Source organism: Camelus dromedarius, chromosome 19 (assembly GCF_036321535.1).
Source record: "Camelus dromedarius isolate mCamDro1 chromosome 19, mCamDro1.pat, whole genome shotgun sequence".
In the NCBI taxonomy this organism is placed as follows: Eukaryota; Metazoa; Chordata; class Mammalia; order Artiodactyla; family Camelidae; genus Camelus; species Camelus dromedarius.
In genome coordinates, this window is record NC_087454.1 from 594,900 (window position 1) to 839,265 (window position 244,366).

Below are 244,366 nucleotides of genomic sequence, written 5' to 3' on the forward strand. Positions count from 1 at the left end.
GAATGCCCGCCTTGTGCCTTCCGTTCAGGTCACGACTACCGCTGGCTGCGCTCAGCTGGGCCCCACGGACGTTGTCTGCGACGGGCCAGGCAGTGACGTTCAGGATTCGTGGGCTGTGAGGTCACTAGGGACGACCGAGCCTGCCTTTGTCACCACAGGTGGCCGTGAAACGGCACCAGGGGCCACAGGGGTGTGGTTTCCCGACCCCCGTCGACAGCCACCTTGGCTCCTGAACTAAGAGTCTAGAAATAAGAGGAGACAAAAGCCTCTACGCATCCGAGACATCAGCCACCCCCTACCCTGTATGACCCGCCACCCCGTATGACCCGTCACCCCGTATGACCCCCCACCCCGTACGACCCCCCACCCCGTATGACCCCCCACCCCGTACGACCCCGCACCCCATATGACCCCACCCTGTACGACCCCCACCCCGTACGACCCCCACCCTGTACGACCCCCACACCCTGTACGACCCCCACCCTGTACGACCCCCACACCCTGTACGACCCCCACCCTGTACGACCCCCACCCTGTAGGACCCCCACCCCGTACGACCCCCCACCCCGTACGCCAGGGCCGCCCAGTGCGCGGTCCCCGCCGACTTAGTGCCACTTCCTGTGATCTCAGGATGGTCGGCTGATTTTTGTGAGCCTGTGGGGGTGCACAGCTGCGCCCCTGTCAGGCGTCCTCTGGGACCACCGTCCCCTGTGGCCGCGGAGACAGGACTGGGACCCAGTTAGACAGAAGGTCTGCCAAGCCCTGCGCGGCTCAGCCCTCCAGGACCAGCCTGGGGATCCCGACCTGGCCCAGGGCTGTGGGGCGTGGCTCTCCCTCAGCTTCTCTAATGACGGGCCACTGTGGGCAGCGCCTGCACCTGAAGTCCCGGAAGGGAACAAACACGGGCCTGGTAATTAAAGTGAAGCCAGCGAGGGCGGCTCAGGCAGGAGCATCGACAGCTACGTCCCCGACAAATGCTGACTCCGGCTCCCCTGAAATGCCACTTCCAGCTTCCTCACTAATAGGGCGACTGTTACTTTTGCTTGGGTAACGGCTGCTCTTCATCTGCCCTCCAGTAAATAAAATGCAGGTGCAAATATTCAACAGACGCCAAGGTAGTTTCCATCCTCTGACCTTTGAAAACGTAGCCGAGCTTTCGCGAGGGCGGGGCTCTTCGGAAGAAGGGGCAACAGCCAGGTAATAGGGACCCCCTCCCCGCCCCAGAGAGACAGTGACCAGAGGACGGTGACGTGAACGAAGCTGGCCCAGGCGTCACAGGGAAGCGCTGCTGCACAGTGAGAGCAAACGCAGGGGAGTGTTCCGTGGTGTCGGCGGGTGCGATCCAGAGCGTGGGGAGGGCTGGAGTCCCGGCGGCTCCGAGCCGGGGCTTCGCAGACGAGCCTCCTGGACACACAGCCGCCGCCACGCAGCCTGGTCCGCGATGCCCCATGGCCGTCCCTTGCAGAAGTGAAAGGGGGCAAATTCTCAAAAAGGGGGAATGGTAATTGTCCAGAGAGACTTTAAGGATCGTGAATTTGGGGACCACACCCCGGAGGCCCTTTGGCTGGGTCCCTCCCCACACCTGCCCTGCCCCCGCCCCCCTCCCCTTTCCCTTTATCATCTCTGTCTTCTCTCTGACTTGCCCCTGGGCCCCTCGTCTTGGTAGAGCAGGGAGTCGCCCCTCCAGCCACGGGTGGGGCTGGGGGCCGGGGGCCCAGCTCTTTCCCCACTGAAATCGCAGGGTGAGATGCCCCCAGGTTCATGCAGCTTCCTCCAGGATCGGAGGTGTCTGGAACCTAAGTGCATCCTTTCAGGCAACAAAACGCGTCCTGCTTTGCCTTTTAATGTTGACGGGCTGACGCGTGTTCGAGGACAGCTGCTGGGCCTCGTCCAATCAGTCGTTCACGTTGTCGTCTCAGTCCTCTGTCCTTTCCTCCAAGGAGCTTACAGTCCAGCTGAAGAGACAAAACCAGGCAAACACTGTGGAAGACAGCGAGTGTCTCAAAGGCACAGTGCACAGCGGTGACACGGACAGCGTGTCAGCATCCCGCTGCCCGCTGAGCACGAGCCTTCCCCACGTCAGAACTGTCCCCGGGCCGCTGACCCAGAGCCCGGGACACTCAGCGCCAGCCCGAGCCCCCTGACGCCCCCATGCCCACGCAGGAGCAGGGACCTCAGAGGAGAACCCACACCTCCGTCCACGGCCCCCAAGTGCCCCGTGCAGCCCTGCAGATCCGCACAAGCCGAGGGTCTGCCTGGAGGCTGCAGCAAGTGAGACGAGGGCGGTCAGGGGACTGAGGGCCGGACGTGGTCCCCGAAAAGGAGGAACGACCCGCGTGTGAGAACACGAGACCCGGCCGCGGTGTCGGGCGGCTCTGGCAGCGGAGGAGGAAGACGAGGACCGTGTAGGTGCCTGGACAGCCCCGAGGGGTGCTCGGCCATGAGAGCACAAAGAAGCTCTGGAGGAGCGAGTAGGGGGCTCGGGAGGTGGGAAGAGGGGCTGAAGGGAGCATCCGGAGGCCTGGCCATCCTCAGGCCACAGAGCCAAAGCCAGAAAGGAGGGCTGAGTCCCCCGGGCGTCCAGGGCACAGAGCGACTGATCTTTCGTACAAACAATGACCCTCCGTTGGATCAAATACTGGAGGGCATGTCAGACACTGGCTTCGAGGGGCCATGTCAGAGCCGAGACCAGCCGTCTTGTTTTAACAGGGCAGGACCGGGCCACGCGGACATCAGGCCGGTTCACAACGGCATCAGCCTGTGTGTCCCCTTCCAGATCTTTCCTTGAGCTTCTTCCCAAGGTTCAGTCCAGTGTCAGTGTCCCTAACGGCTGCAAAGGACAAGCGGTGGCCCTGGGAAGGTGACCTCGAGGGCCGGCCCTAGGGGCGGAGCACGGCAGGGGGCCCGGCTCCTTCACGAGCCCCCGGTGGAGGCCTGGCAGCCATTTGAGCTCCCGTGGTCGCAGCAGGCGTGGCCACAGGGCCGATTTTAACACCAGAAACGTCGACAGCCGTGGAAACAACGTGGAAACAACGTTCTCTTCTCTTGGATTAACTCAGTTAAAATCGAAGAAAGTCGTCTAATGCTTTGAAGAATGGCACACGTCTCTCTTTTCTGGTTCAAAGATCAGAAAGTCGTGGACGGGGAAGAGAAAGTAACTGCACCATTCATCACCATCTGTTTCCACGTCGACCGGGAAGGAAGCCCACTTGAGTTTCATTTTAAAGGAGCGCATGTAGGATTTAGAAAAATGAAGCCGATTAAAAATCCATATGCTGTTTTTACAAAAATAAACATGGGGAAACATACAGAGTATGCAAGCCTGCTGTCTGCGGTGCAGCGAGCACTTAAACGCGCGGGGTTTACCCGTGGCGGTGGCCGTCCTCCTCCCAGCCGGGGTGAGTGTCCTCCCCGCGTCCACGAGTGCGATGTTCGATTAGAGACACCTCACCTTGTAATGACTCGACGAGCACCCACCTCAATTAAGAACCGAACACACACAAAGCGTGCTTCCTCGTGTAGCGGCAGAAGTAATCTGAGAGAGTCATTAAAGGAGCAGTGCTTCAAGTGGACCGCGTCCCTCGTCCTCCCGTTCCTCCCCTCCCCCACGCCCCCTCCTCTTCCGATTCCCCCTCCTTCTTCCCGAATGAAAACTGATTTAACTGAAGGCTTTAAATCAAACCTGCCTGAGATCATTCATGAGAAAAACTTAAACTAGTTTCTAAGCCTTGGCAAGAAACCACTCAGAGGAATTCACACACTGGCTCCGAGAGAAGCTGATGGAGGAGAGAAAAGCTGGGGTGCTCGGAGTCAGGGTTCGGACCTGGATAAAGCCCAGGAGCGTGCGGGGCGCGTGGTCCTGGACTCCGCCAGCCGAGAAGGACGTCCTCCAGCCTCTGAGCGACTACGTTGGCGTGTGGACCCCAGAAAACGCTCACTTCGCACCTTGTGTACACAGAGGCCAGGGACAGAGACGCTTCTCAAAGGACCCGTTCTCCGGCTCAAGAAGTGAAAGGGGGAGAGAGCACCTGGGTCGATCTGTTCTGAACACTCGGCTGCTGCCTCCGGAAGAGGCCGCGGGAACATCGCTCGAGACATTTCTGCTGAAACTGGACCCAGACCCTGGGGGGAGGCTGCGTGTCCTCCGGCAGAGACGGACTTGCTGAGACGTCCCCACGGGGGCATCGCCCTAGGGGAAGCGAGCTGGTTCCCAGGGGCATCTGTGACGCGCGTCCCCCTGAAGTTCTGCCCTCCCTCTGCAGAGCCCTGCCCCCCCGACGGCTCCCCCCCCAAAAAAGAAGCCCCGGTTCAGCCAAACGCACCACGCGGCCGACAGAAAGAAGCGAGGAGAGGGGCCAGGGCCTCGCTGCAGGCTGCGGGAGCAGCAGGCTGCGCCGGCACCCCCGGCTGTGAGCCTCTGCCTGCGGGGCTGCTGACCCCTCCCATCGGAAAAGCGAGGCGGGTCTAGATGCGCTGTCCTGCCTTCACGGGCCCCCCACCCCAGGGGTCCAGACCCTGAAGGGGGTGATGAGGATGTCCCTCCACCGCGACGTTCGCGTTTGGAGGAATCGTGCTGGGTACACAGACCAGGGTCCTTTTCCGCCAAAACGGCGGTCCCCGCACTTCGGTGTGCATCAGAGTCACCTCTTCCTCTGAAACACGGTCACAGCAGTGCCACCACCGGTTGTCACCAGGTGCTCCCTGCCAGGCACGATTTGACTTGCTTTATTTTAATTTCTCTACGAGGTGATCAGGATGAAGCAGGGATGTCCCGGTAAATATTTAATCACCGGTTCTGAGAAAACACAGAAGCCCTGACTCTCAGCGTTTGCCACTCTCTCTGGTGTGAACACTCCTGTTACGGCAGACGGCAAGCCTCCAACGTGACACCGCCAAAGCAGGGTGGGCAACTGACTCTCCCCCGTTTTACCAACAGAGACACAGAGGCACCGAAGAAGTCCCCTGGTTTCCAAACCGGGACTCTCTGCTAGTAAAACCAGAGCGTGGGCATGTTGATGCCACCAGCTCCACTGACAGTGTGACGTCCCCAGGAGAAGTAACTCTGCTGAGGGCTGTGCTGGTATGTGGCCACCGCATCAGCCGGGACAGAGGGAACCAGGGCGCGGGGGTGCGCTCGTGTGCTCGGCGGAGCCAGTTTCAGCCAAACGTCCTGGAGAGAATTTGGACCCCACGGGGAAGTGAAGCTGTAACACCAGAGCCCAAAGGAACATCAGACTCCCCCCGGATGATGTCCTGAAAATCGTCCCCTCCAGGCAGAGGCAGAAACAGAACGAGGAGCCCAAGAGTCCTTCGCCAGTTCCCCAGGACGCCACCCTCAGGACTCCCTGCACTCAGGACTCCGCGCACACTTGCAAGTTACTAAGGGCCCCAGAGGAGCGTTTACAGACACGTATGTATACATACGTGGATAAGGTTTTAAAGCATTAAATCATTCATTTAAAATAGAACAGCAGGTTTATTACATGTTAATGCACATATCCTTATCAGGAAAACCTGTGTTCTCCAAAACAACAAAAAAATTAACTTAAAAACAATTCTAACAAAAAAATTTTCTCAAAAAGTAAGGAAAGGGGTGTTGTTTTGCGTTGTTGCAAATCTCTCTCACGCCCAGCTTCATGCAAGGTGGTTGGACTCGTATCAGCTTTGGATTCAATCTTTTGCAAAAGCGTGTTGTTTTGATTCAAGCACGTGAACAAAATCCAGCCCCACACAGACCCAGACGCGCGGCTGGGGAAGGGGAGGGGCTGCGGCGGCTCCCGGGTCACTGTGGGAGCTCCTCTCTGACGCCTCGTCGGTCCTGGGGAAGCAGTCACTCCCCAGAGCCGAGCCGCAGTGTGGAACCTGAGCCGTTTCGAGGAGCCTCTCAGGCCGCGTCTCCCCGAGACCCGCGGGCCTCTTGCTTGATGCCGAAACACCCACTGAGCTCTGCAGCTGGGTCTCCCAGGGTTGAAACTTTCACTGTGCAACATTAAAAGTCACTTCTGTTAAGATTACCTCTGGTCCTATTAGAAAAATATTTAAGGATTGGGAAGCTGTCAGCTTACAGTGTGGATAGAAGTTTTCCAAAATTCTAGTCATCGCTTCAAAACTCAGCTTATCGCTGGCAAGTACGTGTAGTTGGTTCTCTCCCCTAAAGGAGCAGACTCGTTGCCTGCACCTTTGAGAAACTATCTGCCCCGGGGCTGTGTCCGGATAACTGTGATTTTTCCGCCCGTGGTCCTTGCACGTGGCAGTGCTGTCCCAGGAAAGCGCCCGTCCAGCAGGCACCGCAGCCCCCGTGTCCTCTTCTGCGGATGACGCTGCGTGTGGGAGGGCCTGCGGGGATGTCCTCCCCTCCAGACGTGAGCAGGACCTGCCCAGGGCAGAGACCGGACCCCATCACACTTGCTGCCCCTCAAGGACGTCTGTCTGCCCACGTGCTTTCACGGGGGATGCGGACAAACATGGCCAGAGGCCAGCATCTTGCCTGCTGCCACTTTGGCTCCATCAGGGGCAGTGAAAGGGGCCAGCGCCCGGGCACCTCTGCGCCGGAACCGAGAGCGGGTTTGGTGGGAAACAGACCCTGGAGCAAAACCCCAGCCCGGTGCCCTGCGCGGCCTGGACTCAGGCTGGGCCACGGAGGCGCTCGCGTTGGACAGCCCGCCACATGCTTAGGGCTCTGTCTTCTCTCTCACGTGGGGAAAATGGAGACACATTAGCCCTGCAGGTCGTGACTCTGTGCCTCCCTAGCCCCACGCTGCAGAGGCAGAGCTCCAGCATCCTGAGGCGAGCGGCTCCGTTAGCAGCCGCGCGCTCCTGCCCCGGGCCCTCACTCCAGACGCCTGGGGCCTCCAAGAGCCTGGGGAGGGGGGTCGGGACCAGGGACCACCTCCCTCCGCAGACTTGGCAACATGGTTGCTGCTGAGGACACAGACCCCGAGCTCCGACCGTCTTGGACCCACCCGGCGCTCCTCCTGTCGGTGGGAAGGTAAGCTCCCACCCCCGGGAATCCCGCGACAGCCCCGGGGTCAGGGCAGGGAGGGCGCCGGCACCTCGCCAGCACTCGGGGGGGGACGCTGTTGGCTGCCTTTAAAGCGAGGGTCACCACCCGCTCGCTGTTTAAAACGTCACCTACAAGAGGTGTTCAGACTTTTCTGCCTTTGCACCAACACAGGAGGAAAATTCCACCCGAGAGACGTGAGCTGATGACGGCGCTGAACGGCGCCCAGCAAACTGCCCAGCTGCGGGTTATGTAAACTCTGCTAATTTATTAGCGAGGGAGTGGCAGGTAGAGGATCAAGGTTGATTTGTTCATGTCTGGGACAAGGAAAAAGTCATGATTTTCAAGTCTGACCATGTCAAACGCTGACGGTTAAATGGGCAGACCTCACGCTAATCCCCAGGGGAGCGGGCGGGGTGGGGGAGGGAGGGCGCGGCTGGGCAGGGAAGCTTCCTCAGGCGAGCGAAGGACAGCCCGGCGGAGACCTCCCCACACACAGGCCCCCTCCTGCAGCCCCGCTCCCCTGCAGGGGCCGAGCCGGTGACCCCAACCCTCCAGCCAAGCGCGTTCTCACGCACGTGTGCTCGGTAGGCTTTGGGCAGACATGCAGATTCCCAGAATGGTGTTTACAACAAACGGACAGAAGCATGTGTTAGTGTCTGCAGCAGGAGGAAGGGCAGAGTGGACACCTACTCACTTGTAATGAAACGCCTGAGAGGTCACCGATCGGTTAGGGACGCACTGAGCGGCAAGTGACAGAAGACTGGACTACGACGGCGTTAGAAGAAGGGCTCAGCTCTAACATAATGGTACGTTTCAGCGTAAGCAGCATTAGCGGCTGATCAGTGATGCCAGGCTCACGTCTCTGCACCTCTTCTACACTTCCCCGCATGGTTGCAAGACAGTTGCTGCAGCTCCAACCATCACACTCACATGCAAGGCAGGAAGGAGACTGAAGACCACACCAGCCAGATCTGTTTCCTTTTATTAGGAAAGAAGACGCACCTCAGAGGCCCACAGCAGACCTGGGCTTGCGTCCAGCCGGCTTGACGTGGGCATACCTGTCGCTGTGACAGACGCGTCACCCCTGGGTACCAGGGAGGCTGGGAGAGTGTCTGGGTTATCCCTCGCCTTCGACCTGTGTGGTTCCACCCGCAGGGAGGGGGGAAGGAGGGCAGTGTAGGCGGCAGGTTCCAGGCAAACTTGTGTCCTGGTCGCCACTGACACACTTGCTGTCACTACGCTCAGCCACCAGCACTGACGGAGAAGCCGGCTTGGACAGGGGCAGCGGTGGGGCTGCTGGACTTCCCAGCCCGGCTGTGGGCAGTCCTTGTGATTCTGCGGACACCGGGACGATCCCTCCCTCCCCGTGAGTTCTCCTGTCGCCAGAGGCCCTGGAATATTAGCCCAGAATGGACACGCGAGAGGAGAAGTGAACCGGCCTCAGCCACAGCCACGCGGTCTGCGCGCCAGACGTGCTGAGCCGCGGGTGAAGAAGCTGAAATAAGAGGTTGAAACCAGGACAGGTGCGGTCATTCCACTGCGCCGACTTCCCGTGTGGCTGAAAAGAACAGCTTGAAGGAAAGGGAGTCTCGGGGACGCCCGCAGAGGTGGCGGGTCTGTCCCCAAGTCAAACCTGGGCGGTGGCACTGTTTGCTTTGCTGGGCCACTCCTCTTTTAGGGTCTCTGTGTTCAGGACCAAAACTGGGACAAGTTAAACTTTGTGAAACGGGTGCAGAAATGACCGCATTTGAGAGGGTCCCCAGGCACCCGTGTTTCAGCAGGGCCGGAGCAAACAGGGAGACGCCCCCGGCCCTGCCCCAGTCTCTCGGGGGCCGTGCTGGGGGTTACATGCAGACAGGCTCCTGTGCGCCCTTAGTATCTAGTAGAAGCCAAGGTGATTTCCCAAAGTGAAGGCTGCAGAGCCATGTGTTCAGAGAGAATCAGGGAGAATGGGCTACAGGCGTGGGTGTCACCTCAGGATCCAGGGAAGAGGCTCAAAGTTTCGTTCTTCGTCCTCGGGGACTGGTTCCTGTGGCTGGGGGGTGGGATGAGGAACAGGGAAACACAGTGGAAATCTCACAGCAGATCATCCGTCTGCGCCGACGAGGAAGGAGGCAAACAGCGGGGCAAGACAGACGCAGGTGTGGACGGAACAAAGACGCCGTGACAGAGTGACAGCAGTGTGGACCACAGACATGGCCCCTGTGCGGTCCACAAGGACGTAGCTTTTAAACCCCGTGGGTGGGGAGAGCACAGGGGAGACCCGCATGTACATGCCCCCACCACGTGCTCCACGTGTGTCTCGTCACGTGTGATGCTGGGGTTTATAACAGGAAACCCGTGTTTGGTTTTCGTTCAGATTCTGGCGCAGAGCTCCTAAAACCGTGGGACTCCCTGAGTGTTGAGGCGGTGGAGGTGCCTTTCGTCTTGTTAACGAGGTGGTGTCTGGGGACACCCGAGGACAGGCGGGTTGCCGGGGGGACGCACCAGGGTCAGCGGGTCCGAACTTTCAGCCCCACCTCCTGACCCCCGGCGAGGGCGGGGGCTGCGGCTGAATCAGTCACCAGTGACCAGTGATCCAGTCAATCGTGCCTCCATAATGACTCCAGAAGGACGGTTTTGCAGAGCTTCCAGGCTGGGGAGCGAGGCGCCTGGCAAGGGAAACGTGCCCCCTCCCCGCACCTGCCGCTCTCGTCCTCCCGCGTCACAGCCCCATGTGCGCACTGGGCGACCTAGCTGGCATAGCTGGCAGAGTGTTTCTCTGAGCTCTGGGAGCTGCTCTAGCAAGTTCGTCCAACCAGAGGAAGAGGCCATGGGGACCTGCAGACCACAGCCAGCTGGTCAGAAGCACAGGGGACGGTCTGGACTTGTGACGGGCATCCGGGGTGGGGCCGAGCCTTGACCTGTGCAGTCGCTGGGGGGACGACGGGGTCAGAGCTGGGCTCGATTGCGTGGCGTCTGGGGGGGACAGCCTGGCCCCCTGCTCGCCCGAGCCGGGCCCGGAGGCTGAAAGACACTGATACACACACACGACAAGACACCTGGTACGTCACAGCTTCTCTTGTGCTCTCTTTTCTTTTCTGAGTTTACAAAACTACTTTGTTTGCTGTGTTTCTCATGACCGGCTCCTCCTCCTAATTTCGTGGGCTGAGAAGCCACCGGACCCGAGGACGCTCTCACACTGGGCCAGGAGAACCCGCCCAGGCGTCCAGCCCAGGCTTGAAAGGCAGAGCATCTGCAGTCAGACGGCCCGCGGGTCCGAGCCCTTTGACACAGTCTGCTGCGCTGTCCGCGCCTTTGCGTTTTCCCGAGAGGCCCGTATCCTTGGTCCGCTTCTCCCAGGGGCTCACTTCCTCAGCAAGACCGAGAACAATTCTCTTACAGCAACCAGCTCGAGACCTTTACTTGAGGCAGTGTGTGGACATTGGTAACTCAAAAAGGTTAAAATGACCCTAATTCACACTATTTGATATGATTTGGTAAAAAATCTTATGTACAGACTTTTAAAAGTAAGTTTAGCTTGAGCATATTTAAGAAATTTAAATGACAGAACTAGACTTTGATACTTAGGTCTAGCTTTTCAGGAAAATGTGTGAAGTAAGTTTTACTCTTTTCAAAGGAAATTGATACTTAAAAGGGCCTTAAAACAATGGTTCTCCTTGGAAGTTTAAGCAGGTCCGTGTAACTTTTCTTAACTGTCAACTTACTTGTCAAACCCTTTCTTTTGCTGGTAGTTCAAGGTGAATTGGTTCAACTTCTGTCTAAATTCCCACACGCGCCAACGGGAAGAGCTCCAGTCAGTCGGTTTGTTGCACAAATACAGACGGTGAGCCAGACGCCAGGCCCCACGTCAGGCGACGCCCCTGGTGAACTAGTTAACATCAGCTCGGACGGTCTCACAGCCGAGGGCGGCGACGTCTGTGGACCTGAGGGCCTGGCCGCGCTGCGGCCGCCGGCCGCCCTCCTTCCCGGGCCTCCGGGGGCTGCCGGCCGCGCCCCGCCCGCTCCGCCAGGTGCCAGGGCGGGGCTCAGGCAGCACCTGCCCCTTTAATGCTCTTCTGTAATTGTCTCCTGTTTGTTTCTAATTCTGGCAACGAGCGCCCCCCCCGGCCGGGTTCGAGCCTGTGTCTACGGGATCCAGTGCATGTTTGGTGCTAAGCAGGGGCCAAATGAAAGGCGAGACCCTTTGTAAGCAGGAAACCAGCATAAAAATGCAGGGAAACAGACATGTACTTGAATCCCGCTTCCTCTTTCTTCTGAAAGTTCTCATTCAGGGAAGGAGCTCCATGCTGCCTGACGCTTCTTTCCACAAACACAGCGGAGGGACCGGCAGTGGCGCCAGGGTGCCGTGCCCGCCTCCAGGTGCGCCCCCCGCCCCCGCTCGGGGGCACCGACGTGCCGCCGCTTGCACGGCCCGCGGCTCCCTGCTCTTGTCGACGGGGCCTTGCCCAGCAGGCGAGCTGTCTCCCTGGCAGGTCAGCCCAAGTGTGGCACGTCTGCGTTGCAGGGGAAGGTTTAAGGCACTGAGAGACAGTCACCCTCGTTGCATCATCAACAGCTAATTAGCCGGCGGTATTTCCACATGGCCTCTGATTAAAGCCTCCGAAGCCGCCGCGGTGAAGAAGAGCAGGGCCAAGTCCTGGTTCATCAAACAAAACAGACGCCGCCCACAACAGGCAAACCTGGAGCTCCGCCAAGAAAGAGGACCCCCTGGGACGGGCCTCACCCAGCCCCCTGGGACCGGGGAGGCCGTCCCAGCCTGGAGCCTGCGAGATGCCCCCTAGTGCCAGCAACGCAGAGGCCCAGAGCCACTTTCCAACAAGCCCACAGGAGGCCCTGCTGCCCGGGCAGAGAGCACAGAATGACCAGCAGCTGTGGTGGCGAGGCCAGCTCTCCAGGGTCTCCTCTGGGCACACGTGTGGACGGCAGCTGCGGGTTGAGCTGGACTGAGTCTGGCCGCATCTTCGGCTCCAGGCTCCTTGGGCCCGGCCCCTCCCTGCCTGTTCCTGGCGTTCCCCCACCCCCACATTCGGCCTCTATACAGCCATCACGTCTCTGCTCCGTGTCTCAGCGAGATCAAAGGCTGTGCGACGTCAATAAATCACGTCTAATGAGAAAGGCGGTCGGCCGTGTTGCTGCCCCACCTGGACGGCAGGGCGGTGCAAAGGGAAGGCTTTATCCTGGGGAGGAGGGCTCCTGCTGGGGCCCGTTCCAGGCCTCCAGGTCCAGCCCGGCGTCCACCACACACTGCTTGGTGCCAGGTGCCACATGAGGTGCTGAGGATGAGGGGTGGGTGCACACACCCCTGCTGTCAGCTTGTGCAATCCCACGGGGCCTTGCTGGGCGGATTCAGGGCAGTGGCCTGGTCTCCCCACAAGGGAGCTTGGTCATGGGAACCTCTGCTCCAGGCTCCCTCCCCCCACTCCTGTGGAGGACCCTGGTGACTCCCCGGGCTGGACGGGCACGACCAGCTCATGGGCAGCTGTTTAAAGACTGAGGCAGGAAGAGGGAGTGTGTGTCAGGACAGCAGGTGCCGTGGGGCAGCCCAATGGCAAGCACGTCCTGGTGCAGGATCTGTGGGTCCCCGCCGCCCTTCGGCCAATGGGGACCGGACTCCTAGAGGCCTCACGTCCACCCCAACAGCCCTGCTCCCCCAGGCTGAGCGGGGCCTCTGCAGGGGCTGCCTCCTGCTCTTTCTCCCTCACCTATGCAGTAACTTGGGTGCCCTGAGGGTCTCTTGAAATGCAAAGAAAAAAGTAACCCCAGATCCACCAGATCTTGTCAAGGAGAGACACACACAGACCTGCAGGGATTTCAAAACAAGAGGAGGCCCGCGGTACACGCCTGCCCTGGGTTGATCTCCAGGACACCGTGGCTTTCCTTCCGGTTCATGACTTAGATTAAGACTGAACCCCTCGTGGGACTAGAAGGAGGAAAGAGCAGCTGTCTCTGGTTCGTTCCGCCCCTGCTCCCCCGCACAGCACCCCTCGCCGGACCAAATACCGGGATTTCCGTGGCTCCTCCCGCGTGACGGTCAGGACCGAGGAGCGACGAGCCGTCTCAGCTGAGCCCTGGGACAGACCACAGGCCTGTGTGCAGCCCCACCCCACCGGAGTCAGCACAGCTCCACCCGCCTGTAATCGCAGCATGATTTCTCCTCCAGCCCTGAACCCACAGAAAAACAGTAGATAATAACCAGCTTATTAATAAGAGACAGAAGTGTTATTTTTAGTTTAGGTTAACCTGGGAAAACGGTGACTCAGTTGGGTTTACTCAGATGCCTCGGACCATATCCACTGACGGCACACCTGTGTGTGCTCAGCCCGGCCAGGGCTCTGAGGACACCGCAGGACGGCACGCACGCTGCGTGGATGGCAGCCGCACCCTGAGTTAGCACCCGCTCGCGCCCCCTCCAGGTGCCTGTGATGGGGGGCAGGCGGTCGGGGAAGGCTGTCAGCGCAGGCCTGACACAGTGCAGGAGGGGCTGGTGCTCCTCGTCAGAGCGAGATCCCACTGGAGAGAGGTCACTGGTCACCTCTGCCCCAGGAACTAACTTACAATGAGGAAGAGCGGTGAGAAAATCTTTTTCTCAAAGAAGCTTCTACTCATTTCAGTAACTTCTGTCGCTCCCACAATCAGATGACAGGATGGTGTGCCCACGCTACAGGTGGAGCATTGGGCCCAGGAGACCCATCACTGCAGAACAAGTTCCTGCCACTCCTGGGACAAACCTCGGTGTTTCTCATTTTACTTCAGTGCCGGGACCCAGGCTACATGCATTTCACCATCTGAGTGGGCTGAGTGAGGCCACGGAAGAGGAAGGGGGCTTCCAGGTCAGAGCCGTCGATACAGCACTTTCGCTCCTGCTCTAGCAGAGCAGCCTGTGTCAATCCAGCCATCCCCCTGAGAGCAAGGGTAAAATCTGGACAAAATACTAAAGGAGTTGTTGAAAGACCATGAACAGCACCCGCGTCAGCCGGGACTTGAGGGGCCAGGATCTCAGAGGAAAGAAACACAAGTGACCCCAATATTCTCGCCTGCTTTTCCCGCAAAGCATCTGCCACATCCTGGGCAATGCTCCGGCTCACGCAGAAGGCAGAGACGCGGCGTGTTCACAGGTGCCAGGCTGGAGCCCGGGGCCCCCAGGGCAGCAGTGCTGGAGAAGCCAAGGGTGCGGAGAAACAGAATCCCAGAGAAGGGAGTGTGGCGCCCTGCAGTGCCCTGCAGCTCGGGGCCCGGCCAGTCCCCAGTCCGTGTGCAATGAGAGACAGGAAGCCGGAAGGCGAGCACCAGCTCGGAGGCCACAGACCTGAGCAGAGTGTCCACAAGCCTCGTGGTACCGGAGAGAGAAGACAGACCCCGAGGGCCAGGCCCTGGTGGTCAGGGGATGTGGGGCTAGTCCTGCCCACAGAGACTTGGGCTGGCTCTGTCCCTGAAGGGACCAAGGTAACCTGCTCCCCTGTAACTGTCTGCTAGAAGGAAAGAAACTCCTACAAAAGATGAAAGATAACATCATGCAGAGAGCCTACAGTTCTGTACACAGTATCCAGCATCCAATCATAAACTACCAGGCATGCTAACAAATAGGACTCGAAGAGCGAAAACCAGGAGGAAACATAGACGGTAGAAACAGCCCCAGGTGACTGAGGTATCACTGTTATCAGACAGAATTTTAAAGTAACTAGGATCAATGTAGTTAAAAGAATAGAGGACAAAGATGTGGAACTGATGTTTTTAAAAATCTATAAAAAGTAAAAATACTGGAAGTAAAATATAGAATCATCAGAATAAAGAGAGCAGAGATGCTCTCAACAATGAGCTCAGCAGAGCAGTGGACAGAAGGAGGGGAAACGGCCTGAAGGAAGGCTGGGCAAAGAGAACAATGATGGGAAATGCACACAAGAAGATAAGGAACGTCCCACACAATGAACAGGTGTGGCACACGTGCGGTCGGAGCTCCAGGGAAGACAGACATAAAGGAACAGAAGCAGTATTTGAAGTGGGATTGGCCAAGAAGTTTCCCAAAACGGTAAAGACGCAGATTTAAGAAGCTCTACAAAACTGAAGCAGGATGAATACAAAGGTGGGAAAACACATTTAGAAACATCAGAGTCACATTGCACTGAAAACATCACTGGTCAACATGCTGAAAACCAAAAGCAAAGAGAATCTTAAAAGTAGCCAGGGTGAGACCTGACGGTAGTAAGGAGGGGTCCATCCCATTCAGGGGAGAAAGGATCGTACTCACAGCTGACTTTTCAAAACGAAAAAATCAAAAACAAAAACAAAATAAAACAGTGGAACCCAGAAGACAATGGGGTAACATCTTTAAAACGCTGCAAGAAAGTAGTTGGCAAATTCCAGACACAGAAAAATATCTTTTAAACGAAGGTCGAGGAAGGCATTTCGTTAACTCTGTTGACACGTAGCACAGCGGACAGAGCTGTCAGCGTGTGTCCCAAAGACTCTGTGCAGCACGTGCTGCCGACACGCGCGCTCCTCCCGCGAGGCTCAGACCTGTGAGGGACTGACAAGAGGAAACCGGGGGTTACGAGCGTCAAACGAACGTATTTCCTGTGCCTCCCCGGTCCCGTTCACAACTTTCCGCCAACTTCCTCCTTTGTCTTCAAACAAAAAACGCTGGGCCTACACAACTGTGCGTATATAAGCAAATTGGTAACTCAAAACCAGAGGCACTGAATGTGTCTCGCCGAGCACCGCCCGGGGCTGAGGAGGGCGGGGAGTGCCGGGCCCCCTCCTTCTGTGTCACCTCCTAATGTGTCCGCGCTGGACACAGGACGCTCGGGGCCGAGGGTGGAGCCAAACACAGGCAGACACCATCCTCTGAGGGGAGGTTCGTGAGGCCATCTGAAAACACAATCGCACCTTTTCCCAGAAAAGCCCGTGGGGTGTGAGGGGAAGGTCGCGGGCCTTGGCAGCAGACAGATCTCTCGACGACTCTTCAGCCTCACCACTTCCCAGCGGAGTGACCAAAGCCCTTACCCTCTCTGAGCCTGGATTTCTCCATCTTCTAAATGGGAGTACTAACACTCACCTCAAAGAGCTGTGCGCCTTAAACTAGGTCGCAGATACGAGGCCCCGAGGACGGTGCGTGCCCCGGTCGTGACCGGCCCCAACCCAGCGGGGACTGTTTCTATCTGCAGGCCTGTCGGGGCACCAGGCGGGAGGAAGGTGCTGCACGACAGAGCAACGAGCGGGGAAGACGGACGCGTCCCTTGTCACCCGAGAGGTGGGGGCAGCGGGCAGGGGACTGACCTAGCCGCGTGCGCAGAGTTGTGCGCGCGGGCTCCCCTCTGCAAGCTGTGAAGCCAAGTCGTCTTAGAGACAGCACGGTGATTAGCCACCAGCAAAAATAAGCACAGTGCTGAGAATTTACAGGAAAATGCATTTAATTAAGCGCCATTTGAGCCACCCACACTGCAAAGGAGGGTTCTGGCAACAAGGGGGCTATTGTTGCCAAGTTCCTGCCAAATGTTATTTTCCTAAGTTCGCGTGTTGGTTTTTTCTGACTGAGGCCTGAACAAAGAGTTCCAGATGGCGGCGGGGAGGGAGGAAGTCCATCCCCACAGACCAGAGGCCTCCCGGAGCCCCGGGAAGATGGGGAACCTTTAAAAATACTTCCCCTGGCTGGAGGAAGGGGGCGGGTACCGCAGCAAGTGTGAAACGGGGACTAGTGGGGCTACACTTGGCGGACGTGAGCCGGTATTCTTTCGTCGCTGACCGTGCCCCTCCCCGTGGGGCCCGCACAGTGCAGGTTCTCAGAAAGAGCCCTCGGGGGCAGGAGCACACGGGGGCCCGAGCCACGAAAGTCGCCCGTCCTGGCCCCGTGAGCTGGCTCCTCGCGCACACTGTTCCCTGCGTCCTCGCAAAGCCCGGGACGAGCACATCTCGGCCGCAGTGCTCAGGTGCGGGACCCAGGCCCAGAGAAGTTAAGGAGTTTGCCTGTTGTCACGGGCTTGCCAGCAACAGAGCTGGACTCCAGCCAAGGCCTGTCTGAGTTCAAAGGTCGCCTTCTGCCACTGCCCTGAGAAGCTGGGCGAAGTTCTAAAAAGTCCGCCTTACATAAATAGGTAACTAAAAAAATCAATGTGCGAGATTAAGCTTCGCCAACAGGGGAAGACTGGCTCGTAAGAGAATATGGGTCAAGAAACGCAGAAAGATACCTGCTGTGTTGGGAAATCACAGCACATTCTGTGTAACAAAGAAGTTCAGGGTCATGAGGCTAAAGTAAAACCATCCCCAGAGTCACCGGGGGCCAGGGGTTCGACTCAGGCCCCTGCTTTCGCCGGAGGAGCAGAGCTCACAGACACGCAGTTTTAAAGCCCCGCAGCCTCGTGGGGGCTGCAGCTTGTCCGTCCTGCTTGCTCCTGAGCCGGCAGGAAAATGAAGGTGTGCAGGCTGTGAGTGTAAATGTGAAAACCGTTTACACCCTGTTGAATTTTCTTCTGGATGTCAGGTGTGAGGCCAAAGAGAGACGCGGACAGAGGTCTTGCTTCCATAATGCTTTAGAGACAGAAAACACTGCAGTGTGGGAGCGGAGGGCACTTAGGTGGGGCTGCGGCGCGGTTCTGTGCCGTCTGAGTGGCCGCCTCCACGTCCCGGGGCACCTGGACCCGTCATCTGTAAGCTGAAGACGCCTGCATCACTCCCAGCTAGCTCGGCCGCCCCGCCACGCCACGTACCAATTACCTTCCCAGCAACCCCAGTCGTGCTGTCACAAACAGTCCGACTTCAGTACACCCAAAATCGAGCTCAGCATGGTGAAGCCCAAATGCAGTCTCTCTTTGGTGCCCCACACCCCACAGGGACAGCCACTAGAGCTTTGACGCCCCTGTCTGTCTCCCTGCACGTCCAGTCAGCACCAGCCTCTGCCAGGTCCGCCTCTGTGTATCCCTGATCCAGTCCCGCTCTCCGTTTCCAGAACCCCCTCTTAGCACGTCATTATTTCTCAGCTGAAATAAACCAAGTCCCCCCTCACTCTCCCTGTAGCCTTGTTCCCACAATATCCACTCTCCACACGGCATCTAGAGTGGTCTTCATGAAGTTTAATCTGGTCCTAACCCTTCAGTGGCAAAAAGCCTTCACTTTTTCTCCAGACACTACTGTGCCGGGTCCAGAAGTCTTCACGTGCCGTGCAAGATCCCCCGTGATCTGTCACCTTACCTCTCCAACTTCAACTCTTGACATCCTTACCTCTTTCTTCTATAATCTCATCCAACCAGACAGACATCTTATTTCAAATGTTCCATAATACAGGAAATGATAGATAGGAAGACAGACAGACAGATAATTGATAGACAGACAGACAGATAATGGATAGATGATAAAGAGGTGCTGATGAGCAGACAAGTGCATAAACACGCGGACAGATGGAGCAGGAGAGCGGGAGCAGGGTGGAAGCCAGCGGATGGCCAGAGGAGTCGGCCCATCTTTGAAAAGGAAGTCATGGTCTGACCCCACAGATGGTGAGACCTGTGGAAGACCAGCCTCCTGGTGCAGAAGCTGGGAAGAGTGAAAGGAAGGACAGACAAGAACTAAACGAGCGACGAGGAGAACAGACCGCGGAAACAAGCAGACACCGAGCAGCGGGGACAGACACGGTCAGGCTGACGCGGGAGGAGAGCCCATCGGGGTGGAGGACACGGCAGTGGGAACAGCCCTCAATTCAGGGTGTGGACTTCTGTTTGGGACAGAGTGACAGGATCCGATTCACCCTCCTGCCTTTACTGACAACAATAAAAAGGGAAATATGAATTTCAGACATCGGCCAACAGGCAGCACAGGAGAGTGACTCCTGAGAGAAGAAAACAGACGAGGTCAGCCCTGGGATGGCGCCGCTGCTGCCTGGAGAGGGTGCTCCATGAAGCAGCAGTGCAGGAAGGAGGGACCTGAACAACGCCTGGCGGCCTCCCTAAGCCGGGCGGGCGCGGCTGAGAAGTCAGGGTGTCGAGGTGGCTGAGCTTGCCACGCAGAGTAATGGGGAGAAGGGAGCTTCGTGGGAAAGAGAGCCCTGCCAGGGGCAGCGCTGCAGAGGTGTGCCGAGGGTTCCCCCTTCTCTCCAGCGGCGGTCTGACCAGAACGCGGATGTGAAAAGGTGTACTCAGAAGGGAAGAAATACCCCTAAACGGAGGTTGCTCTGTGTCTTGTACCCAAGCTCGAAAGCGAGCTCCAGAAGGACGGGCTGTTTTCAGGTGGCTCACGGTGTCCCAGGACAGAGCCCGAGAGAACCTGAAAGAACACGAGAACACCGGACACCCAACGAGACAAAAACGGCAGTGCTTGCCACCCACTCGGAAATCAGCAGACACGCAAGGAGCAGGCAAACGCAGTCCATGGAGGGGGCGTCATCAAAGCAGACAGGCCCGGAGACCACGCAGACGAGAGGAGTCACAGACAAAGACCCCGAGACCGTCGTAAGGACGGCCCCACAGAGGAGGAGACTGAAGAGCGGCACGGAGGATACGCACGTGGGAGAAGAAGGCCTCCGCGCCCGAGGTGTCTCCGAGATGCGCGGGAGGGAGGCAGCGACCGACCTGCATCACCGGGAACGGCCGCACCCCTTGCTGTCCAAACTCGGGCGCTTCCGAGAGCGGAAGGGCGCTGCTGGCCACGACCTTGGGAGCACAGGCAGAAACTGAGACGACTGGGGGCACGTGACGACGTAAGGGGAGGAAGCGTCCCCTCCCAGAGCTCAGCAAGGCCGAGCTCAGGCCGAGGAACTCTGGTTCATGAACGTCAAAGCTCCTGCGCTTCAGGGACGAGCCGCTTCCCGGGAATCTCAGCCCCGACACCGATCGCCAACGCCACAAGCCCGTCTGAGACCAGCCCGCCTTTGGCAGCCCTCTCGCTCCGCTCCGGGGCTGCCTGGACCTCTTGTCGCTGTGTTGTGTCCGACTCTTCCACCGGAGGCGCAGGATCAGGCTCTCGGGTCCTCCATCAAACTTAGCTGCCGCGTCTCTGCCCCACAGGACCCTACTGCCCGCTGCTCAAGGGGCTGAGATAAGGGTCGTGACGGAGTGAAGGAGCTCCTTGGAAAGACAGGTGTGTCATGCGTCACCCTTGGGAGGTAGAGCCTAGACCAGGGACTCCGAGAGCAAGGACGCCAGGTGCCCTCTGAGGGCAGGTAAAGCGGCCTCTCAGGACAGCCCTCAAGGGACACCGTTTTGCAAGCTCCATTTTGACCAGGGAGTGGCAAATCCCCCACCAGGTGGAATCCACCAGTACTCTGAATTATTTGCCCAAGAGAGCCAAGGAGGAAGGTAATCTCTGGCAAGGGGAGAAACCAGTCTCGTGACACCTTCAACCTTCAATCTGCTGATGAGAAACTTCAGTCCAAGAGCAGAGCACGGAAAGACACGGGCATGTGGGTGACAAGAGTGCCTCCCATTTCAATGAGCCTCTGTTCCCGTGAGTAATTAGATTATCACAGATCCTAACTTCATGCTGCAACCTGATTGAAACCCGGCCCCAGACCTGTCCTGGAGCCTGTGACGGGCCAGACGAGCCCGGAGCCCTGCTGTCACCACCTCTCCAAGCGCAGGCGTCTTAATTAAAAAATTACAAGCTAGGCTTCTGCCAGGGGTTCAGATAAAACATCAGAAGTGGGGGCGGGGGAGGGGTGTCCTTATTCCAGTTAAAGGGCAGTTTCAGGGCTACGGGTGGGGCAGAAGCCTCCCCGGAGGCTCCCGGGCCCCAGACGACCGGCCGGGGTGCAGCCCGTCCTCCCCGGGGGCTGCCCTCAAGGGGAGACTGCGTTGCCGGTGACCACGTGTGGAAACAAGCTCGTCCCTCCCACCCCAAAGCTGGTCTGTGAAAGCGGGCCTGTCGCAGCTTGTGGGGAAGCACACAGCACGTTCGGCTCAGATGGAAACCCAAGTGCGATGGAAACCAGCCAAGAAGTGGCGTCTTGTCAGCCACCGACACTGCTTTCGACCCTCCCGTTCCCTGCAGGTAGGTAGGCGCCGGGACCCGGCCTGGGCTCCCGGGAGAAAACTGCTTAACGCCGGGAGCTCCTGCGTGCACGTGGCAGCGTTCAGGGCTGGGACGAGATGCGGGGAGGCCAGGTTTGTTAGTGTCAGACGTCCCCTTGAGATGACAGAGCTGACCCACACCCACCTTGAAGCCAAGAGAAAACCTTCCTCCCCGGGCTTACAGGGACAGCGGCCTGGCGTCTGGGCGTTCAAATGAACAGATTTTTGTGAAACGACTAATTAACGGCTAAAGGTTGTCAGTGAAGGAACACTGAAAGGACAAGGGCTGGACTTAGTTTATGTTCAGTATCTTCCATTTCTATGTCCCCTCCCTTCGCCCCTAGAGTGACCACATCCTGGGATTTGGACGGACCTGAGCAGAACCTGGCACGACCCTCACCCAGGCCCCCCTGCACTTGGGTGCCCAGAATTAGGTCTTTTCAAAGGTTCAGACACACGTGAGACCTCAGGGGCCTCTTCCCCAGCCCCGTCTTCGCCCTCCTTCCAGCCCAGTCTAGAGTCTGAGCAGGTGGTTCTGGACGAAGGCGCCGCCCGAGAGGTTACATGTCTCGCTCCAGCTCCTGGTTCGTACATCCTGGAAAAAGCTGTGGATGTGGAGGGCTGAGTCTGCCCTCCAGCATGGGTGTGACAGGGCCCTAACACAGGGCCTCCCGCTGTGGGAGGAGACGTCTCAGTGGCACATTCAGCTAAAGACCAGACAGTCAGACTCTGCGCGCCCACAGGTTGCCCTGAGTGGTCACTGACAGGGTGTAGTGCAGACGGCGCAGAAGACTGCAGGTGGAGGACCCTTCGCCGGGGTTCCCAGGGGCCTGCGGGCAGCTGCTGCCTGGGGCTCCTCCCTAGAACCTTGCCAATGAGACAACCTCCAGCCACCAGCCACGCGGGACCCAGGACTGCCCCCACTCAGCCTGCCCTCTAGCCTGGCCCTGTCCACCCGGCCCATCCCCGGCCCAGCCCTGTCCACCCGGCCCATCCCCAGCCCAGCCCTGTCTACCCGGCCCTGTCCCTGTCCACCCAGGCCCCGTCCCTGGCCCGGCCTTGTCCACCCGGCCCAGCCCTGGCCCAGCTGGGCAGGAGGAAGGGCCACTCTTGCTTCTGCCTCCTTTCCCCTCCTATCTACCTCTCCCTGTTGCTGCCTTTCTTGGTTTCTTTCCAAAATTTGTTCCTTTGGGTATAAATCCAGAAGGCACAGATGGTACCATGTAACTACGAGAAGCCAGCACGCAAATCCTCCACGTGGCTGCGAGAGGGAACCAGAGGGCCATGGCACCTCTCGTGTTGTCACGAGCACAAAGGTCTGGGTGCCTGTAATTCCCCTGCTGTGTGTGTGTTTGCGTGTGAAACGACTGTCGCCCTCCGTGCGTCATTCCTCCTCGTTTCCTTCTTTGGAGAAGGGTTGTGGGTGTGCGTGCTCGGCCCTCTTCAGCAGGCCTCCCTGGTGTGAGGTGTGCGCGGGGCGGGTGGTAGGCGTGCACACACGTTCAAAGGTCACGGCTCCCCCCGCCTGGCGCGCCCCAGCCCCAGCCGGCGTGCGCACACGGCCCACCCCTCACCTCCAGTCCCGGCTCGAATGTCAGCTGTTCCCCCCCACCCCACCGCCGTCTCCACAGCCCTGATCACCTCCTAAGGGACTAGAAAGCGTGCTCATTTAATCCCCGTGTCGTTTGCTGCCCAGTTCCTCTCACAGGGTTCACGCCCCAGGAGGGGTCTTTCTCTTCTAGCGTAGCTGCCCAGCGCCGGGAACAGGGGCTGGCCCATGGAGATGCTCAGAAAACTCACGGTGGAAAATCAGTTGTGCTGCGTCCCTTCCCAAACTTTACTTCCTCACTGCCGTCTCCCACTGGAGAGGCGAGTGGGTCCCTTCCACCCTCGGCCTTCAGGAGAAACCGCAGGCGGACTGAAGGAGCAGCCGGCCCTCGGGGGGACCAGCCAAGGCTCTCAGGCGGTGCCGAGGAGCTCGGAGCAGCCCTGCCCGCCTTGGGCTGCCGGCCCTCTCCTCAGGGGCTGCGTGGCAACGTCACAAGCCCGCAGCACACGTGGCTTTCGTCCAGGTCCAGGGAGGAGGGGTCCCTTCTGGCCCAGATTCTGTCAAGATAAGATGCAAGTGTGTGCCAAGCGGAGGGACACCCCTGAGGGGTCCCGGGAGAAAGCTTTTCCACATGCTGATGGGAGGTGTTTAAACTTCACCACTGAGAATGACAACCCCTGGTCAGGAAGGCAGCCAGTCCCGAGGAGCGGACGCCGGACGGGAAGCCAGGCCCCCGGGCCCCGTGCTGGGCCCGCCGGGGGGCTGTCTGGGGGAGGCCTCACTTTCCTCGTCTATAAAATGCCGGGGGGGGGGACTAGATTACCCCCAAGGTCCTTTCAGCTCTAATTTGCTGCTGCTCCTGGCACTTGGGGGTCTCTGAGGCCACCTGGACACCACCCGTGGCACCTCTTCTGTCAAATGCTTGTCTAAGTGAACCCTCCGTTGGATTAACCAGAACCATTCCTGGTGAAGAGGCTCAGTCTGAGGGCTCAGAGCAGCTGCCAAGGACACAGGACACAGGACACAGCAGTGTCCACCCACTGCGGGCGTCCGTGAAGCCCCCAGTCGTGCTGACTGCCGCCCAGAGGGGCCGGGCACCAGGTGCACGGAGGGGTCAGGCCAGATCTTCCCGGGTGGTTCCTCAGCTCTACCTGCGGGGACGGGAAGTCACATGACAGTTCTCAAAAGACACCCCACAGGGCTCTGCCTGGCCAACCAAACGCCAGGCAGCTTCTTGGTGGGTAAGAAATTACACCAGGGCCAGGCAGAGCCACGGGGCCCAGGCAGAATGAGCCGTGATGAATGGCTCCCAGGAGACGAGCCAGGACGCGTGGGCCAAAGAAGAAAGGGAGGGCTCGCGTCGTCAGACGCCGACACAGGTGTGAAGCGTGATTTGGGAGCAAGAGTCAGCAGTGGATCGACGGAGCAGGGCCAAGGACGAGCCCGGACTCAGACACGGACGTGGAGGTTTATGCAGACGCGTACGTGCGACGGCGTCACGTCTGATAAAAGCTGTGTTTAAAATCAGAAGGGAAAATGGATTATTTGCTAAAGAACCTTACTTCTAATTCACATCACACACCAAAATACATTCCAAATGGACTGCAGAGTCACACACAGAAAATTACCAAGGATAAAACTAGAAGGCAATAAAGCTAACTTCTCATCTGAGCCCTCGTAGGGACAGTGTTCCTAAGCATATGTGCAGAAGAAAATAAAATACATGAAACGCCAACATTTAGAACTACATAAAAATTTGAAATTCTCTCCATAGAAAGAGCATTCATTCGATTAAAAGATGAACAATAAACCAGAAGGCAAGAGCTTAAAACAGCAAGACAGGCAAGGGGCTAAAATTCTGAATGAAGCTCTTGGTAAGTCACACCGTGTTACTGACTGTGCATGTGGGTGCCTCATTTACCCCTCATAAACTTGTATTATTTTAATGGAGATATTAATTGCTTGTATCTCGCAGGAGGTGAGGGTTAAAGGAGATAAAACAGCATTAGCGCCTACGTGTTTACTGTCGTTATTACCACTAGGATTAAACTGTTTATTAAATAATATTAAATATTTACATTCACAAAGAATACATTTTATTATTAAAGACCTCAATAGAGTTATGAGCAAGACTTGGAAAGGCAATTCAAACCAGAAGAACACAAATAGGACGCGGAGAGTGTCGAAGCAGACGGGACAGCAGGGCGTCTGAGAACACGGCAGGGGCGGGGGGGGGGGGCGGTGTGCAGAGAATTCTCACACCTGCGGATGGACGTGCCAACTGGTGTAAACTTCCTATACGGCGATTTATCAAAACACATCAAAATGGCAGAAAACGGCATTTACTTCATGATGAATTAAATACTTAATGATTCTACTTCTAGGATTTTATGTAAGGAAACAATCAGATTCGTGCAAAAGAAAAAAGTATCCTGAGATTATTAAGCACAATAGCAAACGTCAGAAGCAGCTGAAGATCCCGCGAAGGACGTGCTTTCCCAATGTGCAGCGGAGTTCCGTGCAGCCCCTGAAAAGCACACTGCAGAGGAGCATTCAGGGGCCTGAGAAAATGTCCACAATTACTTGTTCAACGGAAAAAAGCAAGTTACCACTCTGTTCTATATGTTATTTCAACTTCTTAAATTCATGTATTTTAAAATATTCGACAGACCTTTCTGAATAAGCAGACGTACACACGTGTTCGTGTATGTATCTAAAACAGAAACACACTGTTTAGATCTGGGCGGCAGAAATGCTAGTGATTTTGACTTTTTTTATATTATCTTTGTGCCTTTCTCTGTTCTCCGACATTTCCTCTTTATTTATGTGCATACCTTTTTCTTGTTAGAAAAAAATGCAGCAAATGTTCCTTTAAGAGCCCTTGAGGTAGTGCTCATCCTTATCTCAGATCCAAGCTCATATTTTCATTTCAAATTGGAAATCAAGAAGGCCAGCCAATCACTCACTGAAGCGTCTTGTTTCCAACCAATCTGGTGTGAGAGCCTCTCTCAAGCGTCTCCTCCCGAGTCAGTTACTGCCCGACCAGCACAGTCCTGCTGGCCCTCGCCCGCCTCCCCTCCCCCGTTCTGGGAAGCAGAGGTGCATGCAAAGAGCTCTGGACTTGGAGCCCGTGGTCCTGGCAGCCGTCCTTGTCCTCGTGTTCTCGCTCTCGTTCCCGGTTCTTTGGTTTTATGCCACACATTTTACTTTGTAACGTTACAGTTGTTGGTTGGTTTGAGATTTGTCTGTCTTGTGCTCTAGACTCTAGGAGGGTTTTGGTTTTCTCAGCCCCAAGGACAGGTTTAACACATAGTAGGTACTTAATAAATATTTGGTGAATCAGTGACAGGAGAGTCACTGCTCTGTGGCGAGCACGGTGATGATGGTGGAGGTGGTACCCACGACGTGATGGATGAAGATGTGCAGAGCAAAATGAGACCAAGACTGGGAGGGTAGACTTCCCCACCCTTTTGAAGTGGGTAATCAAGAAGAAAGACTTTCTGCAAGAGGAAGGGTTGATTGTCCTTGAAATATGAAACAAGAGATGCAAGTAGCTGGGATAATAAACGGGGGAGGGAATCTAGTTAGAGAGAAGAACATACGGAAAGTGAACGAGGCACTGAAGAGAATGAGCACTGGGGGTCTGCCAGTAGCTGGACATGGTCAGAGCACGTTGGGATGTTGGGAACGAAATAAGAGAATGTGGGCCAGGTGGCGGCCGCCTGGTCACAGAGGACCTCCAGTGCTGTGACAAGGAGTTGAGATTCACCTAGGAGACCTTTGGAGTCTGAGAAATCCTGAGCAAGGAGTGACGAGTGAGTTTGTATTCTAGAACGCTGGCTCTGACAGTCTGGAGAATAGTTTGGGAAAAGGGGGAAATGTGGAAACAAAGAGGAGATGGTCTGATGGGGGACGTCAATTAGGCAAACAGAACTTGGCAACCAGCCTGGGCGACAGAAACGGTGTGCAAATCCATGAAATAAGGAGAGTGCGAGAAGGCTCCGTAGGAGAGGAAGGTAACGAACATCCTCTGGGACACCATCAGATGGTTCGGTCCCCATTTTTGCGCCAACCCCTTGCACTCTGCCCAAGGCAGCCCTGTCTGACCACACCCGGACCACCTGACCCTCTAATCAGGCCAAACGCACCTCCTTTCAGACCCGTGTTCCTTGGGCCCAGGAGTCAGCTGAGTGGAAACGCAGTAACGGGGCAACAGCTGCAGGCCACGTGTGCAGGTGTGGTCACCCCCAGGCAATCCTGAACATCTGCTTCAACAGCGGCCTTGTTGAAAATGAGCAGGTTGAACGAGTTAGTTTGTCTTGTTGGTTCTGCCCAACTATAACCATTTTCTTTACGTTTACTTGCATTAATATTTTAATGTAATAAAAATTTGAGGAAAAAAGCACAATAGGAGAAAAAGTAATAAAGAGTAAAATGTGTCTATAATACTTACAATTTTTGAAAAAGAAGGATTTCTAATGGGGAAGCCATCGGGAAGCATGTGGGTGGCACTCAGGGCAGTCAGAGACAGGGACTGTGTCCTGTCCCGCCTCCTGTCTCGTGCGTTTAAAATCCAAAACCAGAAGCTGGCCCCGTAACGACCATAGTGACTAAGTTAGCAGGACGTTTCCAGCCCAGGTACCCAGGTCCGCACACCAGGACTGCCACCTCCTCATTCTGTGACCTTGGTCTCTCTGTTCCATTGTTTCCTCATCTACAAAACCCTGAAAATAATTTCTGTCTCACTGAATTGTTGAGAAGACATAATAAGACTCCGTGTAAGTACTCAGCTCACGGTACATCGAGAGATGGCAGCTGTTTTTAGAGGTAGTAAGATTTCTAGGGCACCTCTGTGCATCTCCAAGACTTGCCGCACCTGTACGGTGAGGACGGTCACACTTCTCTGTGCAACCTCAGAGCTGGCGACGGGCCGACCACGCGCTCCCCAAGGAGCGCGAGGTAAACAACGCGAGACACAAACAGCATCCGACACCATGTAAACAGCTGTGCGAGGCTCCCAGAGCCTCTGGAGATCCTCGTAAAGACAACAGGAACAACACTCACGCAGCGAAGCAGCAATTAGGGCAATTAACTGAGCAGAGGCAACTCAGCCAACTTCAACCAGCGCGCATTCCGCTGGCAGCCTGCCGCTCCCTGCGCTTCGCATCCGTGAGGGTCGGAAGGGCAGGGTGAGCGTACAGCGCAGTCCCCCAACAGCAGGACCCCTGGTCCGCGGGGCGCGCTCAGGGTGGGGGTGGCTCCGCGGCCCGGGCAGTGGCCAGGCCTCTTCTAAGTCTCCATCGTGTTTCCCGTCTGGAGGCCAGAGGAGGAGCTGCGGTCCCCGATGGTGGCCGGGGACCCACTGGACCTACCTGGACCTACCCTCAGACAGAGAGACACCCGGGAGGAGGATGAAGCCCCCCCACCCCCTGCACTCCAAAAGGAAGAGGGGCCTGTGGCCAGGGAGGTGACCCATCTGGGGAGAGGACGGGGGCTGGGGTCCCTTAGGGGTGAGGACATGGTGAAGCCCTGCAGAGCCCATGGAGGGAAGCCCCTCATGGGGGCATGGCAACCAGTCACCCAGGGAACTGTGCCCTGGGCATGGGGCTCCCGGCCCAGACCCTGGGCACAAACTTGGCAGAAAGCATCAGAATCAGCGGCCTGCAGATGACAGCACAGACACACGCAGTGTGCTCTGCAGGCCGGCCTCCCGACCACGGCAAGCAGCGTAGGGGGGACGCCGCCCGGACACGGCGGCACCGCGAGTCCTGACCACGCGGGGCAGCTGGGGCCCTGGCGCCGAGCAGACTGAGTCTCGCTACGGAGGCCAGAGGGGCCTCGGGGTCTGCTTCTGACAGGGAAATCATTCTGATTTTTGCTGTGGTCGGTGGCGATGCAAGTGTATCCCGCTGCACCAACATGCCTCCAGAGCATCGCCCTGTGAGTGTATTTCGACGGTTAGCTTGTGTGACGGACAGGGCCGCAGTCACGGCACCAACTGGCAACACCTGTCCCCCCCTCCCCGGTGCTGCCCACAGAGGGTCCCAGCCCGGCCTCTCTCCTTCCATCTTTGCTCTTTGACGGCCTCTGCTCGGCCAGAGGGGGCTGCGGGAACACCGAGGATCACGGCCAGCACCGAGGAGAGGGGAGCCCGGTCCCCGCTGCTCTCTGCCGGGCGGGGCACGGCCTCTGCCCTCTAGGGACCGGCTGGAAGGCTCTCCTGCGTCTCCCAGCCACGTTCCTCCCTGGAGTCATTTCCTGGCTCGAGAGGAACCCTGCCCAGACCGTGACCTGAGGGACCCGCTCCCGGCAGGTCGGGCAGACCCCCCTCCTCACCCGCATCCTGGGTCCCTTACGAAACCGCACAGCTGTGGGCCATTCCCGCCCACCTGGGCTGGGGGCAGAACCTGAACTATGGACTTTGGCAAAAGAGATGTTCCCCCAATATGATTTTTAGGAATAAAGAGAGAAAAAAATTGTCACGTGTGCAGGAGAAAGTGCTCTGTTCTTTATAATGACATTAATACTCTGTGCAGCCACCTGCCCGAGGCCCGTGTTCTGCGCTTCGAAGCCCTTCAGCCTCCACGCGGGCTCTCCGACCTCACCCCTGTCGCGCTCCGAGTGGCCCCCGCTCATTCGGGGTGTGTCTCCCAAAGTCGCCCTTAGTCGCTGGCTCGCTCACAGCTTACACGTGGAGCTGTAAGACTGCTCTGCGTCTCCGCAGCCCCCAGCCTTCCATCCCCGCCCCTCCCGGGCAAGTCGTTACCGGCCGCACTCACCCGGGCTCAGGCCTCCCCGCTCACCCGATGCTTGGTGGCGGCCTCGACCGCCTTCCCAGGGTCAGGTGTTTGCGGCCCTCTTGGATTTTGCTAAATCCCCTCACCGGGACGGTGGCCTGCCTGGGGCAGGGCCGTGCTCTCGCGTCCACCCCACAAGCCCCAGCACACGCGTGGGCCTGGGCCGGGCGCGCAAAACCCTTGCCCAGTTGCGTGAGGCGGAGGCCCGTCCACACCCAGACGCTCCCGCCGCCATCTGCCAGCCGAGTTCTGACCCGCAGCCTCCCACCCGGTGTTAACTGAACACACGTTCTCCAAGCCTCACTTCCATAAATGTGACTCCTGGACCAGCTCCTCTAAACAAGAATGCTACGCGAATACACAGCAGTGGTGACCCTAAAACGAGAACGCTTTGTGACCTGCATCTCCGGTGGAGGCTGAATCCAAGGAAGAGGTCAGCGTTCCGGAGGAGTGTCTGTGGGTGGGGGCTTGCTGGACCATGCACCCCAGGGCTTGGCCTTTATCTGAAAGTCCAGGAGCTAGCACATCTGTACCCTGCAGGAGGAGATCGGACGCAGTGACTCTAGGCGGAGTGTGGAGGCCAGGACACAGGAGGCTGCCACGGCATCAGAGTGAGGGGCAGCCTCCCTCCCTCTGGGGGAGATGGTGGGAACACCAGCCCTAAGTGCTTCGAATGAGAGCTCCCGGGGCACACCGGCACCTTGAAACCTCCATGTCCTAACCCAGCGTCACTGGAGCTCCAGTCCAGCCGGTGAGTTCCCAGGACCCTGCTTGACGTGGCCCTGGGGTAGCGGCCCCGGGCAAGGAGGGGTCAGACTCGGGCCCTGCCACCTGCTGACTGCCAGAGACCAACCCGGGCAAGCCACGTCAGTGACCTCAGCCCTCGTCCACTGACATGGGAACGAAGGTGGTCGGGAGGGTTTGGTGCGGACAGCCTGGTGGGCACAGTCCCACGCAGGGGGCACCTGACAGACATTCATCACTTTACTCTTAGAATGATCGCACTCAAATCCTGCTTTCCTCACAATGTGATCCGGACTTCACAGAAAGACATTTAAAGCGAATGTTCCTACTGGGTGATGGTAGCTTTTCCCAGGAGGAAACAACAGTCCAATCGGACCTGCAGCTGTGTAAATGGACTCCTACTAACATCTGGCCAGAAGTGGGAGAAGCAGATGGATCCAGAAAGCACAGGTCCTTGGTCCTGACTGACCACACCCAGCTGACGTCCTTAGGACGCTTGCGTCGCTGCTTCAGAGGAGCCACGCGAGACGAGGAGGGGAGTTTAACTCCCCTTGGCCGAGCCCTCGGCGCTGAAACCCGGCGCTGCGAGGGGTCCGGACACGGGGGCGACCCTGCACTGGGTCTGCCCGGAGGAGACAGTTAATAAGGCAGGGTGTGCACCGAGAGCCTGCCTGCGTCAAGACTACATTGCTTTCAAAAATAAAAACGAAATCCTGTAATTAGACACTTAAAGTTGTGACTAAATTACTAAAAACATCCAGTAAACCACAGGAATGCGTCTGAGGAGCTGGCCCGTCAAGTAGCTGGGGTTATTTTCACACCCACACGCGGCAGTGCCCACCGCCCGGTGAGGTCGGCTGCGGTGTAGACAGGGGTCCGGGTTCTTCCCGAAACGCAGCCTGGGGAAGAAACACTGAACCTGCAGAGGCAGCGGAGCGTCGCTGACCCACGGCCCGGCCAGCACCCCAGCAGCCCCAAGTCCAGCGGTGTTCACACCCCAGAAATCGGCAGAAGACCCGCTGGAGCTGGTCGCCGGCTCCCCGCTGCCCCCCAGCCGGGGCTTAGACGCTTACCAGACTCCTTAGAGGTGTTCATTCTGGCCCAACCAGACCCCGAAACTGCAAACCCAGAGCTAGAACCTACCTGGAGCTCGTCTTATCAATGGCGTTCTTTACCGAGACTATCAGCGTGAAGGAGGATTTATCCTGCTTTTATTTTACGTGTGTGTACGTATATTTGGAATTAATACATGTTTTTGTGGGAGAACAGAGGCTTGGTCCAAAGCGAGGAGAACCAGACGAGTGAGTGAGTGGGGCTGGCGGCCGAGCACACGGAGGGCCCTGCTCATCGTCCGCCTGCCGGGCCTCGCGCTCCAAGCACCACACCCTTTAGTGTCAGTGACTGATCCGTGTTCTTCTCGTTCATTCTCCTCCTCGCTCCGGGGAGGGCTCGTGGTGAGATCTGTCTGTGAAACTGCTGCTGTCCGTGTACAAGGCTGGCCTTTAAATGTGGGTGGACACATAAGCAGAGTGTGCCGACGTGGATAGACACCAGCAAAGGCAGAGTCACGACGTTAATTTTAAAAAGGTGTAATTTAAAGGTTTCTTTAGATCATTAAGCAAATTCAAAATATATAAAAGTCACAAACATGTATTCAGCAAAAAACAATTACAACTAAATTTGTCAATACACTCCTTTCAGAATTAGGTCTAACAGAAAAAAGTAAGTTAGGATATTCTGATTATAATCCAACAAAATTAGAAAAATACAGTAACAATGGCTTTCTCAGAAACTAAGTAATCCACGTCACAGAACTGAATGTGAAATTTTAAATTAATTCTGTGTAGAAGGCAGTCACAGGAAACGTCAGACCCAAACACGCAGTGACGGCGGCAGTAACTGCTCCATCGGGGGACAGTCTAAAACAAAGTAGGACCAATCAATAAAAAATAAGCTGAAATTTAAAAAAAAAATAAGAAAAAATAGTAGAAAAGAGAAGTAAATCCTAAAGCTGATAATATTTGGAAAGACCATTAAAATAGATCACCTCTTCATGGGCCTGATTAAGAGAAAGAAAAGTTAAAAAGTAAATATAAATCGGGGAAGAGAGAAATGCAGACAGAAGGGGCTGTAGGAGCAGTAAGTGCGCAGCATGTAGCTCCGGGGCAGAGAGGTTCAAGCCTAGAAGGATGACTGATTTTTCTAACCAACACAGAAAAGCCAAAACTTCCCCGTGAAGAAGGGAAGCCGCGCACGTGCTATGGGAGAGGCTGGACGAGTGATTAAAGGCCTGCCTTGGACCTCCCGGGGCAGCTGGGCCGCGTCCTGCCCGACATTCCTTTAAAGTGAATGTGAGTGTTGTAACATACTAGCCTATGGCATACGAACAGGTGGCGATTTCCCTAATTCAGTCTCTAAAGCTAGCACATCTTTAATAACAAAACTTGACAAAATTAGCACAGAACCCCCAAAATCCCATAGACAGATATCATTTATGAATTTAAAAATTTTAAGTTCCGAATGAATGAAATCCAGAGTGTCTCAAAAGAAAGACAGAATATGATCAAATCAGGTTTAACCCGAGAGTGAGTGTGCGTAACTGGAAGCACAGCCAGACAGCTCCCTCCACCCACAAGGGGAGTCGCACAAACGCACCGAGAAGCCTTTGGTAACAAGTCAGTGGCCATCCCACCAATAAACGGGGGCAGAAATTGCGCATGTCCTGTGTCACAGACGACCGAATGCGACGGGCCTCACTGTACACGAAGAATCACTGTTTCTGCACTAAAATCCGGAAGGCACAGGGATGGCCGCTCCCGCGGGCGCTACTCAGAGAGGTGGTGATTTGGCGAATACGATGAGGAAAGAAAACAGCCGGTATGAACATGGGGAGCGTGAGGGCAGAGTTTCTTTCCCTGCTGGCGATGTGGTCCTATATGTACGACATTCGAGACACCTCTGGAAAAAAAATTAGAATTCATCAACGGATTTACACGGTATCTACCCATATACAAGATAAATACACAAAAATCCATAACTGTTTTTCTATACTGATATTAACTAACTAAAAATGCATATTGGGGAAATGTTTAATTCACGATAGCGATGTCTATAAAACAGGAAACCATCCCGTAAGAAAGGACGTAAAACAAGGTCTGAACAAAGGGGAAGATCCGTCATGTTCTTGAATGAAAAGATTCAATATGATAAATTGTCAATCACCCAAAAATTAATATATAATATAAAACTGCAATTTTAATCTTACTGGATTTGGGAGGAATGTGGGTTGGATAAAGTTATCTTAAGTTTCATGAGGAAAAATCAACGACCAAAGATGGCAAAGAGAAAGTTTCAAGCGTGTGCGGGGCTGGGGTGGGCGGGGGGACGGCCTCGCCAGCTACTGAGACCCAGTAAAATCACTGTCAGGCCAACAGAATGAGACGGCGTTGGCATAAAGACAGGCAAGCAGGCTAATGAGACAAAACAGAATTCTGGAAACAGATCTGCATTTCTGTGAGGATGTAATAAATAACATGGTTGGTATTTCGTTTTGGTGGGTGGAGGTGGGTTTATCAAATAAATGAGGTTGGCCACATGGCAAACCATCTGGAGGGAAAGAAATTGAGAGGGACTCTGCCACACGTGAGACTAACACTGAGGGGGGGGGGGTCCACGTGCAAAAGATAATTAGTGAGAATTCACAGCAAATTTCGGGACAATGCGAGTGACCTGGAGCACGGGAAGGTCTTTTAGCAAACAAGAAAAAAGGGGTGAAAAGAAGAGGGGTTAAGAATGTACACACGCACACATCACACACACAGACCATGCACAGACACACACATACACACACACCCCACACACATCAGACCTCACACACATACACACACACATATCACACACACAGCACATACACATCACGCACAAACACACACACACACACACAAGGCTTACTCAGACCCATCCAGTTAGTTGCTGTATGGTCTCGTCCCGGGGCTGCTGGTCGAATCGTTCAAATCCAGCTTCTCTCTCAGTGGGGAGCGGTGCCATCGGTGCCACCACTAACCCTGAGGAGTGATGTGGAAACGGAAACGGCAAGCACCTGTCACCACCTCCACGCAGCCACGTGAGAAGAGACGGGAGAGAAAGTACAGAAGATCATCCCGAGACCCCGACACCGTCAGGTGGGTGGTGACGCCCTTCGTGGAAATAAAGCCGCTGAGAAAGGAAACCAGCCGTGTCGCTGTGACTTTGGACGTGTTGAGCTTGAGATGCCTGTGACGCGTCCAAGCAAAGACCCTCGGGGAACAGCCAACGACAGGAGGCTGGAGGCAGAGCAGACCTAGGGACGAGCGTCTCAGCTTCGGGGCGACAGCTGGAGTCGTGAGACCAAGACGTCTGCTGGGGACAGGAGCGCGGTCGCACTGGCCGAGCCCAGGCCGCAGGGGGGCCCCGGGGAGGGCTGAGAGAAAAGGAGTCGGCGAGGAGACAGTGGGCCGAGCTCGGATGGAGCAGAGGTCCAGGGAGGAGGAGGTTTAAAGGGCAGCGTGCGGCCGTCGGCACTGAACGCTCGGCGGAGACCAAGAGAAGGCAGAGGGAAGGCCGGATCGTGCCCGGCGGGCATCAGAAGCACGGGAGAGGCGGGTAAGGAGGGAACAGACCAGCTTCTCACGGAGGCGCTCGAGGGAGGCCGGCTGTTTGAGAAGCAGCAGTAGGGGGAGGTCGGGCTGGGGGACTCCCGGGGAGGGGCGGGCCGAGCAAACACGTTCTTCTTTAGAATGAGAGCTCTTTACCCACGTCCTTAAAAGGGGGGGGAGCGATCTCCACCGAGTCGACCGCGCCTGTCCTAGGAGGGGGAGGAAAAGAAAGAAGAGCAGAGCCACTTGACAAGCGAGGGGAACAAGGAGAAGCTTCCCTTACGCATCAGTCCACATCAGGGGCCGAGAAAGGCCGAGGGCTTAAGCCTGCTTCCCGGTCAGCCTGAGACAACCAGAATCTTTGGGGTCGATGTCCAAGTACAGAAACGCACCGCACGGTAACCGGGCGGCGGCTCCGAGCGCAGCCTCGGGCCGCAATACGCTCGCATCGCTAGGAGACCCTCCTCCTCCCTTTTCAGGTTAGACTCCACAGCTTCCAGGAGAAACTCACGCAAGATGTTTGGCATAAACCTGCCAATCACTGCTTGTATTTCAAAAGCAGGGGTAACGAATTAGCTCGGTAAATCTGCTTCAATGCCAAGGGGAGGAATGGCAACACTGCCCTGAAGTGGTTCCAGCGGCTGATGATCCGTATAAAAGAAACGAGATGCAACTCGGAGGAGTAGTGACGACTGGTGGTAAGAACGGCTTGCTTGCTGCTTTGGCAAGGCTCGGCCCCGAGTCCAGTTACACGAACATCCTCTGTGAAGCTTGTTACGGAGTCAGGAAACTCAGATCCAACCCCGTAATTGCAAAAGTGTGTTCCACATTCTTAGCAAAACCCAGAAATCTGGGTCAAGGGTAATCATCACCTAAATTTGTTGTACTTGAAATAAAACTTTATACAGCCATCTTTTTAAACCCACCTTGTTCCAAAAGGATCTAACGTTAAATGTGTTTTCTTTACAAAGACACAGCCTGTCCTAAATTTCATGGTATAGCTCATGACCAAACGCGAGCACCCGCGGCACAAATAAAGAGCGCCGAGACTCGCGGGCGCAGCCTCCGCCAGAGAGCACGTGCAGAATCAGAACCAGCGTGCGAGCAGGAGACTCAGAGACCATCCACCCAGCGCTCCCCCAGCAACGTGTACACGGTCAGCAAGCCGAGGCCAACGTCCGCGAAGCGAGCTGCCTGAACATGCCTTTACCTCCGATTGTAGAAAGGCCTGGACCAGAATCTCGGTTATTTTACCTTCAACAGAACTTTATTTCATTCCCTGAGAGCGACCCCTGTGGTTGGCGTAGATTTTGTTAATAATAACAAAAAATAAGTAAGAATAACAACAATCATCATAAACCTTGGGTTTGGGAAAAATACTGATAATTTTCAGAACTCTTGATTTCTGGAGGGAGCTCATGGGAGTGAGTCAGCTCGCCTGCCCCACCAGCCCCCACCGGTCCCCACCAGCGGAGGCGAAGAGCCCGGGGGCTGGGGGGCCGGGCTGGGGGGACCCGGGACGGGGGCTCCACGTGGTTGGAATTCCGAGCACGAGGATGACCACACAGGACTTTAAGGAGGAGTCCGGCCACGGGGGTCAGCAGAGCCTCAGCAGGACACTTCTCAGTGCCACTTGTGTCCAAACTGAGCCTTGTACCAGGCAGCTCGGGGGACCCCAGGGAAGATTCGAGGCAGACGGGGCACCGTCACTCTGCCACCCCCTCCCTCTCAGGCCGCTGCTTTTCCAGGTGTCACCGAGCAGGTGCTCCAACAAGCAGGGGCCGAGACTCTGTCACCAACAACCTGACTGGAGCAGCGGACCTCCGGCTGCCACTGCATCGCAAGACATCACCATCGCATGAGCCCCCAAAACCAGGCTTCTCACTTCCTTTTGCCCAAGTCTCTCCTCCTTGGGGCTTGACTCTCAAATGACAGTGACTTCCAGCATCGAGAATGACCCTCGTCTTCCTAAAACCAAGTAATGGAAGGATTAATGGCTTTCTCCACTATGTTCAAATTGCCTTAACGCTTTGGAAAAATCATAAAACAACTTGTTATGGTGACGGCCAGCGATTGCCCGAAGACTGGCTTCTATTCAGTGATCAGCCAGTGCTGGTGTTTGACAAGAGCCTGTCGTGCAGAAAATGGTTCTCAAAGAAGAAAGAAAAGAAAGCCTGTGTAATATGCCAATCACGCTGGATCTAATCTGCTAGAGTTCTGACATCTATGAATGCAGAGAAATGTCTTTTCAGTCTGACTCCCCTGGTCAGTGGCCTTGCAGCCCCGGACACGGGTGAGGAGGGACCAAGAAAGGGCGGTGGAGGGGAGACGTGTTGGGTAATAACTCGCTTGGCACGGACGCTGCTTCCGATGCCCAAGAAAATGCATTAGCTTGAAGCAGGCCAGTTCTCTCGTGTTCCGTTAATGGTTTCCACGGTTCAGGAGTTTTACTGAACAGGTAAGAGTTGTGACCACTTCATAAACTACTGTGAAGCTGACAGTCACTCCCAGAGCAGCACCCACCCCAGGTCCGAGGGAAACCGGGCAGGGTCCCCGCAGTCGGACGGCACGCGCTCGGCGCGCCGCAGCACTTCCTGGGACACGCTGACCACCCAGAGTCCACGTGGCCCCAGAACCGTCTCCCCGGGACTCCCACAACCCCGGCAGACCTCAGCTCCCTGGGCTCCAGTGTGAAACGTTATTCTCAAGTCTCTCGAACAGGCCATCCTTGTAAGTAGTTTGAAGAGTCCACTTGTGATCTGTTTTCACTGACCGTTTGCTTGGTGAAGTCCTTCCTTCACCAAGTAATGCCCACGCAAACACTGCCCAGGGCCGCATTAGACCTCAGAAGGTCAGAGTCAGGCAGGTCTGAGCCAGCGAGGGTCTGGGCCACACGTGCGCCCCCGATTGTGACAGCCCAGAATGTCTCCAGGTGTTGCCAGACGCCTGCTGGGGGCACAGGCACCCCCGCGGGGAGCCCCTGACCCGCCCCCCACAACCCTGGGGCCACTCCTCTCTGCCCTATTAAGTCCCTAAGTGAGCCACGGGAGAGAGAAAACACACCCCCGGGAGGAATTAGCTTCCTCCGAGAACAGACACCACGTCGCCCTGGGGGCCAGTGTCAGCCCTGCTCCAGAAACAGCCTAGAGAAACCACAATTCGTCCCACATTCTCCCCGGCCCCAAACACGGGGGGAGAGATGGTTAGCTGAGTGTGTGCCTCACGAGCATATTCAGAACTTACAGCTAAGGCTCCCCGGATGCAAAACAGCCACAGAAATGAATACCCAGCTCCGTACAGGTCATGGGAAAGCCTGCCCAGGCGTTCCCAGGAGGGACGGGGGCCCCCAGGTTACGGGCAGAGTCTGCGTGGAGCGGCGAGCCTCGTGGCCACACGCGGCAGTGACGGTGAGCGGAGCGGGCGGACCACGTCTGGGCACAGGCAGCCGGGGGCCCCCACAGCACCGGGCTTGTGCAGCCGACCCTCTGGCTGCCAGCAACTCGCTCGCCCCAGACTCACCAGTCCCCAAGTACCCGTGCAATCGCCACCCTGGCGTCTGTGTCCAGCGAGAAGCCACACGCAGACGTCAACACCACTTCCCTGAGGAGACTGACGGCCGCACCTGGAACAAACAGGCTCCCTGAGAAGCACGGGTGGCCGAGGGCAAGCACCGACGGGCTCCGGGCAGGCGGCCTCTTCTCACACCGGGGCCCTGGCCGGGATCTGTTGGGGGACAGCACTCCCAGGGCCGCGCAGGACAGGTTTCCCGAGGGCTTTGCTGGAGCCAGGGACTCGCGGAGCTGACCTGCATTTAGGGAGAAGCCGGGCCTCTGTGCTTCTCCCCGGGGAGTCCTCCCCGCCCCCGACCCCATTTCATTTGTGATCACACTTCGGATGCCGAGCTCAGCCTCCGCAAAGTCCACCGTCAGCGGCTTAGACGCTCCGCAAGTGCACCCCTTCCCGCCTCGCGCCTTCAGCTGCTGGTTGGGTGGGCGGCCCTCGGAACCACTCTTCCATGGGGCGCCTGCGAGACGCAGCTAATGACCCGCTTTTCAGAGAGGTGCGTGGGTGGGGAATCTGCCCGAAGCCCTCTGAGAAGACCCCAGCCTCGGAGCTGGCCCCGGCCCCCACCCTCCGGCCGCCTGGTGGGTTTCTGAACATTTCCAGCCACAAGTCTCCCCACTTCCTCAAGGGGGGCCAAGCCCTCCAGGCAACAGCCGTGGGCACCGACAGGAGCCTTGGCCTCATCTCCGTTCAAGACGCATACTTTCCAGATGAGCCCAGAGCGTGGCTTCTCCAAACACTCCATTCCCTGCGGCAGCCGGCCCGGGGTCGGGGAGGGGTGGGGCTCGGCGGGTTCTCTTTGCCCGGCAGCCCGGTGTCCTCTCCTACTTCCTGCCCCCGGGCAGCCGCGAGGCTGGGGGAGAAGCTGTTTTATGGGCAAAACACCTCTGGATGAAAAAGGCATCTTTTCACCTGAAGCTGGGGCTGCCCTGAAGGAAGCTGGCCGTGCCCGCAGGACCCCCGGCCAGAGACCAGGGACGGCGAGGGGTTCCCTGGGGGCGTCTGTCACCAGACAAGAGCGAGGGCGCCTCTCCACGCACCCCTCCGCTGACACAACTCCTCGGCCGTGTTTGCTGGCACCTGCGGTGAATTCAGCTCTGGCCGTGGACTTAGGACAAGAGATAAAATTCATGGAAGACATTCATTCATTTAAAAAGATCTGAGGGACTCCCGACCAGCAGGCCGTGCTGACCAGGAGTTCAGTCTGCAGGAGAGGCCTGCGTGCGGACCAGGCCTCTCAACCTCGGCTCCGCCGGCCTCTGCGCAGACGGCCCTTTGTCGCAGGGCTGCCTGTGCTGGAAGATGCTTTTCAGCGTCTCTGACCTCCACCCTCTGGTGCTGTAGCCCCCACCCCCAGGCTGTGACAACCAAGAACGTCTCCAGACGGAGCCAAATGCTTCTGGAGAACAAAATCACCACGCCCACCACCCCCCACCCAAACACACCCCCAGCGATTGAGGACACAGGCAAATGTTTGCAATATTATAATAACAATAATAATAATAGTAATAAAAGCTTAGGGGTAGAGGTCAATGCAAACAAGGGGGATGCACTGAAGGACTTCTCAGCCCCTCTGCCCAGGAGGGAACTCCGGGGGGCAGTGCCAGACGGGGCCTCGCAAAGAAAGCAGGCGAGCAGCGGACAGATGAGACCAGGTGGGACGTGCGGTCCAGGCGAGAAACCGTGGGCGCAGCCAGGAGGCAGGAGACTGCAGACACGTGGAGCCTGTGTGAGAGACGGCCAGAGAGCCCAATAGAGGCTCTCGAAGGCCTGGGCGGCCCGCAGGAGCCCGGCCCCTTCACCTGGAAAAGATGGCTGTACACGCAGAGGTGTGGCATCAGTAAAGTGGGTTTTCCAATTTTTTTATCATTGTAAAGAGTGTCGTAATTTTCAGAGTGAATGTTGCCCGTGAAGGAAGCAGCGAATGCCACGCTCCACCCCGGCACCTCGTCGGCAAGTCAGACGCAAAGAGCTGTCGCCCTGACATGCGCGACTCACGCACGAGGAAGCAGGAGGCTCGTTCTTGCGAGAGCATCGCTTCAGCGCCCACTGGCTCCGTCTCGCTCACGGTGCTGCTCCTTGCAGTTCTGCAATTAACCCTTGGTCACACCATTTTCTTACATAAGAACGACCCGGACTGTGCATAAAACCCGTCTGTGTCCGCGAGGCCTTTGATCTGCAGCTCCGGTCCGCGCGGGACTAATGACGGACGGTTGTGAAATTCTGAGAAGGGCTGAAATTCTCTGTGATGTTGCAGACAGCAAGATCGTTATGTTTTGCTGTTGTTCGTCTGAGCGGCGGTGCTTTCAGTCTAATTATTGGTGGTAAATCTCTTAGCTGAGTGACTCTCTTAAGCATGACTGTTATGTGAGGACAGATGGATCTACTCCCAGGCCAGTAAGTGCAGTGCAGTGTGTAAAAGGCCCGAACACTGGCTCAAATTGGACGGCTAATCCCCTAATTACCCACCGAGGAACGGTTTCGGGAGTTAATCACAGGGCCCGGCCCCACTCACATGCACGGCTAATCCTTCCCAAAGCCTCACGAAGCTCTTTGGCTCGACGATGTCCTGAGGCTGAAGTTGCCGCAGGTTTCATAGACGCTTGTTTTAAAATGCTGTCCTGGACACACACACAAAACAAACATATTTGCTTTCAAAGAGCCCCCGCATTTGAAGTGAGCGTCGACGCAGGAATCTCTGCCCGGGCTCTGCGTGCGTGGAGCCAAGCCCTTTCTCTTGAGGGCAGGGGTGGCCGTTAGCAAAGATCAGAGAGACTGACTCTCAGCCCAACTGACTCCTCTTTGCCCCGAAACTATGTGCTCCTCCACGAAGTCTTTGCTGAAGGCCTATCTGAGGCCAGACTTTCTGCCCCGCTGGGCCCTGGGCCTCCTTGCTCCATGCAGCGCCGCTGCTGCTGTTCCAGAGAAAGGAACATGGCACCCGCGGGGGAATAACTGGAAAGCAGTGAGGTCTGCTGACTGCGACACAGCGAAGGCCAGAGGAGGCCCTGGGCTTGGGAAATCCAGGAAGGCTTCAGGGAAGGGGTGAGCAAACGCGGGAATCACTCAGGCACTTCCCAAAGACCCTCCCAGGGCTGCGCACGGGGACAGGCACACCCTAGAGCAGCCACGTGGTTACCGTAGTCAGTGAGGCGGCTCTCGCCCCAGAGCAAGTAAGTACAGAGTGAAAAGTCCAGGCATCTTTCACACAAGACAGGCAGACGAGTCAACGCCAGTAGAACCTGGTGGGATTTTCTTTGGACCCCACCCCCCATTTCTCTTTTTTCGGTTCTCTCCACCAGCAGTTGCGTCCCCTCCAAATCCCGTCCGATCCGACAGTGACTGCAGACTCGCTCATTTTGAGGTGAAGCTAACGGGAAGGGTGGCTCGAGGCTGCGGGAGCGATGCTCTCCCCAGCGAGTGGACGCAGGAAAGGGGGGACTTGAGGCAGAGCGGGAGCGGGCACTTGGCATTCTTGTTAGGCCACCACCACCTTCGCTGCTTTTCTCAGTCTGGCGATGCCACGAAGGCCGTGACGGGAGGCCAAGGCTATCCCCTCTGTGGAAGCAGACCGTCGCCTCCCCACCTCCCTTGCAGCTGACGCACAGGCAGGAGCTACCCCGATCAGCACAGGTGGCGTCTAGTGTCCCCTATGAGGCGGCCTCGGTGACGTCAGCACCGCAGGCACCAGGCTGCAGTCATGGGACTCTGCCCCCAGGCTGTGATGTGCAGCAGGGGCTTCCCGGCGCTGCAACCTCCGGGACCGGCCGTCCAGGCCTCCCAGAGTCTGGCACACTTTATTTTTAATACATTCCTATTCTTCCAAAATTATCCAAGTTGGCTTCTGTTGCAGCTGAGAACTCTGACTGGAGGGAGTGGACGGAGCCTTGGAGAGCGGCCCCAGGACTGCTTCTCCAGGGTGACCTCGGGTGAGGGACGAACTTTGCATCCATCTAGCCACACCACCCTCCACGTCCCAGCAGGACGCAGTCCCGGGAGGAGAACGCGGCCCGTCTGCCTGCCTAGGGGTTTCCGACCCAGAGGGTGGAGGGAGGGGGGCGGGAGGGTGGGCTCACGCCCCCCCATTCCTGGAAACTCACCAGAGGGCATCACGCCCCCTCCCACAGGTGCGAACAGACCTTCCCAAGGTGCCCCCACCTTCCCCTGAGCACACACAGCTCCGCGTCTCCCTCCTGCGCTGCATGGGAGCAGACGCAGCCACCCAGGCCCACCCATGCCCACTCCCCAAGCGCCCCCTCCTCTCCCCTCTTCTTGCCAGCGCTGCCAGCTCTGGTCGTCCAAGGTCCTTGGCCAGCGCCGCCAGCAAGAGGAAGGCTGTGCGGGTCCAACGAGCTTGAGAAGCTGGGAGCCAGGGGGAGTGCAGGACAGCACAGAAGCCGGGGGGGAGGGGAGGTAGCATCTCCACACAGGGTGGAAGGGGTCCGGTGTTGGTCGGGGGCCTGGAGGCTGCAGGGGCCAGCTGCTCTGTCTCCTGCTGACACGGGCAGTGGGGGGAAGGACCACCACCTCCACCCCGTACAGTGCGCCCGTCAGGGCCAGTCCCTGTGCTTGGCTATCCTCAGCACGATAGCCACTAGGTGCGGCTGCGCGTGTTGCGCTCAATCTAAGTTTTATTTTATTTCAAGCCTGAGCCTCGTTCTTGCTTGTTCCATCTTCTGTTGTCCTACGAACATGCTTTCCTGATCAGACTCTAAAAACAGAGGGAGTGTCAGCTCAGCACGACCGCACTGTTCCAGCACCTCCCAGTGACCTCCTCTCCCTTCTCTCTCAACTCCACCAGGACCGTTTTGGAGATGACTATGTATGTGATGAACTGGAAATCAGGGCACATTTAAAAGGTATAAATACTAAGGAAAGCTGATCAGGAATTATGCAACAGGAGAAGCCTAATCGCGGCAGCAACCCCCTCACCACCCCTCGTGACGTCAGTAACGTCCACAAAGCTACGGCTCCTCTAACGGGACAACCCTGCAGCAGCGGGGGGTCCCGACGCCCCTGACGCTCAGCCCGGCATGTGTCTGGCTCACAGCTTGCACCTGTTTGGGGTTGTGTGTCCTTTTAACCCCGGGCACTCTGGAGGTGGGGCCAAGGGGAGTCAGGGACGGACAGGGGTCCCCGAGACTCTAGGGCGTGTGTCGAACGAGAGGCACCAGCATCCCCTGCTCCCCAGTTCTGGGCTCTTGTGCCTCTTCTTTCACACAAGTCCCCAAAGTCCAGCAAGTCCAGGTATGAGCGTGGGGGCCCCAGATGATGGGGGTCCGGTGGGGAGGAGGACCCTGGTTGTCTCAGGACTTCCATCCCACAGCTGACGTGACGTTCTGATCCACGTTTCCAACGCGTGACCGCATCACACCATGGAGACCCACCACCAGACCCCACAGATGGAGCCTCGCTCCCTCCCCGCTGCGGGAGGACGGGCCAGGGCTCTGCTGGGGGAAGGAGGTGGGCTCTGGAGCCTGACGTCCTGAGCCGAGTCTCAGCCCTGCTCGTGACCTCCAAACTCCATGGCCCGGGGGCACGGCACTGAGCCTCAACCTGCTCACCTGTACAGTGGGCGTCCTCCTGGCCCGGCAGTTGTGAGGGGCCCGCCTCCAGCGACACGGGGCGTGCGTGTTTCCTCCCTCCTGCGGACAGGAAATTCAGGCGACCGGCTCCTCTTTTAGCTTTTCTTGCTTTTTAAATGAGTCCAGTAACAATGGCTGCCAGGTCCTGCCCACAGGCGCTTCGAGGACCTGTTGGAAGGTCGTGTCTATAATCCATAACTGTTTATCTTCTCAGAGCGAGGAGTCACACAGGAGATTTATTTTTCCAAAAAATAATAAGCCCTTATTATTCTACCTGTAATTATCCAGTTGTGATACGGTAACTTTACTACGGCCGGCTGTGCGGCTGCGGAGGAAACTGCTATTTACAGCTAGTGAGGCAGAGGAACACCTGTGTGTTAGGTAAGATGACCAGCACGCCCGGTCCTCCAGCAGGAACCCCCTGCGCTGAAGCCGCCAGGGCGGCCCCGCTCCCGCCCGCCTCCTCCCCCGGGCTGTCCCCCGTGTAACCCGCCAGCCGCACGGCAGGGGCGGTCCACACTCAGTGTCCGCTCTGTCTTCAGTCGCCGGCTCTGGGGGAAGCAGCTGCCGTCCAGGGGATACCCGGGAGCCTCTGGAGACGTCCTCAGGGCAAAGAACTGCGACCCCAGCCTGCAGGCCCGAGCACAGACGTCCACTCACGGCCACGTGAAGAGGACACCCCCGCAGCTGAGCCCTCGGGTGCCTCCAGGGCAGGGTGATGACAGACCTGAGCTAGAAGCGCTGGCTGAGCACCCCTGGACTCCCAGCCCACAGACACTGTGATGCAGTAAGTGTCTTCTCCAGTTCCTACGTTTGGGGTAATTCGTTTACTCAGCAGTAAGTAACCAACAGGTTACCTATTAACACGGACAGTCACACACGCACATGCACATGCACATCACCGACGTCCTTGCCACAGGGTTTCAGCCTGGTCCCTGTACTGCATTCCAGAGCCCTGCCCTCAAGCTGTGCACACAGAGAGGCCATCCCATCCTGACGCCCCGCAGTCCTTCAGCCAAGACGCTTCAGTCCTGGCGCCCAAGAGGCTCATCCGACGTCAGACTTCATCCCACACCAAAGAGTGTTCTCCCAGTTAAAGAAAGGAGACAGACCCTCTTGGTGCCACGTCTTTTCAAGGAAAGACAAATAGAAATAAAAGATTCCCCTACCAAACAGAAAAGCCCTCGTCAGAGTCTCCAACAGAATGAAAGGATTCCAAACGCTTCGACCTGTGGCTACACAGAGTGAGGTCTGTGGGCGCTTGGTACGTTGTCTGTTGGTCGGAGAGATTCTCCTGAAGCATTTATAATACGGGTTATTGCCGAAAATAAGTCAAAGAACCAAAATGAATGAACAATTTATGCATATATGAATTCTTATGCTTTGAAATACATGGGAGATTTTTTAAGAATCCAAAGATATTAACTACTCAGTAGTTATGTAAAACACAGTATATAAATATATTCATAAAGATTGAAAAGATTATGCCTCAGATCTGTCACAGCCATTAAATTCTACACCCATCATGTGGTTAATCCCCAAACGCTCTGCCGTCATCACAAGATGAAACACCCTTGATCAACAAACTGACTTGCTTACTTACATAAAATAAGTCATGAAATAAAACTTTATTTCTGGTTCAGGCTATAAAATCCAGTAACAGTAATGCTGTCATGAAATAAAGTGCTGTAAATACTAATAGTAATACTATTGACTGAAAATGCAGAGGTGAGCAAAGAAGAAGTGGGCAGAAACCAGATGTGTAACCACTGCTGACCGACTTTGGGGGCAGTGGTCTGCAATTTGAGTCACTAAAATGGTTCCCAGACAAGTCTGGCATGTTTTATTCTGGACCTCAGTTTATTAGAGAATGAAAATCTTCCTCATAATGCCACTCAAAGACTAGGACGGCCGCCCGGGGGCCTTGAGAAGAAAGACAGTGGACCTGCAAATAGGTGGCATTAAATGCCATGAATTCAACCAAGTACCAGATAACTCCTCTTTGAAGAACTCTCGCAGTCTATTCCTATTTAATTCAGACTCAAATACCTAGAAATTTCCTGAAATCTCAGTCTTTTTTTCAATTCAGATTTGAATCTTCAGAGGCCAGAAGTTCAAACAAACTAAAACTAAAACCACTGAAAGTATGTGGTCACTGAAATACACGCACAAAAAGCATTTGCCAAAATGTAACACCCATTAATGATTTAAAAAAAAAAAAAAACCTCTTAGCTGTCTGGGTACAGAAGGGACACCCTCAGGCTGATAAAGGAATTTATAAGCAAAACCTAAAGGGGAAGAGTGAGTGTTTTGCTTTCCCCCCCAGGATGGAGAATAAGACACAGGTGCCCTCACCATTTTATTCAGAATTGTACTGGAAATCCTAATCATTGCAATAAGGTGAGAAAAGAGACATAAAGACCAGAAAAGAATACGTAAAACTGTCTCTCTGTAGATGACATGATAATTTTAGAAAATCCTATAAAATATATAAAATAACCACTAAAACTTACAAGTTCTCAGGATACAAGATTAATATGCAGAAGTCAATGATATTTTTAATATTAGCACAAATAATTGGAAAAAAATTTTTAATGTCATAGCACTAAAGACATGTAATACTTAGGAGTAAATTTAACAAAAGAAAACTATAAAAATATTATTGAGAAAAAAAAGTTCAAGAAAACCTAAATAGAGGAAGAAGCATACCATGTTCATGGACTGAGAAACGCCATGCTTTTAAGAAGCCAGTTCTGCCCAAATTCAGCTACAGAGTCAATGGAATAGTCCCAGCAGGATTTTTTCATAGACATTAACATGGTGATTCTAAAATCTCTATAGAAATCCCAAAGACCTGGAGGAAGCAAGGCAATCCTGGCAAAGAGCACGGCTGAAGGTTTATACCGTCTGACCCCAAGGCGTATTGTGAAGCTATGGTCATCGGGAGATTGCGGTTTTGGCACCTCCCCTCTCACCTTACTTTACCCCACGTACAAAAATTAACTTGAGATGGCTCATTAACTAAAGTATAAAAGCTAAAACCTGAAGCTTTTAAAGGAGAACATAGGAATATCTTTGTGACTTTGAATAAGCAAAGGTTTTTCAGACAAGATATGGAAAACAATAACCAAAAACTAAAAATGATTGACTTTATCAAAATTTTAAACTGCTGGTCATGAAAAGATACCATTAAGAAAATGATTAGACAAGACACAGACTGGGAGAAACTTTGCAAAACACACATTCCAGTTACATAAAGAACTCCTAAAACTCAATAAAAAAAAAAAAACAGAAAGAAAAGCAAGGTAGAGATTTCAACACTTCAGACAAGAAGGGATACATGTGGGAAACGTTCAGCGTCCTGGTTGTCAGGGAGCTGCAAAGCGAAGCTACCCTGAGACACCACCTTGGACCCACCGAAAGGCACAAAATGAAGAAGGACTGACAATGCTAAACACTGGTGAGGATTTAAAGCAATGAAGTGAAGGTATGCTTGCTTTGGGAAAAGATCTTGTAGTTTCTTAAAAACTAAACATACATCTACCTATGATTCATTCATTCCAGGTAGGCATCTGCCCAAGAAAAATGAGAGAGTATTTCTACAAAAGATCTGTAAAGCGTGTTTACAATGGCTCTGTCTACAACGGCCAAGAGGGGAAACAGCCGGTGTCCATCTGTTGGAGGATGGACACGCTGACTGCAGGGCTCCCCCGCCGTGGGCTATTCAATGGCCAAAAGCAGTGAACGGGAACCCAAAAGCACTTTGCTAAAAGAAAGAAGGCGTCACCCAAAGCGTACGACGGGTGAGTCGACCTCTGTGAAGTCCCACAGCAAGAAGTGACCCTGAGGATGTGGGGTGGGGTTAAGAGGCATCGTGGGACTTTTGGGGTTGATGGGAACGTCCTGCATGCTGACAGCGGTCTGGCTTACACAGACACCTTCACCAAAACCCAGGGAACGGGGCCCTAAGGTTTGCATTTCACGCTAAGCCAGTTCGACGGCAGAAGGAAAACTGTAAATAAGAATCAAACTCTCTCAAGGCTAGTATTCGTGGGCACAAGGGCATTCCTGGCGTGTATCTGGAAACAAGACACGCTGACAGGCCGATGGAGGAGCGGCTGGGGGCAGGCACGCTGTGAGGCTTGCTGGGCGGGGTGCGGAGCCTGTGGGGCGCAGACACCGGTCTCCACTGCGAAATTCATTCAACTTTGCCCGCGTTTCTAATCTTCATAATAACGTGTTGGGACAAAATTTCTCCAAGGCCATAAGTTCCTAATAACTACATTTTTTTAGCATCAGACTGTCATACAGGGTTTGATTTCTTCTTTCTTTTGCCTACAGAACACCTTCCGATGGTCTAAACACGGTGACAGCCAGGGGCCTGGCCCTGTGTGTCTGGCCTGAGGAGAGCCCACGTGGCCGTCAGGCTCAGGCCTGAGGGAACAGGGACGGCCCAGCACTGTGCTCGTGAGGAGACAAGTTGCCAAACTGACCTGTAACTTACGGATGGGAGATACCTGCGAGCCCACGGAATTTATAACTTAAAGTTCAAATACATTTGGACAATAATCGTAAGCCAAGTTCTAACTGAGATAAAATTATGACTGTTGGAGGCAACCAACAAAACTTTAAGTTATCACAAATCTGAGTAGGTTAACAAGTTTAAAAATCTTGTCACAAACTCTTTTTTTTAAAAAGACTTCTAAGTGTGCTAGTTTAGTAAAGGATACAGAAGCAGAAAGTCTGATCTGCTTCACAAAGAATGGAGATTTGATAACAGAAACAAAACAAACTCATAGAAAAGAAGCAGGTAGCGCTGCCGTGTTGACCTGTGAGACAGATTCAGAGCCGGCCAGACGGGGGCCCGCGGCGTAGACTGGGACGAAGGTGAGCGGGATTTAGGCCTAAGGACACCAGCTCAGGTAAACGGCGCAGCAGGTGGCAGCCCTCCAAGTGCCTCCAGGTGTTTCTTCTGGACGTAGAACTGCTGTGAGACACACAGGGCTGGATACACTCTCGATCTTATGGATGAGCTAGATCATTCGGAGGGAACACGGTCGGACGGGGGCTCAGGTCCTCCGGCCCCTGGCTCCCAGGTGGGAGGGGAGGGACTGTGTAATCACACCCGGGGGCATGGGGATGGGCCGGCGGCTCGAACATTACAAGGCTGGACCAGGAAATCAAACTGGATGAGTCAGGCAGGGCCTGGCGATCACAGACGCGGGAAAGGCAGCTTGGTGGTGGAGGACGCGGCTTTGGGTGTCTGGCTCTGGGGTTCTGACCTCACACCCAGAGCCACCGTGTGACCCTGGGCAGGCTACCAGCATCATCCGAAGACTCTGAACACCGTTCAGCACGCCAGCCTCACTTCCTCCCCTCAAAGGGGTCCCGAGCTGTCTGAGCCTCCAGACCCCAGAAGCTGGGTCTTTCTTCTTCTTCACAGTATTAGCGCCTCGTTATTTCATAACACACGTCGTGGGGTCTTGTCATCCTGGACGGGGTGGCCAGGGGGATGGGCTGGGAAGGAGGCTTCCTCCACGCGGCCAACCTTCGCCCCCCAGGACCCCACCCCGAACGTCTGCTCTGTGGCCTCCCCAGCACCAGGGACATCGGCTGGGACAGGCAGCTGACAAGCCTGCGTGAGCCGGAGCCTCTCAGAGCCCAGCGGGCCGCGCTCCACGCACTTGGAGGGCGAGCCTTCGGAGACTTTAGGCACCAGGTTTCCCCTGAATTGAAACAAATCTCATCGTTGCCTAGAGAGACGCCACTCGGGTCTCCCCTTCTACCTAAGGGCCAGCAGCCAGGGTGCCGGCTCTCACACCCATGTCGCGACTCTGTTCCACTCGGGGTGAACCGGCCGCACGCTCAGGACGTGGAAAGCATCCGTGTGAGTGAGCCCTCAGCGCTCCGGGAACCCCCAGGCTCCCAGTAATGCTGGGCTGGTACCACTAACTTCCTTCCTGCATGCTAGGAAACTGGGGCTCAGAGAGGCTAAGAATCTGCAACAAGTCACCCAGCAGCCGGGTGGCAGAGCTGGGGCGCGAACGCCAGCGTCCAGCCTGCAGCTGGTGATCCGGGCAGCACCTGCCGGGCCTTCTAAGTGCGACGGAGTCACAGACCGGAGGCAGCGCGAACACTCACCACACCCAGGCCCTGAGCCTGAGACACTGTATAAAAGGGCAAATGGCGGCAGGACCAGAAAGGGTCTCTACAGACAGAGCCCCTCCCCCAACGCTCAGACACAGGGGCCTTTGGAATCTGCCCCGCCCTGTCCCCCGTCCAGGAGGAACCGTCCACCCAGCGCACCTGAGACGGCTGGGCACCACCTCGTGCGTGCTCCGTCTCCTGAGCCAAACTGACCGGGTCTGCGGAGCTCCGGGCTCCTGGTGGGGAAGGTGAGCTGAGGCCCAGGAAGGGCTGTTCACGCAGATGTCAGCTTTGGAACAAGCACGGTCAGGCCAGCAGTCTGCATGGGCGAGGAAGGTCAACAGACGCCCTTCATCGGCGCTCAGGGCAAGTGCTCAGTTGCAGAGCTCCCCAAGCCGGGCGGCCGGGCCCCCAGCCTACAGGCAGCCGTAAGCCTCCAGCTCTGGGGCTACGGGCAGGGCGCAGGCCGGCCTCGGGCGGGTGCCCTCCATGCGGACGCGGGCCTGGGCCTGGACGCCCGGCGTCCACACAGCAGGGGCCCAGATAACGTGGAAGCTGCAGAGGCCTCAGTGGGGTGTGTCCCTCCCTGTCCATAAAACACCGCTTTCTTTTATTTTCTCTGTAAACAGAAACGCTTTCTTCGCATTGCTTGGTCGCTCAACCAGGAAAGAGGAACTGTTTCTTTCCTTATCATCTGCTGTTTATTCAGTGCACAGAGGAGAGCCCGGCGCTGGAAAGTCCCCCGTACAGACTGGAAATTCTGGCTCCTTCAAGAATCTGTCCACGAAATTTTATTCTCCCTGGATGTCAAGAGAATGGTTAATCCTGCCCAGGATGCTGGGGTTTTTTGGTCTTTAAAACAACTGCAAAGTTGTGTGAGAGCAGGAAAGTTGAGGTAATTTTTTTCCTGTTCTTTCTGTTTCCTTCCCTATTTTAAAAAGAAAATGCGCTAAAGGAAAACTGAAGACAAGAATAAAAATGTCCAAGTAATAAACATCTTTTAAATAAAAAAAAAAAAGTGTCCGTGGGATCACGTGTGTTTGGACAAAAGCCGTCCGTAAGCAAAACAAAAAAGAAAGAAACTTTAGAAAATTTAAATTGTGAAGTTGGTCCCAGACATTTTAGTGGGTATTCTCTAGAGCGTTCAAAAACAGCACAGAGTGAAAAATCTTCTACATCTGTTTGTCTTCGTGGATGAAGAAAAAAGGAGGATTAAAAAATGCTCAGCAGGAGAAATGGGCCCCTCAGACTCTCCATCCGAGGGCCCTGAAGCCGCGCGCACAGGAAGTGACCCAGTGGCTGGGTGCGCCGCTGGGTTTCCTGTAGCTCCCAGCACAGCGCCAGCCAAGGAGAGCCGCAAACCCCGCGCTGTCCAGACGGGACGCTCTGGAGAATAAAACTGCCCCCGATGTTCCAGAAACAGCGCTGGGCCCGCGGGGAGGCCCTAGCTCCGCCCGCCCGCTCGTGGTGCCGCGGGGCCTCGGGTGGTCTGGACTCGCGCCTTCTCCTCCGTAAAAGGGCGGCTCGGCCAGGATCTCCGAGGCCGCGCCGGAACTTGGACCTGCCGTCACGCGCGTTTCTGTCATCACTTTATTTCTTGCTTGCCTTTGGTTCACACCGTTAGTGTTCAGGAGTACGTCCATCACATATTCCTTCAGACACGTTCTTATAATCCCATTTCCGGCTCTGGGGGACCATTCGATGCCTCGGGCTGGAAACCTCCCTCCAGGTGTGGGAGCCTTGCAGCTCTTCCCCACAAGAACCCTTCCTGCTAAAACCGCCCTGTTCACCTGCATCCCGACAGCCCTTTGGAGAAACGTTTAGGCCGGCAGAAGACGCCCCGCACAGAAGGAGCTGAGCCCAGGGTGACAGGTGCTGTGGCCCCGCACAAAGCTCTTGCCTGTCAAGGGGCCATGTCCTCACCTGGGGGATTCCTACGGACTGCAGAACGGCTCTGCCTTCTCCCATCACGACCTGGGTTGTTTAACCTTCGTCCCCTCACCTAGACTCACGGGTCAGGCCACGCCGCACCTCCCCGGCCCCTGCCCAGCGCTGCAGCCAGCAGCCCCCGGCACGGGGACACCGGGCCGAGGTGGAGGGGCCTCCAAGCCCAGTCGCATGAGGAGTTTGACAGACACAGTTACAGCTGTGTCTGCTTGTGGCGGTGGCTGCTTTGTGCCTGCCGCGATGCATGTGCTGCAGTCAGCCCCCAGGACCTCAGCATCTGACCTTGTTTGGTGTGGGGGGGGCGCACGTGGGACATTCGCATGGAAAGCTCACGGGCCCTCACGACAGTCTCGACTCCAGTCTCGTCTCACACTGCGAAAGCATCGCTCCTGGCGGAGGTTTCCAGTGAGTGGCAGCTTTGACAATTCTTGCTCTAGAAAACGTTTTCTTGGGACATCTCTGCCCATAAATGCACACAAGCAGGCCGGCGGTAAGGCACGGACGGAGCTGGTGAGGCATGGACGACAAAGCTGGTGAGGCACGGACGGAGCCGGTGGGGCCCTGCAGGTCTGGCCCGGAGGCAGCCACAGCGTGAGCGCCTCTGGAAATGGGGGCCTCAGTGGAAACTGCGCTGCGAAGGCCCTGAGACACGGTGGTTCTCACCAGAGGCAACTGGGAAGGATGAAAGAGGCTTGTTTTGAAGTCATTCGGGCGAGACATCAAACAGGGTCTCCCCAGGCTCCCCGGGCAAACTGTGAAGTCCCTGTGAGCGAGGGCCACGCCGGCTTTGCGCAGGAAACGGCTGGGGCCCAGCAGGAGGGATGCGGACGAGAGCCACCCGCGGGGCCTGGCTCCCCGTGGGGACAGGCCTGTGTCCCCTCCATCCCAGCACCTGGGAGCCAGGTCAGGCTCGCAAGGAGCGCGGGCAGAGAGATGCTGCCGCCACATCAGCCCAACACCCTCAGTCCACCGTCCTCATCCTCGTGAAGACGGAGAGGGTCCACCCTCGCGGAGCAGAGCGTGGATGTTAGAGAGGTCCCAGGAGAGCTCAGGGGAAACAGGCGTCCTCACCACACAGCACGCGTGGTGACACTAACACGCACACTCAGACACACGCACACTCAGACACACATGCTCACACACACTCACACACGTGCAGAGCCTGACTCAGGCGGGTGGGCGGTGGGCCTCTCTGGCCCAGCTGCAATGTCTTAATTCAGGCGTCCTTCCCTCGGCTACCACTGTACGCAGCCCAGGCGCCGGTCCTTCTGTGGCTGCGCTGCTGTGTCTGCACTGACCTGGGGTCTCAAGACACAGAAGGGAAACGCAGTGGCACCTGCTCTCAGGTTCCCAGAAACAGCCATGCACGTTTCCTTATGATTCTGTGTAAAGCACATAATTTTTAAATTAAAATACGGATTTTTGCTGTGTATTAAACCAGAAATCAGAATCTGAAGTTACACATCTGTTTACACGTTTAGCATATAGCAGTCATCACAGTCTACGAAATCCTTGTCCATCAAAGCAGCTTTTGTAACAAAACGTATGGCTCTAAGGGACAGACTTAACAATGACAATGACGCAGCCCGGATTCGCCGCGGAAGCCCAGGAAGGCCCACGTAAAACCACAGAGCTCAGATCAGCCCGCACTTCTGAACGCAGAGCGGAAGGCTGTCCACGGGGCCGCAGGAAGGATGTGACCCGAACCTCACGTTCCGCCACCGGTCAACACGCCCAGCAGTGCAGGGTCTGAGCACCCTTGTCGCGGGCCTCCTGGGCTGCTCTGAGCATGAGGAGGGCCGCACGTGAGGCCCACCCTGTAAACAGTGCCTGAGTCTGAGTCTAACCCACGGTCAGACACGCAGGGACAGGCTCGGTGAAGGCGCACCCTCAATGGCTAACTGTGTGGGGCGGAAATCCGAACAAAGGGACATCCGGCACTGAATACGAAACAATGCAGCTCGTGCAGAGCGGCGAAGTGGAGACAGAGGCCAGCAGTAAGGACGGCAGGGAGCAGTGCTGAGCACCTGCTGTGCGCCACCTCGCGCTGCACCTGACACGAACGATCCCACCTAATCCCCACAACTGAGTGGGGGGCTGCTTTTCCCCCATTTTACAGACAGGGGTACCACGCCGGAGCCCGTGGCGCAAGAGGGGGAAAGCCGGGGCCCTGGGCGGGACCCAGGAGGCAGGGAGGCCCAGCCCCTGGACCAAGAGGGGGCCAGCCTGCCCCAGGCAGCCTTCCCCTGAGCAGCTCCTGCCGCGGGGACGGGAGAGGTGGTCCGACACGACCGAGTCCCTCCTTCAGGTAAGCAGGTGCCAGCGAGAGGCACGGCCGGCTGAGATACGAGGGAAGCCTGCTGGATATTTAGGAAAAGGTACAGAAGAGAAGAGGCTGATTCTGTGACACCAAAGCCAACAGACAGGCTCACCAGCTAATCTAGATAAAAGTGAGCTATCAGGAGGAATTCCCTTGTGGCCCATCTTCTTTGAGTTTCAGGCCTAGGCCTCTGGGTCCACACCCTGTTGCAGAGGCTCGGGTCAGGCACCGACCCCTGCATCTGTGAAACCCGCGGTGCCGCGGTGCTGGGGTGCGATGGTGCTAGAAACCGCTGAGTCACGGAGCACCTGCGGTAGAAAGGCTGCACTTTGCACCTTGAGTCTTGTCTCCGTGTGCGCGTGTGTGCGCGCGTGCGTGTGTATGTGTGTGTGCGTGTGTGTGCTTGCGTGCATGTGTGTGCAGGTATGTGGGTGTGCATGCATGTGTGTGCACGTGTGAGTGCTTGTGTGTGTGCGTGTGTGTGTGTGTGCGTGTGTGGGACCACAGTGGAACGCTGTGTGTCTCGGGCAGGAGGCTGAAGGACAGGGCCGGGTGGTCCGTGGAGCTTGTGTGCAGTGACCATGAAAACAATGGTTTTCTGAGTTGCTCTGCAGTCACAGGGGGATAAAAACAAACCAGCGGGGACAGAGGACCCTGACTCCTGTCCCCCGCCATGCCGCAGTGCTCTTTGAGCCCTCTCCTCGTCTGAAAGTGAAGACGTAAGTCGTGCTCGGCCCACCCAGAGGGCTGCCGGGCGGCTCGGAGGGCACCTTCTAAACGCGGCACACGGCGAAGGTCGCGGCTGGCTGAGGCTGCCTGTGAACCTGCAGTTTACGGTGGGATGTTCACGCCAGGAAGGGGAGAGATGGCTAATAGGATGGCTGAGAGCTACTGGGGTGCCTGGGGAGTGTCCCAGGTCCCCCAAGTCCTGCAACACCGCATCCTGCTTGTTCCTCTACGTGTCCAGCCAGGTGACGCCTCGGGAACCCTTCCGTGCGGCGAGTCTAAGCACCCTGAGCAGAGACACTCCACGTCTGTTTGGCTGTGCGCCACCGGCCCTGGGCTCGTCTGTGAGAGCGCCTGTCTGTCTGACGCTGACCGGATCTTTCTGGCTCCCCGACCCCTGCGGAGCTTTGTCTCTGCTGGTGCAGGGAGGCAGCGTCAAGTGTGTGCCTTTCACTGGAGCCAGCGTGGAAAGGCCTTGCAAAACCCTGGTTCTGATGTCTTCCTGCCTGAGTCATAGACTGAGGAATGAAGAAACACTTCTGACTGACAAACAAGGAAAAGAGAAAAGGAAGAAAGCTGCAGTGGTGTGTTCTTGGACCACAACCCCGAGTCAATCTACGTGAGCACAACCAACATGCAGATCTCCATTCACAGGGGAGGCTGCGAAGGACAAAAAAAAAAAAAAAAAAAATAGACACACAAAAATCAAATAATAAAATTAGTTCCCAAGAAGGAACGTCAGCATTTTCAAGTGCACCTTCCAAACTTGCTCTTTAACTGAGCTCACAGGCGCGCAGACATAAACGCAGGCACACTGCAGGTGTCACTTTGCAGCCCGCTCTTCGTCCACCCGTGCATCAGAGCGCTTTCCCAGGCGGCGAGGAAGGCCGAGAGCCCTGCTGCTACGCTTAGCGCTGGTGCAGGGGTCCCTCGTACGATGAAGCCTAACGGACTCACCTGCCTCACCGAGGGGCTTCTGCGCTTCTCACGGAGACACAGTTGACATACAGCGGTCTGCCCGTGTAAGGTGAAAAGCAGGTTGGCCTCGTCCGCTGATGGCCGCTGCTGAGTTGCTGCTGGTGTGAGCCGTATTTGCACATTCAGCCTCCTGCTCTCATCCCCTCGTCTCTCTGGGGCTAATTTCCAGGAGGAGAACCAGCCAAAACCCGTCTGCATTTCCGGCGTTCACGCAAACTGTCAAGTCGCCTGTGGAGATGGGGGGCCGAGTCCACTGCCCAGAAGTGTAGTTTCCGTCCCCGCGCACGCTGCCTGCCCCCAGTTCTCCCACCCCTCCCCCAGTCGGATAGGTAACAGACAGTGCTTCACTGCTGCTTTAAGCTCGTTTCCTTGACTTCAGCACGCGGTGACGTTACCAGTGTTGCTTGTGATCCAGGCAGCTCTACCACCAGCAGTGAGCGGCTGACGCGCCTGGAGAGTAGGCTGCCGCCCGGCCCTGTGCTTGGCCCCTTCTGGATTCTCTTTAATCCTCGTGACAAGCCCTGCGGGCAGGCCATGCTTACCATCGCGATTTCACAGAAAAGAACAAAGACTTAGCCGGGTAACGAGCCGATGGTCGCCGGGGTAATAAACACGGAGCCCAGAGCTCGGTCGGGTAGACCTGCCCCAGGCCATGCAGCTGAGCTGGGCTGTGTGACGGCCACGCAGGTGGCGGATCTGTGTTTCTTCCACGGGTGTTTTCACACATGTGGTGTGTTTGTGCCTTTGCCCGTTTCACCCAACGACTCTCTGTATGCTAGAACATTAACGCTGTCGTTCTTGCCGCTGACTTTCCGAGGCCCCTTCAGTGGCTCTCCTGCTGAGTGTCCCCCGAGCAGGGCTTCCTCTGCCGCTTCCGCCCCACCCCAAGACGTGGGGCTTTATCACTCGGGTCATCGGAGCTAAACCTCTTCTTCTCTTTCCCAAAATTAAATCAGCCTTTACTGAAGCAAAGAGTAAGCTCTGGCCACGGACCATTTTCCAGAAAACAAGGCACGTGCCACAGAGGGCATGTGGGGCCACGGGCCTGCAGGGCTCCGCCTTGACGTGGGGAAACTGATAACCGCGTCACACAGCAGCTCAGAAACACTCATCAAGGCTGCTGCCTCGAGGGCCCCGAGTCCTCCGCAGGCGGCCCTGCCCACCCGCCACCAGGGCCCTTAGAGACGGAGCTCATGCAAGAGAGAGAGGCCTGGCGGGCGCACGGAGGAAGGTGAAGGCTGCTGTGCCTCGACGGCCCCGCTGTCCACCTCGGACCCCAGCTCCCCTGTCTCCCGGTCACTCCCTCCCACGGGACAGTGAACAGCCCAGCTGAGGGCTGTGCGCTGGCTCTGTCCGCGGACCACAGCCATCGGCCCCAGTGGCTCTTCCAGAACTGTCCACGGTCCCAGAAGCTGCTCCCTTCTCCCTTTGCCCTTGGTTATACAGGACAGCAGAGGCAAAATTTACAAAGAAAACCCCAAGTACATCACAATCCTAGAAGACAGATGAGATCAGCGATCCGTTTAATTCACCACAAGGACCAAAGCCACCCCTCCCCAGCTGAGACCTGCTGGTCAACCCCAGCCCCCTCCCAGCACCCCCCTCCCCCGGCCTCGGGCTGAGCCAATTCCAGTCAGTCTTCCTTCCGAAGCACTCCAGACTCAAAGGACACGTTCCTACCACGCCTGCAGCCCTGCTCTTTGCAGAGGAGGAAACATACAACCAGATGACCAAACTGCAATTCAAACCCGGGGGCGCCTGCCAGTGCCTGCCCGCCGAGCCCAGCGTGCTCTCACCCTGGCACTTGGCAAAGGCCTTCCACACCCGCCACGTGTCCCGTCTTCCTGCAGACCCTCGGGCAGCACAGCTCCCCGCCTCCACCTCCCGATGGGAGACCGGAAGAGGCTGCAGGTGTTTGCACCCGCCGTCACAGAGGGGGAGCCAGGCTTCAGCCCACAGCACCCAGGCAGCCTGCACCACCCAGCGCCCCCACAGGGCAGCGCACGGCCCCCCAAGCAGCCCTCTGTGGGAGGAAGACACAAGGGTCACCTTTCAGCAGATCCAGGCCAGGGCTGAGCAGCTCGCTGGGGGCCTGGGTGCCCGGGCTCCAGGCGCCCACCCGCCTCCCCTTGCTGAAGTCACGCTGGCTTCAGCAAGCGGGTGCTGCGCCCCCCGTCCTCCAGCCTGTCCCCAGGGCCACTCCCACAGCTCAGCCCACCTGTGAGAGCTGTGACACAGCCAGCCCTCAGGGCCACTCAGCGGGAGGTAAAACCCATCACAGCTCTTCAGGGAGCTAAGAAATGCGGCTGAAACCAGCGTTGCCCAGATGAGGGATTAGAACAAGCCAACAAGGGCGGCTGGCACGACGGGGCAGCACACCCGAGTTCAAGGGCACAGACACCAAGGACGGCTCGTCCGTGAGAGGAGCCGCCGTTCCGGCTGCTTCAGAGAGGAGTCCTTCCCGCCGTGGAGCGTTCGAGCTGAAAGGGCTCTGGGATAATCCCGTCTGATCCTCGGGTTTCACAGTTGACGGAACCGAGGGCCAAACAGGTCAAGTGACCTGATGGGTGACGATGGCAGGAAAACGGCCAGAAATCAGGAGGCAGGGCTCCAGGGCCTTCGTCACACGTGCCCAGCACCTGGGCTTGCCTGCAGTGCTCCCTCCTCCGTGTCAGCAGCACACGCACACTCATATACCACGCACGCATGCACACACGCTCACACACACGCACACACGACACACATATGCTCATACACACATACGCTCATACACACGCACACACGCTCATACGCACACACGCTCATACACACGCACACATGCACACACACACATATGCTCATACACACGCACACGACACATATCCTCATACACACGCACATACGCTCATTCGCACACACACGCTCATACGCATGCACGCTCATACACACGCACGCACGCATACATGCTCACACACACGACACATATATGCTCATACACAATGCACATACGCTCATACACACACACGCACGTGCACGCACAGGCACACATAGGCACTCGCACGTGAATACATACATGTGCACACGCACCTACATGCACACATGTGCTCATACACACAGGAGCACACACTTCTCCACCTGATGCCTCTGACCCCACCTGTCTCCTCTCACCAAGCAGGAACATGTCCCAGGGCGAGTGCCCCACTCCTTGTGGGTAAAAGCAGACATTTCCAAGACACGTGTCTTCAGGCACCGCTCCTCTGGGGCCGTCTGCCCCCATCAGCACCTTGCAGGAGCTTTCCTTCCCTGCTGCCCCCTCCACACTCCACACTCCTGTCCCCCCCCGCATCAATTCCCAAATCAACTCCCCGCATCAAGCCTCTGTCCCCGCCTCCGTCTCAGGGTAGCCCGGACTAAGACACATAATTCCCCGCAGTAAAAATCCAACCACAGCTCTGCAACCCACAGCAGCGGAGGTCTTACGAAGGACATTTCTGTCGGTTTCTGCTTCCAAGGAGGTGGTCTGGGGGACACGGCCGAACACTGGAGGGTACAGAACTCCAGGGCAGCGTCTCAGTGGTCTGTGTGGACAGTCAGCCAGAAGAGTTGAAAGAGGGCCTCTCCCCAAACCCAGGCTGTATGGTGGCTGTGGCTGTACCAGAAAGTTACACGTCACTGCCCTGAGGAGCTTGAGACGAGGAGGCCAGGAAGACGGGGTCTACGTGGCGAGAAGCCGAGGACGGGCCACGTCAGCGCTAAGAGGCCATCACCACACCTGAGCTGAAATGGCCAAAGCAGCTTTCAAAACATGCTTTCCAGGAAGTTGAGGCCAAACACCCCACGCTAAAGTATTTTACCTTAGAGGGATTAGCCTCTAAGGTGTGGGAGTGCAGAGGAGGAAGGAACCCTGCCGCCACAGTGGCCCAGAAGTGAACAGCATGGAGCCTGGGAAGCCAGTGTCGTGCTTCGCCAAATATACGAAACCTCGGGTATTGTCCCAGGAGGACAGGGTAGCTGCAGACGGACTGGCTGCGGGGCTCGGCCACGCTGGGAGCACACCTGCATGCGCTGCTGGCTGAGCTGCCCAGGGAAGAGCCACCAAGAACTGGAGAGATGCTTGGGGGATTCCCAGACACTCGGAGAAACGAGGCTCGAAGGCAGACCCCAAGAGCACACCCGCGCCGCCATCACCACCCCAGCCACAGAGAACCACCAGCGTCGGCGCTTCTGTGCAGCTGTCCTGACGGGGGGACCGGAGAGCCTTCCGACGGTGGCCCAGGGCGTGGGGCGCAGGTGGGGGTCAGCAGGGACTGGAGGCCAGGAGCTAAACGAGGCTGTCCAAGTCCCAGATCTTCTGTGCCCCAGTTTCCGCATCTTACAAAATTAGGTTGATCATATCCCAGAAAAATCTCGAGGAAGAAGACACGAAAGAGCCGAGAGGAAAGGCTTTGTGAAAATAAATAGTAACCCGTGTACTGTGACACTGTCTGAGCACTCGAGCTGGGGCAGACGGGCAACTTCGCTTAGGAAACTCTGTGTTCATAAGCGAATGTGTCAGCCCCATAAACTAACATGAAAGGAACTATTTAAACAAATTTACACTACAAACAGCTTTTACGTCCCCTTAAGCACCACAGAAGCATCCTTGTCTCTCGTGCCTCCCGGTGGGTGAAGAGACTGCAGGGTGCCTCCCCGCCCCCCACCCCCACCCCCGGCAGCCCTGCCGGAGCCCAGCGTTAATCAGAGCACACCCGGAAAGTAACGCGTAAGGGCTGGTATCACCCAGGCTGGCCTCCCTCCAGTTTGCAAAAATGGGGCAACTTTTCCTTGAGCAAGTTTAAAAACATTCCACTTTTTACTGGAGCTCCAATTTGTCACTGTACTTGATGTTTTGAAAACAAGTACATGGCTGGAAATAATAGCCCAATTTGCATAGCCTAGAAATTCACCCTCGCTGAGGCCCAGTGTCCACGACAAACCAGCAAATTAGAAGTGCTTCGGTCCCCTCACTGAGCACCAGCGGCTGCTAACACGACAAAAAGACGTGCGCCTCTTGATGGAAAAGCAAACCAACACCTTCCGAGTCACCTCGGGGGAGAAAACTAACATGAATCTGGTCGCGTCTCTAAAAGGCGTCACCGGTTACCAGGGAACGGGTATGGGGAACAGGCTAAAAGACACCACAGGAACGCAGGCAGTGGCGACCAGAACGCGGGAAACTCGACGTACAAACGTGGCCGGGTTTTCCACAAGAGTAAATGGGAGGAAAAGGGAGTGAGGAAGATGAAGGATGGACTTAATTATTTAAAAAGGTAAAAAGACACACCAGCCAATCAAATTGTCTGAACTTTATTTGAATCCCAATTCAAGTATATACACTTTTTAAAAATTATGACAAATTCCTGGCCATGAAAGAAAAACAATAGAAAACTCTACAAAATGTAAATAGAAAACTTTTTTAGACATAAGTTATCAAACAGTAGGACCACGATCCCTGAGAAAAAGAAGCTGAGTTTTACAATCGTCCTGGATTTTGCCCTGAAAGCAAATTTAAAACATCAGCAAAGGGGCAGGAGAAGCCAAGAGGAACCCGCATCTGGGGGAGGGAAACAGACCAGCGTTCAGGGAGGCTGAGCCTGTGGGCAAAGCTGCAGACAGAACTGGACGAGGCAAAGGTTCAGAAATCTTCCCGGGGCCCCGGGAGCTGCTGGTGGAACCCGGATCTGGGCCTCCATGGGGTGAAAATCCACAAGGCTGGACAGAGAGCTGAGAAGGCCTGCAGGGACAGCGCCCAGAGCCTTGGCAGGGCTGGGAGGGACGCAGGCCCTAGCCGCCGCCGTGGACGCCGCGCCGAGCCCCCGGGGCCGTGCGCAGCGATGCCAGAGGCCGCACCTCCGTTGCAGGGCTGACTCAGCCCTGAAGGACGGGCTCTTCTAGAACTGCCCTCCAAGGGGCTCAGAGACAAATCTGGTAAGGAGGAATCAGAAACTAACTTAATGGTCCACCAAACAAATTCCAAAACTCTTTAAGGAGGAAAACAAAACAGCACAAACCTCATAATGTCCTGCACTCCATCAAGTACTACTAGACATGCGAGAAATAAACAAATCGTGACCCACAACAAGGAGGAAAATCAGCCAAAAGAAACAGACCCATAAACGACTGGGATGTTGGAAACTGCAGGCAAGGATTTGTAAGACGCTGTGATACACGTATTTAAGGTCTCAAAGGAAAACACGCCTGTAATGAAGAGACAAATAAAACATATTTTTAAAAGAATCAAACAGAAATTCTAGAGAAGAAACATAGTATCTGTTGGGAACGAAGCATTTAACCTTTTCCGCACAAACTGAATTTCCGAGTGACAGCCCGCTGGTGAGGAAAGGCTTTCTTTACACAAGTTTGGAGCTCGTAAAGAAAGCAGAGAGGGCAGGAGCATGCTGTCCCCTTGCCACCCCGACTGCGACGGCGCTGGGCAGGGACGCCGCAAGGACCAGGAGGTGAGACGCCCACAGGGAGCTTTGCAATACATGAGTCAAGTTCACGCTCAAACTCGCCGTGTAGCCATAATTCACCAAAGGAGCAGCAGGCCGTCACAGTGGGCCTCCCGGCAGAAATCCACAACTTCAGTCTGTTCCTGGAAACCCTCAGCAGTGAGCCCAGTCAAACCTCTGGATCCACCTGCCAGTTCACCGGAAACACAGTGGACAGAGGGGTCTGTTAACCCACAGGCTGCGTCAGCGAAGCCCAAACGCAGGAAAACGCTACAGGCAGACAACCTGACTTTTTAACCATTAAATTTAAAACAGGGAGAAAGATCAATCGGCTCGAGACACTCAGGAGACCTACTGACCAAACGCAAGAGGGCTTGTTTGCATCCTCACTTAACTGAACCGATGCTTATTAAAAATGAGGCCACTGGGGAACTTTAAACCCTGGCTAGATATTTAGAAATGTTACAGAAATACTGGTAATTTTTTGCGGTTTGATAATGGTACTGTGGTTATATTTCTATTTTTCAAAGAAAAGAAGTCCGTATCTTTTATTTTTAATTTACTTTATTTTGTGGGGGAAGGAAGGTAATTTGGGTTGTTTGTTTACTTAATGGCAGTACTGGGGACTGAACTCAGGACCTCGTGCACGCTAAGCAGGTGCTCTACCCCAAGCTATACCCTCCCCCAACCATATCTTTTAAAGATGTTAAAGTAATTACAGAAGAAAAAATATTATGTCTTGGATTTGCTTCATAAAAACCTACTAGGGGTGGGGGTAGGAGTTGGTGAGACGCAGATGAGACAGGAGAGGCCGTAAGTGGACAAGCATTGATCAGGGCGATGGTTACATGGGACTTCCTTACGCTGGCCTCTTTACTTGGGTATATGCTCGAAATTTTCCATGATGAAGCTGCCTGGTGGACAGACAGACAGACAGGAGCTACGTTCTTCCCAGCTCCACCACAGACTTTCTTATGCGATTTGCTAATGGGTTTTATCCTCTCTGCTCAACTTTCCAGAAAAAGAGCTGTGGACTTTCCTTTGGGGGCCCAGGCGCTTGCCACACATCAGGTCTAAATGGCCCCGTTCCCCTGGGGACTTGTCACTGCTCCAATTTTCACCCGAAAACCTCACTTGGTGTTTTAGTGCAGGGAACCGCCCACCTGTCCTTGCAGGACGACCTCCCCAAGAACGAAAGGGAACGAGAAAAACTAAGAGCATCTGCTAAGGGCTGGAATCTAGAGTTCAGCTGTTAGAACTCCAACAGTGCTTCTTGTTCTAGATTTAAAAAAACAGAAGTGAGGTCCAGGGACTTGCCTGATGGAGCAGAGACCCAAACCCGAGGTTGCTGTCTCCGACATCCACGCCAGGTCCAGGTGACAGTGCCTTCTCTAGGGTTCGTGGGGGCGTTCACTCCACCTGCACCCCGTGCACAAGCCCCGCCCGTGGTCCAGGCACTGGGTCAACCGGCCAAGGCAGGGACGACGCAGACCCTTCCCCGGACGCGGGGACGGCTCAGCGGGGGTCCTGCCAGCACCATCCAGTTCCAAGGACACACCAGACCTGTGCGCTACCCGCCCCTCTCTCGCCAGCCTGTGTGACAGCGGGAAATTGGAGCAGGACCCCCCCAGGTTCTCCTCAGTCTCCTTCCCTCGACAGACATTGAGCAGGGTCTGATCTTCAGTGTGTTACAGGGAGTGACCGTCTCAAAGTCTAAGAGAAAACTGGATAATTCACGGCAGAGAAGCCCGATGTCTCCTGCTCTGCTTTTAAAACTTACGAGTTAAGGAACTTTGGGTAAAAGGGGAACTGGACAAACACTGACCGGGGTCGGGGGTGCTTGGACGCGGTCAGCTTTGAGGACAGGCTCAGAGTCTGGCATGAACGCTTTCATCTCACTGTGAGAAACCATCCGGGGCTTTCTTTCACTCTTTGATATCTTTCACGCCTGGGCAGGGTTTTGTCTGTGAACTTCAGATCCGGCCACTTTGGCCCGACCTCTAACCCCCCATGCTGCGCTGGTCTCGGATACCTCCCCGCCCTCTCCCCTGTGCCCTCCCCAGTCCGTCCCCACTTCCTCCCTTCTCTGGCGTCGCCAGGCCGGCCTCCCTGCCCTCCCCATTCCCAGGACCCCCCACCTAGAGGGGGCACTTAGAAGCTCAACAACCCCCAGCTCAGCGGAAGCCCATGGGGTTTCCTGTGGTCGTGACCCCTAGATTCTCCAAAGAGACTTCAAGCACAGCCCTGTGTGTGCACATGGTTGGGCTGCCAGACAAGAGGCTGGATCCTCAATTAAACCAAAAGGAACTGCGGGAACAGAAGTGGCAAAGTGCAAACCAGCAAGGCAGTTCTGTCCCACAGATGTGCACAGACACCTGGGCTGGACCTGCCCACGTGCCCACCCCGCACCTCTGCGGGCTCCTCCCTCCCACGGGCTCCGTGTCTGCAGGAGGAGGGCTGGCTCAGAACAGAGTGCAAAGTGCCCCCTTTCCTCCTGTCTTTTCACTCAGAGAATGGGATGTGCAGAGAGCTGGGCATGGGCTCTGAAGAGGACCCTCAGGCCCCCTGACTTGCAGCCCCCTCTGTCCCCAAGCGACTGTGCTTAGACGTAAGCCTTTTGTGACGCCCAGGGCCCACCACATGCACATGTTCCCGGTGCCCCAGGCGCAGAGGGCTCTTTGGCTCCCAACAGCATATAAAGTATACCCAGATCCCTAGGGAAGGCAATTTTAGGTTCGCCTTCTCTTCAGACCCAGAGGCCAACCTGGCCAGAAGCTCACAGTTGCTCCCAGGCTGGCTGGGTGAGTGTCACAGAGATGGTTCCCTGTCCCCTCGGTGCCAGGAGGCCGGGCACACTTCTAACGCATGGGACAAGCCGCCCATCTTTCCACTGGGACTCAACGTCCCGTCTACCAAGTTACCATCGGTGTTCCTGGAACTACACGTCAGTGTTCAGGAACTGGGGCAGAGAAGCACTGGCAGCTCGCAGTGAGCGCTGAATTTGCAGATAACGAAGTTAGTTCTGGGTGTCTGGAGGTGGGCGCATTCTCTTCCTTTGCCTGAAACCACTTCGGGGAGCCCAGAAGGTCACTGAAATGTGAACTCATCCTTTGCCAAAGTTTCTTCACTTGTCCCCACGGAAATTAAAGGGCAAAGGAATAAACCAACTAATGGTCTTTCATACCTACACAGATTTGGTCAGGCTCCTCCTACAGGCATTTATTACTAACCCATCAATGGTAGGTCCCTGGAGGATTGAGAATTAAGGAGCAGAAATCCCCAAGCACCTCCAGGGAATTTCTGAACTAACAACATAGCGCACGTGAAATGCCTGCAGTATCTGAGCTGGTAACATGCGCCGACCTTGAGGGAGCGGTGGTCAGAGGTGCAGGGAACAGACGTCCTTCTCCAGCCAGCTCCGTTTTCTTCTATCTGCAGAAAATGAAGGACTTCCCGGGTGGGAAGGAACAAGCAATGGTAAAACACCAAAAGCAATCAGAGGAAACAAAAGATAAATGCAGCATTTCCTCAGAGAGCGGCCTGGCGTGAGAGCCTCGCAGACAAGACTGGGCTCACAGCAGAGACGGGGAAAGGCAGCCCTCCTGGCCCAGTGGGGGCTCACATTCTAGCTCCTGGGGGTCCTTTGAAACTTCTAGGTGGCCCCCTGCCCGCCATTCTCAGTGGGGCCTTCCTTTCCAAAGCCCACCACCCTCTTCCAACGCTCTAAGTCTCTCTGAAACAGAAAAGGTTTTCCTGGCGAGAATTCTCCCACCTCCATGCCACTCCTTCCCCCTAGACCTCAGCCAGCGGCCCACCAGTGGCCCCAAGGCCAGGGAAGGCCCTCCCCGTCGGAGTGCCTGGCTTTGCCCACCTGAGAAGTGGGGCGGGGGCAGGAGAGCCTGCTGCTGCCGGCGGGCGGCGGGGGGAGGCTCTACCTCCCCGGCACTGACCAGTGCTCCTTTTGTCACAGGAGGGGAGATGCTAGGTGAGAAGCAACCCGTCCACCCAGCCCCTTCCCACTGGGCTGGGCACCTGCATCCAGGTGCAGAGTGAGGAGTGCACCCTGGGGCCCTGCGATGGCCCCAGAGGCAGAAACGCAGTTCCTTGAGAAAGAACCAGCCCCAAAAGACCATCTGTGCAGGAGTCCCTCTTGATGGGCATCTCTTTTCAGGCAGAGGAGGGTGAAAGGCAGCCCCCAGGCCCCGTAGTCACGTGAGCGTGGCAACTGGGCCCAGGGACTGGACAAAATCCCCATCAACACGCCCAGCTCTGGCCCTTCCCAGACTACCCCGAGGGCCCCGGAGCTGGGCAACAGAGACAGAGGTGAGGGTGCTGCAGGACCAGTAAAGGAGGCCGGGGAAGGGAGCTGCCCACCAGGTGAGTGTTACTGCCTGAGTTGCTTCGGGGCAGGGGTGTGGCGGCAGCTGGTGGCTGGGCCAGCAGGAGGGCGCACCTGTGCCCAAGTCTAGGATGAAACTCGTGCCAAGGCCCTGAGTGTCTCAGCGGCCTCCCTTAGACCCAGTAGCCAACCTGGCCCACGTCTCAGCCTGCCGGCTTACTGGTCCCATAAACAGGCCTTGGTTCTGCAGTCCTGCCCGCCTCCAGAGCTCAAACGATGGTACACTCATTATGAATGGCTTTAGCCCAAGCTCTCTGTGTCTGCTTTCTTGTCCCAGCCCACTCCCCTCTCCAGGTCCAGGGGCCCACCAACTCCCAGGCCCAGAGCTGAGCCCTCCAGGGCGGCTATCTCCAGAAGGAAAAAAAAAAGCCATAATCCACCCGCCCGCTCTCAACTCGCGCAGGCACGCAATAAGCAATAAACGTCAGTCTAATCTCTAAATGAGATCTTTTCCCCAAACACAAAAACAACAGAGCCCTGGTCAGGTCTGTCATTTTTCGTACCCCACGCTGAATGCCTTTAAAACTGCCTGAATAAAGACAAGAGGTGGTGTGTACATTTTCTGCACAAATGGTGGAAAGTAACAAAATAAACATCCAAGGTGGGCTTCCACGTACTCACAGCTCTGTCGGCGTTCGCAACAAAGGCCGGAAAAGGACAAAACCTCGGTGTGGAAGGGCATCGGGTTAGAAGTGCACCCTGGGGGCTGGGGCAGGGATGGGCATCCCTCCCTGGAGCATTCATGGCGCCTGGGCATCAGGCCCTAAGCTCCTGGCTCTGAGAGAGGACCCTCTTTCCCCACCGTCCGACCCCGGTGCCATGGAAATACAGCAAAGGTTCAGGAGGAGGAGGAGGACTGGACAGAGACTGCTGTCGACACGCCACCCCCAGAAACCACCCTCTCGTGGGTGGGAGACTCGCAGACAGAGCCAGCACCATGTCCAGGCAGAGGACCTGCCGCTCCTGGGGGAACCACCAGCCAGGTAAGGGAAGAGGCAAGGAAGACAAAAGAAAGTGAAAGTCTGAGGCCAGCATTCAAGCAAGAGTCAAGGTCATCCCAGCAGGCTGAACCAATTTCAAGTCCAGTATTCTATTCATTAAAGAAGGAAAGAAGACAGAGGTGGTCCTCAAACTGAAGTCACAAGACGGACACACCGTGGGGCTCCGGTGGGAGTCACTGCAAAGTGTGTCCTGCGCATTCTCCACTGTAGGGCCCCTCAGCCAAGGCGAGGGGGGTTCGCATTCGGAAGAAGCACCGTTGTCACCACCAGAGAAGCCAACACATCGCGTGTAGTTTAGAAAAACGGCGGGCCCCAACAAGTCCCTGCTGCCCGGGCCCTGCCCCGCCGGCTGTCCCTTCAGGTGCCCCCCCCCCGTGCCCACTTGCCCAAATCGCATCCGTGAGCTCCAGGGCGCAGAGGCCCCTCCCAGGCGGCTAGGCGCTCCCCACCACCCCGCCCCGCAAGCCGAGGCACACATACACAGTCACGGACTCGGGGACATGCACACTTGCACACACACTCGCACACGCGCACACTCCAGCCGCGCGCACACTTCCCATTGGCAGGAGGCGGAGGGCGGGCCCAGGCGGACCCAAAACAAACAACCTGAGCCGGGAGACTGGTCGCCGAGCCGCCGCTTGGCCTCCGCCTGGTGCGCGCCCGCTCGGGAGCCGCGGCCACCTGGGCCACCTCGCTCTCCACCCCTCTCCGTCCGCGCCCAGGCCCCGCCCCCGCGGAGCGGCGCATGGTTATATTGGGCCGGGCCGAAGGTGGAGGCGAGACGGAGCTGTGGCCAGCCGGCGCGGAGATGCTGCTCCGGAGGCCAGGGGAGGGAAGGAGGCGGCGGGCGCCACGGCCTCGGGGACTCGGCTTCGCGGGCGCTCAGGGCTAAAGGTTGGCACGCGCAGCAGCCTGCACCGTCCCGGGGCCTGGGGCGTCCAGTGAAGGGACCCTCGTCTCAGGAACGGAGGGCGGATGCGCACGCCGCCTTCTCCAGCAGGACCTCCAAGCTCCGCGCGCTCGGGCACCAGAGGCTGGAACGGCAGCCCTGAGCGTCTTCCCCGAAGTCTCTAATCGTCGAACTGAAGACAGAACCCACCCAATTCCTTCCTTTCCGCCCCTCCCTGTTCACCCTCCCAAGAAAAATTCCAGCGGAAGAGGACGCCTGTCCGGAAAGAAACTGTCTCTCGTAAGAGGAGGGCGAGCTCCGGGAGAGAAAGGCGAGGACCTCGGCCTCGGAGCGCCACCCCGTCCCCGGCGCGCGCTGGCCAGGACCGCGCAGAAGAGAAGGGTACGCGCCGGGGAGGGACGGGCTCGGGCATGAAGTTGGAGGTGTTTGGCCCCCGTGTGGCCCTCGGGGACAAGCCAGGGAGTGACCTGGAGGGCGCGGGCGGCAGCGACGCGCCATCTCCGCTGTCTGCGGCCGGCGACGACTCCCTGGGCTCGGACGGGGACTGCGCGGCCAACAGCCCGGTGGCGGGTGGAGGCGGCGCCGGGGCGCTGGCGGACGGCGGCGAGCGGAGCGCGGGCGGCGGGCCGGGCGCCCAGGAGGCGGGCGCGGCGGCGGCGCCGGGGACCGCGGAGGCGGGCGCGACGGGGACGGGCGCGGGGGGCGCGGGCGGCGGCGAGAGCGCGCGCGGCAAGCCGTACACGCGGCGGCCCAAGCCCCCGTACTCGTACATCGCGCTCATCGCCATGGCCATCCGCGACTCGGCAGGCGGGCGCCTGACGCTGGCCGAGATCAACGAGTACCTCATGGGCAAGTTCCCCTTCTTCCGCGGCAGCTACACGGGCTGGCGCAACTCCGTGCGCCACAACCTCTCGCTCAACGACTGCTTCGTCAAGGTGCTGCGCGACCCTTCGCGGCCCTGGGGCAAGGACAACTACTGGATGCTCAACCCCAACAGCGAGTACACCTTCGCCGACGGGGTCTTCCGCCGCCGCCGCAAGCGTCTCAGTCACCGAGCGCCGGCCCCCGGCCCCGGGCTCCGGCCCCCCGACGCCGCCGCGCCACCACCGCCCGCGCCCGCCGCCCCGGCCCCGGCCCCGGCCCCGGCCTCGCCGCGCGCGCGCTCGCCGGCCCGTCCGGAGGGGCGCGCCAGCCCCGCGGGCCGGTTCTCCAGCCCCTTCGCCATCGACAGCATCCTCAGCAAGCCCTTCCGCAGCCGCCGCGCCGGGGACGCGGGCCCCGGGGTGCGCCTGCAGTGGGGCGCCGCGCCCTGCCCGCCGCTGCCCGCGTACCCCGCGCTCCTTCCGGGCGCGCCCGGCGGGGCCCTACTGCCGCTCTGCGCGTACGGCGCGGCCGAGCCGCCGGTGCTGGGCGCTCGCGGGGCCGAGGCGCCGCCCCTCCTGCTGGCGCCCCTGTCCGCCCCGGGCCAAGCCAAGCCGCTCCGGGGCCCGGCCGGCGGCGCGCACCTGTACTGCCCCGTGCGGCTGCCCGACGCCCTGCACGCGGCCCCGGCCCGCGCGCCCGGCCCGCACCTGCCCTGCCCGGGGGAGACGCTCCTGGCCTGAGCGCGCTGGAGGCAGCGGCGGGGAACTCGGGCTCGGGGGTTCTGCCCTTTGCACCCCAGGACAGAGACTCGGAAAGAGAAGTCTCCATCAGACGTGCCTTAAAGCTTACGCGTTTTGACACAAGTGTTTCACTTAGTTCAGAGTATCTCCCCTCGTCTTGCACGTTACAGAGAACCAAAGCGACTCTTCACAGCTGTTTTCGTTTCTAGGCCAAGCCTGTCCCTGCCTGCCTCCACAGAGACTTTCCCTCCCCGCTTACTGCCCAGGCTCTGCCTTATTCCTACTGTTTGTTGCACCTTCCAGTGATTTGCCCCTTTAAAAACAAACCAAGCACATCAGGGAACCTTTCGTATGTCAAGGACATCAAGGACGTGACTACTGCTGGGGGCTGGGCTGGGGGCTCCACGCCCTCCTTGCACGTGGGCCACGCTCACAGGTGAGAGAGGGGCCAGAGAATCTTCAGTCACTTCTCTGATAATGACCAATGTTTCACTGTGCCAAGAGATAAAAAAAATATATATATAGTTGGGTTTTGTAATTAAATTATTTATATATTTTTAAAACCTGAGTGGAAAATGTTGCAGGCAACGGTTAGGGCTCTACGCACAGTCGGGTTTTCTCTTGACTGTGGTCTCCTTGGGCAAGACAGTTCCTTCCAAGGAAAGTTAACATGCACGTGGAGTGCCAGGACCACTGCCGCGTGAAAGCAAGTGTGATTTTTATTTTTAATATTATTTTATTTGTGTCTGTGCATATTCGTGTATAAATTTCATGAAACCCAGGCATAGTGCTTATTTTTTAATAAAACTCACGGTTGACTTTAGCACTTTGGAGATGGAGAGCTTTTTACCCCCCAACATGGGTTCAGGTTTGACTCTCAAGAACTTCCTGTGGAGTTCAAAATATTTTCCCAAATGATTCAGGAAAGGTGGAGGCAGTCAGCAGGTTTCCCCACGTGACAGGCTGCTGTGCGAGTCTCCAGGCTGGGGCTTCCGTCAGGGGGATTCCTTAAACTTTAAACCAATGGCCTCTCTAAGGATTCACTTAAGAGTTATCAAAACAAATGAGAAGGTGCATGCCCTTCACACAGGCCACGGGAATCCTTCAGCGGACAAGTTCAGCTATTAACAATCTTACAGTTAAGCAGGGGTTTTCACATAAATTGGTTCCGATTGTGCTCAAAAAGCTGTATGCAATCTTGGCACAAGACCGTGTTAAACCACTGAAGATTTCTTCAGGGCAGTTTTAAGAGCAACTTGGAAGTCACTTGTTTTTTGGGGTTTTTTGTCAGAACAAAACCATCCACCTTGCTAGGAATGTAGAAGTTCGTGTGGGTGGGAACCCCTCAGTAGGACCATGTCACACCCCCCTTTTGTGTGAGCATAGCCTCTGTAGAGGTGGGGCTGCCAGGCCTGTTACAGCTGAGATCTGGAGGGTGAAGCCACCCCCCGTGGGGTGGAGACCATCGCCCACATTAAAGATGGAAGGCTCCATCAGAGGAAGTACCAGGCACGGGACGAACGTTTCTCTGTAAATCCAGAGGCGGTGTGGCTCCAGCAGTTCACGGGTTGCAGTGTTCTAAAGGGTAGCACAGAACGAACACTTCAGGGCCAGCCCCACCGTCGTTCCCGAGGTCGGGCAGGTGCCACCTTATTCAGGACAGGAGGATGGCGTGGGGCCGCTGTGTTGTGAGGGAGGGGAGGGAAGTGGAGTTAACTTCAGGGTGCTGCCTTCATCAGGAATGGGAGAAAAAGTCCCATTCCTGAGTCTAGTTAACAAGAAACAAGTCTTGCCTGATTTCGGTCACATCTGCTTAGTAGCCATGGGGGGATAACGGGGGTGAATTGTGACAAAAGGTGCCCATTTCAGTGGAGGTTTGCGCCCACAAGGTCAATAATTAGACCAGAAAGGAAAACTGAAACAGAGGTGGGGGCCTGGGCTCACTGGGTTGAAATGATCAGGACCCCTCGCTCGGTGCTTTGCTTGTCTGGAAAAAACACTAGAAGGTTGGAGGAGAGCCCCCTTCCCCGCAGGGGACCACTCCTCTTTCTGCCAGGCCTCTGGAGGCCAGGTGCTGCCTGTTTTTACACGGGTTTTTGTAAAGCCACTGTTTTCATTTCAGCATGGACGCCAACAGCAGTTCTGCAAACGGAGACCTTAAATTGCTACTGATTTATTTACATTGAAGAACAAGAAGCAGCAATGTGAGGAAGAGGGCTGTGTTCAGCCACAGCTCTTCTCCCCTCCCCTCAGAAGCCCTTCCTGACGGACGCTCCGGCGTCGGGTCCCCTCCCTTGCTGGGGTCCCCTTCGCACGTCCTCAGGCACCACCAGGTTTTCTAGAGAATGGCCAGGGCCACAGGACCTTTGTGCCCCTGTCTGGTGCCAGGGCCACTTGCAAGCTCCCACCCCCATGATGCTGTGGCCATCACCCTCGGTGGGCTGGGGCCAGCGCAGTGGAGGGTGGGGGTCCTGCTGCTCCACACCCCCAGCCCCGGGAACTTCAGCCTCCCCTGAAGCAGGCGGGGCAGGTTCCGTACGTGACCAGCCACGACGAGCCCATGAGAAGGGTGACCCTGCCAAGGCCCACCCCTCCCGCATCCGCCCAGAAAATCTGGTTCCTCCTCTGTACCCCAGGACCAGGATCGCTCGGTGGGCAAAGGGCAGGGCCTGTGCCTCCCTGGCCCCCAGCCCCTCAATCCCCCACTTCCTCGGCCCATCCCCCTCCCCCCGGTCCCAGCCCATTACCCTCCCCCTCCTCCAGCCCATCCCCTCCCTTGTCTCACCCCACTCCACCCCCACCTCCCAGCCCATTCCTCTCCCCCAGCCCACCCCGTCCCCTAACCAGCCTCAGTTGTCTCCGCAGCCTCCAGGCCGCAGGGGCCAAGGCCCACCTGTGCAAACACCAGGCCACCCAGAGCAGCTGACCCTAGGCCAAGGCAGGGGCATGGACCTCAGGGTGGGGATGAGTGTCTGTTTGGTTTGGGAAACACCCTTTGATACCTGGGAGCCAGGGGTGTGGGCCAGGGCGCCCGGGTCAGTTTTCAAAGACTCCCACGAACACCCTGCCCCGACTCCGCGGGGAGTGCTTTGCAGTCCCCTCTCCCAGCCCCCTGAGAAGAACCTTCCAGGCCTGGGGGCTACAGCTGTGGAGAGACGTGCCGGACCCACCCACTTGGGTCCAGCGGCCCTCAGCCTGAAGGGCCTGGACCCACCCTGATGGCCCGGCCGGCTCTCCCCCCAACCCGGGATCAGTCCGCTGCCTTGGGGGCTGAAGAGCTCTCCCAGACACGGGGGCACAGAGCAACCGCTGCAGCCACCACTGCAGATGGCCCCTCCAGGCCCTCGGCTCGGGGTCACGAGCTAATGCAGGCTCCCTCTAGAACTGAGTCGGGTTCTTGGTCCCACGTGAACTCCCAAAAAAGGAAAAGAGAAATGGAGGAAGCCTCCCGTTGGCAGATGAAGATGCGCTCCTGGCGGGTTGGGAGGGGACGTAAGAGGGGGAGGGAGGGGGAGGGGCCTGGGGGAGAGGGGAGAAACGGGGAGGGGCGAGTTGGGGAGGGGGAGGGGCTCCCCAGAGCTGGCCGCGAGCTGGAAGCACCGAAGGAGAGTCTCCCACACCCAGTCAGGGTCCGCCGCCGCAGGTTCACGGACTGGACCTTTTTCAGCCTCAGGGAATGTGGGTTCACACACCAAGTACAAGGTCACATCCATTGGCAGAGAGGCCCTAATCTTACGATGAGAAGACAGGGGCCATGGAGCAGCTTAAACCCTCCTTCCCGACAGACCCAGGTGGGAACCAAGACCTGACTCCAGTTCAGGATTCTTCTCACTGCAACACAATTACCTGGGTAATTCAGACCAAACACACTTTGGCCTGAACTTAGCTGAGCTATTCGGTTCACTTTTATTCAATGGTAGGCAAGCTTCCCAGACTGGAAAGTGGGCTCTTCCACTACTGAGAACTCGTATCCACCCACCGTCCTCTCCTCTCTCCTGGGGGACCTGGACCTGGAGCGTGGGGCGTCCCAGACCATAAGCGTCACAGTGTGAGGGGTCCCCACCAGGCCGAGGGGGGCAGGCGGGATCCGGTGCTGAGAGGGTCTCAGAGCCATGGTGTGGGTGCCGCTCCACACGCCCCACTCTCTGGGGACAAGTGTGAACAGGGCTGGGCTCCCACACACCTCTCCACCTTCCCAGGACAGCAAACGGCCCCTTTCCCACCCTGGAAAGAAAGGACTTCTTACAATCATTTGCCTTCGGTTTTTAGCCTAAAACTGCCAACATGAGGCACTCACGTGACTGACAACTTTCCTGGGTGTTGGGGGCTCTGTGGGCGCCAGACATACGAGGGTCTTGCTCGTCTGTTTCCCTGCTCTCGTCCTTCAGATCGTAACAGCTGAGCTTCGCCTGGGTTCTAGAAATTAGGCCCCAAAAGGCCTTCAGGAAACGTCTCCTGCTTTCTGATGCCACTGTATGTCTCTTAAGTCACAGAGCTCACAGTTCTCTGATGAGACCATTAAACTTCTGTTACGCTTTGACAACCTAATTTGTTAATTCTTCATGTTGTCGACAAATGGCCCTAACGTGTGTCTTTTGAGAAGATCGTGATCAAAAGCATAAAAATCTAACTTCCCCTGATGCGAAGTCCTCTTTCAAACTGGCAGAGACTCAGACGTCACCCTCTCTGTGCCCGTCTGCTCGGCACCGAGGCGGGCGGGCGATCAGACGCAAACGCTGCTCCTGCCACTTGTCACCTTGCGCACAAACCGGAAGGACGGCCCTAGCCCTGGTTTTGGCGAGCTTCAGCCAAACACACGTAGGAACTTCACGCCACCCTTCCCTGCCACTCCTGGACTCCCCGTGCCACTCTTTTCGGGAAAAGCTGGGCTTAGAAGACTTGCCACAACTAAGCCTTCTATCACGTGAGTTTGGAGCCGTAATAACAATCCAGTCCACATCCTTGACGTGGACGTGTCGTTTCTGATCACCAGTTTCTAACCACGAGGGGGAAGGTAGACAGCCCCGCAGCCCTTGGCCGGCTGCGCTCACTGCGGCCAGACGTCCGGGAAGGCTCAACCTCGGAGGGGCCGCTCAACGAGGAACTCAAATGCAAGTTCGCAGAAGTCGAGCCTAAACTCTGGCTGAGTCCCTCGCCGCCGGGCGACCTCAGGAGAGGATGAGAGGATGGAGCCAGGCCCCCCACGCGCCCTCTCCCCTCACGGCTGTCACAGATGTCGTGCTGGCCAATGCTTGTTCTTTCCCTTAGAATCAGTCAGCTCGGGAGCAGACGTGTATTTCCGGGACAAGCTTCCTTACGACGTTACTGAACATAACGGGAGCTCTCACAGACACAGTGAAACACACACCTCGTCGTGTAACGGGTCACAACACGGGTCTCCGAAAACACCTCCCCGTGTGTCCTCAGCTGCTTTAGTTTTGCACAAAACTCCAACTCTCAGAATGAGATGCGAACCACCAACACGCTTATTTCACAGACGGGACAAAGGCTGAGGGGCTGAGCTGTTCTCACGTGGATTCGTGATGCGCGCAGACACCCGAGGCTGCGCGCCTGGCCCGGAGGGGGCTCTCAGCCCAGCACGTGGACCCTGGGAAGAGGGATCAGCGCAGCCCTTCATTTGGTCAAGAACAAAGTCCAAAGTTGCCACAGCCCATTCTCAGGGCAGCAGAGTCCACAGAACCCAAAGACGCCGCCGGCACCGGGGACGCCGGGCAGGGGAGTGGGCGAGCGCACGGCCATGCAGAAACGTGGCAGGAATGTGAACGCTGAAATAAAACCAGTGAGGGAACTCGGAAAGGGGGCAAAGCTGCAAACTAGAGAAAAGCCCTGAAAGCACCAACTCAAAGGGTCGCAGATACTACTTGACAGAGTGTGTTGCAGACACGGCCTCAGGCCTGGGGAAAGCAGGAACGGTGAGGCCACACAGTCCCTGCAGGGACCCACCTCCCTCTGGGGAGGCAGCGTCTGCGCCTGCCGGGCGGCGGGCCCTGTCATGGGTCCCGGGCCTGGGGCAGCACAAGCAGGCTTCTGTCCCCAGGACGCTGGACCAGCCCGAGCGGCTCAGTGGCCCCCGCTGCAAGTCCCAGCTCCTCTCCTCGGGGAGAACCCCCCACCAGCCCTGCTTTGGTCACATTCGTCCGCATTTCTGTCCCTGGGGCCCTCAGTGCCATCCTGCGGGGTCGGCCCAGACATGGTGCCAGGCCTTCCCAGTGCGAACGGCCCTCCTGCCACCAGCCCCCTGGGACACCCACAGTGCAGCCAAGAGGATGTGGGGACGCAGAAGCCGGGGTCACGTGCGGTGGGGTCAGCACTGCCCAACAGCGCTCTCCCCAGGGAGAGACCTCACACAAAGATGGGCACTCCAAAAGCAGGGGCCACCAAGCTCGGAGACATGAGGCACCTCCAGAACTTGGCTGAGTGAGAGGAGCCAGTCCCAAAAGGTCACCTCTGTGTGATTCCACGTGTGACACTGAAAAAAGGCAAAGGGACAGAAATCAGATCCTTGCCAGGGGCTGAGACGGGGCTGCTCTCGGGGGCTCAAGGCGACTTGGGGAGACAAAAATAGGCTTCATCTCGATGGCGAGATGGTTTCACAACTGTATACCTTCATCCAAACTCAGCTCCAAACACCTAAGGTGCATGTGTTGCTGTTTGCAGGTTATACGTCGTCACCTGACCTAACAAACGCTCCTTCGGAGAGTGAACCAAGACACGCTGGACGGCCCACACCAGGGACATTTCCCAATCACAGCTTAAGTTAAAGGAAATAGAGCCTATACATGGAACACTGGCTAAGCGGACACAGTCAGGGGATTTGCGAAGGGAAGACAAACGTCCCCGGGCCTCTCAGGTCACACAGGGCTCGGCGCCCCTTCCCCACGCTGGGCCAGGCAGCCTGTGGCACCGGTACCACCCCACTTGCACACGGGACGGTCTCAGCGGGACGCCACCCAGGAACTGCCTGCCTGTGTTCCTCCACGCTCAGGTGCACTGGTCTCTCCATCTGGCCAGCTGGCCGAGAAAGGACTGAGGGACCAAGTGGAAGAGGAACAGCTTCCCTGTGTCCCACCTCCGCCTGGAGCCAGGCTGAGTTCACAGAGCAGTTCCTGGGCGAGGCCGCCAGTTTGAGGCCTGGACCAGTGCCCAGCTCCCTGCAGGGAAGGGTCACCAAGAAGGGCCCAGATGAGACCCCCAGGGCGAGGTGCCCCAGGCCCACCCTGCCCAACACCTCAACACCAACACCAGACTCCGGAGAGCAGCCCTGAGGGGAAGAGATCATGCACACGCAGTCGGTCCTGCCCCCCTGACCCCGGCCTGCACCCGAGTCCTGCAGTCACAAGCCAGGGTGCGGGGAGGTGGGGCCCACGGGACACTTGACCCCGATAGCAGTTACTCAAGTCAGCAATCTGAACCGAGGTAATTATTGGTTCTCATAGTTATTAGCTGAACCCCTTTTGAGTAATAGCCTCTGGGGATATTTACAAACGCAATAAAGACTTCATCACTGCTAAGTACAAAATGACGCGGCCCTTTCTGGGTTTTGGCTGAAGCACGCCCTCAGGCCCGTGCAGCGCGTCTGCCCGGGTTTGGGAAGGTGAGGGCTGCACCGCACCCCCTCTCCCACCCTGCCCTGTGACCCCTCGCCTCTGCTTCCTACGACGCCAACTGGGAATCAGTCAAGATACCCCAGAGTCCAGACCTCAGGCTCGTAGCCCCGGAAGGACCTGTGGCAGACAGAGCTGTCTGGTGTCCCCGGGCAGCCACCCCTTCAAGCCGTGCCCTCAGCAGCCAGAGGGCCTGAGCTCACTCACGTGGGCCTTGGGAACAGCTTGCCCGATGGGCCTCTCTTAACGAGTCACAGGAAATTGAAACCAGCCCATCTTTTAGTCACAGCTGATTCCACAGCATCACGTCCTGCCATCTGGGGCCGGCCATGGGCTGTGTGCAGCGTGATTCACGGACGGGCCCCAGGGCTTGGCGGGGCGAGGCCTCCCTCCCCACGTCTCTGCCCACCAGGCCGCCCACCCCCAGCTGCGCTCTGCTCAAATATCACCGTTGACTCATTCTGTTAAGTTACAGGATAAACACGGGGCCTAAGTTCTCCAAGAGGGAAAAGAGAACACAGGCCTGGGGAGACCGAGGCGATCCTGTTCCGTCGCAGACATGACCCCCTCCTCACAACGTGGTTGCCGTGAGTGTGGGGCCTGTGTGCGCCGGCTTGCTGGCCTTGAAGTACGTGCCATCCACAAAAACACAAATGGCTGAGTCTTCCAAAACTTCTTGGTGCCAATTTTAAGCTTTTATCTTCCATGTTTCACTAGTGGAGATGCTAGGTATGAGAGAAACACTTCTGGTAACCAGCAGTGAGCTCAGGTAACCAGCAGTGAGCTCAGGTAACTAGCTCAGGTAACCAGCAGTGAGCTCAGGTAACCAGCAGTGAGCTCAGGTAACCAGCTCAGGTAACCAGCGGTGAACTCAGGTAACCAGCTTAGGTAACCAGCAGTGAGCTCAGGTAACCAGCGGTGAACTCAGGTAACCAGCGGTGAGTTCAGGTAACCAGTGGTGAACTCAGGTAACCAGCTCAGGTAACCAGCAGTGAGCTCAGGTAACCAGCAGTGAATCAGGTAACCAGCGGTGAACTCAGGTAACTAGCAGTGAGCTCAGGTAACCAGCGGTGAGTTCAGGTAACCAGCTCAGGTAACCAGTGGTGAACTCAGGTGACCAGCAGTGAATCAGGTAACCAGCTCAGGTAACCAGCAGTGAGCTCAGGTAACCAGCAGTGAATCAGGTAACCAGCTCAGGTAACCAGCAGTGAGCTCAGGTAACCAGCTATGAATCAGGTAACCAGCTCAGGTAACCAGCAGTGAATCAGGTAACCAGCTCAGGTAACCAGCAGTGAATCAGGTAACCAGCTCAGGTACCCTGCGGTGAGCTCACACCACGCAGTGAACAGGTAAGTTCTGCTGCTCACAGACCCTATGTAATCAGCTCTCCCTCTGGGCGGTCACTGTTCCTTTGTCCGAGGATATGAAGTGATACACATTGTGCACTTGAATAAATTTGCTTTTGAATTCCTTCCACAGATCATGCTGCTCCTGCCTCAGCTTTTTATCAAAGTTAGAAAGCAAACTCAGACTTAACCAAACACACAGTGCACACTTAGCAGTCAGGCTCCAGGGAAGTGGGGGTGATGGTCACCTGGGAGGGGCCGTGGCCCTGCTCACCCCCCCTAGCCTGGCTCTGGGTCCAGCCACTGGCCCTGAATCAGACACTACCTGAGGACGCCAGTGACCACTGCAGGCACACAGATCAGCTTACAGCCTCTGTGCCCTCGCAGGCCTCAGGAACAAGCTGGCTCAAACAGTCGGCTTCCCAAATGTCCTGCCTGTGAGCTCTGTTACTGCAGCCCCAGTGAACTGGTGGGCACCCCCAGCAAAGCTCGTGTTGCTCTCCTGGTGGGGGCCCAGGCAATGTCTACTCTGGGCCTGCGGGGCCCCTCTCGTTAGGGCCAGAATGAATGGTGTCACTCCTTTCACTGAGCCCCTGGGAGGCCTCCCCGGGCAGCAGGCTGGCGGTCAGCAATGCTCCACCCAGAGGGGTGCGGTGAGAGGCAGGGACACAGCGCAAAACCCAGCAGGGATGGAGCTCTGAAGCAGGGGGCAGGAGGCCGGGGTGAGCACGTGGTCATTCAGTCCTCAATACCGTGCACAGGGAGGTAACGGGCGCTGTTCCCACCACAGTCATAATGATGCCGTGTGTCGGGCGCAGCTGTTCCTCCCCAAGAGAAGGGAAGTCTCTTCAGAAAAGGGTATGTTTCTAGAGTGCTCGAAGGCCCCGAGGGCAGCTGGAGCTGGACTCCAGGGACCACCAGGTTTGGGAGCCCGTAGGACATCCAAGTGAAGCCATCTACTGGATGCGTGTCTGAGGTTCAGGAAAGACTGGGCTGGAGATGTAGACGGGGAAACGCCGGCACACAGACCATTTTTACCACCATAGAAATGATGTTGTGCAGGGCGGCGTGGGTGGACTTGGGGTACAGTGGACTTCGCTGGAAATCAGTTGAAAGAAATACACAAAACACCAAATTAAGCTTATATCCAAGATGGGGGTGAGGGGAGAAGGCAAGAATAAGGCAGTTCCTGAGATGAAGAGCGTCTTGAGCAGAGGGAGGGTGAGAGCCAGGCTGTCAGCCGGGGGCAGGGTGGGGGCAGTCAGAGATGGTGGGGCTGACCTCCCAGCAGGACTGGCGGCCACCGCGGGGCCGGTCCTCTCAGGACCCCGAATGATGGAGAGGACGGGTTAGGGAAGAGCTGGAAGAAGAAAGAGTCTAGAGGTCACTCTTTCTTTTTAAGGAAGAAAACGAAAAGCCTGAACACTCTTCAGTGACGTCAGGGGGAAGGAGGGGTGCAGCCGCTGGAGAGCGGCAGGTGGGGCTAGACCGGGGGGGCCCCATCGGACACCAGGCCCCTAACGGAGCCTCACAGACACCTGGCCAGTGGGTAGGGGTCCGTCCCCAGGCCCCAGCCAGCCCTCGGTTCAGCCTGAGGCTACAGGTGGCCAGGTGGGGAGCGCTCCTACCCCCAGGTGCCCTGTGGACCGTCCTGGGAGAGCCGGAACACCTGCTGGGACACCAGCTGGGGACGGGATGGTGGCTCTCGGGGACCTTAGATGTAAGGCTTCCCTGGTAAATGGCAGAACTGCTGAAGGGGGCAGAGCATGGCTGACATGGATTCCTCACGCTGGCAGGGGATTAAACTTCCACCGGAGAGCGTCCTGGCTCACACTGTGGGCTCCTGTCTTTAGGGGAGGGGACAGTAGTGTGAGGCTCCAGGAGGACCACAGGGTGTGGGGTCACATCCCTGTGTGATCGCACACCAGGCACATCGTCAGCCCGAAGCCCTGTACCTCCATCTGTAGGGCAGGCATAATGGAACCGGCCTTGGGGAGCTCGCAGGGGCGCTGGGACTACATCCAAACTCATACACTCACGTCTGCTTGTCGGACACAGACACAGACGCTGGTCGGTGTTAATGGCAGTGAAACAGCTTGGCCCTTAATGACAATATCAGATCCTCGTCAATCAGCTTACAATTACCACGCAAATCACACAGTTTTCCGTGAGACACAGACACTTTGGGGGGAAGAGCTCCTCAGCTCCTGTTAGCTGAGCTACCTGGAATTTGACCGACAGGATTATATTATTTCTGTTGCAAACCCAAGGATGTGGGTCTTTGCCAACATGCCTGTCACATCACTCGTGCCGAGAAACAGAAACCTTCAACGCTACTGGCTGTGCAGTCAGCCTGCTTGGTCGTCAAAGGAAAGATGCCCCCGTGTTTGGGGACCGTGGGGGGAGAGCTCAGCCATGCCGTGAGCAAGAGCTCTTGAACTTCCCACAAGAAGTTCTGTCAAAACAAGGACGCCCACTGCGGAAATGCTGTTCAAAGGAGAGTAACAAGGAGGCTGTGTGTTGCTTCTCTCCTTGAGCAGAGCGGGGTGGGCGAAAGAGAAGCAGAACGCACCTGCTCGGCGTTCGAGCCCAGCGACCCGTGCTCGCATTCACACAGTGGAAGGAGAAATAGGCTCACGCACGTCAGTGGTTTTGTCATTCTATTTAATTTTCTGTCTTTAGCTCACCTTCAATCTTTTCTTATTACTGAAGTGGAGTCAGTTTACAACGTCGTGTCAACTTCCGGCGCACAGCGTGGCGTCTCCGCCACACACACACGTACGTGCATTCGTTTTCACGCTCTTTCTCGTCATAGGTTACTGCAGGACGTTGACTGCAGCTCCCCACGCTCCACAGTAGGACCTTGTTGTTTCTACTTTATACACAGATTCTGTCATCTTAAGTTGGTGTTTTTCTCGTCCCACCAGAAGCCCTCAGTCTTCCGTTTTTCTCAGTCTCTTTTTCGCCTTTCCTCTTGGAAGCCTCCTTCAAAATACAGCCCCATAGCCTCCCGACCTGGAAACGGGCCGAACCCCTGATCCCAGAAGAGAATGAGGCAAGTTCCTGCCCGGGTCCTACAACAGCCTGTCTGAACCCTTTTCTTTCCAAGGGAGCAGAAAGCCCCCACCGGCGGCATCACGCAGGCCTCCAGGCTGGAGCAAAACCACACAGAGCCAACAGGACCTCCCCAGCCAAGCCCACACCTCACACCGCACAGCAGGACGAAGGGCCAACAAGCACAGGCACCCACGCTGAGAGCAAGCCCGCGGGGCCCAGGAGGACGGCACGGGAGACTGAGGCCTTTTCTGCGCGGGTGGGGCTCCCAGGAGCCTGGGGGAGCCCTAGGTACTATCCAGGGAAAGCAGGCGAATTTGACTCCATAAACACCATCAATTCCTATGTCCTTAAAAGACAGACAAACAGGGAATGTATTTGTGGCCTAGCTGACAAACAAAGGCTAATGACAAACAAAAGCTTTTTTCAATCAAATTTTTAAAACTACTAAAAGCCCAACAGAAATGAACAGTGGCCAAGACCAGCAAGTTTCCACCGAAAAAAAAAAAAAATGCAAATTCTCCCATCAACATCCTTCGTAGTATAAATGCAAATTAAAAAATAACAAACTGCCATTTTTTGTCTCTTGGCAAAGATTTAAAAGCTGGATAGAGGTGGATTTGGTGAGCTTTGGAAGAAATCGGCTGTTCCCGTAGTGTTAATGGGGTTGTAAACTGGGGCAACCTTTTTGCAGGGCAATTGGGCAATGAATGTCTATTAAAATGTAAAATGCACATAACCCTTGGCCCAGCAATTCGATGGCTAGGAACTTACCCCAAGGGTATGCTCTCTCCACTGCGTACTGTGCACTGAGACCGGTGGTGCAGCTCTGTGACCTCCCAAACTGGAGGAGAGAACTGACATCCAGCCTACAAATGAGGTGACATTACCTGAGACGCGACCTCACAGGGGACCTCTCAGTGGTGAGGGAGTGACTGTTATGGAAAGACGTCTGCTACATGCACAGGCCGCGGCCCATTCACTGCACGGAACTTCATGTGTGTCCACACGCACAAGCGCTCATGCAGGAAATGTCCAGAGAGCTTTGCATCAGGCGCTCAAACTGCAGAGTTACCTCTGGGTGACTGATAAGGAGCTGGGCGCGGTGAGAGCAGTTTATCTTTCATCTTACACGCTTTCATTCGGGTTGGAAGAGCTATTTTTACCATTACTGTGCACTGCTTTGCAATGTAAACAAGCATAGTTTACTAAAAGGGAAAGAAAGCAAAAGGGAGAAAAAGAGAAAGAAGGCAGAGGTGGGACAGTGGCGGGTGGGGGCAGAGAGGCTCTCGTCCTTCTGAGCAGGTGGGCCCTCTGCCTGCTTGGATGGAGGCAGGCACCAGCACACTTTAAACCTCAGCAATCTTAGCAAACTTCACAGACACAAATCCTGGTAACTTCTGTAAAGGAGACAAGGGAGTGCCGGGCTGCTGGGCCTGTCCACGCTCTCCCTGGTCCTGCAAGCCGCCCCGGGATAAAGTCCTCACAGGCTGGAGGCCAGGCGTGACTCCAGAAGGCAGCCGGCATTTCTTCCCACAGACGCAAGTCTGTGTTTTGCCTGATGGGCTTGTCCCCATGCCCAGACCCCACGGTGAGAGGGGCCACAGAGCACACAGCTGCAGAGAGCTTGCCAGGCTTTGCAGAGACGACAGGGACATCTAGCCCTCCCCACCCCCCCGTCCAGGGAGGCAGAGGGAGCGCTCCCCGGGGCGCGCGTGGCAGCGGCGGGGCGGGTTACACGCCTCTGCCACTTGTGCGGGAGGTTCCACCAGCTAAAGGAGCTTTGTTTTTCTCCCTGAAGATTCTGGTTGCTGACTGGAAACTACATTAATTTTTTGCACTAATTTTTTAAACTTAAAACCATATTTGAGGTCTATTTAAGAAGGTAATGGGTTGGCACAGAGGATGTTTTTTTAAGAACTGTTTTTTAAATATTGACCGACTTTCAGAGGGCTTAAACCTTCTGTGGGAAAGGAGGAAAGTCCAGACGTGCCTCGGGGCCGACCTCTGCAGAAGGGTCAGACCCTCTAGGAACGGCAGTGGGCCTGGCGCCTCCACACCTGACCCAGCCCACACTGAACTCTGGGGCCGGGCCGAGCTCACCAATGCTCTGCTGCACCCGCAGTTTAAACAGCTTAAACATTAACGAGCATGTAAAGGGACGGGGCTGCAAGCAAGTCCCGGCTGGATTCTGTAATTACTTCTTGCGCAACGGCAGGCGGGTCGGGTCTCTGCCGACCGCAGGCTCCCGGGCCGGGCACGAGGGCCAGGCTCTGCCAGGTTGCATAAGCGTCTCCATAGCAGAGCAGTTAGTCACAAGCAGCAGAACAAAGGGCCATTCTGAGCACGGCGTCAGTGCATCTGCTTCCTGGAAGGGACACGAGGCTTGCACCCCCCAAGCCCGAGCAGGGGTCCCGGGGGCTGGGAAGGAAAGCCGGAGGCACCAGGAGGCGGCAGCGGCGGGTGGAGCATCCGCTCCCAGCCAACTCTGCGGGCACCTTCTGCTCCTGCCACCCGGTGCTTGCTGGGGCTGCCACTGTGTGTCCCCAGATCAAGCTGTTCTGTCCCGACCCATTGGCCCTGCACCTCCCTGTGGCCTCGGAGTTTCCCAGCCTCCTGTCCTGTCCCCATCTCCTCCTCGTCAGCGCCATGCCGCACGGTTCTTTTCCGTCAGAACAAGTATTTATGAAATCTGGGTTTTAAAGTGTTGCCAGCGTGGCTGCTTCTAACAAAACGAACACAGAGAATCTGAATTTTAGGGGCAGAGAACCGGCTTTAGAAATCATCTCGTCTAGTCCACTGAGGTTACAGACGAAGAGACTGAGGCCGGAGGAGCCAAGAGGCTGCCTTGCAAACCTGCAGGCCTGTGAAGGCCCTGCTGTGCCTTTACTCTCAACTGCGCAGCTACGCTCACACGCTCCCATCTCAGGGATGAATTCAGCGTCTGCCTGAAGCCTCCACTGGCCCGTCTGTTCACCAGAGAGCCCGGCCTTGCGTGTGGGCGAGGAGATAGTCTTGGCAACACTGCAGCCTGCAGGTAAGTCTGCAGATGACAGCTGTTCACCTGGACGGAGCCACCTGGCGGCACAGGGCCCCGCCTCCGGCAGTCCCACCCCCCGCAGTCCCACCCCCCGGCCCTGCTCCAAGCAAGCTGTGCAGAGACGGTGACAGGGCCACTCTGGGTTTGGATGGATGTGCTGGGGCCAACGTGTGCTTGTTCCTCAGAAGCACATTTGCAAAAAATCTTCAATTTCCCAGTTTTGCCAAGAGATTTGGGTCTTGTCACCTGGGGTTTACAGACGAGGCCCCTGAGGATGGAAAACGGCCGTGAGTCCCCTTCTCCTCCTCTGCCACAGCGGCCGTCGCCACCCAATGCCGGCAACAGAGGCAACCAGGCACTTCCCTGGTGTGAGAGCCAGAGCAGCCTAGATCGGGGGTGCCCTGGATGCTGAGTGCCCAGGTTTTCATGCTCCCCAAATGTCTTTAAGAGAACACAGAGATGTGCAGGCTAGAGACCTAAGTCACAGGGAGTTTCAACAGACTAGTCAGGTGTACCCCACGGTCCAGTCAATGGATTAGCATCCACCCAGAGGCAGGTCCCTAGTGACAGATGGAAGAATTCTCTCTCACCATATTGCCAATAAACTGGACGGAAGCACCCACAGAGCTCTGCTCAGGTGTCACCAGCTGTGAGGTGACACCCTGCTCTCTCGCCTCCCTCCCTGCTCTGCTCCCTGCTTTATCCTCCTCCTTGGCCCTTGACACGACCACATCACCCATGTGACTTATTTATCTTTGTTTAATGTCTGTCTTCCCTACTTGAATGAAAGCTACAGGAGAACACAAATTCCTTTCTGTTTTGTTCACCACTGGGCCCCCTGAGCTCAGCACAGAGCCTGCTTAGTGTAGGGTACGCAGTTGACAGTCACCAGATGGATGGGTGGGTGCGTGGGTGGATGGATGGAGGGGTGGGTGGATGGGTGGATGGATGGGTGGGTGGATGGGTGGATGGAGGGGTGGGTGTGTGGATGGGTGAGTGCGTGGATGGGTGGGTGTGTGGATGGGTGGATGGAGGGGTGGGTGGATGGGTGGATGGAGGGGTGCGTGGATGGGTGGGTGTGTGGATGGGTGGATGGAGGGGTGGATGGGTGGATGGAGGGGTGGGTGGATGGGTGGATGGATGGGTGTGTGGATGGGTGGATGGAGGGGTGGGTGGATGGGTGGATGGAGGGGTGCGTGGATGGGTGGGTGTGTGGATGGGTGGATGGAGGGGTGGATGGGTGGATGGAGGGGTGGGTGGATGGGTGGATGGATGGGTGTGTGGATGGGTGGATGGAGGGGTGGGTGGATGGGTGGATGGAGGGGTGCGTGGATGGGTGGGTGTGTGGATGGGTGGATGGAGGGGTGGATGGGTGGATGGAGGGGTGGGTGGATGGGTGGATGGATGGGTGGGTGTGTGGATGGGTGGATGGAGGGGTGGATGGGTGGATGGATGGGTGGGTGTGTGGATGGGTGGATGGAGGGGTGGATGGGTGGATGGAGGGGTGGGTGGATGGGTGGATGGATGGGTGGGTGTGTGGATGGGTGGGTGTGTGGATGGGTGGATGGGTGGGTGTGTGGATGGGTGGATGGAGGGGTGGGTATGTGGATGGGTGGGTGCGTGGATGGGTGGATAGAGGGGTGGATGGAGGAGTGGATGGGTGGATGGAGGGGTGGGTGGAGATATTAGATGTGAAGATGACATACAGTCTGGGGAGCAAGGGAAAATGCTGGATGACAAGGCCAACAACCAGAAGAATCTTGACAGGTGAACCTCACAGGCTGTGTAAATCAATCCCACACTTAGTCTTCAGGAAAACAATTGCACAAGAATGAGATGGGAAAGATAACAGGGCTAAATAACAGCACGTGCAAAACTGACAGCACCTCGGAAGACGGCCAACCCCGTCTGAGTCAAAAATGACGGCAGCTGTCAGAGAGCGCACTCTGTCCCCGGGTGCGAGGTGACTACTGGGATAATCACCGTTGTCTGTGCGCACGTGTGCCCACACACGTTCCTTCGTGTGAACTCACATCTTTTCATACCAACGCGCGCTATTCCTGCGGACGCGGCTGTTCCCTGCAGCTTGGCCTCTAAGAGCAAAGATGAGAAACCACCTAATTGTCCACCAGTAGGAACCGATGTGCCCTGGAGACGGAACAGCCTTCAAGTGAGGAGGACTCTTAAGCACTTACGAGTATCTCAGGCAGGCAGGTGAGTGGGGGGAGGGACAGCGCTAAGAGAAAAGAAGAGAAATGCCCGTGTCCGCTGAGCCGTCAGTCAGAGCCGTGCCCCCAGGCTGATCTCTGGCCGTGAGCGGGGGCGTCGTCTGAGAGCCCGTCAGATATGCAGACCCACTGGCACAGAATCTGCGTTTTAATAGGATTCCCAAATGATTCCTGCACACCTTAACTTCCGAGAAGTGCTCTCACCCCGCCTCATCCACACCCCCGGAGGGCCTGCCAGCCTCTCCCTCCAGCCCCCCTCCTCGCCGTCCTTGTCCCGGAGGCCAGGGAGCCGTGGGCATCCCAGTGGCCTTGGGGCCGTAGCTGAAAGGCTCTCCAGGACACTGTCAGGAGCATGGGCTTTTACAGGGCCCTCCTGATTAGCTCCGAGGTGCCCACAGCTCAGGTGACACTGCTGTCAGCTGACTTTGGCCGACTCCGTTTTCCACAGGGACATCTGGAGGTAGAAGTAATTTGCTCTTGCTGGTCACACGGCTCAGGTCAGGACGCCTGCTGCAGCCAGTCCCTGCTGGCTGGGGGTCACTTTCTGTTGTCCCCATCTCGGTGTTCAGCCCAGCTGGTGCAACCCCATTCTCCTCCAGGGACATGCCACAGGCAATGTTAACCTCCAGACCACCCAAGGATTCTTCCCAAATTCAGGATCACCTGCCAGAACGAGGAAGGCGGTGGGGCACTAAGCAGCAGTGACATCAGAGGGACCCATCCGTCCTGGAGCTGTCAGCTCACGTGGCCCAGCCCCTCTTCCCAGAACTGAGGACGCCCCGTGACTTTCTCCTCCTCCAGCCAGGCGGCCAGTCTCTGCGACAGCCCAAACCAGGCAATGACAGGCAGCCTGTGGTCCTCGCCCCGCCAGTATCTTGGAGCCAGAAGCAAAGCCACACATCGGCATCACGCCGCGTGGAGGGGAGTGTGTCTGGCTCATGCCTTGTGGCCATGGTGACATGCAGCTCACACTGTCCATGGGTTGCTGTGGGTCTCAGAGGTCCCGCTGATCATCGGTACCCCCATGACCAGGAAGTCCCCACTCTGGAAGTCAGATCAGTTGGAGAAAAAAATGTGGAATTCTTTCTGATTCATTTCGGAAATAATGAAGATCTGTTTGATGGAGCTGTGGAAAAACTCTGCGAGGGGTCCAACCACCGGCTCACAGGACAGGACGAGGCCCTGCGGGTGGACGTCCACCCATGAGCTGCGCATGGCGCTGGGGGGGTGCAGCCTCGTGGACCAGCCCGACGCAGCCTTTCCCAGCTCAGCTTCATAGCTTACTCCATCGCTTCCAGCACAAGAACCACCTTTCCTTCCCGTACAGACTTTAATGTGTCTTACAGCTAACGTACAAGTTTATGGGGCAGTGTTTCCTTTGTTCTGAAAAGCTGTACTTCAACTGAAGATTTATCCCCTCGACAAAGAAGGGAGGTCCCCCGCCCCGCACCCGGCACCCACGGCAGCTGCACCCACCACAGGCTGCCAGCCATCAGGCCACTGAAAGACAGAGGGGACCTTAAACGCACGTTGCCAAGTGGAAGAAGTCAGTCTGAGAAGCCTGCACGCTGTGTGACTCCAGCTATGACGTCCTGGAAAAAGCAAAACTACGGAGGCAGCGAGAAGACCGGCTTCTGAGGGGCTTCCGAGGAGCAGCGCAGGGGGTTTGAAGCAGTGACGTCGCACTGTAATGGTAAACCATAGACCTTGTTCATACTAACGTGCCGGTATTGTTTCCTCACTTGTAACAAATGCCCCACAGAAATGCAAAATGTTCATAACAGGAGAAACTGGGAGCGAGTTAGGGGGTAACTGGGAACGCTCGGTACTTTCCACTTAATTTTTCTAGACCTAAAAACCTAACACTGCTCAGAAAATATAATCTATTAAAAGTAACGAGTCATTTAAAAATTAAAAACAGAATTAACACATGGTCAAGCAATGCTACTTCTAGGCACATACCACAAAGAACTAAATGCAGGGGCTCAAGGAGATGTTTGCACACCTGTGCTCACGGGAGCACAGTTCACAACAGCCAAAAGGTGGAAACAGCCCAAGTGTCCGGCCACAGACGATGGATGAACACAAGCCGTCCATCCACACAGTGGAATATTACTCAGCCTTAAAAAGCAAGGCACACAGGCCACCACGTAGGGGGACCTGGAAGACATCAGGCCCAGGGAAATAAGCCGGTCACAAAAAGACAGATGCTGGGCGCGCCCACTTACAGGAGGTCCTCGGGGTCACCAAACTCAGAGACAGAAAGTAGAACGGTGGGTGCCAGGGGCTGGGGGGGAGGAAAACAGGGCGTTACCGTTTAATGGGGACAGTTCCAGGTTTGCACATTGACAAAATTCTGGACATCGTGTGCACAACAGTGACACTAACTTGGCACTACTAACCTGCGCACTTAACAACGACTGAGGTGGTGGATTTTGCCTTACGTGTGACTTACCACAATGAAAATTAAAAATAATACAAGAATAGGTAAATATTTGGCATAAACTTTCTCGTGCACAGGTTATTCCTGGAAGAAAACACAAAAACGGACACTGTAGTTACTTCAGGGAGGAATGACTAGGGACTGAACCGGGAAGGTTTTTCATACATTTTGAACTTTAAGCTTTTTTTTTTTTTTTACTATATACATTTCTCAACTTTTCAGTTTCAGAAAAGAAGTCTGGCCGACCACCCCCGCATCCCTCAAACAGAAGCAGGTCGTTCAGAGCCAGCGCTGGTTTGGGAGGAGGGTCCCACATATGTTTGTCAGCTTTTAAATGGAGAATCTAGGTTTGTGGCTTCATTCTCTTCGCACTTACATCCCCACAAGCGGACCTTCCCCAAGACCGGGGAGCATGGACTCACGGGAGCCCAGCTCTGCAGCCTCTGCACATACAGGGGCAAAGCCCATGGACAGCGGCGCGGCCTCTGCCGCTGTTCTTAGCAGCGGCGGTGGGTCTCTGCGAACTCGCTTCCTCCCGGCCCGCCAACACCGCGGCCTGGAGTTACTGGGTGTGTTCGGTAATTACACACATATTAGGGATCACCGGGGTGCCCTGCTCTCATGTGCTGTCCCCTCGCAGCCCAGTGACCCGTCGTAGCACTGTGCTGCTCTCTCCGTGTGACAGGCGAGGAAGCTCCAGAGACGGCTGGACAGGTTTTCCCAGTCTGGCCTGCAGCCTCAGGAAGATTTTGCACCACCTTCGCCCAGTGATCCCAGAGCCTGCACTAACCGTGACCGCACGCCCCGTGACAGCGCCCGTGCAGGCGTGTGGCTGTGAAGCCACAGGGCGCCCGGACGCATGCGCGCTTCCCTCCCCAGCTGGGAGCACAGCCCGGGACCGAGACCAGGAGCCTGTGGGCCTCAGGGCCGAGCGCTGTTTCCCGGGAGCGCAGGCCCGAGCTGAGCCCCCCAGGAGCTGCGGCCGTAGGTCCGAAAGAGAAAGAAAAGTACCATGTGATAGCGCTTACACATGGAATCTTTTAAAAAGCACATAAATGGACTTGTCTATGACACAGAAACAGACTCGCAGACACAGGGAACAAACATGGTTTCTGGGGGTAGAGGGGGTGGGGAGAGATAAACTGGGAATTCGAAATCTGCACCCCTTGGGGAGGGATGGAAATGTCAGTGGCTGTCCTGATCGTGGTGGTGGTTTCATGGGTGTGTACGTCCATCAAAATTCAGCAAATTGTACATTTGCATTTCAGTATGTGCAGTTTACTGTACAAGGATTATACCACAGTAAAAGTGTTTTTAAAAGAAAAGGGAAGTCCATTTCCTGAAGTTCGTGGGGCTGGACTCGACCTGGTCTAGGCCGAATTCTAGACCAGTGTTTCTCACGCTCTTTTTTTTTTTTTTTTTTCTGTCTCAGGACCTCTTCACTCCCTTAAAAACTGACCCCAAAGAGCTTCTGTTTTAGGTGGTTTATATCTATCAATTTTACTGTATTCAAACTTAAAACTAAGTTTTAAAATACTTACTCATTACTTTTTAGAAATAATAACAGACCCATTACATGTTAGCATAATTAAAATATTTTATGAAAATTAACACCTTCCAAAACAAATTAGTGAGCATGGTGGCATTGTTTTATATTTTTGCAAATCTCTTTAATGTCTGGCTCGACAGAAGACAATTGGGGTCTCACCCCCGAATTCCCCTGCATTTCATCAATTGTATTGTGTTGCTTCGCTTTAAGTATATAAAATAGGTCCAACCTCACACAGATAAGGAGCTGGGAAAGCGGGGAGTGTTTTGACTGCCTTTTCAGCCACTACATCAAAACTTGGCAAGGAGCAGTTCCTTAAAGGTTAGCTGCGATGCGGAACCTGAAACCAGATCGATGAACTTCCTAGCCCTGTTCCGTAGCACCGGCTGGCCTGTCTTGCACGGCCTTGTAACATCTGGAAAAACTGATTCACAGAGATAAGCAGTTTTTCTAAATTTGACTCATTTCATTACACAAAATTCTTAAAAACCGTTTGTTAATATCACCAACTTCGGCTGAAACTTCTTTAAGTTTTAGGGATTTCAAGCTCACAGTGGTGGACACAAGTTTCCAAAATTCTAATTTCCGCTAGCAGGCTCACGTTTTATTATTGCCGACAATTAACACTGCTGGTTGTTTCCCTCGAAGCGACAGGCTCACTTCACTCCTTTTAAAGAAAAATTCTACCAAATGCCTAAGTCGAAATGATCACAGGTCGTCGACTGTTCTTTTAAGTAAAGACACGGTGTGTGGAAAAGCAGCTAATTCCAACAGTGTCATCCACACTTGGGTCCAGCCTCCCCGCTCGGCGCGCCTGCCGAGGCAGGAGCCTGTGCCCTCCGTCTCGTTTCGGGGAGCAGCGGGCAGGCGCCCCTGGGCGGCGAGACCGACCGCGTCCCCGGTGAAGTGGGTGATGTTCACCCCCCGCGGGGCGCGCTAAGGAAAGGCGCTGCTTCCGCCCGCGGGGGCTGCGCGCCCGCCTTCGCTGCGCTGAGCCCCGCGGCGCACACGTCGGCTCGGCCGCCCCGGGACCAGCCGGCAGACTCGGAAAAGGTGCCCCTCGCCGGGCGGCCCCGCACGCGGGCCTGCCACCGGCACGCGCCGGCAGGGAGCGCCTCCGACGGCCAGGCACCCGGCGCCGGTGGCCGACGCAGGACGGCAGGCCCAGCGCCCCCGCGCCGGAGGAGCGCGTCTGCGGACAGGCTCCCCGTCCGGCCGCCCGCCCGCCCTGCGGAGGCGCCTCCCCACGTCTGTCTGAAGAGCCGTACGTAACAGGCGGCGTTCGGGTTTTCAAAGAGCTCATCGAGTCACGTCTGTGTTCGAGATACTTGATTCCGTTTTCTTTAAACTCCTGACGACAGGTCCAAAGTGACGTCACGGCTTAACTGGCACCTGAATACAATCCGAATTTCTTTCTGTTGCATTCAACACAGAAAGGCAAATTCTTCGTCTACGGGGCTGCGGGGCGGGGGGGGGGGGCTCTGGCCATACGTCCCTTCCTTCCGTACGGTTCCAGCCGGTTCCCTGGGGCGGGCGTCTCCCTCCGCGGGTGAGGACGAGCGAGCCCGCGCCTCTCCACAGCGTGGTCCTAGGCCGCCGGCCCGCTGTGCGCTGCGAAGCCGCCTTCCCAGCCGCCCGCTTGAAAGCCAACGGCCATCCTTAAACGTAACGAAATACATTGTAAGTAAATTCCATTTTATTTCAGAATAAGATGTTTAATTTTAAGCCAGTAATACTTTTACATAGAATTATAAAAGTTAGAAATGGTTTTCCCAAAAGTTGAAATATTACTGAAACAAAGCAAAAAGTTATACTTTCTTCGTGCTGTATTTCTGTGTAGTAAACGTGAGACTTTTTTTTTTTTTTTTTTTGCCAAGTGTTATGTTACTGTTCTCTGACTTTTAGTGACATGGAACATCTTTCTTATATACAATTTTTCATGTTTTCTCTTCAGTGAGTTGCTTACTTATAATCTGTTCATTTAAAAAGTAGGTTGCTTCTTTCTTAATAACAAAATTCCACCCCATTATACTTAACATTATTATATTTAGACTTTGGGTTTTTCTCTTCCGAAATGAAGCTTTTTCGTATTTACATCATCAGATCTGTCGGTTTTTCCTTTATAGCGCTGCACTTCCTGCACAGTCTGGACAGCATCTCCATCGTAAGATGACAAAACTGTGCTCTACCATTCTCCTAGCTTTTTATTTTGCTTTCACATTTATATATTTCAACTGCCTGATGTAGGTGATTATTCAGGGTGTTATGTATGATTTTTTTTCTTCCACATGGAGAGACAGTTTTTCCGGCACTGTTTATTGACTAATTCCTTTCTCTCCCAATGAAGTGACACGCCACCTTTATCATAAAGGAAGCTCTTTCGTGCAAGTGGACTGTCTCCACGTCTGAATTTGTCCCACAGGTGTGCCTGTCCATCCTGTGCTGGCGCCGCACTGCAGCTCCACAGACAGTTCTAACCCTAGACGAGGCGCATCCCCCGGTCACTAATCCTCACGACCAAAGACGTCCCGTCAGACCCCACGCCTGCCCTTCTCCATACAAACATTAGACACATTTTGTCTAGAGAGAGAAAGCCAATGAAATTCTGTTTAATGTTGCATTAAATTTATGTATTAATCTGAGGAGAATTCTTGTTTATTTATTCATTAATTAATTTATTATTGCCTTATTAATCAGATCTTACATTCTGTTTTTTGATAAAATATTATGATTTTATCCTTGGGTGTGAATAAAATTTCCCCCTTAATTTTAGACTAAATTTCCTGCTCGGTCCTAACTGGTTTGGTATTGAGTCTCTTGGATTTTCTATGTACACAGTATTTGATTAGTAAAAATTAAATTAAATTAAATTTTAAAATTCTACTTTCTTTTTCATTAGCACATCTTTTAAAATTCTGAACACTAGAAATCACAGAAGACACCTTTATCTAACACCTGATTCTGGGGAGACACTCTCAGTGTGTCACAACGTGAACGGTTCTAATGAGAGCAAAGGGAACTTGAGACTCTGAAGTCACAGTCATGGACACCACAGCAGGAACGACAACAGGGCGAAAGCGAAGCTAACCTCTGTGAACGCACACACGCACACCTGGCCGCGCTCACCCGGAACACCCTCGGGGACGTAGGAGTGACAAGCACACATTCCACAGCGAGCGACGACCCCGTGACACACCGCACAGCCTCGGGAAAGCCCAACGTCCGCTCGTGGGAGAGGGAGGCAAGAATGAGTATCGGTGTCGAGTGTTCAGGATTATTAGGAAAGAGAGTTTTGACCTCGCAGACCCCTGAAAGGGTCCCAGAGACCCCAGGGGTCTGCAGACCAGGTTTTGAGAACCCCTGTTGTAACCCCTCCAAAAGCCTCAGGGATGCTGGATTGAACTGGTCCTGAAGGTGGAGTCCGGGGAAGAAGAAAGACCACAGCACTGGCGACCTGGGCTTTCCGGCCGGCTTAGGGAGCTTTGAAAAGGAAAAGCCTCATAAACGCTCATGTGCTGTCGGCTTTCTCCTGCAGCTGCAAGCTTCCAGAACAGAAAGGACCCCGAGGGCAGCCTGCACGTCATCCCTGCTTCTCCGCAGCTTTCCCTCAGTTCCCAGGGATGTGTTTAGCTGAGCCGTCAGTTCCACACATGTGCACACCATTCTGGGGACGGCCGAGAACATTTGGACAATATTGACTCAATGATGGGGACATTCTGGCTCCAGACTGTGCTGAACTTTGCCCACTCCAGAAATATCCCATAAGGCATTCCCAAGGCTCTGAGTGATGCAGACCACATTTACCCACTTAGCAGGGACATTTATCTACTTCCCAGGGGCAAAATGAGACTGAAAACAGGGCCTCGGCTTCTTCCGGATAGAAGATGTGTGAACAGTGCCCACCATACAAAGCCTGCCTTCTCCCAAGGCTCACGACAGCTCTTGGAGTCGAGAGCGATTTTCCGTGGACCTGGTATCAAGCCCCACCCTCCCTCCCCTCCGTAAGCATGGAGGTGAGGGCGTCACCCCCAGGACAACGGGGCCTGGGAATGACCACATCAGCCCGCGGTGGTGAGCGCGGAGGGCTGTGTCCGCCCCTGCCGATGGCCTGGGCAGCAGTGAGCCTGCATTCAGCTCGGGCCCGGGCCCGGGGTGTGTCTGCCCGCCACGGGATGCGCCAGCTCTCAGGGCCACCCGCCTTTCTATTCGGGATGCAGGGAGCCGTCTGTCCGGCTCGGGCTGCTCGGGCTGCCACAACCAAGCGCCACAGGGCGGGCAGCTGACACCACAGACGTTTATTCCCTCCCAGTTCAGCGCCTCTCGTCCCAGATCAAGGTGTCAGCAGGGCTGGTGTCCTGTGAGCCTCCCTCCTGGGCTTGGAGAGGCCGCCTTCTCCGGTGTCCTCACATGGCTGTCCCTCTGTGTGTGTCTGTGTCCTCAGCTCCTCTAAGGACACAAGCCCTGTGGGATGAGGGCCCCCCGCAGGACCTCATTTCAACTTAATCACTTCTTAAAGGTCGCATCTCCAAACACAGTCACCTTCTGAAGTCTTGGGGATTAGGACTGAAACACGACTTTGGGGGGACATGATTCGGGTCAAAATACTGTTTCTCCTGCAACCCATTTATGCTCCTTTAAGTTTTTCTCATAACGAGTCAGGAAGCAAACACATGCACCTCATTCACCTCTGAATCTGCAACACTTAGCAAAGGTTTCTGGCATGTAGCAATGGTTCAATATGCATTTTGTGAAAATACAGAAGTTCTACAAATATTCACTTGTAGATCCGCTGGCATCACAAAGAGGAAAAATAGTAAAACAAACAAAAAATCCCGGGCCTCCCAGCCTCCAGAACTGCGAGAAATAAATTCTGTTGTTCAAGCACAAACCCCCTCCAAAAAAAAAAAAAAAAATCCTATTTTGAAGAGGCTCCGTTCTATCCATAACTTCATAATAACAAATAATCATTTATTCTCATAACATACCCCGAAGCACTAGACATAAGAGGTGATTATGTGCTGGAATTATTAAGCCTTAAGTTGCTTTCCTGGTGGTAACAAGATGATTCTATGACTTTACTTAGGGTCTTCACCCTGTTTTAAAGACAGAAGAACTGAATTAACTCTTAAAGCATCGTTTTCAGAAGGAGACTTAGGGCCAATCGACCAAGTTGCTCACCGAGCAGCGTGTGTTTTAAACTGTACCTTCCACAGACCAAAGCCTGCCCCGCTGTCGAGTAATGGCACTTTCAAGACCCACAGCGTTTGCAGGTTAAAGGAAAATGGATTTGAGTCAAAATTTCCCCACTCGCTATTGCATGATTCAATTTCACATGTAAATGAACTTCACAGCGTAAGTGTTTAAAGCACGAAAGTAAGCAAAACTGGTGGGGCTTTTTTCCTTTCCCCCCTCTCGAAATAGAAAGCAAAACAAAACTAAACAAAACAAAGAACAGACGCTCCTCAAGGCACACGGCAAAGCCAGGACGGTTACATCGTCTTTCACACAAACTCACAGGCGTCTGCGTCTGGAGTTGCAGGGCCTGCGTCTGTGACCAAAAGCTATCGCACGCTGGGTCTGGAAAACGACTCCTCAAAAGGAAAAGTGCTGCAAAATGCAGCCAGCTTCTCCAAGGTCACGGAAAAAAGTCTTTAAAAACAAAGTCGTTCTGAATTCCACAAGATTGGCCAGAAGCTTAAGCAGCCCAGATTTTTCCCTGCGGATTTTCGCCTCCGTGAGCACCACGGATCCCTGACGTACCTCCGTGGGGAGCAGCAGAGAGAAGCAGGAACAGCAGCCCCCCGCCTCCGTGGGCCGCCCGCCCGCGGGCCAGCTCCTGGGCCCTGTGTGGGGCAGAGCACGACGTTAGGAAGCGCAAACAACTGGGAGTGCCCCTGCCTGCAGATAGCCTGTCCCACAGCAACGGCACCTGAAGAAAGAGCTCGCCTGAAAAACGACAAAGGAGGAGAAACCGGTACAGAGAAACCACGTCCCCCTTTCAGAAGCCAAGTCCGCGAGACCTCGGGCACTTCGGACCCCACTTCGACGGGCCTGCTCGGGCTCAGAAGCCGAGCCGAGGTGGCTCTCCCGCAGTAAACGAGCGGGTCCAGCCCAGCCGGCGGGCCGGGCCCAGGGCGCCCTCACCACGCGAGCCCCGGAGGGCTCAGCCCCTGGGGGAGGCGACAGCAGGAAACCTGAGATGCACTCCCGGAGACAGAGGCCTCGGACCCTGTGCGTGCCTGCGACCCAGGGAGGCTCAGACCCAGGGGACGGGGAAGGAAACCCAAGCACTGCGGCCTCGCCCAGAAGCCACCCTCTGCCTTTGCCGCAGGGCAGGCCCACGGCCCTCCACCCGGACTTCATTCAAAACAAGAAGTATTTGAAAAACCTTATTTTCACGTTCAAACTGTGATAACCCAGAACAGCAGGAAACCTTTGATTGTTTTGTTTGTTTGTTTAGATTTTTTTCTCTTCTCTCTCAGACAAAGGAAATTCTTTTAAAAATAAGGAATTTAGCAAACTTCCACCAAGGTATTCAAAACAAAGTGTGGGGGGCAGGTCTGGGCCTTGGACCCACAGCCACAACCGCGTTCTTTTGAAATCAAAACGGGAAAACGTGAGAATGTTTAAGTTTTTTCAGATGAGAGGAATCTGAAGTAGAAATGGGGACAAGGGGACAGAGAACACACGGGACAGACCCTCACTGGATGCGTCGCCAGGTGCCAAACACGGCAGGACACAAGCAGGAGCTGCACTGTCCCCGCATGGGGAAGCCCCTGGCTGGGGACCCTCCCCACCTTCACCCCCGGGGCCCGCCTCTGGAGGACCGAGGCTGGCAGAGGTGACCTGCAGCCACCCAAGAGCAGCCTCAGGGCGGGGAAGGGGTCTGAACCAGCGGCCCGCATCCACACCTCACAGAGGCGTGGTCCGTGCAGTCCCCAAGGATGGACCCTTGGACACACGTTTTCTATTTGGAAACGGAGACAGCCCTTGTGTAATCTAGGAATCGCCAAGCAGAGAGTTTACGGCCCACATGCTAAGCGAGGGGGACGGGACGGGGAAGAGGGGGCTCATGCCGACTCCGCACTGAACCCGTACGTCCGCCGTCGAAGTGCTTACAGCTAATTGCTGGGCCTTCTGTGGTCGCTACATCACAGGTATTAACAAGACTCACTTGTGTAAGTGTCAGCCCATCGTTCCAGCTCTTCAGCGTGTGCCAGAGGGTCCCAGGGTCCGGACAGCCACGCTGATGGCAGGAACTCCCACCTCGTCAACTCCCTCCCTGCGCTCTCATCACCGTGGGTTCTGAAAGGACGGTTCCACCCGCAGGAAAATTAGTTTTCGGTCCCAGCATCTCTGAAAACTTTTGACCTCACAAGAAAAGACCCACGAAGACGAAGAATGAGCACTGCATCACTAACTCCCACCCTTCCTCCTCCACCTGGTGGTCAGCTTGCGTTGCCTTCACTCGTTCAAATCAAACTTCCAAAATTTCACAGGTCCCAGGCCGGGGGCAGAGAGCAAGAGGGAAGAGGGAAGAGAGAAGTCACCAGGCTTTGTCCCTACCGGCTCCTATTCTGTCACCCTCTTAGATTGGGGTTTCACGGCTGTTCCTGAAAACCGCCTTGTACCCACGGCCAAGATGAAGACGTATGTGGAACCGGGGATTGTGCAATCCGACTGCACCTCATTCCAGCAGCCCGGGCGGGGGGGGGGGGCCGGGAGGGGATGACTTGGACCACGAAGAGTGGCCTCACTTAGACAGAGGGGCCAGGGACGTTTTATAGTGAGGTTCGAAGCAAAACGTTTGGGTGGGGAGGGGCTGGTTGTGCAGCCTCAGGGTTGCTACTAATAAAAGTACTGGTGAACCGCTGTGCTAAGCGGCCAGACCTATGATGTCAGCGTTCATTTTGCACATAGGAGCTATTTACTGCCCCATAAGCTGGAAGACAGGGAAATTATAAATGAAAAAATAATTTCCAAAGCTGAAATGCAATCACTCATTTGACAGCACCCTGAGGACCACCAGGTCCATCTCCAAGGACTTCTGCAGCCAAAAGCAAAGCCCTGTGTCCCAAGTGGTAAAAACCTTCCTGCCCTGATTCCATTTTCAGTGTTTATGCCACATCCAAGCCACGACTGGGTCAGCAAGTGTATCTCTAGGGGAAAGATGTCCCTCCGTGTCCCAGTGCCTGCAGTCAAGATGCAAAGGGGGAGGGAGGAAAGGTGAGGGGAAGAGAAAGAGGCCTGAGAAGGAACCCCACATCTTGGGCCCTCTTGGCTGGGGGTGGGGGTGCAGAGAGCCTACACCAAAGTCACCTCTCTCCACCTGGCTTAGACTGACCATGACCAGAGGCCGCACTGCTCCGGAGGTGGAGCCAGGCTGCAGGTGACCCACCGCAGTCACTAGAAAATGCTTGCTGAGCAAGCAAAGTAGGTGCCCCACCCTTCTGCCACCTAGGGTAAAGGTTTCAAGCCCAAATGCTGCCTCTGGGAGACACTGCTCGTGCCTTTCCCAGCCCAGTGCAGGAGCTGTGTTATTCCAGGAGCACTGGGGAGTGTCCCCCAGTCCATCCAACATGCTGTCCATTTGATGAACAGTACCCGACACTCAATTTTCCTCCTTTGTCTGGGAAGCGGAGTCCTTCACATTCAACATCCATTTCTGGTTCCTTAAGTCAGAAAATAAGGTAATAAAGAATTTATCTTAAACTCTTGGCCAACAGAGTGATGAAATTCTAGAAACAATCTCATTGAATTGGGCGGATAAAACACCCACTACCACCAACATAATTTGGCATCGTCTAGATGTCCTAGCCAATGCAATAAAACATGACAGAGAAATAAGAGGTACAATGTTTGGCAGCATTTCCGAAAACATGTTCCTTGGAACGCTACTTTTCTGAAATGTTAAACAGCATTAAACGGTTTCTTTGTTGTAAGACTTTTGTTATGAGTCTCCAAGAGAGACACATTATCCAGCATTTCCCAAAGTTTTAAATATTAAATTGTTTTTTCTTCTGAGAATTTGAGAAGTCTTATGTGCTTTGTTTGGAACACTCTTTGGGAAATTCTGACTCCATTTGTTTCTAATCCCCAGATATTTTAATTTATGTATTTAATCAAATATATCCCCATGAACTAAAACAGCAGTTAAGAATAAGGGCTTTAGGGTTAAAAAAAAAAAAGGTTAAAATCCTACATCCTGGACTGAGTGACATTTTTCCATGTTTCTTGAGCTTCAGTTTTCCTCTCTGTAAAATACAGAGCACGACATCTACCTTACAAAACACTGTGAATTTTAGGTCGGACAATACACGTAAAGTTGTTTAATATGCTGACTAGGGTATCTTTTAAAATTCCAATTAAAAGGACCATGACATCCCACTTCCATCATGGAATAGTCAAAACTAAGAAAGATGCAATGAGGTGACTCCTCTGTTACCACAGCCAGCGAGGCTGAACATGCCTGCAAAAGCTAGAGAAAGCAACCGGACAGTTTAATCAAAAGCCTTAAAATTATTCGTATCTTTTGATCTAGCAATTTCACTTGTGGGGTAAGAGTTATGGAAAAGATGCTTGTTGAAGCTTTTTTATAGCAGTGAAGTTGTAGAAACAACACCGATGTCCATCAGTAGGGCGCTAATGAAACAGCTGCTTCCGGGCACTAGAGAGTTGTCTGGGCTGCCCTGTGGGGATGTTTCCTCTCGGGCACAGTCTTGTTGGAAAGCAGCACCTGCCAACCCAGAAACTAGGGGCCAGAACCTCCCTCCTCCCCACAGGCCTGGAGCGGGCACTGAGTCCAACTTGACCAACGATCACCTCTTTTGAGCTGAAGAATTATGTTGATAAATTACAAGCCCTCTACCTTAGCTGCTTCCTGGTTGTGTGTGTGTGTGTGTGTGTGTGTGTGCCTGTGTGTGCACATGTGCACGTGTGTGTGCGTGTGCACATGTGCGTGTGGGTGACATCAGTGTTTTTTTGAGTCTCCTCAGAGGTGTGTTTATCTTATTCTTTTCAAAGAAACATCTTTCGGTCTATAAATTATCTCAATATTGCAGAGGCAGGTTGTACACTTTCTCTTCCTGTTTCTTCTCTTTGTTTTTTGTCTTTGGGTTTTGGCTGTGTTTATGTTAGAATAAGGGAGTTGAGAACAAGCTGGAGTGCTGACGGTATGGGGTCAGTGGAAAGAAGGATGATTAAGTTCAGGAGAACAAGAGGGTAACAACGGAGCAGAGTCTCCGAGAAGGGAGGGGTGAACCCCCAGCACAGGTGGGGAAGTAAACTTCCAACAGGAAGGGAAAGGCGTCTCCCTTTGCAACTAGAGGGAAGGAGGAAGGAACTCACGTGGAGGAAGGGGAGTTTGTAGGTGGGGAGGGTGGCAGGAAGAACTTGGGGACAAGGGTTTAAGAGAGAGCTACCGTGCAGAACAGGAGAGAACTGACTAGGGAGACAAGGAATGACGATCAGGCCACCCTGAGAGCCCATCTGCGTTGGCTCCCCACAGATTTTTTATTTTTTAATGGAGGTACTGGGGCCTGAACCCAGGACCTTGTGCACACAAGACATGTGCTCTACCACTGAGCTACACCCTCCCCCAGGATGCCCATTTTCTTGAGACCTGCCATTAGCTTTATGGTGTCCTTCCTTCCTGAGTGCAGAAATGCCCTTCTGGCCAGGCAACTTCAGGGCATGGATTACTCGAGTGGACCCTGGTGTCCAGCAGTGGCAGCAACTACAGAGGGGTCCTTCTGCAGCTAAGTGGTGGGATTCAAAGTTGTTCTGGTGATGCAGCCTCCAGCACTCACCCTTCATCCCTCCCCATCATCTTTAAACAACCTTTAATAAATGCATTTTCCACTGAATCTAGCCAGCGTGGGCTCTGTTGTTTTTCAGTAAGAATTCAGACTAACATTTGTTCCTTTGCATTGTTCCACCACTCTTATTCCAGGGTTTTGAGTTCAACCATTTGCTTCTTAGCCCTCAGAATTTCTTTATGTCTGATCATCAGTTTCAGAGCTATAAATTTCCCTTTAAGTAATGCTTTAGCTGCACTTTGTCATAGAGTCTTTTTCTGTCATTAGCTCTCAGCATTTCATAAATTCCCTTATGATAAGCTTTGTAACTCTCTCCTTATTTTGTACTGGGGGGGGTGCTCCCAAACGGGGTTTTTTTTTTTTTAAGCTATCCCTTTTATGTCCTTGTTAGATATGTCTAAATGTGTTGCACTGTGATGAGTGAATGTGGTTCATATGATGTTAATTCTTTGAAATTTATTTAGACTTTTATATAGACTTCCTTTGTGGCCTAGGACATGGTCAATTTTTGTGAATGTTCCTTATGTGTTCAAAAAAAAAATGTCTATTCTGTATTCATTACCAGTGGTTTCCAAATGGAGTTCAGCTGACAGACTACATCAGACTCATATGAATCAGTGTTTAAAAATAGAGGACCCCCAGAGAGAAAAAAAATGTGACAACAAATATGTGTGTGTTCATGTATAACTGAAAAATTGTGCTCTGCACTGGAGTTTGACACAACATTATAAAATGACTATAACTCAATAAAAATGTAAAAAAAAAAAAAAGAGGACCCCAGACTGCACCCTTAAACACTACATCTAAATCTCTCAGATCTCTGTGTTCACCAGCACCGCAGGTAACTCGAATGGTCATTTTAGGAAGCATTCTCTTTTGCCCCCACACTCAAGACAGGAACAGAGATTCGATTTCAGACAGAAAGAATCCTACAGTTTTGAAGAAACAGATCCCACATCCTCCCACGCCTCATTTTTGTTGACATTCAAATCATCTCTAGTAGGTGCTTCTTCCTTGGAGGGACCTTAAATGCCTCTTACACGGTTTCTGTTCTGCATGCACTTAGCCTCCTTCCTCCCTGAAGAACCCGGGTTTCATTTCTTAAGTCCACAATACACGTGAGACCCACGATACCATGTGATTTAGGGGGACTGGCCCCAGGCCTAGCTCCAGAGAGGGGTCTCCGCGGACCGAGTGCACCGCCCCAGAGAGGGGTCCCCATGGACCGAGGGCACCGCCTGTGTTTGGCCGGGGCGTCCGTGAAAGATGCCTGCGGGAGCTGATGCTGACCCAGAGGGAAGCATGGGGTCGAAACTGGTCCCAAAAGTGAGGCGAGGAGAGCGTTCCTCCCACCGCTGGAGAACTCCGTCCCTCACAGGTCCTTCAGGACGCAGATAGTGTGGCACACAGACGGCGCTGTCACAGCCGGAAGGGAGACAAGTTGTAGGAACAGGACTCTACTGGGCGAGGAGCACGGAAGGAACGGGGGGCCTCGCTGACGTCACCGAGCGGCCAGCACAACCAGCTCTGAACTCGTCCTGCACCCAGAGGTCTGGTCCCACGAGAGATGGCGTGGGCATCGCAAAGATTCCTGTCGCAGCCCGTAGCCCGACTCAGCCTGCTGGGCTCTTGGTTCCCTTCCAGGTAAAAAACTCGACGCCCCACTTTTGATTTGCAAAGTATGACTCTCTCACCTGCCCAGCCGACAGCCGTGAGTCAAAGCCCTCGTCAGCTTCCTGGAAACCCCAGGCTCGCTCCTCCACTCTGGGCTTTGCGTCCTGACTGTTGTCCCTCAGCCCTTTCATCAGAGTGACCCCCCTCCGGGCCTCCCAGCATCCTGAGCCCCAGACCTGCATGTCTCCTACCATGGTTGTAAGGGCGCCGAGCTTAATAAGACTTCCCTCCCATCCGTCATGCACCCATTGCAATCCCACAGCCAGAATCCAGAGCCAACAGAGTTTAGGAATAATGTGCCTCTGTGACCAAAATGAGAAGAAATCAGCATATCTGCAAACACATGCCACCACAATGTGAGTGAAAAGCGGGCAAGGTGACCGTTAAAAGCTCTGTGACCTACTGCGCTCCTTGTAAAAGTCTGTAGCAGTGTTGGTGTGACCACAGCAGAGCAGTGGGCATTTGCGAGGTGACAGCCTAGAAAAAGCAGCACCCAGAAGTCAGATGTGACCACCGTCTCTCTCACCACAAATGCCCGCCCCTGGAGGGGAGCACGTCAGTCCAGGCACGCTGGTCCTCGGGGACCCTCTGAACGTCCCAAGGTCATTCCTGATGGCCTTTCACTCTCTGCCCCGTCTTCCCACAGCTGGCTCCTCTGAAGCGTCAACTCCCAGGTCAATGACAACCCCGGGGCTTCGTGGCCGACCACCTACCCATGGTCCACTTCTTGCCTGCATCACCCAGTTGTGTCATCACCACTCACACTGGAGGGAGGCAGACCGTGCCGCCCGAAACACGCCTCCGCAGCACACGGGCCCCTTCCATCCGGTTATCTTTCAGAGACAGCAGACGAGGGGAAGCTCTGAGAAGTGAGCAGCAGTTGCCCTCTGTAAGGGCATTTCCATTCACGAGGGACATCTCTGCGTGTAAGCGTCTCCCTCTCGGTCCCGGCGAGGGAAGGAGCAGAAATCACAGCAGACTCTTACCAGCGGACAAGGCACCCACTTCAATCTGCACACCCGCCTTCTCCTTGTCTGCCATGCTTGTCCTGGCAGCCTTCCGTCACCGGCTCCCCCACCCCGCCACCATCTTTCTTCAGCTTCTAGCTGAAGAGGGTATTAAAGTGTTGGCCTGGCCATTTCAGGGAGTGCTCGGCCTTCCTGGTCTCCCCGTATCCAGGGTGTGCACTGTTATTAAACTCCTGCTTGTTTTTCTCTCATTGACTTGCCTTTTCCTCGGGGGAGTCCTCAGCCACAGAACTCAGAAGGTAGAGGGAAACCACTTTTCCTCTCCTGCGCTGCCGTCAGAACGTGTCTCACTTACTCATTTGCTTGTGGTCGCTCTTCAGCCACTTCGCTCGGTCTGAGAGGTTTTCTTGTACATCTGTTTGTTGTCTGTCTCCTCAAATTTAAGTTTTGAGAGCAGAGACCTAGACTGTCTTCCCCGACTACTTCCCCGGCACCTAGCACACAGCAGCGCACAGTGAGCGTGGAACAAAGGAGCTGCTGATGAGATGAGAACTCCAGGGCTGGCCAGTGGCCGCCTCCAGCAGTGCAGTTCAGCACACCCTCTGTCTCCTCTGCTTCCTTCCGGGGTCGGCCCTCTTCTATTGTCAGTGGGCTTCTGCCAGGGAGCCCGGGAAGTGACGAGATGGTCTCAGAAGTTCCAAGCAGGCATCCCTGGCTCCTGGTCCAGGAGGGGAGAGAGCGGGCCTCTTTCTCATTATCTTTACTGATGATCCCGGAGAAGGACTTTAAGTGCCTTCACTGGGCCAGCCACTGCCGCCAAAGGATGAGTGACACAGACAAGCAGGGCCCTGGGGCAGTGGATCCACACGGAACAGCACAGAGGGGAGGGGCCTCCCAAGAAGGATTCGGAGACAATGTGGTCACTAGGAGAAGGGACTGCAAGATGCCAGGGAAACACAGAAACAGAAAATTCTAGAAAATTCTCTAAATATCCCAGAGGTTTTAAAAACATTTTTTTCTCCCATTCTCCAACACACTGCTTTCTTTTGAAACTCCCAGTTGTTACTGAAAGTGTCAAACTGCTTGACCTCAGGGTTCACTTAATCTTCCAGTGATTCCACTCTCCCGGTTTCAAGGGGTTGGGTGCTGTGTGTACCGCTTCCTCTCCAAAGAATTAATGGGCGGCTAGTAGTCACGTGCTGAGTTGTTCACCTTCTCTAGAACAGAGTGACTGGCAATCTGGCAGGCAAATACAATGCAAGTTGTCACACAAGAGGGAAACTTAGAATCTTTTAAAATCATTTTAAATTTTCAAAGTGTAGTCCTTTCCTGAAAGTAACGTTTAAGGCTTTAAGAAGCAGTTCACATGAAGGTAGCGTCGGTGAGGCCACTAAGCTTCTCCGAGTGAGGAGTGACAGTCCACTTCTATCAGCTGAAATTCCACTGCTAACTCAAGGTATGAAAGCCATGTGCACTGCTCTAGCAGAAGAGTTACTGAAAGCGAGAAAAATACAAATATCATAGGCCAGAAAAACATTTCTAAGCGGTGTTACCTAAGTTTTGTGGCCCTTGACCTTCAGGTTGTGGCGACACCCAAACCCGGACATCAATCCAATCTTGGCTTGCAAACAATTTCCTAGGTGGGAAGGGACCAAGGACACATCACAGTGAATTCAGTGCCCCCGGAATCACCTACGTTCATGTTACTGTGGACTTGCACGTGCTGATGTTAGAAAACAAAAACAAACAAAAAAGTCCAAGACTTACTTTCCGGTCATACTTACCTGCTACACACATCTACACGCTCTTCCTTTTGTTAAACCCCTGCGTCCACAAAATGCACAGCAAAGCTTTTTCTATAACTGATTTACAAATGGAAAAGCCCTCAGACTCAGATCTAAGAGCCCTCCCTCTGCAGATGTTTTTTCCAGAGGTAGAAACCACCAAAGGAAAAGCCGTTTATTACATTCCATTCTCACTGAGCTCAGTAGGGCCCATTCTCGCCGCCTGACGCCAGCACACCCCCTCCACCTGCACAAGCAGCTGACCAAGGCGGCGGTGCTTAAATCTGCTCCCCTGGGAAAGCGACCCCTAAAGGCCCCTGCCCCTCTGCCGTGCACTCCTGACCCCAGCCCGGACCCCGAGCCCGTCTGTGCCCTTATGCAGGTGAACTCTCTGTCCAAAAGACCACAGAAGCCCCAACCCGCAGCCGCCACCTCAAATCCTGTCTGCCCTGTGGGCCTGCGTAACTGTCCACACCCATTTCGTCCTGAGACCTGGGTTCTGGAGGCTTGGTTTATATTTTCATGTCCCCAAACAGCGGGGGCAGGGAGGGGCTGTGAGCGTTAAGAGCCTTTTTGCTGAGCGAGAAGCTGACCAATGGAAACAGCCCAGAGTTGTTCAGGCTCTTAGCAGACTTTAACTTCAGGGACTGGGAGATGGAAGAGGCGACTCTTGGCTTGTCAAGTGGCTGCGTCTCTTAAAGCCCAGACGCCGTCACAGCCCGGTCTCTCTTCCGGCTCTTGGCCATCCAACACCCCACGGCCTTCTCATTCACTAGCTAGTAACCAAACAACATGGGCATTTGCTTTTTCCAGAAGCACACTATCCCTCCAAATGGGAAAATAAAGTTCTGAATCTACCCTCGGCCCGCGTTGACGAGGAAAGTCACACGAGCCTTACAGCAACACAGACGGCAGTGACAGGTAAAAGCACTTCACAACGCCACCAACCTGGAGGTGAAACCTCAGCTGCAAAAGCCAGCCACAAAAAGGAGGAAGAAAAAGATGCCAGATGGAGAAAAGCTATTTCACGCCAGATCATTCAGAGTAAGAGTTTACGCGGACGATTTATTTCAATGGCCACTAAGCTGCGAAGGTGTTTATATACGTAAAATATGCATATTGGAGGAAGTCAGCTGGTGGTTTAACCCAAAGTTCATTACCAACCGTTGGTCTACCGCAGAGAGGCCTGCACGCCCCAGGGGCCAGGGGTTCTAAAGAGGCCATTCAAGCCTCAGGTGGACCCCGCGTGTCTCCATTTCCCTGTCCTTCCGCTGCTTCTCTTTCCGAAAAAGAACTAGAATTTGCATTTGATGAGGTTCAGGAGGTCACTTCCCCTCTCGCTCTCGCGCTCCGGCCCCGCGGAGCAGCCGCGTCCGGTCCCCCCTGAGCGCCTCCCGAGCCCGGGCCCGCGCAGGCGGCCCTGCGGCAGATTTTGCGCCGCTGCGGGGCCGCTCCCGCCTCCGGCGAGGCCCGCCTGCCCGCCTCACCGGGCCCTGCGCCTCCCCCGAGCCCCGGAGAGGCCGGCGCCGGTCTCAACAAAGGCCGACAGCCAGAGGGTGGCCGTCTCACGTCCGCCTTTTCCGCGCAGTTGTGTGGAGACAGCCCTAGATGGGGACGAGCCGGCCGAGGATCCTGCCCGGGCACCTGGAAGGCACTGCACGGAAACGCTCTCTGCCCTCTCCATCCCCGCCGCCGAGCTTGTCGCCCTCCCGACTTCGCTCTGTTCCGCTCCCACCGAGGAGCCCCGCTCCGGGCCCGGGGTCGCAGCAGCGCGCCGCCGCCCTCAGCCCCGGCACTGCCCAGCGGCTGGGCAGCTCCGAGCCGACGGGCGGCGCCGCCGGGGCTTGGACGCGAGGCGGTCCCCCAGCCCCGAGCCCGACGCCGGCCGCCGGCACCCCTCCTCGGGGCGCTGGGCCGGCGCACACCTGCTCCGGGCGCGGGCCCCGGGCCCCGGACCCCGGCCGTCCGCCCTCGGGTCCTGCGCTGGCCTTTTCGTCCTTCCTCCCGGCTCCGTTTCTAACTCTTCTTACTCGGATTCCAAAACTAAAACAAAGCGCTGGAGTTTGGTTGGGGTTGGGACGGGCGCAGGGGCCCAGTTCCCCCGAGGCCCTGCGAGCCGCAACGGGCGGTCACCGCGGGAAAGCCGCGGGGCCCGCGCCCACGCAGGTCCGAGGTCGCCGGGCCCGCGCCGCCAGAGCCAGGCCTGGCGTTTGCTGCGGGCCCTCCGCGTGCGGCGCGCTGTCTCCTAGGCGCTTGACAGTATTAATCCGTTTAATCTTCCCAACAGCCCCATCGGGCAGCTGCTACGACGTCCGCAGTCACAGAAAGAACAAAATCCAATTCCGTCCAAGTAGGTAACTTGCTCAAGGTCGCGTAACTACTGAGTGCAAGGTCGACTGGGGGGACGGGGGACACACAGAAAAAATTAAATGAGCAAAATAGCATTTGCGACCTTAGTACATATTTAATATTAGTTTTTCAAATTGCAGGTTGCTTTGCAGACTCAGAGCTGCGAGGGCCTAGGGGGCGGGTAGCGTGTTGGCGACGAATGGTGCCCCTTGGGTCTCGGGTGACCAGGGCGACGGACCCGGGCGTTTGGTTAGGGTGGACGGCGAGGGTTCTTTGCCTGCCTCGCCGCCTCAGGCAGGAAAGCCCAGAGCCCGCGCGTTCAGCAAACGGGAAATGGGGCGGGATGGGGAAAATTTCCGCCTAAAACAAACAAACGTGGGCGACTGCTTTGCGGGCCATGCGGGTCCGCTGGGAACACTTGCCGCCCGCGCAGCAGCAAGCTGGTAGTTCTCCTTCGGCGCTTCCACGCCCCCCCCCCAAGGGCTCCGGAACAGGAGGGAGTGCGGGTCAGCTGTGCGAAGTTCCACCGAGCCCAGGTCCCGCGTACCCGGGCTGCCCGCGCGCCTGGCATTACTGCGCGGACGCTTCGCGCTTCTGCGAGGCACTCTTTCCTCGGGACAAATGACGCTCTACCCTACTTGAGTGAGCTCTTCCACACACAGAGCGCGCGCGCGCGCACACACACACACACACACACACACACACACACACACACACACACACTCCGCGCCCTGGTCTCCTGCCCTGCCCAGCCCCCGGCACCCACCCACCGTGCTGCGAGGGGCCCCGCCCGGGTGCAGCGAAAGAGTCGGATCTCTCCAGAAGCCGCGAGATCTGGTCCAAGGGCAACGTCCCCGCACCAGGGGAGAATTCGTCCTCGGAGGTGAAGCCAGGGGGCCCCACCCGCAACCCGGACACGCCCAGAGAGCAGAGACCCCAGCCCGCCGAGGCAGGCTTAAACGTGTAGACAGAGGACCCATCTCCTCCTCATTAAGAACCCAACCCAACCCCACGTAAGACATTGCTCAGGGGAGGAGAGAGCCCAGGTACTCATGAAACTCACAGTATACCTTAAAACTGAACAGCGCTTTTGTTGGATTGGGCCAAAAATAACAGTATAAATGTGTATACTTCAAAATGTTAACAATTTTTAACAATTTTTATTTTGCCTTTATAGTCACCATGGGAGGAGGCTCTCTTAAAATTATTTTTATTATTCCCATTTTACCAAAAAATAAAAACTGAAGCTCATAGGCTTACCCGAGGTCACCGGAAGCAGGTGCAATTGTCAAACAAAATCCAGCGCCACCTGTGACACCACACCGCTCCGGCTACAGCTACACCGAGGCTGCGGGCATGCTAACAACAGTAACACGTATTGTTTGGGGGAGTAGGGAAAGATATGACAAATCAACTAACAAATATTTGTGAAATTTTTGTACAGAGTCCTGGTGTGGACTGGGCATTGGAAATTTGAGCCAATCAGTGCCTCCAGTCTACCCCTCTGGACCCCCTCACTTGCCAGCCTAGTCCAAAATCCTCCCACAAGCACTTTCCAACGATACGAAAAATTCTTCCCTGGCTGGCCACTGTCTGGGCAAACGATTTGGAAAGTACTGTTTGGTCCATGGGGATGAACACACACACACACACATCACATACATACGTATAGATATATTCGAAGGACACGTGTGATCTTGTGATTAAAATTCATTCTGTATGTAAGATCTGGTGTACAGGTACTGAGGCAGGGTGAGGGTAACTCTGGTGACAGCACTAAAGGAGCATCTCTCTCTCTCAGTTTCCTGCTAAAGCACGCACCCCAGCCCCAGTGATGGTGGGGGAGAGATGTCTGTCAACCTCTTGGGGCTCCAGCAGCAGAAACTTGGGGCTGGAAGTCACTTGGGGGGAGGGGACAGTAGGACAGAAAGTTCCATCTGTAAAATACACATCCAGAACAATGTTCCAGCCCTACATCAAACTTCCCTAAGGAAGTGTGCTTGTCTGCACCAAAATATAATTTTAGGCATCAGAGAGCTAGACTCCTGGGCATCGGGAGGGGTAATAAAGTGCCCTTTTAAAACATGACGTCTGTATTTACCCTAAAATATTTCAGCAAGGAATGAAAAAGACAGAAGAGATAAGTGAAGCAAAACCTGATGAGTGTTAAGTCTAGGTGATGGCATACCCCTCCACGTCTGTATGCTATGGAAGCTTCGGTAGTAAAAAATACAAACATTAAACCTCGATCTCTTCATTTAGATGGCTTTTTTATTGTACCTAAGTTATTCCTCAATAAAGCTAATTTTTAAATAAGCTTTTAAATAAAAGATGTAATGGAGAATGCCTTCTTATCTCCTAAAAAATAAAGTGCGGTTCCTTCTGATGCCAAGTGGCAGAGGAAGGTCAGTGGGTGACATCCTGGTCTCAGGTTCCAAATCCAGCACCCCTGGCCTTTCAACTCCTAAGCCACTAGCTCCGTGCCTGCTACCTCGCCTTGGTATACAGCCTAACCTCGAAGGACCCCAAAGTTCCTTTCTATTTTACAGGTAAGATCGGGGAGATCCTTAGTTAAAAGGAAGGAGAAATACAAGCAAAGGTGGTCTTTCTTTAGACCTAGAAGACAAAAGGTGCGCTTGCAGCCTCTTTGCTGCGGTCCAGAGCACCGCGCGCTCCCCCCAGGCGCCTGGCTGCAGAACCAAGCCTACTGGCTTCTCTAAGTGCTCGGGAGACCTGTCTGTCCTCGGTTTTCTGCCAGACCTTGGCTCCCTCAGCTCCAGGGTGACTGCAAATGAAGACTCCGCCCCTGCCCCTTGCTGGCTGTAGGAAACCAGAATGGCCGAACTGAGTGCTCAGTTTCTTCTGCAAGATCTAAGCGTGTTTGCAACGGAGAGCGCGTTTCCGTGGAAGGGTCCACGGTATATGACTGACTGTCTTCTTTCTGTTTTAACGGCTCGAGGAGTAGGAAAGGCAGGATGTGTCCTAAGGTGGCCAACTGAGTCCGGGGCGAACGAGAATATCTGCAGGACTCTGTCCGCCTGGAGCCGGGCAGCGGGGCTCGGCAGGTCAGGGGCTGCAAGGAACGGCTCTCGCGCGCGCGCGCGGGTCAGGGACCCGCGGGGCCCGAGATTCCCGAGGGCCTGGCGCCACCCAGCGGAAGCGAGAGGAACTCCCGTTCCTTCCGCGCGGGCGCCCAGGGGAAGGGGAGGCCAGCCCTCCACCCCGCGAACACCCAGGACTCTCGCCAGGCAGGAGGGTGACACTCATTGACGGCTCCAAAAGACCATGCCTAGTCTTCCCCGCTCACCCCTCCCACCAGCAAGGACACCCATCGTGACCTGACCGGAAGTACATTGGCCAGGGAGACTCCCCCTTTCCCCTGAGCCCCAAGATGAAAAGCGCTTTCCCCTAAAATGCAGACCACCCCACGGAGACGCGCTCGGGTGGACGCAGGAGCCGGGTGTGCGCTGGCCTCGCGTCGCAGGCCCAGGGCAGTCAACGTTGGGGGGGGGGGGGCGACCAGGGCCCGTAAATCATCGGGAGGGATTTTTGGCCTGAGTCCCCGTTTCTGAAAGGTTGCGGGATGGCTCGGACGTCGATTACACAGCTGCTCGCTTTTCAAGTGCGCGCCCCTCCCCACCGCAGCCTGTCTGGTGTTCGAGGATTGTTTGAAAGGAAGGAAGCATTCTTGAAGTGGTGGGTGATGGATCGTCTAAACCCTTCTGGGGTGTTTTGGGCGGGGGTTCGAGGCAGCTCATCAATAAAGATCCCCCCGGAGAGGGGGGCGCTGAAAAACAGCCACCACCGCGCAGTCAGGAGGCCTCAGGCCAGGACCGGAACCTCGAGGGCCAGGGGGAGACGGGAGGGAGCCTGGGCAGGTGGAGACGCCTTGCCTGGCCCCGCCGCCACGGAAGCCCTTCAGGCTGCACCGCGTGGGCGCTGCAGCGTGATTTACTGAGGGAGGGGGTGACGGCAGAAAGGCTGGTGGGCTTCCGACACCACGGGGTGAGGGGCACAGGAGGGAGAGGGCCGTGCCAGAGGCAACCTCAGGCCACCTTCTGGGCTGTCCTGTTTTCCCCTGGGCTCTTACTCCAGCTCCTCAGCCGCCCTGTTGCATGTGGCTTCTCTCGCTATAGACTTCTCTTCGGAGCCCCAACCAAAAACCTGTCTACCTTTCGCAAATTGGAGGGAGATGGGGGCGTAAGGATAACCGGCTCAAGCCATTCCGAGGTTTGATGGGCTCGGAACCCCTGGAACCAAGCCGCAGACAGGCCGCAGCCTCCGACGCTGCAAAGCCCTCTTCCTTCCCGTGGAGCAGCAGCCCTGAGATGATCCCTCGGGATCCCCTGAGCCCGCCTGGAAGAGGAGGCGGCCCTGGGGTTGGGAGCCCCAATGAGGCACGGGGCTGCCGCTCGCTTCTTGGGAAGATGCGAGGTGGGCCTGGAGAGACAGCTTCAGGGCCTGTCTAGATGCGCAGCCGCCGGTGCCTTCCCGGCCCCCGGAGCACTCCCGCCTCCTCGTGCGGGCCTCGCGGGGCGTCGGCCCGAGGTTTCACCGAGGAGCCGTTTTCTCACTCCCGCGACAGGGTGTCAGGCTGCCTCCGGAACAGGACCGACGCCCAGCAGGGGCGGGGGTTGGGGGATGAGGGATGGGGGATGAGTCGGAAAGAAGGCTCCCGAAAGGCAGCTCCTCCAAGGCGGCGTCTGGGCGCCCCAAGGCCCCGAGTCGGGCTCTGGGCGCCGAGCACGCTTTATTTATCCTTGCAGAGGATGCTGGAGGACAAAAGAAATATTTGGACGTCAGAGCTGATTTATATTTTTGGAAGAGCTACGTTTCCTTTTCTGAAGAGCAGCGAGTGAGCCGCATATCCTGAGCGCAGCGGGGAGACAGGAGAGGAGTTTTGATGCTCCAGGAAGTTCATCCATCGCGGCGCGCTCTCAGGGCCCGGCGCCTCGCGGGGTTCGCTGCCCGGGGAGATATTTATTTATTGGAGGAGGGGGGCACGAGGGAAGGAGGCGAGCCAGACGCGAGAAGAAAGCCGGACCTGGGAAGGGTTGGAATCTCCAGGGCGCCTCTGGTCGGTGGACCGCAGCCGCCGACCTCGCCTCTCCGTCGAGGGGCGTCCGCGGCGCGGCCTTGTGGCCTCCGAGCGCATTCGCTTGGTGCCTCCGCAGCCCTGGGCGCACACCCCACTTCGTTATGTACCCGGCCCTCCCGCCAGCCTGCCCATCGTGCGCGAGGCCCAGCCACCTCCCTCCCACGCCTGGGGAATCTGAAGCAGGGCGCGCGGGCCTCCCAAGGCGGGGCCGCAGAGCAGGGGCACAGTGGGGTGGGCGCAGGCGAAGGGAGGCTCCCAAGACAGGGTCTGGCTCCACCGGTTCCTTCTCATCAGCGGGGACTTCCTCGCAGCCACCCAAGTGGACGCACAATGAACTCACAGTTGCCTCCGCCTTTTTTCTCCCAAGACTGGGAATGGTGGGACAGGATTCCCTAGTTTTCCTTGGCCATTGGGGGCCTACTCATTCCTGCCCCCTTAGGAGATGGACAGACCCTGCCTGTCCCAGCACGGCCCTTTCTCTCCTTGCTGCTGGCATCAGAGCTGCCTTTAAGGAAGAATGGCCATCCCTGCCATGGAAACCCACTTCTCAAGGCCGAGGCCTCCCACCCACAAATGCAGCAGGCCGCAGGCGATGCCTAAGATGGGTCCACCATGGAGCCGCACCCAGGCGGCCGGCAGACTGGCTGGCTCCTGGGACCACCCCAAAGTGGCATCTCTCAGTAGAACAGAGCTGGGCCTTGAAACCTGGGAATTGCGGAGACTGGAAGGGGCAGTCTCCACAGGGGGCCCTTTTCCTCCTCCCCGAGCACCTCAGATCTGGCCAAGAGGGTGACAGGAAGGTGACCAAGTTGTGCGGGCCGCCAGGCCCAGGAGACATGGGGCCCAACTTCGGATCTTGCAGGAAGGTAGCTATAAAAAGGGCCCTGCCGGGGACACAGGCTTTGGAGAGCGGAAGAATCTATCTAAATAAACACTGGGAATTGGGTGGCTGGCGTTCCAACCCGGAGGTCTGGGGGCTCCGGATCAAGGAAGGCGAGCAGACGCCCAACAAGGGTGTAAAATCCCCCGCAGTTACCGCTCCTGCTCAGGTGCCCTCTCCAACCGCAGCACCACCCCCGCCCCCCCCCCCCCCGTCGGAGGATTTCCTATTGTCAACTACAGCTTCCAGCTGGGCCTCTGTGGCACACAGGCTCGAGGGCCTCCAGGGCTTCCTCAGCACCTCGCACCCCTAGACTTCAGCAGCCAGTGCCCACTGCCTGTCCGGAAAGGCCCCTCACGTGTAACTCATACCAAAACACAGGGTGGTCAACTTCTGACTGAACTGGAAACAGGCTTGCTCCGACAGGGCAGGCGGAAGGAGTGGGAGGGGGGCACCGCGGGGCAGAGGTGCCCGGAGAGGAGAGGCCTCAGATGGCCGAAAACCCGGTGGGTGCGGGCGTGTCTCCCCAGTGGGTAACCAGTTTAGTCTGAGCCATTTCGTGTAAAACCCACGAGACAGAGGAAGCATGCTAAGAACATAAAATGTAAACCGCAGTAATGAAGAGATTTCCTAGAATAAAACGCCAATCACAGAACAAAATCAGAAAAACCCAGGCTTCCCCTGGGTTTACATTCCCCTGCGCTTGGGGCTTGGATTGTAAAGAAACCCGCAGCCCAGATGCAGACGGGCACCCCCAGGGAGAGAGGACCCACTGCATCCGAGCACTTCTGGTTAACCCAGGAGCGCCCGGGCTGATCCACACTCATTTTAAGGAACCATACCTTTCCTTCCTACAAGGAAAAAGAAGTCAAGACTTTTGTTTATAAAGCAGTGAAAGTCAATCAGGAAGAGATCCGAGACAGGGAAGCCCCCTGAACAAGGCTATTTCAGAGACCAACACAACTTTCCTTTTCAACCGTCTGCTACACAGAAATTCAGGTACTCCCGCCAGAGACACAGTTTGACATAATCTGTTACCACACACATTCTTACCCAGGAGATCTGTACAAATCAGTAGTTAAAGTTCTACCCTGTAGTGGGTACTGCACTGGATGCAGGGCCATGTGGTCACTTGCCCAGGCAGGTGTGACTTGCACCGAATCACCTGATCTTTCTGAGCCTCTGTGTTCTTGTCCCTAAAGGGGAAGGTACTGAGACCACGTGGCAGCGACATGATGTGAGCAGAAAGGCTTATACGTACTGTGACGTCTATGGAACAGATGTGGAGGGGGGGTTAGTATTTCTCCACCGGGGGGGGGGGGTCTCTGCCAAGGGAACAGTTTCCATAGGCAGAAGGGAGGTCTTCAAGAACGAGTCCTGAAGAAGAGTCCCTTCCTGCTCAGATAACTAAAGCCACCAAGCTCCGATCTCCCTGGACTGCAGGGCAGTGCCAGGGCCCCCGGGGAGAGGGAGGCTCCGCGTCTGCAGACCCACTCTCCAAGGTGCGCTGCCATTCCAGGGCCTGCCTGGCGTCGTGGAACACTCACCAAACTGTGAGGGGTATTTCTTGCAAATTTAGAAGGTTTAGGTAAAGTGGATACCACTGTCACTTGGATGGGAAGGGAACCTTTTAAAATTCCTGATAATTTAACCAAATGAACTGGTGGAAACAAAAAAATGTATACAGTAGGGTTTTTAAAATACATATCTCTGAACCCCCTGAAATCCCAGGCAAAATGGGAGCATTTTTTTTTTTTTTGCAGGTAGACTCCACAGCTTCCAACTATTCTCAAAAAGACCCATGACCCCATGACCCCAAAACTAGCAACTACTGATGCACAAGGTTATCACCAGCCCTGCCCAGGGCTTTTCATTCTTCAGTCTCTGGGTCCCAAAACTTTTTAGGGCCTGAGATCCAATGTGCACAGAATTCCCAGGTGCAGGACCTCAGAGCAGGTCCAGGGGCAGTGATATACTGGATTGCTAATCTTCCCCAGATCTGCTGCCCACTACCCCCGTCTAGAAATGAGACGATGGCCTTCCTGCTTCTCAGCTGGGCCTGCTCTTTTCCATCCCATCCACGCACGCACATGCACGCACACGCACGCACGCATGCACACACAGAAGGCTGTGTCAGGGACACGGGCACACACATGCACACACACATGCACACGCACACATGCACACGCGCACACACAGAAGGCTGTGTCAGGGACACGCGCTCACACATGCACACATGCACACGCACACACAGAAGGCTGTCAGGGAAGCGTCTTTTAGATACTCTCCGTCCTCCTCACTCCAGCTTCTATTTATTTCCTTACTTTTCGGACAGTTGAAGCACTGACTTAGTGAACACACTGTATTCACTTCCACTTTCAGTTATTTACAGTTAAGTTATTTTGTGTGAAAGGACGAAAGCGGGTAAGAGAAAAATACCATGAAATTAATTAGGACCAATCCAGGAAAAAAAAAGTGTCACCAGTCACTCAGAAAGGGAGTCTTAGAAGTGGAAACAACAGCAAACCCCTTCCCGAACTCAACCAAAACATCCCACCCGGAAAAGGGCCGCTCGCTCCTTTTTTCTGTTGGAAATGAGCGGTAAACTGAGTTCATTTTGGCCGTGTTTTCTTAGCTGACTCTGGGCTACAATCAAGCCATTTTTGGACACATTCCCACGTAGGTACCAGGGGTGCTCTGGAGGAAGCTGTCGACGCCTGTTCAGCTAATTTAGGTTTTCTTTGTCTAATTACAGTGGAGCTTAGGGAAAAGGAGCCCGGCTGAGGGCCGTAAACTGACACTCGGTCTCTGTGTGTGGTATCCAGGCAGGGTTTGATGGAAAAAGCCTGCTTCCACTCAACTTCAGGTCACTGTCTGGGGCCAGCCCCGGCCCAGCCCCCAGCCTCCCCCTCCACCCCTCCCTCTCCTCGCTCTCCAGCCCCACCGGCTCGCTGGGCCGGGAGCCATCCTGGGGCACAGAGGGCTAGTGCAGCCCCAAGGGGCCGGCTCCGTTCTGTTCCACCCAGGCTCTTGCTGCCACCTTCTCCAGATCCCGCACGATCTCCCTTTCTCTCGGCCCCCATCCCAGCTCCCCAGGCTCCCCAGCACAAGGCACTGCACCTTGGGCCCTTCTGGGCAGAGGCAGACGAGCGCCCAGCCCGGCCTCCCCCGGGGTCTGCTGCCTGCAGCGCCTCCCCACTGGCCTCCCCTTTCTGCCTGTGTGCCCGGCCAGCTCCAGGGCCTCCCGCCGTCCTCCTCCCACTTTCAGCCCTGTCTCTGGTCAGACATTTCCTTGCACGTGGGGTCCAGTAACTGTCTGGTCTCATTGGGAGTGATTCCTCCCAGGGGGCACATCCTCTCCCCCAAGCTGACTCTTACTTGGAGAGGAACCAGCCACACGGGGGTAGAGTGTTCTCCCAGGAAGGCAGTTTGGAGATGGCGCACATGTTTGGGTGGGCAGCACTGAGAGGGAGGATGTGAATCCGGTGACAGCTGCACACCCTTCAGGACTGAGTAGAAACACAGCTATCTCACCCTGTCACTCAGTGTGGCCTTCTCTTTGCATTTTTTTAAACAAAACATCAAGTGGGAAACGGAAAGGAAATGGAAGCAAATGCAAACATGAGTCGTATTCGACCACGTTTCCAGAGCCTCTAAATCCAGAGTCTTTAAGGAGCCTGGCCTCTGCCCCCGGCTAACAGTGGCGCGGAGTCTGCAGCCCCGCAGAGGAGAGGATCGGCACGTTACCTTTGGGCGGCAGGCACCCCGGCGTGCGGCTGAGGCTGCAATGTCTAAATGAAGCTGACAGATGGTGTCAGTGCGGGCGCGGGGGGCAGCGGCCAAGGAGGTCCGGCGGCAGCACCAGCGGCAGCACCACTCGGCGGAGGACCGGCCAGGAGGAGGAGGAGAGGGAGAGGGAGGGGGAGGAGGAGGGAGAGAGGAGGAGACCGAGGGGAGGAGGGGAGGAGGAGGGGAGGGGGAGGAGGGGAGGGAGGAGAAGGGGTGGGTCCGCTCCGCCGGGGGCGGCTGGCTTTGGGATGGGGGCAGGGGTGCTGTAAGGGGCCAAAAGAAGGAAGATTTCCTAAAGTCGGAGGGGGTCGACTTTTGCGGGGGTGGGGGTCGTCCCAGCCAAACGTGAGTCAGGCTGCGCTCCCTCCGATGGAGAGAGGGTGGGTAGGGGAGAGGGAAGGCATCCGGGAGAGGAATTAAAAGGCCGAGGGGGACCCTGGAGAGCGAGGAGCGAGATAAGAGAGGGAGCCGGCGGCCGGCCGGGGGTGGGGGGAGGAGTGAGCGCGGGCCGAGCGCGCCCTCCCCGGGGCGGCGGCGGAGGGGGCAGGGCGGGGTGGGGGGAGGGCGGCGGGGGAGGGCGCGGGAGGGAGGAAGTCCCAGAGACAGAGCGAGGAGCGCTCCTAAGGGGAGACGTCGGGCTCGTCCCCGGGGTCCCGGCCGCGGTCCCCGCTCGCGCGCGCAGCTGCCCGGCGCCCGGCCGCTCGGGCTCAGCGGCCTGGAGGCCGCCGCGCAGGCCGGGCCTGAGGCCCGGGGAGGGATGCGCCGGGCGTCGCCTCCGGTCCGCGGCCGCCGCCTGGAGCCCCGGCGGAGCTGAGGGAGGCGACGCCGAAGCGCTGGCTCGCAGCGGCCGCGGCTGCAGCCCGGGCGGCGGGCTAGGGCGCTCGCCCGGCCTCTGGGCCGACCGCGTCCCCGCGCCCCCGCGCCCGGCTCCCGGCCCGCCCCCGCCGCCCGGCCCCGCTCCCGGGCCCCCGATGACCTCCGAGGGCGGGCCGCCGCCGCCGCCCCCGCCGCGCCCGCCGCCGGCCCCGCTCCGCCGCGCGTGCAGCCCGGCCCCCGGCGCGCTCCAGGCCGCCCTGATGAGCCCGCCGCCCACCGCCGCCGCCGCCGCCGCCGCCCTGGAGACAGCGTCCTCGTCGTCGTCGTCGTCGTCGTCGTCCTCGGCCTCCTGCGCCTCGGCCTCCTCCTCTGGCTCGGCCGGCGCCCCCCCGGCCTCCTGCAAGAGCGCGGGCGGCGGCGGCGGCGCGGGCGGCGGGGGCGCCAAGAAGGCGAGCTCGGGGCTGCGGCGGCCCGAGAAGCCGCCCTACTCGTACATCGCGCTCATCGTCATGGCCATCCAGAGCTCGCCCGCCAAGCGCCTGACGCTCAGCGAGATCTACCAGTTCCTGCAGGCGCGCTTCCCCTTCTTCCGCGGCGCCTACCAGGGCTGGAAGAACTCCGTGCGCCACAACCTCTCGCTCAACGAGTGCTTCATCAAGCTGCCCAAGGGCCTCGGGCGGCCGGGCAAGGGCCACTACTGGACCATCGACCCTGCCAGCGAGTTCATGTTCGAGGAGGGCTCGTTCCGCCGCCGGCCGCGCGGCTTCAGGCGGAAGTGCCAGGCGCTCAAGCCCATGTACCACCGCGTGGTGAGCGGCCTGGGCTTCGGGGCCTCGCTGCTGCCCCAGGGCTTCGACTTCCAGGCGCCCCCGTCGGCGCCGCTCGCCTGCCACGGGCAGGGCGGCTACGGTGGCCTCGACATGATGCCCGCGGGCTACGACGCGGGCGCCGGCGCCCCAGGCCACGCGCACCCACACCACCACCACCACCACCACGTCCCGCACATGTCGCCCAACCCGGGCTCCACCTACATGGCCAGCTGCCCCGTGCCCGCCGGGCCCGGGGGCGTCGGCGCGGCCGGGGGCGGCGGCGGCGGCGGCGGGGACTACGGCCCGGACAGCAGCAGCAGCCCGGTGCCCTCGTCCCCGGCCATGGCGAGCGCCATCGAGTGCCACTCGCCCTACACGAGCCCCGCGGCACACTGGAGCTCGCCCGGTGCCTCGCCTTACCTCAAGCAGCCGCCCACCCTGACGCCCGGCAGCAACCCAGCGGCCCCAGCGGGCCTGCACACCAGCATGTCCTCCTACTCGCTGGAGCAGAGCTACCTGCACCAGAACGCCCGCGAGGACCTCTCAGGTACGGCGGGGAGCCCGGCCCACTGGGGTGTCGCCAGCCTTCTGGCCTCCTGTCACCGGGACTGCCACTTCCTGGGCTGCCACGGCCTGGCGGGAGCTGGCACCCTATTTGTGGGGTAGAGGATCAGGGTCATGCTGCCTTCCCCCACCACCTTGGCCCCAGCAGGTCCTCCAGAATTTGTATGGCTGGGAGGATGGTGCCATGTCGCCTGCCTTCTTCGGCTGCCCGGGTGTCCCCATGGACTCCAAGTCTCAAATCTCAGGCCTGACTTAGCTAGAGAGAAGGTTGTGGCCTTGGGGGACCTTGGCTGGGGAGCTGTGGCTGGTTTCTTTTGTCTTTTGTGGGGTTGGTTTTGCTGTGCTTTCCCCACAGGTAACTGTCAGAAAGGGAGATGCTCCATACCGAGGGGTGCGTTGGGAGAAGGGGAACCAGGGAGGGGTGTGGAGGAAAGCAGAGGGGGTCCCTGTGTCGCCAGGGAGGGGCGCCAGGCTGTTGAGAAGCCCCCCACCTCCCCCCACAGGGGACCCAAGTTGATGACACATGGGTCTGGCCTAGGCCACCAGGACCTGGGGCCCACCGGTGGCTCCCCTGAGAGACGCCCGCCCCTTGGGCACCTCTTGCAGTGTTTCTGGTGTAAATTGTGTTGCTTGCAGATTATTGGGATTTATTGACTTGCCGAAGGCGGTGAAAGGTGGGAGGGGACCGTGGGGGTGGAGGAGGGAATCTGAATAGCCCGGTTTATGGGGACAGTGGAGATGAACCCACCCTCAATATTAACTCCTCTGAGGTGCGCTAGTCCGCGTGGCCAACGGTGCCCAGCTGACACTCGCCCCAACTAGAGAAGGGCTCGCGGGACGATGCACACATTACCCGTTGTGAATCGGTGCGGAGCTAGAGCGTCAGGGAGAAAGGAAGCCAGAAATGGGCAAAAGATGCCGGTTCCCTGGACGGTGAGATTTCCCAAATAGGCCTTTTAAATGCGGGTCTCAGAGGTTAACTAAACAAAGACCGTCTGGGCAGGACCACACCGGAGAGGATTTTAGCCTGACTTAACCCACTGAGAGCAGAGTCTTGTTCAATTTTATGGGAATTTCAACAAGTAACCCACACAGACGACCCTCCCCTCTTATTTTTTTTTTCCCATTCCCTCGGACTGGCTGTCAATCACAGCCTGGCCCTGGCGAGCGCTCTGCACTCTCCTGCCCACCCACTGCCCTCTGGGCTCCCGGCTCCGCGCTCCTGGCTCCCCGCCGCGGGATGCCGGGTTCTGCGGCAGCCCGGACTCCGAGGCTCCGCGGCCGCCGTGAAACAAAACCCTAAACACTACAAACCACGCGGAGACTTCTGATCCTTCTGCGGGGTCGCCCTCGCTCTGGCCCATACGCCCGGTGCAGGCACAGGTCCCAGAAACTCGGCACCCTGGGAACACGACTCTCCCGGATAGAAGAGACGCTACCTCACGGCGGCCTCCTCGGATAGTGCTCAGGGAAAGCCAGGGAGGCCGGGCCGGGCGGGGACTCCCTGCTTCTTCCTCCCTGGTGCTCTGGCTCCCGCTGCGAATGCTCTTCCCGCCTGCCTAGTTGGTGTCTCCTAGGGCCCCTGAGCAGCGGGGAGGCCAAGGCGGTGCCCAGGGCGCGCGAGCACCCCCAGCATGACCCCCGCGCGCATGCCGATGTGGCAGGCCCCTCCAGCTCCGGACCCCACGCACGGCCCAGGGGTAGGGGGTAGGAGGAGGGCCCGCACCCTATCTATGCCCTAAAAGCCAGGCCAGAAGGAGCCGGGCTTTTACGGCACCTCGGTCACATCTAAGCGCTGGCGTCGGTAGGTGTGAGCGCTCAGGGTCCTCCCGGGCCTACCGGTTAGAGATGCGGGAAATGGCACTACGAGGGCTTCCACGGGGTCAAACGCACCTGCGCCGCAGCCATAAGCACACGTCGGGGCCGCGTCCTGAGAGCCGTGCTTGCAGGGCGCGCCTGGCCACAGTGGTGTCATCGGGCGCCAAACGTGGGCCGAGGCGCCGGCCACGGAGCAGCACGGTCGCCTGCGTGCGCTGGGCTGCGGCTGGGCCGAGGCCCTGTGGGCCAGCGGGTACGGTTCTTGCGCGGCATTAACTGAATCGGGCCGGCCCCAGAGTGTGGCCTGAGGTCCCTCCACCGCACAGGAGACGGACGAGTCTCAGGCAAACAGGCCTAGCTCCGCCCGGCACGGAGAGATGCCTGGAGCCCCGGGGCGGGAGGTGAGGAGAAAGCAAAAGCAAAAGTCGGCGGCCGGCGGCCCGCCTCGGGCCCGGGGAGAGGGACTCGGGGCCTTCGCGGCCCCGGCCAGCCCCGCTCTCCAAGGGTCCCCTGCGCGGCAGACCCCAAAGGGCAGCTGCAGCCGAGCTCTCGTCTGAGAGCGGCCCCTGCTCCCCGGGTCTGGCTCCTCTGGAGGCGCCGAAGACGTTCACCACCCGCTAAGAGGCGCGCGTCTCTCGGCCCTTCTCTGGCCACAAGATGGTTATCGCGCCGGGAAAAGCCCCGCTGCGGCCTTCTCCTCCAAGGGGCCGGTTGGTTGGGAAACAAGGCAGGAGGCTCGAAACCTGAGGTGAGGGCGATGGTGGTGTTTGTGGGTCAGGGGCTCGGCCTCGACAGCTCCGGCCAGGTGCCCTGCGCCCGGGGCCTGGGTCCAGCCCCCTTACAGCCTCGGCCCGTCTCCAGGAGAAACGGGGTCTCAGGCACAGGGAACCCGGCCTAGAGCGGACTGTGCTCTGCATGTGCCGGCGGGTCAGAACCAAGCCAGGATTCCAGAGTCCTCCTCTGGCCACAGCTTGAAACATGGAGAAATGTTACCAGTTTTACAGCATTAGGCAAAAAGACAGGCCAACCTCTTTGGAGTCAAAATACGACACAAGTTAAGTTGCAGTTTACAAAGTACTGTGTGCTATCCCCAGCTGAACGAATGTTTCTGAAAAGGTTTCCTTTTCTCCCTTCCAGTGGGGCTGCCTCGATACCAGCACCACTCCACACCCGTGTGCGACAGGAAGGACTTCGTCCTCAACTTCAACGGCATTTCCTCCTTCCACCCCTCTGCTAGCGGGCCTTACTACCACCACCACCACCACCAGAGCGTCTGTCAGGACATCAAGCCCTGTGTCATGTGAATGGGGCACCAGGCCCTCTGTCCCCCAGGGGCGATGGCTGAGGTGGACTCGGGCGGCCGCCGTAGCAGGAAGTGGCACACCGGTCCCTTCGCCAGAACCCCCCCGCGAGCGCTGTGCACATCTGTCTACCGTTGGTGGAAAGACAGCGCCTGGCAGAATAATGCCCAAGACGCGCAGGCTCCCAGCGAGGGGCGGACGCCGCTTCTGAGCAGAGATGGCGAGAACTTACCACGAGGAAAACAAGCATGGACTCTGGGATCTTCACTGCCTTCAGAAATCAGGGTCTGTGTGTGTTTTCCTTTGTCTATGGAAAATGCATGTGCTTTTCCCGAAGGCAGTGCTGAGCGCAGGATTTCAAGAAAGCCTCATCTTGCTCCGTAGCTAAGCGGGAGAGTTGTGTTTTGCAACAAACACTACCTTTGGATACAGGTGCCAAAGAACGTTCTCAAGAAAGTATTTAGCAACAACGTGTCTAGTTTAAGAACATGGTTTTCGGTATCATGACAATACGACATTTTTTTAACAAGGTTGTTTTGTACCACATTTTAAAGCTATTTCTATGATTGTCGTGTATACTCACACTTTGCTTGTATTTTAAAAGGAGGATATATTTGCACTTACGTATACTTTTACAGTTTGCCAAACTATTTTGATGTACAATTTTTTCAATAAAATGTATATAACAAATAGTCGTTGGGGGACCGCTTTCCTCCCCAGGCATCTGATCCCTAGGTCTCTTCTCCACCAGCTGGTGCTGCAACTCTACACTGGGCTGATTTTTTTCCAAGTTGTATAATTGACGTGGTGTGGGGTCTGTGCCTTGAATAACACAGGCCAGGTTCTGATTGTGGGTCTGCTCAGGAGAGAAAGAGAAGAAGCACCATTTTCTGTTCTTTTCTTTCTAAACCAAAACCAGAAGTAAAAGGAGCCTAGAAAAGAACCCGGCACGACACCAGCTCGAGGAAGCCCCGTTCTGTGCCCTCCGTCGTCTCTCCTGTGCGCGTGGGTCCTGCTCTTTGTCCTCTCCTTGCCCCACCAGCACGGGGAGGAGAGACCGGCCAGAGTGGTCACCCAGGGCCGGCTGGGCCGGGCTGGGCTCCGAGCTGGGGGCAGTGCCCAGTGAACAGGTCCCACTCTCCCTGTGAAAGTCACAGCTCTTTGGGTGGCCATCACATCCTGAAAGTCTCCGAGCGTCAGGGTTTTCCAGACTCCCCTGGAGGGTGACAGAGCGGGCTGGGCCCTCACTCGCCGTCCGCCCCACCCTCCAGTTCAGAGCTCTTGGCCCCACCAGCCCCCATGCTTCTCTCCCATCCCTCCCCGGCCCCTCGCCGCCCTCCTGTCTTTCACGAGGGAGTGACCGTGTCCCCTGGGTTCCCTTCTTGCTCGGTTCCCGAGACTGCTCCAGGCTGGGCTGCTGCAGCTCCGGACAGAACGAGAGGAAACAGACCTGCTCGGCTGAGGACCTGGACAGCCCTTCAGGCTTGAGGCCGCGCTGGCAAGTGTCGGCCTGAGTGGGGACAGAGAGGCCCTTCTGGTTTTGCTTTTGCTTTTGAGAACTCACCTTTGTTTCTCATTCCCGGGAAGGCCTGTCTCCTAGTCAGTCACCAGGCACCTCGTGCAGAGGGACTTTGTATTCTCAGAGATTTCAGGCCAAGCACGGTCTCAGTAAAACATCTTGTTTTTTAAAGTCCTAACCATCTTCTTAATCCTTAAGCTTCCTTTCTATATTTTCCAAAATTAAGCAGTGATTAAACACTTTTTTGTGTCTCCATTATCATATTTGCAGTTAAATAGGGTTTTTTTTTTCTTTTATCCCGAGCTACTCGGGGGCCTGCTATAAATTATGAAGTCAGTTTCAGAGTTTGCTCCGACCACAGTGCTGTGTTTACATTCCTTCCGAGGCAGCCGGCATGGTCGTAATTTATATCCTAAACACTCGAACGTAACTTGTTTATACAGAGAATGACAGGACCTCGAAGAGGAAAACTCTGCGGCCGCGGGGGCCTGGGAAAGCCCAGCGCGCCCCCCAGTGGTGAGAGGGGGCCCTGCGCACGGGGACGCAGGAGTCTTCAAGCTGTGGGAGAACTTGCCAGGAAGGACCCCAGGAAGGACTCTGATGTGGGGATGCTGGTCCTCTTTACATACCTGTGAGGCAGACCTCGCAGACACTGTGGGCTCCACTTTTGACCACCACAAGAAAGTACATACTGCAATGAAGTGAGTCACAAGAAGCTTTTGGTCTCCCCGTGCATGTCGAAGTCGTGTGCACACACTATCCTGGAGTCTGTTAAGCGTACAGTCGCATGATGTCTAAAAAAACAACGTGAACAGATTAATTTAAAAATACTCTATAGCTAAAAAGTGCTAACCATGGTCTGAGTCTTCAGTGAGCCACGGTAGTGACATCCACGCTCACTCGTCACAGAAAACCAAACATCTAATCGTCATCCTCATAACAAAGTCAGAAATAGGGCGAGAACTGCCTAGATGTGACACAGAGACACGAAGTGAGCACGTGCTGCTGGGAAATGACAGCAACAGACTTGCTTCATGCTGGGTTGCCACAAAGCTTCAATTTGTACAACCCCCACCCCAAATCTGGGAAGCCCAGTGAAGGGAGGTGTGGCTGCGCTAGGTCCTGGCTGTCGGGGGTTCGAGCCATGTCCCCTGGTCCGGTTCATTTCACACGTGCTCACCGCCATCACTCACAAGACCTTTGCATCTGGTGTCGCAGACACAGGTGTGGTGGGGGTCCTCACCGACGCAGGGCTCCGGGGTAGCAGGACACCGAGGGCTGGTTGAGCACAAGCCGCTGGGCCCACCCCCGTTTCTGACGCCGCCTGTCCGGGGCAGGGCGCCAGGGTTCGCATCCCTAACAACCTCCCCGGCGATGCTGATGAGACCACAGGTCCAGGATCGCAGTTTAAATTAGATACTGTATAGGTTCAGATGCGTAAGTGTTAAGGCTCGCTCATTAATTAGTTAAGCAAAGGTCTGAAAAGGTTTTTCAAAAGTAGTTTGTCCACCAAAATACCCCTGTGATTGTCTACTGGCCCTTGGGGAACATAGGTGCAATTTTGAGCCCCGCACCAGGAGACAGAAACTGCGTTTTTAATTCAGAGCAATGATACTTCTTGTTTCATCCTAGCAAACTTTGCAGAGGGGTCAGGTGGAATCACTGAAGTCTACCCACCTGGGTACAAAAAGTCTGGGGTCCTTACAGGGTCACAGCAGCAATGCCACGGTCCTCCAGACGGAAGGAGGTGGTGATTGGACCACTGAGAAAAATTCCTTTATAGGTTATAAAGTCTTCTGAGGGAAGGCAAAGAAGTGGGGCTGGGGCTTCAGTGATCCAGACGCAGATGGGTCAGGCAGGACCCTGGGGGTGGGGAGAGAAGAGAGATCGGCAGAGAAGGGATCTTTGAAAACAGGACTTCCTGTCCCAACGTGAGCAAAGCAGCCTTTGACTCGGGACGGCCACCCTCAGAGGCCGCTGTGACCTCCCCAGGCCTCCAGTGCCCAGGCACTGGCTGTGAAGCCCGTGAAGTTCCGTTTCCCTCGGCTTCTGCCTGGATTCTGGGGAAGTACGTGAATTCTCCAGCTGTGCGTGCTCCAATTTTCTGAGCTGCTGCAGCAACTTCTAGAGCATTTAGGGAGGATGATCTCGAATTACATTTTAGAAAGTGGAAGTCTGATTTCCGGGGAAAACCTTCAGGCACGCAGCCTGTGCCACTGTCTGGTAATAGATGGAATTAGCACCTCCCCCCCGAAAGAGAAGCTCCCCCGTAGACACATATACACCTAATTACTGGGCACTGTGGTGATTAATTCAAAACAGGCACCGACTTATTTAGAATGGAAATATATTTTAATATATTTTATCAGAACGGAAATACATTTTACCAAATCTGCCTCTATGAAACAGTATCTGAGCAAGCAAAAACACCACCAATGCTGACCCTGGGCCAAGAGGCCCACGGCACACGGACGCTGAGATCATTTGGGAAAAGTGAAAGTCCTGGAAGTCCTTCTGGAGTTCAGAGCGTCCTGAGTCCACAGCAATCTGACTGGTAAATATGCAGCTCCCAGTCCCTGCAGGATGCGTGGTCCCAGGGCAGAACCCCAGTCCTCTTGGCATGAGTCTCAGGAGAGGAGAGGGGCCTGAAGGGCAGTGCTCCCTCCAGAAGGGCCCCGTCCCCCCCCCCAGCCCATGAGTGCGGGCTCTCACAGACGAGGAGGGCCCGGGGAGGGGCATGGCCAGGCAGGGACTCTGTCCCCCCGACAGCACAGGGCCACCCCAAGACCTGGTGGAACCCTCCAGAATCACAAGTTGCTCTGAATTTGAGGAGTCCAGGTCACAGAGTTGAGGGGGAGGGCCTTCTGCCATTTCACCTCTTCTCCCCGGCAGGGTGGCCCTCATCTACAGACAAGATAATGACCCCCCATCACTGGGACTTTGTCTAGGACCCCCATTTCCTAAGCATGTCCCCAGTCACCCCCACGACAGGTGATGCAGTCCTGCCCTCCCAAGCGGTTCATCACAGGGGAGGTGTGTGCTCGTGAGGCCACCGGTGGTCCTGCTGGTGGGGGCCGTCCGCAGACGGCGCCTCCCGCTCCCCTCCCGTGTGCCCCGTGTCTCCTGGCTTGCCTGGCTCCAGTCACCCCAGCACTGAACAGGCAGAAGCACCAGTAAACCGTGTGGGGAGAGCAGCGGAGCGCAGGCTGGCCTCGGCTCGCAGGCGGCACTGCCCTCGGGAAGGATCTCTTTACCGCAGTGACATTCGAGGCCAGCGTTTGGTCTGAACGGGGATCCCAGAGACAGCAAGTCAGCCCCGTTATGCCAGGGTCTGCACACACGGTGGAGGGTCTCCGCCCCAGCGCCTGGCAGAGGGGCCCGAGGAGCTTTGAGAAGCACCCTGGCAGGTACCCGGGGACCCAGCCTCCAGGTTCTGCCAAAGGGCCCCAGCTGCCTGGGCTGCCGACTGGCCTGACAACCACTAATGAACTTCGTCATGTTTACGTCTCAGAAGTCCGCCCAGGAGGCCTGGTCGTCACGAGCTTACCAACTAGAGGACAAGAAAGGGCTGCCCAGCTGTGCTTAGCTGGTGTCCACACCAGTGCCCCGTCTGCAGAGCGAGTGTCCCACGGCCTGGCACGCAGCCTGCCACCTGGACAGCTTCGGCAAATTGCCACCCACCCTCCCCACATGCTCACACAGAACCTCTGGGTGGGATGGCGGCGTCAGGATGTGGAAGGTCCCACGAAGCCTTGGCCCTGCTCCTCAGCGCCTGGCCCTCTGACCCCTCCTTTGTGTGCAGGGAGGACCCTCTGGGAAGGGGGACACGGCCCCGCCCTGTGCCACAACCAGACGCAGCTTCAGGGTAACCGACCACTCAGGTCTGTCCCTAGAGGAGAGTCGGGTGTGGGGGTGCAGGTGGGAGGACGCGGGGTGGACGGGGCGGGGGCAGGGGCAGGACCAGCACAGGGAGCTGAGGCGCTCGGCCCTTCCGGGGCTGCCGGGGGTGCTGCGTGGACCCCCAGCCTCAGGAAGGATGCAGAGGCTCCGGCATAAGGGCCAAGTAGGGACCCCACACTGCCTTGGAGAGTCACACTAAGGAAGCCTGGTGCCCGGGCCACCTGCGTCAGAGCCACTGCTTAAAGAACACACACGGGCTGACATGCACACACACAGGTGTAGACACACATGCACACACACACTCTCTCTTCTATTCAGCTGTGGTCCCAGCTCAAGTACCCAGAGGCCGACATTTTACCACACCTGCCATCTTTCCAAATCTCCAAACTGACGGCAACAGTTTCATAATCACCTTCTGAGGTTTCCTTTTCTAAAGGCAGGAACTTCCCCCTCCTCTAATTCTAGAAAACAGCCTCTTTTAAATCAAAGCGTTGCTTCTGTTTTCAAAGGCGACACCAAGCCACAGGCCAGAGGCGCGGCCACCTGCTGGAACCCGGGCGCAGCACAAAGCCTTCCGGGACGGGAACGGCCCTGCGACTCGCTGCGTGTGGCCACACACTTGGAGGAGCCCTGGCCGCGCCCGAGGCAGCCAGGGCCCTCCCGGTGGGCTCTGCTGCCGTCAACCCTGAGATCGGGGTGCCCTGAGGCGGGGAGGGCGGGCCTGGAGGGCAAGCCCTCCTTCTTCCAGGTGAGCCCTCTTCACAGCGGGCCCCCTGATCCAAGGGAACCAGGCAGGAGCTGGGCAGGGCCTCAGTCGAGGTGGGAATTAACCAGTGAACGTGCGACTCCAACTAAAAAGGCACCCCAGCCCCAGGTGTTTGAGGGGGAGGCGGCCGGCCTGTGGACAGACGAAGCCCACAACAGTCCCCTCCAGGCCGCAAGGCGGGACCCTGGGCAGGGCTCCTGGAGGGAGTTCCTGCGCTAAGGGATGTGTCCCGGAGGACTCCAGACACCCCTCCACCCTCACACCCACAGGGCCCTTCCAAGCGGGAGAGCCCAGGTCCTCGCGCAGACCTGGCAGAGCTGCCTGGCTGGCATGCTGGCCCTGCTGCGGCTGCAGGGCCACGGGGTCCTGGTACCAATTGTGGGTGTGGGTGGGGTGACCACAGGGCTACAAGGCAGCCAGCGCCTGGCCGCAGAGACGCAGGGTGTGGGACAGCTGCAGCGGCCGGCCTTCCGACGTGGGGCCGTCCCGAGCAGGCGGGAGCAGGCCGGCTGTGCTCCACACCTGCAGACGGCGGGACGGGGCACAGAGGGCTCTGAAGCCGCTGTCTCAGTCTGCGGGGGGTGTCGCCACAGGGCCGCAGGCAGGGGGCCGTGAGGTCTCGCAGGGCTGTTTCCCCTGAGGCCTCTCTCCTTGGCTCAGAGACGGCCATCTCCTCCCCAGGTCTGCATGTTACCTTCCTCTGTGCATCCACCTCTGCGTCCGGCTCCCCCTTGGACACCAGTCACACCAGATCAGGGCTCACCTTAACTTGATTGCCTCTGTTAAGACCCCATCTCCAGATAAGGTCACTGGGGGTCAGGACGCCAACACGTGTTTTGGGGGACAATTCACCCCCTAACAATAATAAGCCACGTTCACAGCTGAGCGGAAACACACACGACGTCTCAGGCGGTTCCGGGCAGGCAAGCTCTCGGGAGGAGCCGGCCACTGATGCACGGCCTGTCTCTCTGTCTGCGTTTCCCTCAGGGAGCAGGGCCCTCCCGGCCCAGCCTGTGCCGCGCTCTCCTGGGCAGAGCCTCCGAGGCTCGGCTGCACAACTACTTCCCCGAGAGGTGCGCTCTTCCTGAAGCTGCATGGGACGCCGGCCCTGCGCTGAGGCTCGTAGCTCCCAGAAGGGAAAGGAGGCCACGGAAAGGGTCCCTCTATGGACTGCGGCCCTTCATGAAGGGGGAGAGTGGGTGTCAGCACCGTGTCGTGGAGGCTGGGTGTGGGGCAGGCAGCTGCCAGGCTCGCGGGCACATCCTCCCTCCACCCTTACGGCAGTCGTTGAGGCTCCTGTTTCTGCACCCCGTTTCCTGGACGATAAACGTGCACCCGGCTGCACGAGTACCTGGGGTGCTGAGCCCCCCACCTGGATCCACCGACCCCACACATCTGAGTCGGGCAGCCACAGGGGAGGGGGCTCCACTGAGGGTGGGCAGGCCCGGCGCATCAGGGCGTCCACTGCATCCACCCCTGCGATCCACGACATGCTATCAGATCCCCAGGGCACACCCACCCTCCTTACATACAAAGGAACTGCCCCCACCCTGCCCTGAGGCCGCAGAGGCAGGGGGCCTCCAGGGCTCCCCTGACCCCGCTAAGCTCCCCTGAGAACCAACCGCACTGACAGCCCGGCCTCGCATCCTCTGGGATCTGCGCTGAGCAGGTTCTGACCCGCCCTCAGGCCAACTTCCCACCCAGGAATCCCAGGCCTGGTGGGAGGGCAGGTGGGAGACGGCCCACCCAAAAGGGGCTTCGGGGAGAGGAGAGCAGGCTGCACATCCAGGGATCCGGCCCAGACTCCCTCGCAAGGACTCAAACTCTGCTCCCCACAATTTCTCCAAGGACTGAAATGTCCCCTCAGCCTCAAGGACAAGATCTGCCTGTGGAGGGACCCCTCGGAGAGGCACAGCCAGCACCCGCTAGGATGGAGCCCTCCTGCCTGCCAGCCCCGCCCCGCGCCCTGCGCCGGCCTCTGCTTCGCTGCTGGGACTGTTTGTCAGGCCCAAGCCGAGCCTGAGTCACTGAGGGCTTTCGTTTGGAAAATAAGATCACAAAGGCAAGAAAAGAAACCACAGTTCTATTAACAATCACACAAAGAACGAGGCCAAGGTTCCAACTTTCATTTTCCTTCCCCAAAGTCAGCGCTGCCCTCCGATGAGGCTTTTTAGAATTTCCAAGCAGGCTCTGTTCTCATGGAAGGAGAGGGGCCTGCAGGGAAAGGGGGTCTGTGCTGGGGTTTCACTCCCTTCACTATCAGCGCCCGGATGAAAGCAGCCTCTGGGACAAGGGAGGGTGAGAGATGCTCTCAGAGAACTGGGCCTTGAAAGCCCGAGAGCCCGTGCGTCCTGGTGGAAAAGCCTGGGGGCAGCGACAGAGCCCTCAAGCCCCCGGCTGGCTGCTCCGGCCCCTGGAGGGAGGGTGGGCGGTCGGGACTCCCGCAACTGTGACTTGAAGACCACCCCGTGTTCTTGATCCACGGCTTTTAAAAGCAGCCCCTGCATCTCCAGGCAGAAGCCCAGCACGGGGCAGCGGCCGGCTTTGTGCTCGTCCTGCCCGCCCCCCCTGCCGCCCTCTGCCGCGCAGGCCGCCTCTGTCGCCGCCTCGTTTGATATTTTCAGATCCGGCCCGAGGCAGATGATGGGGCCACCAGAGAATCCTTCAGGGTGTCTTGTTTGGTTTGGAAATATTTAAATGTCTGCTGCATTTCCTCCGAGAGGGTCAGAGTCGGCCCGTGGGAGAGGCCGGCGCTCTGGCCCCAGCCCTGCAGGGACCCGGCTCTGCTGCCCACCCCAGGCCACGTCCCCAGCGCCCCCACCCACACCCGCCCTGGGCACCACGAGAAACTCCAGGCGCCCGGCCCCTCCCCACCACCTGTTTCCAGGCCAGGCGCCCAGGCTGTCGCTCCTTGTAAGCCAATGTAGCAATTGTTGGTGCTTACAGAAACCTTCTTGGCTCCTGGAAGAATCACCAGCACATTATTAACCTCCGTGGGGAGACACATGTTTTCCATAGATTTAAATGCTAGTGGCCACCGCATGGGAACACAGCCTTTTAGAATGAAAAGCGTGTAATTAAGACATAATCTCCCCTGCTTTGTAATATATGAAGCAGTAAATGGCTACGAAGTCAGATTAAATTCTCCAGCTTCCCTCTGGCACAGGAGCACCCGCCCCGCGGCTGGAAGGCCACACGCTCAGAGGCAGCGGTGACGGTCACCACATCACAGCCTCTGGCTGGGCGGGTGGACAGCCCGGTGCACGCCTCCAGGGGTCTGAGATTTACACTCGGGCCACCGTGGGAGGAAGGTGGGGAGGAGGACGTGGGGCTGAGCCACCCACACACCCAGTGCCAATGGGGGCCCAGGCTCGTGGGGGGGTGCTGATGGTGCGGCCCCCGTGCCTCCACCTGCCGCGTGGGGGCAAATCCAGTTGTTTCACGGTTCTCTGCACAGAGGGTCCGCACAGGCGGGGCTGATCCCCAGTCGCTGGCTTCGCCCCCTGTGGGCCTTTCAGCCTCTGCACCCAGTTTCCTGCCAGAGGCTATAACCTTAATCTCTGCTGTGGGGTCTCAGCAAAAGCTCACCATGAAGAAATGAACTTCAGGAGGGATGACCCAAGACGGGCAGTCCATCTCATACACGCTCCACGCTTCCTACACCGGCACAGAGCGCGGAGGTCTCACACGCAGGGAGCTGCCACCCCCAGTCGTGCGTGCGCCCAGGCTGGAGCCCCCGCCGAGGGACACTGTGGGGACGGTGCCCCACACACTCCCTGGAGGCCAGCACAGGACACGCCCCTGCACCGGGTGTCCCGCCAGCACCGGCTGGCTCCTGCCACGCACTTGTAATCGCACGAGTGCAGGCGAGTCTCTTTCGGGGTCTGGCCATGGGAAGGTTCCTCCTGCCCTGGCCGGGCCTGCAGCTGCCCCAGCCCCAGTGTCTCCCCTCCCCGACTTCCCCTCTCCTGTTAAACTGATCTCTGCCAGCAGGGCCGACCTTTTTTCTTTGTTTTCTCTCCTTGTCTTGGAATGCTTCTGTTTTCATGTTTGGCTTTTTGATCTGTTACTTTATGTTCTAAATGGTATTCTGCTTCTTCATGGACACAGCGCACATGACAGCCCTGCAGTGGGTCCCCTGGTCTGAAGAGTGGAAGCTAACCCCTCCTGGCCCTGCCGCTCCTGGCCGCAGCTCTCAGGGTGCCCTGCCTCTGCACCCACATAAACGTGTGGCTGGACTGAACGTCCTTATTGTGATTTCGGGATGTCCTAGAGCCACGCGAGGGCCTCCCCAGCTCCCCAGTCGGCTTTTCCTTCTTGTTCTCATGCACTCACTGGTCTTCCCAAAAAGAGGGGTGAATTAAACACACGAACGCGCACAATGTTGCTTTTTCAGGCTGCGGCGTGGATGGCACTCCTGCTGCCTGCGCCGTTCCCCAGACAGTTCAGATGCAGAGCCTGGCATGAGGCAGAGGCGGGTCACCAAAGCAGCCCCGTCCCTGAAACTCCAGCAGAGAGACTCCTGGTGCCTGTGTATTCCCCGGGCCGCCCGCCTCTCCTCCTTGGCCGACTGGGATGGGCGGCCGTCGGTGGGTGGCTGGTGAACACGGGGTCCCCAGGGAGGGACGACTCACTGCCTCAGTTCTGGAGCTTCAAACGCGAGCCTGTGGCTTTGGGTTTTCTTACAAGAATCAGAAAAATAAATACACCTTATTCACATGTCGATGCAGAAACCGTCAGCCTCCCTCTGGAATGGCAGTCCCGGGCGGGCGGGGCTGGGGGACGTCCCTGCGCCCTGCGTCCACGGCGGCCCTGAGCTCTGCGACGTCCCTGTCCCTGCACAGGTGGGCTTGGGCCGTAGTGCTCATTCTTCTTCTGGATAAGAGGAAGCAAACACGCCCGGGTCTGGGGAGACCGGGCTCCAGGGCTCCTGGTCTGGGGCACAGCACACAGAGCCGGGCAGGCTGGCTGCCACAGCGGAGGCCGGACCCCCAGCACTTTCCCAGGAGCAGCCCACCTGGGCAGGAGCCACAGGCCCCGCGTCACAGCAGCCTCCGCTCAGTCCCCAGCTGGGCCTCCCAGGGCCTTAGCATGGGGATGGGGGCCGAGACGGGCAAGCTCCCACCCCGCCCCCGCCCGGGCACCAGAGGAACAGGACAGGCACCGGCTCTGGGCTTCGACTTGCAAGCCCGCCTGTCACCTTCGGGGTCCAGAGAGGGACGTTTTCTGCCTTATTAGCCCCTTCAAGACTTGAAGACAAAATCCAAGCACAGATGACCCCGGAAGGCCCACTGCCGCGGCTCTCAGCCGGGCCAGTCCTGCCCCCCGGGCCATCTCTGAAGACGGTTTTGGCGGTGATCCTGCAGCACTGAGTTTAGTGGGTGGAGACAGGATGGAGGGAAACACCCACGGGCACCGGACGCCCCACGATGACGAATTATTTGCCCCAGGATGTAACACGGATTGACAGAGGCTCAGAAACTGAACTGCTGGCACCCCACCTCATAGCTGTGTGGACACTGCTTAAGAAATGATATAGACCATCGAGGAGAGCGTGCAACCCTGCGCCGGCTCACGTCCCTCAGGTTTAGTTTTCCGTGTCTTTGGGGGAATGGTGCCCCCCTGCTAGCCGCGGTCACTGGGGGTCTGACGGCCCACACAAGTGTGTGGTCAGTAACGCCCACCTAAAGGAATGTTCTGAGTCCCGCTAGGATTTACACAGCAAGATGGCGAAGCTTCACGTGAACACAGATGCCAAGGGGCCTGGATCCGCACGAACAGGACAGGAAAGGACGGGCCGCACCCCCTAGGCAGCAGGCGCTCTGTGTGCGCCAAGGTCCAACTCTGAAAACACAGAAGCCTCAGTGATGGTGGCTGCTGCTGGGGACTCCTGATTAAGTGACCCCAGGTCCCCGGGTGACCGTGGATGGTCACATCCTGTCTCTGCGGCAGCTACTTCATCATTAGCCCACGTCTGCCACGTTCGCAGGTGGGGCTCGGCTGAGCAAGCCCTCGGGGACAGGAGGGAGGCTCTGCTCGGGGACAGCTGGTCCTCCCCAATGGAAAAGGAGATGTCTGCGCCGTGGCCACTCTGCCGCCGGCCCCCAGGGCATTCCTGGACCTGCTGACGCCAGGACCACCCGTCCCTGGCAGGGAAGTCGGCAAGCTGGCAGCGCCTAGGGTGGGGCAGTGGTACAGCCTGTGCCGTTAAACTGCCACCACCTCCCTTTTGGACTTTCCTGTTCTGAAATCATCACTGATTCTGGGAGCGCCACGTGACCAGGAAGGATGCACCGACTGAGTCTTCCGCCCGACACTTAAGCTCCTTCAAAGCTACTGTTTTTACTCATCACTATAATTTTTTAACAACATTAATTAAAATTTGAAAAAGAGAAAGCAAATCACCCATGACCCATGCTTTCGGGATTTAAGTAGGAAGGGCAGGGGACCGAGTGGCCACGCTGCCTCCAGCTGCAAACTGTCTACAAAACGGACTGGTTGCTGTGTGCAATCTCCTGATTTTTACATATTGGCTCTTATTTTTCTAAACATGGAGCCACTAAATAGAACACACTTGCAGGTTAAGTTCAAGTGGCAGGCCACCAGTTTGGAACCTCTGGTGTGTAATTTTGCATCCACACAGAGGGCTAACAGAAGAAGTCGTGTGAGTCTACAGATTATTGCAGTTTTAATAATCAGAACGTATTGAGGAATTACTCTCTGTACTATGAATGGGTCTTAGGCCTCTGAACGTATTCAGAGGATACTGAATAACGATGTAGCTAAAGCAAAACTGCGGGTGAACTCCTCATTACACATTTCCACCAGGAAAACACCGCCGTCGTGCGTCTGATTTAGAGCACTCCCTTACCAGGAGAAGTCTACCAGCAACGCAAGTGCACATCAGCTGAGGGTGAAACTGAGCTAAGTCTGGGACAAACCGTGAAGTCACAGTGACAGCACAGCTGGAAGAAGACCCTGACCTGCTATGAAAGCATTAAGAGCGAGAAAAAGTCCCTTTTCAATGCTGAAGCCGAAGGAGCTAAACTGTAGCTCAGATCATAAGTGAACGTCAACGGGGAACGTCGCAAGGAGACAGCGGTCTTTCCAGGGAGGGGAGGAGGTGGCCAGACGCAGATAGCAGAGCGTGCCCCCGTAACTGGCAGCGGTGAGTTTATCTAGCCACAAGACAGGTTCACTCAGATGCTAACGCTGCTCATTCTCTGTGAGGATCCTAGACCCTGGGAACAGGGGGACAAGCAGCACTGACACGCCCCAGCCTCACGCACGCGGCCTGACAGGGAAGGCGTGAAATAAACACGGTGTCCGAACGCCTGCATGGCTGTGAGACAGTGACGAGGAGCCACACGGGCATCGAGATGCCGTTGGAAAAGCCGTGGCTCCCGTCTGACACTGACTGGGGAAAAGGCCACAGGGTTGTGATTTGCACCCATTTTGCAGCCTGGACAGCTTGAGGCTGTCAAGGCATGAAGGTCCTTTGGGGGAGAATCTGAAAGCTGGAGATGGACACTGTGTGAAGAGAGATGCTGTCACTAAAAGCAATGATACCCCTTGGAAAGAAGTAACCCACTCCCTGTCCAGAGTCAGGACGCCCTGGTCAGATCACCGCAGGGAAGAGCGTTTTCCGCGGCAGTGACCTTGCGCACCAAGGGTGGGGTGCAGAGCCACCCTCGCCCTTGTGGAGCCCAGCCGGACTGGATTTCATAACAGACCCTGTAGACGCTCCCTCACCCCAGACTCACTCCAGAATGAGGAAACCTCCATCCACTCCCAGACGATTTATTAGGTACCTGCTCTTCCATCCTGAGCTTAAGGCCTATCGTCACCAAAAATGACCTGCTGTTGAGACAGACAACCACGCCTGACTGCAAATCGGGGGCGTGAATGAAGACTGACTGCAGGTCCCGCCGTGCAAGCTTTGAGTGAGGGCTTGTGGATGAAGTCCTCCCGGGCAGAGCCCGGCACTGCGTCCTGGGGCAGCCCCAGTCCTGGGGAAGACTGAGCACAAAGTCCGCGGAGGTGAGCACCAGGCTGTGACTGTCCCAGGCAGCACTGATCGCAAACAGGAGTCTGGCTGTGTTTTCTCCCCCAGCTGCCGCACTGCCAGTCCCCATCGGGTTCCAGCAAAGCTGCCAGGGAAATGCAGGTTGGCACTTCTTGGGGTTCCTTCTCGAGACCCGCAGCCCCGACGGTGCCTGGAGGGGTGGGGACTGCAGGGCCCAGATGGTGGGCAAGTCCCTCCAGGAGGCTGACAGAGGTGGCGTCTGCAGTGGGACACGTGGCCTCAAAGACCAAAGATGCGCCGAGAGTTGGCAAAACCCTCAGACTCGGGTGGGCTCACGAAGGACCCTGCCCCATGCGGGTGGCAGGAGAATCCACCGGCCCTACGTGTGAGCAGCCTGTAGGTCGCCACGCTGGTGTGGGGAACAACTTCTACCTCTATGGTCGTCACCGCTGCCACTAAATGCCGGAGCAGGTGTTTTACATGCGGTTTCTTTCATCTTCCCAGTACCTCTTCAGGTAGCTCTTTAAGGATAAGGAAGCAAGGCTCAGAATGGGCAAGGAACTTGTGCGAGGACACAGAGCTGCTCCCCCGCGCTCGGTGGAGAAGCTGGGATTGCACGCAAGTCTGCGAGGCTTCCAAGCCCACTCTCTTGCCCCACGTCTTGTGCCCCCGGCACTCGTTAGATGTTTCCACAGGGGGAGCTTTCACTACTGCGCACAGAACACCACCACGTTGACCTCGGCCATCAGCGGGTCCCAGGAATCGCGTAGGGCAGGGGCTGACGCTGCAGGAACTGCCTGGATGGAGAGTCTGCGCAGACCAGGTCCCAGAGAGGCGGCGCGGAAGGGGCACGCGGGCTTTGGGGGTCGTCGCCCACGGTGGGAAAGCCAAGCCCGCTGGCGTCCTCCCCGCCAGAGGGAAGGGCGCCCCGAGGCCCTGGAGGACAGACCACCCAGGAGAAGTCTAATCAGGAGCAGGCTTCCGGCACCGGGGAGGACCGCGCGCCTTGGGATGAGGAAGTCTCCGCTGCGAAATGCCTTCCAAACCCCCTCTGAGCAGAAGCCAAGCCAAGCACTGGGGCAGGACAGGCTGTCCGGGCACATCCTGCCCGCACCGCTCGGGAACCCCCACCCCTGCCCCGCAGGGGCCTCGTCCTCGCCTCTCAAGTCCAGCTCCCCTTCCCAACCCCCGCCTCCAGCCCGCACCGCTGCCATCACCCTCCCAGCAGGGGTCCCCCAGCCCCTCTCCGACCCACACCAAGCCCATCGGGAGCACTGGTTCTGTAGCCGACCCGACTCTGCCTCCACACAGAGGCCCAGGTCAACAGCTGGTTTTCACGGATGAGCTCAGCGGGGCTCGGAGGTCGCCCTTCTGACCGCGGCCTCGGAGCAGGGCAGGGCAGAGCTGGGCTCCCAGGCCCTGACAGTTGGCCCCCGCCCGCCGCCTCCCTTTTATGCCAACGGAGAACAGACATAAACGTATGAAAAGCAAAGTGATGAAAAGGAAAGTCCAGAAGCAAAGATGTGCCCAAGCTTGGCCTGGGCTTGTCCAAGACCCCTGCGAGGTGGGCAGCCAGCCCCCGAGGGGCTCTGGGGGCCGGGGGCAGCAGGGCCGTTCAAAGGGTTTGCTCTCAGAAGAGGGTCCGAGCTCTCCCCACGGCACACCAGCTGTGTGGCTCTAGGCACTTCACAGCGGCCTCAGTTTCCTCGTCTTCAAAATGGGATGACCATTGCTCCTTTAGGGGCGTCTGTGCTGTTACACCCATAAATACGTCCATCTCAGAGCCAGGCAGCGGGCGTGGGGCCCACACTGACTGCAAAGGTGCTGCTTAAGACTTTACGGAGGTGGTTCCCCTCCACTCGAACGGCACATCCCGATGGCTTTTGGTAGATTCACCAGGCTGTGCTACCGTCACCACCACTGACCGCAGAGCGCTGCTACCTCCCCGAGTGGAGCCCCGCACCCATCGGCAGTCACGCCCCGTCTGTCCCCTCCCCCTCCCCCCAACAAGCACTAATCCACCTCCCGTCTCTGGGTTTGTCTCTTCTGGACCATTCTGTGAAAACCGAATCCCACAGCGTGAGGGCTTTTCTGTCTGTCTTCCTTCACTAAGCACCATGTTTTCAAGACTCATCCACGCTGCGACGTGCGTCAGAACTCCCTTTATTTCATGGCTGAACAATACTTCACTGAATGGCTGCATCTTATCTGCCCGTTCATCAGCTATTGGGTATTTGGGCTGTTCCCACTTACTGGCTGTTAGGAACCTGCTGCTATGAATGTGCTTGTGCAAGACTTTGTGTGGACGTATGTTCCTTTCTCTCGGGTCCATGCCTAGGAGTGGAATTTCTGCATCCTATGGTGACTCGGTTTAAGCTTTTGAGAACCTGCCAGAAGATTTTCAGGAGAGGCTGCACCATCTCACACGTGAGGATTCTGATTCTTCCGCATCCTTGCCAACACTTGTTCTTGTCTGTCTTCTGCGCTCAACCTGCTGGGTGCCAAGCGGTCCTCATCCTGCTCTCTATCTGCATCTCCCTGATGGCTGACGAGGTGGGGCACCTTCTGACTTGCTTATTGGCCATCTGTACAACTTCTTTGCACAAGTGTCCACTTTATCCTTGGCCTAGTTTTAATTGGGTTGTCTTTTTCTTACTAAGTTGTTCTTTATATACTGGCTACAAGATCCTTATCAGATACATGTTTCCAAAACGCTCTCTCCTACTGTGGGCTGCCTTTTCACTTTCTTGAAGGCACCACCTGCAGCACGAACGTGTTTTGAGTTTTAACAGAGTTCAATTCATCTATTGTGTCTTTTTCACGTGTGCTGTGGGTGTTGCATCTAAGAAGGGTTTGCCTCGCTCTCAGATCACAAGATTTACACCTGTGTTTTCTTCTAACAGTTTTACAGTTTTAGTTTTACATTTAACTCTTTGGTTCATTTTTACTTCATTTTTTTTAATATGGTGTGAAGTGTGGGGTCCAACTTCATTCTCTTGCACAATTTGATGAAAAACTACTCTCTCCCTCATAGACGTGCCCTGGCACCCTTGTGGAAACTCAGCTGACCACAAACACTGGGCTGTTTTCTTGATCTTCAACTCCATTTCATGAGTCCGCACGTCTGTCCTTACGCCAGCCCCACACTGTCTGATTGTCGTAACTTTGTAGTAAATTTTGAAGTCAGGAAGTATAAGTTCTCTGACTTTGTTCCTCTTTTTCAAGAATGTTTGAACATCCTGAGTCAATCCTTGCATTTCCATATGAATTTTAGGGTCGCCTGTCAATTTCCGTAACAAAGCCAGCTGCAATTCTGACAGGGATTGCGTTTAATCTATAGATCAGCTTGGGTATTAATTCCATTTTAACAATGTTAAATCTTCTAATTCATGAACATGGGATGTCTTTTTATTGATTTAGGTCCTTTTTAATTTCTTTCAACTATGTTTTGTAGTTTTCAGAGTAAAAGTCTTGCATTTCTTATGTTAAATTTATTCCTAAGTTTTTCTGGATGCTCTTGTAACTAAATTGCTTTATCAGTCTCATTTTCAGATTGTTGATTGCTAGGGCATAGAAATACAATTGACTTTTGCATATTGCTCTTGTGTCCTGCAATCTTGCCTGACATTTCAACTGAAAAAAAGGCCAAAGGAAGGTAGACTGTGATACCAGGAGGCTGAGGACCAATTTTTGTTTTTATAGATGCACTTTCAAAGTGCAACATAATACCCAACCTCACTCTATTCTTATGCACAAAGCCAGCAGATTTTATGCCTGTGTGCATATTTTAAATAGTGCAGAATCATATTATTTTAAATAATCAAAATCTTATTTTAGATATCACTTGACGTCCCCTCTGAGTGCTTGGATATGAAGAACGAGATGCTGGGGCAGAGTCCGCTGGGAGCAAGGGCAGTACCTGGGGGAGGCAGCCCTGCCTGGCACACAGGTGGGAGTCTCGCTCCAGACACGCAGGTACCCACTCAAAGGCATCCTGAATCCCAGTGTGAGTGGCTGGCCAGCTCTCCAGCTGACCATTGGACAAAGCATCCTTCCAGAAATGCTATTTCTCCCCCATTGAATTATTATAATGGGGAAAAAAACAAAACTTGAGTAAAAATTCAGAGCATGGCCGTTTTTGATAATACCGATGTATTGCTATCTGTCAATCTTCCATGATGTCTGGTCCTTACTGAAATTTAAGAAATGGAGTTTGGGCTAAATATCTGCATATTCAACCCATGAATGAACACGGGGTGGGGCCTGGGAGCTGCCTTCTGCATTCAGGCCCCTCTCCACTGCCTCCAGCTAGGAGACCACGTGCCCTCACCTCCCTGGGCTTCTGCCTCCACATCTGAGAAGCTGGAGCTCTGAGCCTCAGCTGCCCCTCGGGCTACAGAATCTATAAGGTTACATTCTGACACTGTCCCCTTCATACAGCTCCTCTGCTTTCAAGGATAAATCTGAACACTTCTGCAGTGTTTTCCCAACAAGAAGAAGGTCAGTGTGGCTTCATTTTAAATGACCGTCCCAGAAAGCGGGCAGTGGAAGGAGAATGGACTGGAGGGAACAACCTGCGGAGCATCTGGGAGGTACACGGCGCCGTCCGGGTGAGAAACACCCACCAACAGTCCGAGTGGGAAGCTGTCAGGAAACAAGTTCTGCCCCGTTAAGTCCGGTGCGCGTGCCCAGCGGGGCTTCACAACGACCTGAGCAAGTGCTGGTGAGGATGTGGAGAAACGGGAACTCTGGTGTGCTGCTGGTGGGATGCAAAATGGGGCAGCTGCTGCGTAAAACCGCACAGTGGCCACTCGAAAATTTAAAAGCAGAATTCCTGTATGATCCACTCTGGCTGTGTATGTGAAAGAACTGAAGGCAAGCCTTGAAGGGACATCCGCACCCTCGTGCTCAGCAGTGTTACTCACAACAGCCAAAAGGCGGAAACCGCCAAATGTCCATCGACAGATGATGCACAAACAGGACGCGGTCTATACACACAATGAATACTGTTCAGCCTTAAGGAGGAAGGGAGCTCTGACGCCTGCTGCAACACGGATGAACACTGAGGACACTGCTCAGTGCAGCAGGCCCGTCACAGAAGGACAGACACTGTGATACCACGTGTGCGGGGCCCCTGGGTGGTCAGACTCACAGACAGGAGGCGGGACGGAGCAGCCGGGGCTGGGGCAGGGGTGGCGAGAGTGTTTACTGGGGACAGAGCTTCAGTTTGGGAAGATGGAGAAGTCCCGGGCGGGGCGGGGCGGGGAGGGGGGCGACGGCAGCACCACAGTGTGAATGTGCCTCGTGGGCAGCCCTGTGGACCTGACAGCGGTAAAACGTTACCTGCACGCTGTCTCTTCCACCACAGTAAAAAGCAAAGGAACTAATCTGTGTTGCAGGAAAGGGCCGACCCCCTCTGCATCCCGCGGGGCCCCGCCCTCCCCAGGACCCCAGCATTGCCTTCCCGGGGCAGACGGAGGAGCCTAGCCCTGGAAGCAAGGCAGGGAAGGCCCTGAGAGCGTGGCAGGGGCACCACCCCGCCCCCGCCCCCACGGGCAGAAACACGGGGCGGGGGGGGCACGCGGCGGGCCGGCCCGGGGCGTCGGGGCGGCGCTGGGCCCGGACGCGGCACGGCCGCCGCGGCCTCCGGCAGGAACGCCGCCCCCACCCCTTCTCCGCGCGGGGAGCGGCTGCCGTCCACTCCGGAAGCGGCTTTCGAGTGTGAGACACGACGGCACGCGCGACCGTCTCCGTGCCGTCCACGGGCGCCCAGGAACCGTTCGCCTTGCGACTGGGACGTCCTGTTAAACCCGCTCTCGGGCTTTCCGGACCCGCAGGGAAAAGGGACGGTTCCGTTTGTGGCGCAACAGCGCCACCTCCTGGGCAGCGCTCACGTAGCACGAGGCTTCCTAAAAGCCGGACTCCCCAGAAACGCGCGGCGTTCTCCAGATGGCCAGGAGGACGATGCCAGCTTTGCAAGTCAAATGTGCGGGGCAAACTCAGAATCTCGTGTTGTCTCCACTTCGCGCTTAACGTTAAAGAGTCTTTTTCGACACGAGTTTGAGATGAGGGTCTGATGACTAGCTTAGTTTCCCAACCTGGAGGAACAGTCCACAGAAACATGCGATCTTGCTCACAGGAAAAAGCGAAGGAAACCTCATCACAGCCAGCAGGACGGACCGCTGAGGAGAAGACCCTCCCTCCTCATCACCCTGCCAGGCCAGAGCTCAGCTGTCTCACTTCCCAGCTCTAACTTTTATTAGGGTGCAGGCTCTGCTGCTGTGGCTGTTCTGGGCTGTATTTTTAAATCAATGTGCGAAAATTTATTCTGAACATGTGGGACATCTTGGATATGTTTGTCCAACTGCGGAAAGTATATTTTTAATAATAACTATGTACTTAAGATGTGCAGCATAATGGTTTGACATACATTGTGAAGAGCTTCCAGCAGTCAAGCCAGCCAACCTACCAGTCTCCTCACACAGCTGTCGTGCACACGGGTGTGCATGTGTGTGCATGCGTGTGCGTGGGGGGGTGTTGGCACCTGAAAGCCTCTCACTCAGCAAGCACCCGTGTTTGCACAGGACTGTGAAGCACGGCCATCACCTGCTCGTTGAGTCCCCACTTACCTCACCCTAAAAACTGCAACTCTGTGCCTCTGACGGGTGTCTCCCCACTGCCCCCCCGCCGGTGACCACCCCCTACTCTGCTTCTGGGAGTCTGGCTACTTTAGATGCCACACAAGAGCGAGATCATGCAGCGTTTGTCTCCATGTCGGGCCCATTTCACTTCATAATGTCCCTCAGGTTCATCCGCTTTGCTGCAAATGACAGGGTTTCCCTCTTTAAAAATATATAAAAACCTATCTCTATCTCACATCTTCTTTATTCGTCCCCCCCTGGGTGGGCTCTTCGGCTGTCTGCCTGTCTAGGCTCCTGGACACATTCCTGCCATGAACACTGGGTGCAGACATCTCTTCGAGGTACTGATTTCCACTCCTTGGGACACACCCCCAGGGGTGTGACTGCTGGGTTGTGTAGCAGCTCTACTTTTATTTTTTTGAGGAAACTCCATACTGTCCTCCACAGTGGCTGCACCACTTTCCATCCCACCAGCAGTGCAGGGGGCTCCCTTTTCTCCATGTCCTCGCCAACCCTTGTTATTGGTGGGCTTTTTGATGATGGCCATCCTGACAGGTGAGAAGGGATACCCACTGTGGTTTTGAACTGATGGGGGAAAGCAGGTTTTGGAAGGGGTTCTTGGCAAACATCCTTGAGCCCCTACTGTGTGCCCACCGCACGTCATCCTCCAGAGATACACAGGCAGCATCCTGGGCGGGAACGCCCGCCAGTCTGGTCCTGCAGGACTCAGACACGGGGCTCCAGGCAGACCGTCACATGATCTGGGCTACTGGAGCACAACTCCAGTCTCTGAAATACTTCATGCTTCTCGTTTCCTCACTGGTTTTGCACTCGGTCCTTCGGTCCCCAGCTTCCTGGGCTGAGAGAAGTGAGTGCTGGCTGGAAGGGGTCTTCTCGCTTCTGCCACTGCGGGGGCTGGGACAGCAGAATTCCTCCCGCTTTGCAGGACCATTTCCCTCAAGACACAGACGTGCTGTCTCTCCTCTCAGTTGTGGGCTCGCCTCCCGGCAAGACCCTCAGCTGAGCCGCTGTGACCTCCGCCCTCTTGCCCCTTGAAGTCCCTCCACTGGGCCCTGCTTCCGTCCGGGTCCTGAGCAGCCGCTTCCTCTCCGGACCCCTCCTCGCGGCCTCCTCTGCTGACTGGCCTCCACAAGGCCCAGTGCCCGAGAGCAGCCGGCTTCTCCCCACACCGCTCTCCTAACCACACGTGCCTCCGCCACCTCCACTCCCGTCTAATGGACGCCCCGAGTCCCTGTTCCCCCAAGCCACACTCCTGGGTCCCCCCCAGAGCCTGCTGCTCCCATGGCCCTCAGGCCAACAGCGTCAGGGTCCACATCTCTCCCTCACCCGCCATGTCTAGTCCACCAGAAAATTCCTTTGAGTTTATCTTCAAAATAGATCTAAACACAAATGCTTTCCACCGTCTGCACGAGGCCTGAGCCCCCGTGGTCTCTCACGAGGATTTTCCCCAGGACCCTCCTGGTCGCGCACCTTTTCTATTCTCAACAGTGTAGCCAGAGCACGTCGCCTCCCCGCCAAATCCTCCCAACCCAGAGTCCCTGCTCTGCCTACAGGGTCCAACGTGAGACCTCCTCCCACCTCGCCTCTGACCTCAGCCCCTCCGCTCAGCCTCCGTTTGCCCGGCCACACCGGCCACACCAGCCACCTACCCACTGCTGTCCCAGGGCCCCTCCAGCGGGGCCAGCGCTCTCATGTGTCTGGGCCTCCGGGCAGCCTTCCCCGACCTCCCCCCTCCCAGCTTCGGGCCCTTTCACAGCAGGTGTTCCTGCAGCTTTCCCTCCCGAGGCTTCTCTCCAACAAGGCAGGGACCTTTGCTGTCTCACCCACTGCCGTCCCCCCAGCCCCCGGGATGGTGTCTGGTCCATGGTGGAGACTCAGTCACATCTGCTGACAAACTCACAGCACAGCAGAGACCAACGGAAAATGGGGCTGCAGCACGGCATCAGCCCCAGTGTGACCTGGTCACTCAAAGATTCTAAGACACAAGAGCAAACATATGGTCCAGAAAAGAGCAAACCGATGAACTGGATTTTATCAAAATTTAGAACTCCTGCTCTTCAAAAAGAGACGACTATGAGAACAAAAGCACAGCCGCAGACTGCGAGGAGTGTTTGCAGAACGTGCATCTGACAGAGGACGTGTGTCCTGCATACGTAAAGCATTCTCAAAACTCAGTACACAAACAACTCAGTGTTTTCAGTGGGCAAAAAATTCCAGCAGACGTTTCTCTGAAGATGCAAGGATGGCAAATACACAGCGAAAGTCATTAGTCGTTGGATGTAAACTGAACCACAGTAAGGTACACACATCCCGCATACCCACAGCCCAGCAGACTGACCCGGCCAGCGTTGAGCAGACGCGGGGCCTGGGTGCCCGGACACTGCCACGGGGGTGGGGGGGTCGCAGTCGCTTGGGAAAGAGTTCAGTGGTTCTGTAAAAATTTAAACGCCTGTCATACGACCCAGACATCCCACCCCTGGGTTTTTGTCCAAAAGAAGTGAAGGCCTGTCACCCAAAGGCTTGTGTGTGAACACTCACTGCACCTTTGCTTGTGAGCCCCAAACTGGGCACAAACTGATGTCCGTTGTCCACCCACCCACCAGGGCGGTGCACAGCAGCCCAAAGGGGTGAACTGTTGGTCAACAGGGCAGATCTCCAAACCATTACACTTCGTGAGAGAAGCTGACCCGCCCCCTCCACCGCCAAAAAGAGTACATGTTGCCTGCTCCCATTAATATGAAACTTTAGGAAATAAAAAATAATCATAGTGGGAGAGAGGACCAGCGGTCGCCTGGTGCCGGGAAGAGGCTGGGTTGGGGGGTGGAGGGAGGGGACCTGGAGGGTCAGAAGGTGCTGGAGGCGTGTTCATCACCTGCGTGGTGCTCGCGGTTTCACAGCCACATGAGTGGGTCAGAAACGGTCAAACACATGCAGTTTTGCGTGTTGATTATATCCCAGTAAAGCTGTTAAAAATAAAACCGCCACACTAACAAATAAGAAGATGTGGGTAAAAAAACAAGAAAGTGAGACGAAATCCTAGGTGAGACAGAACAGCCCAATGCACACCACGTGGCCCTCTTTACCAGCAAGTGCGGCTCCAGCAGCAAAGCAAAGACGACAGCGTGACGTTCTGGCCTCACGAGACGGACCAAGCGGACTGCGCTGAAGCGCCGCTCGTCTGCCGCTCTGAGAAGGCCCCTGCGGGTCCCCGGGGGGGCGCTGTGCTGGGTCGCAAGGTTCTCAGCCACACGCTGACGCCTCTCCCGTTTCTCAGGGACGCCAAAGTGGGGATGAGGCTGGAAGCCCCACAAAAAGACCAGCAGGACCCCTGGGCAGGGCCGCTGCTCTCCTCTTAGCACCGTCTGGGTTCCCTGGCCCAGAGGCTTTATCTCACTTTTTGCATCTAAAACGGCTAACTTACACCTAGCATTCTATTGGTTCCCTGAGCTCACTTCTGATTGGTTATTTCCTTCACTCCTGATTGGTTATTACTCTCACTCCTGATTGGTTATTAATCTCACTTCTGATTGGTCCACTTACCTAACTTCTGATTGGTCCATTTGTAGTACTTTATTAACATGGAGCTCACTCCTGATTGGTCTATTTCTACTAAGCTTGTTCCTGGTTGGTCAATTTCTATTATACTTTATTTGCATAGGATGTTGCAAAGTGTAAAACTGGCAGCCTATAAAAGGCCTGTGTAACCCAATATCAGGGTCCAGGGTTTGAAGTGTTAACTCTCCTGGGCTCATTGGTGTAATAAACCTGAGTTCTTCAGCTCTCTGAGTGCTGCTTGGTCTCTTGTTGGGATCCAGGTTGTTCTCACAACTGAACTGTAACACATTTTTCCACAACAGGGACGGGGTGGCACCCACTTTCCCAGAGTGCCTGATTTCCCCCAGGGGGATGTTTGAGGGAGGAAGAGACGTGTGATGGAGGTGTGGGGTGGGGGATGAGAAGAGGCACCACCCACCCCATAAATTTAAAGTGAAAGGTGTCAGGCGGTCGTCAGCCCAGGGTTGAAGGTCTCAGAGGGAGTCCCAGGAGACTTACGGACGGAGATAGTCGACCACACGCTGGAGCCAGTGTGAGCTGTGCTCTCCCAGCAGCCCTCACAAGTAGGATGTCGGCCACCAAGCTTCTGAGAACTGGCAGCAGTGCCCAAGGCTCTCACCAACAGCGTGGATCTGAAGTTACCAGAATTTAATCAGACCCTGGGAGTGACACAAAAGACCCCACCCTGAGGGTCTGCGGTGTGGATGGATACTCCGTCCAGCACTGCTCTTTAGGACTCCAAACACCCCCAAGCAGGGCCGGCCGCCTTGGCCTGGCCAACAAGGGTCTCTCCTGTGACCGGTGGTAAATTCCTATCAGTTGTGGACACGGGGCCCGCAGGTTTATTTTGCACCAGGCCCCACAAATGTTGCAGCCAAGCCTGCCTCACAGTGGGCCCTCTGGAGGACTGGTTAATTCCTGTTAACTGGTGTGAAAATGGAGTTGGTCTAGGAAACGCTGAGTTAAACTTCACTTCCTTTTTCAGGACAACCTGTGGCAACAGTTCAGATCAGCTACTCATACTTAGTTACCTTACTGCCAGTAGGAAAGTCTCATCACGCAGACCCTCTCATCCAGGCAGACCTGAGAGACACGGCAGGTTGGGCTCCAGGCCACCCCAGTAGCGAGGTTTTGGTTTCCCAGTGCACATAAAGTCATGTTTACACAAGACCGTGGTCTACTAGATGCACAACAGCGTTCTATCTGAAGAAACAATGTACGTACTTTAAAAATAATTTTGCTGGGAAAATGGTGCCAATAGATTTGCCCAACTAGGGTTGCCACAAATGTTCAATTTGTAAAAAAAAAAAAAATGGTATTTACGAAGTGCAGTAAAGTGAGGTCTGCCTGTGCCATGGGTCACATTCTGTCCCCAGACAATGCTCCTCCAGCACCAATACGCAGCCAAGCCCCTGGGTCTCATGTCGGTACCATCAGTTCAGGTCCAGACATGGCAGCGCCGACGCTGCTGGTCCTCAGACCACGCTTTGAGTACCACCGTTCCAGAATACACCTGCAGCAGGTGTCTGCGCCCCGGGGGTCGGTTTTGTCTCCAGTCTGCAGACTGTTCACGATTCAGCGATGAAGTGATTCAGGAGAAAGCACCGCCATCTCTCTGAACCTCAAATTCTTCAAGGTACTGGTAACTTTTCCTACAATTGTTTCAAGGACCAGTGATCTCACTTACAGTCGTGTCAGAGCTAGGCAGTTCTACACTGAGAGTCTCATTTTAACAGCGCCTTGTGAGTGAGGCACGGCGGACGTCCTGACTCCACTTTTACAGGCGAGGAAACCAGGGAGGGGAGGGGAGCCGCCCTCCTGCAGCCAAGCAGGTACCCCATGAGGGCCTGGGCCTCCCCCAGAGGCTCGGGACCTGTGGGGCTTTGGCTCTGTGGAATATTCCAGAGCCTCTTACAGACCAGGCTCTTGTCTTTCCATTCAGCCGGCTTGCGAAGGGGTTTGCTTTACGATGAGGTTTTAAGTTACGTTCGTTTTATAACTACTGGATCCTTTTTCTTCTTATTGAAAACAGTTTCTTTTTTTATCAAAATGATAAATGTTCATTGTTTAAAGAATTCAAGCAGCACAGAAAAGTGCAAACAACTGAGTAAAGTCTCACTGTATCAGATGCAGCCTCCGTGGATGCTGCCAGGGCCACCCTCCCGTCACCTCCCGGTGAACGAAGGCCGACCCATCTGAGGGAACAAAAAAGCAGAGGGTTCCTCCGGTCAAATCATTTTGAGAACTGCCTGTATATTATATTCCCCACCTGAAGGTCACAGAGAACATTAGCTTTCCAAAGGCCCACAAAAGCATAGCAGCAAACACTACTGACCTTATACACAGAGCTTCAGCCAATATCCTGAGTTACAGGGATCTCTTTCAGTTGTGTTAGCATTTCCTTGGGGGAAACAAGGACCCACACTTCCTCCCCCCCCCCCCCGAGGGCTGTGGGAGCCGCACACCCACAGACCGCTCCGCGTCCCCATCTCCCAGGCCCCGCTGCTCGCGGACTCCGCCAAGCCCTCGCCTTTGTTGACGTGACGCAGAAACAGAATTAACTGCTGTTTTTATTTCTTCCTGAACCTCTTCCCCTGTGCTCACTGGTCACCTTGTAAGCTGCCTGTTAATGCTCTTCCCAAATTTTCATTCAGGTTTTTTTTTTTCTTTTCTGAGTTCTTTGTTTCACAAGAAAATTGATCTCCTACCATGTGACTTGAAAATAATTTCACCAAATTGGTTTTCAACACGCCCATTTTATTTTACTTTATTTATTTTGCTACCCGGCAGTTTAAAATCCATGCACCGTCAAACGCACAGGGTTGGGCTTTCTGACATGCTACTCTGGAAGAGCTCCCCCAGCCGAGATTATGAAAATACCCCCCCAGGTTTCCTGTGCCGTTCTATGACTTCTGCATTTCAGTTAAATCCTCTGCCCACCTGGACTTCATCTTCACGTGGGGACCGGGGGGCTCGGCCTCTGTGTGCCTCTGTCACGAGCCTGGCGCCACACCCCGTGCCCCAGACGACTTCTCACTGGAAGAGGACACGGTGTCCTTTAAAATCTGTTTTATATTTGATGTCCTGTCACTCACTCTTGGGGTTTAGCTGCACGGGTTCCAACAAGTGTAGGGAGCTGTGCACACAGCATCACAAGTGAGACACAGGGCAGTGCCAGCACCCCAAACCCCCTCTCACTGCCCTAAGTGGACACAGGGCAGTGCCAGCACCCAGACCCCCTCTCACTGCCCTAAGTGAGACACAGGGCAGTGCCAGCACCCCAAACCCCCCTCACTGCCCTAAGTGAGACACAGGGCAGTGCCAGCACCCCAAACCTCCTCTCACTGCCCTGAGATACAGGGCAGTGCCAGCACCCCAAACCCCCTCTCACTGCCCTAAGTGAGACACAGGGCAGTAGCAGCACCCCAAACCCCCTCTCGCTGCCCTAAGTGAGACACAGGGCAGTGCCAGCACCCCAAACCCCCCCTTACTGCCCTCTGTAGTCAGGCTGCACCCCACCCCTAACCCACGGCCACCCACGGTCTCCTCCCATCCCCAGGGATGTCATGTGGCCAGAGGACCGTGCACCTCTGAGCAGCTCCTTCTGTTTCACTCCCGGTTCCCTCTGTCCCCTGGAGCATCACCGCTTCCTGTGCTGAGCAGGATTCTGCCTGTCCTGCGTACCCATACCCCCGCTGAAGGGCATGTGGAATGTCTTCTGCTTTTAGTGACTATGAATACGGCTGTTACTGTGGAAGGAATGTTTGTGCCCTGTGCCTCCCAATTCCCACATTGAGCTCCTAGCGCACAATGTGATGGTGTTAGGAGGGGGCGCCTCTGGGAGCTGATCAGGTCAGGAGGGTGGCACCCCAGTGTGGGGTCAGTGCCCTCAAAGAAGAGACCCCACAGGGCTCCCTTCCACTTCTGAGGACATGTGAGGACAAGGCCATCTTCGAGGCAGCAGACCCTCACAGACACTGAGTCTGCACTGTAATCTTGGATGCCCAGCCGCCAGGACGGTGAGAAGTGAATTGAGGCCCCCAGCCTGGTGTCCATTACAGCAGCCTGGACAGACAAAGACAGCCGTCCACAGGATTCTGTGAAATCGAGCATTTTCGTGTCTCTTGGGTAACTACCCAGGAGTGCGAGCACTGGTCACACGGTAGGTGTTACTCGCTTCATAAGAGCCTGCCCCTGTCTTCCAAAGTGGCTGCACTGTCTGGCATTTGCACCAGAAGGATGTGTTCCAGCTGCTCCTGCCCCTAATTCTTATCGGCAATTTGCATTATCGGTTTTGTATTTTCAATCCGTTCTAATAGGTGTGTGAGGAGGACCCCTTGCGGTTTTGACGGCTCTAACGGCCGGTCGTGGGCTTACCCACCACGTGCGTGTCTGCCGGGGCGCAGGGCCTGTTCCCGCCTCGTGCGGGTTTCGTCACACGTCTGTTTTCCTAACTGGGAGTCGGCAGGCCGCTGACTGCGCTGTGCTTCACATCTGTGTGCGCCTCTTTCTGGGCCCTCTGTCCAGGCCATTAATCTGCCTGGCTCTCCCGGGCCGGGACCACACGGTTTTACTACTGCAGCTGTTTTATTGCTGTAAGAATGCGTTTCTTTCATGTAAGGCAAGTCTTCCTTTACTATTTTTTCAAAATATTCTCAGTGAGTTTCAAATATTTATTGTCAGATTAACTTTAGAATAGTTTTGTCCAAGCCCTCTCCAAATTCTGTTGAGATGTTTACCTGAAATGATACTGAATTAAATAAAATAATTTAGGGGAAATGAGCCTTCATAATAATACTGTCTTCCAACCGGAGAGAAGACAGACCTTCCCCACTTGTGTCTGATGGGCTGTTGTTTTCAGGAATTTGCGTTTAGTCTGTTTTCACATTCAGCACAACCAGAGCCCAGGACAAAATCAGAAATGAAAACAGGACCCAGGACACCTCTTGGCAGAGTCTCAAACTGGACAGGCTGGAGACTGGACCGGGACAATGCTGTTTTTTACATCTGTCCTATTTTAGCTATTTGTAAGGCCTACAGCATTAAATCTGAGGATTAGGAAAGCAAATACCGGCCGTCACAGCGAGGACTCCGTCTCCTCACACAGCCCATAACTCTCGACGGCGAATGAAAACTCTCTCAGTTTATTCTGCACCCAAGGGAGAGCTGACCTTTCAGGAGGCATTCCAGAGGGAAGCCACGTGGCCGCCGTGGATGGGCCAGACCATACGCGGTGCACATCTGTGACATGTGAAAAATGCCACTTTCTTGGTTTTTGGTACAAACGTAATCCCACGCGAACACTTCTCTCCTGAAAAGAGCTATTTAGCCTCATGCACAAAAGAATTCCTGTGGATTAAAACGCAGCTCGTCAGCCTGGCTGCCCAGCACCTGGACCCGCCCCCTCCTGCCGGTCAGCTGATCACAGCGACCGGTGCCCTTCCCAGGGCCTCTCCCCGCACTCCCACATCCAGCCTTCCCTCCACTTTCCAGACCCGTTTCCGCCATGCACGCTTCTGAAGGAAGAAAACAGCCCTCAGGTGCCCTGCTTCACGCCTCCGACAAACCCTCCGGGACACGCGTGTTCTCAGCATCCCCTTCACCTCGCCTCCCGGAGCCTTCCCGTCCTGCGGCATTCAGGCGCATGTTCTCACGATAGGGCCTCAGCCTCCCTGTAAGAGGCCTCAAGTCACAGTGGCTTAAACGAGAAAGAAGCTTATTTCTCTTTATGTAAAAGTACGAGCCGGCCTGACAGTTCAGCTCCCGAAGCTGTCGGGGCCCCTGCCCTCCTGCTCCGCCCGCTGCAGCTGCACCCTGTCCACGAGCGGCCCCTGGCACCCAGTTTCCTTCCACAACGGCATTCCAGGTGTTTGGGGACAGAGAAGCGGGAGGGGAGGCCGGACCCTCCCCGTTACCAGCACAAACCAGAGATTGCACCTGCCCTTCCCACACATGTCCCCGACCAGCGACCTAGTGTCTGTTGTCATAGCACACCTCCCCAAGACTCAGTGCTTTAAAGCCAAAGCGTTTAGTATGTCACAATTTCTCTGGGTCAGGAATCCAGCCACTCCACCTCAGGGTCTCATGGTGTTGTGTCGAGCTGTCAGCCGGGGCTGCAGCCTCATCTGAAGCTCTGACTTGCGGGGATGCGGGCAGACGGGGCTCCGTGCAGGCTGCTCCTCCCCCCCCCGCAGCCTGTCCAGAGGGCGCTCACAGAATGGCAGCGGGTTCCCTGGAGCAGGTAGGGGAGAGAGGGACGGAGCACCGAGCACGGAAGACAGTCTTTATAGCCTCATCTTGGAAGTGGGTTTCCCTTCTGTTTTAACCCGAGGCAGAGCGCAGACAGGACAAGCCAGCTGCCTGGGACCAGTTTTGTTGGGGCTCAGATAAAACAGTGAAGCAGACAGACAGAAACCAGGGTTGCCTGGGACACCACGGCCACTACGGCCGGAACTCAGGGACACAGCCCCACCCCAGCTGTGAAGGAGGTGGGGATTAACGTCACCTCTATCTCATGCATCTGCTGCTCAGCTCAAAGTCCCTACGCATCCATGAGGGACGAGGGGCAGCGCAGCAGTGTGGGAGATGTGTCACCGGGATCTCCTCAGGACGGGCGAGGTCATGCAGTGACAAAAACCCCCGAGTCCCAGCAGAAACATGAATATGTGACTAACTGCGTGAGAGGTGGGGTCTGCAGAGCGCAAGGCTCCCCCTCAGACACGGCCCCAGCAGCTCAGCCTCCCAGCTGCGTCTCGGTCACATCTGGTGGTGCGTCCTCCCAGCCCAGGAGGGGGGACACTGCTCGTAACGCAGGGCTCTCCGTCCGCACGTCTGGCCAGGCAGGCTATGAGGGGCAGAAAGGCCCAGGGGCCCCTGACCTTGGAGGGACAATGACTGGGTGAGGAGGTTCGGGGGGCTCAGAGCGGGCCAAGGGGCAGAGAATAGTCCTAGGGGGGCATGGGGACAGCTGAGGGACCACGGTGGCTCCAGACCTGGGCTCCCCTCCCCACTGGCATGCTGTGCCGACTTGGAACTCATTTCAACAGCAGGAACCATGAGGACCACAGAAAAATCATACTGTCCACTGGTCAGCACAGACCACCTCCTCTACATCACTCGTGACTCGTGAAATAACTTGTCCCCAGACATCGCACACGGTGAACTCAACGACTCGCCGTGAAAAGCCCTGACAGTGACGCCACACAAGCACAAATCCCTGGATTCTCTTCCAGAGTGGCTGCTGATCACAGGGGACGCAGTTTTTCTAAATGGGAATCAGTCTCCCCCGGGTTCTCGCCCCGGATCACGGAGTCTCCCCTGCGGCCTCACGTGGCTTCAGCGCGGGCTCCCTCCCAGTCCCAGGGCCACACAGTGACCACTGCGGAGTCTGGGCCGCCGCACCCACTGCCGCAGTGATGCCCAAGTGCTCGCTGAGGACACGCCTCCACTGGGCGCCACCACCTGTGTCCCTCCAGCTACTTGGAAGCTGCTCCATTTGGGGAGGGTAATCCTGCTGCGGTACTAGGTAAACCTCAAAATCTCCATGCCTTCGCCTGATACAGCTTTATTTCTCATTTACTTAGTATCTCCAGGGTGGCCAGTAGCCAGCTCCAACCCACAGACTACTCAGAGACTGGCCAGTGGAGGGTCCACCATCCTCAACCACGATTCGGAGAGCCGGCGGCTGCACGTCCCACCCACGCAGGAGAGAGAAAGCAGAGAAACCACTCACTCTACGAGTCCGCTCGGACGCCGTGACCAGGCACCCTGGACAGGGAGGCTTGGGCAACAGAGTCTGATTACCTCACAGTCTGGAGACTGGACGTCCCAGGTCAAGGAGTCGGCAGGGCTGGTGTCCTGTGAGCCTCCCTCCTGGGCTTGGAGATGCCGCCTTCTCCCCGAGTCCTCACATGGCCGTCCCTGTGTGTGTGTCCGTGTCCTGATTTCCCTTCTTGTAAGGACACCTATCAGAGTGGGTTAGCGCCCAGCCCAACGACCTCCTTTAACCCAGATCACCCTCTAAAGACTGTTTTTCCAAACAGTCACACTCCGAGGTCCTGGGCATTAGGACTTCAACATATGAACTTGGGGGACACAGTTCAGCCCATGACGCATTCTGAATCACATCGTCAAAGCCATGGCCAAAGCCAATGCCACAGCCCCACCTCAGGCGAGGACGGCTGGGGAGCAGACATGCCACAGCCACGTCCACAGGCGTGGGGAGCAGGGGTCGTGGGGTCAGTGAGCCAGCTCTGCCCGCAGGAGTCCTTTCCTCGGGGCCTCTCTCTAACTGTCCCAACCATCATATTGAGATTGTCCGGAGCAGCGAAATGCAAGCCCCAGAGGGTTCTCAGTAAATACAAAAGCAGGTCAGCTCACTCCTGCATTTCTTCACTTTGCAGCGCCATGGCGACCAGACACGCTCCCAGTGTTTGCATCGGGAGCTCAGTGTAGAGCCGACTTCAGGATCTTCAGTTACACTCTGAGACAGTCACTACTGTCCCCACTGGCATCGTCTCCAAGAGCAGACAGGGTAGCTGAGAGAGACCTGGTGGGTGGGGAAGCCAAAAGACCACCGTGGCCCCACGACGGCCAGGGTAAGGGCGCCCCGAATGTCGGCCCTGGCCCCAGTCCTGCAGCCCACCCCGCAGAAGCGCCGCTCCGCCCCAGCCCTGACTCTCCGGAGTCTGAAACTCCAGCTGGCGACAGCCCAGCCCTGGTGCACTGCAGCTGACAGGGCCCAGACACGCACAGGCTCCCGCCGAGCGGGCGGCTCTCCACGGACAGCAAGTCGCAACACACCCATTGGGCGCGTTCAGACGCGAGACTGGCTTCCCGACCCCCGGTTCCCCTGAGGCCCAGGTCACCAGTGATTCCTGCCTGCGCCGTGAACCCCACGGTCACCTGTGAACCCTAACACCGAACAGCCTTGGTGAGAGAGGGGAGTCAGTCAGCACGCACGGTGGCTGCCAGCACGGGGCCCTCTAAGGAGCTCCTGGCCCCTGTTCCGCCTTCAGACCCAGGGTCTCGCACGGCAGCTTCGCAGCACAGATGGTCACACAGGGAGCGCAGCATGTCCGCGTGCCTCAAGGCTTCGGCTCTGTCTCCAGGACAAAGGCACGTGACGGAACGAGGCACTTCCTGAAAACCTGGCAGATGCATGTCCCCGCTTTCTCCGCTTTGTAAACTGATGTAAACAGAACATTTGTATAGACAGATTGTATTTCGTCTTACGCACTAGATTCATCGTGTACACGTCCATTTCAACAGGCTTTTGACGTTGCATATTTTACATAACGTATCTCCTGTCCATCGGGGAAGATGAAGCTCTGTTATCTGATGTCTTTTTGCAGACAGATGACAGACAGGAATAGATGAATGCTAGATGGATAAACAGACAGCTATGGATGGACAGATGGTGGACGTTATACAAATGGGATCGAACCGTGCGTCTCAGGTTTCATTTCTGGCACAGCCTGGTGACTCCTTTTGGCTTGCCCCTTGTCCTGTCTCGTCTCTGTGGCCCCCACCGCACGTGACAACCTGGCGTGTGTCCTTCAGTACTTTGTTTGCACCTATGTAACCAACTACATCCATAAACTGTCCCTCATAGACACATACAGAGACTTGTAATTGTTTGTTTTATAAACATGAGATCTTGGCATTCACACGTCTCCGAACCTTACTTTCTTCACGCAGACCATCCGCATGGAACTCACTGCAGGGCCTCTGGCAGGGTTCCTTTATTCGGTGGCTTCACGATACTCTGTGTATCACGGTTTATAGCTGACGGGCATCTGCTCTGTGTACATCTCCACCTCCTTCGCACGTCACACGCAGTGCTGGCGAGTACCTGTGTCCCGTGCGTCCTGGAGCTGAGGACGGTGAGAGCGTCCACCCCCCAGCACAGCGGGCAGCACCGTACTCCATGTGTGACAGTTGCGAAGAGAGCAGACCCTAAAAGGCCTCATCACGAGAAAAACACATTTTTGCATCTGTCTGTGGTGGTGGATGTTAACTAGACTTACTGTGGTGATCATTTCACAACAAAATGGTTTTTTTTTTTTTCTGAAAAAAGACCTCAAAATTCTGCAGTAAATAAACAATTTGATTTGAAAACAGTGAAGGTTTTAGCAGACTTTGATCAGTGAGAGTATGGGATGACAAGTAAGCGCATGAAAGGCTGCTCAGCATCACTTGTCACCAGGGGACGCAAACTAAAGCCACCGTGAGCTGAGCGGGCAGTGCAGGCTGGCTGGGTCAGCAAGAACAGAGTGATGACGCCGAACACGGGGAGGGCGGCGGGTGGAGAGACGGCGTGCGGCACTGCCAGGGGAGGAAGCAGTGCGCCTGACCCACGTGTGGACCTGGGTAGGCACCACCACAGGCAAGTTCGGACCGTCCAGCGCCACCAAGTAACTTGCTCGCCTTGCTTCTTCACAGCCCCCTCTCGCCGGGTAGCCGCCCCATCCCTGTTCCCTAGAATCCACGATCTTCCTCGTGTCTGCACTTCTGCCTCCTCAGTGCTACGCACATGGACCCCTCCAGCGTGTAACGTGCTCTTCCCAGACTGGCTGCTCTCGTTCTGCGTAAGCCTTGTGACTCGATCGCGGGGCTGCACGTGTCAGTGTTCACTCCTTCTTATTACCAAGGAGGGGGTCCATCCGAGTCCTCTGCTGACCCGCAGTATGAGTGTGGGGTCTCCAGTCAAGGGGAACCCTCCCGGCGAGAAGGAAAGGCGGGCTTCAGTCTGTAACCTAACTTCTACAGGCCAGAGCATTACGACAGATACAACCAAGAGTTCCTATTTTTTCAACACTTTCTGCTTGCCAGGTCCTATGCAAAACACACACCTACCTCAAAACTTCCTTGAATAATTAAGTGAGCTTAGAATCCCACGTTTCCTGGCAGAACACCTTATCAAGAAAGCAACTGATAAACGCTGCACTTGAATAAACAGCACCCCTAGTGTCACAGAAGCCAAGAGGGAAAAGGAAGCACGCTTCTCAGACGGCGCAGAACTCCCTAAAAAGGCCACCAGACGCGGACCTCAAGTCCAGCTAACTCGTGTATGTGACTTCCAGTCATTAAGTGTGCTCGGCACTGGACGTTAGTCATGGTCCCTGAAAATCTCAGCACAAAGACTCTGTGTGTTGGCTGTCACATGGTCCTGCAGTTGGATTTCTCCTTAAGATACTCAAAAGATTAAGTGCCCCCCTTAGCGTCAGCAGCTTAGAAAACACAGAGCTACTTCCTTTCGTCTAACTATGCAACGATGCATCAGCCAAAGGCAACATGGAGAAAACAGCTGGGGAGAACTGCAAGGAGCTTCGATGAGGTGCAGACTTGAAATGAGGTAAAGACCTTGAGTGAGGGTTTGGCTGAACCGAGGAATAAGATGCCAAGTAAGATCTGACTTTGATGCATAATCCGTGACACAGGAGAAGGGCTGAGTTAGAGAAGTTTTGTAACAGATGGCTGTTAAATTAGGATTTTAATCCTCTTATGCAGACTCGGTAAATAGAAATCCAGGATAGGCTGATTATCTGCATGCTCATGTTTTCTCTTTGTTTTTAGCCTGGGGTATCTGCCTTCAAACATTGAAGGTGGTGGTGGTGTGCTGGTGAGGCTGATGATGGTGGTGGTAATGGTGGTGATGGTGGTGATGGTCGTGATGGTGACAGTGGTGGTAGTGGTGGTGATGGTGGTGGTGGTGATGGTGGTGGTGGTGGTCATGATGGTGACAGTGACAGTGGTGGTGGTGATGGTGGTGGTGACGGTGGTGGTGATGGTGACATCGTGATGGTGGTGGTGGTGGTAGTGACGGTGGTGGTGATGATAGCAGTGATGGTGGTGATGGCAGATGTGTGTATTAGTTGCAATCAGCACCTTAGAATAAGAAAAGTAACATGCCCAACTCCCATTACAAAGGACCCCAATAGAAAACTACAAAGGTAAAATACCAAGTTAATCAGACAAAACTCAGAGATTTCCCAGCATGTTTTCCCCGCCAACTGTTCTATTCCTACCTCTTCCACCTTCTTCCTTGGAGCTCAGTGAACTGTTTAGTTTCCAAGTTCATTTCTGCATTTCAGTTTTTATGAAACCCCGCACGTGCTTTCAAAGGCCAGCTGCGACCACCTTGATTTGGGTTTGCCCATTTCCCCATCTGGAGGGAAATAAGATAAACGTGTGACCACATAAGGGCCCCGCCTTCCATGTCACCATGTGTCACTTTACCCTGTCGAGGCCTCAGACGTGGTCTTTGGGGAGAATGTTTGAAGTCAAACACATCTGTTTGAATTTATTGTGAACACAGAGGTTCCAAGCCCTGTGTAAAATGGAAAAATGATTTTGTGTGGTTTTCAAAGCAAGTAAAATGGCCAAAATCACTTCCATTTCTTAACGCCACAGGACCGCTAGGTCCCTCAGGCTCCCTCACGTCCCACCCTCACGTCCCACCTCTGGCCTCTTCAGTCTTCTTCCTCAGCTTCCCCTCAGGGCGGTTGCAGGATCTCAAATCTCTGATCCAAACTGAGTCCACTGGCAAGTGTGTGCCTCTCAACTTGTTTCCTAAATTACATTTTAGCCCCTTAGGCCCAAAGAGAAAACACCTGGAAAGCAGGTGTGTCTCAGAACTTCGTTCAGCAGCTTTAAAAATAATTCAAATGAGCTTCATTCCCGAGCTGAGCTTTCTGTTAGCTGTTAATTCTCAAAAAGAAAAAAGAAAAAAAAATCCAGCAGTCCAGAGTGCAAGTTCACTGAGGCCCACATAGCAAACGCTTAAGAGAAACTTTTAACAGCGTATCCTGCTCCACTTCTAGAAAAGACCAAAACAACAACAACAACAACAACAAATCAGAATAAACCAGCTGATGTTGGGGATTTTGTGAGGGGAATTGGCCAAAAAAAAAAGGAATACCCTCCCCTGGGGTCGTACGTGATGAGCCCAGTCTCCTGCGCCTGTTCCTGTCCATGACAGAGCTTTGAGGGAGTGGCTGCTCGGAACAGCATCACAGAGGGGTCATGAAGTCCTCAGCTGGGACACGGAAGTCCACTGCTGGGCAGCAAGTCAGTATTCATTCTCCATTTGCTGTGTGACTGGTGGCCCCTACGTTCCAGGCTGAGGGGCGGGTGCCCAGGATGGAGACGTCCTTTTCTTTATGGGGCTGGTCCCCCAGGTCACAAAGGCTCTCTGCTGCCCTGAAGTACTGGTACTGCTCACTCACTCAGCCTGTTTACAGCTAAAATCAGCACTTCCTAAATACACCCCGCTTCCTTTGCCTTGCAAGTAACAGAAACGCAATAAAAGTAGATTGTGGAAAAAAAAAAGGGGGTTATCCTGGGACACAGAGGGAACCTCATGGGAACCAAGGACAAGAAGCACAGCAAGCCCCAGGAGGGACAGGAAGCAGGGACCACGGACACCAGGGCAGGGCAGCCCTTCCACCCCCTCCGTCCCTCTGTCCCTCGCCCTGGCCGCCGGTGGTCTCCTGTCCCTGCTTCTCCTCATTTCTGTCTGTCTTTGTCTCCGTCTGTCTCTGTCTCTCTGCAATCTCTGTATCTCAACGATGGGGCAAAAGGTAGCCACTCCTCTGTTCCCAGATTTTTACAGCCTCCCAGTTCAAGTTGTAACTGAGTCTATTTAGTGACTCCAGTCTCCATTCCCAGTTCCTAGGAGAGAGCATCTTATCAATGCAGTTCAGTTACGAAGTTAAATACACACACAGATAGCTCCTAGGGCACCACTGCCTTGGCCATGGGCAGTGTTCCATAGCGGTTAGAGCACCAACTAGTGGTGGGACCCTGGTCAAGTCACTTGCCTCCTTGTGTCTCACTTTCCTTGTCTATAAAATAGGCTCAGTCAGGTACCTGTCACACAGAGCTGCTGTGAGGATTAAATGAGATCGTGCAGGAAAGAAACCCATCACAGCCTAGGCCCAGAATGTGCCCCAGTACAACGTTACCTACCACTGCTAACTAGGGCTATTTTGGGTTGATGGTTGGGCAGCTGCCTGAACACACTTTATTGAGGAAACGCTGAACATGGCAGCTGGGTTCCCAGTCACACCCAGGCAGATCTTTGAGACCCACCATCCCATTCACGTCAAGATTCCATCCCGCTCATTCTCCTCCAGTGTATCTTCTTGGGAGTTTCTGGACACCTCAGCTGTACTCACCAGCATCACTCTCATTCATGTCCAGTCGAGTTTCTGACTTGACACCTACGCTCGGTCCCCTGCACTTGGAGCCCGAGAAGATGCCGTGTCATTGCGTTGCAATGACACCCCTGTGAAGAACACTCTGCCTTGTCGAGGATGACCTCTGTCTACGTCCCCACATGACCAGCATCCCATCCCACATGCACAGCGGCTCATTTCCCTCCAGGGCTCGCTGCTGTGGTGTCACGCAGGTTTTCACACACGTGGGGACAGGCGCAGGTAATGATTAGGGTACCAGCTTCCGAGTCAGCTGTCCAGTTGGATTCCTTCCCATCACTGGTGAACTGTGTGACGGTTGACAAGATACCTAACCTCCCTGAGCCTCAGAGTCTTCTGCAAAATGATACTGATCCCCTTAGAGACGTAGGAAAGATGGAATGAGAGCATGTATTTAAAATCTTAGAGACTTCCAGCTTCTAGAAACGGCAAAGAACTTTATACCAGACCAACCTTCCTGCCAGTATCAATCATCGACTTTGGACAAAAGTTGGAATACAGCTATTTTGAGGCCCCAGAGAGCAGAGAAAAGAGGCATAAACCGGGGAAGTTTCAGCTCTTGAAAGACAAGTCACACACAGAGTGAGAGCCACCTTTACCCCACTTACTCCCTTTGGGCACGTCCCCGCAGCCCCCAGGGGCTGGAACTCACGCGAAAGCTGCAGGCTTTCTGGGCCAGTCAGAGGCCAGGGCTGGGGGCTGTCACCATGACTAGAAATCACAAGTTGGAAGGAACCCCAGGAAGAGTGGGATCTCACAGGGGATTAACTACCTGCTGGCATTTTTCATTTTCATTTTTCACAAGAATATAACCCGATCTGGAATTTCTACACCATGCCATCCACAATGTCCAATATACAATAATAATTACTAGACATGAAGAGAAGCAAGAAAATGCGACCGGTGGTCTGGATAAAGAGTGGTCAGTAGGCCAGATTCACAGATGACCCCAAATTAGCAAACAATAGACATGTTAAGGAATTTGCAGGAAAAGATATACAGATAAAGAGTTAGGATTTTAGGAGAGAAACAGAAATTCTAAATACATAAATGAATAAATACATCTCCTAGAATTGAATATTAAATATCCGAAATTTTAAAGAAGTCTGCACAATCAGGATATTTCAAGATCAACGACCTTGAAGACAGATAATTTCAGCAGCAATTATCCAAACTGAAGAAGTGGGGAAAAAAATTCAAAAGATAGCAGATGGGGCCAAAATGACACATGAGACAGCATGGAGCAATCTAACCTAGATGTGCCTGCAGTCTGAGCAGGAGAGAAAAGAGAGAAACAGGACAGAAAACAACATTTGAAAAAGTGCTGGCCAAAATTTTCCCTAATTTGACTGTAAACATTAATCCCTAGATATTTGAGATGATCAGGTCCCAAGAGGGATAAATACAAATGAAACCATGCCTGAGCACCTCACCATCAAATTGCTAAAAACTACCGAGAAAGAGAAAGGTCATAAAATACGGAAAAAAGACACAATGCTGCTGGCTTCCTATCAGACATACTGGGAGCCAAAATAAAGTGGAACAATATCTTTAAAGTGTTGAAAGAAAAATATAAATCCTAAACATCTCTGCCCCATGAAAACATTTTCAAAAATGAAGGCAAAATAAAGACTTCATCCCACGGTCATGAGCGTGCCACGCTGGACAGACGTTTTAGAAGAATCTCCCCAGGAGTCGTGTGGAAGAGGAGGAAGACAGGCGGTCAGCAGGTAGGAAAGGAGGGGACAGAGCTGAGGGACAGCGAGCAGGCAGAGCCCACAGAGCTGGACGGCCGGTGAGGTAGGGTGGCCTGCAGCCGCCCAACATAAATAGTAGTTTTGCCAGTGAAATGGGGTTTTATTTTATTTTTATTCTAATAAGATGGACTGAAAGCACTGGTTTGAGCCTGTGCTCCAGTGAAAGGTTACATCATGACTGGCAGAGATGTCCTTAACAACTTTTGACTTGGGACAAAATTCTTGACAAAACTGTAAAGTTGAATTTCCAGCGCGTCCAGTGTCCCCTTCCCATTTTGCGGCATGCTCACCTTCAGGAAGCACCCACCCACTCTGCACCATACACCCTACAGAACAGCACTGATCACAGCGCTGCTCTCAGTCAGGGTGCTCCAGGTCTACAAAGATGGCGGCCCCCGTTCCTCCTGCCTCTGCGTACACAAGGCAGGATCTCCTTCCCGTCCTTTGGCTTTACGGCATTAAAGCCTGTTTTGTCCCACGAAATGCAGGAGACGTGGTCAACGGTTGGAGAGGTACTTAACCTCGCTGAGCTTCGGTGACCTCCACAGACCTAGACCCTCACAGGCTTGGTCTTCTGGAGTCCTGAGCTATGGAGCTGGAAGCCTGGCAGCCCTGTTGGAGGGAGCAAGAGGGAGACGAAGGCTCAGCCCGCCCCGACGCGGCGCCCGCTGTCCCAGCAGAGGTGTCGGCCTTGGGCGGTGAGGCTAACTTGGATCATCCAGCCCAGCTACGCGTCCAGATGCCTGCTGCTTCGTGAAGGACCCCAGGCGAGACCGGCAGAAGTTCTGCCCAGCTGACCCTGGACCACAATGCCAAACTATTGGTAAATGAGTGGTTATTAATTTAAGCTACTAAATTCGGGGGTGGTTTATTGTGCAGTGATAAATAACTGATAAAAGAGCTAAAGAAAATTGATTATAAATGTGTGAAAGCTAAGACTTAAGGACTAAATAAAGACCTAGTCCTTTTTTTCCCCCTAAAGAGAATCGGAAAGAAGGCAATATTTATTACAAGTGAATTGATCCATTGGCCAGCACCAATCTACTTAATACCAACGGTATGCCAAGTATGGGATGGTTACTCCACTGGACACAAAAAGTGGAAGGCAGAGAGCTTGCAGGTCAGCGAAAGAGACCTATCTACAGAAGAGAACAGCGCACAACATGATCATTCGCAATGGTGGAACCTGGGCAGGTCGACGTGGTGTGTATTTCATGCCGATACCCCAGAGTTTCAGGTGGTAAATCAGAGAAGACACTAACCCATTAGAGAGCGGAGTACTGGGCCCTCTGCGCCCGATCTATTTAAAACACACAAGAATCAGAGCTGGACTGTGCCCCCCTTTGTAAATGGACCCAGGGTGGACACAGACTCCAACAGAAGTGACTAAGATACAGGATTTGGAAGGTCCTGGCATTTTTTTCCCTGGTAACTATTTTCTTTTACACATAAGTTTATCTAAGGTTTATGAGCCTCGTAAGTAGGTTTAAGCTTGAAGAAAGTGAGTCCATGAGTAACAGTTCAGAGAGTGGACCAAGGAGGGTAAACAAACCCATGTCACCAAACAGAGCCTCTGCCTGATGTCAGAACTCACAACGCCCAGCAGTGGAGGCATGTGGAGCCAGCACATGGACACATGGAGACCACGAAACAGGACAGAAAGGCAAGAGGCAAACCCCTAGCCTTCGAGATAAACTTGCCAGTAATTCAAGAATGAAAGGATAATTTCTTGACAAGGAGTGCTGGGGCAGTCAGATACACATATGCACGAGAGTGGAATTAAACCCCTGCCTGACACCGCACACAAAAATCAACTCAGAACGGATCACCAGCCAAAATGTAAGAGCTGAAACTATAAAACTTCCGGAAGAAAGCAAAGGAGGAGATCTTGATTACTTAGATACGACACCAAAAGTACAATCACAAGAGAAAGTTTGATAAAGTAGACTTTGTAAAACTAACTTTTTTGATGTTACAATATTTGATTTACTCTAACTTTTTTTGAAGTATAGTTGATTTGCAGTGTTGTGTCAGTTTCTAGCGTACAGCACAGTTATACACGTATATGTTCTTTTTCATATTCTTTTTCGTTATAGGTTATTGCAAGCTATTGAATGTAGTTCCCTGTGCTGTACTGATTTTCAAAAGATGCCACTACGAAAATGCAAAGAAAAGCCAGAGACCAGGAGGAAGAAACTGCAAATCATATATATAATAAAGGACTTCTAGCCAGAATATAAAGAACTCTTACTCCTGAAACTCACTAACAAGAAGACAAACAACCCAGTTTTCAAGTGGGCAAAATATGTCAGTAGATATTTTACTGGAGGAGTGTGGATGGCCGACAAACCCACGGCAAGCACTGCAAGCCCCCGGGACGGCTGCAGCTTTGAAAGAGAGCCAGTACCACAGGCCCAGACCACAACTCAGATGAGTCACAGAGACTTACGCGAAGCGAAAAAAAACCCAGAACAAGTGACCCTATTTGCCTGAAATGCCCAGAAGTGGCAAATCAGAGAGGTGAGCACTTGCCTAGGCCTGGGGCGGGAGCCAGGTCTGACTGCAAAGGGGCCCACGGGGGCTCTCTGGAGTGAGGGAGTCGCTCAGGACGGACCGCAGTGATAGCTGCACAACTTTACACGTTTACTAAAAAACACCATTGGACTGTATGCTCGCAGTGGGTGAATTTTAAAATATGTAAGTGACATTTTAATAATGCTTTTCAAAAAAATAAGAAAAGCACACCGTGAGAAGCACACCGTGAAGGTGTAAGCCGGGCACATAGCGTAGAAATAATGATGATCAGGCTGGACGCTGTGATCGCAGGAAACAAAACAATTTGGAATTTACTAATTTAAGGTAAATTTAGCAGCTAGCGGAATTCGGGTTAGACGTAAAGAAGGACTTCAAAAGCTTTTTAAACGTTTAACGCTTGTTAAACCCTACAGTTTGAAAACCCATCGCAACTACCATCTAGTGCCTTTTCTTCATTTTAACCCTCAGCTTCCAGAGAAGAGGAGTGCAGTTGAGGGCCAGTCAGGCCTCTTCTCGCCCGGTGGCTGCAGGGCCTCCAGCCATCACCAGGAACACTTCAGAAGAGGCGGCTGTGGGCAGCTGTCCGTTTTGCTGTTCAGCACCTGCTCTTCCCCCCCTCTGGGCGTTCCTTTCCATTTCCCAGGTTTGTATGTTACGAGTACATTTGGTGTGTGTTTATGCTCGATGGCCACCTGCATTTCCTGCCTGGCTATCCTGGGGTCCAGTCTGGCTGCAGGAGTCCTGGGGACATTTTCTTAGGGTGGTGGGCATGCAGGAAGGCAGGAGGGGCTGCAGGGGCGGGAAGGGCGGGGAGATGCCCCAGTGCGGCTCCCGGCGTACCCGGGGCCGGCCTGCACCCCTCCTACAGGGCCAGCTCCCCTCGCCCGTCTTCACTGCTTATGTTGTGGTTGTTGTTTCTAGGACCCAATCCTTCCTACGAAGGCCTGACCCCTCCTTCCCTGGGAGTTTTATTCCACCAGAACTTTCCTCCTCAGTCATCCCACCTGGAGAGACTCAGGGTGACCTATGGAGGACCCCAGACCGGCTCCCTCACTTTCTCTCAAGTAGAGCAGCGTCTGAAGACAAAGGCGAGAACCTGGCGGCGTCTGCACAGCATCTGGTCTAGAACAGCCGACCCTGTGGCTCCACCTCCACGGCACTCCGGGGAAGGCAAACACTGAGACGGTGGGACGTTCAGGGGTCGCAGGGGTGAGCATGGGGGAGGGGGGAGGCGAGGACGGAGGATCCGGGACAGTGACACTGCACCGCACGAGACTGTAATGGACACACGTCACCAACCCTCGTCCCAACCCACAGAACGTTCAGCACCAAGAGTGAGCCCTCGTGTGAACGCGGCCTGGGTGGTGACGACACCGCCCACTGCAACAACGGGCACAGGTGGGACGTTGAGCGGGAGGCCGGGCCAGGGCCACGTGGGCAATTTCTGTACTTTCTGCTCAATTTTGCTCTGAGCAAAACTGAGAAAAACTATTCAAAAACTCCTACTAAACTACTCTAAAATAAAGCAAATTAAATTTTAAAAACAAACTAAAAGGATTGGGTCAGTAAGTGCCCGAGTCCCCGTGGGTCACCCCACTTCTGCGTGGCCATGCCCAGAGTGCAGCAGGTCACTCACCTGGCCTCTCCTCACACTCAGGTGCCGGGGGCAGGTAGGGGGCAGCACCAGTCACAACGCAGGGTTAGTCCCTCTCCGACATCCCTTACTGCTCGGAACATCAGCCTGGTCCACAAGCCCACAGACGCACAGGGCACCCTCCGGCCCCTTCATCATCTCTCGGGCCCCAGAGATTTCTAGGCCGCTGGACAGCCCACACTCATGCCCTCGTCCCCACACCTCTGCCCGGAGCTCCTCCCAGACCAGACCCTCCGTTCTCCCTGCTGGCCAGCTGCACCCACAGCAGCTCAGTCTTTCAAGTTCACGGCTCCTAGACTTCTGCGCGACGGAGGGGCCTCCTCAGAGCTCACAGCGTATTCAAAACAGAGCTCCTTCTGGTTTTCCCAGAGAGACGCCCGCAGCTCCAAGGCCGGTCTCACCAAAAGGCGTGGTCAGCACAAACCCTTCTGGATTTACACACGGGCCCTGGAGAAAGCCGCACGGTGTCCAGGAGGAGCTGGACTGCAGCCTCCTTTTTGGCACCAGAGTGACATCTAATACCCTCCACAGTCTTGTTTTGCAGCTTGAACTGTATATTCCCCAAGGCCCCCGGCTGAGTAAATAAACTGAGCCAGGGGTGGGGCACCCAGCTTCGCTCAAGGCCGGGCTGGTCCGTGGACCTCCGTATGGCTCTGTCTGCGACGCAGACAGTTGTTCTTGCCCCAGATGATGGTCTGATTCTCACGTTAAACGTATTAGTTTGACAGAGGGCCAGGAAGTGCAGACTCAAGAATCCGAAACGGCCTGTTTTCCTCAGCAAGGCCCTGGCACAGCCAGCGACCCTGGGAGATGGGAAAGGGCCCGGCTTCCGTTTCTGCGGCCTCCCCAAGGAGCAGGCACGGCTGGGACGCCGGCTTTGATGTGGAAACCGGAGAACTTCCGTACCGCTGATGCTTCCGCGGGGACGCCGCACGGGGGACCTCGGCCCAGGGAGCCCCGGACTGTGACGCCTTACGAGTCAGGGGAAAGGGACAGTGGCTCCGGCCTCCTTCCCAGGGCCTCTCAGGAAGTCCCAGGTGGCTGCTGGCCTCTGCCTGCTCACAGCCGCAGGAGAGGGACCTTGGCAAGGCTGGTATCCCAGGGCCAAGGGTGGGCTCCAAACGTGGTGGCCCCCAAAACTGGAGGTTGTTCTTATTTGTGAAAACCCAGCCGAAGCCACAGGACCACGAACTTGCAAAAGATCCTCTTCTCTGTCCTACAAAATGAAGGTCGATTTCCCAAAGCAAAGCTCAGGGAACCCAAGGGAGAAGTTCAGTCTTGTACTGGTTCTCACCCACCACCCGACCCCGCCTGCGAGCCCCTTCAGGAGAGAGACTGGGCTGCTGGTGGCTGTGCCCATGGCGACCGGCAGAGGCTGGTCCCTGGTAACCATAGTAACGGTGCAACCGACATCTGCATGAATGAAAGAGGGAAGGAAGGAACACACCAGTGAGCCAACCAGAGCTCACTTCTTTCAGCAAAGCTGACCAGCTCGGTAGCTATTAAACACCAAAGCCGGGATTTGCTTATATCATGAGGCTGAAACATGCCTAAATTTTAGGATGGACTCCAGAATTCAACCTGCGAGAACAATGTTTTTCAAGCTGCAGGTCTCACCCCATTCGTGGGTCAGGAAACCCACTCAGTGGGCTGTGACCCGCACTGTTCACAACAAAATAGAGGCAGGAAATGAATGGGCACCCGGGAAACTCACTGGGGGTACGGAGCAGATCAGAGCAGGGGGGAAAGCGTTACTTCGTCTTAGTGACATGCGTGGATGAGCGCTAACTTGGAACATAACGTGTATTTCTTGTACACGCGCCTCAGGGTCTGAAGGTGCCGCGCAGAGCAGGCCCCCCCACCCCGACCGCGTCCTGCAGCCTGGCCCCCCGGGAGCCCCCCAGGGCTGGGAGGGGCTGCTGCAAAACTCTTTAGGAGGCATTCAGTTGATCTCACCACGAAGGCTTCACCTAAGCAACCGCTCTGAGTGAAAAGCACAGGTCCCTGCAAGTCTGCCGTTTGCTGTTTGAAGGCGAAGAAGCCACAGCTGCGGCTAAACTGGTCTCCCCTCGGGGGACGCAGAGACACACGGTCCAGAACCCTGTAGGAGGAACTGCAGGCAGGGCCTGGGGCCCCCACGTAAAGTCTTGGTTCCGAAGTCCTATTTTAGGAGGAGAAAGTCCAAGGCTTGGAATTGGACGCTTGAACTCTCAGAGCAAGAAAGGCCTGGAAGTCAGTGACCAGCCCCCGTGAGCCCTCCGTGCGGGTCACTCCCAGCCACAGGGTCTCACCTCCTCTCAGAAAAGCTCGCTCCATTCTGAGCAGCTCTAACCGTTCCAGCGTTCTCGCTTCTATGCGGCACGAGACCCTCTCCTGTCCCTCTCGATGACTGATCTCAAAGCCAAAGGGAAAAGAATTCTGCCTCCCTTTCAAGTCCCTAAACTGACTAATTCTAAAACTGACTCAAAAGGTCCGACCGCCGAGTGGCTGTATGCCCCCCGCCCCGTCCCCGCTCGCACCCCTCGTGGGACTTGCTCGTAACGCACGTCCTCCTGAGGCCCACCCTGGTTCTGTCGTTGGGTTGATTTTATATGAAACAAAATGAGCAGAAAAGCCGAACTATTACATGAATTTAAGGAAACCAAGTGCCTTTAAGACGAACTTTCTCGACGATACCGACATCCAGCCTCAGGCTCCCTTAGGAGGAGAGAATGGAGCTTCTGTGAGCACAGGTGCCCCCCCAGGGAACACGGCCCCAGGTCGGGGGGGCCACAGGGCGATCCCAGAGCGGGCGCCCCGGCCCCGGGCTCCGGGCTGATTTCTGCGGCAGAAATGCCCTCTGGTCTCCAGCCAGCACGCCTCCCCACATCCACGGCAGCCTCACCACTCTCTTTCCTGGCTGCTCTGAGCACAGCTGACGTGCATGCAAATTTGCTGCAAGAAGTCCCCCCACACACACACAACCGTGTTGCTGGCACTGAGAGTCTCAGGGTCTCGGGACCCCAGCGCCCGTCTCGCCGACGTGGAAGCCGTCCACCTGGCCCCTGCTGGAATTCTAACTAAGGAAGGCACCTGCCTTTACAGCCTGGAAGATTCCATCTGGGCCCCAGAATTCCCCATCCCAGCCCTCCGCCCACTTCTCCCTCCTCACCAGCTGGGTTTACTCTCCAGCGTTCTGAGTCAGGCGGGACAAGGGTCTCACCACGCCGGTCACCCCAGACCCCAGGCTCCACACAGCTCTGTGGCCCAGCAACCCTGTGGGCCCACATCAGACCCCAGGAGAACGCAGAGGCTGCCTTCCCCAGGTGTAAAACGCCCCGCCTGGAGTTGCTACGCGAGCTCTGAGGGACCTCTTAGGCACTCCGCTGTGTTTCTAAGTAGAGGTGCATTTGTGAACACCCAGCACGATGCATAGCCACATCCATTCTTACTCAGAGGCCACCACCACGCCCTCAGCATCTCTCCACCCCACCCCACCAGCCTGAAGGTCGCCAGATCACCCGACTACTTATTCAGGGACTCAGTTTGGCCCCTGTGCCGGGTCTGGGCACCCCGACGGCACTGGACGTGTGAGTCTCGGACGGTCCAGACCAGCCGATTCACCACTGGACACCACCCAGGGACCTCCGCCAACTCCACACAGAACCCAAGACTTGCCTGGCTGAGCCCGGCCCGAACTCTTCGCCCACAGAATTGTGCACTATAAAAAACACAGCTGATAACGTTAAGTCACCAGGTTTTGGAGCAGCTGCAAGTAACCAGCAAGCTGCAGGACTGGCTTCGTCCTCGGCTGCGAGGCCTTCTGGAACAAAGCCCCCCAAGTACCGCCGGGCCCTTGGATGACAGACACTTCTTTCCCAGTCCTGAGGCCAGACGCTGGCAATCCAGGAGTCAGCAGGGCTGGTTCCTCCTGAGGGAGGTGCCGCCTTCCCCGTGTCCTCACGCCAGGTCCCGCTGTCCCTGCCTGTCCCTGCCTGTCCCTAATCCCCTCTTCTTATAAGGACCCCGGTCATTGTGGACAAGAACCCGCCTTACTGAATTCATTCAACCTGAATAACTCCTTATGGACCCCCAACTCCAAATGAGGTCACAGTCTGAGGCGCTGGGGGTTAGGACTTCAACACATGAATGGGGAGGGGGCGTGATTCCACCCACAGCGTCTCTGGAAGTGCTCCGGTCACCGATCCCACTGTGGGGTGGGGTTTCCCACACGACCAACGACTCTGACACCAGCCGGGTGTCCCACAGTTCGGCTCAGTTTTGACACCATCTGCACAGAGGAGGTCCAGGTCCTGCAGTGAAAGGTTCGCCCCACGAGACTGCCCACCCCCCTCCAGATGCCAGCTGCAAACCTGTTATCACCGTGTCTCCGACCAACTGGCTGTGAATCAGAGGTTCCAGTGACCCCCTCCCTGGACTTGATTACTTTACTAGTGTGGCTCACAGAGCTCAGGAAACCTGTTTGCTCACGGCATTACCAGTTTATTACAGAGGAATTGAAGGGGGTAAGAATCAACAGCCAGGGGAAGGGAGACCTGGAGCAAGGTGTGGGGGGCGGAGCTTCCGCGCCCTCGCCAGGTGCGGCTCTGGCCCAGTCTCCACGTGTTCAGCCTGGAAGCTCTCTGAACTCTTCCCCTTTTGGGTTTGTATGGAGACTTCATTACTTAGTCGTCACAGATTAAATTACGGCCAGTGGTGATTGATTGGATCTCCAGCCTTCCCTCCCTGGAGGCAGGGGGTGGGACTGAAGTTCGGACCTGCACTCACAGTTGGTTCCCAGGCAACCCCCACCCCATCCCACCCTTCTTCCCCCCAGGTGCTTCCAAAGTCACCACATTAACGAAAACCCAGTTGTGGGGGAAGGGCTTGCTAAGAATAACAAGACACCCATTTCACCTTTCTGGCTCTGAAGTGACGTCAGGAGCTGCGGACAAGAGAGTGAAAGTGATGACAAAGACGCCCCTTCCCTTATCACCCGGGAGACGCCGTGGCCCGGGGGGCCGTGAGCCCGGAACCGGAACCGCGGGTGAACCTACCGTGGACCCCAACAATGCCACAGCCTCCTTAAAAGACAGGGTGCCGAACGCCACCCACACCCTCCGCCCCTGGTTCTCACAACTGCTGTAACCAGAACCACTTCTCGGGGTTCCTGCCCGGGCCCCGCCGTGACAGCGTGTCCCAAACAGGCTGAAGTGATACTCATGGACAGGAATGAGGATCGGTCATGATCATGCAAGCTCCTTCTCGTGCACAAGGGGTCACCAGGCCCTGCCTCCCGATGTGCTCATGACACAAGTCCCGGGGGCCCAGAGAGCAGCGGGTCCAGGAGGCTGGAATCCTCGGCGGTGCTCGAGCTGTGTGACCCTGGCCACTCTGCGTGCTGGGCTTTGCTGGCACCGGCACCCAGGGCTCCGGGCTGAGCCAGGCCCGAGTGCCCCGCTGCAGACACGGATGCACAGGTCACCCCATTTCCTCCCCGCTGCCCTGCAAGCCCTGGGCCTTTGCCACGTGTGCGGAGCTGTGCGGAACCCAGCCCCCTGCCTCTCCAGGGCCTGGACGCCAGCCCGGCCCTCCCTCCACACGTGCCTGCACTCGGCACACAGAGCCTGCATCGGGTTTATGCAGAGTGGGGAAGCCGCCGGCAGGCAGCTCCTTCGGCTGGGGCTGCAGGACAGGGGCCGGGAGCAGGTGTCCGTGAGCCTCCTAGGAGCTGGGATACAGACCAGGCTTCCATCAACAGAACTGGACCCTCCCACCCCCAACTCGGCTCCCCGACAGGTCACCTCCAAGCGCCCACCCCAGCCACCCTCCCCAGCTACCGGGCTGTGTTCAGGAGCCCACCTTCCCCAGGGAAGAGAAGTGAGCTCGCTGGCTCTGCCCCCAGCTGTTTCCCCATCTGGCCTCAGGCCCTCCTGCCACAGAGTCCATCCCACCACAGGGCTTGGAGACTCACAGGGTGGCTGGGACCAGCCCGGGGCCACCTGGTTCCAGGTGGGCAAGATGCCATCTGCTGGTCTCTGCTCTCCCCAGGCCTGCGTCCCCACTGGGACTCTGCCACACTCTGGTGTGGCCAGGGAGTCTGGGTCCCAGTGTGGGCTTTAAGAGGCCTTGGCAAAGGGACTGGGGGTCTAACTCCCTTCAAAGCAACTTTATGTGATACAGGAGGGCCTTCTGCACCACAGGCTCGTCCTCGGACACAGGAAGCCCCCCATCAGCATGGACCACCCTGAGCAGGGGGCAGTCAGCATTGGGACCGGTGACACAATTGACTAGACGGTTCCCTGGGACCTGGCAGGACAGGCACTCTATTCATTTTACAGAGGTCAACTATTTGGCTCCTCCAAGGTCATTGAGCTGGGCGTCAGGTGGCCAGCAGACCCTCACAGCCCACCCCTGGCAGCCACGCCCCACTCTCCTTCTCCCCCCGCCCCCGTGCCGCAGCCTCACCAGAAAGCAGGGACATTGCCAGGGCCGGACATCAAGGCACCCGCAAACCCCCTGGGCCCCTTGTCCACTCATCCCCGGCTCCAAACTCAGCCTCCACGGGTCTCCTGTGAGCAGGGAGCTGGCCTAGTAAAGCCATTTCCTTCGCCAGCAGCACAGTGTCAGGCTCTGTCAGGAGAGGACTCCGGAGAGACATCCCAGACAGAAGGCCTCCCTCCTGGCCAGCCTCCCGCACCCTCGGAGCCCCTACAGCAGCAGGTGGAGGAGCCCCTCCGGCCCCGCAGCAGAGCAGCACTGGTGAGATGCCTCCGGGGGGCGGCTTCCTCCGGCTGCCAGAGGGCAGATACCCAGCAGGTTCTGTGTGTGGCTCTGCTGTCCAGGGAGCCACATCCACCACCTTCCCAACAAGACTGGCCTCAGGTCAGCGCCCAGGACCCCTTCTGGGCTCTGTGTCTCAGTCAGGAGTGGCCACTCCTTAGAGTTCACTTCTAACCAGCCGATCCTTCAAGATCCCATCCCCTGTTAGTTAATAAGTCTTTATGTGAAGCTCCCCCTGTTCAAATCAGGAAGTGCTTTCTGCCTCCTGATTGGATCCCGGGGCACGTTGCCCAAGTGGTTATCATTTTACCCTGAAAAACAGCATTGGGTTTCCAGACCCAGAGAAGGGACCATGCCATCTAAGGATGTGGAAATAGCGCCACATCAGAGACAGCTGTGTAGAATCAAGGGCAGAGAAGGACGTGTGCCAGAATGACCTGCTGCCTTCGGGTTCCTGATGTGCTGGCCGTGGAGATGGGCTTGGCCCTGCTGGGCTGGACTCCGAAGTTGGATGGAGAGACAAAAACAGGCAACAGCTGTGTCGGGGGGACAGGTTCCAACCCAACCTAAGAAGAACCTTCTAGACCTTCCAGCTGCTTGGACAGGACACGCTCTGCTTCCACTGGCCTGGGGCTGCCCAGCACCCGGGCTGAGTGAGGGCAGCCAGGCTGGACAGTCGCCCGGGGAGGAGTTGCAGAGGGCACTGGGGTACGATGGAGAGGATTTCCAAGAATTTCTAAGCGATCTGAAGAAACAGAATGGAGAGCGGAGTGTTGCAAAGACAAGACAGCCAGAGAAAGCTAAATCGTAACATTGGAGGTCTGACCTAAAACCTGGGTCTCCGTGTTATGCTAACATGGTTGTAACTAATAACGTCAGTGTAAAAACAAGTTTCTCACCAGTTTTTAATATTTGGCTCTGGTGTGTCTGCCTGGCTGAGAGCAGTGCATCAGCATAGTGCCAGAAACGCTGTTCTGCTGGGATTCCACCTACGTTTACTCGCATGAGCAAAACGCACTCTCCACCAAGGTAAAAACAGCGCTGCCAGCAAGTGGACGGTACAGTTCTATATTTAATTTTAATTTGATCATAAAATCTCATCTGCCATTTTTTAATCTTAGGAACCCCAGGGCTGTGTACCAGACATTTATGAAGCACTGAAGTGACTGTGAGGCTGTTGAAATAGTTAGCACTAAGTGCACGTGAATTTAGTTCCATAAATGTCCTCCTGGACTGCACCAGACAGAGGTCCCCTGGACACCGAGCGGAGAGGCTCGAGCCTTGGAGCATCTTTGTTTCCCAATCACGGGCAACGCGTTCGTCTTCACCAATTTAAGTCAACAAGCCTGAAAGTTACACAAAAAAAGTCCGACTAATCGATCTACTAATTTGAGCATTTATGACCCGTCTTCTGCCAGGCACTCTGCATACGGCAGCGAGGGGACACGTGGCCCTGCCCTCACAGGGTGAAGAGATCGTGTCTCCCTACACACATGGTGCAGACTCCGGGCGTGTGTCAAGCAAGGCGCCCAGGAAGCAGAGTCAGAGGGTGAGTCCACGAGGTTGGGGCAGAGGGGAGGGGCAGGTGGAGGGAATTCGTGTACTTGTCACACAAGAACACCGCAGGTTCCCGGATCTGAAACCACACTCGTGTGCGGTGGCAGGAGGCCAGGGTGGGCAAGGGCCCCAGAGCTGAGCAGAAAGGCATGCAGGGGCGGGGGGACCACATCCAGGGCCCTCAGGAGCCACGCAGACCTGGAGCTTCATTCTCCGTCTTATTTAACTTCAGCCTCTTCATCCTCACTCTCCAGCTCAGCACCATAATCCATGAAAGTGCGTGCGTGCGTGCGTGCCACACCTGCACACAGCGCACGAGTCTGTGTGTTCACTGGGTCTGGATGTTCATCCGAATCAAAAAATGTGGGAAAAGTGTTCATCGTCTGTACGCTAGGAAACCACAGAAGGCTTCAGTCCAACGATACGGCCAGATTCCATTTCAAAGTTCCACCCCTACTGCAGAGAAGAAAGTGGGCCAGGGAGGAGGGAGCCTGGGGTGGGGGCGCCTGCATGCCTGGGGGGAGGCCTGGGCAGAGCCAGACGGAGACGTGGACAAACCCAGGAAATACTCAGGGAAAGAAACACTGTGACCAGGTGACACCGAATGTGCCACGTGAGGTCTCAGCAGGAGTCCCGCCTGCCTCCCAGGACTCTGGCCTGAAGGCTGCTTGCACGTGGGACCGTCTTCCACAAAGGGAGTCACGTGGGGGAAGCACGCTGGCTGGGGAGGAGAGACTCCCTTTGGGGGACATCGAGGTAGAGTTTCCGCGGGACAGCAGCCTGGGGATGCTGAGCCAGCACAGGGGACGCGGGCTGGGGGCTGGGGAGAGAGAGATGAGGACTGGAGAGTGTCTGCTCAGGACAGCGTCCTGAGCTTCTGCGCAAACCCGGCGGCACGTTGCTGTTTGGTAACAGATGTGACCACTGCCCCTCGGGACTTGCAGAAACTGACATTTGAATAAAAGTGTAATCCCAGGAGTGGGGTCAGTTTTAGATCAGAGAGCATGGGCTGAAAACGGCAACATCGAAGACTGAAACAGAGGAAGAGGAGTCGGCAGACAGACCAAGACGGAGAGAAACTCCACTTGCCCTCAAGAGCCACGGGGAGGAGGGTGCAGGCTCAGGGCGGACGCAAATCTGACTGCAACGCCACGGGACGCCACCTGCCGGACAGACCCTCTTCCTCCCTCGGGGCTGCCCTTGGGTCGAACCTGGGGGGCAGGGGAGCCCTCTGAGCCCCAGGATACGAAGTACCAGCAGTCACCATCGCCATCATGAGAGCCAAGGGCCAGCACCAGAAACCACAGTGGCAGAAAGCGACAAGTCACCATCCAGAACCACCCTTGTTTCAGAGGTCAGAAACTGGACAAGGGCTATCCCAAAAGACAAAACAGAAAAGACAGTAAACTTGAGAGTAAACTAAAAAACAAAGCGGACGCGAGTTTCCTGCCGCTCCTAGTTAATGCAGACGCTGTTGCTGTTTGTTCATTCTCTGCTCTCCGTGCGGTGACGTAAAGATGATGCATTTAGTGCTTTTCTGATATTTAAGAGCTTCACAACTTGGGGAACCCCACTACCTCCAGGTGGTTGGCAAGTGTCCCCACACAGGGGGGTTAGCAGAGAGCTTCGCGCGTGAGACATTACCTCCAGAGCACCGGCTTCTAGGTGATGGAGGCCCACCTCCCGGGGCTGAAGCATCGTGGGGCTCCCTGAAGAGGCCAAGTCACCACTGCCGTTGTTCGTAGAGTTTGCTGTGGTCACTGACTTAGGGGACAAGAAAACAGCAACGAGGGATCCTGCGTCGCACACTGGAACAAAAAAGGAAAAATGATGTTAATAGAAAAATAACCCCTTATATGTGGAATCTAAAAAAATGATACAAATGAAGTTATCCACCAACCAGAATAGACTCACAGACACAGAAAACAAACTGGTTACCAGGGGGAGAGGGGTTGGGGAGGATAAATCTGGACTCTGGGATTAGTATGTTGCAGGAAAAATGTGTTACAGCTCAGTTGTGACAGCAACCTGGATCCAGGCGAGAGACCGAGCAGCACTCAGCTGGAGAACTCAGGTTTATTACACCAGCGGGCCCAGAGGAGTTAACACTGCAAGCTCTGGACCCCGGCTGTAGGTTTACACAGGCTTTTATAGGCTGCCAGTTTACACTTTGCAACATCCTATGCAAATGAGGTATAACAGAAGTTGACTAATTAGGAACAAGCTTTGTAGAAATGGACCAATCAGGAGTGAGAGAAATAACCAATCAGGAGTGAAGGAAATAACCAATCAGAAGTGAGCTCTGGGAACCAACAGAATTTTAGGGGCAAGTAAGACGTTTCAGAGGCAAAAAGTGAGATAGAGCCTCTGGGCCAGGGAACCGGATGGTGCTGGCAGGAGAGTAGTGGCCCTGCCTGAGGGCCCTGCCTGTCCTTTTATGGGGCTTCCCACCTCAAACAGACACACACGACTGTATGTGAAATCAATGAACAATAGGGGCCTCCTGTGCAGCACAGGGAACCGGCACCCTGCAGTAACCTATGATGGAAAAGAATCTGAAAAAGAATGTATGCGTATAACTGAATCACTGTGCTGTACACCAGAGACCAACACGACACTGTACATCAAATGTACTTCAATAAAAATAAGTTTAAAAAAATAGAGAAACAAATAAGGTCTGTATTTTAGTTAACAGTATTGGACTGACCTTCAGTCCCTGCCTTTGAATTAAACCCCAGGTGTGCCCTGTGTGGTCACCGGGGAGACGGGGTGAAGGTCACACAGGCGTTCTCGCCACCACCTTTCCAGCACCTCTTCCCTAAGTCTAAAGTTATCTCAAAATGAGCAGTTTCTGCTCAAGTTCCAAGAAATGTTTAAAACCACCAAATAAAACTAATTAATTGAGACTCTGAACCCTCAACGCAGGTTTCAGAGTCTGAATCGCTCGTAACTGTTTTCTAATGGATCTTCTTTGCTTTGATCCTTGTGACGAGCTTGGGGGAGGTAACACACATCTACGTCAGCGTGAGTCTTCGAGATACTCTGACGCTTCATTCTTCCAGGTTTTTCTGCGCTGAAACATGACAAGCCACCTTGTTTGGACCTGTCGCTCCAGGAGAAGCCTGGACTCCACGCCTAAGCATAAAACAACATGCAAAATAGCTCTGCTGGCTCCTAAAAACACGGGTCTGTATTTTATTTTATTGTTTTAAATTTACGGCCTATTATTCCAACAGAATATTTTTGTACACTTGATTTTTAATATCTGTATCAAACTATTCTCTGCCCTTAGCCATCTTCTTTCTATCCATTTTCAAACGGTCCAGTTTAGGCTACAAACCCTCTAGATTCATGACACATTTATATAAAATGCACAGCCCCACACCCGTGCACCACCCGCCCCTCCTGCGTGGCCAGTTCACACGGCCAAAACATGCTGCTGAAACAAAGCACGGTGTGCAAAACACTGGACTGTCTCCTGTCGTGGCGATATCCGCACAATGAAGTCCGGCTGTATCACCAGGAAACACTTGCCTGCCTGTTCCATGTCGCCCTGTTATTTGTAAGTGCACCAAGTGTTTGCCAAAATCAGCAAAGTCAGCTTTAAAAACAGCCTGGATATTTGGCTCTGAAAGTCTCTTCTGGCTGCATTCTCACGTCCCTTTCCCAACTCTGGACTCGAATGGCGACCCCAGAGGCTCTGTGTCTGGGGACCTGCAGCTGGAAAGCCCTTTCATCTCGGCCCTCTTCATGGAAATGTGGGTCGCAGATGCATAATGCGCTCGGGCATCTCGCTGAGACACGGGGAGAGGGGCTCGGCAGGAACGGCGTTATGCAAAGTGGCCCTGACTTAACGAGAACGGTCACACTGAGCGCACGTTGACCCGTCCGCTAAAGGACAGTCTGCTCCAAGTACCCACCATGGAGAGCCGCTCCAGTCACAGCACAAGGAGGCAAGAGAGGAGGCTCCTTCTGGACCACGGGTGCGCGGAGGCGGAGTGATGCTGGGAGCCCATGCTGTCCCCCTCCACCCACTGTGCTGTGACAGACGTGGTGTTGACATGGCAACACGGCCATGCCAGACACAAAGGCGCCTCCGAGGAGGAGCTCACCTGGCCTGTGGTCTCCCTTACCCGGCTGCCTGCGGCTGATTCTCAGCGTTCCCGGCAGAAAGTGGCTGTGCTGGGGATTCCACGGGGCACGCAGGGCAGGATAATCCTGGCCACTCACCAAAAACACATCCTTTCTTTTCCACTGGGACTTAGAGGAGAGGGTCCATCTCAGCCGGACCACCTTTAATACAATGCACCCCTCCAAGGACAAAGCATTCAGGACCCTGGGGAAAAGCACCCATGATGAGTGTCACAAAGTGAAAGACAGAAGTGTGCTGAGGCCTCTTACGGGGACGATGTTAAAGCCAGTCACTAGTAACTGCATCCCTGAAAAGGGCCCCTCATTCTGCGAGCCCCAGAAAGACAGTCCCTTCCGAGAACAAGCACGTGGCACTGGTCAGAGAGACAGCAACTGACAGGACAGTCAGACACGGGAAACGAGGCCGCTGACCTCGTCACAGACCCCGACGTCCCGCCGTGCTGAGCAGGAAGGAGGGACATTCCGCCCATGGATCAGATGTGGGGGGCACAGAGACAAGGAGGCCCTGGCAGCGCTGGACAGCAGGGGGCGACGTTGGCACATGCTGGTGGACAGCGCCCAGGCACACGCTGGTGGACGGCGCCCAGCCACTGCTGAGGAAGCCACGGACACACCAGCCACAAGAGTGGGCACTGTGTCCTGAGAGGGCAGGGGAGGCAGGGACAGAGGGGACATACCCAGCGTCCCTGGTCAGTTTGCTTTTGCTCAAACGGAACAAGGAATAAAGATGGAGATCGTGGTCACCCTGGACACAGGCAGGTGGCGCCACCATCCAGGATCACAGACAGACAGCATCGGCGGTCAGTTGAGCAGGATTTAGGGACAGAGAAGGACAACGGGACGGGGACTCCCCCACCCATGCATCTGCTCCAGCCCCCCACCTGCCAGAATCACAGCATCTCTTTTTTGTCTCTCTGAATAAATCTGGGCTCCTGGTCTTCAGATGCTGTCCATCTGAAAGCCAGTGTCCCTCAGCCCACACCAGTGAGATCTGGTGGCCAGGACAGAGGCTGAGTGCCCGAGTGTGCCGGAAGGGCCCGCCTCCTGTTTCCTGCACCGGACACCCAGTCCAGCGGGAGTCCTGCCAGACCTGCGTCAAAATGGACCCCCCCGGCCGCGCCCCGAGCTCTCCCACCACCCCTGGTCTGGCCACCACCACCTCTCACCTGAGCCACCACCAGAGCTCCCAGGTGGTCCCCTCTGGCGGCTTCTCCTCTCACTCCCAGGCCCCCGTGATCTGACCTGCTACCCCTGACCTCCTCTCTGATTACTGCCCCTCTCGCTCAGCCCGGCCGAGCCACTCTGTCCCTCTGACCTCCCAGGCACCGTCGCACCACAGGGCCTTTGCACAGGCTCCCCTCTGCCTCCTGGGCTCTTCTCCAGCATGTTTCCGTGGCCCGTCCCTCCGTTTCCTGCCTCTGTTCTACTGCACAGCACTGATCACCGCCCAGCCGGCTGCTCGTCTGCCTCGTTTAGTGCCTGTTTCCCAGAACTCGAGGACCAGGTGGGCGGAGGCTCGCTGATTTCAGCTGGTGCTGTGTCCCAGGGCCTAGACCAGGTCTGGTCCACAGCGGGGCCGCACGAATCACTGGCCGTTCACTCGCTGGTGAGATGGGTGAGCACCGCAGGGACCCTGCAGCTCAGGCAGGACAGGAGAGGGCCGGGGGTGCTGAGGGCCCTCTGGTGCCCGGGGCGCAGTGCCTCACCTCAGGGGCGAGGGTGGGCGGGGTGGCTTCTTGCACAGACTCCCCGTGTGCCTTCCGTGTCCTTATGGAGTTATGTGTCCGTTCCACGCGCAGAATAACTGCCCCTTTCGGGGTCTAGACTAGCCTGCTTCCCACGCTTGCGAGGGTCACAGGCCACCCACCTGGTGGCCTGACTGATCTGACTTCACCTTTAACCCAGCGCTGAAAAGGGACTAACGCTGTAACTGCTCACGTGCCGAGAGGCGAAGAACTCAGGTTTAGTAACTCTGCGGTGATTCAGAAAAGGAATTTGTGGGTTGCAGGGTTTTTGTAAATAAAGATGTTTTAACGGAACTATTACAGGAGGAGGGTGGGAGGAGCCCCAGGGCAGCGGCGGATCGGGCAAGCCCACAGTCCTCCCGGACCCGCCCCAGCTGCAGCTCCTGGTGCGTCACGTCACTTCCCACCAGCAGGTGGGGTTTTGTTTATTTAACCCGACGCTGCCTCCCCAGAGCCTAGATCGGGGTCCCACCTCCTGGGTGCAGTCTCGCCACCCCCTCCAGCTGTGCTGGGGACAGGAGGGGGTAAGGCCAGGGTCCTCGCAGGCCAGACCTTCCCGAGGCAGCTCCTGAGCCCCACTCCTGACCCCACGCCCATGCCTGTCCTGCTCCGGCCCAGGACGGCTCCCCCCCCAGCCCCCCGGCAAGGCGGACAGAGCACCGGAGCTGCGGCCACGTGTCCCACCGGCGCTGACAAGGACGCCTCCTTGCCCTCTGTCTCCTTCGCCTGGGCACCCCCGTCAGACGTGGGGCGGGTGAGGGCTGCTCTCCCCCGCCCCGGAGACGGGGACATGAACACACCCGTCCTACCTAAAAAAATAATCGCTGGGAAGCAGCTTGTGTCACACGCACTGGGTGAACTGAGGGAAGGTTCTCTGTGTTAGTTCCCGAAGGCCTGCCGCCGCCCTGGGGTGAGGACATCACCCCGGCTCCGAGGTGCCGAAGAGGGGCTTGGAGGAGAAGTCATTTTAGCGTCACATGACCGGCGAGTGGCACCCCAGACTCGGAATCGGGGTACACGCGCCGGCAAAGCTCACATTCTTCCTACCGTGTGTGCCGCAGCTTCCAGCAGGAAGACGGCCACTTCCAGCGTCCTGGAGGTCCGCACTGCGGGAGGGCCCCGGCGGGTAATCCAGGAGGAACCTCCATCTTTGTGCATCAGACTACACGCACCCTTACGTTAAACTGGACGAAGGCTTTATTGTGTTGACTGGAAACACGGCCCCTCGTGTGACCCAAGGTGGTCACAGTGACCCCTGTCACGGACTCGGCAGCAGCGTGGCCACTGTTTCCAGCCCCAACCCCACCTCCGAGCAGCACATGGGCCGGGCGTCTCTCAGACCCCCTTCTTCACCAGCTTTCATCACACGTGTCTCCTGTGATGAAAGGAGACATCCTTCTCCGCTGGCCGTCGCCATCCCTGTTCCATGCCCACTAGTGACGCTCACGCTGGTTAAACGGCCACTAGTTAAGCCACCCCTAGGAAAGTCGGAAGCTGTTCTCTCGCACGTAGATGATTAGGTTCTGAACGTCAGACTCCCCTCCGCTCAGAGCTCCACTGGGGCCGAGGGCGCGTCACACAGTGTTTCGGAACGACCGCTGCCCTGGCCGCTCCCCGTCAAAGACGGGTTTGTTGTTCTCTATTTTTGAATTTTTCAACATCCATGAAACACAATTTACCAGAATGAAGCCCCTCGAAGGCCTCTGGCGCTGAGGTCTGGCTGAGCAGGGGCGACCCTGACAACCGGGCGTGTCTTTTCTGCTGGTGTTTTGTCTGATGGCATGAACTTCCGTCAATCCCTCTGCGTCTGGCCTGCCTCTGGAAAGCTGGTTCGGGCTGTTTTCCCCTAGACACCTGTGCCCTCGCCCCGCTGGGGGCGTCGCTCGGGGGTTCACACACACGTACTCTCAGTCTGACGCCATCTCTGATACGACTCAGTTCCTAAAGACTGAGTATTTTCCAATTTCCTGTGTCTGTGTCATTATTTCTTGGGGGTTGTAAGATCAAGAGCATAAATTCTTCCGCCAGAGAGACATTCTAGGACCGTCTCTGCTGCTTCCTAAGGTCCCCGAGAGAGTGACAATCTCCCCACGTGCCAGCTTTCTTCTCTACAAAACAAAGACAGCGATGACATGTCCCCCACAGCCCCGCCGCGTGAACCCGGTGAGACGGCACAGTGGGGAGTCCACACGGGCACCAGGCGCTAATATTAGCTACTATTCGAACCAGGAAATTCTGACTTTCCTACCACAGATCAAACAAGAATCAAGACCAGAAAATGACAGCGAGGCTACGGGGTCAAAATCAGAAGAGGCACTTGGTACTGCGTGGGGAGCCCCGCGGCTCCGGGAGCACAGACCAAGGAGAGGTCCCGACCGGGCCTGGCCGTGGGGACGGCCCTGCAGCACGGAGAAGGGAGCCGCTCCCTCCGCGGCCCTGCGAGGGGCCCCCGCTCCCGCCCGGGCGCGCGGGACCACGTTCGTGTGCTCAGGTCTGCAGCTCTGGCCAGAAGCAGGGGCTCCCACTTGTACTTAATTAAGTAGGAGTTTTATGAGGTGGACGGCAGTGCCCCAAGGGCCAGCTCAAGGCCCAGGATTTATGGAGTTCCAACTGCAAGCTGACAGCACACACAGCACGGAGCCACCTGACAAGGGAGTCAGAGTTGCAGGATTCTTTCCAGGCAAAGCGAGGTTCCCAGCCTCTGGTCAGGGTCACTGCTCACGATACCAGTGCGTCCAACAAGGAGGCATGTGGAAGGGAAGATGGGGGGCAGTGACCCCAGAGCACCCTGGGGGCCAGCTCAGCGGTCGAAGGCAGCAGACAACAGAGTTCTCACGGCTGGAGGCACCTGAATCAAGAAAACCAAGGACAGTGGGTCTTTGCTTCCTCCGTCTTCTCGGGACCAGATGGCCAGACAGGGCGCGACTGCTAAGTCTGGTGCAGGGGCAGGAGGCCCGGAGTCAGGCAGCCGGCTCCCAGCATCGCACAACCCCAGCCTCCGTCAGCCGGATAAACGGAGGCCTCAGGAATCAGAGACGCAGCCCGCGGGGGCGGCTCAGCCCAGTCACCACATCTGGCTTTGGGGAACATTTCTGAACGGAGATTTTAAGACGCACAGAACACCCTGATGAAGACGTAAAGAAATGCACCTGTAGACTTAACAAGCCTCCAAGCCCTAGCCCTAAACGTGTCAAAGGTCACTAGGATTTGGAAGCATCTGCCTTCTGAGACTTCACACCTCATCTCTCTGGGGAGCTCCCCCGGCAAGACCAGGAAGAAAGGCGAGACCTGAAACGAGCCTTTGTTCCCTAGGAACATCGTTATGATAAGACCGTGTGCTTCCCTTGCACTAATCCGTAACCCTCCAGCCTGATTCTAAGCCAACACGTGAACACACAGAACGGGGGCGTGGGAAAGGCCGTCTCCGGGGGTCCTTGGAGACGCTCGCGTGTTTAAGCCAGCGTGGCAGGGCCAGGGCTCCCGAGACCCTGCAGGGGCTGGTTGGTGCCGAGCAGGTGGCCCCCGTCCTCGCCTTCCCGTCTCTCATTTGTTGTCCCCAGGGAATCACCATTATCGCCCCTTTCATTCTGAAAGGCATCTCGGTTTGGATGACAAAGTATGTCCTGACCTAGAGCTGGTCACTGACTGTGGAGATCTGACAGCTTCCAGGCCTTCAGGCCAGGGTTCCAGCAGCCACCACGGCCCTGGCTAAGAGGCGGCAGTGGGTGACCGGCAGCCCAGGCCCACCTGAGCCTGACATCATGTCAGCCCCGTGCGCGCCCCCTGGAGGGGCTGGTCTGCCGGCACGGGTGGCCACGCATCTTGTCCAGCGCCAGCCTCGTGGCCTCTCGGGCCACCGTGCTGACAGCGGGAAGCACTTCCCCAGCTTTGTGGTGCAAAGGTCAGGACTTCGCTCCGCCCCAGCCCAGCCAAGGGGCCTCCCTAAATCTGGGACAGCTCTTAGCTGCTCCATTTGGCTGTCACGGAAACCAGAACCAAAGGTCCCGTTCTCGTTAGGGTTCTGTAACCTTCACACATCCTGCTGAGAGATTTGGGGGATCCAGTTGCCTAGAAGTTCTGCAGAGCGGAGCATGGCTGGTGGGAGAGGAATGCGCGGCGTCCATGGCCCCACAGGGCCCCGTCCCTGTGTCCTGTGCGCGTGGAGAACACCTTGCCTCCCACCTTTCTGCAGTTTCCTGGGACATGCTGCACAAACACTCTTCAATTACCTCTAAGAAATGGCAGGATTTTCTGGTTACTGTGCTCAGGGGCCACCAGGCTGGCTCTGAACTGGGAACCGTGTTTCCCAAGCTGGAGTCTCTTTCTCAGTCTTTACTGGTCTGAGGCAATGAATGAGTCACGATATTGGAATCAGAGGAGCAGCATTTAGATCCTGGCCCTGTGACCGTGAGCATCTTAACTTCCCTAAACGTTCAAAAAAAAGGGTAATACTGGAGAAGCAGAATAAACTGCTGTCACGGAGGGAGGGGCAGAGCTCAGGAGCTCAGGGAACAGAGGGGCGTGTTGCTGCCTTACGTAAAGGGTCAAAGCGTGTGTTCCGGTTTGCAGTGTCCTGTCCCCACCCCGGCCAGCCGACCCGGCAAGAGCCCGCCACCCCCTCTAGCCCACGGTTCAAGTACCACGCGGGCGGGTACTTTATATTCATGAATATGCCCAAAGGTCTAAGACGGAGGTATCAGTGTGCCCATTCTGTAGATGAGAAGACCGTGTCCCGCGGTAGTGAGAAATGTCCCAAGGTCGCACAGTATGAGGTCGTACTGGGGCGGCACCTCCCAGCTCAGGGCCTCTCCCGACACCACGGCTCAGAACTGCCTTCCTGCCGTTCAGCTGGTCAGTGAGGCTCCAGAAAGGTCTGGGAAAGAAACGCCCACTGCCCGTGAGGATGGCCCGGTGCCTCCCTGCGGCCGCCGTGCCCTGCCTCGGCCCCCTGACTCCTTGGACCCCCTCCCTCCCCCAGCCCACGGCGCCTTCCCCCTCCCTGCAGCCCCTGCCAGCCTTCCGGGGGTCACCCGGTCCTGCCCGCCTGTCACGGGGTCAGCTCTGCCCCCGACTGGACCGCAGTCTTGGGAAAAGGAGAAACTCTCCATACAAAGCAAAGCAGAGACTAAAAAGCAGAGGTGATGGGGCCAGGCTGCTCCCGGCAACTCCTCTAGGACCGCAGCCCAACTTCCTCAGGGTGAGCAGCCTGTGGAACACTACCCAGCCCTGAAGAGGGAGGGCATCCTGACCCAGGCTACAACGGGGATGGACCTCAAAGACACTCTGCTCGGTAAGGAAGCCAGTCACAGACAGACAAGCCCTGAGTGATCCCACTTGTACGAGGCCCCAGAGCAGTCGGGCTCACGGAGACGGACAGTAGGACAGGGTGCCCAGGGCCGGGGAGTCAGTGTTTAGTGGGGACAGAGTTTCAGTCGGGGAGGATGGGAAGTTCTGGAGGGGGATGGTGGTGTCGGGTGCACAGCGATGGGAACGTACCTAGTGCCACTGACCTGCACTCCTTAAAATGGTTAGAACGGCAAGCTTCATGGATGCATGTTCTGCCGCACAAACACGCGTATACTAAAGACTTGTTTAAGTACACAGACAAGATGCCTTCCCTCCTGCCCGTCACGACCTCAGGGCTGAGCCGGGAGCTGAAAGGCCAGCCTTCTGTTGGGCCCCTCACCTGTGAGGCCTAAGGGGCAGGCTGGCCCCACCCACCCCTGGGCCCCATGGAGACCCTGCAGGGACCCGAGGCTGGTCCGCCACCCCATCCCCACCCTGGCCATTTCTCTGCCGAAGTTCCACTCAGCTATTTCTGAGGGGCCTCTCATGTGAAAAAGAGAGAAGAACCTTCTGGAAGGCCAGGTGCGGGCGCTCACCAGGGTAGCCCGTGGCGTCACACACGCCTTCTCCCGCGGCCCCTTCGCAGACGCCGCCCCAGCTAAGTCGGCAGACGTGTGCTGTCAAGGCCTGACGTTAACTATTTTCTCTAAAATACGTAGCGTTAACTCGTGAAAAACCCAGAAAACACGCGGAAAGCCGCACAGCTTTCTGAATCTTACAAGAGGGTGTGAAAATCGCCCCCCACCGGTAGCTTTTTCCTTTCGGCTGCCCCGATTCCAAGTTCTCCTTCCCGTGTGATCCAGTAGCAGGCGAGCGCAGACGGCTGTCCAGCTAAGGCCCAAGCTCAAAGAGCAGGGGCAAGAGCGGGGAGCGCCCAAACCCAGGCCGGGCGCGCCCGCCAGCCCTCCCGCCGCCGCTGCCGCGAGCTCTGGTCCCACGCGCTGGGGAGAGAGGGAGGGTGTGTGCGGGTCAGAATCGCCCTGCTGCAGCGCGGGTGAACCTGGAAGCCACGCACTCGGTGAGCTCCGCCGGTCGCAGGAGGACAGGAGCTGGACGTTTCCCTCGTGGGAGGTCCCGAGGGCATCACATTCACAGAAGGTGAAACAGAGGCTGCCAGGGCCTGAGGGGTCGGGGTCGCGTTTGGTGGGGACAGTGTCATTTGGGAAGGCGGAGGGAGATCTGAGACGGATGGAGGGGACGGCTGCACGCCGTGAATGTGCTCAAACCACTGAACTCTCACTTAAAAACGGTTAAGACGGTAATGTTTATGTTCTCTGTTTTTCCACAATTAAAATATGTGAAGGTGGCTAATCCTGAGCGCCCCCTGCCCAACCTCGGAGAAACGCGTGGGCAGACAAGGGAGGGCCCCCCGCCCCCGCACCCCTGGCCCTGCTGTCCTCCTGACCTCCTTCCAGCCGGCACCTGGCTGCTCTCCAGGCCCCTGGACGGCCGTGGGGGCCGGGAGAGCCGGCGGGGCGGGGCAGGTGGCACGTGCAGGCCGGGCTGCCCGCTCTCGGGTCCCCAGGTCCACCCTCCTCGCTGGCGCCGCACAGGCTGAGCATCTGCCTGCAGTACTGAATATTCACGCCCACAGAGCAGCCCTGACCGGACAGGCGAGCAGCAGCAGAGAGGGAAGTGCACACCTGGGGACCCCGGGTTCCGGGCCCAGCTCTCAGGCCCCCGGGCCCCTCAGGCAGCCCCACCGCCTCCGGAGCCTCTGTCTCCTTGTGGGTAAAACATGGGGAGAGGTAACCCCGGAGAGCTCTGGCTTCGCGCCCTTCTGAGATGTGGCCCAGCAGTCCAGCGCTCAGCCACGCAGGGGGCAGGTGGGTCCCAGCCCCTCCGGGGCCTCCGGACCCAACCCACCCCACCCACCCCCAACTGCACTCTCCTGGCGCTGGGGCGGCGGAGGAGCAGCCCCGCGGGCCCTCTGCTCGCTCCGCCTGCCTTCTGGGCCTGCACCTGCTCTGCATTAACTCTGCACATTTGTGAGGTGGAGGGGGGCGCTAGCTTCACGGAGCCCTCCCTCTGACCGAGGCCCAGCTGGTCTCCTGGGGCACCCGGAGCCTCTCCTGGCCCGCCTGCCTCTCTGGACAGAGGAGAGAACTTGGGGCTGGCGCTCCAGGCCTGGAAACTCTGACTATGTCCCAAAGCCATTTCAACCATCGTGCAAGGAGCACTTAGACACTGGGAGCCGGTGAGTGGGACCACTCTGCTCTAAAGCCCTGGGGACCGGGCAGCTGGGCCCTGGCATGGCCACCAGAGCCCGCCTCCATTTACCAACAGGAGGACAGAGGCCATTCCTCTTCTTGGAATGCAAGCCTGTCACCCTGTTCAGAACCAGAAGCCTTCGGCTGCTGCCAAGCCCAAGGCAACAGGCACCTACCCTCAGGGGAGAAGAGGGTCTGTGTGCACGCACGTCCTCGTGTGGGAGACATGCACACGTGTCTATCTGGGCACACGTGTCCATCTGGGCACGCCTGCCGAGGCTCGGGAGAGGCAGGCTCTCCACCATCGCAGGACGGAAAATGCATCACGGCCGCGCTTGGCCCTCGTGCAGTATTTAAAATCCAGCTTTGAATGCGTGCAGTTCGGTGTTGTTGGACCACTTGGGGTTTTTAAACTGGCTGGCTCTGAGCCAGCCTGCATCTGCCTCCATGAAAGGGACCATTCTTTCTTCAGGGCCCCTGCCCAGCCCCTCCCCACACGCCCCCTCAGAGTGAAACCCGAGCGGGGCCTTTCCCGCTGCTGCAGAAGCCAGGGCACCCCAAGGCCCAGCCCCGCAGCACCCCCAGCCCACAGGACTCATGAACAGCGCCGAGACCCAGGGTGGAAACCGTTTGTCAGCAGCCCCGTATTTACAACTGCGAGCCGGGCCGGTCCCACCTGCGAGGCCATCGTTCAAGCCGCCAGCAAGTCCAGAGCTCCCAGGTCTGCGGGCTCCCCTCCCCAAGTTCTCAGCTTTGAAGAAACTCCGTTCCTCCACCCGGGTCTCCTGCCGAAGGACCGCGCTGACCTGGGGGCCCATGAGGACGGGACGCGGCCACATTCTCGGCTGGAGAAGGCACCCCCAAGGAGCCCAGGCCGTCTCAGTCCCACCACTGCGGCCCGGGGCTGGACACCCCATCTCAGTCCCACCACTGCGGCCCGGAGCTGGACACCCCCTGCCACCCCTGCGCCCCTCTTCCTTCTCCAGGAGCCCCGGGCTGCGTTTGCTCAAGTCTGCTCTCTCAACCCCCCATTTTCACTGTGAAACAGCTGAGCATCTCGTTGCCCTCGACTCGACTTTGTCAACCCCGTGATTTCCAGTTGTCATACTTCCCAGTCCTGACTCTGGGAACGTGCACTTCAAGTTTCAACCGACGGCCAGTGGTTTCACGTCACGTACTGCGTAACGCTGCCTCCGCGAGCCCTCCTGCTCGGACCCCGCTCCGCCCGGCGGTGCGCGGGTGCGCCTTCACCCCCATCCCTGGACTCCGGCGGCTGGGCTCTCCCGCGGAATTACTTCCTGGGGGTGAATTTCCACGAGTGACATGTGCCTCCACTGCTATAATCATTTTTAGGACTCAGTGTATTCCCACTTGCTTTTGGAAAAGCTTTTAACAACTTAACAACTAGCATTTTTAAACTGCAGCCTTTGGCAGGAATTAAATTGGTTTTTGCTGGCTTAGTGGCTTAAAAACTGATAACTTAAAAAAAGTTTTAATTTGCATTTCTCTGACGATCAGCGAAGTTTCTGTTTCCCTTAAACTCCATGCATTTTTGAAACAGCCCGTGGCTACACCATCGTCCACTTTCTCCAGATTCTGCTTCAAAGCAAACAGGGCCCGAGGGGGAAAGGGAACTGAGATCAGTGAAAGCCCTGACTTTGCAGAACCAGCCACACGGCTCCATCGCTCCAGCTCGGGACTGAGCTGGGAGACAGGGGTGTGAGGAAGTCATCTCCCGGGGGAGACGAGACGGCTGCGAACCGTTTCCGCCCCCCTCCCGGGTGGGGCGGGGGGGTGGTTTCTGTGCTGACACCTCCTTCCTCCCCAGGGCCGGCTCCTTCTGGAGATCTCAAGGTCCCGCCAGCACAGTCACGGTTCCTGACCACGTGCCCCACACATCTGCTCCTCTGTACAGCTGTTCTGTCCTTGAAGACAACACCCCTGGCGCTCCAGGTTCCGGGAGACTTTCCAGGAGCGGATCAGGTGTTCAGTCTTTCCTTCCCACCAGCTCATCTGAGGCATCACTGACATGTGACAGGTGTAAGTTTAAGGTGTACCCGTGATGACCTGATACGTTACACGTTGCGCATGATAACCACCTCTGCTTTAGCGAACACCGCCTTCACATCGCATAATTACCATCTCTTCTTTGTGGTGAGAACATTTAAAATCCGCTGTCTCAGCAGCGTTCACAGACACAAGACAGTACTGTCAGCTGCAGCCCCACGCTGTGCGCTAGACCCCCAGGACTCTCTGCCTTCTGCCTGGAGGACTGTCGTCTGTGACCAACGTCTCCCCTCCCCCAGCCCCACCCCTGGCAGCCACCCTTCCAGGCTCTGCTTCCCGGAGCTCGGCCTTTTTGGACTCCGCATGTAAGTGAGATCACGCAGTCTCTGTCTTTCTCTGTCTGCCTTGTTTCACTTCGGGCAACGCCCTCCAAGTCCATGTGTGTTGCTGCAAATGGCATGAATGGCGGGATGTCCTCCTTTCTCGTGGCTGAATGATATTCCACGCGTATGTCACACCTTCTTTATCCACTCGGCCATCGACAGACACGTAGGTTGTTTCCATGTCCTGGGCATCACGAATGATGCTGCAATGACCACTGAAGTACAGATCTCTCTTCAGTGTCTGGTTTTCATTTCAGATCTATACCCAGGAGTGGGACTGCTGGATCATATGGTAGATTGAGCCTTAATTTTCTGAGGTTCTTCCATACTGTTCTCCACAGCAGCCGCACCAATTTACATCCCTCCCAGCAGTGCACAAAGGCCTGTTTCCTCCACGTCCACACCAACACGAGTCCGTTACTTCTTGTCCTTTTAAAGAAAGTGGTTCTAACAGTTGGGAGGTGGTATCCCCGAGGCTTTGAGTTGCACTTCCCCGATGAGCAGTGACGCTGAGCGTCTGTCCCAGGACCTGCTGGCCATCCACGTGTCATCTTTGAAAAGTCTTTCTCCTTTACAAAGGGGAACCTCAGGACCCTGGTCCAAAGCTTCCAGAGGTTAACTGAATCGGCAGCTGGAAGCACTGCTCTGTAAACCCCGACAGCTTGGAGAGCCCTGTGGAGACCCAGACTCCAGCCTCACGGCCACGACACACACGCCGTGTCAGCCCCCCGGAGCGCCTGGGGCAACCCCGGCTCCGGGCTCAGAACTAGGTCCCTCCGAGCCATGGGGCCTTAAGCCATTAGAGACATCGGTGCCTAACCGTGGGTGCGCCCTCAGGCCAGCAGGGACTTCCAGGGGAAAAGGATGAGAAAGGTTGAGGGGACACCTTTAGGTTAAAAGAGACTTGCGTGACATCAAACAGTTCTGATGTGTGGGGCTCACATGGATCCTGATTCAAACAAACCAGCTACCGAAAAACAATGATGTTCATGAGATGAGAAATCTGAACATCTACTGGATATTTGATAACATTAAGGAAGCGCTGTTAATTTGGGGGGTGATAAAGGCATTAGGGTTGTGTTTTAATCCTCATCTGTAAGAGGTGAGTACTGAGTATTAACGGATGAAATGATACAATGTTCAGGGTTCGGGGGGTTCAAAATAGCATAAGAGGGAGGGAAGTGGCTGGGGTGCAGAGGTAACAAGAGTGGCCATGGCTGGCGCCCAGTAAGTGCACACAATCTTTGTCAATTATACCTCAATAAAGGCTGAACAACAAGAGGGGCCACTGTGAAGCTGTGTGGTGGGGACATGGGGGTTCATTATACCACCTTGCCTACTATTACATCCTTCCTTAACTCTCCATCATGTAAAGTTTTAAAAAGCGAAAGCCAGCGCCTTTTTAGCGTCTGTGGAATGGTAAATAGCGTCCTCTTGTGTTCTGTTAACACGCTGCATAGGCTGAGTTTCTCATCCGCAAGGCAGCCCTGCCTTCCGGGAAAGGCCTCGTGGTCGAGTCGGCCGTTCTGCGGCTGGTTCCCTCTGCTGCTACTTTGATGAGGACCTTTGAAGCATTATTCTTAAGGGAGGTTAGTGAAGACCTTAGTTTCAGGGAAAATCTAAGGGTGAGCGCTTGTCCGGGAAGACACCTTGAGGCCCCTGGGAAAGTAATGACCACGCGGGAAGTACTGAGTGCCCGTCAGTGTGCTGAGCACCTGCGTCCTCGCTGGTCCCGCCCTTCGCTCACAGCTGGGGACAGTGGTCCCCAAGTGCCCGGGAGCCAGGGCAGAAAGGGCACAACCCGCTGGGCCACCCCGCCCTGAGCCTGCCTCTTCCCAAGCCCGCCGCCCACAAGCCCGGTCTCGCGTCACGGGCCTTGATGAGAGGTCTCTGCCTAAAGAGTGACCCGAATCAGATGACAACCGCTCCCTGAAGGGCCTCCTTGGCCAACAGCCTGCCCCGTCAAGGCCACGGGAGGAAGGTCAGAAACAGTCCATAGGGACACCCTGCGAGTCCCCGAATGATGAGTGTACGTGGCAATCAAGGCCCCATTTCCCGGCACAGGGGTGTCCCCTGAAAGATACAGCTGACGTTTCGCAGGGTGAACTCAGATCAGCACAGCGTGACGGCTGCGCGGAAGGGACGCTCTTGGTTTGACAGTCAATGAAAACAAGGTTACAAAATAAAAAACAACAACATGAACAGTAAAACCCCGCTTTCTAACACATACGTGTGAACACGGGAAGAAAGAAGAGACTGGGAAGGAAAAGGCCCAAGGCCTCAAGAGTAGCTATGCCCGACGGTGCATCGCGGGTGGGTGTTTGTTTGCTTTTTGAAACTATTTTTCAGTGAACACACTAATAGTTAAAAGCTACCATTTAAAGTTAAAGAGACGGTGGTGTCCCACTGGCAAAGGACTGCAACGTAGTCTATTTTGTTGGGACTGCGTCCTGTTCAGGGGGATTCCGGACGCACAACCTCCTGGCGCTCGGTAGACCCAGTGGGTAAAAGGGGTGCTCTCACCCCACTGTGCTATTTCATAAAGCCTCCTTCAGCAATGGGCCCAAATACCTCCCCACACAGCCAGCATCTTCTGCTTCCCTCCTCACTGCTCCCTGTGTGCTCTGATTAAGGCTCCTTTCAAAATAAAAAGCGAACCACTCAGGGAACGTACACACCACTTAAAAGTAAACAAACCACCATGCGGCAGGAGCTGCCAGGCAAACGGCCCTCTTTTAAAGAACGGCTTTCCTGGGCCAAGGGGGTGAAGGCTTGTGTGAAGGAAGGAAGGAATGAAATGATTTGGCTTTGCTTTCAGTACCACTGTGCCATTTGCAAAAACAACAGAGACCCCAGAACTGTCCAGAGTCCATTCCTCTGGGCCGCAGAGGCAGGACTCCAGGCACCTGGGTGGTCAGCGTCCCACGAAAGGCGGGGGCAGTGGGCCCAGGGAACCTGGGGAGGAAGTCATCGCCCAGACCCGGGAGCTTCATTCAGGAATGTTACCAGGAACTGCTCGGTGACAGCGGGTTGTGTTTAAACCAGGCCATGCTTCTGGGGGAATCCAAGTGTGCCCTGAAGAAGCTCATGAACTCTGAACATAAAGTGAGTATGTGTTTCTGGATCTGCTTACAGCAGAAGTAATGAATTTTCCCACTGTCTGCGAGAGCACAGGACAGTTTGGGCAAATGTCTGTTTTACTTGAATAGTCTGTTGTTGGAACTGCTCGTTCCGACAAAATCTTACGTGTCACCTAATGGATCAAAGAATGATCTCTGCCAAGTTTCCCTTGGTTTTCAACCTCATGCTCAGCGATCATGCTTTGGGGGGTTCGTTTCTTTGTGTCTACTCCATGAGCGAGCAAAAATCACTTTTAAACCAAAAATGAATAAATAATAGACCTTAGCAATTGCCTTAAATTGCGAAATCAATAGAGACAAAGACCAAAGAAGAAGCCAGGGCGGTGGTGGAGAGTGTGGAGCGGGGGTGTTTTTTGGCCGCCTCACCTCTGCACCCTGTCCGCCCGTCCTAAGCTCAGACTCAGTCCCCGGAGGGCGGAGAGTCTGGTCCCAGAGCTGCAGCTCAGAACCAAGGGCCCCTCTCCCAGAGGCTGGGCTTGGCTCCGATGAGCACGGGCAATGAGCTCTTTCCTTGAGTGAGACCCAAGGGTCCTAGGCAGCCCACCGGGTCTCAGCTCCCTACCCGATGTCTGTCAAACCAGAAAGACGGCCAGGGAGAGTGCTCTGCCCAGCCAGGGGAGGAGGCAAGCCTGCTCTGATGCCTCTCGGTGCCCCACGGTGGACACCACCTCCAAGGTCCCAGGAGCTTCAGACACCTTGTAACAGACACACCCGTCACCACGCTGGCTGGAGTGTGTGCACACGGGGGCCTAGATGCAGACCCACCCACTCCACTGCCCGGCTGCTGCGGAGGAAGGAGCGACTCTGCCCAGGCTTGTCCCCGACTAAGACTTAGTCACAGAGCCCTGGTTTTATTTGGGAGTGGCAACATGTCCAACCGACAGACCGTATTGCCCAGGCTCCCTGACAGCTAGGTACTGCCAGGTACCTACATTCTGCCAAGGAGGCAGTGCCTGCAGGAGTTTGGGACAGATTTCTAAAAGCGAGAACTCAGTTGTGTAGTGAGTCCATTTTGCCCATTCACCACTCCTTTTTCCTGCTGTCTGGAATGCAGGTGCAATGGCAGGAGCGCCATTGATTATCTTGGACCACGAGGTTACCCTGAAAACGGAAGCTATGCACTGAGGACATAGGAGCAGAAAGGCAGAAGAGGCCTGGGTCCCTGCTGACATCGAGAAGCTTCCGCATCAGCCCAGAACACCTCCACATGGACCCACTTCACACCACAGAGAAACTCCTGCGTGTTTAAGTCGCTGTTACTGGGGGTTTTCTTTTGTATGCAAGGGACGAAATCTTAACCAGAGGAAGGAGAGTAACTGCTTGGGAGAGTTTATTGGTATTTCTGCTGCTGGAGTTCACCGGCCAAACTTCCACCTCCCCAGCTGCCGCTCCAGGAGGAACATGATCTACTACCTGATGACCATCGGCAAAACTCCCCTTCCACCGCGGGGGTCCTCCTGGCCCCAGAACCGCAGCCTCGGCCCTGTCCTTCCTGCGGGGCGGGAGTTTGTCTTCCTTGCCAGACTCCCCAGGGAGCTAGGTGACGTGGCGTCTCACCGAGCGCAGCTCCTCACAGCGTAAATCTCTCCTGCAAGCCTTGTTCTCATTCTGGCAGGCACCTCCCTTCTGGAAGGAGCCTCTCACCACGAGGCTGCCGTGTCACTCGGCTGTGACAGTTTCTTCAGGTGCCTGTCCCTTTCCTCCATCTGTCTGGAGGTGAGGTTCCAGGAAGAGGAAGTTTCTGTTCGAGTCAGTAAGTGGATGAAGGAGAAGGGAGAAGGGCAAAGCTGTTCTGTGTAGGGCGTGTTTGTTCGGGGGCCTCTCCCGCTGTGCGAGCCACGTTCAGGCGCTCCTTTTTAATGCTCTCTGTGTGCGGGGACCACCAAGGACACCACAGGCCAGTTCAAAGGGAAAAGGCTTGATTACTTTTCATCCCAGAAGGCCTGCCGTCTAAGGGAAGGCTGTAACGAGGTTTGCTTTCTTCTCGTAAGCCGGCTTTGATGCACAGTGGTCTGTGGAATTCAAGATCTGAATTTTGTGACAATCGTCCCAGTCCTCTTGAGCTGCTGTAACAAAGCACCAAGGACGAGGGGCTTCACAGCAACACGTTTACTCCTCGCCCTTCAGGAGGCCAGACATTCAAGGGCAGGTGCCAGCGTGGTTGGGGTGGGGGGCCTCTTCCGAGATGCAGACGCTGACTTCTTACTGTGTGATCACGCGGTGGGAAGGGCCAGGGAGCCCCATGGGGGCTTTTCCAAGAGCTCTAATCTCTCTCACGAGGGCTCCATCCTTGTAACCAAACCACCGCCCAGAGCCTCACTTCCTACTGCCACCCCACTGGGGAGTAGGTTTTCAACATAGGAATTTTGGCGGGACTTAAACATTCAGACCATCACAAAAATATTATGGTTTACTTTGTCATTCACTTTAATCCCTACAATAAGGATGGAAGGATGGATGGAAGGATGGAAGGATGGGTAGGTGGGTAAGTGGATGGATGGATGGATGGGTGGGTGGGTGGGTAAGTGGATGGATGGGTGGATGGATGGGTGGGTGGGTGGATGGGTGGGTAAGTGGATGGATGGATGGATGGATGGATGGGGTGGGGGGATGGGTGGGTAGGTGGGTAAGTGGATGGATGGATGGATGGGTGGGTGGGTGGGTAAGTGGATGGATGGGTGGGTGGGTGGATGGATGGACGGGTGGATGGGTGGGTGGATGGATGGGTGGGTGGGTGGATGGATGGATGGGTGGGTGGGTGGGTGGGTGGATGGATGGATGGGTGGGTGGGTGGGTGGGTGGATGGATGGATGAGTGGGTGGGTGGGTGGATGGATGAGTGGGTGGGTGGGTGGATGGACGAGTGGGTGGGTGGGTGGATGGACGGATGAGTGGGTGGGTGGATGGGTAGGTGGACAGCTGTATAAAATACATGATAGCTAGACAGACAGATAGATAGATAAGTAGACAGATGAAAAAGAGACAAGGAGACATGCAGGGAGAGAGCACTGTTAGAATCATAAAATGGCTCAGAGAGAACAGAATTCAACTGCCTTCGTTTACTGATGAGGAAACAAAGCCCAGAGAGAGCAGCCCAGAGTCTCCCTGGCCTCCCGGCCCCCGGAGCGGGGGTTGATCCCTGCCCCGCTGCCTCCTTCCCTGCTGCGTCAGTCAGGTTACACCGAGTCGTGTCGCAGTGGAATCTCCGGGGCTCCAAACTCTGATTTCTGGCTCGCACCACTGCTGGGCCGCAGGAGAGCGTTCTGCTCAGCTCCGTCAGCCACGGCCGCCCGCACCCTGGGTCCCAGCACCTCAGCACGTCCTCGAGCTGCCGGGGGAGGGGGCACGGGCGTCCCCGGCGCTCTTCACACCTCCTTCCGGAAGCAGCCTGTGTCCCTCGCTGCCTCTCACGCTGGGGGGCGGTCCGCATCTGCTCTGCTGCGTGTTACAAAGGTGGGGGCTGGGGCCAAGGGAGGTGCGCCTGCAGAACGGTTCTCAAGATGACACAGAATTCACCTCTGATGGAGGCTTGGGAACTCACAGGCCCAGGTCACTGCGTCTCTTGGCATCTCTGACTCTGGTTCTTTACCTTCAGATCTCAGCCTTCAGGATCCGGGACGCTCAGTGCAGTGGCCGTGGAGGGAACCATCTGTGGAGCGCGCCATGCCGCCAGCTGGACGCTCCCGGGAGCGTGCGCCTGGAAGGCAGCTTGGCCCTCTTCACCCGTCCCCGTGCGGCTGTGCGGTCGATGGCGTCCCCATCTCACAGGTGATAAAACTGAGACTCGGAGAGTTGAAGACAGTGAAGCGAGCGCGTCAGTCAGAGTGCGCCGGCTACCTGCAGTGGCCAGCCACCCTCGGGTCCCGGGGTCTTAACGCGGGCGTGCGCTGTGCTCACGGGGTGTGCCCAGCCCGGGCGGTCAGGGAGCTCGCTGCACACGGTGTGTGGACGCAGGGCGATGGAGCCCCCCCACCTGTAGCTGCAGCTCTGGGAGCAGGTGCCCTTCATAGCCTCGCGGCAGAAGAGAGGCCAGCCATCCAAACGCTTCTGCCCGCGTGGCACACGGTCCCTGCCGCTGACCGGCTGCTGGCAGAGCTGACCACACGGCCTGGCCCCCTGCAGCACGGGGAGGGACAGACGTGAGCGCGGGACAGCAGTGAGGCGCGACGCCCACCCACCAGACCAAGGCGCGGGCAGCAGATGGGGCAGGACCACGTCGTGGGAGTGTCCCTTAGGCTCCCGTCCAGCTGTCAGAACAAACGGCTTAAACTGAGGATGGGGTCTAATCTGGGGACTATGGGTCTTCGCCTTCTCATCTGAGACTCAGTCTGCTCGCCTGTCAACTGGGTGGTGAGATTTAGCTCCGGGGTGGTCAAGGACAGGATGGGAGGACGGAGGGACGGGATGGGGAGACAGGACGGGAGGACGGGGTGGGAGGACAGGAGGGGGGATGGGAGGACGGGGGGTGGGAGGTGAGGGATGGGACGAGCACGTGCCCGTGCACGGTCGGCTCCATCAGGCACCGTTCCGGCGGGTGCAGGGCTGACTCCTCACCCACGGCCGGGCGAGCAGAGCCCCTTGCCCTTCTCTCCAGGCCTCGGGCTTTGTCACAAGGGCCCTCCAATGGCAACCTTTATCGAAACTGGTGGTTCATGATTCAGACACTGAGAAGAGCCTTACCATTGGTAAGTCTGGGCTCTCTGGAGGAATGTGTTCTAACTCAGTAAACATTTCTGGGGCACACCATCCGGATGCCAGGGACACACCGAGGGGCAGAGAAGACGACAAGAGGCCTGCCCTAAAGGCGCCCATGCTCTCTGCAGATGCAGGCGGGGACTGGGCAGGGCCGGGGACATGCAGGGAGGGAGACGGAGCGCCGGGGCGGCGGGGCCCCTTCGCATCGGGGACAGTGGGCACAGGGGCCAGGCTGTGACGGCCGGCTGTCCCTCCCTCCCCGGACCACATTTCTTCCACAGCCACAGCCTCACGACATCTCCCTCCTCTCTCGGCCGTCCCACTCCCACACTCTGATAAATCTAGTCAGTGTCATAGAGAAACAGTGCCAGAGCCTCTGAGAGGGCGGCTGTCTGTCCCAGTTGGACCCCTGGTCACTCCCTCCCGTCTCGGTCAGTGGCCCCCACCCCGTCTGTCGTGAGGCCCCACCTGGACTCATGCAGGTGACCCAGGTGCCCCCCATCCCGTTCTTATGAGCCTTCATCGACTCACGGCTAGAAACCTAAACACCCCAGACGCAGGCAGCCACGGTATCGTCTGAGCAGGGGGTCAGGCCGCTGCCCACCGCCCGAACCACGCCTCCTCGCGGCGAGGTCACGGTCATTTCCGAGGGCTCTGTCGAGAGCCACTGTGTTCACCTTCCCCAGTGATTCTGTGAGCGTCTAACGGCCTGTAAGGAGTCCCCTTCTGCTCAAACCACTGAGGGTGAGTCTGTTCTGGGGGCCAGCAGGCATGGCAGAACCCCAGGGACCCTGAGGAATGAACCTGAAGACGTGCTGCCTCAGTGGTTTTCACAGTCCTGGGTCCAGGTGGAATCCAGATCATTTACAGAGACCGACTCCCACACCCTCAGCTTCCACATACATCCTGCCCCAAGGACAGGCACGAATGCCCACCTCTAACAGGAGGCCGCGGCCGAGGCCGCCCCAGACTCACGCAGGCGGGCGCCCTGGGCTTAGATAACCGTCCAGCGCTCCACAAACTGCCGCCCCCGGTCTGTCCCCGTCCCCCTGACTTTCTGGCGAGGGGTGGCCTGGCTTTGGGAACTGAGTGCGCTGGCCTGCGCTGAGCTGCCCTGAATGCAGGTGGGCGGTGAAGTGGGGGTGGAGGGGGGACAAGTTTGTTGGATGACTTCACCTCTCGCCCCTCCAACCACGGCATCATTTTGGAGTGAGAGTCCAGCGAGAGGAAAGGAAAGAAGACGGGCTAAGAAATGCGGGGTGATTTGGGGAATGGAATTCAGAAGGAACCGGAAGGGCCGACCGACGTTTCTGTGCCAGCACCTTCCCATTCCTGTCGGCCTGGCTCCGTGACGGGGGGCTCCCAGCAGGTGCCGCCACCGAGCGCAGGGAGCAGGACAGACGCGGATTGCGGGTCTGACGGCTCCACCGCACAGCAAGGAAACACAGTTCATTCTGCGAGACGAGGGGTGTGTTGCTCACCTCGCTCCTGGTAATCGATCCACAGTGCGTCACCAAGTCAGCCTCCGCACCCTTTAAATACGTGTGATTGCATCTGACAATTATTCCTCCATAAGGTTAAAAAACGAGCTGCCGCTGCGTTCCGGCAGCAGCACGTCCATTCCGCTGCACAGAAGAGAGAACAGTTCGTCACCCAAGGGGCACGTCTCTAGTAACACCTGTGCCCTGTGCTCAGCAGTGGCTTATCAGCATTTGCGGCAGATCCACGCTGCCTTCGCTAGTTGTGTACGAGAGCAATAAAGTACTGATGACTCAGCCCAGAAAATATTTTAAACCCCTGAAGCCTTTGGGCATCTGATACGCAGCCATCCCTTTGGGAAATGCTTTTTTCTGTTTCCTAATAAGACCACCAGAAGCAAAATTCTCTCACCCGCAGGGACAGTAACGCAGCTCCACACCTGACCCCATGCCAGGCTCCATCTTCTCTCTGGATCCCCCTACCGAGGGCCATGCTCACTACCCCGTCCCAAGGATGTCGTGCAGCGCACCCCTGGGTGCACAAGCTATTTTCAAGCCTAGTGAGAAGAAATGGGAACACCCGACGCCTGGGTTGGGGCCAGAGGGCAGATGTGTTCCCACAAGGACCCAGCCACCTGCTCCCGCAGCACGACTGCCGTGTGTGGCGGTCTGCGGAGTGAGGGTGTCTCTGGGCAAAGCAAGAGGCAAGTGGCTGCACCTGCACCCCCACTGCCAGCGAGGGGGCAGGGCACTTGCCGGGACTCTGGGCCTGGGGACTAACACGGCCTTCGCGTGAGCGGCAGCCCGACCCGCTTCCCGGACCCCCCACAAGCCTGTCAGGAGGCCACACGCGGGCAGCTTGACCGCCCGAGCTCAGGCCTGACGGGCGGGAGGTGCCCTGGGAGGGCAGGCGGCTGGTGGTGCCTGCGGAGGCCCGGGCAACCGCAGCTGAGGCTGGGCGTCCAGGCGCGGAACTCAGCGGGAGAAGACAGCATCTCAGGCAGGACAGACCCCCTGGAAATAGCAGCTCCAGGAGGAGAGACTCAGACAGAGTTCTAGCAGCAGAGGCACCGGGAGGGGGGGAGGAAGGCACGGAACCAGGACGGAGAGCGGCTGCCGAAGGGCCCACCCTGGGCTCCAAGGCCTTGAGAAAGCGAGGACCGCACAGCAGCTTCCCTTCCTTCCTCTGTCACATCCCCGGCTATTCTCTTCCTCCTCCGCCCCCGCAGCACGAGGGTGTGCTTTATAACTGGGTCTGTGGGTTATGAGACACCCAGAGGGGACTGTACCTGAGCTGGAACAGAACACGCGGTGCAAGGCAGACCTCCCACGAGAAGAGCAAACGGTGGCTGACGGGACTCGCACTTCATCTTCAGGGAAGAAAATGAGTTCTTTTGTTTCTCCAGCTTTATTGAAATATACTGTGCAAGTTTAAGGTACACAGCGTTGATCTGTCACACTTACATATTGCAGAGTGATTGCCACTGTAGTACTGGCTAGCCCCTGCCTCATATGATCCATTTCTGTTTCGTGCTGAGAACATTTAGCATCCACTCTCCTGGCGACTCAAGTATGTAAGACAGGCCTGTCGGCCACAGTCCCTACGCTGTGCGCTGGATCCCCAGAACTCATCCCTCTTCCGCCCGGAAGACTGCCGTCTGTGACCAGCATCTCCCCTTCCCCCATCCCCATCCCAGTCTGTTTCTTTGAGGTGTTTTTTTTTTTTTTTTTTTAGATTCCCTGTTGAGTGATATCACACAGGACTTATTTCTCCGTCTGAGTCCTTTCCCTTGGCATAAGGCCCTCAAGGTCCATCCACGTGGTCACAAACAGCCGGATGTCCGTCTTCCTCAGGGCTGAATAATGTTCCGCTTTGTGCGTACACACCACATCCTTGCTGACCTCATCCACTAACGGACACTCAGGTGCCTCCACACCTGGGCGACTGTGAGTAACGCTGTGATGAACGCAGGGTGCAGCTACCTCTTCAAGATCCTGTTCTCATTTCCTACAGACACACAGCAGAAGTGGGATTGCTGGATCACATGCTAGCTCTATTTTTAATTTCCTGAGGTGCTTCCGTACTGTCATCCATACGGACACATCATTTTGCATTCCCACCAGTGGTGCACAAGAGTCCCAATTTCTCCCCTTCCTCACAAGCACTTGTTGTTTTGAGTGTTTTTGATAGTGGCCATCCTAATGGGTCTGAAGTGATATTTCATTGTGGGTTTGACTTGCATTTCTCTGATAACTAGCAACGTTAAGCACCTTTTCATATGCTTTTTAGTCATTTGTGTATCTTCTTTGAAGAAATATCTATTCAACTCCTTTGCTCATGATTTTGTTGTTGAATTGTAGGAGTTCTTTATGTCTTCTGGACAGTAATCTCTTTTTAGATACACGATTTGCAAATATTTTTCCCATTCCATAGCCTGCCTTTTAACTCTGTTCATTGTTTCCTGTAATACACAGAATGTTTTTTATTTGATGTAGTTCCATTTGTTTATTTTTGCTTTTGGTGTCACAAATCCAAAAAAACCACAACATTGCCAAGACTACGTCAAGGAGTTTACCCCCTATATTTTCTGGCAAGAGTTCGTAAGTGTCCAGTCTTACGTTCATACCTTCAATCCACTTCAAGTTGATTTTTCCGTAAGGTGTAACACAGCTTCATTCTTTTGTGTGTGGCTATAAAGTTTTCCCAGCACCGTTCATTGAAGGAACTGTCCTTTCCCCAGTGTGTAGTTTTGGCTCCTTTGTTGGAACTAAATTGACTTTATATCTGTGGGTTCATTTCTGGTCTCTCAAGTCTGCTCCACTGGTCTTTGTGTCTGTGTTTATGCCAATACCATACTGTCCAGATTACTATGGGTTTTAGTTTAGTTTGAAATCAGACAGAGGGATGAATCCTCTTTCTCCTTAACATTACTTTGGCCATCCGGGGTCTTCTGTGGGTTCATAAACGTTTTAGGATTGTTTTCTCTATTTCTGTGAAAAATGCCTTTGGAATTGTGACAGGAACTGCACTGAACCTGTAAATCACTTTGGACAGCACACACATTTAAACAACATTAATTTTCCCAGTCTATGTGCAAATAAAAATATACCTTTCCATTTATTTATGTCTTCTTCAATTTCTTTCATCAGTCTCTTTTTAGGACATAAATCTTTCACTTCTTTGGTTAAATTTATTCTTCGGTGGTTTTGTTTTGTTTCTGTTTTTTGATACTAGTATAAATGGGATTGCTTTCGTCATTTCTCTTTCTGATAGTTCACTGTTCTTGTAGAGAAACGTGGCTGATCTTGGCACATTGATTTTGTCTACCGCAACTTAGGTGAACTCCTTGATTAGTTCCAACAGGCTTTTGATGGAGTCTTCAGGGTTTTCTATACATACTATCAAGTCATCTGCAAAGAGACAATTTCACTTCTTCCCTTCCGATTTGGATGCGTTTTCTTTTTCTTGCTGAATGGCTCTGACTTCCAGGACTACGCTGAACAGATGTGTGGGAGGGAGAGAGCATAAACGTAGAGCTGTAAATACTTGAAGTTAAGTTGTTAGCAGCTCAAAATCATTATAAATAAAGGATGTTGTATAAAAGCCCCATGGTAACTGCAAAGCAAAAACCTACAGTAGACACGCAAAAGAGAAAGAAATCGAAGCATACCACAACAGAAAATTATCAAGTCACGAAGGACACATTTTACATTTTTGTGTCACAATTGACATCTTTTCACGTTGTATACCCACTAACCAATGACCATAGTTACTCCAATCCTTTTATCTCTTTACCCTTACACTACAAATATGAATGACTTACATGCCACCATTAAAACTCTAGCGTGTTCTGAGTTTAACTCTACATTTTCCTTTGCCGGTGAGTTTCACACTTTGGCATGTTTCGCTGTTGCTAATTCGCACCTTTCCATTTCGCCTTGAAGAGCTCCCTGTGACGCTCTGTGAGGCTGGTGCGGTGGTGAAGGACTCCTTCAGCTTTTTTAATCCAGAAAACTCTCGTTCCTTCGATTCTGAAGGACAGTGTTGCCACGTGAAGCATCATTCATTGGCGGTTTGCCGTCGTCGTCGTCGTCGTTTTTCCTTTCAGCACTTTGCACGCATCACGACACGCCCTTCAGGCCGGCAACGCTCCCGCTAGAAAGCCGCTGAGAGCCTCGCAGGGCTGCTTGCATGCGTCAGGCGGCTTTTCTCTCACTGCTTTTGAGTTCTCTGTCTTTAATTTCTGACAGTTTCACCACAACCTGCCTCAGGGTGGGTGTTTTGGGATTCATCTGCTTGGGAAGCCTCTAGGACTCCTGGATCTGGACGCCTGTTTCTTCCCCCAGGTCAGGGAAGTTTTCAGCCATTATTTCTTTGAATAAGCTTTCTGCCCCTCTCTCTGTCCTCCTTCTGGGACCCCTTATAGTGCAGACAGTGGTCCATTTGATGGTCTCATAAGTCCCCTAAGCTATCTTCACTCTTTCTTTATTTTTTCTTCTTGATCCTCGGATTGGATGAATCCCACTGCCCTGCCTTTGAGTGCACTGCTTCTCTCTCGCACTTGAACTAGTCAGCTGATGAGTCCCTCTGCTGCATATTTCAGTGCAGTTACTGCATTCTCCAGCTCTGCGAGTCCTGCTTGGTACTTCTTAATATTTTTTATCTGTTTGTTGAAAAGCTCATTTTGTTCATCTCCTGACCTCAGTGGGCATCTTCGTGACTGTCATTTTGAACTCTCCACCAGGCAAGTCACTTATTTCCATTTTATTAAGGTCTATTTCTACAGTTTCATCTTGTTCGTTTGGAAAATATTCTTCTATTTCTTCATTTTTCTTGATTCTCTGGGTTGGCTTCTACACATCTGATGAAACGGCCACCTCTCCCAGCTTTGACAGAGTGGTCTCCTGCAGAGATAAACCTCTCAATCAGCCTGGCCTGAGCTCTTCTTTGTCTCTCAAACCTTTGTGATTGTCCAAGCCATCTTCTTTGTTCCTGGTGCCTCCCAGTAGTTGAGGGCGTGCCAAGACCTGTCAGTGTCTCAAAGCAGAGGACTACAGTCAGGCTGATTGGAAGCTGGACTGTCAGACAGTAGGTAGGAATACATAGTTAGGGCCCTTCCAGGGAGAAACGTGGAGATGAGCATTTTTGCCTGCTCTCTGCACCTGGCCTGGACCTGGGCATACAGCAAGGGGAAGAACTGCTTCTTTGTTTGCTATAGTCCTGCAGGACTCATGAATGCAAGCCCCACTGGCTCTCAGAGCCAGGTGATCCAGGGACCCATCTCTTGGGTCATAGCTAGTAAAGCTGGGGTGCAGACGTGTGTCCAGCTCCTCCCAGGGAGATACTGGCAATCTGGCGTAGGTTAGAAGGAGAAGACTGAGGAGGCATCCACTGGCTTCTCTAGTCTCGGTCAGTCCGTGGGTGTGTGCTACATTAGAAGCCTGACCCTCAGTCAGCAGGTTTTAATGTGTGCAGATATGCCCTTTCCCGGGAAAGGCTGGGAGGCGGGGTCTTTTGTCTGCTCCCTGGACTCTGGGGCACAGCCACAGTGAGTCCTCTCGAGACCACTGAGAAGGGGCCTTCGTCTGCGAGGACTGGCAGGCCTCCCAGACACCAGCCCCACAGGCTCTCGGAGCTGGACACTGTGGGGGCTTGGCCCCCGTCAAGAGTCTTAAAAGCTGGGGTGCTTCTTGTGGGGCCCAGACCTTTTGCTCCTCAGGGAGGGTATGGCAGCTGGGAGTCCCCCTGACACTGTGCAGCGATGTGCCAGGCTGGGGTGTGTGGCAGGAGTGTGTCTCAGCCTTTCCTACCTGTTCGGTGTGGGCATCTTCTCATTTGCTCGATATGTAGGAGTCACTCAGCTCATTTCTGGATTTCCTTCTGGCAGAATTGCTCTGTGCATAGCCGTACAGTGAGTCCACGGGACGAGGGGCGTTCAGGAGCCTCCTGTGTCACCGTCTTGGACTAGAAGCCAGAAGGAGTTCAGTTTCTTACTGTGTGATGAATGGTTGACATTTAAAAGTTTAAATATGGGAAGAAGGAAGTGTGTGTGAGTTGAGTAACCAAGCAGAGGACCGTGGCACGTACTGTGAACTGAGTCAACCAGCGTCCCCGCCGATACGCTTCCAGCGTGCTGCCGTGTATCTCAGCAGCTGGAAAACTAGAGTTTTCACTGCATTTCCCCAATTCTCCTGCATCTAGGGTCAGACAGCACTTTAGGTCCCACTACAGAGAGACAGCACTGCAAGATCAGGAAGGTCCGTTTCCAGCATTTCTGCTGACAGCACCGTCATGCAGGCGCCTGCTCTCCCTGCGTAAGCAGTGTCTCTTCACTGGCCCGTGGGGAACTGAAAAGCACTGCCCAGGGTGGGTGTTTGCTCGGGAGGGTCACGCCCGGCACGGCACAGTTCCGGGTCCAGCGGCACAAGCAGGATCGACTCCGTGGAGCTCCCGGCGGTGCTGGCTGCCCGGCAGGGCGGCCTCCTGCCCTTGGCAGGCGGCACGGCTCCGGAGCTGCGGCCGTGGCCGCCACTCTCCGGGGAGGCCGAGGTCTGCTGAGCAACGGGGGTGGGGGCAGTAGCTTCTCCCGTCCCGCAGGGTGGCTTTGGGCAGCGTCTCAGAAGATCACTCTGGAATCTACTTCTTCAGTTTCCCCAAAGAGCCTGTAAACCATGTAATATCCTGTAATAAATCCCTCTCTGCTTAAACTAACCAGATTGAACCCTGCTGTCTGCAAGCGGACCCGGACAACCCACCACGTCGCCCTCTTTTCCTACATATTCTGTCTTCAGTAAACCAAATCACGCGGGTAGATGCAGAGTGTAGTATGCATTCTCCTTGGCCAAACCACAGGCTTCCCTTGCTAAAACGCAACTTGAGATTTACCCTCCATGAAGCTGTTTCAGATGAGTTCAAAAACACATCCCATTTCCTCTGGAACTGTAACTTAGACACTTAGGAATGGCTCTTTGGGGACTCCAAGAACATTAATCAGTTTCAGAACCAGAGTCAGAATACTTCCCCTGGGAAGCATTTTTCACGTGAAGTAGAAAGTCCTTTGACCCCAGCAGGGCAGATGAGGACTTAAAAGAAAAGCTAGAATTTCAGGCTGGAATGGCGAAAGATGTGACGCTCATTCCTCTGGTCCTTCAAGCCGGTTCTCTCTCTCCTCCTTACCTCTCTCCTTCCCACAACTCTGGGGAGTTGGCAGCAAAACTGGATGGTAGTTAATCACACCAATGATGGCACCTTTCAGATTAAAAAGTCCAAATCCATCAGCAGAGCATCCACACCTTCCGGGAGGCCCTGGAACCCAGAGCCACTCTGAATGCCTGACCTTCTCCGGACGGCAGGTGTGGGGTGCTGAAGGCAGGCGAGCAGCCCGCACCCCCTGGCACACACACCCCTTGGCACTGCTCCCAGCCTTCTCAGGGCCTCTGTCCGCTTCTCAGCTGCAGACTTTTCCCTTGGCCCAGAGCAGTGGCAGATAAGGCTGCAGAAACACACTCACCAGCAGTTTTAAAGAGAAACTTTCCAAGGAAAACTAAAGGAGGAGAGGCCGTTCCAACAAGTCTGTGAGAAACAACAGAAAACGCATGAAGTGTATTTCTCTTTAACTGTGACTCCCGAAGTCACTCTTTTTCCCTTTTAACCTGTGACTGTCTCACTCACAAGTGGTCGTCATGACCCTCAACGAACCACATCGCCGAGCTTTGGCGGCAGCACCCAAAAACTTGAAAAATTAAAAGAGATACAAATGGGTAATTAATAGTGTCATCGACACGTTGATACATTTTATACTAAAGAAAAATGCAAAGCAAACTGTTTAGTTAATCCTCCGTGTTTACGTGTCATTTCCAAACCTCAACATTCGTTGAGTAATAATAACCAACACATTCTCCAGCAACTCAATAAGTAACTGTGTGAAGTGTCACTGAATCAGCATCTGGGAATTGGAACTAAAATTTAATTTGTACAGATTCCTTAACTGCAAGGTTGGCTTCCCTGCTGAAGACACCAACCTGCTTCCACCTTAATTAGCCCTTCCTTTAACAGACTGGACCGCGGTACACGCCTCTTGGTTCACACAGGCATGAAATGCTCGATTCGTCAGCAGTCAGCTCGATGTTAAAAGAATTTAAACATTTTCTGGCCAAAATTTATACAAATGCGTTTTGGGGCATGCTAAGCACTTTTATTATTTTCCACCTATAATGTTACAAACGTTGAGAAGCGGAAAGGCTTGAGAGCACCCTGGCTCAGTAATGCCCAAGAAAAGTCCCAACTACAAGGAAAGGCTCACAGCCTCACAGACGTGGCCCAGCCCAGGAGTCGACCATCCTGCCGCAGCTGCTCTTACAAGATGCTGCAGAAACAGCGCTGGGCGGGCGCCTCCCACTCCTTCCACAACTTCATCTTTAAGCAAAAACGGCACCTTCTGAATAAGCTTTAAACGGGATGTGTAACTTTTTGCAACTGTCACATGCAATCAGCTGGGGTTGCTCCCAGTTATGTTTACTTAAAGGCAAAGATCCAGACACATTTTTTGCATCCTCTTTATTAAAAATAAAATTTGGTAACAAACACAAGCATGAGCTACTAAAAGGGCCTTAACTGCTTCCGAAAATGTGCAAGCACATACATGTTTGAAATCCCTTCTTTTCGTCATTTTCAGAGACAAGCGTTTAACCTCCTGCCCTGAAACATGTGGAATATCATTTTTAACAAAAGTCTCCTGTGATGGGCTTCCAGGCCTGGCGCGGCCGCTCGCTGCTGAGTGTTTAGGCCTCGGGTTTCCCGGTCCCCACGCCGGACACGAACACGGCAGCTCCGCATGCAGATGCGGCTTGCTCCCCGCTCCCCGACCATGTGAGGAGCCCGGGTGGTCTGGCTTCCACGTCCCTGCTCCTGTCCCCGGTGCCACGCTCTCTTTACTACACACATGGGACCCCCAGGAGTTAACTGTGAGGGCTCCCCCATCTGCCAGGCTTGTATGTCACAGGGAACCTCTCATGCGGGTCCTGGGAGGCAGGGACAGTTGTCAGCTCCGTGTCCCGCTGGGCACACTGAGGCTTAAGGACCACAGTTCCTGTGCCCAAGGTGACGGAGCCCGGGACCAACCCCCGACTTCCGTGCCGGCTCCCTGTGCTCAGCCGCCATATTGCTGCCCTTTGAGAACTGCCTTTGCTTAAGTAATCGGCCACGTTACTCCTCCATCAGGCTCTGTGCAATCAGCCCTCAGACACGTGAAATCCGCGTGCCGGGGACAGAGCCGAAGGACGCCAGCACACGAAATCAGGGGCCTTAACCCTCGCTCACGCTGGGGTCTTTCCTACAGTGCATTTCCTCTGAAGAGCTCCACAACTTACCTCTAAATTAAGGCTGTATCTCAACTCATAATCAAACACGCGTCAGCATTTATTTATCTCAGGTCAAGTCTAAACGCATCATGAAATATTTACGCTTCCCCAGCAAATTAAGGACAAAACGGAGCTACCTAATTATACACTTGAAAAAGCTTTATCATGCCATGCAGGGAAAAGATTTCCCAGGCCAAGACAGCGCTGCCAAGAAAGTTGAACTTTTCCTTCTCCATCAAAAGTAGTCACTTAAAAACAAGCACTAAGGGGGTGGGGGGCTGGCTCCGCGGCAGAGCGTGTGCTTGGCACGCACGAGGTCCTGGGTTCAGTCCCCAATGCTTCCGTTAAGGGAAAAATATTTTTTAAAATTTTTACAAAGCAAGCATTAAACACTGAAGAAAAAAATTGGTTAAAAAGAATAGAAGAATGGATGAATTCACTTTTTTTTCATGACTGATGTTACACAAAGAGGCTTCAAGCCCCAGCAAGAAATTAGACAAGGTAACTCTATTGCCTCCCATTTTTTCTAGATTTTTGTTGAAAAATATACTAAATGTACACAAAAAGTCGAGAGAATGTTGTACTGCTCCCCGTTGTACCCTTCACTCAATTCAACAATGATCGACATGTATCTTATTTCTATAGACCCCCACCTAACACCACTTCCTCCAGTTACTTTGAAGTAAATACACGGTGCACCATTTTATCTAAAAATAATTCCGTGGGTATTCCTAAAAATACAATTACTCCTCTGGGGAGAAAACATAACTGCGCTATTATCATCACAGCCGAAAAATGTGAGAGCAATTCTCTACCATCATCAACATCCAGGCGGCAGCCACGTCTCTAGTCCTTTCACGATCTCTCCTTACAGTCTGTTCTATCAGGTCTGAAGTCCAGACGCTGCGCCTGGCTGATCCGCCACTCAGGTCCTTTTCAACAGAGTTTCCCTCTTTTCCCTTGAAATGTATTCGTGGAGGAAGCCAAGTCATTTGTACCATGGCGTGTTCCCCGTTCTGAACTCGCTGATTGCATATCCGTGGTGTCACTTAAATGCCCCCTGCGCTCTGTGTAAACTGGTAGTTGCATCAAGGTCCTTTCTGAGATTCAGTGTTGCCTCTTCTGAGTCTGTTGAGCTGTATGGTTGCCCCTGCCTTTCAAAAAGAGTGGATCTGCACCAAGACCCCAACCCCACGTGGCAGTGCACAGCCACTGTGGGCGAGGGTGCTTCTCCTGCGAAACTCTGGGGGGAGGATACAGAAGGTCCTTTGTGGCCTAAAGGAAAGAGTAGGTACAAACTTCAGAGCCCTAGACTCACTGGAAGACGCACAACCTGGGAGTTACGCGGTCTTGAGCCAGCCGCCTACGCCTCGGGTAGGTCAACTGTGAACAGGAGAAACAGCACCTCCTTTCCAAGGTCGCTGCTGTCAAGATCAGAGACAGCCGCACACACACGGCCCCGCGCAGCCCAAGTTCCAGCAGAGACGCCACGGGGCGAGAGCTCGGCAGCTCTCGGCAGGGCTCTGCCTCTGCCCGGCCCTTCCCCGCCCCGTCCCCTCGCCCGCCGAGTCCTCCCAACGCTCGCTCGGCCACCGCTGCCTTTCCCGCAGGCGTTCCCAACCCCCACGCTGAACCGTCAGCAGCTCCTCCAGGACCCACCGTCTCTGCTGTTACCTGCATTTACCAGACCACTGAAACGTGAGCTACACAGATAACACCTCTGTGCTTTCTTTAACTTAAAGTTGTTTTGGGGGAGAGGGCATAGCCTAGGGGTAGAGCGCATGCTTAACATGCAGAAGGTCCTGGGTTCAACCCCACTACCTCCAATTAAATAAATAAATACATAGACACGTAATAAACCTAATCACCGCCCCCCAAAAAAAGCTTAAAAATTTTTAAGTTGTTTTAATTATAAATCATCTCACACGTTAAAATGCAGGAATTCCATATGTAACTGTCACCGATTTACCTCTACCATAATAAAGCAAATATTAATATTTTCTCTAATCGGTTTCATCCTTCTCTCTTTTAAAAGAAATAACATCACCGACTCAGACAAAGCCAACCCTATACATCCTCCGTTCCTTCCTTCCCAGAGGAAATGCTCGTCTTCAAGCATATTTCTGTGTGTTCCCTTCAAGCACACAAATTGCTACTCAGCATATGCTGCCGCGCGTTTGAGTCTTTGAGGTTCGTGTACACGCTTATCAGGCTGTACGTGTTCTTTTGCTGCTTGCCTTTTTTGTCTAATTGTTATGCTTTTGAGATCTTTTCCGTGTGTGATGTGTACCTCTTCTCATCAATTTTAATCGCTGCGTAGCATTCCATCACATGAATGGACTAAAATCCACTTAGCAATCTCCCCACCGTGGGACAGTTGGATGGTTCCACCCTCTTGTTACTGCAAACAGTGCTCCGATGGACAGCTGGGAACACTTGTCCTCACACCACGGGTTTCAGGGAGGGAGGGTGTCTCATCTCCATCCCAAATCCTAGCACAGTGCCTGCAATGTTAAGTGCTCCATCAGTGTTTATTGAAAGAAGGAATTAAAAATATGAAATTTTTCATTCATTCAGGCATGAAATGCTGATGGGCATAAAACCAAAACATCACTAGGGCCCAATTATTAAAGATCCAAAGACACCTGAGAACATTTATAAATGTGAATGGGCTATTTCTTGGCTGAAGCCACGGAAATTCCTGTTCTAGTGAGTTGGAGGGGAAGTGAAAACAGAATGCCAGAGAGAAGCAGCCACTCCCACATTGATTTCGGCTGTGTGTTCAGTTCAGTTCTGAGGACAGAGTATCAACTGTTACCTTGGATGACACAGAAGACCAAGGCAGCCACAGGGCTCTGGTTTACAGCCGAAGGATCCAACACCCCACATCACATCGAGGCCTTACTCCCCTTTGTAGGAATGATCAAAATAGGGTCAGAGTAGAAAGAGATACAACTTGCCCCCAGGAGGCTACTGGACACATGATGCCCCATGTTACAAGCTAATGTCCAGATCACTGAACTAACTAAAGAACTTGATAACTGGTGCTATCTGAGGGAAAAAATACACTATTCAGTTTCTGACACTGCTTTGGAAACTAAATCGGAAAACTTCACAACTTTGCCATTTTCTATCTTTCCTAGCTATGAACCCCCCGTGTGCAAAGGCAACATCAGGAATCCGTCCAGCCGAAACCATGGAACCACCTACATCTTCCTCAGTCAAATCAACAGCAATAAGGATGCCATCAGCCTTAGACCACTGAGACCCACTCCCCGGAGCCGAGGAGGAAGTTAACTTCCCCTGAAGCACACGTTGCCCATGGGAACCTGGACGCCTGAATGATCTTAAAGTCGTGTTAAGAAGAAACAAGCAGCAGAGACGTCCCGAGCAGACGACCCGCAGTGTCAGCAGCAGTCCACCCCTTTAACCTCCCGGGGTACACACACACACCTGTCGCCTGATCTAAGATGCCCGTGCCTACACGAAACACACTCCAACTCCAAACAGGGGCTCTCTGCGTGACGCATGGGCTTCACGTTCAAGGGATGCACGGGAAAACACGAGAGAGTTGCAACGAAAAACAAAAGCCACGTGAGTACATAATACAGGCTGGCTTTCCCCGCCGGTCACTGGCTGGGTGCTGAGATGCTGTGGAAGTCTGGGGGCTTGTGAGAAGAGAAGAGCGACATCCCCCATGGTCTCACAGTGCCTTGAGGGCAAAGCCTGATGAGAAAGAAGGCGGCTAAGACAAACAGGCCTCCAGCTGACGATGTTTGTCAGATTTGAAGCTCAGGTAGCCATGGGAGGGGTGGGGAAGAACCTACAACCTCTACATGGCAAACACCCAAGACTGAAAGGACAGAGAACAAAGCTGAGAGAGGCCACGCCCAGAGGACAGGGACAGACCAGAGCTGACCCGAGCTGTACAGAAGCTGCAAGCAGCCTCAGTCCAGCTCAGGCCCTGCTTTTACCAGCATGGGGAAGAAAATGCAGACCCTTGCTGATGAAAGGTACTATGTGGAGCCCCTGTGGTTCCTTCACGCACATTCAGGCACACGGCAGAGAGCAGGAGAATGCGGCCGATGAGCAGGAGGAGACAATAAAATCAGATGACAGAAAATCCAGATTCTGGAATCAGCAGAGAAGCATGTTAACATAATTAACATACTAACGAAAGTAGGGGAAAAACGGACAAAAATCAATGAAAACGGTTAATTCAGCCACTAGAATTAGAATACATACAGCCAAATGGACATTCTAAAACTAAAACACACACTAGATAAAATTCAGAACCGCTCGGTGGGGGCAATGGCAGGCTGGAAGCGAGAACTAAAAGCGAAAACAAGTCAATCTATACACCAAAGCAGAGAAAGAAACAATATAAAGAGACACGTGGGGCACATGGTCAAAAAAACATAAAACACCTGTGCTCAAAGTCCTGGGAGGAGAGGAGAGAGAGACTGGAGCAGAAGCAAATACAAAGCAGCGGAAACAATAGCCAAGGCAGTTCTAAGATCGGTGAAAAGACATCACACCACAGGTTTAAAATGTCTCGGGACTCCCAAGCAGGGCAAATCAAAGAAAACCACACTGGGCACATCACAGCCAAACTACCGGAAAACCTGAGAAAAGTGACCACCAGGTAAACAGCCACAGTAAAAAAAAAAAAAAAAAAAAAAAAAAGTGTTTTTAAAAAGCAAAACTAAGACTGATGGCTGACTTTCCAACAGCAACTATGGAAACCAGAGGACAATGGAGCGATGCCTTCAAAGGGCTGAAAACCAACCTGCAATTCTTTACTCAGTAAAAATGTTCTTTGCAAGTTAACAAAACAAAGACACTTGACGCCCAAAGAGAGGCTGAAGTAATTAGTCACCAGCATACTGGCACTGCAAGAAATACTAAGGGAAGTTCTTTGCGTTGAAGGAAAGTGATCGTAGCCGGAAACGTGAGATGACAGGAGAGAACACAGAGGGCTGGAGAGGACGGGACCCACTCGCTGGAGGCCAGCTCTGAAGGCACAGACCCTGCGCCACGGCCCACAGGTACGAAGATGAACTGAATCACCCTCTCGAGAAAACAGTGGTCACTTCCTCCCGCCCACCGACCAGCCCCCTTCACTCTAGGACGCTGAGCAAAAGTAGAACGGACTCCTACAAGAGGTGTTATTTATGACTGGCTTTGTCACTTAGCACGGTGTTGTCGCGGCACATCCATGTTGCAGCACGTACCACTACTGCTTTTCAAAATTGTGTTAAAATACACATAAAATTTACCACCTTAACCATGCTAAGTGTACAGTTCAGTAGCCTCCAGGTCTTTTTCGTCTTGCAAAACTAGAACACTATACCCATTAGAACATAACTCCCATTCTCCCTTGCCCCTGGTCCCGGCAAACAGCGTTTGGCTTCCCGTTTCCATGAATCTGACTATTCTAGGAAACAGGTAAGTGGATTCATACAGCACTTATTTCTTTGTAACCGGCTAATTTCACTAAGCATCACGTCTTCAAGGCTCAGCCATGCTGTGGCACGTGTCAGAATTTCTTCCTTTTTAAAACTGAAGACTGTTCCATTACACATACCCCACAATGTGTCCATCCCGTCGCCTGCTAATGGACACTTGGGTTGTTTCTAGCTTTTGGCCGTGGGATTTACGCCGCTGTGAGCATGAGTGTACAAATACCTTTTCAAGACGTGCTTTCAGCTATTTTGGTTATATATCCGAGGAGCTGGATCATATGGTAACTCAATTTTCAGTTCTTCTCAGGAGCCGCCATACTGTTTTCCACAGCGTTTGCAACACTTCGCATTCCCGGACAGTTCACTAGGGGCCCAGCATCTCCCCGTCCTCGCGGACCCTCGTCCTTTCTGTCCCTTTGATGGCGGCCAGACTAATCGGTGCTGGGTGGCGTCTCACTGCGGCTTGACTCGCGTATCCTTGATCAGTGATATGAGCACCTTCTCACGTGTCTGTTGGCCATTTGTGAAGCTTTTTGTGAGAAATTTCTATTCATATCCAATTTCTCTTTTTTAATTGGTTTTTCTCTTATTACTGAGTTGTAAGTGTTAGTTACATAGTCAGATACCTGATCTGCCGTATTTCCTCCCATGCTCACAGCTGTCGTTTCACTTTTTGACGGTTTCTTGCTGAAAACTAGTTCACTGCGAATGCGATGATCTCCTGTGGGCTCTAAGTCCTGTCCTGTTCAGCTGCATGTCCGTCCCCAAGCTGGCCCTGCACTGTCTTGATCACTGCAGCACTGTGTCAGGTCCTGAAGTGTGAACCGTCTAACGTTCTTCTCTTTCACTAACTGCCTGCTGATCGCTCTGTTGTTTTTATAACGCCCTGGTACCTGAGCTGTCCCTCAGTCTCCATCAAGTGATTCAGACCCTTCTCCAGGGGTGGTTCTGAGGCTAGTGTCCGAGCTGCCTTGACCCCCCGAGGGTGCGCCTTCCTCTGATGGACCAGCCGGCCTCCGCTGCCACTCACTTCTTCCGTGGGGCTGCGGGCCTTCTCCTGTTTGCCGCTAGAATCTCCACTGCTTCCGAGAGCTCTCCTGGGCTTGACCTTCCCACACTCTGTTCTAGATAAAGTCAGGTCATTTGGGGAGAATTTTGGAGCTCTCCGTTCTTGGGGCCCACCTCTCCTGCCGGCCCAAATCTGCACCGCTGCTCCCAAGCTGGGGGCAAGGGCAGTGGCCAGCTCCTCTCTGAGCAACCCCTTCTCTGAGCAGTAGCGCCTCTCCCAGCAGGGAAGCTCCACCCTGGGACTGAGCTGGAGGGAGGGAGCTGGGACCCCCGGGCCCCTGGCCTGCCGCCTGGAGTAGAGCCTCCGATCTGCGAATGGAGAAAAGGAGCCTCTGGCCTCACCACACTCACCGGGAACGCGGCCTGTGTAACACCCACCGGGCCACTGAGAGCTGCTGGTGGGCTGCCTCTCCTGGAGAGATACCCTCCCCTTGACCGAGAGCCGCTGCATCCTGGGCACGCCCACCTGGAGGCAGCTCACATCATGCCGAGCTGACAGGGAGCGGGCTGTGCCCTGAGGGCCAGAGACTTCCTCCTCCTACCAAGACTTCGTGGAGCTCCCTGAATAAATATCTCTTCATTTATTGTATGCTCTTAAGACAATTTCCAGAGGTTTCAAATGGTGGGGACTTTGACACATAATTTTCACAACTGCGATTATTTTTATGCTGGGGAACAGGTCCACAGAGTTCCTTGCACCACCATCCCAGAAAGGAATCAATCAAACGTACTCACTCAAGCATGATGATTCTTGGGGAAGAATATTCAAGAAATTGAGTATAAAAGGGTGAAGGGAAATAGAAAATTACTTCTCTCTAATACCAGTCTATAGTGGAACGTTATTATTTTTCTTTAAAAATAAATAGTAAAAACAAACAATTTCAAAGCTAAATCATAAAACACTGCATATTCTGCTTCTTTCACTAAGGAATTGCTCCAGGAGTCCTAAGCCATCTTGCAGAAGTCTGTCCACCCCAAGGATGCCGTGCTGGAAGGAAGCCCCAGCAACAGGGAGAGACCTGGCTGAGCTCAGCCAGGTCACCAGGCCCAGGTGCCAGCCCCACCACCCCCGCCACCCCCGGCCCAGCCCAGCCACCCCCGCCACCCCCGGCCCAGCCCCGCCACCCCACGCCACCCCCGGCCCAGCCCAGCCACCCCCGCCACCCCCGGCCCAGCCCAGCCACCCCCGCCACCCCCGGCCCAGCCCAGCCACCCCCGCCACCCCCGGCCCAGCCCCAGCCACCCCCGCCACCCCCGGCCCAGCCCCAGCCACCCCCGCCACCCCCGGCCCAGCCCCAGCCACCCCCGCCACCCCCGGCCCAGCCCAGCCACCCCCGCCACCCCCGGCCCAGCCCCAGCCACCCCCGCCACCCCCGGCCCAGCCGTTCCAATCTCCCCAACTGAGGCACAAGACATCACACAGCAAACACAGGCTGTCCCTGTCCAAAATCTGACCCACGGAATCTGCCACGTATTAGAACGGCTCCTTCACGCCACTGAGTTGGGGGCGGCTTGTTACACAGCAGCAGGTCGGGGGGGGGGTGCTCAGGATGTGCCCCCGTGGTGGCTGTGTGCTCAGGTCTGTTCTCTTTCTGACAGACCTTGGTCAACAGGCAGACTTAACAAGAGCATGGTGGGCTGCAGGTAAGATCCAGGACCACCTGCCACCAGGCGGGGACCACCCCCCACCACCCAGAGAGCTCACACAAGTTAGAGCAGTTCTCTCAAGTGGCCTCAGGCTGGGCCCCCTCGGACCCCAGAACAGCTGCTCCTACAACTGTAGACCCCAAAAGGAGGGGTGAGAGAAGGAGGGGCTGAAGAGTTCCAGGGGGCAGAGCTTTCCTGGCTGAGGTCACCCCAGACCAAGGTCTGTGCCCAGCTCTGCAGGCCCGCGGCAGACCGGATGACCGGAGGCCTCCGGGTGACCGGAGGTTTGCGGACCAAAGGATCCACAAGGGCTATTTCATGGGGACTAGATTCAAACAGGCTGCCCAACTCCACACAGGGGCAGAGGTGACCAGAGCAGGACAGGCACTTCTGGGTGCTGCCCCCCGACCAACACGTTGACATGTCTGCTTGGGTAAGTGGGCCCCCACCCGCCCGCCATGACAAACACAGGCGCAGTATCACATCCTCTGCCTTTGGAAGGTAAGCTAGAAGTCTGGGTTTTAAATTCCTGATTTTTCAAAATAATGACTCAGAACGTTTGGAACCTGACCTGCAGGTACCAGGCTGCAACTTCTGGGTGAAGAGACAGGTGTCCTCATGGCGTGTGGGCATGGCCAGCCCCGCTGTCAGAAAGCCCCCTGCAGACAGCGGGGGACTCCTGGGCCTGACGCCACAGGCAGTCACTCCAACGCCCCTCAGGCCGAGCGTAGGGGACACCTCCCCCTGGAGCCACTGCTGCCTCCCGGGGTCGTATCTGCCCTTTCTGGGGCTGATGAGCAGGAAGTACAAGACGTGGAGCACCTGGCTGGGAGCTCTGCCGCCCACCACCGCCCTGTCTCATTCACACTCTCTTCACGGCTTACTTCCATCTTTGAGAGCAAACCGGAGTAAAGCAAGTTTGTTTTAAGTCAGTAAGTCCTAGCCCTGACCCTGGCCCCTCTCCAATCACACTTGGGCCAGATTTGATGGCCTGGAGCAGGGAAGTGACTCTGAATGTCCTCCCTGCACCACCACGGCCCAGCCGCCCACTCCCCGCGGACGCACCGCTGGCCCCCACGCACACGGCGGGCCCAGCACCGTGACCAGCAGCGCTGACAGGTGACCCAGGCCCCTCCTTCCCCCACAATCAGCTACTGGCTGCAGCCCTGGACTCCAGAGCAGCCTCAGCTCCAAACTCCCTCAGAGTCAGACAGACATTCATCAGATGGTCTGGATGCTTTGTTCGGGAAATTTCCTGGCTGGATGTAGAAAGGCCGCCCCCCTGCCCCGGGCAGAGGACACAGGTCCCAGGGACCTGACCGCGTCGGCCGGCCCAGCCTGCACAGCCAGAGCCCCGCGCCCTGCACTGCACCAGGTCCAGCTTCCCAGCGGCGGGGAGACCCTGCGATCCCCTCCCCGCGGCTCTAGGCATCTGGAAACGCAGGGAGGGCGACTGCACGTCGGAGCCCGGGCCTCCTCCCCGCACCTCGAAGTGTTAATCATGGTCCCCGGCCAGGAACTCAATTAACGCGAGCTTCCAGCACCACTTTATCTCTGCACGAACCCCCAGTCCCGCGGGAAGGGGAGCTGAGTTAAGGCCCTGGGCTTGTCCTGTGACGGCCACCCACTGACGAGGGAGGGGGCTGGGGTCCTCCTGGGCCTGGGGGCCCCTGCCTGGCCCCTCTCTGTAGGTGTGGGAACCGAGGCCCTTAGCAGCCCGGAGGGCTTCGGGGTTGAGGGGGGCTGGGACCATAAAGCTCAGAGCCCCCGAGTCCCCAGGCCCCGCGCCGGCCCACCGCGCTGTCCCCACACAGCTAGGGCGGGCACGGCCCCGCGCGCCCCAGGGAAACATTTAAGAGTTAGGGTTTGGTTTTTAGGTCGGGCCTGCGCAGCTAGTGAGAGGGAGGGAAGGCCTCCGGGCAGGTGGGCTCACAGGACCCGGAACTCGGGGCAAAAACGCTGCTCCATCCGGACGGCCAGCCCCCCAGCCTCCCGCCCGCTCCGGCCCAGTCACAATGCCGGCTCCCCCCGGCTCACAGTTGCGTCTCTGTCTGCTCGCTTCCAGAAAGAAGGGGATTCCAGGAACGCCGAAAGCTCTCCCTCCCAACACGGCAGCCCCGGACGCCTGACTCTGAAACCTTTCCTCCGGCCCAGGTCTCCGCCTGGGCAGGAAAGGGCGGTGCCACCCCAGGCCGTCCCACTCGCAGCTGGGAACGGAGGCTGGCCTGGTTCTGGTGGGAACAATCCAAAAGAGCCACTTTGATGAGGAAAGCATGCATTTCATCAGGCCCGGAGGAGTTCTGGGCGAGGTCGGAGCACAAGGAGGCTGCCAGGGCGCTGTCTGCCAGCCCCGTCTTCTCTGAACTTCTGCCCCGTGGGAAAGGAAAGTAAAACTTCATTTTTAACCTTCAGCTCTGATCCTGCTGAAGGGCCACAGTCCGGGTCTGGAAAACACAGCCTTGAGAAAGATCTGAAACGCGATGTTCAAGGCCAGTCGCAGCCGAGGGCTCCCGCCACGGCACAAGCCCCGAGGGCACCATCAGGGTCGGCACAGTTACTCTGCAGTGACGTCGAACGGCTGAGAAAATGCTGGTAAACATCCCTGAAGTCGTGAGTTCACGTCAAGGCCTCAACCTGCAAGGCACCCCGTGACTTCCACAGACTTCCCTACCTGGGCGCCACGGGCCCCGTCTCTCCCGGTCACTGCGCTGTCGTCTCAAGGGCAAGCCTGCTGCTCTGACTGTCCTACTCTGAAGGCAAAAGCGGGAACGGACCCTGGGAGACACAGGCCCACCCTCGACGGTGACACCGACGTTTGGAGGTGAAGCCGGCAGGCAGACACGGAGCAACCAGGCTAGAAAATTTCTTTCATTTATGTTTCACTATTTTATGTGGAAAGTCCTGGTTTTGAACAACTCAGAGAGGGAACCACAGGAGGAAAGGCTGAGGTCGGGGGGGGGGGGTAGCGTTCGAGAAGAAAACCCACCACTCTTTTCTCTGCGTTTCTTTGCTGGAACCCATTCCTGGTCCAAGCACAACAGATAACTGAGTGGGCTGTTCCGCCATCTCTCCAAAAACAGTAACGCCCCCTGTCCAAAGCCCCACTGTTCCAGGAGCCCCGCAGCCGACACTTTGTCAGTGGCCCCTCGGTGGTGACCGCCTCGTACCAAATAAATCCTGCTCTCGTCACCAGACAGCCATGTCCCTCCATCTCTCCTGTGGGCTTCGGACAGGCCATAAATCCGGGGTGAAGTCGTCGGGTCTGACCACAGCTCTTTCCACAGAGGCTCGGTGAGGTGGGATGAACCTGAGCCTCGTGGTCCAGCCCAGGGAAAGTCATACAAACCCCCTCGTCAGAGCCTGCGGATGAGACCCTGGGGGAGCGCCCGGCGAGCTCTCGCTCACGCCCGGGCCCACCGCTGGCTGGCTGGCTGTCTGGGCGGGCGGTGGCGGGAGCCCACCCCTCCTGGGCTCTGGTCCGGTGGACCGGCCGCCACCACGGCTGTGGTCGAGCCACAGGCCCTCAGAGCCCAGGTGCCTGGTCCCCAAAATTAGTCCCTGCAGGCTTCCTGCTCTAAGACTCCATGATCTTACCTTTAATTTGCAAGAAGCAGGGGAAAAAGATACCTTGGAAGAAATGGGCAGAAAAGACGGAAGAGAGAGTTGCTGGGGACAGCAGACAGCTCTGTGTGCTGTGACCTGAGGGACGAGGGATCTCTCTTTGCCTTGAGATCAGAATTCAGCCTTCCTAATCTCCAGAGAGCTGCTGCAGCCTGCGTCCGGCTGCCTCGATGAGCAAAGAGGGCCTGGCCTGGCGCGCACCATCCCCCAAGCTGCAAAGAGCCCCGCGCCCAGCGTGTCTTCACCTGGGGAGGGGGCCCCATCACCGCGTTAGAGGCCCCTGAAGGGGGAGAGGCCACGTGACTGTTAGTTAATTTCCGCTCTGGTGACAGAGAAACACTGGGACGGAGACCTGGGGGAGCCAGATTCCGGGAAGGGTCCGGGCGCACCGCTGCAAGTACAAGCACGTGACACAACACAGTCACAGGGATTTTTCACCCTTACGCTGCGCTGCGTGTACACAAAGACGCCAGACACTGAGTGCCCAACGAGGCTGCTTCCTTCTGTGGATGCCAGCCCTGCGTTCAGCCTGTGAGACGACCGCAGGCAGTGTGGGGCGCCCCAGGTTCAGGAACGGCAGGACACTGCAGGCTTCCAGGAAAGAACCACAGAGTGAGTTACAGGCTGCGGAGGGCTGAGCAGCGGAGGGTCCCGCGCGTGAGAAGCTGAGCTACTGCAGGGCTAGAGGTCCACCAGGGCCAGGACGAGCTAAAAATAACCACCAGGCCCCGGGGAAGCAGCTTTCCATTCTCCCCAGAACCCAGGTAACCTTCAGCTCCCAGGGCCAAGGCTGTGGGCCTGAGGGCCGGGGCGAGCCTGGCCACCGCAGACATGGTCCAGCGAGGTGCCGAGCCAGGCACGGGTGCCCGGGGTGGGTGCGAAGGTGCCCTGCGGGTGTCTCCCCTCCGACCTCCCACCACCTCTTGCTCTAAATTTAAACTGAAAAAAAAAAAAAAACCCAGAGAAAAGAAGATATGGGAGAATCACTTGCCATGTTCTGTCTTTGAAATCAGCTGAGAACACGCGGCTTTTATGTACGTTAACACAGCGCTTCCTTGGGGCAGCTGAGAGATGAATTACTCATGCTTCGGCTGGGAAAGCTTGCCTGAGCCTTTCTTTCTTTCTTTCTTTCTTTTTTTTAATAATACTGTGTTGACTGAGAGTAAGTGACGAAACCAGCGTAGAGAAGACGCAGCCCCTGGGAAGGAGGAAGCCTGTGGCCCCACATGGCTGGGAGGACGTCCCCACACTTCGCCGTCACAGGACCCGCACACCCTGGGAAGCTAAGGTCCTCCCGGAACCTTCCGGACCTGCATCCACTCCTCTGCCTCAGGAAGAAGCCCTCGCCACGTGACAACAGCCTGCAGTTCGAGCTGGTCAGGGCCGCAGCCGCACCTGCCATCAGGGCTGGTCTGTGAGATGAGGACACAGGACAGAATGCCCGCTGGGCCCAGGTGTGGAGCGCGGACGGCAGGAGGGAAGGGCCAGCACTGACTTGGGGTCCGGCGTCGTTGCTCCCTTCCGTCTGTCCTGAGCTCCCCGCAAGCCGTAGAGTCCTGGGCCTCCTTCCACTGGCTGAGCCCCCGTCCTGCAGGCTGCGGAGCTGTGGTGAGCGTCCACCCTGGGGCCTCCCGCTCAGCCTGTGGTCCAGGAGCAGCTGGGCGGAGCTGGACAGCTGGCCAGGGAGACTCGGGCCAGGGTGGGTGAAGGCCTGAGTGCCGTGAGTCGGGGCAGGAGATGAAGGACCCGGGACTTGAGGCCTCTGCCCAGGGGAGCCCAGGACAGCAGAGGCGGCGAAGCTCAGATGGTCCACGGGGCCCGGGGCCCAGAGGCCCTCGGCTGCAGACCATGGCAGAAGCTCCCAAGTGACCCCTCAACCAGGGGCCAAGTAACCCCACGAGGCAGCCGAGAGGGGCGGGGGCGGGGCCGCGTCTGACATAGAGAATACTTCACAAAAGGAACACAGGACTTGCCCCCCGAGCAGGCTGTGGCCCAGAGTGAGGGGCGTCCAGCCCTGGTCCTCTCACTGACTCCCACCTCCGGGGACACTGGCTACCAAGGTCAGTGGCCAAAGCCACCACCGCCTCCCGGGACGCAGCGTTTCAGCTGATGGAGAGCAGGAGGGTGCTTGGCCCCAAAGCAGAAGAGGGACCGTCCTGAGAGGACAGAGGGCCGGGAGCCAGGCGCAAGGGGCGCACGTGCGCCGAGGAGGGCAGAGCCGCCCCTCGGGCAGGATGTGGGCTGTGGGCCGTAGCCGCTCTTCCAGCTGTGGGGGCCACAGGCGCCCGCGGCGCGACACCTCCCCCCGAGCGGTGTGCTTCACAGACACACGCGTGCACATCAGGCCTCGCACCCGGGAAGGGCGCGGAAGGCCGTTCCAACGTCCCCATGCTGGAAACGACGCAGACGTCCGGCAGTGACGACACGAGTGAACGTGGGTGCACAGGAGCCCTGCAGACGCAAAGCGACCTCCGTGGCGCGAGAAGCAGCCTCCGCCCCACGGGCATCCCCCGGGGCGGGCGGGGCAGCGAGAGCAGAGGAGACAGAAAGCGCCGCTCCCGCCTCCACAAACTCCACGCAGGCCGAAGCCACACAAACCCGACGTCTCGGGGTGAAGCGAGGAGACGAGCAGGCATCTCGGGGCAGTGGGAGGAGGTGTGCCTGGGGCAGCCCACGGTACCCTCTCCAGGTGGGATGTGGGGCGCCCCACTTCTTCACCGGGGGGGTCCCCGAGCTGGACAAACACAGGAAGCACCTTCTGATGCACGTCTACTTCACAGTAAAAGGTGGGGGGGGGGAGATCATCGAACATGGAGACAAATCAGTTTAGTCCCACCTCTGTCACTTACTGAGCCCTTAATCCCGTCACATAAGTGTCCTCGGCCTCCCTTTGTTAACTGCACAAGAGCTAATGGTAAAATGGGGGTAATAACCTCGAAGGGCTGTTGTGTGGCTAAAATTCATACATTTCTGAAATGCTTTAAACTCCAAAAAGCAGCATACACATGGAAGATGTAACTTTATAAACTCCCATTTCATAACTGCGCTGGTAGCCGGTTATTGATTTATCATCTGTGTACTCAACAAACATCTGTTTTGTGCCTGCCGGGTGCCAGGCACTGGGCTGCGCAGACCACAGTGAGTTGGAGCTACGCTTCCCTGAGGACGTCTGTGTGGACGTTCAGAGCGAAACTGGGGTCCTTCGGCAATGGATGGATAAACAGAGGTGGTATGTCCACACAACAGAATACGACTCAGCCTTAAAAAGGAAGGAAATTCTGACACTGGCTACAACACGGATGAACCCTGAAGACATTACGCTCAATGAAGCAAGCCAGTCACAAAAGGGCAGATACTGTGTGATTCCACTTGCACGAGGTCCCTGCAGGAGTCAGATTCACAGACAGTGGGGGCCAGGGGCTGGGGAAAGGAAACGAGGTAAGCAGGCAATGGGTACAGACTTCCAGTTTTGCAAGATGAAAATGTTCTGGAGATAGACGGTGGTGATGGTTGTACATCAATGTGAATGTGCTTAACGTTACTGAACTGCATACTAAAAATGGTTAAAATGGTAAACTTTATTTTATGGGTAGTTTACCAAAATTTTAAAAATTGTTAAGATAGTTTTTTGAAAAGTGAACCTGGGGAAACACCAGGGTATTCTTGCTAACATCAGTAAAAGAACAACAGTGTCCACCATCATCACAGCCATTAACACAGTACTGGTGACGCTAGCCAAAGCAATTAGATATGACGAGGAAATGAGGCATAAAAACGAAGAGGGAGGCGAAACTGCATCTGTTCAAGTGTGGCCTCACTGCGACCAGGAAACCATAGGAGAATCAACCAAAGCTGCCAACACCACGATACTTGAGGATGGTAGAAGAGAGGTGGCCACGAGACCCCACCATGTCTTTGATCAACTTAGGAAAGTGTGCCCCGTTCAGGCCGATGCTTAGAAAACGCACCTCTTTCTGGTGGTCGCAGCCCCCAAGCATGCTGCCTGACCGGGGGAGGGGGGGGCAAGCTGAAGTCCCACCGCACACCCCCTCGGCTGGCTGCCTTGTACAGTGACATAGGTACACAAATGCACAGTCTCCATAGTGAGATAGAAAATTAGCACATAGAAATCAACAGCTTCACATATCAAACAACTCTCCTTTAAAAGGTGGGAAAGGCAACACCATTTACAAGAGCAATTTAAAAACCAAAACACCTAGGAAAAACTCAACAAGAAACGTGTAAGCCTTCAGAATAAAACTTCAAAGGGCTCTTGAAGAATACAAAGGGGGAATTTTTTCAGTGGAAAGACATACCATGTTCTTGATAGGATGACAGTATCAGAAGACACCGACTTCTTCTCTGAGTTCACTGAACTAAATATGGATACCATCTCAATTTTTAAAAGGGTTTTTTTTCCTGGAACTAGACAACTAATTCTAAAGCCTATATGAAAAAAAAGTAAGGAAGCCAAGAAAATTCTGAGAAGAATGAGGGAGTCATTGCAAATTTTCTTGGCTATGATAACAATATGGTGATCGTGTAAGGAAACACCCTTCGTTCAGGAGGTGCGTGCTCAAGTGCCGCCTGCACCTTGTGTTTGTGCACAGGCCCGCACACGCACACGCTCACCACACACAGCAAAGGGAAAGGTGGTAACTGCTATCAATTGCTGAATGTCAGGGGCAGGTATGCAAGTGATCATCGCACTGTTCTTTTGATGATTTATGTCTTCATAATTGAAAGTTGGAATAAAGTACATAATAAACAAAGTCAAAGGACAACAGACAAACTGGGAAAAACCACTTGTAACTCATACCACAGACAAGGATTAGTCTTCCTCATACATAAAGAACTTCAATAAATCAAAAAGAAAATGTCCAATTACCAGAGGGAAAGGGGGCAGAGGAGGAAAATGCTTATGGAAAAAAACAGGAAACGTGAAAAGTGTTCTAGCTCCTTCAAAAGAAATTTAAATGAAAACTGCACTGAGAAAACACGTCTCGCTTATCAGATTGGCAAAATCCCCAGTCTGATGCGCAGAGGTTGTAGGAGGCGCAGAGCTGGGACGGCAGCAGTGAGGATTCCACATCCATCCAAACCACAGACACACCGACTTTTGACCTGGCAACCTGACGTGTGGGAATCTACCCTGCGGGGACTGCTGCACACACGTGATGGCAGATTCCACGTCGACCCACCGACGCACTGTTTGCTCCAGTCAAAGCCTCCCTCTGTGCGGGGCTGGTTAAGTAGCTCGGCGTCCCCGCCCCACAGCACGGCGGGCGGCCCCGGCACAGACGCCCCCTGAGCACAAGGAGGGGTCGGCAGGCCGCGGCGTTCAGAGAAAAACTGAGGTGTCTGGGTTATGAAAAGAAGAAACATAGCAATACGTTATTTATTTGTTTATATCTCTACAGGGAAACACCAGAAGGACACAGCAAGCTCACCCGCCCCGACACACACGGAACTCGTCCAAGGAGCCACCCCAGGGCTGGGCTTGCGACCAGGAGGCCCCGTGGCCTGGGTGACGTCTACCTTTACATCGTGTCTCTACCTAACCCATGTCCTGTACCATCTGTTCAAAAAAGAAAAATGAATTTAAAAGAAAAAGAAAAAACCCTTAAGAACTTCCGAGTTTTAGATAAAGCTTTCTCAGCTGTGAGACTTACTTTGAAGGAAATTCTGCGAATGTCTGGCCAACACCTTGATTCCCGACCGTCTCTGTGACCTTAGTCACCTGCTTTAAATTGTGCCAAATAATGAGCCCACTGCTTCCCTGCGAGTCTGGTCTCTGTGGAGAACGAATGCCAATAATTAAGGGGAAAAAATCCTTTCCTCAGTGGCAGAAGCTATCCCACGAGCTCCCCCGCAGGCCCTGCTGGTGCAGACACAGCCCGGCTTCCCCGGGGGTCTCTGGACACCACGCAGGGAGGTGAGCGCCTACAGCCCCCTTTCCAGGTAATTCCCACACAAATACGGAGCTGAGATCAACGGGGCAGGAGTGCTGGCTGCCGCTCAGGGAGGTGGGGGCGCGCGCCGCGCCTCACGGGCCTCATCCAAAAGACCAACACGGAGCGGTCCCCACCCTTCGCAGCCACCCCGATGCCAGGAGGCCACACAAACCACCCTGCTCATCCGTCTCCTCACGTGAGAGAAGAGACAGAGGGTTCGAGGGCCCATCTGAGACCCAACACCCTGTCCCAGAAGCCACCTGTTCAGCAGGAAAATGAACATCGTGCAGAACGCAGCTGACTGTTGGGAGGATGTTCCTGGACCGCCCTGGAGGCCACGTGGGGACACAGGCCCAGGTGGCCTGTAAGGGTCTCCCAGCCGCCCCCCAGCCTGTGTCTTCCCTGCAGACTTTGAACTGAGTCTGTGCTTCAAAGTGCCCAAGTTCCGATGGGCCTGCTGCCTTTCCTGTCCTGTAAAAGCAAGCAGGAGGGCCTCTAGTGTCCCCGTGGTTCAGGCTTTGCCTCGGCCAGACCGAGGGTGTGTATTAAGTGTGCGCGTTGAGTGCGTGGGTGTGAGAGACAGTCACACAGGCAGCATCTCCTGTGTGCACTGGGTCAAATGTTGAGTTACTGCTGAACTGAAGCCAAACAATTCACATGAAGAATTTCTTTTCTCACCGACCCAAGGAAGGCCTAACAGCTCTGGCAGAAACTCTCCAAAAAAGGTACCTTTGGGCAGACATGGCCCAGCACCAGACAAGAAGTTTCAGTCCCAAAGAATTTGGCAGAAAGTCCCCAGCAAGTGAATAAAGTTGCTGAGAAAGGCAGCTGCCTGTCACTCCGACCAGCCTCTTGTTGTGCCGGCGCAGGGGTCCCATCCACGCCCCGAGAGCCCCACCCCGCAAGCGCGGCTGCGGGGCTGGCATGCCTGGCTGGTGGCTGCAGAGCTACGTCCCATGAAGGCACCCGTGAGCTTCCATAAGGCGGCCTTTCTGGAAATGGCCTACACTGCTGACCTCCCAGCAAAACCTCTAAAGCTGCCTTCTTTAGGGAGAACTGTCCCCCTCAGAATACCATGGCCATCCTTCCTGGAACCCTGACACACACGGAAGAGTGTTTTGGCACTGGGTTCAGAGCACACGTGTGTCATGTTCAGAACACCGGTCAGGACACGACATGCAACGGAGAAGTGAGGCCACCCTCCAGACTCGTGACCACGACATGCTGGCGCCTGAATCCTCTCGGAGCACAGAGATGCGGCCACGCGGCTAACGGGATGAACAGACTCAATTCACCACCGCGGCCGCATGTGTCCTCAGGTCCTCAATGACGGTGAAGAAAAGATCTGCTGAAAACCAAGCGCACGGAAGTGAGTGCAGACCTACCACTGGCTGCTGGCCAAGCGTCCTTTCTCCTTGATGGGGCATCTGTCCCCAGCGGGGCTCTGAGGACACGGGCGAACACGAGGCAGAAGCTGCGCTGGGACAATGACAATGGGCAACGAACCCACTTTTCCTGCCACCGGCCAGACGCCGTCGTATGTGCTTTACCACCACTCCGTGTATTCTCAATGGTTACAGTCACCTGCCCTCAAAGACCCTGTGCCCATACACGCCAGCAACATCACCCGCCGTCCAGGCCCAGCTGGGCTCGGGGAACTCCTATCTCTTCACTGCAAACGCAAGCCCCACTCGACTGGGACAGGAACGGGCGTCGCGTACACGGCGGCCTCGCACCTGCACGAGCGAGAGGCTGAGTCAGGATGGAGACAGATGAGACCGCAGCAACACTGCTGCCTCGCGGGGAGAGAAGAGTAAAGAGCTGGTCCCAAAACCAGGTACCTCTACAAGCAAAACGCTGTACAAACGCAGGTGGTTTTTATGAGGCGAATTATCTTCGCTTGATGTTAGATGAGACTGAAGATTAAATGACTAGACCACAGTCATCAACCAGCATTGGCAGATCTTAAAGTGCACGGTGGTTTTCCCAATATAAGGTCGATCTCCGTTATTCATGGATTCTGAAACTGTGACTTCTCCTACTGGCTAAAATTTCATGTAACCCCAAAATCAACACTGCCCGCGTCTTCACTGCCACCCATGGACATGCACAGAGCAGTACGGAATCTGAGTCGCCTTTCTACAGTCTTACTCCCACATTTTTGCGCTGTTCGCAGTGGCCACCGGCAGACTGAGGTGCCGTCCCGTCCTCCCGAGAGCAGGGAGGCCGTGGTACTCAAAGTGTCTTAGATGGACGTGCTTCCGGCAGAGGCACAGTGCTCTGGCCGTGAGCTCAGTGTTAAGGGATTGACCACACACGTTAAATAAGGTGTCTTTGAACAGATGCCCACATGAAACAAGGTCCTGTGCTGATCAGGCGGTGAAACGCCGTGAACAGAGGCTCACGGGAGCCAACCCGGTGTTTCCCCAGGAGAGACAGTCAGCATCTCTAATTCAGAGTCCACGGCAACGTTCCAGAACTCGACCCTGCGAGGAGTGAGAGTGGGCTGTGCTCTGTCTGGGGAGCACCAAACACAGGTTCCTTCAAGAATGGGTCTTCAGGCTGCGCAGGATGACTTCTGAAGGTGACCAAGCTGCCAAGAGTCCACCTCCGGCCACACAGCGGGCCCTGGATGAAGGCCCCACGTCAGCAGCCAGGTGGCCCCGGCCCCTGCCGACCGAGGACACGGCGTCGTGCCGTCCAGGTGATTCAGCGCCACGTGTGGCTCTCGCAGCTTCACAGGTCTGCTCTGGGTTCCAGCTGATGCCTAGAAGCTAGACCTTCATTCCTGCCTCGAGTCTGCTGCTCCAAATGGTTGCTCCAATCTGGGCTCCCGTCAGGTTGAGACCTGCGTTTAAAACGTCACGATGATCGGGCACCACGGTGATTTCAAAGAGCCTTACAAGACCTGATGGCGTCGGCCCGCTGTCTCCCAGACAGCACGACCTCTCCCTTCTCGCTGAAGAGGAAGCTAAGAGATCGCTGCTTGTTGGGGGTCTTGTGTGAGTGTGTCCCCAGCCTGTGCGGCCCCCACTGACTTCACAGAGTGCGTGCTGGCACGGGGGAGCGTGTGGTCCGCAGCGGCCCACATTTGGTTCTTAAGGAAGACGAGTTCAAGTCTAACCTCCTGCTTCTTTCTAGAACATTCCCTGTGCCGCCCAGACGAACACACGCGCCTCAGCAAGATTAATTGTGCTTAACCTTTTAAAAAAAAGTAAACCCTTCTAGGCTCACCCACGAATAGCAGTTTACAGCCAAATAAGTCTGATTTTAAAGCACACACAGTGGATAGCGCCTACCCAACAGAACCCTCTGTGGCCCGCCCCCGCCCCCGGGTGCAGCATGCTTCGTCCTTGACGTGATAACTCTACGGCTATAAAGAGATGCGTTCGGAGTCTGAAATAGCACATTTTTCCTTTGAACTGATGAAAAGGCCCTTGGGTGATTTGGAGAGCACGGTCACGTGGCTGGGGGGAACGGAGCGCTTCGCGGGTCCTGCCTGGTTTGTCACACGCACAGCGAGCTGGAGGAAAACGTGCCCAGAACCCGTCTCCGTGGCGTCTTCAGCCACAGGACGACTCGGTGAGTTTTCTGGAAACTTGACGAGGCTGCCCTCACCCCAGGAATACATCTGAGGGACCTGCACCGGCAGCAACCCGCCCGGTCTCATCACCAAATCAAAGGACGCCAGACCCCGTCATCTCTGTCCTGGGAGCCAGCCTCTGAGCCCTGCCCCAGGCAGGTGACCCCCGCCTGCCACACTCACCAGCCACTTGTCGAGGGGCCAAGGGGGAACGGAACAAAGAAAATGAAGACTTTCCTCTGGGGAGGAAGCAGGTACGGGGGCACCGGAGGGTCTCCTTTCTTCCGGTGGGGTTTTGACAGAGGCAGGTTCCTGAGGGGTAGCAGGCGTGGTAGTGGGGGCAGCAGCGCGACCTGACTGGCCTTCGCTTTACTGAGCCTGGAACCCACGCGGCAGCTGAGGGCCACAGCGTGTGCGTGGCTTCCACAGGAAAGCCCAGGTGTGCGTGTGTGATCGCATCTTTTAGATGTTTTTGTTTTGCTATCTTAAAAAAAAAGCAAAATGCCAGATGAAGGCACAAAACACGGCTGGCCAAGAAAGAAACTGCTGGCCAGCGCCGGCTAACCAGCCGCTGGCTCCCTCGCAGCGCTTAGCTGGCTCCTGAACACCCAGCGAGTCCACGAGGAGAGTGTGCTCGGCACTCTTGCCGGGAAGACGCCGGCCGGGCTGGCCCCGCACATCCGCAGCAAGTCACAAGCCTGTCAGCACAACAGGACGGCCCCGCCCGGCCAGGGGCCTGCATTTAAGGCGCTTTGAACGTGAGAAGTACGCCTGCAGGTTGTATCATGAGTTCTGTCCGCTTCAACAGGCCAGGGAACCTTGTCGAGGGCTAGTCCTCACCAAAAGCCCTTTTTGAAAATCCCGGGAAAGAGAGAAGGCACTCTTTCCTCTCTGGTTGTCAGGAGCGCCACCTGAGGCCGGGAAGTGGGAGCTGGCAGCGGGCGTCTCAGTGGCGGACCGAGTGGAGGGGACGCCGCGGCGGAGGGAAAACAATGAGCTCTGTGTTCTTCCAGAACAAATCACACACCTTCCCCGGCTCAGAAAGACCCTTCACACAGCTCCACTCAGGCCACGCCTGGGCGGGAGAGTCTACCAGGAGGGGGCCGCCTCCCCCGGGCAGCAGACGTGCCAGAACCGGTTCACCCCGCTCACAACACCCAGGAGGGTCTCCACCTGCCGCCGCGCAGCCTCGCCCCACGGCCTCCTCCCCACAGACTCCCCTCGGGCGCCCCCCACCAACCTGGGAATCAGCCGGGGCATCGGGGCCATGAGGGGAGGGGGCAGGGGGTCAGCTGGTCTGCGAGGGCCCACGACCCGGCCGGACGCATCCTGAGTGGTCCTAACCTACACGGCTTTCCTGGCCAGGGCGCCGCATCCTCCCCGCCTCCAGTACTGAGGCAAGCTCTGGGGCTGAGAAGTGACAATTCAAAACAAGTGCCCTGAGCACCCATGATGGGAGTCCCGCCTTCTCATAGAAGACGCCCCACCCTTCTCTCCACCACCACCCCCGCTGCCCCCGCGGGCACCTGCTCACCGGCGCCCCTCCGGACAGACAGCCCCCTGGCAGAGCTCTTCCTCTGGGCAGAGCGAGGAGAGAAGGAAGGACCAGCCCAGCAGGACAATGAGCTGATGCTAGAGAAGCGTCACTGAGGGTGCCGCCGCGTGGACCGGCGTCCAGAATTCACGTCCCAGAGGCGCGGGTGAGCTCACAGTCGCAGGAATCGTTCCAGACGGTTACTAACACCCTGCGTCATTCAAACTCATTACTCATACCAATATATTAACACCAAGGATTCTCATCCAATGTTGATAATTACGTTAACTTCATTATTTAAATTCACTAATCTGGCCATCCGTGGTTCCTCATGTGAACCACAGGTGAGATTCTTCCGAGGGCTGGGACTTTAGGAGACACATCCAATCCCACAGCTGCCCGGATGGCAAGAAGATGCCAGTCGCTGGGCTGGGGGGACCCCCAGTGAGTGCCCATCAGCTCCTTCCCAGGCTGGAGCGGTGCCGGGCCAGGGGGAAGGGCCCCACTGGCTCATCCACTGGTGCGCCTGCTTCCTCCAAGGGGCCCTGCACCCCAGCCCTGCCCTGAACTCAGAAAAACAGCACCACACCAGCACCCTTCAGATGCTCTCGGAGAGTCAGGTGTCCAGGGCCTGGGCTCCAGAAGACTCGGCAGCAGGGGCCTGCGCATGGAGAGGCACCTCCCCTCCACACAGCCCGTCTCCAGCGCCAGCTGCCTTGGCTGCTGGCAGGGCGCCTGCTCTCCCCGCCCGGCACCCCTCCCCCCACACAACACAGGGACAGCTTGGTTTGGGGGGCTTCTTTAAGGAGGGGCTGCAGTGTTTTCAAAACCAGGTTAGGAAATTGTGAGCAGAGCTGCAGGAGACAGAGCTGTGTGACCCAGCACGCGCTCTGAACCCTCCCGGCCGTGGCCGCCTCTGGTGGGTGCTTTTGGATTGGGGGGGCCAAAGTGGAAACCTGGGCTCCCAGGTCACTGATTCCAGGTCTTGTCCACCCTCTAGACACAGACCCACCAAAACAGACCCCACGGTGGCCTGAAATTCAGCTGCTCCTTCTCCCTAACAAGCTGGAGCCAGTGCAGGAGCCCAGGGGCAGAGACGCCCTGCCTACTGCCCCTCCGAATCCGGTAGGAAGGCCCTTGACCCGCAAATTTTTAGCCTTAAACCCCGACTGGCCAACCGGCCGGCGGAAACTGCACTCTCCTCTCGCACCGCACGATGGCGCCAGAGCTCCACCCGCGCCGCGGCCGCGCTCCCCTCCAGCCAGGAAGGAGTTAAAACCGTGAGCTCCTGGCTTTGAAAGTTATTGAGACGCAAGGGACCACTTGGCATCGATAAATGAAAACGGGGAACAACTCAACTTGCAACAAAGAAGTACAAAATACAGACCCTACCCTTAATTTTTACCGGTAGATAAAGCACTGAGTGTATCTACAAGTTGACCCCGGGCTGCCTAATGACCTCACCCGCAAGCTGCAGGGCAGCACCCGGCCTGGCTGTGGCGGGCACACTTCCGGATCCTCGTCCTCCCCTGTTCTCAGGAACTCTCTTCTGAGCTTACATCCCCTGGAAACGGCTCCGGGAGCTCAACAGCCCGCCTGCTGGGAGCCAGGAGTCCTCCTGGGCCCTCCTCTCTCCGGAAGCCCAGCCATTTGCCTCGGAGCCTCCCAAGCAGGGACACACACACACACACACACACACACACACACACACACACACACCCCACCAGGCAGGTACACACACACGCACACACACACACACCACCAGGCAGGTACACACACACGCACACACACACACACACACACCACCAGGCAGGTACACACACACGCACACACACACACACACACACACCACCAGGCAGGTACACACACACACACGCACGCACACACACACACACACACACACCACCAGCAGCCCAGAAGAACCAGAAGAACAGCCCACAGGCCGCGGGCCCTCCCCCAGCCCTCTCCCTGCTCACACCCAGCCCCCTCCCCACGCCCCGCCACAAGCCCAGAGATAAGATTCATGCAGAACCAGAGGGAAATCAATACTCCAAGCTTCTCCCCCACTTGCCTTCGTGGTGACTCAGCCCCTTCATTTTGTGAATCAGGAACGTTATATAAACGATTTACCATTTTAAAGGCGAGATAACATCGGAGCAGAGGGAGATAAAGGGCTTTACTGAAACTCGATGCCCGTGCTGGGAGCAGCCGAGGCCCCTCCGCCTTCCCAGGGCTTTGGGGCCCTTCTTTATCTCTTCCTCTCACCAAATTACTTCAGGCCATTTACACCTCTCCTTCCCCCACCGACACCCACTTCCCCTCTTCCCACACCTCCCGGGAGGCCCGCCCCCGCCCAGGACTGGTCCCCGGGAATCTGCAGGCCCAGTCCCAGCAGGAGGGCTTTCAGAGAAGCTTGTCTTGATGTGACCCTGTGTGATCCCGTGTATCTCGGGTTGCACGCGATGCTTTTCCACATTCCACTTTCCCACGTGGTAACGTAAAAACCTAGCTGAGCACACGTCACAGAAACGTCCAGAGGCTACAAAGCGTCTTCATACCACCCCAACCACTGTTTCCATCTCACACTTTCCTGGACATGCTTTGTCCAGAGGCACTATCGGGGGTCACCATGTCACATCTGCATGGTCCTCATAACCACGATTTCTTTGTGATCCTGTGAAGTGGATGTCCTCATTCATGGACGTCCAGTTTGCTTCCAAAGGTCTTGCTTCAAAGTCTGCATTGTGAACACCCTCACTTGGGTTTAGCACCCAGCTTACGCTGCAGCAGACTGTGACACTGGCGTGTCTTCACACTCAAGTATCTCCTGCGGCACACAGAGGACTGTCCCCCTAGACGTCACTGCCCTGTCTGTTTCACACGCTTCCCTCTAACGCTCAGTGACGTGCGGCCCCGCGTGACGCCCTCCGGATGCTGCCGGCAGATCTTCACCTGCAGCTTCCTTTCTCGGCAAAATCAGACTTGAACGCACAACTTGGTCAGCTGTGCTGTTGGGGCAGAGACCTTCAGTGGACGTTCACAGACCCAATGAGCTCCTCGTTTACTATTTATAATCACCGGTCTTTCATTTCCTGTATTTACAGTTTATTTTTTCAAAGGCATCCCAAAGGTCCTCCACTGAGACCGTTTTATAAAAATCCCCCTTTTAAGTTAAAAGAGACGGATATTATGCTGTCATTCAAAAACAAAGTAAGCTGGTGCTGGCTGTCCCGCCTGCGTGGAGCTGCTCGCAGCCTGCAGCCCGCGCTGGGGTAGGCCTGGCAGCAGGGTCCCCTCCGCTGGAAGAGGGGAGGCGCACTTTGTGGGACTCTGCTTGCAGGCCTGGCTGTTCCGTTCCATGGACATGACTGGCGGAGGGATATCTCTCCACAGACTGCGTTCTGTCACTCTTATTTTGGATCCGCATCAGAAAGAAAAATGGCCTTTCCTGGTGGACACTGAATGCGGGCAGGAGCTGGAGCAGGCGGGCATCTCACTCCACAGCGAGCTGGGAGACGCTCCTGGAGATGCCACACTCCACGGGGAGAGAGGGCGAGGGCCCAGCAGACTCAGGGCACGGGGTGACCTCCCCAGCTCCTGCCCTAGGTGACCCCCAGCCTCCTACAGATGGCGCACAGCAGGACGGCTGCCAGAAGGTCCCAAACCGTGGGACAGACAGCACCTTCTGTCAGGCGTGAATGGTCACTCTGAGCCTGAGTTCCCAGGTGGCTGGGCCAAGAGCCTCCCTCTCCTCGGATCCACTGCTCCTGACAAGAGGCTGGTTTCTGGCTCCTGAGACACTCGATTCCAGGGTGTCCAACGCCAGGGTACTGGTCTTGCCACCCCCCGAGTGGACATGCCATAGGAGAGGTGAGGGGGAGCAGTCTCAGCCTTCTCCCCACTGGGGCCTTCCTGTCCCACTGGCCCCCCAGCAGGGGAACAGCGTCTCCACTGGAGGAAAATGGATGCTGCAGAAGAAATTCGCACTGAAGTGTTAGTTCATGCATCTTCAAAAAAAACAAAAAGAAAAGAGGAGGCATACTTGAATAAAAATACCCTACCCCCTGCTGCAAAAGAGAAAGAGACACCCAGCCAGCTCACGGAGGGCCGCCCTGGCCTCAACAGCTGGCCCCCAGGGGGGCTCAGGCGGAATCACCAGCCAGGTGACAAGAGGGCCTCCCCGCAGCACCAGTGGAATGTCTGCACACCCACCCCACCTCCGCCCCGGGGAGGGGGGGGAGGTAAGGAGCCCTTTCAAACGCGGTTGGCAGAGAACTCAGAGATGCACTCACTCCGCTTTCTCACAGGAAGTGGCATCAAGGAAAGGCCCATGAGCCTTTCCCTCACAGCGTGGTCCCCCGGCTGACGGCCCCCCTCACCTCCGCTCTCTCCTGCCGTGCCCCACACCCGGCTGACCTCGGGTTTTAAATATAGTATTGAACAGCCAGAAGCGGGCACAGTGGGAGAAGACGAATGGAATCTATCCAGGCAGATATTCAAGCAGCCTGTTCAAAACTCAAACCTTTCCCAAGAGGAAGAACACAGCGAGCACTCCTCGCTGCCTCCTCTGGCCCAACTGCGGCGCTCGCTGTCGGTGGACGGCACAGAAAGTCACGCTGTTGGAAGAGCAGGCCCAGGCGGATCAGAGAAATTTGCTTTTGAAGGGACAGGACCGAGAACTTTGAATCTAGCGCTTGCCCTGTGTTCCATGTTACTCAGATCTGCTAGCGCACGCCTTCCAGGCTCTGAAACGTCTACTTGGGAAATGTCTGGCACCTTGGAAAAGAAAGTACGACTGTCCCTTTATGAGCCTCACAACAGACTGTCAACACCACCCGATAACCGACTCTCTGTGAAGTTGGCAACGTGGTGGGGAAGCCGCCAGAGGAGCCGATGCGCAAACCAGGGAGGAGGAGGGGGGCAGGAAGGCCTTGCTCGTCTCACTTCATTTGGTGCACGGTTGAGGAACACTCAAACTCGGCCAAACTCAGGAGAAATATGCAACACAGATTTTTCAAAATTCATTTAAAACTGGCTGCAGTGCACTGGCCCTCTCTCTCCAATTATCCAAAGACAAGCTGAAATGGACAGAGCATCACGGCCTGAGGAAGGCAGAGCCACGCCGGAGACAACAGGCCACACTGCTTACGGTGCTGGTCACGGGAAAGCTAACCTGGACACCGCAACTGACACCCGACAACCGCGTGCCCGTGCTCCCCGCGACAGGAGGAGGGAGGAGCCTGCTTGTTTTCCTCTTATGCCCGACTCCTGCCAAAACATTTTCCTAGTGACAAGTCTGCCTGCCTCTGGACGGGCTCCTTACTAAAGCAAATACACCCACCAGATCATCTCTGAGGGCGAGGACTCACACAGCGGCCAGTGAGGACTGCCGCGGGCCGTCCCCTGGGCGGGCACCGGCGCTCTGCCACGTCCACGCGAAGCCCGGCGGTTCCGCCTGGCGGCCGGGCCAGCTCCCAGGACACAGCCACTTGGAGCCGCTGGCTCTTCCTCAGCAAGCAGCTAACCGTCCCCCACTGGGCAGTGAGCGGTCCTCTCCCTAGTAAGTCACGGTGTGTGTAGACGTCGTCTGCTTCAGAGGAGAGATAAGTACAAAAACAAACTTATTACCAGCGCTCACTCACATAAAAAGAGAACGTCTTCTAAGACGATACTGGCACCTTATAAAAGTGTAATTTAACCTTATCTAATCTGGAGCCTGTTTCCTCGCAGGGATATCCAGTAATGTAAACCTTTGTGTTAGAAGGAGCGCGAGGAGAGGCCTCTGCTGGGACGCCGGCCGCCGCGGGACAGACTTGGCCGCCCGGCGATGGTAGGTGAGAAAATGATGGATGGGCCAGGGTACAGGGAAGGCAAAAATGGCCGAGGGAAGCGTTTCCTCTTCCCATCTGTTCAGGAAGGACGTCAGCGAGACAGACTAAACACAGGCCCTGGTGCGGGATTACGTGTGTGCCTGCGGACACAGCGCCAGCCTTTAAAAGAAGCTTCCTCCGCGTGCAAAGGGGACAGACAGAGGGAGGCCAGACGCCCACGCCGGCCGGTCTTGAAGAGAAGCAGGACAGTCCCAGACTGTCGCCAGGGCCGGCCGGCGGGGGCCAGGGTCCCCGGGGAGTCTGGCCCAAGGCGCCCACCGCCTTTTGCGGCCACCGTGGATGAGCCCACTCACCAGGGCCAGGCACTCCTGGCTCTTCCTGGGAGGACGCAGGCAGTCTTGGGGCAGGGCCCTGGGCACCACAGGGGCCGGCAGACTTTGCTGCTCGCTCCCTGGGGGAGCAGAGCCCCTGCTCTGGAGAGGCTCCCGAGAGGCCGAGCCCCCGCCCCGCAGGCCTGGCTGATGCTGCAGGGGCTCCCTGGCTCTGTGCCACGGCTTTCCGGCCTCACTACTGGCTTCGGGGTCAATCCTCCAGGCCCAGATCAAGTCCGAGTTGGGCAGAGGAGGAACTGTTTTCTGGAAAGAGAAGAGGCCCAGCCCTCCTCACTCATCCTCTCTCCCACCTGCCTCTCACCTTCCTGGTCCCACCCCCACCTGATTCAGCCTTAGGCCCCCGCTGCCTTGGACACCAGGGCCTCGGTGGGACTGGGGCTGAGGAGCTGGGAGACGTGCTGGGGCCACTGGACAGGCCTCTGCACACTCTGAGTGGGAGCCTGGGCTCAGCCACTTCAGAGGCAGGTACTCTGAGCCTCGGTTTCCCTCTCTGTGACCGGACAGTCGGGCATTTGCCTCATGGGGTCCTGGAGACCAGCCTGGCTGCTGTGTCCCTCCCCTGCCTCCTCTCTCAGTCTTGGGAGGGCACAGAGCAGGGTCCTGGTGCTCCCAGCGGCATGGTGCTCTGCGAAGGGGGGGCAGGAAAGATCGCCTTGCCCTCCTGCACCTATTCCCAGGAGGATCTTCCTTGAGAAAGGAAGGGAAACCCAGGAAAGGAGCCAAGACAGCACTGGGGACAGGAGCAAATGCAGCCGCAGGGCCTGGACCGGAGCGTCTGCAGCCCAACACAAGTTACGTACAGGGACAGTGGGTGCAAGCACTAAGGTGGATGAACATTGCCCTGTGTCATCACATTATCAGCATTTACCTTCCCAAAGATGCCCAGCATAGGGTGATGCCTCCGGCTGCTGGGATAATGCTGCCCAGGGAAACCTCCAAATATCTGTGGATTCACTGAATTAATCCACCCATCATCGATCTGAAATGTAATTTTAACATCTGAAATCAAGACGAGACTTCCCACCAACAATGTTTAGGAGTTCAACTTTTTCTTCATTTGGTGGCACATGAGCGATGTCCCTTGTCATAAATGGCATCTTAGAGCTGCGGAGACCAAGGGGAGTGAAGTCCCGAGGGAGCTGTGTGGTGTCTGCAGGTCGCTCATTCTCACATCTTCTTCCTCCTGCACAAGATGCAGATCAGGGTTAAATGAAAAGGCCCCTCTCGGCACCCGGCAGGAAGGCGAACTCATCGGTGCTTTCTGAGGGTCTGCAGTTAAGGCTGGAGAGCTGTCCTAGCAAGCAAGTTCGCACCCCCTCCCCAGCATTCACCCGCTGCCCCAAAGGCTGCCCTCTGCAGAAGGAGGAGGCCAGCTTCCAGAGTGACTTTCTCTTTCCAGCTGGGGTCTTTGTGATCCCAAGCCAAGGGGACGTCGGGAAGAGCAAGCTCTGAGTTTGTCTGTTGCCTATAATTTGCTGTTTAACGCGAGTCAACTGTTGGCCTTAAAAAAATACAAGCGTAGTCACGGTGAATACTACGCAGCTAGTAAACGTCTTCCTACTTCTTCCTTTCGTACCTTTATTTCTACTTACTATTCTGTGGAAATTTGCCTCTCTGTTCGCCATAGTGTATCTTTTCTTATATCTTCGTTTCCAAACTAAATAGTACTAATCCAAACGCATACCTGCCCCGTGCCAGCGTCTCGCCGCGTCTGTCTGACTCGCATGTAAATGCTGAGGCTCCGCGGCGGAGGCCGCCGCGCGCGCGCGCGCGCACACGTCTGTGCGTCGTGCGTGGCCGTGCGGGTCTCCGGGCGGAGATGCGCGTGCGGGTGCGGGAACGCGCCACGGCCGCTGCCCCGGCCTCTCTCGCCTTGTTCTCCAAACCGGTTCTTTGGAGGTTCGGTTTTCCGTAATTAAGACTTAAGGAGCGGTTGAAAAACAAGTACTTTTTCCTGGAAACCAGCGGTCTTCATTTGCAACTTTTATTGGCAAACCTGGCTGCCAGTAAATACATTCCTTGGCATCTCCCAGAATGTAATTCACTTGAGGAGGCGGCCCTGCTTTTTCTGTAACATGCACATCAATTAAAGGGGCCGCTAGGAAGGAATGTAGCCGGTGGCTGCAAGCCTCCTACCAGGTCACCTCGGGTCCCAGGAACAAAAGCGCCCCGGCCTGCGCCTGGGCGTCTGAGCCGGTCCCTCCAAGGGACCTCCCGACCAGACTCTTCCTGCCGGGACCCTGGGTAGGTTGCAGGGTGCTAAAGTCAGCAGCAAGACCGGGGCCCTCCAGCGGCGTGGCCTCCCCCGGGTCCTCTTCCTGAGAGCCCTCTCCCCAGGGCTGCTCCGCAGGAGCTGGGAGGGGCGGGCGGGCGTTGGGGCCTCAGGTCGCGCAGAGGGCTGCGGACAGCAGGGGGCGCTCGGGGCGCGCGCAGGGTCGCCGCCAGAGCCCGTGCGGCGGGCAGGCCAGGTCGAGGGGCGGGTTGGCCGGGGACCTGCACCCCGTAGCCCGGAGCTCCAGCTTCGGGAGCGGCCCCGAGGCGCCCCTGCCTCCCCTCCTGGCGCTCGGGGGCGCGGCTGGAAGCCTGTGGGGAACACCGGGCGGCGCTCCCAGGCACAGACGTACGCGGGGACTGGGAGGTCGGCTGCGCAGAGCCGGCCGGGTCCTTGCCCTGAGGGCACCGACAGCGGCCCGGGCCGAGGGCCTCACCGCCGCCCCACGGCCTGGGGACTACGCTGTCCGCACCCTATGGGCACCAGGCCGGGCGGGTAGACGCGGGACGCCGGGGGCGCGTCCCAGGGCCCGGGCCGCCCGCACACGGAGGGACCAGGGCGTCGGGACTCAGGCTCCGCAGGCCGCACGGGCGGGAGCAGGGCGCAGCCCAGCTTATGGGACCCCGGGGCCAGTCTGGAGAGGCGGGAAGGCGACTGCTCGCAGGACGGGGCCCGCCGCCATCAGGTGCCGCCGACCCCTCCCCCAGGGCCTGCCTGTCTGCAGGTCTGTCTGCAGGTCTGTCCACCGCCGAGTTCTTTCCTCGGCCACCTGTAGCATGCGTGGGTGCGGTAGACGCCTGCTCCGCGCACCCCGCGTCCCCGCGCCGCGCTGCGGCCTCGGGGGCTCTAGGGTCGTCCGCCGCGCAGCGGATGAGCCCCAGTGGCTAAGCTGGAGCGGCAGGGGCCTCTCCCGTTAAGGCCCCGTTGGCGGTTGCGCCCCAAGTCTAACAGGGACCTGGATGGAGAGAAAACGAGGAGCGCGTGACTAGTCCTTCCCATTCATCCACCCTTCACGAATTTTATTTTTGTCCTGGATGGACAAAGGAAGCCCAGTCGTGCGCAGCCGGGCACCGAGGTTAAAGCTTCACTTTCCCTTGTCCTGCGGTTCGTCCTTGGTACCGAGTTCGCAGTGGACCCCAGAACTGCTCTGGAAGACATGCTTTCCTGCAAAGAGGCGACAGGTGGGCCGACCCGGTGGTGACCACGAACAGGTGCTGGCACACTCCCTCCCGTGAGAGTAATTAATTAATG

The 244,366-nt window shown here is 55.9% G+C and overlaps 3 protein-coding genes and 1 long non-coding RNA gene across 4 annotated transcripts; 2 read left to right on the plus strand and 2 right to left on the minus strand.

Annotated features, from left to right (window-relative positions):
- Nucleotides 1-68,499: 68,499 nt before the first annotated feature.
- On the plus strand, nt 68,500-71,192 carry FOXQ1 (forkhead box Q1). The gene has a single exon (XM_031435344.2). It carries the CDS (start codon nt 69,176-69,178, stop codon nt 70,367-70,369), a length of 1,194 nt encoding a protein of 397 aa, XP_031291204.2. The 5' UTR covers nt 68,500-69,175; the 3' UTR covers nt 70,370-71,192.
- A 15,329-nt stretch (nt 71,193-86,521) lies between these two features.
- Nucleotides 86,522-87,098, minus strand: LOC135318650 (guanine nucleotide exchange factor subunit RIC1-like; the record flags this gene model as incomplete). The annotated part of the gene is made up of 2 exons (XM_064476620.1): nt 86,522-86,644; nt 86,697-87,098. Coding segments are annotated over 2 exons (525 nt in total), but the record flags the coding sequence as incomplete, so codon positions are not given.
- A 31,934-nt stretch (nt 87,099-119,032) lies between these two features.
- Nucleotides 119,033-124,959, plus strand: FOXF2 (forkhead box F2). Its single transcript, XM_010976828.3, has 3 exons — nt 119,033-119,115; nt 119,696-121,185; nt 124,158-124,959. Exons 1-3 carry the CDS (start codon nt 119,033-119,035, stop codon nt 124,322-124,324), a joined length of 1,740 nt encoding a protein of 579 aa, XP_010975130.3. The 3' UTR covers nt 124,325-124,959.
- A 2,564-nt stretch (nt 124,960-127,523) lies between these two features.
- LOC135318571 (uncharacterized) lies at nt 127,524-242,594 on the minus strand. Its single transcript, XR_010376733.1, has 4 exons — nt 242,528-242,594; nt 241,712-242,026; nt 178,878-179,041; nt 127,524-127,703 (listed from the first exon to the last, which is right to left on the minus strand). It is a non-coding gene; the product is annotated as an uncharacterized LOC135318571 (long non-coding RNA).
- Nucleotides 242,595-244,366: the final 1,772 nt, after the last annotated feature.

Coding starts and splice junctions, on each gene's coding strand:
- FOXQ1 (XM_031435344.2), top strand. CDS start 69,176: ATGAAGTTGGAGGTGTTTGGCCCCCGTGTGGCCCTCGGGGACAAGCCA.
- FOXF2 (XM_010976828.3), top strand. CDS start 119,033: ATGGTGTCAGTGCGGGCGCGGGGGGCAGCGGCCAAGGAGGTCCGGCGG. Junction 119,116..119,695: donor CACCACTCGGCGGAGGACCG/GCCAGGAGGAGG, acceptor TCGCGCGCGCAG/CTGCCCGGCGCCCGGCCGCT. Junction 121,186..124,157: donor CGCCCGCGAGGACCTCTCAG/GTACGGCGGGGA, acceptor TCTCCCTTCCAG/TGGGGCTGCCTCGATACCAG.